This window comes from Halichoeres trimaculatus, unplaced genomic scaffold, assembly GCF_033239565.1.
Source record: "Halichoeres trimaculatus isolate MK-OKI-2021-1 unplaced genomic scaffold, fHalTri1.1 fHalTri1_scaffold_4, whole genome shotgun sequence".
In the NCBI taxonomy this organism is placed as follows: domain Eukaryota; kingdom Metazoa; phylum Chordata; class Actinopteri; order Labriformes; family Labridae; genus Halichoeres; species Halichoeres trimaculatus.
Window position 1 is genome coordinate 5,924,285 of NW_027437182.1, and position 231,573 is coordinate 6,155,857.

At 40.1% G+C, this 231,573-nt stretch overlaps 4 protein-coding genes across 6 annotated transcripts; 1 reads left to right on the forward strand and 3 right to left on the reverse strand.

Annotated features, from left to right (window-relative positions):
• Positions 1-6,706: 6,706 nt before the first annotated feature.
• ccn1 (cellular communication network factor 1) lies at positions 6,707-9,599 on the reverse strand. The gene is made up of 5 exons (XM_074668390.1): positions 9,276-9,599; positions 8,900-9,128; positions 8,156-8,500; positions 7,850-8,052; positions 6,707-7,732 (listed from the first exon to the last, which is right to left on the reverse strand). The coding sequence occupies exons 1-5, from the start codon at positions 9,321-9,323 to the stop codon at positions 7,430-7,432; spliced, it is 1,128 nt and encodes a 375-aa protein (XP_074524491.1). The 5' UTR covers positions 9,324-9,599; the 3' UTR covers positions 6,707-7,429.
• Positions 9,600-10,865: 1,266 nt separating this feature from the next.
• Positions 10,866-167,421, forward strand: ddah1 (dimethylarginine dimethylaminohydrolase 1). Of its 2 annotated transcripts, none has more exons than XM_074668392.1 (7): positions 10,866-10,882; positions 21,322-21,654; positions 126,278-126,377; positions 134,582-134,655; positions 144,396-144,515; positions 158,401-158,544; positions 166,404-167,421. In XM_074668392.1, the coding sequence occupies exons 2-7, from the start codon at positions 21,355-21,357 to the stop codon at positions 166,518-166,520; spliced, it is 855 nt and encodes a 284-aa protein (XP_074524493.1). In that variant the 5' UTR covers positions 10,866-10,882; positions 21,322-21,354; the 3' UTR covers positions 166,521-167,421. The 2 variants fall into 2 exon arrangements, with proteins under 2 accessions (XP_074524493.1, XP_074524492.1); XM_074668391.1 differs by lacking the exon at positions 10,866-10,882 and adding an exon at positions 20,974-21,193.
• Positions 167,422-172,785: 5,364 nt separating this feature from the next.
• On the reverse strand, positions 172,786-181,314 carry mpl (MPL proto-oncogene, thrombopoietin receptor). Its single transcript, XM_074668753.1, has 12 exons — positions 181,127-181,314; positions 180,881-181,004; positions 180,384-180,562; positions 178,195-178,355; positions 177,909-178,056; positions 177,706-177,820; positions 177,415-177,584; positions 177,186-177,328; positions 175,101-175,260; positions 174,121-174,202; positions 173,934-174,021; positions 172,786-173,688 (listed from the first exon to the last, which is right to left on the reverse strand). Exons 1-12 carry the CDS (start codon positions 181,236-181,238, stop codon positions 173,215-173,217), a joined length of 1,956 nt encoding a protein of 651 aa, XP_074524854.1. The 5' UTR covers positions 181,239-181,314; the 3' UTR covers positions 172,786-173,214.
• A 5,047-nt stretch (positions 181,315-186,361) lies between these two features.
• On the reverse strand, positions 186,362-219,279 carry tie1 (tyrosine kinase with immunoglobulin-like and EGF-like domains 1). Of its 2 annotated transcripts, none has more exons than XM_074668826.1 (24): positions 219,007-219,279; positions 215,906-216,202; positions 215,703-215,813; positions 215,451-215,606; positions 212,669-212,800; positions 210,699-210,839; positions 210,463-210,591; positions 209,783-209,928; positions 206,068-206,212; positions 205,050-205,208; positions 203,823-203,963; positions 201,799-202,101; positions 199,287-199,577; positions 198,145-198,338; positions 196,947-197,072; positions 196,793-196,856; positions 196,564-196,674; positions 193,322-193,512; positions 193,114-193,227; positions 192,301-192,371; positions 190,275-190,315; positions 188,157-188,253; positions 187,972-188,071; positions 186,362-187,851 (listed from the first exon to the last, which is right to left on the reverse strand). In XM_074668826.1, exons 1-24 carry the CDS (start codon positions 219,068-219,070, stop codon positions 187,780-187,782), a joined length of 3,396 nt encoding a protein of 1,131 aa, XP_074524927.1. In that variant the 5' UTR covers positions 219,071-219,279; the 3' UTR covers positions 186,362-187,779. The 2 variants fall into 2 exon arrangements, with proteins under 2 accessions (XP_074524927.1, XP_074524926.1); XM_074668825.1 differs by having other exon boundaries at positions 196,947-197,093.
• Between the last annotated feature and the right edge of the window lie 12,294 nt (positions 219,280-231,573).

Genomic DNA, 231,573 nt, shown 5'->3' on the forward strand with positions numbered 1-231,573 from the left:
ATTCTGCTGGCCAATCTTTCTGTAAGTTTTTTGAGAACACATCCAGTTTTTTCACATCCCAGCTCCATGAATAGAAAATATAAAATTGCTCGAGCTGAACAAAATGATTACAGTCCATACAGCAGGAAGCGTTGTACAGACAGCTCTGCAATCTGACCTCTTCAACCTCGAGGAACTGTGCCACAACTTTGAGTTTCTGATTATTGATTTCTTCTTGTTGGACTCTTTCCTGTCAGTGTGTATACAGGAACTTTTGGGGCAGAGCTTGGTCAGAAGTGCAGAACAGTCAGAGTTAGTTTGTGAGTTTTACTGGCCTGGTTCCAGTGACTGAACTCTACTTTCAATATTTGGCACAAGACACGGTTACACACACGCTAATCAGAAACTAGGGATGTCCCGAGCAGATATTTTTGCCATCCCTACCAGAAATAATGCCCATCTTGACAAAGACAAGTGACATTTACCTTTGGGAAATGTCCTTCTTCTTCCTCTTCTTCTTCTTCTTCTTCTTCTTCTTCTTCTTCTTCTTCTTCTCCTTCTTCTTCTTCTTCTTCTTCTTCTTCTTCTTCTTCTTCTTCTTCTTCTTCTTCTCTTTCTTCTTCTCTTTCTACTTCTGCTGCCTCCCTTGACTAAGACCTGATCCATGTGTAGATACAAAAAACTCAATTTAAAATAGAATAGAATAGAGTAGAATAGAATAGAATAGAATAGAATAGAATAGAATAGAATAGAATAGAAAAAAAAGACTAGAACTTTATTTGTCATTGTAATAAGTACAACAAAATTGCAAATTTTAGTTGAGAAAATAAACTGCTTTTGTAGTTTTTAGGGATGGGTATGAGTACTCACTGTTGACCTCATTATTCAAGTAACACTTTGTTGCTCATGCACCTGTGCAAGCGCTGCTTTTTGACTTCATACATTTTTACACATGTGACCCAGCTTTTTGTTTTAGCTAAGTGAGTAAACTTCTTGTGTGTTTTTATCATGTATGTCTCATGTATGTCTTATGTTGATCAAAGGCGGTTCTGAATGTGTGTCTGCTATATTTGGTGAGGAAATCATTTACGGACTATAAACGTATGATTTTATTGGCTATGGCTTCACTTTGAGCACACACCGAGCCAAATTTCAGCAAAAAAAACTGCTTTATGGCAGCAATGGCAACTCTCGAGGAACGTATTTTTACACCAAAATCAAAAACATAACAAATACAGAACCTGTACGTCAAAAAAGTGATGTCTGGAAGCACTTTGAAAAAAACAACTGAGTTAATGAGCATATGTGATGCTTAACTTGCATATCATAGAAATTCAAATGCTTAACTACATGAGCTCAAAGCACAAGGAGAGAATGGCAGAGACAGAAAACAGAGCAGAAAAGATTACCCTGCTAATAACCAAAACGGTAACTGGAGATGGGCTCCCATTAGGTTTGTGTTAAGGTCGTTGAATAAATGCGTTCCAAATTGAAATCACTTCCTATTGTTGCTAATTTATTTATTTACATTTGTGCTTCAATATTGGATGCTTGTGTCACTTTACAGGCACAAAGTTTACAACTCCAATCTTGTCGGTTGGACCCCTTTTTTAGTTCACGGTTCACGGTCATGTACTCATGTACTCATTCTTTTGGTAATTCAAGTAATGAAGTACATGGATTACTGTAAATTCCCATCCCTAATGATTATACACTTATCTGGAGATACTTTTGGGTATTAGAACACCTTTAAGGTTGAAATAAAAGTCATCTTAGTCTCACTGAAACTTTCTCTGTCCACAGAAGAAACACGTGTTACTAAAGAAACGGCAGAGGAGACAGTGAATCTGGACCATAGAACAGTAAATTGTGTCTTCAAATATAGATTGTAAAGTTCAGACAGTGTGTGAGTCAAGGCTTCAGAAATCTGACAGATTTGTTCTGAGCTGAGCAGAGCGGGTAGTTGAAGTGTTGTATGAGAAATCCTGAGACATCGATTGGTTAACAGTGAAAGGGAGAAAAGGGGAAAATGACATCTTCTGCTGACGTGATCTCATTGTTCTGCCCGTGTTCAACAATAGCACGCAGCGCCCGCCAACATTAGCTCAGCTGCTGACAGCATGTGCCCCCTTGGAGATTCTTCAGTCGAACATTGTCATTGCAGACGCCCAAAGACTCCTCTCTGCTTCTTCCATCAATGCTCGACTTGTTCGAGAGAAACGACTGCTCCAGTAGCCGGCGGCCTTCTGGGAACAGACTGAACACTCACACAGCCTGGGAGGGAATGGACTCTGAGCCTCATCCTACGCCTCTCCATCCGTTATTCTTATGTAATTACAGATGTGTGTGTGAAGGGTGTGTCTGAGGAGTTGCATCACGGTCACTGTAATGTGTGTGTGTGTGTGTGTGTGTGTGTTCATGCTGAGTTTTAAGAGAGGGTCCCACGCCCTTTTAGATAATGGGAGTCTTTTACATCACTGTGCTTCAGTGACGTTTCACATAAAATATGCCTATTCATCATTCTTATATAAAAACAGAGATGTGCAGCCAGTTTGCTGCACATGTCGAGGTTTTCAAACTTCAGGTGTGATCAGGTGAAAGTGGCAGATACAGTTATGTTCATAATAATAGCAGTGTGTTGAAAAAGGTAAGTAAACCTCAAAATTCTTCAAATAAATTTTATTTGAAGACAAACAAATGCATTGGGGACAAATGCACATTCTTTTCCAAAGCAAAAACAATTGAAAAAGTGATTGAATTTGATAATATTTTACAGAAAGTCAAGAAATACAATGTACAAAAAAAAAGCAGTGTTGACATCTTTATTTACAAACTCAAAAATGTAATGTATATATAAAGAAATTCTCGATGATTCAACTTTCCTGAGAATCATAAACTAATATTTAGTTGCATAACCACGGTTTCTGATAACAGCTTCACATCTGTGGCGCATGGAGTCGACCAACTTCTGGCACCGGTCAACGGGTATTGAAGCCCAGGACAATTGTACTGCGTTCCACAACCATGATTTTGCTCGCTTGCTGGTGTGTTTGGGGTCATTGTCTTGTTGAAATACCCTTTTCAAGGGCATTTCCTCTTCAGCATACGGCAGCATGACTTCTTCCAGTATTCTGATGTACTCAAACTGATCCATGATCCCTGGTATGCGATAAATAGGACCAACACCATAGTACGAGAAACATCCCCATACCATGATGCTTGCACCACCATGCTTCACTGTCTTCACTGTGTACTGTGGTTTGAATTTAGTGTTTTCAGGTCGTCTGACAAACTGTCTGTGACCCTTCGACCCCAAAAGAACAATCTTAAGCCGTGTTACCACCAAGCAGCCCGGTTCGGATCGTCTCGGTACGGTGCGCTTTTAATGGCGTTTCCACTGACTAATCCCGGGACGGATCCCTAAAAACCGAGACGAGCCGTCGCACTTTTTTGGGACCCTTTCGTATGGGTGCCAGACTGAACTGATTCGCTCTCAGAAGGTGGAGCAACACACTGCAGACCGTTGATTGGTCAAAAGAATCGTCACTTACCCCGACAGCGGCTGCATTTCTCCTGGCGGCTCACAGACTTCTCTGAAACGAAGCTTGATTGCACTTTGTAAAAGAGAGTTACATGAAAATCACAGAGAGGACGAAATGCTGCATGTCTTCCATCCGTGCTCTTTGTTTACTGTGTCGCGTTTTCTTCTTTGTTGGATTTAATAGCGGGGTAAGCTGCTACGGTGTCGCGTTATTGTTTACTAGCTGTGGCTTCTGGCATCCGGCTTACATGCCGCCCACCACAAGAGGGCACAGTTTGCTGTGGAAACGCAAACGGGATCAGACTTAACTGTCCCAAACCGTCCCAAACCGCACTGAACCGACCCGGACTGCTTGGTGGAAACGCAGCTTTACTCTCATCAGTCCACAAAATATTGCGCCATTTCTTGGTAGGTCAGTTAATGTGTCCTTTGCTAAATTGTAACCACTTCAGGACATGTCTTTTTTTTAACAATGGGACTTTGCGTGGGCTTCATGCTGGAAGCTTGGCTTCACACAGGCGTCGACTGATTGTTACAGTACTCACAGGCAACCTTAGATCTTCTCTGATCCTCCTGGAGCTGATCACTGGCTGAGCTTTTGTCATTTTGGTTATTCTCCGATCCATTCGAATAGTTGTTTTTCTTTTCCATCCTCGCCGTTCTGGTTTTGGCTGCCACTTTAAAGCATTTGAAATCATTTTAGCTGAACAGCCTATCATTTTCTGAACCTTTTTATAGGTTTTCCCCTCTTTTATTAACTTCTTCATCAAAGAACGCTCTTCCTCTGAACAGTGCCTTGAACGACCCATTTCACTCTGTTTTTCAAGGACAAATGCACAGCCAGCATGAGCAGCGTCAGTTGTCTTGATCTTTATATAAGGGCCACCTGTTTAACACCTGTTTTTGTCACACAATCAATTACCTCACTAATTGAACTAAGCACTGCTTTTTTTTTGAACACACCCCTTTCAGTTAATGATTCAGTTTCACAGAATCAGCAGCATGCACGTCATGCCTGTTGGGTCTGCTGGTTTTCTATACCTTTCTTAAACCTTCTAGAAACTTACTTGCAGTGTAGAAGTTGAAAATCTAACAAAAACAGAGATTTATCTTGCTATTGATGTGGGACTGCTATTATTTTGGACACAACTGTGCATGTCAAACATGGGATGCTTTTCTACAACTTGTCCAGCAGATGGCGCCTTCCAAAACAAATCTCTGCTTCTGCTTTTGTACTTGGTGACCAGCCTCTCACCCTCCTTACTACTCACCCATGGGTCCCTTATAACAGTGAGTATTATCCTGAGGTTATAGACAGGGGGGTTGTAAAAAAAGCTGACATCAGTGCTCAGCAGCTTCCAGCGTGTTGTAATGGCCACTCTTGGTGCTGTTAGCTTCTGGTTGCACAGCATTACGTAGTGCCTGATGAAGCTTTAATGCTAATGTCTTTGTCATATAAACACTTTCTGGGTTCAGGGAATGAGGTAGGCTCTGGGTGATTTAATTGCAGGAGTTTTATGTGGGAGAGTGTGATGGTTTTCACAGGTTTGTGCCCTGCTGGCTGGGATAACAGGATTAATTTCTCACGAGCATGACGAGATCTTCTGGTACAGTTAAGTTTGAAGGATTGTGCTCCTGTCTCTGTGGTCTGTCAGTACTTTATAAAGGAATGCTACAGATGACTTTAAAGACGGCTCAGGTGCCGTTACATAACCAAGTTAACTGCATTGTGTTAACAAGACAAATGACAGTCACTTTCCAAGCTGTGTAGTGCGAAGATGGAAGTACCAGACGGACGTAGAGCAAAAACAGAACAGCGCTCCCTGAAAGTGTTTGGACTGTAAATCCGGCTGCATGGGGCAGACACACATCTTTGTGATTAGGTAAACCTCGGGAGCCTTTCATGTGAGCAATCTGCAAAACCTCAGCGGGCACATCCTGTGAGGTATGCAGCTCAATCAAAGGCGATGTGTCCTGCTCAACCTCTTATTAAACACACTCCATTTAGACTCATTTCCAGCAGCTTTGCAGGAATGCTGTGCAGGCACGCTGCTGCAGATAGCCGGCCCTCTTTCTACTTGTTTGTGAGGAGATAAAATGCCTTTTTGTGGATAGCCTACAAGCGTGCACCCGGGAGTGTTTGTGTATATTTGGAAAATCTTCTTAGCTAAAGTGAACATGTTGCTCTGAAATATTTTCCAACATCTGCCGCCCATCAGGATGTCTGCTTTCTGAGCCACTGCTGCATTCCTGAGCCGCTCCCTCTACCTGGATCAAAAAAAGAAACCCTTCCCTGTCGTTGCCCCTGAGCTCTGCTCTCCTCAGACTGTGCTGCAGGTATTTGTACCAGGTGCAGGAATCTGCCACCAGAGAAAAATAAAAAGTAACACCCCTGTCTCTGACTGATGGTTACGCTGTTGGTGTCAAGTGGTGTTAGCGACAGTAGCTGGAGAAGCTGGGGTAGAAAGTATGTTACCCTGTTTCCTGTCCTTCCCCTGCTTCTACCTCATAACAGTATTTCTTAATGCTTGTTAAAGTGAAACCTGGAAGGCAGGCTTAATCCCTCACGACTTTGCGGGGCTGTTTACAACTGTTTAGCCGACCCCTGCGGTTTAAGAGCCGGCAGAGGCCAATGCTACTAATTCACTTTTAAAGGCAACTGCTAATGAATTAGGTCAATTTGGTATTGCTCTGCCCCCCGTGTGAAAAAATAAAACATCCCTGGGAATGCATTCTTTGTACACAGCCCATTGTGTGCTATAACAGTCATTGTCCTTCTTGCATGGTGTCTAATCCCAGCCCATTCAGAGCAGCACTTAAGATTCTTGGCATACTCCCATACTCATTGCTACTCGTGGACTTAATCTTTCTCTCCCCCCCCGTCTCCTTCTCGGGTCCAGTCAAGTGTATGGCTTAGCCCGATCAAATGAAAGAGCCTGCTTTAGAAAGGCATTCCAATGCACAGAAAGTCAGGAGAGTGTGAGAGGTTGTGTTATATAAGAAGAGACTGACCCTGCTCGGTGTCTGTCTGAGAATCTGTTGGGTCTACAGAATGATATAACAGGGGGATTTTCTCTGGGAACGCTGGCTTTAAACATCCTCCCCCGGCCCCCTCTGCATATGAGCATTGTCCTTTGTGGCGCGGCGTGGCGCGGCTCAAACAAACTCAACCCAGACGGTGTCATATTTCATAAATAAATCCGTTTTATTTGTAGCATATAAAATTAAATCATTTTACAATTTATTCCAGTATGACACATAATATCCAAATAAAGTAGCTACATTTATTTCGATAAATAATATTAATAACAATAATAAAAACATTCATTCATCCTTTGACATGTTTCGCTTTGTCTTTTTTTCATGAAAGGAGTTCAATAGCTGCCACAAAACATGAACAATAATGCCCACGTCAGGAAGGAATGAAACCGCACACTTGTTAAACAAGTCGACACGGTGACATTTCGGTGTCTTGTTCTTAAGATACAGGATGGTATGCTAATTGAAGTTGCGCATGTGCATATCTACATATACACACGCAAGTCTACAGTCTGTGTCATGTCTGATGTAAAGGATCAAAATATACACAGTGAATTGATATCAGAGACTAACATAAATGTACAAATATTAATTACATCTTGCTCCATAACGAAGCTACTTCAGATGCTCCATTAATACGAAGCAGTTCATAGTTGGGAATGCTGCCGAGTCACAGCAAACAGTGCACTTCATTGAGTCCTCATGATGTAAGCCCACAATTCCTTGGGAATCTAGTTACAACAAGAAGCTGGTAGTTGATTGGTAAGTCTATTTACACCCCTGCATTCATCTGGACCGCCAATGGCCGCCAGTACTGCTGATGATGTCTTTCTCTCGCTCAAGGCCTCAAGGCTTTGGACCAATCACCAATCAGTCTCTGAACTTGTGGATGTCGTTGGAGAGGCGGTAGAAAGGGTAGGAGGCTTCGTTGGCATGGGGACAGTTGTAGGTGCACTTGCAGGACTCGATCATCATGATGTTCTTGTTGAAGGCCTCGCCGTCCTCGCAGCGGAACTTGACGCGGATGGTTCTGGTGTCGTGGGGGCTGCAGCAGCGGCCGTCCACGCAGGCGCCGCAGTACTTGGGCCTGTACTTCTTCAGGCTGGAGCAGCCGGCGTAGGTGAACTTCACGGGCTGGCTGGACTTCTTGGTTCGGCTGCACTTCTTTCCTTTCTGCAGAGGAACGAACAGGAGGAGACGCAGGTGAGTTGTGCATTCAGGTGAGGATAAAGTGCAGATCTGGTATCGAGCATGCATCGGTCTCGTGAAGTCTTGGTGGCTCAAGCTTACCTTCAGACTGGAGTAAGGTGACTGTGTGCATGGCCGCACTTCACAGATCCGGGTCTCTTTGACCAGCTTGCACTCGCTGTTGTTGTTGGTGACTCTGGTGGAGATCCCTGTTCCACAGCTCTTGGAGCACTGGGACCAGGGCGTGGTTTGGACGATGCACTTCTGGCTGTCAAACATGTGGACTTCAGGCTGTGGTCTGAATGCTGTGAAAGGAGACAGAAAAACATTAGCATCCCAGAATCCTCACATCTCAAGAGCCTTTGTGAACAAATCCAGGATGAGAGTCTTCTTCTTCTTCTTTCTTACCTGGTAGAGACTTGAGTCCCCCCTTGACGATGGCGATGAGCTCGTTCCTGTTGGTGAGGTCTCGTTCTGACTCATCAGTCAGCATGTCCTTGCCAAAGATCTTCTCCAGGATGTCTGTCTGCTTGCCATCATCACACACCCACTCTTCGCAGCACTGGCCTGCCACCTTGACCAGCCTTGGGTTGGCACAGCCCAGGTTGGGCAGGGAGAGCTCCTGCGGGCACAGCGCGAGGCATCCCACCGCCCCGTCGATGCATGTGCACTGGTGTTTACAGTTGGGCTGGAAGCTCTCTCCATTCTGGTAGATCCTGCTGTTGTACTCGCAGGGTCGGCCCTCTGACTTGGCTGCAAGGGGGAGAAAAAAACAGGAGGAAAGGAATGTTATTCTTTCCTGCTCTGCTTGGAAAAGTCTGCAGAAGACATCACATGGCTGCCAGGTAAGGATCAGTTAAACTGTGAAATTCTTGAGGCTGCCTGAGGAGTCTTTTTTCCCTCCACAGTGGGCTGTCTGTGCTGGGAGTTTAGTCTAAGTTTCCTCCTATCTGCATTCCTCAGCGTTGAAATCACACAGCTCCTCATACTCCTCAATCAAACCTCTTATTATAAAGAATCTCTTCAGACTGGGTGAGCTGCATGCACATCTCAAGCTGTACGATCTTTCCAGAAACTCCTGAATCACCTCCTTTATTTTACCAAGCGTCAGTGAAGCATGCACATCTGGAGCTGGAGAGTCTTTGTACATACCTCGACAGATGCCACGAGTTGTAGCAGCAGCAAAGCTCGCCCCAAAGTTACACTCCAGCCCTTTGGTGTGGTCGCAGGGCTCGGTCAGGCTGCAGTCTTCGTTCAGCTGCCTGGCGCACACTTTGCAGAAGCCGCAGCCGTCCAGGACGACGCTGACGCCGGGTGCGCACTTGGGCATCTCCAGGGGACACTCAGACACGGAGGGGCATAAAGGGGAGGAGGAGAGGACCTACAGAAGCAACCAAACCCTCTATTAAACACTGAACTCTCAAGCCCTTACGCACAGAGTATCCCACAAGTCACAGAAACACTCTCAACATAAGCGCAGAGATAACCAAACTGCTCTTGTTCAGGCTGGAAAAGAGAGAAAACTCACCAAGTTGAGGCTTCCGAGGAAGGTAACGACAACAGAAAGCATCAGCATCTTGGATAAAAGTCTTCTGCGTATTCAAGAGGAATCCAAAAAGTAGGTAAAGTCTGTCTTCGGAGGAGTCCTTAGGTATTCCCTCGCTCGGTCGGTTTGTTTGCTGGTAGTCTCTGCTCTTAGAGGCTCCTTTAGAGAAGTTGAGTCTCTCGGTAAAGCGCTTGCAGTCTGCTGAGGTCCGGCCACCTCCGGACTTTTATACAGTAGTGGGAAGCTGACGTCGTTCCTGGGCTGCCTGCTGAACTGTTCCCAAACTATGCCAGGAATGTTTCTCGGCGCATTTTCCATCCAAGACCTAAGCTCCACCCTGTCTAAACCTTTCTCTTTTTTTCGCTCCCAAATGGATTTTTCCCCCTGGATCCCATCTGAACACACTTTTCCGTCTCACATTTTTCCCTTCTTGTTTATCCCTCCTTTCATTTTCTTCCTCTGCTCGCTTCTCACATCTATCAACCCGGGACGAAAAGTCCACTTCTCCTGTGATAAAAATCCTCAAGTTAGGCTGCTTTTACTGCCACTTCTTTGAGAGTTTTTTTGGAGCGTTCCTCCCTTCTCCTTCTCACACACACACAAGAGAGTGACATGAGATCATTTGGTATTCTTAGTTTCTGTGACGTCCTTCATTTGAAACAGCGTCCTCTTGTAATGTTTTCAAAACAAGCAAAATAACACCACAGCCTGACATCACTGAGCGTAAAAAGCGCAGGAAAGTCAGTTTAAAGTGATCACAGCGTGGATTGTTCACCGCGTCGTTACGCTCAGTCATTGCTGTGTGCGTAAAGCGTGTTCTGATAAATGCTCTTTGATTAAGTCACTTTTACAGCTTGTTGCAGCGGCCACGTTTAAAATAGGTGTCTGTGAGCAGAAATACGTTTACCAGTGTCTATTTCTGGCTCTCCAGCGCCTTTATTCGGAGGAGCTAAGCGTTTCCAGATGCGCACCAGAGCTCAGACGTAACAATATTGCCATATTTGGTATGGCAGTAGCCTACATTATTAACATATTTCTCTCGCTTTGGCCAGCAGACCACAAAGCATTCCTGACAGCTCAAAGCCTTGTTAAATATGTTCTTCATGCAGGGAAATTCCTCCACATTCATTCCTTGTGGCAATTTGACTTTTTCACGCAATCTGTCCATCACGCTTGGATGGGGGGGAGTGGGTCCTGTTGTAGGTAAAGTGATCCAATTTTCCACGAGACATGTTGTGGTGTTGGTGGGGGGAGACAAATACCTGCAAATGCCTGCTCTTTGTTTCTTTCTCTACTTTTTTTTACACCAGGGGTCTCAATAAGTCCCTTCCGCAAAGTTTTCAAATGATCTCGATTGATGAAAACTTTTTTTTTGGTGTTACCAACGAAGCGGAGACGCGCGTAAAGGCGCGTAAAAGCAATAACATCGCTACGAAGATGCCAAGGGAGATAGTTTGCGTGGGGACAGAGGGTTTGCTTGTGTTGTACAGTGATCGGACACTTCACTTTTTTCTCCTCATGTGTAGTTTGAACATGACGGGAGGTTGAGACAGCAGCGCCAGACGCAAGACGCCTGGAGAGGCTCTCCGGTGAGTTTCTGCTTCTTTTCTCTATGAATATGAATGCGACGAGTTAACAAACTGATTAAAGTCCAATAAAAAACTTCTTAAGTGGCTTTAAAGAAATGTTAAACTTTTAAAACTGACGCGCAAACATCTAAACCTCCGAACAAAAGTGGGTAAACAGCTGGAAAAGGTGTTTTGTGCGTCAAACGAGGACTGTGGGTGTTTACAGGCTGTCTGAACCGAGCTGTGCATGTTTTTTGTATTTCTAAAAAAGTCCCAGTTGTCAAGAATCACAGCATATTTGAAATACAATACTCATGTGATAACATAATAAACAGATCCGTTTAGTCTGTGTCTGCGGAAAGTATGCAGACTGGGGGTGTGTGCAGGCTTTTTGGACAGGGGGTGTGTCTGTCTGAGCACATGTGCAGCGCTCCTTTGGTGTGTACTTCCAAGGCATGCTTCTCTAATGTGTGGGCCTATTTGCATATGTTAATGTGGTTTTTTATGCTAAAACACATTACTTCTAAAAAGAAGCCACCTTTGAGATGGGCTTGTAGCTCCTCACTGATAAATGTTATTTGTTTCAACATAAAAATATGATGTAAAGTCTTTAAACCATTCACCCTTTAAAAGCAACACCCAAAACTTGTGTAAATTTGATTCTACATCCTTTTTTTCTGTTAGACAAGCCTTAAAATAACCCTAATGCTTAAATTTGGAGGACAGTGGAGCAGTACACTGCAAAAAACAAAGATCTTCTCAAGTGTTTTTGTCTTCTTTTATGTCAAATTTGTCTTGTTATACCTGATATGAGCCACATTCAACTTATCAGTCCAGAAAAAGTCTTGTTTTAAGTTATTTCAAGACAAAAATGAGATCTGAATTGCTTTGAACAAGTAAATAAATCTGCCAATGGAACAAGAAGTAATTGGCTTCCTCAACATTTTATATTTGGCTAAAAAAATATTTTGTTCTTCTGACACCAACAGAAGTTGTCTTGTGTCAACCCTTGTCTCAGTTTGGTTGATTTAGACTTGTTAGTTATTTAACTTCTTCAGGTAGTTGTTTGAAATAATTAATCTATTTCAACTCACAACTGAAGTTTTTAGTTAATTTAACCTCACGTTTTTGTTTATACCAATTATATTAGTCAGCAAACTTAACTTGACATTTTGAATCTATTCCACTGACAAGTTATATCATGGAGCTTAACAGTCAGATTTATGCCACGAAGTCAAAACATCTGGCTCATATCATGGGAGGTAGACAGTATGCTGCAAAAAACTGAATCTTATCAAGTGTTTTTGCCTTATTTTAAGCAAAAATTGTCTCATTATATTCAGTATGGGCCCCATGTAAATGATCAGTCCAGAAAAATGTCTTGTTTTAAGTTATTTAAAGACAAAAATGAGGTCTGAATTGCTGTAACAAGTAAAAAAAATCTGCCAATGGAACAAGAAAAAGTTTTCTAGAAAATTTGCTTGAAACTAGAATAATGTTGTAATACAAGAAGCTTTTCTCTTGTTCTATTGGCAGATTTTTTATCTTGTTACAAGCAATTCAGACCTCATTTTTGTTTTGAAATAACTTGAAACAAGACATTTTTCTGGACCAGTCAGGTGAATGTGGCTCATATTAAGTCTAAAAAGACATTTTCTACTGAAAATAAGACAAAACACTTTATAAGATTTCAGTTTTTTGCAGTGTACACCCATGCCATGTGGCTCAGACAGTCTGGAATCACCCACAAAACTTTTTGTAGTGTAGCAGGGTGTCATATCTGTGGCGTACCCTTTTTACTTACAGTGACAATAACCTTCAGGTCACAATTCTCAGAAGCATTCTGGGTAATAGCTTTAAAGCTGTAGCTTTAGTAAACAACCGGGTAGGGCTAAGATGAGCTGAGAATCAGGAAACAAAGTGCAGCAGCAGACCTCTGAGGATGATCCTCAGTATGTGACAGTTACAACCATAGCTAAGTGTTACCCCTTGATGCCTGTGTCGTAAATTTGCAACACACCCCGTCAGGTCTTGATGCAGCTGAAACGACCTTTGTATCTCATTATTACCTTTTGGATCATATTCTACACAAACCAAAGATTGTATCAGATCCACTATGTCACAATATATTGGTCAGGGGATGAATTTCTCATGTCTGTATATATAAAATAACTTAGTTATAGGGATGCATGATATTGGATTTTTGTCGATATCTGATATGCCGATATATCGAAACCCCTTTTGGCCGATACTGATACCGATAATCCCAAGTTTGTTTGTTTTTTTTCACTGTAAAGAAAGCTAAGTCTTTCCTGTACTGGAATTTATATGTTACTCTTATTGTGACGGTCTTATTTGTTTAAGAAACACACATAAAACAAGACAAAAAACATTTGATTTTACCATAAATAAGGATGTATTATTTTTTCAAACTCAAGACATTCAGTATTGAAATACGGAAAAATAATTTCTTTAGATCACATGAACTTTAAATGTACAATGCATTTTGAACCATAACCAAGTTGCATTTGATTATTTTAGAGCTACTGTAACAACCTGGTGACAGACACAGAGCTCTGCAGTGCAAATAAATGAAGTGATACATTTTATTTAAGGAGCTTATTTTTCAGATGGAAAATAATAATAATCCTAACTGAATAGCACCTTATTGGCAGAAATTTTCATATCTGCCGATACCGATAAACATGTTTTTAAGCTTTTATCAGCCGATACCGATATTGTGCCAATAATATCGTGCATCCCTTCTTAGTTATAACTATTGTGTGTACTATACTCAAATTCTCCACTTAATTCAACACCTGTAAGAATGCAAAAACGCACAAAAGCGATCTGTTTTTATAATTGTTAGTTAATTTAGGCAGTAAGGGGTTAATAAGAAAACTATTCAAAAAAGGATTTAATGATCAATGAAAAATCTGCTTTCAAGAGCAAAAAATGCATATTTTTAAGTCACTCATTCCCACAATGCACCTCAGTAACAGTCACAAAAACGTGGTGAGGTAAGTATTTTGAACCCCGCGCCCACCTGAATTCCTTCACTGCCAACTGGACATGCATTTTCTGATTTATTTGGACATAGTTTTTCAAGTGGAAAGATGTTTTGTAGTTGAGGTAATGCCAACTTATTATTAAGAGTTATCACAACAGGACAGAGCTGGGATCCAGTTTATTTCCTGCACAGGATATCCTAACTATGTGGAAGTGCATCATAAACTTCTCCTTTCTGTCTCTGCTATGTTGACCCCATGTATACTACGTGTGTGTCTGCATGTGTGTTTATGACTTCATGCATGCATCCACCCGTGTTCCAGCTGTAGGAAACAGTGTTGTCATTGTACGTCACTGGAGAATAACATCCACATCAGGAAGTCGTCCAAAATCGGGACATGCGTTTTTTTGTTGTAATTGTCCCTGCATAATAGTTTCCATCAAAGCATGCACACACACATGCACACACACATGTGCACACACAACCCCCCTGAAAATGAGGAGGAGGAGTATCTGTCTCTCTGAGATTATAGCCAGATTATACTCACAGTTATGCTGCTCCTGTTTCTGAGCCCTGAGCCGAGAAGCTAAAGAGATTCACTGTTTCCTAACGTTGGAGAGATCCCGTGTTGAGTCGTGACTCAGTGTGTTGGAAACCCATTGTCAGAACTCACTAGGCGTACTCACACTTGAGGAGAAAACAGCCTCCAGAATCAGTTTCAGGAAATTTGTGGGCCTTTTAAAGTCCAAGTGACAGATGGAAGAGAACAGGACGGCCCTGCGTGTTTAAACAACAGATTCCATTGTAGTATATTCAAGATAAATGTCATAACTGGTATGCAGCTTGTGCTCCCAACACTTCCTTTCTCTGTCAGCTCATGAAGCAGCAGGAAGTCTGCTGAGTTATGGGTCCGTCTCATGTGAAATCGGGGCAGAGATGAGGCCAGCGGTTCAGATACTGAGTCGAGGAAAAGTAGCTGTGACCAGCTCAGGAAGGAAGAACTCTGAATCACAGATTCTTGAAGGAGATTTTGCTGATTCCTTCAGAAATAAAACAGCTCAGACAACGTGTTCAGCCAGATTGACTCTGTTATCTTAACTTAATTAAATGAAAAAGGTCCTGAGAGAGGATGACTGTTTCATAATCACGTTACCACACTACTCCTTCATATCCTGTATTGTATAATTTTTCCCTCAAGATTTTTTGGGGACAGTTTATCCTTAAGGCTGCAGAGTTCACATTTTCCCTGAAACAAATCCAAATAATTAAGAAATATTCTTTTTTTGGACATTTTCTGCTTGATTTTACTGATCGGTTTCACTGCCTTCAAAAGCCGAGCCCTAACCCTAACCCAAAATATATGATGCTACACGTAGACCTATTTCAACGCAACTCAAACTTAATTTATAGATTACATTTAAAACAACCATTGACCAAAGTGTTGTACAGATTAAAAGCAGCAAAATAACAGGATACAATACTAAGATACATAAAGACACAAAACCAGAGCAAATAAAAATAGAATAAAATAAATTAGAGGTACCGACTGAATTCTGTCAAAAGTACCGGGAACAGATTCACGTAAAAACTAAAGGTACCATGTTTAGGTACCTAAATGCATCCATGTGACTGTGAGGGAGTGGAAGAGTAGGTGATTTTCCATGCTGGGCATGAACACAGCATTACAAGGTTATATATACAGAAGAATAAATATGTCAAATTGAAAAAAAAAGAGATTTTATCATCAGACAAATTTATATTTTGTACCACATGAACACAAAAAGTACCCAAAATTGGAATACTGGTACCAGGTTTAGATACCATATCATTTCAAAAGTAAAAGGTACCCATCTCTACGCCAGATGTCCAGTCACCTTTGATTAAAAGCCAGGGAGAAGAGGTGAGTCTTAAGAGAAGATTTAAAAACCTCAATTGACTTCGCAGATCAGATATCAAGACAAGTCAAGTTTATTTAAAAAGCACATTTAAAACAGGCAAGGTTTGACCAAAGTGCTTGTACAGAATAAAAGATAAAAACACAAAAAAGATACATTAAACTTCATCAAATTAAATTAAATACCAGAGCCAATAAAACCCTAAAATTAAAAGTAAAAATAAAGACATAAATCGTTATGGGATGAAACAATCTCAACCAGAACCAAAAGCAAGGGAGAAGAGATGGATCTTCAACCAGGACTTGTGTTAGGCTCTGGCTGGAGGGTGAACATGCAGCAGTTCACTAAAGTAAAAAGGTGCCAACCCATTGATAGCTTTAAAAGACAATAATGAAATTTTAAAATCAATCCAGGGGAGGCTGCTGACACAAAAGCTCTGTCATCTTTAGTTTTCTGGTTTGGGGGTGACCAGTAGCAGCTGACCGGTCATTCACAGTGTCCTGACAGGGACGTGAGGACGAAGAAGTTTGGTCAGGTATTTGGGGGCAAGGCCATTCAGAGTTTGAAAATAGAGTAGAATAGAATAGAAAATGCTTTATTTATCCCTGAGGGGAAATTCAAGAGTCACAGCAGCAATCAAGAAAACAAAAGTAAGAAAGTGTATAGAAAGTGCAAAAAGGTCCATAACAATCGATAAAGGTTTAAAATCTATTGTAAAAGCAGCAGGGAGCCAGTGCAGTGAAGCTAAGACAGGGAAATGTGGTCCTGCTTGTGTTTACCAGTGAGGAAATGGACAAGTGAGTTCCCCAGTCCAGAATACAGGGAGTTACAATAATCCAGTCTCACGTTGATAAATGCATGGATCACAGTCTCAAAGTCTCTGTGTGGCAGGTTCCCTTTTACTTTCAATAATCAAAATGAACAGTATTTGAAAGTATCTGCTACAGCTGCAGGTTTCAGGAAGCTTCAATGAATTACATGTTCTGTAGAGTTTGCAAGTGAAGAAGTAATTTGCCCAGCATGAAGACTTCCAGTATTTATTTTGAAAACTCACACTTGAATAATTAATGTAGCATCAAATATATGTTAAATGTTTGGCGACCAGGCTCTGACATCATCACTCCTTGCAGATAGCAAGCAAAACATGCTCAACAAAACCTGGCAACAGCTCCCAAATTAAATACCAGCAGAGCCGATAAGCTCTGCAAAGTCTCAGTTGATCAAAGATGAACTAAGTGAACGATCGATTCAAATTTGAAAAGATGGAAATAATCAGCAAATAATATCATTTGACACTGACTTTGTGCATGTATGACTGCCCTTTGAATATCAATCCTTTAAAACTCTTTCCAAACATGTATTTGTGTGCTAACATGTATTCGCTGCAAGAAACTACAAGCTAGGTTTAATGTGACTGTTGCTGTGCTTTAGGCAACCTGTAAGTCATGTTTTTCCCACCTGTAATTCCTGATAGTGCACTAGAACGGCAGTCAAATTCGAAATTATTTGCTGCTCTGGTGTTAGCTAGTTTTCAGTGTATTAATCAACACAAAATAAGCTTCAAAATAACGACAAACACTGTACAATATAAAGTATCAGCTTCTGTTACCTTATGTGCTGTTTCCCCTCCTACATTTTTCCTAAATGAGCACGTTGCAGCTCCTTTGGTTTTTCTCTGAAATGATTAAGAATTATGCTAATAATATCTGCCATGTTGGTTTGTTTACGTACCAGAATTCCTTGCGCTCAAACTGAAGTCGTAATTTGCCAAGAACGCCTTCAGAGATTTCAATTAGGAAATTTCCGAGTTACTGGTTTCCTCAAACGCAGCATATCTCCCTGTTTTGTTTGTGGCTGGACTACATTTCCCAGGATGCCTTTTGACCACATGAAAGTAGACCAGCAAAACAATCTGTTAATAGCATCAGAACATAATGTTCACTTTCAGTATTTTCCTCCAGTGTTGTGTTTGCAGAGAGACCTAGTTGGAGCTGCTTCTAAAGAGTCTCAAGTTACCACTCTTTCCTCTAAAAACCCAGACTTTAACATCTGATCTCCTGTCATGCCATCACTTTCTTTTCTGCTGTAATTAAGCTCATAAATTTGTCTGACTCCTTAGAGATGTCTTCGCTCTGTGCACCTGTGCAATCATGCGAGTCTGTGTCACTTTAGACGTCTGGGATCTCATTATGAGTCCGATCATACCAGACTGAAAAGAGCTGCAGCTTTTTGTGCTGCTTCATCCACAGCTGGGAGGAGCGTGTCTGCTTTCACTCATTTCTTTTATAGCTGCGCAGAGAACAGGCCAGGTGTGCTGGAAGTATGAGGGCTTTCCCTCCGTCTGAAGTAGCCCAAATTCCTCAGCATGGAGCGAGAAGAGACAGAAGAGGGTCTTTTCTTTGGCCGTGTCCATCTGTGATGAGGAATGATGGAAAAAAGGGAGTCTGGGTGGGGGCAGGTGTTAATGTTTGGAGGAGGAGGAGGGTGGTGATCCTGGCCCGAGTGGAAAAAGGAATGTGGGGCTCCTGGAACGTCGTGGAATGTTTCGAGCAGTCAGGGATAATTGAGTGAATTTGGAACAAGAAAAGACAAACCGAGGTCCGGCTGTGGAAGAATGTGCTTCTGGGACGTCTGAAGAAACATTCCATCCATTCAGACGGCTTCAGCCGGCCCAGAGCCTTCCTTAGATGGCACCACGGGGAATATAAGTCTCCTTCCTCCTCCTGTACACACACACACACACTCTCTTTTACCAACACTGTTCTTCCTTTCACACTCCTCACACCCAACACTTCTCTTTCCTCAGAGCAAAGGGGCGGTTTGTGTGCATTCATAGTCTGGGAAACGTGGGACAGGTATCTCAAAAGAAGTTCTCTTAGGCCCCGTTTACACAATGTTTCATCTGAAAACGCTGTGAAAAAAACTGTGTTTACACGGTAAAGGACTGAAAATGCTGTAGTAAGCATGCCAGGCCTGTAGTTGGCGCTATAACAGTCTGGGCCGATCATCTGGTGTATTGGTGGATGCTAAGAGCAGAGGTGGAGCAACAGATGCACATTTTGTTAAAATACAGTCAACAGATTGAGCAGATTCAGCAGCACAAGCACAACATGGTAGTCTGTGATGACTGTAACAACGGTACTGTTGTCCTGCTGTATGCGCTTGAGTGAAGCGAAGCATGACGTCAGTGTTTCGACTAAAAACGCCAGCTTACTGTTTACACAGTAGGGGCCATTTACACATCAGCAGTTATAGAGTGAAACGTAAAAGTTTTGTTGCGTTTCAGCACCGTGTTAGCATGGAAACAGCGTATTAGCCGACCAAAAAAGCAAACTTTTGAAAACGGCCTCCAGAGTGCAATTTTTCTGAAACGCTGCCGCCATTGTTGCTGTGTAAACAGTGAGCCGTGTTTTTAGTGGAAAGGCTTCGCATACAGCAGTACAACAGTACCTGTGTTACGATTGCTGTGGTCTACCGTGTTGTGCTTGTGCAGCTGAGTCTGCTGACTGTCTTTTATACAAAATATGAATCTCTTGCTCCACTTCTGCACTTGGCATTTCTCAATACACCTGATGTTTGGCCCAACTCCACTTCTGTGGAGATCTACTGAAAGCGGCTTCTGAACAAGCCAGTTACAGCGCCAACTAGAGGCCTGGCATGCTTACTACAGCTTTTTTAGTCCCTCTGCGTTTCGGTGTAAACGCAGATTTCTTTCACAGCATTTTTGTGTTTTTGGATGAAACATTGTTGTGTAAACGGGGCTTTAGGTCAGCTGAAACGCTGTTTCAGTGTGAACACTTTTGCGTTTCACCCTAAAACCACTGTAGTGTTAATGGCCCCTTAGACTTTATACTTTGTGTTCTTTTTTCATAACAACTAAAATTTGTCTTATTCTGGACATAAAGCATTGAATAAATGTCTTAATTTACTGTCTATATCATCTTACATTCAAAACATAATAACATCCTTGTCGTTCGTGGTTAAAGTCATCTTAAGTCTACTCTTTAACAGGGAAAACTCAGCCTGTTACTAAATTTAGCTCATTGTTTGGTCCAGCAGTCTTTAAGCTATTCCTCCTTTCAAAGCAATAACCAAATCATTGTGCATTTGATTTAACATCCTATATTTTCTGTAATACAAGCTTAAAAATAACCTAAATGGTTAAATTTACAGAACAGAAAAGCAATAAACTGCAAAAAATAGATATTTTATAAAGTGTTTTTGTCTTATTTTATGTAAAAAAAAAGTTTTGTTATACTTGATATAAGCCACATTCAACTAATCAGATCAGAAAAAATGTCTTGTTTTAATTTTTTTTAAAGACAAAAATGGTGATGATGATGATGATGTTTTAATACAAGTAACTTTTCTCTGGTTCCATTTGCAGATTTTTTAAAACTTCAATTCAGACCTCATTTTTGTCTTTTTTTCTGGACTGGTCAGGTGAATGTGGCTCATATTAAGTCTAAAAGACATTTTCTATTGAAAATAAGACAAAATCACTTGATAATATTTCAGTTTTTTCCAGTGACATAGTATCTTTGTTGTTTATCTTATACTGTACGTGCGCAAGTTGTCATTCAGATGGTTTTAACAGTCATATCACCTCAAAATGGTCTCAGTTTTCAAAAATAATAACATAAAAAGTTATTCTTTTTCTTCATCTGATGGTATTTTTGCATTTAAGCTCTTGGGAAGTCTCAGCATTATTTTAGCTCTGTTTTTCTAAGCTACTAAAAGACTCCTTACAGGAGCTTTAACTGTTTATATCATCAAATGATAAATGGAAATTTTCCTCAAGCACTGTTGTCTTCTCAAAATCTTCTCAAATTATTCCCTTTGTTCATGATGTCACTCATCTAATCACATTAAAAAATTGTCATGATCTGGTTTTGAATTCACTCATCAGACTGTAATGCTGATTTATGGAGTCAGTGTGTGATCAAATCAGAAGAGAGGATGAAATCAAGCTTCCTGAAGCCCTGCTTTGTGAGCTATAGTTCCTTGTTTTGTCCATCCAGCTGTAAATCAAAGAAAGAGTTGGTATAATTAGTTTATCTAATGGAAAAGTTATATTTCTGCTGCTCACTTATTTATAAATTGGCTGAAATTCAAGTCTGGTAACAACCTTGTGGCAGGAATAACATGCATGGAGAGGTAATGGATTGTTCTGCTGTATTTTCCTCCTTTAAGAGCTCATTACACCATGAAGGAGTCTGACTCGCACACTCTGCCTCGCTGATCCAGTGTGAAATTGATTGAGCCACATGTTCCGTGGACTCGGACTGTCACTTGTTGGGCTGCGCGGCTCGCGGGCGGCTGACAGACTCGTCGGCTACACGTGATGGTCGGTGCGCGTCATAGCAGCGCCGTCGCTCGCCTGGAGACTGGAGCAGGACTGACTGACACTGAATGTAGCAGGCTACTGTAAATAAAGAATCAAAACCCAACAAACTAACAGGGAACAAATAAGCACGCCGGGCAGCAGCGGGTTAACTGATAGCAGTTTCTGTCATTCATTCGCTGAAGGTGTTTTTTGCTCCTCTTTTTGTCAGATCTGAGCGTGCCAAGTGAAGGGAAAGCAAAACATGGCTGGTTTAATGGCAGGTTTTGGTCAGTACACCCACGCTATCGTCCGGGGAATCCCTGCGTCCCTGGTCAAAGAGGCGCTCCGGACCAGCCAGGCGGAGGTGGAGGTGGACCTGGCCAAGGCGCGGAGGGAGCACGAGGCGTACGTCGAGGTCCTGGGCACGAGGCTGGGGCTGGAGGTGGTCGAGCTCCCCGCGGACGAGGAGCTCCCGGACTGCGTGTTTGTGGAGGACGCGGCGGTGGTGTGCGGTGACACGGCGCTGATCACCAGACCCGGAGCGGAGAGCAGGAGGAGAGAGGTAGGCAGCAAGTGTCAGCTTTTGTTTGATACGGAGAAATAAAAAGTTTGATGAGAAAGTGGGGAGGGAAAGCGCCCCCCTCCTCTCATCTGAGGTGCCTGTTGTGCTCACAGCATGCAGCTTAACAGTCTGCAGGTATGCATGGTAAATATAAAGGTGGATGAAGCATGTGAAGCTCTCGATCAGAGACAGGTCTTTCTTCCTAAAGTCACTCTATTTATTGTCTGATGCATCTTTATATCTCCTCAAACATGTGGAGAAGTTTCAGCAGCTTATCCCGCACAGAAGCAACATCTCATGCTGCACCTTAATGAGCTCACATTTAAATCTTATTGTGCAGCAAAGCATTATGATGATCAGGCAGGAGGCAACGCCCATTTAGAGAGGACAATGCTTTTACCATGCATGAACAGACTTGTCAGTTTTTAGTCTTTTTAATGTCATATTTTGAAAAAGGATTACATTTTTGCACACTTACAGTCTGCAAATTCACTTTTCCTGGTGATTCACCCCTTTTCATAGTTCCTCCTCTCACATATTTTGCAAGTTTTCAGTCAAAGCATCCTGAAATGTATATTATAACTCCATACCTGACTGGTTAAGAGCATGTCAGCACTTTAGGCTGAATTTGACGACTCTTGACTCATTTTGAGGACAGAAAAACAGTGAGTGTCCCGGTTGCTTAGTGAGAGTAGCTGCAATGTGGGGTAGCAGTGTGTGTGTGGTGTGTGACAATGAGGCGAACGGTAGGATGGCTCCTGTGAAAGCCCCCTGTCATTTCACATCAGAGTCACTCTGCCCTGCTCACTGGTGCTAATGGTCCCCGGCCTCTCTGGCAGCAGGGTTATTGATTGGAAAGCTCGGCGCTGCTGCCTTCTCTCGCCCTGTTCATTTGTGCCGTGGGTGGTGCGAGTTTGGTTTGCGTGCAGTTGTTTGCATCCTATCTGCAGTCGCTACTCAAAGACTTTTTGTTTATTTTTCATGAAAATGAAGCAGTAGACTTGTTTGTCAGCTGAGTCTGAGATGCAGGAGTTTGTTATACATTTGCACTTTTGTAAAAAGCTACAGTTGGGTTCAAATGAACAATGATGAAGCTGTATTCTCTTAGAGATCGCCAAGCTGGAAATGCAGAACACCTGTCTGCCAAACTTTGTCGAACTCTTTGCCCTGCAGTATTTAACAATGCATGTTTTTGGAGCCAGCTTCAGCCTGGTACTCGATGAACTGCAGCTCCAGTTTCCAGCACTGGATTCTGCAGCTTTGTGCTGACCTGCTGCATAGACCAGATTCTTATCACCCTCCTGGTTTGAACACTTCTATTAGATCCAACTCAAATGAATTAAGCTGCTCAATCTACAAACACCATACTTATCATGTAACACCTCAGCTAGCTGTCAACATCCCTCAGGTTATTATGTGTCAATTTAAAACAGCGCCTGAGGAAAGAAAAGTGAAGTTGATACAGATGCTGTGGGAGTAGGAAACAATTCTCTGTCATTAGAAATGATTTTGAGTCCAGGAGGAATAACACGTTGCAGAAAGAGGTTAAAAAAACACAAAAAGATGCAATAAAAAGATGTTTCGGTATATTTCAGACTTCCCTTAAACTTTAGAGGTTTGTGTTCACACTGAAGGAATCAGAATGAGAAATAACCCTAACCAAGGCTGAAACATGGCTGTTGTTACAAATGCTTTCTTTGAGTTTAGAAGTTCTGGAGGAGGAAGAGGAGACTGTTCATCGGATCTACCAACTCATGCATCTTACTGACTCTGTAAAAACAAAAAAAGTTTCGTAAATTCAAAATTCCAAGTAGGGATGCACCATATATATCAGTATCAATATGGGTATCAGCCGATATTCACTCATTACCTGCTGGCCATTTTCAGAGCATCTTGAACGATCTTACAAGTCCCAAATAATATTGTTTTCTCTCACTATGTAAACACTAAAACTACCTAAGAAGAGTGGACTCTCCTCTTTTATGTCTCTCTTCCTGTTTTTGATCCAAAAAACAGACAAACATACTTTTTTTGATCACTCCCATCCCAGACGCTCCATCCTTTAATCCTCTCCATGGTTGTCTTTTTTCACGATCGCACCGCTCTTTCTCCCTGAACTACCTTGACACATCCTCTCAGATTGTTTTATTTATTTATTTATTTATTTTTTACCAATATCAATATTGGTAAATATAGGTATCAGCCAAAATTTTCATATCATTCCCCTAATTTCAAGTCAACATCTGCACAAGATTTCTGAACCGACCACTTGGACCATCTAATAAGTTCTTAGTCAAGTGTGATATAACTTAAACTTTCAAGTTCTATTCTAAGAAATGTGTAAGTTGGGCCAATTTATTATTTTATTCTATTTCATTTATGTATTTTTTTCATAAAATGTACCTTCACTTTGTATGAAAACTTCAGGATTTGAGTCCTACACTTACAAGGTAGCAAGCTGATGTTCAACGATGTCAGCATATTGGTAATGATCACACCTTATTCAACAATTAATCAAACAGTACTTATATATAGGGCTGGACACCTTTCACGTTTGGCAATCGGTACTGGTACTCAATGGTACCAATTTTCTGTACTTTTTTATGTTTATGTGGTAAAAAAATCTCAATTTGCGTAATAATGAAATATATTTATTTTTTCAATTTAACATATTTATTCTTCAATATATTGTCTTGCAATGCTGTGTTCATGTCCAGCATGGAAAATCACCTACTCTTTCACTCCCTCACAGCCGCAAAGATGCGTTTAGGTACCTAAACATGGTACCTTTTTAAATTTACCTGAATGGGTACCCAGGACTTTTGACAGAATTCGGTCCGTACCCCTAAAAGTACCTAATTCGGTACCCATCCCTACTTATACAAAGGGTTTTTCTAACCCCAATAGGGATGCACCAATCCAACTTTTGTGGTTCTGATACCGATCCAATACCAGTGTTAGATAATAACCTTCATTCCCTACTGTAAGGTAAGACTAGTAATGTTTTGGGTAAAAGGCAAAAAAGTGAGTTTATGGAGTTAATATTCATTTAAACTATGAAATATTTAAATGTTAACTATCAAAATAATTCTTCAGAATGTACACAAGTTCTTTTCAAATGTTAACTTTTATACCCTGTTGACTGGTAATGCAGCAAAAAACAAAGCATGTGCATCAGAGAGAATATTTTAAATCAAGTAGCAAAGAGTTCTGGGGAAAAAACAAAAAGGCATAAAGCTGTTTGCCTGGATCGGTACCGATACAGCTTTGAGGGGCACCGATACCACAGATCGGTATTGATGCATCCCTAAACCCCAATGTTTGATGAAGAATACTTGAAAAGTTTAGCTCTAGCCTCAAACCTTTAGTTTGTTTTGCTAACCTAACTTGTGAATTGAGACCAAATTTACACAACAAAGCTGATACAGATAAATGAGATAACGACTTTGAAGTAGTTTGCAACACAATAGGCCAGTTTTTGTTTACTTAACCAAAGAATCATTTTCAGGCCAACAATTTTAAGTTTTTATTTTTACAACGTTTTTGTTATTGAAACATAAAGCCATGATTTGACCTCAGTGAAGGTAGACAGTTGACCATCTCCTGTGTGGAGGAATCACTAACCTGTCTTGGTGCATTTCTGCAGTGCTGGTTGTTAAAACTGCTTCTCTGCTCAAAGGTCGTCAGAGTTAATCTTTGGCCAAAGTGAAGATGCATATTTACTTTTCCTTCTAAGTGTTTTATTGGGCCTTTGTTTGGGTAGCATGTCAGCAAACTGTAGTAAAATATCTCCTTATGTTTGTTGTTTCTCATATTTTATGGAAATTAGTCCAATTCAACAATTGACAGATACAGATTACAGCTATCAGAAATACTTTAGTTATCTTACATGAGAATTTCAGTTGTTACAGCTGCCTTTGTGCTGTGAAAAATTGTGAAAATCAGCCTATAGCTCTCTTAAAATGCACACCCAAACAGGGAAAACACCCAAAAGAAAAACACAAGAGAACAATTTGACATCTTTTGTAAATATGAGATAAAAATAAGAGTTGTGTTATTGCCTTTAAAGCATTTATAAGAGTGGGGACTGGAAACTCTTGCGTCATCGTTTACAGCAGCTATCGTGGCAGCAGATAAGGACCTGCTATAAGTTAAGCAGGTGCATGTGTCTCACACACAGGTCAGAGTTTTCTCAAACTACTTTAAGAGTAAAATATAAACTAACTTTTCATTAACGGCTGATTGATGAATGGTGGATGATTTTGCAGTTAATAAGAAGTCTATCATCAAACTCTCCAGCCTCAGTTTGTGTGGTCAATCCCCTGATTTCATGATGAATGCTCTCACCGCCTGTTTGCTTCATCACTTACTGTTACACCGTCATGTTTGAAGGCCGAAACACTCTTCATATATTCTCCTGTTGAAATAATTACCATCTCCCTTTCACTGATGATTGAATGCCGAGGGCTGATTTCTATCACATAATTACCCTCGTGGTGTTTGAACAGCCTTGAATGCTGATTAGACTCAACCACAACTCCACAACTTTTTGCTGTGTCACTAGTTATGAATCCGTCTGAGTTCAGAAAATAAGCTTCTCAAGAATCAGGGAACATTGTGAAAGAGGAAAAAATTTCCATACTGCATGGTTTGTGTCTGCTAAGTGATTCTCTGAAGCCTTCAATTGTCGTTAATCTTCTCTGTGACGACATCCTTTGAGTTTTGTCTGAATCAGCATTAAAAAAGATTTCTCAGCCAAGACTTCCACCTCAATATACTCATCATTTTCTTCACTTCTGGTAGTGAAGGCCAACATATCAGGGCTGCCGGTGGCCAACAGTTAGCGATTAATGACTTCTGGCTATGACGTCCTTTTCTTTGAGGGTGGCTGTGGCTCAGTGCTGGAGTTGGGAGGTTGGCTGCTCCTCCAAATGCTGAGGTGACCTTATGGTGAGTTGATTCTGATGACGAGCTTCTGTTAGGCCTGGTACAATAGTTAATAAATCCGTTAATCTTACAATAAATGAAATGTACTCAATAATTTAGCTGGCCTCAATATATCTCCATGTGTGTTTGTTTTCCTTGTCCCTCGCCTTTAAAACAGGTGAGCCTTCTTGTCAGTCATTCAAAACCTTTGTCTCCGCTAGCATCAGGCTAGCGTTAACACACAGAGGGCCACAAGTAAGCAAGTTAACGTAGCAGAAATTAGGAGAAAAAAAGACGATTGTGGAGTGTAACGTCACAGCCTAAGAGTAGAAATATTTCAAACCAAATGAGCGAGGTGAGCCTGTCAACATGGACGAGCCAGTGTGCAGCAACAAAAAAAGGTAACACAACAAACTCACATGTCCACCTAAAACACAACCACCTGACCTATTTATACAATAGTATAGTAAACTAGAATAGCAGACCTCCACCAAGCAGACCTACACCAAGCATATTGTGATTGTCACCAACACTTTGGTCCTACTTTAATGTTATACTTCCTTTCAGCAGACTTTCTGCTACAATTTGGTGTTAGTTGCAGGTTTGTACGATAATTTGTTTTCTGACAGTGTTGAAAATAATGACGACCCAGTACATATTTCATATTCCGGATCTTAGAATACAGAATATTGCCAGGATGTGGATCGTACTTTGACATCTGTCAGAAATTATTGTGACCTTGTCTTGTATTGTTTTGCAAAGCAATCTGACCATTTATGGTGGCGTTATATACACATATGGTGAAAACAGCCCTATCTCACAATGATGAAGAATCCTTTAAACAAATCCTGGATCCAGACGGTGATCCAGATCACCTCCAAAATTTAAGCACTTCTTACTTGTCCCATTTTCAACATTTCTTGAAATTTCATCAAGATCCGTGGTTAGTTTTTGAATTATGTTGTTCACAGACAAACAAACAGACAAAGTCTCCCTAAAACACAACCTCCTTGGCGGAGTTAAAAAACAACAACCTCATATTATGATACATTATTTTATATTAGTGGTTAACTTGGTCTTAAAATAATACTGTCAAATTTTATCCTCCATAATTGTGGGACAATATATTGTCCAGCAGAATTTGTTAGCCACCCAGGCTTAGCCTCGGTCATGGGGGTATGAATAAAACATGAATTGGTGAACAGGACGAGAGTCGTGCTGTTTAGTGCAGTCTGTTTATGGTTTAGTGCCAACTTGAAGCACCAACAGTCGACTCAGAGATGAGAGAATTGTGTTGAATGGTTTAGTTCTGGTTATTAGCTTCACTTGCATGCTAACATCTCTCTTATAATGGAGATATTTTCAACTAAATCGTAATTGATGACTGCATATGCTGTGCAGGATTGATCTATTTAATTGACCTGCAAAGAGAACCCAATACACTTCCAAATCCAAGATCTGTTTCACGGTTTTTGCCGGGGCACAGATATTCAGGTTGCACCTGATAAGGTTTGCCCTAGAGCAGGTGGCCTGGGTTCAATCCAGCCTGTTACCTGTTTCCCACGTTTGCCCACTCTTGCCCTCTTTCCTACTCTATCCACTGTCCTCTCCTATTAAATCAAAGGCATGAAAAGCCTCAATATATAACTTAAAAAAAAGGTTTTTGCCTAGATAAGAAGAATGTAGCGTTGGGGATTCGCAAACAGAAAACCATTCAATGTCAATGGTAAGAACTCTGTTGGGCTGTACCATTTGGCGTACACATAAAAAAGTGGAACCATTCCAGTTTTCTTTATTTGTCTTGGCGTTTGGAAGAGGAATTCCAGTCCAACTTTAAATCTTGTGATCAGATAGTTTTGAGTGATGTTCTGTGAAGCAATGTGGGAATTGAGAAGGGCTCCTATCTCAGTTCTGATTAATCATTTCTTATCGTCACGTGTGCCCTGAATTCTTTTGTTTTGGTCTCTTGGCTTCCTCCTGCAGGTTTGCTCTGAGCTCCCTTTTCTTCAGCTCTGTGGAGTCACTGCAGGGAGATCCAATAGTTTGTTCATTGTGTCCTCTCTGCCTGGGAGGGATGAGGCTGTCTACTTTTGTAATTGATTGTATACACTGATGAGTACATCATTGTTAAACTCTGTCTGTCAGTAATAGTGGAATACATTTTCAGACTTTTTTTTGAAGGTTGCAGGAATCTTATCCATTAGGCTGAGACTTAAAAGCTTTATTATTAAGGGAAACACTTGTCTAAATGGACGGCATGATCCATCAAAGCAGACTGCAGTGTTTTCTAAAACTCTCCAACAAGGAGCCAAAGTTAATTTTTACATAAACTCAAGATTAGGCTGAGAAAGCATTCACCCAGCTGAATTCAAAGCTTGGTTGGATGAATGTCTGTGGCATACCGACAGGATTGAAGTTTTTCTGTTTCCTCTTTATCTCAATCATTGGCTGCAGAGTGGCAGAACTTTCCTTCCTCCGACCTTCACGCTCTGACTAACTTCTCTATGAATCTTAAATATGGGTGAATCAAACAGCCTGTTAATGCTCCCATCAGCGCTGTCCTCAGGTGTTTATGTTTATCAGGAGGAAGTGAGTGCACTGCAGATGTGATGAATGACGTCGCAGTCGCTCTTATTGCTGCATTTTATGGAGACTGTATATCAGAGTTTCATCACTGAGCTCTGCAGATTCTCCAGCTCAAGTTTTGAACTGTTCACACTCCTCCTGCCAATCAAAACCCACAAGTTTTTGCTTGCTTACATACTTTATTGATAGTTATCCACCATGTCTGGGAAAGGAGGTCACCTTTTTAAAAGTGGGTAAAGAGCTCAGCTGTCTCTACGCCTTGATAAATTATAGGTTAAAAGGGCGTCTGATGACTTCACCATCGAGGCAGCTTGAGGTAAACAATCACTTTTATTCAGACTGAGCTGCAGGAACAGGAGACAGTAGATAAAGAGGAAACCATTGTGGTTTTAGCTACAAGTTAATTAACTCATCTTTGAGGCACCATGTGTGGCATTTTGGGTCAGTGCCATGTTGGTTTTTTGGTACTAGAATTTGGAGATGGTGGGCTGAATGGACCAAGAGTTGGCCAAAGTCTTTTATCTAAGTTAAACCATCTGTTCTATTGGTTGTTTCATTACCTTGCCAAATACTTGATAACTTTAAACCCTTGCCCACTAACATTCCTGCCAGGAAAAGCCAACAAAAACTTTGGATGCTGTTTACAAATCCAAGAAGCTACAAATCAAATCCAAGCAAACCAACTTTTTGGGTTTGTACCAGGCACTGTTTGTGTTTTTTTCTCCTGTACAGTTCAGCTCGAGGGTAAATGTTGATCGACTCACTTTAGAGCCAGCCTTTAGCTCTGATTGTTGAATCTTGTTGAAGGTTTAGCGATACTGTTGATGTAATTTCCAGTGTTATTACCTTTTTTAAGATGGGAAAAATAAAAATAAATGAAAAGCAATTCTTCTGGCACTAGATGGCAGCACCTACGGCCAAATAACTTGAAGCACTTCGTGGCACCAACTAAGGTTTTTCCCCCAGTCTTAATTCTTGCTTTAGACCAAAGCGTAGAATTGTAGCCTCAAGTGGCCACATGAGGTACTGCAGGTTTGGCACTATTAAGCTTTGTTTCCACCAAGCAGTCCGGTTTGGTCCTGTACGGTTTGGCATAGTTTGGTACAGTTAAGCCTGATCCTGTTTGCATTTCCACAGCAAAACTGTGCCCTCTCATAGTAGGGAGCGTGTAAGCCGGATGCTGAAAGCCGCAGCTGCTAAACAATAGTGTGACGCTGCAGCAGCTCGACACAGTTTACCCCGCTAATAAATCCAATGAAGAAGAAAAACATGTCACAGTAAACAAAGAGCATAGATGGAAGACATGTAGCGTTTCGTGCAGCCACTGTCGGGGTAAGTGACGATTATTACGACCAATCAACGGTCTGCAGTGTTGTAGCTCCACCTTCTGAGAGCGGATCAGTTCAGTCTGGCACCCACACGAAAGGGTCCCAAAATGTGGGACGACTCATCTCTGTTATTTAGACAAGTCAGTTGAAACGCCACAAAATGTGCGCCGTACTGAGACGAACCGAACCGGTCTGCTTGGTGGAAAGGCAGCTTTAGATTCACTCTGAGCCTCTGGGGTAAATATTTGGCGTCCACAGATTTAGTTTTCTGTATTTAGCAGAATTTACATGGGATAACAGAGCAGTGCATTTCTAAAAAGGAAAATCTTTGAAAAAAGACAAATCTTTTAAACCCCGCTTCTACCAAGCAGTTCAGTTTGTCTTGGCATGGCACGCATTTTATGGTGTTTCCACTGCCTAATCCGTCCCACTTTTTGGGACCCTGCCAGACTGAACCAATCCAATCCTCGAAGGTGGAGCTACAACACTGCAGTCTGTTGTTCAGTCGAAAGAATCATCACTTAATGTGCAACAGCGACTGCTGTATTTCTTTCTGCAGCGCACAGCCTTCTCTGAAACAAAGCTTGATTGCACCTTGTTACAAAGAGCCACATGGAAATCACAAAGAAGACTAATTGCTGGATATCTTCCATCTATGCTCTTTGTTTACTGTGTCACGTTTTTCTTCTTTGTTGGATTTATTAGCAGGGTACACAGTGTTGCACTACTATAGCATTAAATGACACGGCTATCAGCATCCAGCTTACACGTCGTCTATTATGAGGGGGCACGGTTGGCTGTGGAAACAAGGACCAGGCTTAACCGAACCAACCCGTACCAAACCGTACTGATCTAAACTGGACTGCTTGGTGGAAAAAAAGGCTTTGGAATTTGGATTATAACAGCGCTGACAGTCAGTTTCCAGGATTTGATTGCAGACAAAAACACTTTTGCATCCGTACAATCAGCTCGATGACAGCGCAGTGTGTCACATAACAGAGAGTTGCTCAGTTTGTGTCCAAAGTAACAGAAAACCATTTGCAGTGACGTGATTTACGGCCAAGGCTTCAGACTTGTACTGAACATTCCTGACTGCACTGGTGTTTGAAACTGGAGCCAAAGCTGATTCACACAGACACCCGTCTGAACCTGACTGGATCGGGGAACAAAGACATTAGTCCATCGATGAGTCTTCTTCCAGGGAAAGGTGTGACACACATCCAGGTTGATTGAGTTGTAGTTTGGTGGAAGCATGGTCCTTATCAAAAGTGGAAATTGCAACCTTGTTTATTTTATTCATCTCATTTCGTGTTTTTTACAATCTGTTTTATTTATTCCCTTTTTTGTCTTTATATAAGGTGCATTGAGGAAAGGAGCTCTGTTGGAGCTTTGATTTTCACTGCTTATACAAAAACTTATTGATGTATACCTGTTGGGTTTTGTATAATTGTTAAAAACAACAAAAAATACCTTGACCAAAAGCGGAAATTGCAGATAAATGAAGCAGTATCAGGACTGATTTTTACAGATTTGCTGAAAATAAAAAAGGTGCACTTTGATTTTTCTAATCAAGACCAATTGTTTTGCAAGGAGGACATTGGACACAACTGTGCTTAACGTTTTATTCCAACCTGGACCTGAGCTGCAGGGAAGCGTTTCAGGTAATCTTGCCGGTCGGTGAGCTTTTGCAGCCTCCGGCAGTGACTGGAACAGAGGGGTGAGGAACACAAGTGGCCAAAATGTATTTTCTCCACAGGATATCTGGATTCACTCACTGTGACAAAGTGAGGAGCTGAGCATCACAGTCGATCTGCTCCCCCTCTGGACTCAGACTGGGAAGTTAAAGGGCTCCATCCTCTACCTCTCACTCCAATATCTACTACATTACACCATATACTGCAGTGCATGTATTGATTTTCAATTTCTGAGATGATTTTGATCAGGCCTTATGCACAAGCGAGCATGACGTATACCCGGTTAAAAATCTGGTGGCATGTCCACTTCCAGTTACTGTAGAGCGCCGTGCTACCAAATGCTAATATTAAAATTTTGTCATTGAATCATCCAAACGATGCATTATCACCATTTCTGTATGGTTGATATTAATAATTATGTTCATATTTTTAATTGTGGCCTGATTTTATAAGCTCTAAAGGACATTTCATGTGATCCTACATAGGTGTCCTTTTCAAAATGGGGTGACAGCTCTTTCTGCTGTCTCCAAACCACTGCTATGTGCTGTAGGAGAGATACAACATGCAGAATGGACTGAAATTAAACTTTGGGTGGAAGTTATGTACATTTGTTTGTGATGAAAGTTGATATTCTGCTGGAAAACGTTATATCAGTGTATGCTAATCACTAGCAAAGCAATGGAATTCCTGATGTACATTAGCATCAAGCTAGCGCCAAGTGCTCTACATGTTGAATGGATTAAAAATGACTCTCTTGTGTAAGACTATTACACTTGTTTGTGTGTTCAGGGATGAAGGATGATATTTTGCTGAAAAAAACAAAGTTTTATCAACGTGCACTAACCGCTAGCATATCAATGCAGTTTCCAATGTATGTTAGCATGAAACTAGCGCCAAGCCCTTTATAACATTTTTGGTAGATTAAGAGCCTAACATGTTAAATCGATTAAAAATGACTCTCTTGTGCTAGACTATTACACTTCTTTGTGTGTTCAATGATTAAAGTTGATAATTTGCTGGAAAAACAAATTTTTATCGTTGTATGCTAACTGCTAGCATATATCTTGTAAGAGAGTTATGTATCAGTGTGCTTTCAGGGAGATCTCTTGTAGCCCTGTTTTTACCTTATGCTTTCATAAAAATACAAACACATGAAGTGAGAAGGGCTGCAACAAATGATTATTTTTAATGTCGACTAATCTATTGTTTATTTTTTTGATTAGTCGATTAATCACAGTTATTTTGTGTTTCAACCTAATTTGGCCTTTCAAATGTGCAGACCTTTGAAATTCAACCTGTATGTTGCATTTTCACTGCATTTACCCAGAGTTAGGTTCTCACCTCTGATTGGTCAGCCCTGTGTTATGTTTGTTTGTCTTCATTTCATTCATGATGACACAAAAATATCGGCACAATACAAAAAACAAAACAAATTTTAAAAATGAATGAAGCTGGTAACAGGGAAATGAAGTTGTTGTACGCAGTGTTGGACAGACCGCTTATTAGTGACTTTGGGCTTGTTTTCTAATGTTTATTTGCTTATTGGGGCTTTGCTCTCTGTATGATCCCGCCTGACTCTCTCCCAGCTCTTCATAACAAAAAGTTTAGTTTTGTTTCTCTACATGCGCTATTTCGCTCATGCGCAGTCTGCCCCTCCTCCTCCCCGCTGAGTGTTACCGCTGCAGTGTGAGCTCGAGAGTGAGAGCTCCATCAGATAAATGTCCTCCCTTTTAAAACGTTATCCTGGAAAAACTGTCTGTAACAGAGAGCGAAGAAGACTCTCCAAATCACGTTATCAGATGCAGAACTCCGGGAGCTGTCAGGCTGTCCAAGCCGGAGATGCAGAGCCTTCGTACCATCAGGGTGTATTTCTCATGTATGAACTTAATGAGTATCCAATAACGCAGCACCTCCTGCAGTGAACTGAAGTTGCAGATGAGCATTTACCACCTGGTATTTGATTTCACTATATGACAACAACAATAAAAACGATAATATGACACGTATACTACTAAAATTTGCGTCGATGAATTTTTTACAGTCAACGAGTCAATTATGTCGACTAATCGTTGCAGCCCCAGAAGTGAGACGTATATACACAAGATTAAACTTACTTTAAAGTATGATTGAGCTGAAGCTCTCAAGTTTAAACACCAAAGTAAGTTTTTTAGCTCAGGCTAGCTAGTGTTAGCCAAGGTTATAATAGTTTTGGATTTGTCATTATAGTTTAGTTTTAGTTAGATTTGACATTTTATTTTCCATTACAGTTTAGTTTTAATTAGTTTTAGAGCAGGCATTCTAGTTTTTATTTAGTTTTGATTTTTGCAACAAGGCTTAGTTTTAGTTTAGTTTTAGTTTAGTTTCAGTTTAGTTTTTTCATACCTTATCAACCAGGTGCAGGATTCAAAAAGGTCAGAGTAAATATTTTGTCATACTGTTTATTTTCAAGTCCAACATAGTGCTCACTGCTTAGTCAATGCTGATACAGAAATGTTGGCTGCTGCCTTAAACACATGAAAATAATATAAACTTAGTATAAAAAATATAAGCATAAATTACATAAAATAATGTTGACATAAATTACATAAAAATATTATTAACATAAATTATAAAAAAAAAAACAATATATTATGAGCTTCAATAAACAAAAACTTGGACTCTGTAACAATAAAGGCAGACTCAAAAACAATAAAAACTTGGACTCTGTAACAATTAAACCATTATATCATTGCCCCACTACGTTTCGTCACAGCACAGCGCACAGCCAGTCAGTGCAGTAAACAAGCACGTCCCTATATGCCGCTATGATAGTGCTGTATGGCAGTGACAACTGCCGAAAACTGTCGTAAAACTGGTTGGGAAAATGTGTCGGATTAATTCAAATCCTAAAGGCTATTAATATTGTCAGAAACTAAAACTAGTTTTTATTAGTTTGAGTTAACTGCAATGTATTTTAAATTTTAGTTCTCGTTTTTAGTTTTCATTTTAGTTAACTATTATTACCTTGGTGTTAGCACATTACCTTCAAAGCTACAAACAAATAAAAACGCATACATTTTAAAGCCTTTATACGATTTGCTACATGGTGCTGTACTAGATACCTGGACGATTCCCTGTACATCATTGACAGACTTTAGGCAACTCCAACAAACAAACACCTTATTTATTTAATCTCTGCCATCATAAGACTGTCTACTCTCACTTTCTACTGCTTCTTTCGGTAACCAGAAATGCCCATGCCACCACACGCTAATGCAGAAGATATGTGCATAGAGCCTGTTCAATCCAATTTGAGTTTAAATCCTGCTGAAATACAGAACCTGTGCTGCAAAGTGTGTCTGTAAGTGTTGTTCAGAGAGAAGGGCACATTTTACGTTTCTGCTGGTCTGACGTCGTCTCAAATCTAAACCTAGACGCTGTGACAAGTAGTGATTTCAGCTTCACAGTAATAATTTCAGCTGTCTCCTGCTAGCTGGAGTCAGGTGACTTCTCCTCTATACCCAGGACTTCACATTGTGCTGGCAGTCATACAGTGTGAGTGAAGAAACACATGATTGACCTAAAAAAAAATCCTCACACTCCTCCACTCTCACCTTTCACTTCTCAATCACTGCCAGCACTCTTCAACCCAGAGATAAAGGTGTTGAAGTTTGATATCAGCTTTAATATCAAGCGCTGAACTTTAGTTTAAGTCTACCGTGAAATGAAATCTAAAGCTGTCAGATTTTTATTAGCGCTGCTCAGACAGGTGATGACTTTACCTGTAGGTATGATCTGTTTTGGAAGCTCCAGTTGAGCCATACTGTATTTTCTAATGGTATGCTGCTGTGAGCACTTACTGTAAGTTCAGGTTACAGAGGGGGGAAATAATGGTAGTTAAAAGGTGCTAGAGTCTGTCATAACAAGTGTAAATGGCCTAAAAGTTAATTCACGTCTGGAAACCGGATGGAAAACTCTGCTCCTCAGACCCAGTATTTGGGTCATGTTTTTATAGATGTAATATTTAGGTTCAGTCCTCCTGGTTTATACGTCCGTAAGGGCCTCTTTCTTGTCATGCCTCACGTAGCTGCTCCCCAAACTAACTCCAGACAGCACAGGAGTCCTGTTTTGACTAGACGGCGAGCAGATGCAGATTCCACCCCATCCTCCCAGCTCTTATATGACTTCCCCAACGGAACCGACCTGGTTTCCTTCAGGGAGGCTTGACATCCGCATGTGAACCGTGGAGGAGGGCGAGACACCTGGAACCTGCCAAGAAGCATCTGGGCCAGGGTCAACGTGCCTTCCCCATCAGTCTGTCACATTCCTTCAACGTTTAGCCTGCCCTTCCTCTCACTGTTTGCCTCTCTGAGTCCTCGTCTGGCGTGTTTGTTCGTAATATCACAGCTCTGCCGCCGCCTCCGACTTCTTCTGATTCATTTTCTTACAAATCCGAAGGTCTTTTCAGGTCTTACTCAGGCTTCGCCAAGCACGTTTAACACACTGAATCAACCACTCAACAATGTCGACCACCTGCCAGCGAAGAGGTGAAGAATCCCCTTGACTGAGTAATGTAGGTTAGCCTGCCTTCAATACAGGGAAAATTGCATTCCAACTTTTCCCAATAATATGATAATAGCGATAGTAAATTCCTGTGCCGCCGAGATGTCTTGTGTTGGCATGAAAGTGCGCTAGGATTGAAAACACATTTAGAAAAAGGAGTGGGATAGAAAGTAGGTCTTCGCCGTCTAATATAGGCCATGAGCCTGACATCTTAACCTGGCTTGTCAGACTTAGAGAGAGTACCTGTGTTATTTTAACTTTATTTCAGTGCTTCAGTAACAGATAAGTGAAACCCAATGTGTATTGGATGGATGACAGGTGTGCTAATTGGCAAACCTGCGCACCACTCTTCAGGAACACACTCAGGTGCTTTTTAAAACGGCCTTTTTGTGTCATAATTTTGGACGTTGTACTTGGGACATTTTATTTCTTGGCTGTTAAATAATTCAGTGTTTCTGCTATACTCAGAAGACTTTTCTTAACCCTATACCTGTTTGTCTGTGAACAACAAAACTCAAAAAGTAACTAACAGATCTTGATGAAATTTTCAGGAAATGTTCAAAATGGGATAAGGAAGAAGTGATTAAATTTTGGAGGTGATCTGGATCACCGTCAGGATCCAGGATGTTTTTAAAGGACTCTCTATCATTGTGAGATAGGACTGTTTTCACCATATGTGTTTATAACTCCAACATAAATGGTCGGATTGCTTTGCAAAACTATACAAGACAAGGTCACCATAATTTCTGACAGGTGTTAAAGTATGATCCAGATCCTGGCAATATTCTAGATACTAAGATCTGGAATATGAAATATGTACTGGGTCATCATCATTTTCAACAATGTCAGGAAACAAAGTATCGTACAAACCTGCAACTAACACCAAATTGTAGCAGACAGTCTGTTGAAAGGAAGTATAACATTAAAGTAGGACTAAAGTGTTGGTGACAATCACAATATGCTTGCTCTAGTTGACCTCTATCAACTACCACTACAGGCCACTGAAGTTGTATTTTGGCCTTTTTCTAAATGGTTGCTCTCGTAAAAATCCCCCACCCCCTTTTTCAGGAAATTTGTTGCTAAATTTCAAAAAGTTGCAGTAAAAACAACATCAAACATGCTACTTGTTTTTTAAAAGATGTATTTTCTGCATTGAAAGAATCCATATTTACTAAAAACGGTACCTAAGAAAGCTGCCAAAACTGCCCAATGTGTCAAATTTGATTCAAAAAACTTTGAGGGGAATTTTGTTAAAAAGGTAAATAAACATTTCAATTCCAAAAATCTAGAAATTCTGTGCAATTTTTTTGTTGGGTCAGGCTTTTCAGGGTTTAAAAAAGGATAAAAACTCTGCCATCTTTGTCAGATAACTTACCTTGCTCTGGTCGCTGTATCTCTACAGCTTCCATATTGACAATTCATTTGCTAAACCACAAATATATGATAATCCCACTTTTTTATACATGCATTTCGATCAACTGTCCTCACCTTGTGCAAGGGAGGGCTGAAAAGTTCATAGCCTGACCAGGAAGGAGTTATGCCATAGTGATGAAACTTAGCATGCATCTGACACTTACTGCATGGTTTATTTTTCAACACAGTGGATGTTTTCTTGGGTTGTTGCTGTGGCAGGACGTCCAGACCTTGGGTAATCTTCAAAGCTCTCCCTACCCTTCTTGAATTCAGCTGTCCACTTTTTCACAGTCGATAAAGCTGGAGCATCATCCCTTAAAGTAGCAACCATGTCCTTCTTTTTTTCTGCTGATATTTGATCACACCATGGAGCCCAATTTTATCCATATCCACAAAATGTCTCTGGTTCTACTTTTCAAAGTCCTCAAACTCTACATCCGTGTCAGTCAATCTGAAAATAAACCATGCTGTAAGTGTCAGAGAATGTCGAATTGAATGCATGCCAAGTTTCATCACTATGGCATAACTCTTTCCGAGTCAGGCTACAAACTTTTCAGCCCTCCCTCGTATCTGTGACTTGGTTCAGTTTCTGATACTCTACACTGAAAAAAGTTTGCTACAAGTTTAACCGATGTACTGTCAAAATGTTCATTCACACACGTTTTTATTTACAGTATTCTTACTAGAGGTCGACCGATATGGGTTTTTTGGGGGCCGATGCCGATGCCGATGCTTTCCAAATTTGGGCTGCCGATGCTGATATGCAAAGCCGATTTTTCCAATTTGATATTCAGGCCGATTGTTAAATAAATATATATTTATAACACTTTTGTGAAACGCAGCAATTTCTGAGCAACTAAAAGAAATCTATTACAACAAGTCGTGTCCAGTCCTCTGAACATTTATTCAGCTTTCAAAACAATGAAATATTTTGTCTGAGTAAACACACAATGTAACAAGCAGTAGTAATATTCACATTCTTCTTAAAATGTCAAAAAAGAAATTTAAACTTATTAATATAATTTGAACAAAAGTATGTAATGTATCCAAGTGGTTCCACAAGTTTAAGGTGCTCATCTTTTTTGTGCCTGATCAAAAATTGCATCATTTTATACAACGGATCAAAAATCGGCTTTTTAAAAGAAAATACGGCCGATGGCCGATAGAGACAAATGTCCAAATATCGGCCCGATATATTGGCCGGCCGATATATCGGTCTACCTCTAATTCTTACTAGAGATAGACTGTTATGGATTTTTCAGGGCCAATACCAATACTGATTATTTGCAGTCAAGGAGGCCGAGAACCGATGTCTGAAGCTGATATTATTTTGAAGTCAAAGTGCAAATATTGGTGTCAAAAATTTTAACAACACAAACGCCGACACTTAACTTCATTCAAATCCCTTTAAGCATGAGTTTATTAAAACAGCTCCCAGGCTTAGCAGCATGTTTTATAAAGTTAAATGAAAACTCATTAAAAAACATAGCTAAAGTTTTCTACAGTAAATAAAGTTTTCCAAAATTTCCATTTAACTGCAACAACTGTAATAACTACACTGTTGATTGGCTGTTTCCCAAGCCATGGCTCTGCTTGTAACCAGTCAGATGGGACAGTAGTGGGTACTGAGTAGTGACTGCAGACAGCAGAGCAGCTGGATCAGAGCCATAACAACGCAGTTTTAAATTTGTTTATCCGCGGTCAGATTAAACAAAAGGCCGACGCCGATATCCCTCAAGATGCCAAATATCGGCTCTGATAATCCTTTGCCCTAGAGACGGGGGATAAATTGAATATACTTGATGTATCGCAGTTTGTTGCACTTGAGATGCATAAAATGTCCATATCTCGTACTATCCAGTACAGATTGTACCGTAAATGTTTTAAGACGTCAGTAAGTAGTTCTCTTTCGAGTTTTACTTCCTTCACTTTCTGCTGGTGCTCCCCCGTGTTTGTAGAGGAGAGGAAGAAGTTTCTTGCATACCTTGTTAGTCATGGGTTTGGGGGTTGCAAGTAACTTTTAGAAATAAAACTGGAAGGTTTGCTTGAGTTGTTGCACTGGTGTTATTTTATGCAAAGTATTGAATTTAACATGTATATAGAGATTTAGAGGAGAATGAAATGAGTATCGTGTTTTGCAATTTGTAGCTTAAAAATTTTAAGGTATTGGTTTTAGGCCATATACTGTCAAAATGTCAAAATAATAATGTTCCTGAGCCGTTTATTTAAGATCTTTCTAACACAAGTCATGAGGGTGACTTAGAACCGACCGTAAACTCAAACTTCTATATTTACGCCTCAGCAGCTCACGCCAGGTCGCTTGTTTTTCTTGTTTTGGCATCATCACACCATGTTCTGTATTTGTCCGTCAACACGTGCCAGGACTTTTCCTCCCATGTGTACCAGGAAGGGTTGTGTAAACGGCATGAATAAACCAGACAGCCCCCTCCTCCTCCTCCTCCCGTTGCCTTCCCACCACCTTGGACCCGGCCCCCCTTTCTGGCCACAGGTTCAACCATCTCAACCCACCAACCCAGCCCCGGCCCAGAAGTCTGCGAGACAGCTGCGGCACACTCGTGAACAGGAACTCCTCTCAGCCTCTCAGCCTCGCAGGATGACCGGGTCACGCTCAGCCGTCACCGTGGGTGTGTGAATGTCTGGTTTGGTATGTGAGACGGAGCAGTGGAAGACACAGGAAGTGGGCCAGGCACTGCTGTGCTGAGAAAAGTCACGCTAAGGTCAGAGAGGGCGCAGCAGAAGCTCAGACAAAACCTCTTTTTTTCTCTCAGAGGCTGAGGGAAAAATGTTAATTTATATTAAAATATTATTCTTTGCTCCCTGCTTCCCTGCTTTTATCCAAATCAGATCCATTATGAACGGCTTTTATGGAGACGTTGGTGGAGCTCCAAGATACCACTTTTATAGAAATGAGATTTTGCTGCCCTTTTTAAATCTGTAGTTAAGATAAATGTGTAAAATATAAACGCTAGTCAGTGGGTTGGGTTGGACACTCCTCCAGTAGCAGAATCTTTCAGCCTGAAAAGATGTTATTTTGCCAAGTGTGAAGAGAAAAAGTGCTGAAGCAAATCTATAAACACACAACCCTCGTCTCACCTTTACTTTCAGTAAATAAACATACCGGACATACCTGCTGGAAGCCACGTGCACAGTTCCTAAAAGAGCAACAAGAGCTGTTTATTTGCCACTTGTTTCCCACTATCAAACAGAAGTGACAGATGCTCGAGAGCAGATGACACAACGAAAACACTTTTAATACCGCAGACTCAGTGGATGCACCGTGATTGCATTTATCTACTTAGCAGAGCCCTCACTTATCTAAACAGATATATCACGGGTAATACTCTGATAGCTCCTGTCACTTTCCCTTAAACACAGCAGAAATCTGTCAAGACTAACTGAGATAGAGCTCCCGTAATCTCCCTCCTTCCCTCTCTGTCTCTCCACGTGTGTGTGTCACTCTTTGACTTCTCACTCTCACCCCCTCCCATTTGTCCTCACTCTCTAAAAAACAACACACTCCCCGAGAGATACAAACTGTCAACATCAACTTCATTGAGTGCTGGAGATGCAGAGCCAAACAGAGTCTCTTCATCTCTCGGATGATAATCGTCACTCCTCTGCGTCAGTCCGGTTGACGGTTACGGTTAAATGTCTTATTTTCTCCGGTGTCACCGAAGGACAACAATCATAACAGCCTTCGTTTTATCTCGAGGCCTGTTGATGGGATTTGGCTGCCACCTCTGGTGCTTAAAATGAGATACAGCTCGGTCTGGGGCACCTGCTCCCCCGGAGTCTGTGCCGACATAAAGTCATTTGTTGATAATAAACCTCTCAAATGTGCAGTATTTATCAACACTGCAGCCTGGAAATATCACACAACCATCAAACTGTGTTTGTCTATGCAAACCTCAGGAGGTCTGCGCTTTCGGAGATCAACAGTCGTTAACATTTACGGAAAGTTTGGTAATTTTCTGAACTTTTTTGGTGTCAGAGGGTGGAGGAAAAGAATGGAAAGAGCAGAAGAAGACCTGAGACCGGGGGTTGAACCAGTGACTGTTTGGACAAGGGTTGTGGCTTCTGTGGCTTCTGTACATGGGGTGCCTGCTTTATCTAATCAGACTTAAACTCATCTTTATTTATAGACATATACCGATTGGTCTTTCTGTGTGGGTTTTTTCTGGGTATCCCTTTGATTGGTTGGCGACCAGTCCAGGGTGTTTGAACCAATAGTGAACTGAAGCTGGAATGGCGTACAACTAAACTTGTGCAATCTTGCTTTTGTCACTTGAGAAATGTTGCCAAAGTTAGATCCATTTTAAGATTTAAGGACGCCGAGATTCTTTTACATGCCTGTTTATCCCCACATCTAGATTATTGTAGCCCTCTTTTTACCTGCCTGAGCCACAGAGGCATTAGTTGTCTATAGTTAGTGCAAAGCTCTGCTGCCTGGTAGATGTGAGCACGTTACCCTGATTTCATCCTCCTTACACTGGATTACTGTATGAGACCATGTGCCCATTGAGATCCTTGACAAAGATCTTTCAATGTGCAAGTGACTCGGCTGAAAACTAAAAAAAGACAAGGGATTTGCAGGCCGTGCCTTGAGGCTCTAGGACAGTCTGCCCGATCAAATCCAGTCTGCAAAGTCAGTAGCCTCTTTCAAATCACTTCTTAAAACATACTTTTATCAGGGAGTCTTCCCTGATTTTACTGAAGTTCATTTTCTCTTCTTTTTTTTCCATGTCTAATCCAAATATTGTGTATTTATATTTCTTTCTTTTAATCTGATCTTGTTTTGGTGCCTGATTTTTACTGGATTACTAGTTATCTTGTTGTTTTAGTTGGATGTAAAGCACTGTGTAACTTTAATCTGAAAGGTGCTATATAAAAAAGATCATTTTTATTTTAAATGTTTTTATTATTAATTTTTTATTTTTTATTTATTTAATTTATTTAATCGATTACTACTACTGCTACTGCTACTACTACTACTACTACTACTAATAATAATAATAATAATAATAAAAATTATTATTATTATTATTGTTATTATTATTTTATATATATAAATCAAAAAATCAATTAAAAATATTACAAATGAAAAAAGTTAATCATAAAAAATGTAAATAATAATAACAAAAAATATGATTATTATTATTATTATTATTATTATTATTATTATTATTATTATTATTATTATTATTATTATCATTATCATTATTAACCTGCCTTTCATCTTGAGACAGCTTGGGCAGGCTCCATCCAGCTGTTACCCTAAACTGGCTCAACAGTAGAGGATGAATGAAGATCTAATGAAAACCTTAAAATCAGTTCAATTAAAAAATAAAATAAATGGATTAAAATGAATTGAAAGAGCAAAACCAGCACCTTTCAATAGTTTTAATTTTTTCTGAGCTATGAACACCTGCTGAACAACTCTGTCAGCCTGGCTGTGGTTACAAATGTCAACAACTGCATTTTGATGTGATAAGATATAATTTTAACCATGAATATGATTTAATGGGAACTTGAAGTAGCCACCAAACTCAAAACTTTTCATTCTCTGTAAAGTCTGAACCACAGTTTTTGAGAATCTTTTCAGTACGTCTTCACAGATTCTTTGTGAAAGGACTGTTTCCTTTGTGTCAGCATGTTTTCCCGCTGTTCTCTTGATACCTGACGATAATCATCCAAAACAAATGGATTAGAGATTTCATGAAAGGATGTGAAGAACTGTGAGGGGTAATTAGTAGCTGTTTGACACCTAAAAGACAACAGATTGATCAATAATGAAAAATAATCACAGCGTTGCAGCGGTGAGTGAGTCTGTGTGCAGTTTTGCCTTTGGACAAAAGAACTGTTCACAAACTTTTAATTCTCCCAAAGTGCTTTGGAGCGTGACCAAGAGTTTAATATGCAAACGCTGAAATGTGTCCTGCCTCCCCAGTGTGTGTCTACAGGTGTGAGCCTGTCAAAACACTTCTCATATCCGACTTATAATTATCACCAGGAGGTTGACGTGATTGCTTTTTTTCCCCCAGTTGGCAGCTTAAACTGACAGAACATCAAAGGGACCCGACATCAGACTACTTACTGAAATCGTCTGCTTTCCACCGAGCTCATTGCTAGCTGAAATAATCAGATTCTGTTCACGACTCAGACATGTAGCGTAGGCTGGGCTCTCGGCTGTGTTGAAAGAACGTAGTTAAAAGTGTTTTGGTTTTGGCGCTGTGTGTCTGGAACAGAGCTGCGCTCCCGGCGACTTGGAGCGTCTTCAAGAGTGAAGTAAGCGATGAAATATTGAGCTGGACCAACCTCATCCTAATGGTAAAAACAAGGGAAATAGGTCACCGGTTAAAATTTAACTTTGGGGAGTTTGAGGGAAGGTATCTGCTTGAATTTGTGAAATTCATGTGAAATTTAAGGCCTTCTGTGTCAGTTCAACTTGAGTAATTTTTGAGTGAACTCCCTCTGAGACACTGAGCGCATCCTAAACTCTTCACCTCTTTGCCTCGCGTTATTTGATGGACTTGGTTTTGTATTTTGAAGCCTGGATTAAGGGACACAAATAAGACCCCTGTAGCCTGACACACAGCAACAACGCCAACATCCAGATCTTAAAATAGAGTGTATTCTCACACCCTTTGGTCCAAGGGTCTTCAACCTGCCGCTCTGGAGCCTCACGCTGCTCTTTGACTCCTTTGCTATGGGTCCTTGTAGCTTAAAAAAAATATTCAAATAATTGTTTTCTTCTTACTGAGGGTATTGATGATTAAAGACATTGACACAAAATAAAATCATGCATTAACATTTTTGTTAAACTAAATATGCAGCACCTCCTACAACATCAACTGCCCACCAACTTTCGTTGTGGCTCATTTCACACCCATGGTAAGATAACTGAATCTACAAAAAGACAAATTTGAAGGGAAAAAAAAAAAAAGTTGAGCAGTAATATTAATATCTGTTACAAATTCAAGTACTCTTTCAAATTATGCAAATCTTTTGGATTTCTTTAACAAAAAAAAAAAAAAAAAAAATTAAGATTTACATTTTTTGAAAATTCTTTAAAGTGTCAATATTTTTTGCTAAATGTTTGAAATTACAAACAATTTTGAACTTTTTGCAATTTTCAAGAATTAGATTTTTTTTTTAATTTTAAGCCAATTTTTGATATCCAAAAATTATTTAATATTTTTGAAAATGTTTGCAAACCTTTTTGATTTCATTTTTTAAATTTTTTCACTTTTTTTTAAGATTTCAATTTATTTCAAAATTCTTTAAATGTCAATTTTGTTTCCTAAATGTTTGAAATTTTAAAAATCTTTGAACTTTTTTTCAAGTTTTGAAAATATATATATTTTATAATTTAAGTAAACTTTTGATATCCAAATATAATCAAATATTTTTGAAAAATTAAAAATGTTTGCAAATTCTTCTGATTTTTTTTAACATATTTTGTAACTTTCAATTTTTTTTAATTTTTATTTTTTTAGCAAATTATTAAACTTGAATTTTTTCAATACCATTCCAAATCTTGGAATTCCAATTTTTTTTCTGAGTTTTTGTTTTGCAATTTTGTGAAATCCAGATTTTTTTTAATTTTTGCAAGTTTTAGAATTTCAAACATTTCAAATATTTTTGTTACTTTTTAAAATATTCTGCAAATTGATTAAAAATAATAAGACAAGACATCACACGTACATTTTTTTTTCAATTCAAAAAACTTCTCATTTAGATTTTCTTTCACTTTATTTTGACCTTGTATAGAAGTTTATACACTTTATATTCTTCATCCTGCAGATTAAGTAGATTTTCTGGCTCCAGAGTGACTCTAATCCAGGTGAGCTGAAGCAAAATTGCTCCTATGACAGTATAGGTTGCAGACTCCTGCTTTAGGCCTTCAGAATATGACCATTGTTTGCGTGGGGGGAAAAAGAGACACCAACAGAACAAACTCACAGTGGTATCCATGAAAACATCCCCACATAGAAAAATCCTCCACCTGCAGCTCTACCTGCATAACAAAATCAAATCCTAATCTATCATTCTCTGTGGATACACACAGCAGGCAACACTCCATCATGTCACTTCTAAATCCCATCATTGGAAAGCGATGAGCTAAATCGAGGTTTGCCCATCGTTGGTGTGTGATAGCGCCCAGGCAACAACACTGTTTTCACATCTGCTCAACTCTCCGCGCGCACAGCCAATATCGCTTCAAACTGATCTCTCTGCTGACGGGAACATGAGGTGATTTGTCTCTGCAGCACGCTGCAGTTTATACTTTATTGCTGTCATCTTATCTCTCGTCGTCTTCTTTGTGTCTTGCCAGCAAAATTTACTTTTCATCTTTCCTCAGAAAAGCTCTGGAAGGAGTTTCCAAACCCGACCTGAAAGTAAACCAGGAAAGCATCCGTGTGTTTGTGTTGATTCACCGCTAATCACAAACTGATGTTCGTTCATCATCAACGTGAGAACGCCGTCTTTGATGCGAGCTTCAAATGGCTTCTCTTCATTTGTAGCGGATCCATCACAGTGTGGAGCAAATAGCTCTGTCACTGAATGAACTTCTCGTGCTCTTTGTTGGAAAGGTCTTCACATCGCTCTTAGATGAAGATGATGTATCCCAGACGCCGCTCAGTGTTCCAGATCCAGCCCTTTCTGAGTTAGCATTTTTTTCTGCTCCATCATTCGTCTGACTAATGCTGTTTGTAGAGCAGGTTCTAATTACGCCAGAGTAATAGAATTTTACAGTGAGTGAATCTGAGTTAAAAAATGAGATTATCTCTGCTGATGAAGCGCCGAGGTTCTTTTGTTCCAAAGAGTTTCATTCTCATATTTTTGGGCCGGATGATTTGCTGCTGCTTCCTCTGAAAGTCAGATTTGAATTACTCTTTATGTACATTCAGTATCTGCTCTTTAGTCTTTCTTTGAGCTGCATCCTTTTGTACAGAGTAATGCTGGAGCATCAGCGTGCTGTACAATAAGATTCTAAAATCGTCCCTTTCTGACTTCTGAAGGATTTTTTAACACAACCTAAAAACATCCAAACAAGCTCCAAAACCATCAGTGCAGCTTGCCTGTGGAAACTATTATTTTTTCTAAGACTCTTTTTTAATTGATTTTTCAATTAAAAAAAAGAAAAAGACCAACCCAAAACTACCACAGAGTGCTGTGCTGTACATATACACAAGAAAAATGAAAGTGAAAATGAAAAGATGACAAGAGACAGCTAAACAAAAAGCACATACAAGAAATGAATAAAAAAGGCAATAAAAAGGCAAACAGCCCTCATCTTTCAGATATAGATATAAGTTACATCTTCTACAAGAAAGAGTGCAGTGGTTCCCAGATCCTCCAGAACTTGTCTGGTTTTTGATTAAGGTCATGATCCAACTTCTCAAGAGGAATGTAGATAAAAAAAATTAATATCTCGTTTAAAGCACCTACAAGGCATTTGTGACACAAGTCACAACATTTTAGGCTCAGTCATCCTCTGCTTCTCTGTCATGTGGGATCCCTCAGGGCTTAGTTTTGGGGCCGTTGCTTTTTTCTTAAAAAGTATTGCCTCTGGAGTCCATCCCAAGGAAGCATGAATTAGCTTTCCATTGCTATGCTGATGATTGTTTGATATATGTGTCCCTAAAACGAAAGACGGGTTTTCAATAAAACTCCTTCTCGATTGTGTAGAGGATATTAAATGTTGTCTGGCCTTGGGCCTGGGCTGATAAAAAATTTTGCTGGATGATATATTGTCCCACAATTATTGACAATAAAAGATATTATTGACCATATGAATTAATATATGTAATGATAATGCAGCACACCCTTTGAAATGCAATGAACTTTTATTTCTTATGAGTAGAGGTAGACTGATATATCGGCCGGCTGATTTTTCGGGCCGATATTTGGACATTTGTCTCTATCGGCCATCGGCCGTATTTTCTTTTAAAAAGCCGATTTTTGATCCGTTGTATAAAATGACGCAATTTTTGATCAGGCACAAAAAAGATGAGCACCTCAAACTTGTGGAACCACTTGGATACATTACACACTTTTGTTCAAATTATATTAATAAGTTTAAATTTCTTTTTTGACATTTTAAGAAGGGTGTGAATGTTTACTACTGCTTGTTACATTGTGTGTTTACTCAGACAAAATATTTCATTGTTTTGAAAGCTGAATAAATGTTCAGAGGACTGGACACGACTTGTTGTAATAGATTTCTTTTAGTTGCTCAGAAATTGCTGCGTTTCACAAAAATGTGATAAATATATATTTATTTAACAATCGGCCTGAATATCAGATTGGAAAAATCGGCTATGCATATCGGCATCGGCGGCCCAAATTTGGAAAGCATCGGCCCCCAAAAAACCCATATCGGTTGACCTCTACTTATGAGTATTTTTTATAATGTATTTGGGTCGGTGGTTGTGTTTTGGGTGGACATGTGAGTTTGTTGTGTTGCCTTTTTTTGTTGCTGCACACTGGTTCACCTCGCTCATTTGGTTTGAAGCTGAAATATTTCTACACTGGGGCTGCAGCGTGTCACTTTACATTCATCTTTTACAATCATATTATTTCTACTATATGAAGTTGCGTTGTCCCTGACGAACTCATGAGACTCACTTGCTGCACCCTGTGTGTTTACGTTAGCCTGATGCTAGCAGCCCCATGTCCCATGTCATTGAGTAGATTTCATTTATTGTACGATTAATAGATTCATTGACTGTGTCCCAGGCCTAGGTGGCCTTTAACTTTTTAAAACATAATGAAAAGAAAACAGAGGTCATAGTGTTTGGACCAAGTGGCCCCAGTGAGTCCACCTCTGTTGATCAAAGACCCCTGACAGTATATTTTAAATCAACTGAAACTGATCTGGGTTTTAAGTTGGACAGTGATGTTAAATTGGACAGCCAAATCAAAACTGTTATCAAGTCTTGCTTTCCTTCCTTTTTGTCCAGGCAGCACTTTGAGATCCATACTTTTATTTGATCCCGTTTGGGTTACTGTAACCCACTTTATGTTGGAGTGTGTCAGTCCCTGATCTTGCGTCTTTTAACGACTTTTAACTCTTAAAGAGAGCACATCATCCCTGTGCTGGCTTCACTCCACTGGCTGCCTGTCCATTTTAAAGTTGATTTTAAAATTCTTATGTTTATTTTTCAGTCTTTAAATGGTCTTGCCCTTCTCACGCTTTTGGTCCCTCAGATGGGCTGACCAGCTGCTCCTGCAGATACTTAGGTCCAGGTGGGAGATCAGTGGGGCCAAGGCTTTCTCTTTTGGTGCTCCCAGTTGTTGAATTATCTGCCCCTGCACATTAGAGAGGCCCTTTCACTGTCCACTTTAAAAACCTGTCTTAAAACCCATTACTATTCCTTGGCTTTTAACCTTGGTGAGACTTGGTTCCTTTGTCTGGTCGAATTTGAATTTAATAGTTTTTTCCATTAGTTTTAATGTTTTCTTTTATGTGTATCAGTTTTTATCATTTTTTTGCTTCAGATTTTTGTGTTCAGCTGTTGTTAAAGTGCATTATAGATAAAGTTGGCTGGCTGGTTGTCAGTAGTTCAGTAACATCTCTTTTGCATCAGTTAGAAAATAAAGACTGTAAGCTCACTTGATTCCCTAACAAAGTTATTATTATTTAATGCCACCCTGCTGCTCAAAATCAGTTTTACAGGTAAGTTACGAGACTCACGTCAGCAGCTAGTTTGAGTTTGTTGTTGTTACATCCTTAACTTTAAAGATTGATGGTTTAAGTTTCATCTTGAACGACAGAATCCAATTTGTCTGGAAGAGTTCTGAGTCTGTTACAGCCCCTGAGAAACTGCACTCCTGAATCAGTGAGTAATTTGCTGTAAGTGGGATTAACAAAGGCTAATGATCCAGTGATTTAGGGGGTTTGGAAGATAGCGTTCATTATGCACTGAGGGCTCTCAGAAGTGCTTACAGCTGACGTGAGGCAGAATCTCCTCATTTCTTTCCACCAGTACTCAGACAAAGACATGAGCTTATATCAGGGTAATGAGACTGCAGCTGTTTAAATTTAATCACATTACAACTGTTCCTGCAGAGACTCTGATGCTTTAGTCAGAAGTTTTTGTGAAGTTAGAAAGATGATCAAACATAGCAGGTTTCTCTGAAGCTTCGAAAGCTACTATCTCAAATACTGGTGATGAACGTACTTTGTAAACTCCATCTACGGCTTCGAAGGAACAAGCGTTGGATTGATGTTGTCTTTGGACCTCTACTGAGTCAGACTACACAATCTCTTTGTCACTGTGTCAGATTAAGTTATCCAAGAGCCATAAATACATGCCGCGACCTGACCAGCAGACACGGTGCCCGATCTATCATCACGATCGAGGCGATGACGTTGGAAGGAAGAGAAATTGGGCGAGACAACTCTCAGACTTTCTAACTGCAGTGACTCATAGAGTAGCTGAAGTGCATCTGTCAAACGTTTATCTCCTTTCAGTCCGTCCTCATAGTCCCACGATGATACATCATAATTGCAGGGATGTTGTTGCCAGAACTTGACAAAGTTTTCTCCAGACTTCTGCATTGGTTTGCGACCTTCTGGTGCATGTACAATGCTCTGTTATCTCAGTCTCAAACATGCTGGAATTCCTGTCGTTCAGTTTGACGTAATACACAGGATTTTGGGGGCTAATGGTCTTAAAACCCTAAATCAGCCAGATCACACTATATAACCTTGCTTAAAGCGTGTAGTATGAACTCGATGTTCCTCTATATAACCTCAATCTAGAGATCTTCTTTTCTTCATCTAAATTCGTGCCCACAGACTGTGCCAAAAATCTGTGTGCTGACCTGTAAGGTTCATGTGGCCTTGATTGTTCGATCTTGTGGATATGCCCTCTGTAACATCAGGAGGATCATGTCACCCCGCTGTTAATCTCTCTTCACTGGCTTCCAGTTGCAAAACATTGACAAAAACGTCTCCTGCCTACCAGGGGTCCCTCATCCAGGGCCCATATGCATGATAGGCCATTAGCCATTAGATGCCCGGTACATGGCAATCGGTACTGGTACTTAGCAGTACCAATTTTTTACTACTTTTTGTATTTATTTTGTAAAAAAAAAAAAAAAAACATGTTTGTTTAATAAAAACTTTTTGTTTGTTTTTCAATTTAACATATTTATTCTTTGATATATAACCTTATAATGCTGTGTTCATGTCCAGCATAGAAAATCACCTACTCTTCCACTCCCTCATACTCACAAGGATGCATTTAGGTACCTAAACATGGTATCCTTTGACTTTTTGTGCATCGGTACCCAGTACTTTTGACAGAATTTGGTTGGTACCCATAAAAGTACCTAATTCGGTAATTCATCCCTAGGAGACACATTCTTTCAGTGAACAGATGAGATATGGGAGACAAAATGGCGAGGCTCCCTGTAGTCAGTTTTCAAACTTTGATTTGCTCTTTCCTTTTGTACGTCTGGTTTCTTCCAAGAGAAGTGTAATGACATGTTGAAGTTCATAAACTGCTTTAAAAGTTATTCATCAAGGTCCTTGGGCGTTGCTGCAGCGCTTGTTCCGCAAAGCAGCCTTTGTATTACCAATTTTATTATTGAGGTTTTCTACTGTGCGCTCAGAAACACCACACGCATTCACTCTGTTCAAGATCGCCAAACTTTCTCTTTCTCTATGTTTACCTGATTGACTCACAGATAACAGCTGTTCGTCAACCGATCCTGTAGCTCCTCCAGTGTTTGTCTTGATCTTCTCTCAGTTACACTGTTGCCGCTCGCCAGGTTTACTGCTATTAATGAGTGGAAGGTATGCGCAGTTTGAATTTATTTGATGGGATTTTCCAGGAGGTTCCCCTTGATTATGACGTAATCTGCACCCACGTCTATTTTATGGTGTGATTACTTAACTGGCTGATTATTTGTGCTGCTTGTGAAAGACGCCTGGTGCTCCCAGCCCAGTGCAGCTCCAAATCTCTAGCCAGACTCTTCTCTGTTGTTCCCAAATGGTGGAATGAATTAGCTAACTCTATACGATCTGCAGAGTCCCTTTCTACTTTAAGAGATGTCTGAAGACTCATCTGTTCAGGGAACACTTAGAGACTTAATCTGACCCTTCTTTTCTTTGTCCTCAGGGGTAGAATGAGTCAGAAGGTGTAAGACTCAGCTCTTAGTGAATTTTCAGCACTAATCACTGAACGTTGTTGAGAGTTGAAGTATTTTTTTGCAACAATTAATTGTGGTTAGTAATGGCTAAATTATTCTACGTGAGAAAAGGACAAGGCTTACTTGTGTTGTGTGTCACTTTGGATAAAAGCGTCTGCTAAATGAAACTTTAGAAGAGTAAATTTGCCGACCCTGTGAATCAATCCAGCTCCACTTCGTCCAGCCTTCAGGGCTCAAGCAGAGCTAAAACTGGAAGTTAACTAAGATTATTCCTTTGCTTTTTAAAAACTTTTCAGACCTTGCTTTCACAGATTCATTCACTGCAAATGCTCCTGTCTTAGTGTTAACACTGCGTGCCTTCATTCACACAGACATCCTTACTGTGTGAGCGTTTGAGGCCGTTCATTGTGAGTTGCAGGAGGTGAGTCAGGAGGCAGTATTTGCCAAGTGGGTGCCAAAATGTTCTCAGTGTGACTGGTGGACTGGAGGCCACGGGGAGACAGCTCTCCTGATGCATGTGTACAGTTTAGTGTGCATCAATAATCTTGAGGGCATCATTTCCAGAAATATGAAGAAGTGATCCTGCAGCTTTGCCGTTTTAGACGTCCACCTCTGATACTTCTGCAGCCAACCTAAACAAAAGTTTTCACACCGCTCTTACAGTTTGTTGCCGTGGTTTCTGATTTTTGGGTGATGAATAAAATTCCTCCACTCACTGCCCTGACCTACAGCCTGCAGCTACATCTGGTGATTACCGCGATTTGTGGTAATTTGTATGCAGATTGGCACTGACATTCACGGAACTGCTGCGATCTGAGACGAGTCCGCCAATATTCCCATCACCTCGGATGCCAGCCTGTATTTATCTAACTGACAGGCTCAGGGCAGTGCCCAGACTTGAGGAGGCTCTGTCAGCCAAAACAATCACCATCACTCATTAATTGCATACTCAGGTATTTTTGATACGTCTCACTTCGGTGTGATGCTACTTGTGCTGCTCGTGTTCTCAAACAGACTCAAATGAGAGGGGTGTTGTGCAAAAGGTTATGAAACCGAGAGATTAGTCAATGTGTCTGTGTGTGTGAGGAGTGAGGTCGGCAGGGGCAGGGGCAGGTATCAGGGCTGGGCAGGGCAGGGGGGTGAGTGTTGCCTCTCCTGTCTGCCCTCAGCTGTCACAGTTTGGTGTGATGTCCGCTCTCAGTCTGTTCTCACGCCAAGGATGGCGTTGAAAACACACGTCTTCTTCACCGCCTCAGTCACGCAGGGCCAGCGGAAATGTGTCAGCACTGAAACGATTTGTTGATCGACCCAGGTGTCAAAAAATGTTCATGGAAATTGTTGATCTCATGAATGAGGCCAAGTTTTCCTGTTTCCAGCTCCTAAGAGGAGAACATTTTCTGCTTTAATACATCATAAATCTATTCAAAGAAGAGATTTATCACTTTTGTTTAATCTGGGTCATGTACATTCACCGAATAACAAACTGTCATAGGTTTATGAGACATCAGAAACACATTTTGAGTGTCTAAAAATCCATTTCAGGTCAGTTCAAAGCTGAATGCTTTAGGATCCTCTTAAAGCTTAGTCTAATACATTGAATTTCACTTTTTTTTTTTATCGGACTTTGCAGATAAAATCAGTAATTTAATGCAGCTCAAGTTTTTCATGATCATCGAAGCAAAAGAAACCAAAAAGAATTCAAGGCAAAGCTAAGTTTATTTGTACAGCACATTTCAGCAACAAAGCAATTTAAAGTGCTTTGCATATATATACAAATAACCTCTGACAAAGTCAGAAAAACACATATTAGAAAACAATTTAAATAAATTAAATGCAATAAATTAAATTAAATTAATTTATTAATTATTTTTAATTTAATAACAAAAAACAAAAAAATAATTGCGTCATAAAATAAAAAAGGTTTAAATAAATTTGAAATTAAGGATAAATTATATATATATATATTTTAAAAGTTTTTCAAAACATGAAAGTTTGAGTGCAGAGTTGTTCAGTAAAACAGATATTTGTTTAAATTTTCTAATAAAAAGCAGCTGTGAAAAATTTAGTCAACCTGGATTTAAAGGAGCTGGGAGTTTCAGCAGACCTGATACTTTCCAGAGTTTATTACGGATATTTTGAGCATAGAAGCTGAATGACGCTTCTCCTTGTTTGGTTTTTACTTTTGGGACTGAAAGCAGACCTGGTCCAGATGACCTGAGTGGTCTTGATGGGTAATGCTGGATTAGAAGATCACTGATGTATTTTAGCCCTAAACCATTCAAAGCTTTTTAAACTAGCAGGAATATTTTTGCATGCACATGGTCATCTACTTCCTCTTTTAGGTAAAATTTGCTCACGCTGAACACTGAAGTGTACTGAGACATGCTAAAACCTGCCAAATACAACAGCAGTCTGATTGCAAAGAGCGGTGTGCTCTTTGGATGAGAGCTCAGCATGGATATGAGGAGAAGATGTGAGATGACAGAGACATAGTGAGACGCTGCAAGTCTGAAAAGTTCAGGCAGCTCACGCTCCAACTGAGGATGTGTTGGGGTAGTTCAGAAAGAAAGAGCGGCGTGATCTTGAGAAAAGACGACGGAGATCATGGAGAGGATCAAAGGATGGACCGCCTGAGATGAACACGATCAAAAAAAGTATGTTTTGTCTGTTTCAGTTGTATGTAAACGTACGGAGTATAAAAAAACTTAGAGCTGGAGTGATGTGATCCACTTTCTTGGTCATTTTAGGATGTTTTGCTGAAAAACTAAGTCATGGTGGGACTATTAAACAGGAAACGAATCTCATTCTGAGTTTTACCTCCCACTAAAAACAAACACATTAACTCCTGTCCTCCTCTGGAGTGGCATTAAACCTGCTGCAGAGCCGGAGTGAATGTTAATGTTCCTGACCATAACTGTGAGCAGAGGGAGCTTTGATGAACAGAAGTATAACTGTTGTGTTTACAGAGCTTAAAAAAACTCTATGGACTTGTGAAGTGCTGTTTTGGCTGAGCAGAGTTCGCCCTTGACCTTAGTTCTGTTTGTTGTGTCAAGTACGTTCTTCACAGAGACTCTTTATAACCCACAGTCACTGTTGTGTTTAATTAACAGTTAGCAAACAGCTTTCAGGAGGGCAAGTGTGCCAGCTGTATCGCCAGGCAGAAAGAAAAACTATATTTCAGAGGTAGCATCAGCTAATTGATTCTTTACAAGTTGACTAGTAACACTGGGGAACACAGTTTTCGTTGAGTTGGGTCTGAAGCTGTTTTTAACCACTTTTTGGGTGCAGAATCCAAAACTGATCTCAGTTTTTCTCCATCATGTCTAGTTTTTGAACTATAGGATCCCTGTTTTCTCAAAAAACAGGAAAAATACTTTCCTTACTTAACAGATATGTGCTTGTTTATTAAAAATATTTCAATATTGGCATACATGACATATGGAAGAAACAGGCATGACTACTACTAGAGGAGCTACAGGACTGGTTGATTGAAAATCTTCAATGTCCCCTAAAGCAGTGGTCCCCAATCTTTTTTGCACCACGGACCGGTTAATGTCAGACAATATTTTAACGGACCGGCTATTCTTGTGTCTCCTCATTTTCCAAAGGTGTTTGTTTTTTGTCCATTTTTCTAGCTTGGAGGGTTTGGCGTCAAGAATGAATCATAGACGAGTATGACAGACAGAATCCATTCATTTTTCAAAATAAAACATCATTTAGATTAATAAATCAATCATCATTCAAGATAATAAATCAAACTGAGATAATGAAAGTTTAGTATTTTTTATCTGCAGCCCGGTACCAATTGACCCACGGACCGGTACCGGTCCACAGCCCGGGGGTTGGGGACCACTGCCCTAAGGGCAATTTGAATTGCAACAGGAGGTAAAAACATACATTTATAAAACTCAAACACAGTGAAAAAGTATTAAAAAAGTATAGCACAGTACAGCTAGATAAATAAATACATACAGAGTCAGCGTGTATCACTGGTGCGTCATTTCAATCTGGCTTGCCTACAACCTGTTTAGGAAACCGATAGCCACAGGGATGAATGATTTAAGGAATCTGTTTGATTTGGCCTTGCAGATTCAAGTGTACCTTCTCCTAGAAGGTAGTAGTTTTAAAAACAGAGTCCAGACCTGATCTGGAACAAAGGAAGTACCATGTAAATAAAACACTAAGATGGAAAAGTTACAAGCTTTGGAAACTAAAAAAACTCTTCTACTACTATGCTTGCTTTCTGTTTGCAGATATTGATAGTACTGACCTTTTGGGAGCTGCACACACCTCTCACTGCTCTGTCTCAGTTGTAACTGCACAAACAAGTTGCCACGTAGCTGTAGATGAGCCCAATCGTAATCAGCTGGAGAGTCTTACTACAGCTAATCAGTGGAGTTTCCTCATCTGGAGAAAAAACTTGATGTGCTAGAAAAAAACTGACAGCAATTTTGGAATCAGACTAAAAATTTTAGTTTGAATCAGCATAAAAATCTAACACAACAGATTTTTTTTCCAGATTGTTCCTCTTTGTAATCAATTAGTGGATCAGTATATTGTTAGCAGTGGCACTGTGGATGTAAAGACACAGCTCGATAGTGAATAGCACACTGATGGTGTATGTATTTACAGCATGTGTGTACACTCGCGTGTGTGTGGGGGAGGCTTGTATTCAAGTTCAAGGCCGTGAAAATTGTTACATTTGGGCCACAGCACGGCTGGTGTCGGTTACATAAGACCCCCTTTCCATTGTGTAACTGTGTTTATTTAGTTTTCCAGCAAATAGTTCAGTAAAGAGGTGAATCTGGTAGAAGGACTCAGGAGGATACACAGGCCTCAGAGGTGGAGCGGATGAAGTATTTTGTTGGCACTGCACTTGGAAAAAAGACATCAACAGTGTTGGGAAACGCTCATGGGACTGCACAGGGAGGTGCAACTGTTTTTTTTTTCATTCATGTAGAGGAATGCTATGCTAGTGCTTCTATTGTTTATAACATGTTTCACTCTCCAGGTGAAGGGAGTTTTTGGATAACGCTCCACATGTCATGCCACAGCAGGATTCCTCCTCGTTGTTTGATCCCAGGGTGCTTTTGGAGGTAAATTCTGAAATATTTTGATACCTGAAACCTCCCACAGCTCTTGGATCCAAGGATGATGGAAGTTGAAGCTCAGTGAACATGACAGGAGCTCAGCATCAGAGAGTGTAGCGGCTTCTCAAATATGAGTATTGTTCTGTAAATCCTATAAAAACCATGCTCCTCCAAAGCTCTCAAGGCCTGTCTTTTGAACACATCGATCCCAAATCTGCATTTCCATTCAGTGCCTTTTTTACTGGGTAACGATTATTTACGTTGCCAGGCATCAATTGAAGCCAGCGAGCATGTTTTGCTGGGAATTACTTAGCAACATCGTGCAGTCACTGGAGGTAAAAACTGAACCACTGCACTTTTCAAAAACCTTCCACTTCATTCAACTTCTTTCCCCCTTTTTTTTTTTGTGAATGCATGGCTGTAGCCGGCGTCCACCCTTGGCAGCCCAGAGAGGTCGACGTTTAGAGTGCGGGGGGAAATCAGCTCTGACAGAATGACAAGCTTCTCCGCTTCTTAGCGCTTACCATAAACTCATCTAATTGCTCTGGGGCTCCAAACCCACAATAAGAAGTCATCCGCTGGGGCCCGGAGCAGTGGGAGGCTCCAGGAGACTTCCGGAAAATCAGAAAAGGGAGCAGAAAGCTGAAACGTGTACACACACACACATACACGCTCACTTTAACTCAGGCTGTAAGTTTATCTTGGACACAGCTCTCCCCTGTACACTCACTTATTTGCTTCTAAATTTGTGCATGGCTGCTCCTGAGGAGCTGTTTTATCGCCCAGAGCGAAGGAGCATGTGTTTCTGTACATGCACGTGTGTTTATGTAAGCATGCCATCGCATCTCTGTCATAAGATCAGGTTAATAATAAAAAGGCTGCAGGGGGTAAATCGCACCCGGCCGCGCTCTCGCTGCTGCCCGGCTTCACTGGAATCGGACTTGGCAGGTGATCACAGGTCAGGGGCTGCGGGGTCAGCAGGCAGACTGATGAACTGGAATCCTGTTGGGCAGAGGAGGATGTTGCTATCAGCTGGTTAGCAGACTGGATCAGCACATTAGCGCTGCAGGAAGCCTGATTGCCAGTATCAGTCAGCTGTGCAGGTCAAACAGTTGTATCACTGACTGGCTCCAGATTTGCCCCAGCAGGAGAGCCGGCCTTTCATTTGCATCGCTTTTAGACGATCTTATCCTGCAACAGTAGTTTTTTTTAGAGTTTTGAATACTTTAATAAATATTTCAGCCAATTAGATACAACAAAAGGACCAAGAGCCAAAGCTGGCTTCATGTGGTTTTTACAGAATTTACAGCAAAACACTTATTGTACATTAAAGGCCCTCTGAGGCCCTCATGATTGATTTTAATATAGTCTCATTTTTTCTAAATGGCACTGTAGGAGCAGAATATGAATGGGGTTGTTTTCATTTTTGTTTGTTCAATTATGGGTTGGATTCTTTGCCTTGTTGGTGCGGCAGTTGTTTCATTTTGACCGCTGTACACTGAGGCAGCATGGTGCTGCTGGAGGATGAGTAAAAATCCTGTGCTTGCATTTGACAATCTGAACATTTTTTATTCAAAATAAATCAACTGATCATTGAGAAAGGCAAAGAAAAGTGGAGTTCCATTCATCAAAGAGGAGCAGGGAATAGCAGCATCAGTTATTGCCAGGTGTAGTGCCTCGGTGGCTGAAAGCATTGGCTGGGCTTCTGCAAGTACAAACTGAGTTTACAAAGTTTGCCTGTTGTCATAGTTAATACAAAAAATAAATTACCTTAGTGCTTTGCATCCTGCAAAAATTTGTCTTGAAGAGCAGCTGAAAAAAAAAGATTAAATGTCCTCTCTTTTGCTTCCATAACAAATGCACGCCTTGGCAAGAGTTTAGGACCATGTGAAATAGGGATGGGTACCTTTCACATCTGAAACGATACAGTACCAAAGCCTGGTACCTGGCAGTCAGTGTTGGTACTCAGTGTTACCAATTTTCTGTACTTTTGTGTGTTAATGTGGTAAACAATCATTTGTTGAATAATAAAATCTTAAATTCTTCCAATTTAACATTTATTTCTCAATATATAAACTTGCAATGCTGTGTTTATGTCCAGCATGGAAAATCGCCTACTCTTCCACTCCATCACAGTCACAAGGATGTGTTTAGGTACCTAAACATGGTACCTTCTGTTTTCATGTGAATCGGTTCTTGGACCATTTTTTTGGTCAGGCAGCCTTCTCGGTGAGAGTTACTTCCACCCTGGAATACTCTTCCAGCTCAGATACGTGAGCAAGACACTTACCTTTCTTTAAAAGAAATTTAAGATTATGGTTCAGAAATGGTCAAGTGTCTGGCCATCTTGTCTGAATTTTTTTTGTTTTTATTTATAATTTTATTTCATTTTTAATTTTATTTATTTATTTATTTATATTTTTTGAAATTTTAATTTATTTGCATTTATTGAGTGTTTTTAATACATTTGTCATTATTTTTTTAATCTATTTATTATTATATATTATATATTATATGTTCAGCAGTTGTTCCTGCCAGGATGCTATATTATTATATATATATTTTTTTTATGTTTTGTAGTCTGAAATTTTAGTTTAATTGTATTTTATTGAGTGCTGATAATGTATTTTTGCAATGTCTTTGGTAATATGTTTATAGTACTGTTTCAATTTGCTTTTTTAATGCATTTTATTGACTGTATGTCACCTGCCCCAGAGCTACGGTTGAAAATTAACCATTTTGGTAAACTTGCATATTTACAGAAATGTTTATTAATATGCATTGTCTCTGTGTGTTAAACCAATACACTTACTAAAATACTACAGACGGAATTCGGTCGGTACCTAATGCGGTACCCATCTTGAATTTAAAAGTACTCATGGAGAACTGAGTCTGTATTATGGGTAAACCCTACCATTTTGACCAAAAGTGTCACTGCAAACAATGCAAAACTTATAGCACTCACTTTTAATGAAGGTGCCAGGCCTATATATGAAGCAGACTTGTTTTAGAGGCAGACCTTTATAGCAGGTCCTCTTAGTTGAAGTATAGTTTTTTAAAGTTTAGTACAGAGAGGGAGGAAAACGCTGAACAGATATGATGGTAAATGGTATCTCTTTGCACCCAGTCTGTTATTTATTTAGATAAGCTGTTATGTATTTATATTGTGCAAAATAGCCCTTTTGTTTTTATCCAGCCTTTATTTTACAATGAATATCCCCACTGAGATGCAAACTCAAGTTTTTTACAAGGAAGTCCTGTTTAAGACAGCAGAACCAAAAGTTTCACACAAAGGGCAAGACAGAAAAAAACAAAACAAACAAAAAAGTCTATCAGTGTATACATTGGCAGCTGTAAAAAAAGTGCACAGGCTCGTCAGGTAATCTTAAACCCTAGTTTTGAATTAATCCAGTTTGAGATGGCTGGATGAAGCAGCAAAAACTCTGAGAGCCCTTTGACCAGAGACAGAGTGAATCAGAGGATCCACTACAGGCTAATGGGTCGCTAAAGAGCTTAAATAAGACGATATTGGTATCACAATGAATAGTCAGAGGTTAAATCAGTCTGGAGCTGTCTATGGTTCAACCTCCTCCACATACAGGCTGCACAGTCACCTAAACAATCAGCTTTTTGCAAACTTGCTCCAGAAAGCAAGCTGGATATAAACTGCAAAATCTGTGTCACATCTGTAATGAATCAAGTCCACAATAAACGGGTGAGGACTTAGCCTCTCCATCCAGTACATCGTGTTTGTGGACAGAGTTTGGTGCCATCAGCCCCTCTAATAAACAGGCACTGACCTTTATTCACTCGTGAAGGACGTGATCCCAGCTGCAAATAAAATACGGGTCTTTATTTGAGGATTTACGGTAATAAGCCGTTAAATTTGTCATTTTTTTCCCCTTACTGATCCCATTGACTGTACAAGATCTGAAACCTGTGTGTGTGATAAAATATGCAAAAAACACAGAAATCTGGAAGAGGGCAAATACTTTTTCATTTGTAGGAGAACATTAAATTACAAACTTCAAAACCAATTATCTAAATTCTGCGCTGTTATTTCATGAGTTGCTATGGTCTAATTATTTTAGTGCTGTGGTTACGTCTGTTTTCCCGGTTGTTGTAGAGATAGGCAGTTGAATCCCAGACGAAGGTAAAGAGCTGTCTGTGACTCAGGGGTTTCTCTTAATGACATGAAAGGTGGTGATGACTCAGTTAGCCTGAAGCTAAAACTGCTCTGGAAACACTAAACGAGGCTTGTTTTGATCTTTTAGCCCGAGGGTCGACTTATCTGAGGGTTCACAGCTCTCAGCAGAGGCCCGCTGACGCTGAATGATGGCCGAGCCGCTCCAGTAATGTTGTGGAGACGGTACAACATCAAGCAGATGCCAGGGTCATTACAGGCGAGAGATTAGGAAGAATCTGCCGTCCTCCCCTCAGTCGTAATGGCTCCATTTCCCTTTTAGCACACGCTCCTCTGAAGGTTGATGTGCACTGGAACCATTGGGTCAAATAAATGTGTAATTACACCGTTGTCCCTTTGTGGAAAAAAAAAGCTGAATCCTTGGGAAAAGTTTTCCTGACAGCTCCTAGATAATTACATGAGATTAGTGAGATGCATAACAATTATTCAGCATGAGCTTCAACGTCAGACGCTGTTAAAGAGGCGGCGTTGTGTCACTTGATGCAGCTGTGGCAGTCAACTCTGAGTACGAAAGTTTAGTTCTGCTGCAAAATCAATTAGTTTGAGACAGAGCATGGGGAAATCTGCTCACAAATGCTTGTCTGGAGCTATAAATCACATTATACGGTGAAACGTGTCTGCAGATAGAGCAACATGTGATAGAGAGGAGTGTGCAGGTCAGGTTTTGGGTCTTGTTTGCTGGAGTTAATTCAAACCAGTCATACTCAGTGGCTCTCCCAGCAGTGTCAGCTGCAAAAATAGACCAAAACCTGAATTGTTGAGAGCTTTATTTTTTTCCATCTCTTTTTCTTCCTGCTTGTCAGAGCAAAGACGTCCGTAGTGAAGCTTGTTGTGTGTAAACTGGAGCTTTAAAAGCAGCAAGTTGGAACCAGAAACATGGCCAGCAGGAGTTTGTGAATTCTTGGAGTCACAGCTCTAAAATATTATGAATAAACATCAGAAAAATGTGCTGAAGCAACAAAATGTTTCTTCCAACTCCAGAGTTTTGTATGAAACCATCATTTTATTGCAAGTTTTATTATCAAACAGTGTTGCAGCGCTCCAGGGCTCAACTCAGACTTTAGTCCAACCTGCGTCTTGATTTCAGGACTCTGAAGAGGTTTGATTTTTTCTCGAATTTGACACCAGGACTCGGATAAAGACTGACCTTTATTGGTCATTGTTTTTATTGTACAAGGCCCAGAAAATGTTTCATCCAGTTTCTGGCGAGAGCTGCTTTTTTTTACTTGCATGCAAGCTCACTGTCCTGTTCAGCAGTTGTTCCTGCCAGGATGCTAACATAGACTCCACAAGTCAAGCAAGGTAGCGTCTTTGATTTGTACAATGAGGATGAGAACAGGGGTGAGTATTTGCAAGGACCTCACAGTATGATACATATCACAATATCACAATATTGTGATGTACTGGGATATTCTACACAGTTAACTATTTGATTGAAAACAGCTTTTCTATTTATTGTGGTTGAAATACTGAAAATCAAATGCAGTTTTTCATACAAACACTTCACTTGAAAATATTAAGTGCATCAAGTTTGTCACTTAAACTACTGTGTCATTAAACAAATGTTGCAAAAAAAAAAAAAAAAAACATCGGTTGAAAGATGTGGTCAGTTGGTGGAACTGAAAAATGTCACTTTTACCTCTTTTCCACCCAACTGGTGCTGGCGCTAACTCCAGACCAGTGCCTGGCTAAGCACTGGTTACTTTGTGTTTCCACCAACAAAGAACTGGCTCCAGGTCATCAAAACTGGTGGTTGGCTAGCACCGACTCTTTGCTGGGCCAGAGCTGAGCACCTACAAAACACCGACTACATGAGTGGGCCTGGGGCGGGGCTACAGTGACCAATGATTGGTGTGAAAAACGGTCGTTTTGTTCGTTTCCTCATTCATGATTTGAGATGGAGACAAAATTAAAGCACTAATGTCTTTCCTCTCTTATGATCGGGTCCATACCTTATTATTTTATTAAACAGACTAAACACACTCATGTTATTTATCATTCTTGTAAAGCTGTGTGAGTTGTCTGTTGTTTTGTTGACGTTAACTCATTCAAAACTAACTGGAGAAGAAATTGAAGCAGTAATGCCTTGTCTCTTATAGATCAGGTCTGTACATTATTATTTTATCAAACAGACTAAACAGCCTGATATTATTTATCTTATTTACATAACGGTGTCACTTTTGACTCATGTCCATGCCTTCACATTTCTTCCCTGCCGTCTTGCACAGAGCTCCACTTCGTTTACACACACACACACAGAGAAAAACAAGGAGAGCACACTTCATGTAGCACACAGTTAGAATTAAGTAATGTCAAATTATTCTCTGCCTAGTTGTAAGGGCTCCCAGCGCCAACTTAATGCCGTCTCCCGCCCCATGCGTCCGCAGCCGCAGTTGCAGTTGCCACCCCCGCTTCCGCTTCCGCCCCAGAGTTGCATGTAGAGTGACGTACTGATGTTTTATGCTGACGCAATGACATGGCACCGACTTGGCTCTTCGCCTATGGAAAACCAAACCGGTTCTTTGAAAGAACGTGATTTGAACCAACTAAGCACTGGCACCAGCACCAGCATCAAATGAACACTGGTGGAAAAAGGGGTATCAGTGTAACCAATGATACTCACAAAAAATCTAATATTGCACAAAACATGACTATGATGGTTATTTCATCAGTCTACTACACTGTAAAAGACTAGAGAGAAAACATTGATGTTTGCGGCATCAAAACCCACATCAACAAGTTTAGGAATAAAATATTTTGAATAAACTTTGAGATTATATTTATAATACAGTTTGTGGGCAACATACAGTAGAGTAGCTCTTCAGCGCCATCTACCGCAGTGGAAGTGTGGAAGAAGTATTGTACTTCCAACTCACCTAAACTATGAAATTTTAGTTTAACGAAAATATTGATATTGAAGAGTTGAAATATCAATATTTTATCACAGGTCAAAGTATTGTGATATGTTGACATAATGCTATAGATGCTAAAGCGATAAACCATGAATGTGACTGTTTTTCACCACTTCCTGTCGCCAACACTGGGAATATTTTGTGAAACCGCGCGCAGTTCATTGGGTAATAATTGTGTTTCCACTGCTGCTAACTCAGAGAAACAATTGACTGGAAGTAGGAAAGATTTCCCAAAGGCGAAACAAAAAGTGGATGAGTAAGTCATCAAACATGTTATTGTTCCAAAAGTACCAACCGTGGAGTTTTTCCCTCAGTTGCACATTTCTAACATTCCTGCTGATTTATAGCCGTACTCTGTGCTCGTCATAAAATAGCTGCTCAATAAGTCATTCTGTCATTTCCCTCCTGACTCTTGCTACCAGCTTTACGTGGTACCATATATGGCACTTCTTGATCCCCGTTTATGGTATTTCCTGAGCGCTTGTTGGGTCCAAGAATGAAAATTAAAGTTCCTGCTCAGCCATGTGGACGGTTCACTCATCAGGAGTTTATGAAATGGACCACTTTAATGGGGTTGGCAGTTTTTATTCAAAACAAAAAGTCAAATAATACCCAAAACTGGTGTTCATGCAAATTCCCTTCTATCATTTGTTTTTTTTTTTTTTAAATCTATATAATGTAAGTGTCCATGTGTTCTGAGTGGATTGTGTGACTGGTGACTGGTAGCATATGCATTTCCCCATCGGGATCAATAAAGCTTTCTTTTCTTTTGTTTTTTCTTTTCTATAATCTTGTTTCATCTTATCTCATCTCATCTTATCTAATCTTATCTCATCTATCTTATCTTATCATCTTAACGTGTCTTCTCGTGTTGTCTTGTCTTTTTTTGTACTATCATCTCGTTTAATCTTATCTTATCTCATCTTATCTCATCGTCTCGTCTTGTCTCGTCTCGTCTCGTCTCGTCTTGACTTGTCTTATTGTCTTATCATCTTATCTTATCCTATCTTATCTTATCTTACCGTCTCATATCGTCTCATATCGTCTCATATCGTCTCATATCATCTCATATCGTCTTTTCTTGTCTTATCTTGTCTTGCCTTGCCTTGTCTTATCGTATTGTATTGTATTGTATCATATCGTATCCTATCTTATCGTATCCTATCTTATCTTATCGTATCTTATCGTATCGTATCGTATCGTATCGTATCGTATCGTATCGTATCATTTCGTATCGTATCCTATCGTATCCTATCGTATCCTATCGTATCCTATCGTATCGTATCGTATAGTCTTATTGTCTTGTCTTATCGTCTTTTCTTATCTTATCTTATCTTGCCGTGTCATATCGTATCGTATCGTATCGTATCGTATCGTATCGTATCGTATCGTATCGTATCCTATCGTATCCTATCGTATCGTATCGTATAGTCTTATTGTCTTGTCTTATCGTCTTTTCTTATCTTATCTTATCTTGCCGTGTCATATCGTATCGTATCGTATCGTATCGTATCGTATCGTATCCTATCGTATCGTATCATATCGTATCGTATCATTTCGTATCGTATCCTATCGTATCCTATCGTATCGTATCGTATAGTCTTATTGTCTTGTTGTCTTGTCTTATCGTCTTTTCTTATCTTATCTTATCTTGCCGTGTCGTATCGTATTGTATCGTATCGTATTGTATCGTATCGTATCGTATCGTATCGTCTTGTCTTGTCTTGTCTTGTCTTGTCTTGTCTTATCTTATCTTCCTATCAGTAACAAGTTTTGCGTCCAACATTTTATATCTTAGGCTGTCATGAACCTATAACACCTGCACTGTGTATATAGGTTGTTTTCTTGTTTCTTCTATTGTTTATTTCCTTTATTTTCTTATATTTTCTCTTAAATTGCTCTACTCATGCCTTTGTACATGGTACATATCCTTTCATCTAAGTTCATAGAAATGACAGACTGCTCTGCCACTGTACTATTACTACATATTTCCTTCTTTCACCACTGTTTTTTTTATTTTATTTTATCTTTCAAACATCACCCCTCATCGTCAGCAGCTATTTGCACATTTCCTACAGTCAGCTGACATGTTTTTGTTATTCATTTATTTAATTCTCATTTCAAAACTAGCAGTAATGTTAACATTATCCTGGTGTTTATATCTCTTATGATCATACTTTTTTTATGTCGAGTACTTATGTTGTATTTATATATTATTGCTCTACTGGCTCTGACAGTGATAATTGCTGTTGTAACACCATAATTTCCCAGTTAAGGATCAATTTTGTATTATATTCTATTTTCAAATTTAAATTCTAAAATTGTTATACATGCATTTTTGAAACCTACATTTTTAATCTATACTGTCTGAAGAGAGTATTAGTATTTGTATTTTTCTGTATATCCTTGTACATATAGAAAACTGACAATAAGAACCTTTAAATCTTTAATCTTTAACAAACTTATCTTTTCATCACGACAGGTTGAGACAATGCTCTAGAGCAGAGGTCTTCAACAGAGGGCCCACAGCCCCTAGCAGGTCTGTGGAGGTACTGGGGGTCCGTGACATTTTTGGTTGATAAGGCGATTTTTTAACTTTCTAGTAATTATTCCTAAAAATTTCAAGTTTTACTCGTTATTGTCTTTGAATACACATCAATGGATACATGAAGGCCAAAGATGTTATCTACCTGTTAGAAATGAACACATTCAGTGACACAGCAGCTCTTTCAAGCTGCACACAGGTTCACTCAGGATTAACTTCTAGCTCCTCAGGACAGAGGAAGACCCGCCTCTATCACTGCTCTGCCAATCACACGGCCTCATGTTTCTGGCTCTGTCAGGCTCCCCAGATTTGGACTTAGTCTTGACTGGACTATCACATCTTTATCACTGTGCGCTGTGATAGTTGTCTCACCTTTGATAGATTTATTGCAGGTATGAACAAATGAGACTAATGAAGTATCTGTACTTACAAAACATTGTGTTTTTTTTTCACGTTGCACCATCAATACTTTAGAGCTGAGGACAAACCAAAAACAAAGTTGTTTTGTTCTCTAAAGACTGATATTCTATCTCTTCATGAATTAATATTTGTCCTGGGTTGAAAAACCTGCTTACACATAAACAAAACACTCCAACTGAGCAGATGTCTGGACTGGGCGCACACGCTCAGACTTTAACAAACCACTGGCACACACTGAGCACAAAATACAAATAAAAGAGGTCTGGAAGGAAGTATTGAGAACATGCTGAGCTCTTCTTCACGTGTCTAAACCTTCCAGACGAACACACACACACACACACACACACACACACACACACACACACACACACACACACACACACACAAAGAAGAGACAGAAAATACACAGATGCACTCAGAGCCAGACAGATTAATACACAGCGAAAGAAGAGCAAACAGACTGAAAAATACAAGTCAAAGTACAACACACACCCTCCAACGCATATCTCACACACTCTAAATACAAACCTGTACACACAGACATCCCTCCCAGACACACACACACACACACACACACACACACACACACACACATATGGGTTGGTGTGTCCCATGGTGCAGCAGCCAGCAGACCTCTTTGTGTGTTTCCTGTTGGCTGAGAGCTGCACTCATTGTCCAGTCATAACAGACCACACACTTCCTCCCTGTCACTGCTCCGCCCCAGGATGCTATTGATTGACCTTTTTAGACTGTGTGCACCACAGTGTGTGAGTGTGTGTGTGTGCTTTACATGCTGCTACACTGAAAACTTGAATAGGAAACTATCCAAGCACTGGCCTCCTATGTTCCTGTCACTGATTTCTATAGATCTGCCAGGAAGTATCGAGGGAACAGACCCTCGGCTGCCTCAATTTTCCCTCCATTAACTCTCTGGATACATTATAACACTGGATCAATGTTAACAGTTTGCAGCTTACAGTTTCATTTAGCAGAGGCTTTTGTCCAAAGTGACGTAAAAAACAAGCAAGAATTTAGACAGAAGGAAAACCTAGTTAGTGCGACAACAGTGCTACAAGTTATTCGGGTGCAGGTGCTGCCATTAAGTGCAAGTTTTTTTTTTCTCATTCTACCCCTGAGAGCAAAGAGGAGAAGGGTCAGCTTAAGTGCACAAGTGTTCCCTGAACAGATGAGTTTTCAGACATCTCTTAAAAGTAGAAAGGGACTCTGCGGATCGTATAGTGTTAGGTAATTCATTCCACCATTTGGGAACAACAGAGGAGAAGAGTCTGGCTAGAGATTTGGAGCCACGCTGGGCTGGGAGCACCAGGTGTCTTTCACAAGCAGAGCGTAGCGGGCGAGAGGGAGTGTAGACCTGGATGAGGGACCCCAGGTAGGCAGGAGCCATTCTTGTCAATGTTTTGTAAGCCAGAAGAAGAGCTTTGAATTTGACTGGAGCTGTCACTGGAAGCCAGTGAAGAGAAGTTAACAGCAGGGTGACGCTCTGTTTTGGGCTGGTTAAAGACCAGACGTGCTGCTGCATTCTGGGTAATCAGAAGAGGTTTCAATGTACATGCAGGGAGGCCTGCTAGGAGGGAATTGCAGTAGTGGATGCGTGATATCACAAGGGCCTGTACCAGAAGCTGAGTGGCCTGTTGTGTCAGGTAGGGTCTGATCCTCCTGATGTTATAGAGGGCATATCGACAAGACCGTGAAACTGAGGCCACATGTACCTTAAAGGTCAGCTGGTCGTCAATCATGACACCCAGATTTTTGGCAGAGTTTGTGGCACAAGTTGATTGGAATCAAGCAGGACACTGATCTGTGGTTGAACCAAGGAACAAGCAGGAAGGACAATGAGCTCAGTTTTGGACAGATTTAGCTGAAGATGGTGTTCCTTCATCCATGTGGAGATATCAGCCAGACACGCTGATATCCGAGCCAAGACAGTTGTGTCATCAGGAGGAAAAGACAGGAAGAGCTGAGTGTCGTTAGCATAGCAGTGGTAGGAGAAGCCATGGGAGTGGATCACTGCACCAAGTGAGGTGGTGTACAAGGAAAAGAGTAGGGGACCAAGCACCGAGCCCTGGGGTACACCTGTTGATAAGCCATGTTATATTTTTAGACACTTCTCCTCGCCATGACACTCTGAAGGATCTGTCTGTGAGGTAGGACTTGAACCAAGACAGTGTAGATCCTGAGATGCCAAGTTCAGAGAGTGTGGAGAGGAGGATTTGATGGCATCACCAAATCCAAGCTTTACATTAGGATAAAAAACTCACAAAGCAAATTTAAACCTATATTTAGCTTTGTTCAGGAGGCAGGAGTTCACTGTAACATTGACACAGTTAACTTTAATCTAACTTTGCTCAGTTTCCTCCACAGACGCTCTTTGTCTCGACTCCATTGTACCATCATCTATTTTCAGAAGCATCCCTCAGGGCGTCTCTGTAGATAAAATTTACCACATCCAAGCCCATGCTTCAGGTAACAGGTACCAGAAGTCTGTGTTTCTTTTGCGTCAGGCCCCCGAGGAGTTTGTCATGCTCCACATTTCCTTTCATCACAACATGATTAAAACCCATGATGTGACTTTTCACTCCACTATTCCTCCCTATGAATAGCGAAAGCAGGGAGAAGATGTTTCTCTGAAAAGCTTTGGCGCCTCTAAAGACGTCGTATTCATGAATACCAAATGAGACGCAGCAGTGTTTTGCAGATTGTTCTGACATTCTCTGTAATTGAGGTTGTAGCACTCAGGTACGATAAGTGATCCGCTTATTTACTGAGATGATAATGGATGTGAGTCACGCTGACTGCTGAGAATCAGAGGGAGAAACAGACGAGGGTAGTGTCATTTTATCCAATCTGGATCTGAACTCTATCGCTCACAGTGCAGCAGTTTTTCCCCAAAGGTGTTGTATCTTTAGCTCGTTGGATTTTAATGGAATTGCCACGTACGGAAAGGCTACACATACTATTTTAAAAGCTCTTGTGAGGAATTCTTACCTTGCTGCCAAACAGGATGGAATAAATACACTCATCTGTCTTTATAACCTTTAATCAGCAAACAAGACCATCAACAAGCAGTGTTTCTTCTTTCTTTTCTAAAAAGTCATTTTATTGTCAGACTTTCACAGTTAGTGATGCATGTGGCTGTAAAAAGAGGAAAGCATGGAGGGCAGATAGCTTAGTGGTCCAGGCTGTGCTCCTTGGGGTTCACCCTTGCACAGGCGGCCTGGGTGGCCTCTTTCCCACGTGTCACTCTCCACTTTTGCCCTGTTTCCTGCTCTGTATGATGTCCTCTCCTCTCTGGTTAAGGGCGTAAAAGCCCCCAAAAATAGCTTAATAAAAAAAGAGGAAAGCTTGAAGAAAGACTGATCACACATGTGCAGGACAAAGTGAGCCCAAATACTGCTTTGTCCACAGGGGGCACCAAAGTCAACCATAATGAAAAGCTCTTCCAAGAGGCTTGAAGTATTTTCCAAGCGGCAACCTCTGGTCTAGGAATATGAGATGGTGCTGAAGTGCTAAAACCTGCTGTTTCTTGAGTGTCCACTTGAGGATGGCTCTGGAAGTACCGGAAGTCACATACACACCAAGCCAAAAAAAGTTTTCACTGCAGAAATTAACCTATTTACAGCCTGGTTCAAAAAATGTCTCCTGTCTGAATTGCTTATTTTACAATCAGCACACACTGTACGGGGGGGTGAATTTTTTCTATTTCAGCCGCTCAAAGGATATTAAGATCTTGAGCTCGCCCAATCAGAGGCACAGCTCAGGTCACGTGACCGACAGGTGGCCTTGCCACTACCAATATGGCCATGACAGCCGATGTGCTTCGTTTTCTGATTCAGAAACAGACGGGTGACGTCAGGGAGACTACGTCCATGTTTTATAAAGTCTGTGGTATTTTACGAGGAAATGACAGTGTGTAGTGTGTATAAAAACTGAAACTTGCCTCTGAAAAGCTACATTCGTATAACAAAAATGCATATGTGACAATCAGTGTTATAAACTCCTCAAAGTATCGAAGGAACAGACCCTTGGCTTCCTAAATTTTCCCTCAGTTCTCTCTTTGGATACACTGTATCACAAATCAATGTTTAGCATCAACATAAAGTCCAAGTTACCCATTTTACTTTAGGATAAATAACTCACAATGCAAATTTAAAGCCATATTTAGGTTTAAAAAACCCTTACAGTATCGCAATCTTAAAATTGTTTGTAAATAATTGGCATTTTTCCCCTATTTTTTTAAAGTAATAATTGCATTTTGTCTTTATATAAAAGTACTTTTTTTTTTTTTTTTTGGAAAACCAGTGATGCACCTGTAATTGAATGTTATCGCCCCCTGACAGGTGAGGCTCATCAAAAAGATTGGACCCCCCCAGCCTTTTGATTGGTCAGCAGCACCTACTGGGGATGTATCTATGTGTAGGGCAGTGAGATTGTATGATATGTCTGGTCACACCAACCGAAACGTTGCATTACTTAAGCTATGATCCAGGGAAGCTTTCTTTGATTTTGTGGACATGTTTTGGGTTACGCCCTCTTCCTATGCACTGTGCCTTCAGGTGCGCTGAGATTCTGCATTCATGAGTTGTCAGAGTCAAAACTGAAGCAGGAAGTGGAGACACGGAGTCATCTGAAGATTTTATTTCAGAAGATCTTTGAAAAACGCTTTGCAAAGCATATCACAACTCATTCATAGCTATCATAAGCTATGAATGCTAAAGTAACAGCGACTCCAAATGCTCAACTTCCTGCTCTGAAGCTCATCACCTGGGGCAAACCAAAGTTTCAGAGTTATACATAACTTTGCATAATGAGCGGCATGGCTCAGTTTATGAATGGATAGATGGGTGAGTTGTTGCTGTTTTCCAGGAGGCTCTAGGTTCAGATTCACCTCCTTGCTTGTGTCTAGGCTGACCAAGCATTTCTTAAATGTGGACCACCATTGTTGGGCCTCAAAACACCTCTTCAAAAACCAACGGGTGGTCCCACAGAAGTAGTGCTCATGTTTCAAACACTTTATGTGCTTTTCAGAGAAACATGTAGCTCACATTGAATGTCAGAAAACTTATCTGAAACTGAAAATGTTTAGAATTTAGACTGGAATTATTTTTTAATACCTGTATTTTTCTAATCTGACCACCTTAAAGCCTGTGTTACATAAATAGACGGCTGTTTTGGGTTTTGTCTTCCAGCTGCTTCAAAGTCCCCCCCTTAAAATCTTTATGAGCCTTGAACTTTGAGGGCCAGCATTACGTCAGCCTTGACACACTTACCTGCCTCCTCTCAGATGCTCCGACACACACACACACAGCAAGTTTCTTCAACGTGCTGTCATCCCCTTTAAATAGTGCTTCTCCTCAACCAGCAGGCATCGGCAGCAGAGGTCATGGAAGCGTTATCCATCAAACCATCAGGTAACATCAGACTTTCCCCTCTGACCTCTGGAGCGACCCGACCGCCCACGTCACAGCGCGCTGGAGTCTTTGTCTCCTCAGACTACTGTCTGTGAGAAAGAGATGACATCAGCCCCAGATCTGCTGGGAGACACTTCCTCTGTGCACGGCAGACCAAATATCCCCATCCTCCACTCCGGTCTCCTCTGCTGCTGCTGCTGCCCACACATGATAAACAGTCTGAGCAGGGACGTGGAGCAACAATGCAACCGCATATCTGTTGATCCTCATCGGTGAATCTGCGTTTTTACTCAGGAGAAAGAAAGTCTGCAGAGTTTTAGCCACTATCCTTCCTCAATAAATCCACCATTCCAATAAATAGATGTTAGCATCTTTATAATCGGCTTATTCTGCCAGTTGACTGGGATGGCACCTTTTACATTTGAAACCATAGACTGTAAAAAACATGGACATAGTCTCCCCAATCACCCGTCTGTTCCTGAAACTGTGAAATAAAAACAACCCCAAACGCAGCCACATTCACTATGACCCCGGCTGTGAGTTTGTCTTCGAGCAGCTACAGGGTGCCTGCCGGTCATGTGACCTAAGCTGTGCCTCTGATTGGACAATTAAATGATCCTAATTACTTCTAAACAGCAGAGTTAGAAAAAATTCACTCACCTTACAGTGTGCTCATAGTGAAATCAGCGTTTTAGACCCTAGTCGTTTTTGAACCAGGCTGTAAATATGTTTTTAATGCTGTAAAAGTCTGTTTTTTTGGCTGGGTGTGTACGTGACTTCTGGTCTTTCTGCAACCAGCCTCAAGCAGATTCTCGATGAACAGTAACTTTTAGCACTTCCACATAGGCTCCACTTTTACTAACCAGATGTTGCCCCTTGTTTGAAACAATACAATACCAATGCCCGGTACTTTTTTGTATTCATGTGGTAACAAAACAGGAGAGTTCTTCGCACATCTAATTTAGGACACAGGTGCGTCAGAGAAAAAGTCGATTCGAACAAGAAGGAGGACTCCCGCACACTGTCTAACTTGCAAAAATACAATTTATTTGCAACGTTTCGGTCTCAGACCTTCATCAGGCAAACAATTTACTCAAAGGGGCAGGACGTCTTAAAGAGGTAGCAGTTCCCACCTCTTGTTTAAGACGTACTGCCCCTTTGAGTAAATTGTTTGCCTGATGAAAGTCTGAGACCGAAACGTCGCAAATAAATTGTATTTTTGCAAGTTAGACAGTGTGCGGGAGTCCTCCTTCTTGTATTCATGTGGTAAAAAATATCAATTCGTTTATTTATTTATTATTATTATTATTTTTTTTCAATTTAACACATTTAATCTTCAATATATAAACTTATAATGCTGAGTTCATGTTCAGTATGGCAAAATCACCTGCTCTTCCACTCTCCCACAGTCACAAGGAAGCATATAAGGTACCTAAACAGGGTATCTTTTCATGAATCGGTACCTGGTACCCGGTACTTTTGACAGAATTCAATTGGTACCTATAAAAGTACCCAATTCCTGTGAGTCTGACATTTGGTTGTTCTCCTGATGTTGCAGTATTATTGCTCTCTAGTCGCATGCTGTTGGGTGTCTGACAGGCGACCATGGAGCACAGAACACACTCGATGACATATTTTACCGTGTCCTTTGAAAGCATTTCACTCATCCTTTGCTTTTCGATGGGGGTGGAGTACCAGATTCAGCCACAGCTACGGACTGTTTACTTCTGATTTCTTGTGACTTTCTCTCACCCAATTAATGATTATTCCACGTTTAAAATCAACCAACCAACTGTCATTTCTTGTGGGCGGGCGCAAACGCATGTTAAATTCAGGCAGAGTGGTGCTGCGTTCAAGGCAAACTGGTAACATGGGACGATTCTGTATTTTACAGGAAAAGTGGCAACCCCAGCCTGAAGAGAAAAAGACTAATTGGCAAACTAACAATTCATTCATTTCACAAACAGGAGCCTCAGCAACAGCAAGTAGCTACAGAAGATTTGGCAAATTTTCATCAATTTTGAAGCTTGAAGTTTGAAAGAATAAAAACATTAAACCCAGTAAATGCCAAAAAAATTTCCATCCATGAGGTTTTCTGCACCGTCATTTTGCTGTTATGAATAAAAATTCAGCTCCTCTGCTCCTGTCACCTCTGCTCTGCTTGGGCATAAACACACTCAGGCAAACCAGTGGCGCGGTAGACTAAACCAACCGATCAGACTGTAACAGGAAGTGGAAATGAAAACTAATCAGAAGGAGTTGGGGGTCTAGTCAGAGGAATAAGGTCAGAAGTCTGTCTGTATACTCCCCTCCACCTCTCCACTCCTCTCCGTCTCTTTTCTACCTCTCTGGCACTCGCTTGGCCCCGATCACAGCACCTGCTTTTCCCATCAGCTCTCTGTGGCCGTCCCACTCTGTGCGGAGCGAGCGCTGTGCTGTTCTACGGCCTGCTGACTTCAAACATGAGCTACTCTAGGAATGATAATGACAGAAACATGCCTGGAAAAATCAGATTGTGCTCCAAAAATACACTCTGCTGTGTGCTGTGTGATGCACACTTTTTGCTTGTTGTTATGCGTGTGTCACATGCAGTAAACAGACACGAGCGCAGAGTAATCATCAAGTGTCGTCTTTTACCTGTTGACTTGTTTTTGATGTGATTGGCTGGGCAGAAAGAGCCCACTTTGGCAGTCCCAGGTATTGGTCTGTCCTGAGAGGCACACCTGTCCCCTGCCAGAGAACTACACACTCACGCAGCCTGTGAGACATTCCCACTGTGCTCCGTTTCACATTCCTATCCTCTGACAGCATGTCTACTTTTGTACGATCATATTCAAGGTTTACAGAAAAAATAATGACACGTTGAGTTTAAAAGACACGTTTGTTTTCGTTCAGCTGTCCAATGATGACTTTCTGGGTGGATAATGATCTAAAATGTTGCACAGACCTGCAGGCGGATCAATCTGCAGCTCCGTCACTGATTCTTCTGATTTTCATTCAGATTACATTTTATGTCTTTTTATATTTCTTGTGGCGTTTGCTGAGGTCATACTCCCAGAAATCACATGCAGACCGATGAGGAATTTGGAAAGTACCACAATCATAAACTACAATTAAATGCACAATTTCACATTATGGACTCAAGCTCAATTAGTTTTGACTCTTTTACTGTGAAATGCGGGTTAGAAACACATTACATAATGACACATTGGCCACGAGTGTGTCACAACATCTTAATCAAACCCTTACAGATATTTCATGGTCACTTTTGTGCTAGCTTGTGCCAGAGTAACATTTTACTTTTGCAAAATGCTGAAATTACACTATTTCGAAACCTGGGGTCACAGCTTTAGGAGAAAACTCACTCACTCTCCCGTCTTGTGAATATTCCTATAAGTTTGGAAAAAGTGAATCTAACTTTAAAGACACACTATCATTCCTTAAGGTATTAAATATGCGTCTGCTTCCTTTAAAGCCCTTGTGGTGGCCTCCGCCCTGTGAATGAATTCTTTACTGACACTGACAATGTTGATGCCGGTAATTTGTTTTTGTGCAGTATCTGTCAGGACAGGAACTCAAATAACATGTGTAATATTACTTTAATTAGACAGACATATGTTTAACCCAAGCTTTAACACAAGCACATCCTTTGTTTCTGAGGTTTGTTTCTCCATACCATCCCCAGTGCTGAATAAAACCCCACAATAACAGGTGACTAGCTAGCTTATTTATTTTTTTATCTGAGGTTTTTATGCACAGTCATGCGCCTTCATCTCAAATAGAGCCAAAAAAGAGACTTTGCTTATCAGAGTTAAACTATAACTTAGAAATAGGCACAGTACTGGGTTAGTTTGAGAAATTTGACTGACTAGTTTTCACTTTATGACAGCTAGCTTGTTAGCCTGCTAGCTTTTCTCAAGTCATCATTAGCTGGCTTTCAACCAGAAGGTTCTGGAGCTTTCAGTTACTGGTAAAACATTTCCAGGAACTATAAGGTCCCTGTGGCCCATTATTTCTCCTTGTTCCCAACCAGGACTGAAGACTAGAGATGCACCGATCCAATCCTGGTATCAGGTGTGAGTGGCGTCCCTACTAAAGACCCAGGTAGATTATGTAGAGCAGGTCAGTGACATATGGGGAGGAAATAAAAGTAAAAGCAGCACACCACCAGACCAGTAGAGGGCAGTAAAACAACAACAGATGCTATTCAGAAAAAAACAATACAGTCTCAGGAGAAGAGAGGCTGGTTTTGATCGTGCTTAATGGCACACCAGGTGGATTTGTTGACGCTTAAAAGGAGATAAGGGCAATTATCAAAGCAAACGCTGGTCCAAACTGTTTCTAAATGCCCGATACAGCTTGGAGCATGAAGACGGCAGAAGTCGACCAACTTTTGGCTGAAAAATCAATCCTGTTGATTGACAATTGTCAGTAGTTTACATAATTAAATATGTGTGTAAAACTGGGATGTGACTCCCAGGACTCCTTTCATGTTTCAGCAGCTGTTGTAGAGTCAATATAGTCCTCTGATTTACCAAGGGATGGGCGAGTACTGGTATCAGGTATCGGGCTGATACCAGCCCTTTTTTCAAGATCATTGGTACTTGCGAAGGTTAAACTGTTACCTCAGTTTATTTTAAAAAAAATACTAAAACTTTTACAGCTGTTAGTTTTATTTTGCACTTTTGAATGAATTAACAAAAGTACAAAATAAAACTAACAGCTGTAAAATTTTTATTTATTTTTTTAAATTAACTGAAGTGCAAATATAATTCATTAAAAACAAATTGTGTACTCTGAGTGATTGGTTTGTGTTTTATTTTGGGCTAAATGGCAGAGTAACTGTGCTGTCTTTGTTCAAATTGATCCATCACTGTTAATTGAATCCAGCTTTTCTGGTCCCAATACCAATACCAGGGCTTTCGGTATGGACCGATACGTATCCTGATCTGATACCAGTGTTAAAAAAAATGATAATGTGGGATAAGACTGGTAATGTTTTGAGTAAAAGACAAAAATGAGTACATATGGGATTACTGAAGTAAATGTTTATTTAAACTATAAGTGTTTAAATGTTGAACAGCAGTTAGGTTTAAAAATGTTTCAGAATTTACAGAAATGATGATTTGGTTGTAAAATTTTATACCTTGTAGACTAAATCATTTTTTAGCCTTAGTATCAAGTTTGGACTGATCCTTTCCCACCAATACCCAATCCAGCTTTGAGGGGCTGGATCGGATAGGTGCATCCTTAAAATGTACTAGGGGTATCAGGTATTGACGAGTACCCAAGAAGCACTGCTTGTATTGGTATCAGTCTGAAAAAGTGGCATCAAACATCTCTAGATTTACCTAATTTTATCAAACAAAGTTATAAAATAAGGCTTGTGTTTTACTGGTGTTTAATGAAATGTGGCTAGTTAGCTTATTAGCCCCCATCACTTTGAGAACCTGGAGTTTCATTGAGCCCTCCTTGGCCTTAAGCTTCCATGTTTTGAAGCAGCACAGGTTGATGATGTGTTTCAGACAGCCTTGCAAACCAGGACCTGTGATGGACCCTCTTTCAGCAGTACTGACTGTCATTCCGCCTCTGTGAATGAAAGGGTGGAGGTTTTGTGCACTAGCTGTGTCAGCACAGTTTGACTAAGTTAAAGGCCAAAGCTCTGCCAGAGATTTGAGCACAGACAGGGTGAGATGCTGTCAAAAATAGTGATAATGAAAATGTTATCTCTGTGTTGCTGACATGTCAAACGTTAGCACATTTTTCCTGTTGGATCCACACACTCATGTCTGCAGACTTCAGCTGTTACGTCACGCTTGTCAACATGCCGGCCAGGTTACAGATAAACCTGCTAACAGATGGAAAGTCACGCATCGCTCTCAGGAATGCTCTTGTCATGGCGGCACGGCATCAAGGTCTCTGCAGGAATGCTTCGGTGCTCTTGGCTGTCACCTGCTCAGCACTAGTCAGCATGACTGGTAGACCTCAAAATGGACAGTTTGACCATGTAGGGTGTCTGATGCCAGCATGGATCATGACTCATGACGGTCTTATCCACGGCTTCAGACGGCCTCATTGATGAAGAATTCCTATGAAGGACACCTGTTGGGTTGTGGTTCACTGACGGTTGCCTGAAGACTTTGATCGTGTAACTGAGCCTGTTGAATTCAGTGATTCATAGACCAAGGATCTGTTTTTTAGCTGTTTTTAAATGATCAGGAATTCAAATGTGAATTATTGGACGTTTGTTCTGACCCTGTGAAGCTATAAAGTTAGTCAGACAACAAGCGGTGAGGAAAAACACCATAAATAGAGGTGAAGAAGTGCCATATATGGCATCAAGAGTCAGAAGAGGAATTAGATGAGTGACTTATTTACCAGTTATTCCATGACGAGCGCAGTGTACTACAATAAATCATCAGGAATGTTAGAAATGTGCAACAGAGTGAGAATTCCATTGATGGTATTTGTTGAACAACACAATATTCGATGACTTACTCATCCTCTTTACGTGTGTCCGAGGGAACTCTTTCCTACTTCTTGTGAATTGCCTCTTGAAGTTTCTATGTAATGGAAGTGGAAACACAATTATGGAATTGCTCCGTTCTTCCACCTCATTTGTGATTTCCCTTTCAAGGACAATGACTAATGGGACAGAAGCGAACGCGAGCACCTTGAATCGATTGTCCTGACGCTGAATGACATTTTACATGCACCCCTTTCCATTGTCTCAGTTGTGTTTGTTTTCTTCGCTTCCTGCCGGCTTGTGGAGAGAATTTACTTCTGTCAGAGGAAATACAACCACAATGGGCTGATTTGGTGTCAAGCCAACCCTCCTTCTTAAGAAGGAAGAGATTGTTGTGAAGCCAAGTTCCTCATCATTCTTCCCATAGTTTGTCAGAGAAATCCAGTTTCCCTCAGTTTGCAGACCCTACACTCCCCCCCTCATCTGTGTAATCCCCTCAGATTGAGTCCATGACATCACCGGGTGATAACAACATGAGAGCTGCCGGCTCTTTTAGGGAAACTCTTAAACAGATTGGGCCAGGAATCATAACATAGTTTAAGGGATTTGGAAAGGTTTGCTGTGATGTACGAACGGACTGTTTCTGTCAGATCTTTTTCCTTTATGCTGCGTTTGAACACTCGGTCGTAGTTTCCAGTGCTTATAGCAAAAGGATGGAGCTGGTCATGCCCGGCTCATTAAAGCAGCATCACCCAAACGGCACAACGGGTCCAAGAGTCATCTTCTCTGCTACATCTGTTTTTTTTTTTTTATAACTTTGATTTCATTCATATTTTTTTTAATGAGGTTACAACAAAAAAACATGCTGTACAACTTGATGTCATTTGACAAAAGCTCATATAGCCTCCCTGTAAATAATCTGTTCTCCTCAGTCTTTCAGGTGGGTTTTAAAGTCCATCCACTTTTTCTTTTGTTCATGTTGACACTCTGCCAAACAGTGGCGGCTGCTGCTCAGTCAAGGAGGGGAAGCTCATTTTTTTTCCGGCCTACATCATAAATTTGTTAATTTATTTAAACGTGAATTCAACCCTCTGTGTCAGCTTGCTAGCAGCTGGAGCTGCTACATGAGACTACTAGTGTGTCCCAAATCGCATACTTCCATACTGTGTACTCAAAATTTTCAAATTGAGTGTACTAAGCATACTACATACTCACTGGCTTAGTGCGCAAATTTTGAGGGTGTAGTGCTGTCTCAAATCGCATACTGCCCAGCGCCGTACTTACCTGGAATGACGACATGATGTCGAACTGTTCTTCTACATTTAATTGTGACCAGCTCGTCATCAAGCTCTGCTCGAGCCTGATAACGAGCCATTCATTTGAATCAGGTGTGCTGGAGTGGGGTAACATCTAAAACATGCAGGGCAGGGGGGCCCCAGGACCAGGATTGAGAAACACTGGCATATCCTATCATTCGCGGAACAAAACAAACAAAAAAAAGTCACACCACATACACAACGTCAACAGCTGATGGTGCTTGGTGGAAACAACACGTGTAAAAACAATATCAATAACTTACATTTATACATTGCTGCCAGAGGAGGAAATGAGTGCGTTAAGTGTCCACAGCTGCATACTCAAAATCCGGGACGATTTGAGTACATCATCCTGGTACTTTTGCATACTCAATTTTCGCATACTATGCATACTGTTTTTCATTTCGACGCAGTATACTCAAAATTTTGAGTATTTGATTATGGAAGTATGCGATTTGGGACGCACTATACGACAGGCTGTAAGTGTGAGTGACAGGGGGAGACGCTCCACAGCTGTAGCTGTAGCTACTTATTGGTGAAAAGAGAGAGAATCTTTAAACACAACGCTCGTCGTTTTTAAGAAAAGTAAACTTGCTGGGGATCGATAAAGCCTCCAGATCAGTCCAGAACAACTGAATGTAAAACTGAGAAGATGCTCCGGTGGAGGGTTATACTTCAAGGTCGCTGACTGGCTCATTTCACTGTCAATCATAAAGGGATTCGGCCTCAGACAGATCATCCAATCATCATGCAGAAGCCCAGCGTCCAGGCCAGCCCACTGCCTCATAGACCCCCAGAGACGCTGAGCGACCGATGGGCGGGACAAAGCCCAGAGTTTATCCAATGACCGTCCAGTTTCCACAGTGGAACAACCCACTCTACGCTTCCCCTCTGAAGTCAGAAGACGCTGAGCGTCCGACTGTGTTAAAGCACTGAGACGCTGCAGGATGAATGAGAAGGAGGTGGAGCCAGTTACCTGTGATAGGGGCTGATTCTGAACAAAAGATGAAGGAATTCTAGAGCAGATTTTGTCAGTGAAATGTACACACAGCAGAACATATCGACACTTTTTTGGGGACATTTTAGGGGAAGCTGAGCTTCCCTTGCAGTCTTAGAGCAATGCGCTCAAATGCCAAAACACATGAGCGTGGTCCACATCATGTTCCCTACACTGTCTCCAGCCAGGTTGTGTGTCAAGTGAGGGTTTTCTCCACCCACGTTCTAGAGCTTGATGTTTTACCTTTGTGTCTTACACGTTATGCCGCTCTTCTTTGGTTATTTTTCTGTTCAGTTCTTTTTCCCTCTTATCTCTAATGTAGAGAGTGGAAGTTGTTCTATTTCTTATCATGTTTTGGTACAGCACTGAAACTACTCTCCCGACTGTGTCTCTATATGCATTGCATAATGTTGTAATCAATCAGTTTAATTCACATGGGGAATCAGGCTTTATCTCTCTATTGAAATAATCCCTGATTTGAAGGTACATGTAGAAATCTTTGTTCTCTAAGTCGTTTTCTCTCCTCAGTTTAATGAAGCTTTGGTTTAAGGTCCTTGGTGTAAAATTAGTGTCACAGGCCATCCAACTCAAAACCTTTGGCTCATTCTCCAATTTTTGTATTTTTTTTTTTTTACTATTTTGAACCAGATTCCCAAAGTGAACCTTGTGACTGAATTCAATAACTCCTCCTTTTCCTTGATACATATTTCTGCTTGCAATAAAACTCTACACGTTGCATCCCTCCATGTTCAACTCAGTCTCCTTCCATCCTGTAAAATAATTTGCATCACACCAACCTATCAAGGGACAGAGTTGAGCTGCATGACAATATTCTTGGAGGTTAGGGAGTGCCAATCCTCCCTCATCTTTAGGTTTCGGACATCACTTTCACTTTTTTTTTTTTCTTTTAATTTCTTCCGTAATAAGTAGAGTCATTCTTATATTATCTTGGGTCTGTCTTCCTTAAATAAAACCTGACTGATCTTCATGAATCAGTTCTGACATACTACATCTGTTTTAACTCCATTTGCAGTCAGCAGTCAGTCAACTTTTAGGATAAACTCACTTTGAATGTAACTCCTCTAATGGTTCGATTACATCATGTGATTCATTTTGTAATCTACTACATTATGCAACAGTTTGATTCCTGCAGATTCCTCAAACCGCCGGGGGTTTCTGGTGTCTGTGGAGACGCTGATTGAATAACTGGAATCGAACCAGCGGGGTCACGATTTGTCACGGAAATTAACCACGGTCTGAACTCCCTCGAGTTGAGCCCAGTTCATCCCAGCTTCAGCCGTCTGTGCTGAGAGCTTTCTTTCAGAGGAATGATATATTAAAGATGGAAGGATAGGGCAAAAATATGTCAGAAGAATCCTTTATTCATCGTGTGTTTTATACATTTACCGCCTAGAGACCAAGTGGATTCACAGAATTGTGTATTCTGTGTAAGCTCTGGATCTGTGTTGCTCTGTGATTTGATCATACCATCGCTCTGTTTCTATCTGTGTCTCTGCTGCAGGCCTTGAATATTTGAGAGTCTTTCAAGTGCAGGTTTACCCACGGAGAAAACACCCTCACCGATGGTTCCCCAAACACAAGACTGTTCAAATCTCAGAGAAGTGGTTGTTGTCACTGACAGATCCCTGAACCTCTTCTGTATGTGGTGCTAAGTGTTGGTGATCGCCTCCTCTGAAATAGACACTCTCCTTGAAGGCTTTTGTTGGCTGTCAGGAGTTGGAGCCGCGCATTTGAAAGACTTGAAGGATTTCTTTTTTATTTCCCAATATCTACTTACTTTGGCTGCAGTATCTGTGATTTGTACACTGCAAAAAACTGAAACTTATCAAGTGTTTTTGTCTTGTTTTAAGTAAAATTTGTCTCATAATACAGACCTGATCAAAATCTTAAGACCAGTTGAAAAATTGCTAAAATATGCATTTTGCACATTTGGATCTTAATGAGGTTTTAAGTAGAGCGACAATATGCAAAAGCAAGAAGTGGGAGTGCCATTACCTGATCAAAAGTTTAAGACCACAGGCTATTAAAGACAAAATCTGCTCAAAATGCTCATTTTCTGTCAGGCATTCACACAGTCATGCCTTCCTAAAGGCTTAAGCTAAGAAGCTGTCTCTTCTTGAACGTGGTCAGATCGTGAAGCTGCATAAGCAAGGCCTCTTGCAGCAGTAAGACAGTCTTTCTACATTTTCTGAAAGATCCTGAGCATTATGGGACAAAAAAGTCAAGTGGTAGACCCCAAAAAATTACACCTGCGCTGAGCCGGGGGATCCGATTGGCTGTCCGTCAAGACCCAAATTAAGGATCTTACTGGAGCCGACTGCGGCTCAATAACCATCAAACGGCATCTGCGGGAACAGGGTTTCAAAAACAAAAAACAAATTCAAAGACCTCGTCTCCTTCAACGCCACAAAACTGCCCGTTCAGATTTTGCCAGGTAACATCAAACATGGGACGTTGAAAGGTGGAAAAAAGTTTGATTCTCTGATGAGAAAAAGTTGAACCTTAATGGTCCAGATGGCTTCAACGTTACTGACATGACGAGGAGATCCCACCTGAGATGTTTACTACCCGGCACAGTGGAGGGGTCCATCATGATCTGGGGCTTTTTCATTCAGTGGACACTGGAGCTTCAGGTGGTGCAGGGTGGTCAAACGGCGGCTGGTTACGTGCAGATGTTGCAGCAGGCGTCCTTCATGACTGAGGGCCCTGGTCTGTGTGGTAACAGCTGGGTTTTCAAGACAAGGGAAGTTTATAAAAATGTCCGTCAGTTCCAGACAGTTGATGCCCTTCATGAAGCCATCTTCACCACTTGGAGCAAAGTTCCCAAAAGCTTCCTGGAAACACTCACATCAAGCAGGTGGAGCTACTCATTACTGAGTCATACTGAGAAAAACTTTTTGTTCTGGTTTGGAGAATTTTTGTAATTGTTTGGGCAATGGTCTTAAACTTTTGATCAGCTGATAAACAGCCTGTTTCACTTTACTTGTTGTTTTCAATAAATTACCTTTTCAGGGTGCTTTTTGTCACACTCCCCCTTCATGCTTTTGCATATTGTAGCTCTACTTAAAATCTCATTAAGATCCAAATGTGCAAAAGGTAAATTCCAGCAATTTTTTTAACTGGTCTTAAGATTTTGATCAGGTTTGTACATGATATGAGCCACATTCAACTTATCAGTCAAGAAAATGTCTCGTTTTAGGTTGATTAATGACAAAAATGAGGTCTAAATTGCTTGTAACAAGTAAAAAAATGCCAATAGAACACGATCACACAAAGTATGGCAGATTTATTTTACTTGTTACAAGCAATTCAGACCCTTAATTTCGGCTCTAAACAACTCAAAATAAGGCACTTTTTTGGACTGGTCAGGTGAAAGTCTAAAAAGACATTTTCTATTCAAAATCAGGCAAAAACACTTGATAAGATTTCAGTTTTGCGCACTCACAAAACCTTTAAACCTTTCAAAGATGAAACAAAAGATCTTGTTCAACTCTTCTTGCGACACGTTAACAGTTTTGAGCCGTTGCTCCACTTTCTGCCGCTCTTCTCTTTGTCGCCTCCACGTTTTGAAGCGACTGACTGCTGGTCACTTTGTCCCACGGTGTCACTGCTGGTGTGAGGGCACAGAAAAGTGTGTCAAGTGTTTTACACCATGCATAGCTATGCTGTTTAGTCCAATGACTTCATGCTGGGTGCAGGAGGCTGAAATAGCTGTGACCCTAAATGAACAGCCTTTGTGGAGCACGCTCAGAGGCATCTGCCGCCGTGCGTGGCCCTGACCCGTGGTTCTAAAGAGAGGCACTAATGTTGGCATGAAGTCAGCGCACTTATATGTGTGCCTGAGCAGCTGTTGATTAGACAGTTTAGGGTTTGACTCGTTGTTGAGTGTATGCACGTGAATGCTTGTCTGATTTCATATGCATGCATGGCTTTGTGAGCGTGTGCTGTCGGTTTTGAGAGCTGCATGTGTCCTCTTGACCTGGATGGTGAACTCTGTGGCCTTGTAAGGCAGAACGCAGGGCGCGCTCTGCCCCTCGGTACCTGCAGTAATGAGCCCACTTTGGGAGGCTTGTCTCTGTGTCACGTTTCTTTGAGGGTCTGGCGGTCTTAATCAGTATTCTGTGCAGTTGAATCTGAAGGGCCCCGACTGGATCTGACAAGGATGTAGGTTCACTTGAGTATACTCTGCTTATGTAGTAACATTGATATCACACTTCAGTTCTCTGACAGCTCTGTCCTTTAAGATGATGCATGTCATACTAAACAAATAGCTTTAAATAGAAATATGTGGCAGCACAGAGAGCACATGTCCTTGAACTCACTGTGCATTCAGCATCCTGTACAATCTCTATTTACGATTCTACATAAAAATGCAGTTACAGACATTCATAAATCCTTGCTCTTTTTGTTATTCATTTTACGCAAGTGTTCATTTTATTGCTCCGTTTTAATTTACTGTACTTTTGTTTTGTCCTTTCTTTTGAACCATGTCAGACATTTTTACAACCTTCTGTAAATCTTTCTGCTTTCCTCTGTAATTACGTTTTGATCTGTCTTTTAATGCATCAGTAATTTGACTGCATATCGTCGTTAATGAGGGTTGCCCTTCAGCGATCCCTCAGGTGCAGATAAAGGTTAATTCATTGGTGAAATGTGTGTGACACCGTGTTGAAAAAGCACATCACCCCATCTGTTTTGCTTTTTTTCTGAATGAATGAATAAATACGTTTTTTATGTCAGTCACATTCTTCAGTGCAGAGTATAAATTATGTGCAATCACTTTTTAAAAAGATAAATTAATTAATTAATAGTTAAAAAAAAAACAGAAATGTAAATGCATGCTTGTGCAAGACTTTTTTCCCAAGAAATAAATATGTAAAAAATAAAATAAAATAAAAAAAATAAATCTCTCTTTCTGTAACAACAAATATCTACTTTTAATCATTTTGAAAAAAGAATAAAAAGGTGAATGTATAAACAAAATAAAAATATATATAAATGCATGCTTGCACAAAAAGTTTTTCTCAAAAAAATGAATAAATTTAAAAAAAGAATAAATAAATAAATAAATAAATAAATACAAAATAATAAAAATAAAAAATAAAAAAAAATCGGTGAGGGAGATATGAATTTCTGACTTTCTTGAATTTATCACAAAAAAAATCTCTCTTTCTGAACAACAAATATCCACTTTGGATCACTTTTCAAAATTAATAGATAAATAAATAAAATCATAAATATATTTGGATGCATGCGCAAGACTTTTTTCCCAATAAATAAATAAATAAATACATTTATACAAACAATTAAATAGATGAATAAATTTATATAAATAATTAAATAGATGAAATAATGAATAAGTAAATAAAAAAAATATGTGTTTAAAAAATTAAAAAACAAAACAAAACAAAATCTGTTAAGAAATCCTGACTTCCTTAAATGCATCATAAAAAAATCTCTCTTTCTGAACAACAAATATCCATTTTAGATAACTTTTCAAAAAGAATAAATAAATAACTAAACAAAATTTAAAAATTTATATGCATGCTTGCACAAGACTTTTTCCCAATAAATGAATAAATAAATAAATAAATAAATAAATAAATAAATAAATAAATAAATATAAAGTAAAATAAAATAAAAAAAAATAATTAAAAAAAATAAACTCTGTAAGGAAGTTATGAAATCCTGACTTCCTTGAATGCATCACAAAAAAAAATCTTTCTTTTTTAACAACTAATATCCACTTTTGTAGTTTGTTTTTCCCCCTATTCAAGACAGATCTGACAAAGCTTCAATTTTACTTTTGAGTAATCTCTGTTAGGTTGATGACAAGGAGACTGGCAGGGAAGACCCAGATGCACGACTTCCAATAGGAGGCTCTTTATAACAGCAGGCAAAGCAACACAAAAAATCACAGCACAGCTGGCAAAACCCACCAACAAAACTAGAAAACACAAAATCACAGCAATGGCGGCAAAACTGGACAACAGAACAACCAGAAATCACAGCAAAGCTGGAAGAAGAAAAGGAGTGACAGGACAAGGCGATCTGGCACAAGACGGGAAAGACACAGACTTTCATACATGAGGTGAAGAGACAGGAGCTGGGATGACAATCACAACAGCAGGAAAACACCAGGGCAGGACATGACGTGACCTGAAACAAGAGGAGAGACGTAACTAGAAAATAAGACCTAACAAACTATGCAACAAACTATGCGACCTATGCAAACTTGCGAATTAGTATGTTTTAAATTCTACCATAAGAAAGTAGGTCAGTTTTTGTGGGTTTCTTGCACTGAAGTAACCCAGAGTCGAGCATGTGTTTGTTGTTGTACTGAGACGTTCAGGTTACTAAAGCAGATGAGCAGGTGCTGTCCTGGAGATTGTAATGTCCCAATAAATGGCAATGTTTACATTGCAAGCACGTACGCTGTGATGGAAGAGAAGTCTTGGCTGGAAATCATTTATTCCATTCATCAATCATCCATTCAGGGAGGTCATTATCAGGTAGTGACTCCCAACTTGATCCAACGATTGACCATTAGTGTGTAACAGCGTAAATTTCTGATAAAAAATGCACAAACTCAAGGTAAAACTCAAGCTGGAAATCTAGGTCAGTCGACCATTTCTCCAGACCGTGCAGACGGGACTGATCACACTTTGATTGACAGCTGTCAGGCTTTGACTGACATCTCCCAGGCTCCTCTCCACAGAAGTCAGTCATGTGACAGTCGCTTTAGTTCAGCCTTCAGCGTCATGGATCTGTTGCCTCAGCTGTCACTGAATGGTTGGTTAGAAGATGCTTTTTCATTTTGATAGTTAAATCCAACAAACAGATGACATACGTGCTGTTGTTCTGGGTTTTAAGAACTAGGTTAAACTCCCTCTGACCCAGACTGACTCAGATACTCCCTGTGTAGACAGACGTTTGTTATTCTCTGTAGAATCCATCAACTCTCAGATAGTTTTTGTTTTCTTGTCCTTTTTTTTCAGGGTACAGGAAATCTTAAAGATATGTTAAAGCCTTTTTTTTTTAGAAGATAGCTCTTGGCGTTTTGCCTTTATTGCTAGGTCACAGTATAAATACAGACTGGAAATGGTAAGGAGATAGAGATCGAGGCATAGGTGGAGCAGGGATGATTTCAATACCTTTAGGTGACAGGATGCTAATTAAAGGTCCCATATTATGCAAAACTCACTTTTTTAAGTATTTTAGTGAAATTTGAGGGTCTTTGGCTTTCCTCCCAGCCCACAAAAGGTGATATTTAATGACAAAACCTGTACTTAGTAGTGCTTGTGAATGTAAAATCCTGACTTAAAACGAGCTGTTTGGAATTTCCGGGGTTTGTTGACGTCAGTGATTCTCTTTTTTGACCAATCAGGAGCAAGTCTGACCTGATTGGTCTTGAAGAGCCATCACTGCTCTGTTTTTGGCTGTAAACAGCCACATAGTTCCATGCACAAGCTTCCCATCTCGGAAGAAGACAAGACTAAGCGGCTATAGTTCATTTATCAAAGAAATGTGCGTGAGTGTGCTAGTTACTTCACAGCCGACTGCTTTTCCAACTTTGGACAGTCCAACAGAGGGCTAGCCAATAGACTGGTCCTGAATCCAGGCGCATTACCAACCATCCACCAACAAACCTCTGACCCTGGAAATGTGAGTATTTTAAATGCTGTGTGCTGTGGAGCAGATGTGAGAGCTTTTCCTCAGTGTCCCCCCTGTCTCTGTGTTAGCTTCAGGATGCTAACTTTAGCTGCGGTTAGCCTGTTGTTTTAGCCTGTAATGTTACAGTAAACGATCTTTGCTGTTTTCTAAACATTGTGCACTCGGAGCTCGTGGCGCTGCTCTCAGTGATGCTGAAGAGCGGGGCGGTATCAGCCGTGGCTCATTTACATATGAAGGCCACGCCCACTAAATCAGAGCGTTCTGAACAGAGGGGCTATGAGAGTCTGGAAACAATGCTGCTGTGCTTGATTTATTGGCTTTTTGGACCAAAACATGTTACTACCATTTCATGAAGACATCAATGATCCATATTAAACTGCAGAAAAGGAGCTGAATATGGGACCTTTAAGTCACGGTATACCTAAAAATAGGGGATACACATTTGTATTGAAATCCTCTGTTGACTACAAATGGTGTAACTGCTGCAGGAGCAACTCTTTTTTTTTTTTTTTAACAATTTCCACTTTCCAAAAAGACTAAACGTGGGTATAAAACACCAACAGTCAGAGAGATGAATCGCCTGTGATGTTTGGAGTGCTTAACTCTGCAGCGGCACAGCAGACTGCACTATTTATTTGCATTAACGGTGCAAAATCTTCAAGATCTGGAGAGGAAGGGGAGGCTTTGGATCAAGCCTCCTAGAATTCCAACAATGTTCCAGTTCAGACCCACCACCAGGAGGTTTTTCTGTGTTTGTGTTTGTGCTGCTGGCATGGCTCGCTGGAATGAAACGATGTAAGACCGAGTGGTAACCGTGGAATTTTCTCCCCATCTGCTTGAAGCTTTCCTTAACTGCTACTGATGCTTCCACAGACACAGTCTCCAGATGATAACAAAAACTAACCAGGCGTGAAATATTCTCTTACACTTAACTTAAATCCTATAGCAGACCTACGTGCACAGGGACACGTATACACACAACCTAAGGCCTAAAGTATTTAAACCCTTATAAGGTAAGATCGCAGGTCGGAGTGAAGGTTGGAGTGAATCTGTTTTGCAGCGGCTCGGGCGAACTTTGGTATTTGTGGCTGGGAAAAGCATCAAGTATGCAGAAAGGACATCCTTCAGTGTTTGTTTTCTCTGCTTCCCTGTATGCATCCCGTGGTTCTGACTGACTGCTCGCTGGCATTACGTAAAAGCCAGACTCTGTGCTTATATATTTTTTTCCACCTCAGCTTTTGGTAAATGATTCAGCAGAGTCGGGCTAAATGAATGTTTTTAGAGCCTAGTTATGAGCATAAACAGCTTTCCTTTTCATTTTTTTCTCTGTCCTGATGTGGTTTTTGTCTCAGAACTTGGGGTTTGTCTACGTGTGTATGCTGCACGTTGTGGGCGATGCATGCTTTCCCTCGCATTTGCAGAGTTTTAATTCAATGAAGCATTGATTGCATGGCATGCATTTGCATCACAGTGTGTTTATGCTCAGGTGTGTGTATGTGCATGGTTGTGTAAGTTTCTACCTGCATACCCAAGCTCTAAGCTATGTATTTAATCAAGTCCCCCTATGGTCGCTCAATAATGCTTGCAGAAATGGCCGCTCGTGCCACAGAGATCCCACAGTGCCTCCTTCTCCTCTTTTTATATCAGCAGCTACTAATTATGTGCTTCAGTGAAAGGCATGCTCCACACAGGAACACACTCACACACACACACACACACACACACACTCACACACACTCACCTTGATTAGCAAACCTAATGGATTGCCTTGCTCCGTATTCCAAGAACATTCCATAAAGCAGGGAGCCATATAATTGCTTTCTACACTCACAACCACAACAAACATTACCACAAAACCATTCACACTTCCTCCTCTACCTGCACCTCATACCTGAACCTCCTTCCTCCTCAGATGCCGTCATATCAGAATGACATCTATCTCTTTGTTTTTGAATCTTTGATTTGCTTCTCTGGCCTCCTCCTGGTGCAGACTTAAAAGATGAGTCTCTGCCCTCTTATAAAGCTTTCATGTAAAACTGTGAGCAACAGCTTCCAGTAAACAGGCGCCGGTACGCCAAGTTTCTGCTGCATGTCCAGCAACAAATAGTAAACTGAGAATCAATCATTGAACTGAAAAACCTGATGTTTTTCTCTGGGTTTCATGGAGGTTTGAACTGTTTAAGCTAAAACTGCTAAAGCTAACTGAAGTGTCCAGTGCTTTAAGCAGCTTTAATACGGGAGAAATGGCATCAATAACTGCAAAAGTAAGTTTAACCCTTTAACACCTGGGACTCAAAGTGCCTGTCTGGACTTTTTTTAAACTTATTTTCAACATAAAAAGGTCAGAAAATGTCCTTTGTGTAAGTACATATTTCTAAATTTCTGCATGGTAAATGAGAGTAAAACAGTTTACTGAGGAAAAACACAAAAACTAAATATGGTTTTGGAGGTTTAGTGAAAGAAAAACACTTCACTTGAGGATAAATAACATTTTTCATGATAAACCTAAGAATCAAACAAAATAAATCCAATGTGCAGTAACATTTATGAGTCTTTGTCTCTTATTTTGTAGAAAAAAGTTGATTTGATTTGATTTTTATTCATCTCAAACATTTGAAAATGAAAATGAGAAGTAGAAAAATAAAAAGTACATGGTTTGTTGCCTAAAGAGCAACAATGTTGCAATAATCAGTCTGTTATAACAAGAAAAAATGAACATACCTGCAATGTTTGAGAAGGGACAGGGGGAAGCTAAAAGCTTACATGAACCTGCCCCTACCTTTTAAATCACATCACTGCTTATTCCAGAATAATCTCATTAACACAGTAATTAAAATTGTCAAACCAAAACAAAAAGGGATATTTTAACCCTCGCATCTTCATAAGGAGCCAGTGTAACACACATAGTATTAAAAAAAGATCTCTGACCACTTCATCAACCTAAAACTCAACCTATGTAATGTTTCCTTTTTTCTCAAGAAGTTGCTCCTTCGGTCTCAAAATCATGTGGAATCCTTAGTAGAAGTTTTGTAACCTGGAAGGATCTTCTTTTTGGTATTTTTGGACGAACTCGGCTCCGTTTTTCTGTACTCTTCTGTTATCCATCTGCTCTGCACTTAGTGTGTATTTGCAGGCTTCTTTAAAATACTGAAATTACTGTAAAAACCACATATTGGCTGAAAAGGTAATATCTCAGCCTTCAAAAACTGTTGAAAATTTTCAGATTGTGCGTTCTGTTAAGGAGTATCTGTCATTCAGTGTGTGCTCGAGCAAATATGTCAGCACCAACACACCCACAGGTAAAGGGTGGAAGGTGTTGAATTTATTGTATGATCGCCAGAATGTGAGATTTTTTTTATGCTTTCATCCACTTAAAATGAGCCTTTGGTATCTACATAAGTAGAGGGGCTTCTGCCATTGACGCTTTCCTCTTGCACCGTCATATTTCTACTACGGCAGAAAACAGACAAGATACGCTGCCCGGCCAAAAAAAAAGTTGCCACCAAAAGTAAAAAAGGTCACACACAAAATTTTGGGCTGTCTTTAGCTTTGATTAAGGCACGCATTTGTTTTGGCATTGTTTCAATGAGCTTCTGCAATGTCACAAGATTTATTTCCATCCAGTGTTGCATTAATTTTTCACCAAGATTGTCATTGATGGTGGTAGAGTCTGACTGCTGTGCAAAGCCTTCTCCAGCACCTCCCAAAGATTCTCAATGGGGTTAAGGTCTAGACTCTGTGGGGGCCAATCAACTCTTTTACAATTTGAGCCCGATGAATCCTGGCGTTGTCATCTTGGAATATGCCCGTGCCATCAGGAAAGAAAAACTCCATTGATGGAATAACCTGGTCATTCAGTTTATTCAGGTAGTCAGCTGACCTCATTCTTTGAGCACAGACTGTTGCTGAACCCAGACCTGACCAACTGTAGCAACCCCAGATCATAGACTGCCCCCACAGGCTTGGACAGTAGACACTAGGCATGATGGGTGATCACTTCATCTGCCTCTCTTCTTACCCTGATGGCCCATCACTCTGGAACAGGGTCAATCTGGACTCATCAGACCATATGACCTTCTTCCACTGCTCCAGAGTCCAATCTTCATGCTCTCTGGCAAATTGAAGCCTTTTTTACAGTTAGCCTCACTGATTGCTGACTTACAGCGGTCAAACTCCACCATCATCAATGCAAGATCTTGGTGAAAAATTAATTGAAACAATGCCACAGCGAATGCGTGCCGTAATCAAAGCTAAAGGCGGTCAAACAAAATATAAAAGTGTGACCTTTTTTTTGTTTTTGGCCAGGTAGTGTTTTTATCATTTAACACAGGAGTTTCTTGTTCTAAGTCACTATCGATGCTTCATCATTTAGGGAGGCGAGCAAAGGAGCCTTTCATCCTAGAATCTGACAGCTTGATATCATCACATTTCTACACCCTGTCTCCATCTTTAAGAAGTAATACGGGAATTTCAGCTCATGTTTCACGTCTCTGGAACGCAGGATGTTGCTCCACTTTTCTCTGTTTCAGACAGCTGAGTTCCAGTAGCTCCTGAGGCTGGGCTCACATCTAATCCCTGTAATTTTCATCATTTACTGACTCATAAGAGACAGAAGCTAAGACTGTCACCACATCGTCAACAGGCAGAGGTGAAATTACAGGGGGATGATTTGATATGACGTGTGTGAGTAGTCTGTGCCTGCTGTTGACCAATCAGAATCCAGTGTTTGATGTATCTGTATGGCAAGTGAAGATAGTGTTATTTCTTGTGCAGCAAGACTTCATTTGGACTGAGCTTGATACGTGCATATAACTGCAGCGTCAGTGTGTTTTTATGAGTGGCTGTGTGTTTGCGCACGTATAGCACAGGCGTTAAATATCCCACATACTCACGTTTCCATTTGGCATTTGCATCTCGGGAATAATTTGCACACTGGAGTGAAATCAAGCTCACATAGGAAAAACATGTTGTTTTCACTCACAAGTGCAGCCACAGTCAAGTTTGCACACAGTCATGCATTCTTTGTTAGCTTAACTTTCCATGTTGAAGCAAAGGCTCAGCCGGGGGCTATTTTCCTACCAGCTACGCTCACCCAATGAGGTCACACCATCCAGAATCCTAAAAATGTCAAGAATGGTGAGTTTTAAGAGCTCCTGAACAGCACTATATGTTATCAGATGGGAGGGGGGGGGCTGCTTGGGAGGGGAGGTGGAAATGTGAGACTCTTTATCAGGGTGAAATGAAGGAGGGAGCAGGAGTGACACACTTTTTCACCACCAGAGCTTCTTCTCTAATCTTTCTGCCACTTTCAGCTGGACTTTGAATCACATCACAGCTTTGACACAGTGATGTTGAAAATCAGACACAGACAGGGCTGTGATTTGATTTTGCATCTGCCAAAAGCAGGATTGTCAAAACTGCAATCCTTCCTCGTCAAACTGAGTTTTAGAGCTTGAGGTGTCCCAATCCAACCCCGAGTACATCTCCATGATGTATAGGGTTACTCCGAGACCCCAGCTGAACTAGCTGAAGTCATGCCACATGCCTGTGACTATTAAGATATATGTTTTCAGGGTTGAAGTAGGTCATTTCGACTATTTCTATACAATAACAGCTTTGTAAGCTGAGAGTTTCAATGAAGTTACATCTTAATCCTCTAAGAGCAGCTGGTGGAGAAGTCACAGCAGCACCATAACAAGCTAATAAATCATACACAAAAGCTTAAGTTTGGAAAAATATCTCATTTTATCCTGATAAATGGACTGATAATTAAAAAGAAAACTTTGTAATGCTGGAAATAAAAAAGAAATGGAGCATTCAGCTGGATTTCAGAGAGTCTGATAGGTGGTTAGCTTTACAATCAAGGTGAAATTTTAACACTTCCTTCTGGCAACAGGGAAAAGTTACCTGCAGGAACACGTCCAGAGGCCTGCAGACATCTGGTACCTGCTTCTTTCAGCAATTTTTCCACAAATCTAATAATAACTTTCATAAATAAAGATAATCTTGTAGAGGGTTTAAAGTAGTGCTGTCAGGCGATTAAAAAAATACAGTAATTAATCACTGGATTTGTAATTAATTAATTTGATTAATTACATTTTAATCTCATATCTGCTTAAGGTCCCCTAATAAAGAATTTGAATTCTAGGACATTGATGTTGGGCAACCGTTTACTGCATCTATAGAAGTAAGGAGGAGGGGTCTGGTGGAGCTTGTCAATCAAAAGCTGTGTTTCCACCAAGCAGACTGGTTCAGTTCGTCGTACGGCGCACATTTTGTGGCGTTTCCACTTGACTTATCCCAGGACAGATCCCCAAATAACCGAGACGAGCCGTCCCACTTTTTGGGACTCTTCCATACGGGTGCCAGACTGAACCGATCCACTCTCAGAAGGTGGAGCAACAACACTGCAGACCGTTGATTGGTCAAAAGAATCGTCACTTACCCCGACAGCGGCTGCATTTCTCCTGGTGGCACACAGACTTCTCTGAAACAAAGCTTGATTGCACTTTGTATCAAAGAGCTACATGCCAATCACAGAGAGGACGAAATGCTACATGTCTTCCATCTATGCTCTTTGTTTACTGTGTTGGTTTTACTTCTTCGTTGGATTTATTAGAGGGATAAACTGTGTCACGCTGCTACGGCATCACGCTATTGTTTAACAGCTGCGGATTTCAGCATTCGGCTTATACGCCGCCTACCACCAGAGGGCACAGTTTCTTGTGGAAATGCAAACAGGATCAGGCTTAACTGTACCAAACCGTGCCAAACTGTACTGAACCCAACCGGACGGCTTGGTGGAAACGCGACTGAAGTCATGCTTGTGAACTACTGTGGGTGAGAGCAGTGTGCTCTTTTGACGAGAGCTCATGGATATGAGGAGAAGATGTAAGATGACAGAGACACAGTGAGACGCTGCAAGTCAGAAAAGTTCAGGCAGCTCACGCTCCAACTGAGGATGTGTCGCAGTAGTTCAGAGAGAAAGAGCGGCGCCATTGTGAGAAAAGATGACAGAGATCATGGCGAGGATCAAGGGATGGTGCGTCCAAGATGAACGCGATCAAAAAAAGTTTGTTTTGTCTGTTTTTTGGATCAGAAGCTGGAAGAGAGACATAAAAGAAGAGAGTCCACTCTTAGGTAGTTTTGGTGTTTACATTGTCTGAGAAAACAAGATTATTTGGGTCTTAAAAGATCGGTCAAGATGCACTGAAACAGGCCCATCATACAATTTAACAACTTAAGCTCCACCATTTAGAAAACAAACCAAGATTATCATGAAGTTTTGTTTGATTGACCCTGAAAAACTCTAAACTGACAGCAAGATGTGTCAAAGATCCCTGAAAACAAAGCAAGTGTACTCAAGAAGGGATATCTCAGGTTGTCAAAACTTTGCTGAGACTCTTTTCGAGGTCTGAACTTTCCGTTTGTGATTCATCAATAATTATTAGTATTCAACACGAATCACAGAAATCTGAGAAGGAGAAATGTTTGTGTTTCCAAAGCAAAGTGTGAATCCAGCTGACCCTTACATCACAAATAATTAGATGATACAATCTGAATACTTAATCTGTGATCAATTCAGCTTTTCAGGGATTGTGTTATCTATGAAAACCCCTCAGACTTGAGGGTTTATTATCTATAATCTATCGTAATGATTATGAAACCTGTTATTTCCTGAAAGGCAGGATGTGCAGACTGGGTGGGTGGGTGGGGGTGCGAACCAGGGGTGGGCTGTCTGTATGTTTTCTTGGCTTTAGGTGGAGATGCTTGCTGTTCCTTTCAGTGTCTGGAAAGTGTGCAAAGTCTGCCTCATATCTGCTGCAGAGGTGATGTTTGTGCACGGAGGCCCAGGGGTTACGTGGTGAGCGCTGTGGCCTTGTGAGTCCAGGCCTCAGCGGTGTAAGGTGAGGGTGAGGGGGTGTCCGATGCTCTCCAAGACACACACATGGGTTACATGTGCAGCTTCAAAGACATAGCTGCATGGGCCTGACTCCTGGCAGCGCGTGCTCCCTGACAGGAAAGCAGGGGGAGGCTGCCAGGGACTCGTTTCAGACTAGTTAGCTGGACGATTGAGGAATGATGGGCTTTGCCAGTCAACAGACAGACAGGTATGCTAACAGACACACATGCTGCGTGGGGAGTCTTCTTTTTTTTCAAACCACCCTGTAGCTGAGGTTTGGCCAGTTCAACACAACACTGACCTACCACCTGTTAGCTTCAGCTAGCCCCCTGCTTTGTTGCTAAAGATACCTTTAAAAGTATTTAGCAGGTATTAAATGACTCTATTATTCAGTGACATGTCTTTGTCCACCACATGAAGCTCAGTCAGCTGTTTTGTTTTAATGTGTGCCAACTTGTGCAGGAAATATGAGGCTCTCCAGCTGCTAAATGCTCTACATCTTTCACCAGCAAGTACCAACAGCTATAGAGCAACATTTTCAGATTTAGCTCTCATCTCTGTTTAAGGCCTTGTCCATAGGTAGCTGGGTATCTGGGAAACCACATATATGTGACACAGACTGCAGCTTTATGTCACTAAGAATTTTTTTTTATGAAAACTCTGGCCAAAGTGAAGATTTTGGAAAACTGTGGTTTTATGGTTTCATGTAGACACCAGGAAACACAGTTTTTGGTTCTCAAACGTCACAGCTGAATGATAGGGGCTCACTCTGATTGGCTGGCACAGATTTTTTGTCTGACAAACACTACCAAATATAGAAATGCCTCAAGCTGCACTTACCAGCAGATTTGCCTGCTGCGTGTGGACTAAAGTGTTTTTAAAAACTAATTAGGAGGGAACTATTTGTTTTTAAAAATGGCCAGCTAATTGTGTAAAAAGCCTCAGTCTGTCACACTGCATAAAAATGAAATCTTATCAAGTGTTTTTGTCTTATTTTCAGTAGAAAATGTCTTTTTAGACTTAATATGAGCCCCATTCACCTGACCAGTCTAAAAAAATGTCTTATTTCAAATTATTAAAAGACAAAATTGAGGTCTGTATTGCTTGTAACAAGTTAACCATAAAACAAGAGAAAAGTCATTTGTATGAAGACATTACTCTAGTTTCAAGCAATTTTTTTTTCATCTATTGGCAGATTTTTTTTAAACCTGTCACAAGTAATTCAGACCTCCTTTTAGTCTAAGGCATTTTCTTGACTGAAAAGTTGAATGTGGCCCAAATCAAGTTTAACAAGACAACTTTTACTTAAAATATGGTAAAAAAAAATATTTGATTAGATTTTAGTTTTTGCAGTGTAGTTTTAGGGAATATCAGAAAAGGAAGAAAAAAAAAATCATTTTTTTAAGGATTTTAAAATGGGATTTTTTGTTCAAAAATACATTTTTATTTTTCAAATTTGAATCTGTCTTTTAAGTTGTTTTTTAAATACACTGAGTTGGAAAAAAAGTTGAGATGTCAGACCTCTTTTTTTTAGGGGAAAAAATGGTTCTTGATATTGTCTGTAGACATCATCATCATCATCATTCAACTTTTTCACATGAAAAAAATAAAGTAAAAATCCCAAAAACTGGAAATATTCGCAATTTAAATCGCAACTTGAATTGAATTGAATTGGCTCCTGATTTTCTACAATCAGTAGGAAAACATATCATCCCAGCCTCAGTAAATATGCTGCTCTTTAGCCCTCTGCTTTTGTGGCTTGTTCAGTGCTCAGCAGTTAGTTTGAAAGGGCTTTTCTGTATATTTTCTAATTTCCTGCTTCGTCCAATAATGACCAAGTGATATCAGTTATAATTTGACAAAAGAGTTCAACAAAGGCCGTACGATTGCTTTAAAGCTTCTCAACAGAAAGAGAAGAAGAGCACCACCATTAATTGATAATTATTCACAAGTTTTAAGGCTTGGTTAAACCCCTAGGCATGAATATACAGTTTTATTCTCATTAAATTTCTTCTCCCATTTTTCACCATTTTCCTGTCTCTTATCCTTAAGCAGCTTCAGCCTACCATGGCAACTGAATTATTTTATAGCCAGGATGGATGGAGACATGTTGAACACCTTCTTATTGTAGAAATAAGGGCAAGCGACTTGTTGAGTGATGCAAAACATTTAAAATATCCACAGTCGTAAACTTTCCTGGATAGGTTTAGAATAGATACTTATCTATAATCCTGTGATTCAAAGCAAAGTCCTCGCTGACATAATGGTAGACTGTTAACCTCTTGATTCATTGACAGAGGTTGGAACTGTCACATAATTTTGCCCTAATGGACTATCGAAAACACATATTTAATATCTAATGGGTCCATTTGTGTCTGCTCCATGTCACTGTCTGGACATTTAGTTGGGAAGTACATCCATCAATGCTGTTACGTAACTATTAAACTCTCTGTACGAGCGACACTTGCTTTTATTGTCTTTCTTGGCGTTGTACCGGCCGTTAGGTAAAACCCTGGTGGGTTTTCACACTTAAAAGAAAATAAAAGATATGAGCGATAGTATTGTTTCAGAGCTACAATTACTTACAGAGTGTTCAATGTCTTTGGCTCAGCTGGAGTTGAACTCGCAGGAGTTTTGCATCAGGGGGGAAAGTGTAATCTGGTATCAAGTGGCTCTCCATCACATCACAGAACTGGCTTACTGCTTGAGCCAGCCTCTAGTGGCCATTCCAGGTACTGCAGAATTCATCTTTTTCATTGTTCATACCCAGAAATGTTTGCTTAATCTGTCCCTTCTCATTGTTTTAACATCTGATTCAGAATCAGAGGATTATTGTAACTCAGACATCCTGTCATATCATCCTCCGTTTACTGGAATAACACACTGACACAGACGATCAATAATCGTTTCAGGCTAGAAAGAGTAAGTGCTCTTTCACCGTGTGTCACCAGGGTTATTTAATGGATTCTACACAACACAGATGAGTTGTGTAATTTGGTCAACCTTCCACAACCCTGGGTCTGTGCTTGTGTTGTGCTTAATTGCTCCTAAATTAAATTCGGAAGAAGGTATCGATTCTGACAAATCCTGGGAGGTAATTGGCCCCAAGAGTTATTCGCTGCTGAGAAAGTTAATTTTGCTTACTCTGGTCAGGTGACTGTGAAGATCAGAAACCAAAAAGCAGTCTAACATGAACCAGACACTAAACTTAACATTCAGGGAAAGAATATAGCAGAGTATGTGACTATGCAAACACCAATACTACCTAAGAAGAGTGACCTCTTCTTTTATGTCCCTCTTTGAAAAAAAAAAAGTACTTTTGATCGTGTTAATCTCGGGCACTCCATCCTTTGATCATCGCCATGATCTCCATCGTCTTTTCTCACGATGGCGCCGCTCTTTCTCTCTGAACTACAGCGACACATCCTCAGTTGGCGCGTGAGCTGCCTGAACTTTTCTAACTTGCAGCGTCTCGCTATGTCTCTGTCATTTCACATCTTCTCCTCATATCCATGCTGAGCTCTCATCCAAAGAGTGCACTGCTCTCACCCACAGAAGTTTACGAGCAGGATTTTATAAATCTTCTCTCCTTCATGTTTTCATTTGATTAGTCATGTACTACAAATTTGTAATGTCCTAGAATCCAGATTCTTTATTTGGGGACCTTAAGCAGATATGAGATTAAAATGCAATGAATCAGATTAATCTAATTAATTACAAATCCTGTAATTAATAAGATTAATTTTTTTAATCGCCTGTCAGCACTTGTAAAAACTTAAAGAAAGGACTTTAAAAACTTCAGAAAAGTTTTCCAGAACTTTTTAAATAGTGTGATTCAATACATTTGGGGAATTTTTTATGGGACATTTAATGCATGTTGCAAAACTGAAAGATTAACTAATCTATGTGAAAGATAAGGCACTAAAGCAAAAAGGCACGATGTGTGATAGAGAAATAACTGATTAAATGTCTATAACACCCGCTGTGAATCGCACCCTGCACTGGTTTCACCTATAAATAAACATGTTACCAGCTTCTTTTCCTCTGAGAAACTTGATGTTTTCCACGAAAATCTGCTTTTTCTGATTTTTTTTTTTTTTTGCGTTTGTTTTTCGTGTCAGTGGGCAGAGGTAAGGACGCAGGTGACAGGTTGGTGAATTCAAGGATTCAAAGTCTTCAAATTGCGATTTGTAGATGAACCGACAGTCCAGACATATTGGAAATCTTGTGTGGGGCTCTCTAAGAGTCAAAGACAAAAGATATAAAGGATATAAATATACATATAAAAGATTTAAATAGGGAATAAAAAAGTTTTCAAATAGAGAATATAAACACTTTAGAGAATATGAAACAGTTAAAAAAACTGTAAACAGAGTAGAAAGAGGATATAAAGAGTATTGCACTCATTGGAGGGGTATGTACTTCAAATTGAAATAGCATTATAAGTAATGATTGATTGACAGTGGACACATGTCATGGTGATGGGCCTTTTTTAGCTATTGGATAAAAATCATGGCTTCAGAAAAGAGACTGTCACACTTTTGAGATCAAGAGCCAATCAAATGCAGGACATTGTCTTAATTTGCAGAGCGTGGGCAAAGTGATTAAAATGCTGTGCAGCCGATCACCCTAAGTGAATGTTAATTGTGCTTACTCTGGTCAAGTGACTGTGAAGATCAGAAAGCAAAACTGTCAAAGCAATCTAACATTACCATTAAGGGAAAGAATATAGCAGATGTGATTGAAAAACATCTCAGTCTTCTTAATAGCCACAGTTGCAGCTGTGTTACCTGCTCAAAAACACACTTGAGAAGTAAAAAGTTTACTCTCCTGCAGCTGATGCTTTCTCTAAAAGTGAAAAATGATTCACTGAACTTGGCGCCTGCGAAACCTGCTTAGTTTTTCTAACACATCATCACGCAAACTAAGCTGCCTGACTGCTAAATCTCTGCAGGATGATTAATAAAACCACATGCTTTTCTTCTTTAAAGTCAGGCCTCTGGATCCAGTTTGGCTGGTTAACATTAGCACCTGACCTCCTGTTTCGAGCTGGAGAGAGAAAAAAAACTTTCTGGGAAAGCCCTTCATTAACATTTATGGGAAACCTTTGGGTCCATCTGTTTCTTCCCCCCTCAGGATTAAAACATACGGCCCCTTCCCTCATTTTTCCATACAGGCCCCTCTCCTCATACGTATAACTTCACATGTCTGTTTGGGAAATCCCTCATAATGTGCAGTTAGTCTGTACTCTGCCTGGCAATTCGCTTTTTTCCCCCTTTGGGATCACATCCATTGCATTCTTTGGAAATCGTGGGTGTAACCGTGAGGCATGATGGTGTTTTCTTTCTGCAGAACACACTGTGTTTCCATGCTCCTTTTTAGGACTCTGGATGAGGCGAAGAGGAATAACTGCTGGAACACCTCAATAATGAAAAGAATGCAGATATGAAAAGACATAAACAGATCTCTTTGACAGCCGAGGCAGTATGCGTGGCATCAAAGGTGGTCAGATTCTGTAGTTATATAAGCTTACAGCCAAATTCCTTCTCCGAATGTCAGACGCATGAACAAAAACAGTATCAAAGCACATGGTGGGAGGAATTTTCGAAGGAAGAGCGCTTGTCAATCACTCTCAGATCCAGGGAGGCCAGAATTCTTCGACTCTCACTCCCTGCTTCTCCCTCATCACTGGTGTGGCTTTCCTGACCTCTTAGCCGGGGGTTCCTCTTCCTCTGAGCAAGCCAGTACTATACACTAAGAGGACTCCCTGCGTGGGAGGGAAGAAAGAGGAGGGGAGGGAGAGGGGGAAGCCTTCCACACGAACTTCATCTTAATATGACTCACCCAGAGCTCCCCGCCTCTTTTCTCGACCCTTCTTGTAGCTTGATACTCCCCGCTCAGCGCTGCACTCGGAGCTCCAAACATATCTACCTCCTCCCCTGGAAAAGGACGCGGTAGGTCAGGCTCCGGTCCACATAAATTCAGACGAACCTTCGTAGAGTGTTTGATCGAACATTCCGTTCTGTGGCGCACGTTGGGCCTCACAAATGTTGAAACAGCTTAAATATGTGGGAGCTCTGGGTATTCTGACTTTGGCTTTCCAGGGGCCTCATCCCATGGAACAAAAACAAACACGAGAGGGATTCCTCCCCAAATCAGCTCAATTGAATCATCTTCGGTACACGTGAGTTGGTGCCAAGTTTTGATTCTGTAAGGGCAACAAGAGTCGGTTAACCGCAGCTCTCGAAGAGCCTGACAGGTTATGGGAAATGTCTCCCGGTGACAGTCGTCAGGAATTCCGCTTTCCGCTGAACTTTAGTCTCCTTTTTCTATCCTGAACCATATGTACTTCCAGGAAAACGCAGAATTCCATGATCCTGTTTCCAAAATGCAGTACGCCCTAATTTGATTCAAATGTCCATAAGCCTGTGCTTTCATCCCTGCTCATTAAAGAGCACACTCTGCTGATTGTGAGAGTCTTAAAGCTAAAGCTGTAAAAGCATCTTTACCAATATGACGATATTTTGTTTTACTTCCTGCTGTCAGTATACTTTTTTTTTGTCACATTTTTTTATTAGGATTTCTGTTATTGAGGTGTGTACAGAAAATATTATTATTATTATTATTATTATTATTAGTGTTATTATTATTATTATTATTATTATTATCATTATTATTAGTATTATTATTATTACCGTTATTATTAATAAGAGAGAGAGAAGAGAGAAAATACTTAATTTATTCCCAAGGGGAAATTCAGGAAGTAATACTCATAAAATTATTATTATCATAATTGTAATTATTTTTTAATTCATTCATATTATTATTATTATTATTATTATTATTATTATTATTATTATTATTATTGGAAAACACATTTATTATGATAATAATAATAATAATAATAATAATAATAATAATAATAATAATAATAAAATGCTTTTAATTATTTATTTATTTATTTATTTATTTATTATTATTATTATTATTATTATTATTATTATTATTATTATTATTATTATTATTATTTTATTATTGGAAAACACATTTATTATGATAATAATAATAATAATAATAATAATAATAATAATAATAATAAAATGCTTTTAATTATTTATTTATTTATTTATTTATTATTATTTTTATTATTATTATTATTATTATTATTATTATTATTATTATTATTATTATTATTATTATTATTATTATTACTTAATTTGTATAGCACTTTTTAAAAATTAAAACTTACTAAGTGCATTGACAGCCAGAACACAAAAACAAAAACAAGCTTTGACCCATATAAACCCAGGCAATACATGAACCATGCAATAAAAAATGAGAATCAAGATAAAAGCTAAAAACATCAAGCAACAAGAAAAAGAAAAGAAAGAGAAAAATAAGATAAAATACAATAAAAGGGGTTGGGAGCAGAGAACAGGATGGCAGGAATAAAAAGACAATGTTAAGAGTGTTAAAACAATGAAATAATAATAGTAGCAATGATAAAATAATCAACAAGAAATAGAAAAATAAAAACACTAGCAGGACAGGTAAATAAAAAGACATTTTAGATACACAAAATAAACAACTTCTGAACAATAACAACATATTTATTCGCACACATTCACACCACAAGAACGAAAAGGACAAGATAATACACTAAATTGTCAAGGGTTATCAAGAAGTAGACATGTGGTATCACAGAGAGGAAGAGAAAATGAAAGATTTGGGAAAAAATAAAAAGAGGAAAAGAAATGAGGAATACACCCATAAATCTGATAATATTTAAATAATGAAAATTAGTAAATAACAAAATCAGCAAATCAGTTGTTCATTAGTTTTCAGTATCAAGAGGCAAGGTATCTATTACAACGTTTGACCATTATTGGAGTTATAAAATCATTTTCTTAGTCCAAATACGCCCAGCTTAGCTGCTCCATTGTTTCTCTAATACTATAGAAATGACTGGAATTTTGTTTATGGGGCTCACAGCATTAAACCCCATTTAGAAATGCAGCAGAAACATGTTTTTCCACACGTCAACAGAAGCTCTTTGATTGAACCATGTTCCAGAGAAAACTGAAAGGTCAGGTGGTTCACTAATGTTAAAAAATCTTCACTCATGGACAAACCTTTTCTGACTATTTCTACTACTTGTCATTTTTCTTTTCCACAACCTGAGCTCCAAAACAGTTGGGATCTGTGCTAAAGTGTTCATTACAACAGAAATGGATTTTTTTTTATCAGATATCTCATCAAATGAGCAAAATCAAATCAAATATTGAAATTGAAAAACTTCTGCTGTATCAAAAATGTTTACTCATTTTGAATTTGATGCCAGGAACACGTTTTAGAAGAGTTGGGATTGGAATAACTTAGATTCACAAAAACAACCCTTGGACACTTTGAAAGACTGTCTTGGTTAGATTGTTTTGCAACTGGTCCTAAACATGACTTGCCATGCTGCTCCGCCCATTATCCCTTAAAACTCAACCGAGAGTACGTCTCCACTCCACACTCACTCCATGCTTGTTTTTAACATATGTGCATGCATATCTTTCTTATCTTAAAAAAAGCCTTAGACCTCAGATAGGTGGGCGGTAATAAAATATGTGTACTTGGATACTGTATTTAAATAGATTTTGGCCCAGAGGCCCCATTTACACAACAACAAATCATTCAAAAATGCTAAAACACAGTGAAAAAAAAGCAGGTTTTAACAGAAATGCTGAGGGACTGAAAACAGTGCCATAGGCATGCCAGGCCTGTAGCTGGCGCTATAACTGTCTTGGCCAGAGGCTTTTTTTTTTGGTAGATCTCCACCAAAGTAAAATTGAGCAAATCTTCTGTTGTATTTGTGAATATTAAGAGCAGAAGAGGAGCAACAGATGCACATTTTGTTAAAGACAGTCAGCAGATTGAGCAGCACAAGCACAACACGGTAGTCCCCAACGATCATATCAACGGTACTGTTGTTGTGTTTAGGGATGGGTACCTTTTACATTTTTAACAATACGGTACTGATGCCTGATACCTGGCAATCGGTAGGGGAATTAACGGTACCAATTTTCGGTACTTTTTTGTGTTTTTGTGCTAAAAAATATCAATTTTTTAAATTATTAGTTATTATTATTTTTCAACTTAACATATTTATTCTTTAATATATAACCTTGTAATGCTGTGTTCATGTCCACTATGGAAAATCACCTACTCTTCCACTCCCTTGCAGTCACAAGGATGTGTTTAGGTACCTAAACATGGTACCTTTTGATTTTACATGAATCGGTACTGGGTACTTTTGACAGGTCGGTACTTATATAAAAGTATCTAATTCGGTACCCATCCCTAGTCCTGTTGCATGTGTGAAGCGTAGTATGACGTCAGCATTTCCACTGAAAACTCTGGCTTACTGTTAACATGGCAACAGAGGCGGCAGCATTTCAGAAAAATTCCACTCTGGAGGTCGTTTTTTAAAGTTTGCATTTCAGTTCAAAATGGGAGGCCAAAATGCAATAATGCTTTTGTGTCATGTTAATGGACCCATAGACTCTTATTGTGAGCGGAAATGAGCAGAAATTGAGCAAAAAAAATCACAAGAAGTGGCTGGTCCCTTCTCTGCCTGGCCAGGTAGGCCTGTGGTGACACTGTAGAGTTCCTCTTGGATTCCCTGAAGAAAAAATACCAGGAAAGAGGGAACAGCATGTCAGATATGTCCTCTGTGTTCTTCCTAGCAAGGACAATATCTCCTGTTCTGTCCTTGTCTCAATGTTGAAATATGACATTCAGCTCATCCCACTTCGAGTTTTCATCCCATCAAGAGTTAACTCCAGGGAAAAACTGAGAAGCTCTTAGATTGTTGACCTTTAACCGAAGCGGCGCTCGCAGAGCTTTCGTTGGGCCTCCAATCTTTGGAATATTTCACAATATTTCCAACTGATGTCATACAGCAGAGGAAATCTCGGTCTTAAAAGCATTTTATTGGCAGAGCTTGTTGGAGGTATGGAGCGGAGCGACCTTGAGGGCGTGCATGCTGTTCTTCTTAAGTACAAACAAGTAATGCTGACGTCCAACCAGCATGCATTGCAGCAGCACTGAGTATTTCTTTTTCCATATCAGAAAATGTTATTCAGCAGGAAGTCTTGCTAAAGATTGTAATGGGTTGTTAAAATAGCCACGTTTCGCCTGAAGTCATTATGATTGATAAGATTAATTTTTTCAGGCCCTGGAAAGTTATCCTGAGAGGTGTAGTTCTCCATGAGGTAGGTGAGTTTATTGGCTTTTCCCTCTTGTTTGGGTATAGAGGTCTATTCTGTAGGGGTCAAACCCAATAAACACAGAGGAGTTGGAGCCAAGTGTAGACGTATTTACTGAAGCCCCCTCTGGATTTTTCCTAATGTCGGAGGCTCACGTCAATACAGAACCAACATTCCCCCTCATCCCTCTGCTTTCCAGCAGCTCCTAGCCTGCAGCTCTCCTGTATTTGTGGAGCCTTCACAGTGAGAGGTAGGCAGCAGACACATTCTTTACAGCTCTGCTGATTGGACCGAGCACTTTATTTGCTCTCGCACAGACTCAGGACTTGTCAAACAGACTCGTATTTCTGTTTATTTTTGCTCTGCTTGGGTGTCTCTCAAAGTGATTTCACACCACGACCAGAAGGTGTGACAGTACAAGAGGTCACTCCTCGCCTGTTAGGAAGTTTCCCCACATTTTCCTGCGTGCGTGTCCTCATCTCTAACCACATATGTGCTTATTTCACTGTTACTGATGTATTTAATGATCTGCTTGTGGGAATGTTTCATGAGAATAAATGATCTCAGATGTTTTTGGTGGTATCTAACGGATACCGTAATCTTTACTCAGAAAATACTTCAGAATCTGTGTTCATTCCTGAGAATCTCTGCAGATACAATGTTTATCTTCATTTCCAAAACCTCTTAGGGATGTTAACACAAATATCAACATCCATTCCCAGAGAAGTCCTCCTTCCAGTTTAATCTGACCGTACAGGCTGCTCTCGGAAATCCAATTATCTGTCACACTCTCTCCATGCTTTAACAATCCTGAAGACAACCAGCTTAACAGCCACAGACACAACTTTTGGCACTTTTCTTTCTTTTATCTTGGGTATAACTGTGCCCAAACAGGAGCCCTGATATCCTGGGAGCCCCATGTTAAAGCAGCTCCACAGTGCAACGCCGGTTTGGCTGAGACAGCTCTTTTACCGAGGCAGACTGCCAGATCCCTGTGGTCGATGTGGTGCGAGGGTCTCCAGATCTGCTCCTGTTAACTATGCATGCTGTCTCATTGACCTACTTCTTTACATTTATGTAATCCTAAAGCTGAATGGGGGGAGAATGTAGGTGACGGGGGAAGGGGGTTGTCATGGCTTGGCTAACCACAGGTATGTTCCAGCGTACAGTAAGAGTTTGTTTGGATATTACAAGGACAGGCCGCGGAGGGTTTGTTTTCTTTTGGCTGCTGCTTAATGAGTTGTTGTCATTTCATACCCTGGTTACAGGCTGTGACAGCACCAACACTTGAAGTTCTTTCCCTTTTGGAATGCAACATTTGACCACCATGACAGCATCACACGGGGCCTTCATTCCCATGTGTGCACCCACCTTTGGAACCCATGTTTGAGGGTTTTCTGTCCTTTGTGATCAACGTTTCGGCAGAAAGTCATGAAGTACCGAGAGCTCATAGTTTGCATATCATCACCCTATTAAAATAAAGGCCTAAGTCATTTTTTGAAGAAATAAGTTTTGGCTTAAATCATCTCTTGATAATGCTGGCCAGCTCTGGTAAAATAGCTTAAATCTTTAGCTAAAAGGATCATGCTCTTTATGCCCTGTCAATAGAGAGACTCAGGCCATTTTATTTCCAGCCTAAGTCAAAATTTTGAATTATTTAGGATAAAATGTGTGACTCTGGCAATTTAACAAGCTTTCATGATGGCGGCTGCTTCAAAAAGAAATAGAAACTTAAGCACAGAAGAAGCTGTAAACATGAATCAGTTTCTACTGGTGAGTGATTAGGTTCACTGTCATAAAGGCCAGGGTATGATGTTGTGTAGTCATTTGGTCTAAATTTCACAAGTTATAGTTAAACGATAAATTTAGCTACTGCTAGCTAGCTACCTATTCCTGGCTAGCCGACTTATTTCTGTAACATAAATGAGCACAAGGCAATAATACCCTTCAAAGTTTTAAAATTAAATAAATGTTTTTTGCTTTTTGGTAGAAGATGTATGAGTGTGCCTACTCAGTGTATGATTGAGCTGACATTTGTTCAGTTTAAGTTGGAGTTATCTACGTTTTGAGTTTGCTTTATGGGATTTAAAGACAGTTAATAGTCAGGCTTCAAAAAGTTGTCACGTTCAATAACAAACCCAGCAAAAAAAAACCCTGAAGAATCTGATTTACCTGACATTTGTTTAATTTGACCCTGGGGATCCCTAACCCGCTGATGGGTTCAAAACGCAGTTATTTTGAAATGCCTGGCATTTGCAAACCATTTGTCCAATTCAAAGGCTGTAAAAAGTGGCATTATCGTCAAATTCTCAAGTCCCCTATGGTACCTGAATTTACCACATGTGAGGTCAACAACATGCTGAAAAATGCTGGTAAGAACGATGAATTTTGTGAGACTGCCATCAACATCGTGCTTATTCACACATCCTCTTTGAAAATCTGCAGAAAATAAACTGTTTGCTCAAGCTCCATTCTGTGCAAAAAAGAATAATTCGACACTCTTGCACTGCATTAAACAGGCTCTGAATGATCAATTTATATCCTGTGTTTACACCTAAAGAATTCTTTGAATATTGCCATCCATCTTCCTGGTGTCATGTTTCAGCTTAGAGCTGCTTTGCACCAATCAGCAATTTGTTTGTAAACAGTTTGTGTGTTAGAAGCTTGTAAAGATGTAAATACTTCACGAATTGTTTTATCTTTGAACCAAGACTTGTATATTCACTTTTTTCTTGTGTTCCTTATGCTTGAAGGTATCTAAAAGTGTGTTGTATACAAATTCCTTGTTTTTTTAAATGTTTTAAAATCAGAAATTTAGAAAAATTCTGTTTTGTTTGTTCTTTTTTTTCTAATGATTTACAGCTTTCAAATTTTGTTACACTGCATAAAGACATAATTGAGTTTCATTAGCCTATTGCCATCGCTTGAGGGTTAACTTAGGTTGATTTTAGTGTGGAGTTTGCTCTATGGAATGAAAGGGCAGTCTAAGCCAGGTTTAGAGTTGCCCAATTCGCACTACACTGTTGGAAAAATTGGCCTAAGTCACTTTATTCTCTTATGTTACATGACTGACACACAGGCCTTTATGATTGAAATGATTAATAGATATCATATGCTCTGTATTTGGCAAAGTTTTTTATGTTTTTCCAAAAACTTTAAAAAAAAGGACTTAGGTCATTGTTTTAATAGGGTGGTGATATTTGTGGAATAAGATTGGAGGAGTAGCCCTGACCGAACCCCATTAAGCTTCTGCAGAGCTACTTTCCCTTTCATTCAGGCCTCCAGGCGTTCATTTTAAGGAAGCACTCAGTGAAACTGCTGCCTTCAGCAAACTTTTGATAAATCCATAATTGAGCCATTTAATCGCTCTAATCCCCTCAGCAAACAAAGGGAATCATCTCCCTGTTTCCTCCATGACGTCAGATTCTTAATACCTGAAAGGATGAGATAGCCTTATCCACCTTGTAGATGCATAGCTAATGAGATTTGTGCATTTATTTCAAACTCCACTCGGTCCATCGCCCTGAATCCAAGTCATTAGTCTCATTCAGCTGCTCTTTGAACTTTCCTCTGAATTAGGCCTCTGGTATCTGCTCCGATCATCATCTGTGTCCTGGATGTCCAGCCAAAGCCGAGCTGTGACGCACAAGACTCACTGTTCAACCTTGTGCCCACATGGCAGCACAAGCAAGTCTCCTTCTTCTTTTTATTTCCAGCCTTTTGTTTGTGCGTACTCCTCTTTAACATAATAGACTCTAACAACTGACAGATTGTTTTTCACTTTTCGTAGATCTCCTGATTCTGACATGCGAGTCGGAGCTGCACCAGTCAATATTTTTGTCCAAACAAAGGATCCAGTGACTTCATGTAATGTGAAAGGGCTTGCTCATACAGACAACTCAACAGTATAAACAAGCTGGTGATTGGTTTGAGGAGGAGAAGATTTATTTTAACCTTTCATTTCGTAATATGGCATCTTGTTTCTGTTAGAGATGTTCCTGTTCTATTTTCTTTGCCAATGTGGATTCTGATCCTTTCACTTCAGAAGTGACCCAAATGGAGCAACAACCTGAGAAACAGCAGCTGCAGACTGACTCCTTAGGGTTGTGGGTGTTGATTTCAGTGAACTAAGTATTCGTCCTCTTCAACAAAGATAAAGTTAACTTCATCTTAATGAAGTATTATTCCAATACATATGAAAAGGGTGTGGTCAAGTTATTACTTAGCTTGTTTGGCATTAAAATAATGAAGTATTCAACCTTCTTTGGAAAAATCTCACTACTTTTGTCATACTTTCACAATGCTTGAGTGCAGTCAGGGAAACCAGTTGTGTTTAAATAAAAATGGAAGAAACTTTATTTACAGTTTTAAACTCACAGACTGCAATTTTCTAGATTTTTAGCTCCAAAAAGACAGGATATGAAAATGAAAATGAACATGGACTAGGGATGGGTACCTTTCACATCTGGAACGATATGATACCAATGCTTGGTTCCTGGCAATCGGTATTGGTACTTGAGGGTACCAATTTCCAGTACTTCTGTGTGTGTTTAAGTGGTACTAAGTACAAATTTGTTTAATGATAAAATCTCAAAGTTTTTCAATTTGACGTGTTCATTTCTCAAGATATGAACTTGCGATGCTGTGTTCATGTCCAGCATGGAAAATTGCCTACTCTTCTGCTCTCTTACAGTCACAAGGCTGCGTTTAGGTACTAAAACATGATACCGTTTGTTTTTTTGTGAATTGGTACTCTGTAATACAGACAGAACTTGGTTGGTACCTTTAAAAGTAGCCAATTTGGTACCCATCAATAACAATGACAATAAAAGTAATAATAATTTGATATTATTAGAGACCACCTGGCCTTAAATATTTGTCTGTCAGGAATCATGCGTGTGCTTAAACACCCTAACTCTCAGGTTGGACAGCGAAGTTTTTTACTCCATGGTGAAGTTTTTGTACCATAAACAGAACAAACATTCAAACAAATCTTGTCATATCAGAAAAAAACCTGAAACATGGACAGAAGATGTGACCTCGTGTGCTCAGATAGAGAATCATCATCCATGGACCAATGCTAAATCCTCCGCTTGCACACCAATCTTGTGACATCGATATGTTTTAAGTTATCAGCAGGACGTATAAAACTGGCTCCTGGGTGGTTTGCTACTTTAAAGTATAACAGGATGAATCCTGCAGGTTTATCTTCAGGTGCTCTTGAGCCAAAGATAAGATTGAAATGCCTCCATTAATTGGGGGCAGCAGTTGCTCATCCTCAGGGACTTGGTTTGGTGACTGGAGGGTCGCTGGTACAAGCCTCAGCCGGCCCAAGATTGGGAATGGAGCTGAGAGCTGGGGAGGTTGTTGGGCTAAATTCCTGATCACTGTCGGGGTCCCCTTGAGCAGGGCTACAAACCCCCAACTGCTCAGGTGTAAACTGAATGTCCTAACCATAGACTGTATAAAACATGGACATAGTCTCCCCAACGTCATCCGTCTGTTTCTGAAACGGAACATGAAGCACATCGGCTGTAGCAGCCATATTGGTAGTGGCAAAGGATTCGCGTATAGCTATAGGGCGCCTGTCAGAGTGATCTGAGCTGTGCCTCTGATTTTGCAGGCTCAAAATCTAAATATCTGCTGAATTAGAAAAAAATTCAACCCCTGTACAGGAGACTCTTTTAGAACCAGGCTGTAACTAGGTTAATTTTTGCTTTAAAAACACCTTTTTTGGGGGGCTTGGTAGGTTAGTGACTTGGGGTACTTGGGGTCTGTGGAAAGTGCTGTTTTAGCCTGTGGGTATACAGCATGATTCAGAGTGTAAAAACCAATTAAAATATATCTTGAAATCTTGAACTAATCCTAAATTCATACACGAGAAGAAAACTTCAAGTTAAGATATATGAGTGTGCCCAGTATTCAGCCCTGTGGTGTCCCTCTGGCTATTGTTGACTTTAAATCTTTAGGGGAACCTGACTGTTACCTGGAGTCAACTTCTCCACCACCAAGAGCACTCAGTATCCTTCTTTGTTTTACTGTTTTTCCATTATTAAATTTAAAACTAGTGACCATGAAAAAGAAGTTTAGGAGGCTCATCAATGTATCAGCTGATGTGCTTGCCGAAATCCCCTCTTGCATAGACTGTAACAGACCATAGACGGTATGTCCTACGCTGATACCAGGGTCAGATTGAGTTCAAGATTGACCCATTCAGAATGACTCAACTCTTCTGCTAACTCAGAATTTGGCAACCAAATTATATCTGCTGTTTGGCACGATGTGAAGTTTGTTTCATGTGAATTCATTAGCTTTGTCTCCTGCAGAAAGCTGTGATTTAAAGAGGCGAACCTCTTGCGTGTGAGGCGCAGAGGAATGCTGCATCCCCATTATGTCGGAGCGTGGGACTCTGTTGCCTGGTGTGGGGAGGCTAGGATGACCTTCAGGAATGCTATTGTTGTGTTCCTGTTCTCTTTCCAAATGCACCGTGCTCTATCAGACTGATGGTCCTTTTGAGCAGAATGCGATATCCACGGGTACCAGGGGCGAGAGAAGGGAGAAGGGGTCCATAAAAAGCCTTGAATAAAAGGCTGTTCTCTCTGCTCCGTCTCCCCTGTCCTGAGCTGGAACGGCAGGAATGTGGCGGGCAGACTGACTGGATCTCAGAGTCCTCAGCCCCTAATGAATTTTAAAAGGCCTTTTTCATTCAAAGCAGGGTGCTGGCTAACAGCATGTCGCCTAGCCAAGCACTCAGAGCAAAAGAAGAAAGAGACGAGAAGAAGAGAGGAGCATAAGTGGGTTAGAAAGAGAGGAAAAAGGAGGTGCTGGCAAGGTTAGTTGGCACCTGGGCAAGGTGGGGTATTGGATGTCTCTTACAGGGAGAGATAATAGGCCACTCTGCATGAGAAGCCACTGGAGGAGTATTCTTGACCCTGACACGAGGGCCTGGAGAGAAAAGAGGGAATGTGAGACAAAAATGTCAGAAAATACGGCAAAGATGGAGAGAAAAAGGAAAAGGGCTCGAGGGATGAGTGAGAGGAACTCAAGAGGGAGGATCTAGCTTTCTTTTCGTCTCGTATTATTATAAAAGAGCCTCAAACGATGTCAGAAGTCACCACAGTAAGCCTGAAAACTGATATTAAGGAACAATCACTTTGTCTGTCTTGTACAGATGAATCGAAGCAGCCACAACTTTAGCCTGAAGACAGTAAGAGGAGGATGGCAGTCTTAAAGATTATCTCCAGGGGCCGGTATGCACATTCAATTGTTAAACAAAAGGAACCATAAGTTCTTACCATTGACTGTGTATAGAGAAGACAGCGTGGCTAAAATAACCCATCACAGGCGCCGCCATTGGCAGCCATTGTGCAGCTAGAGTCTGCGCAGTAGAGGCTAAAGCATCATCATTAAACGTGACGTAAAACTGCGTTTTAACCTCGTATAACTAATGAAAACGAAACTTTTCAGAAAAAAGAGGAATTCAATACAAGGCAGCCCAATAATATCTTCGAATCATCATCCTCAACATTTCTACGAGGTGTATTATTTGAAGTTTGACCACAGCCCATCTGGAATGACTGGGGAGGTGATTTTTTGACCTGTACTGCAGCCAGCCACCAGGGGGAGCAGTTTTTGTGGTGACCTCACTTCGAACCGAGCAAGATGACATCCATTTTTTTTTACAGTCTATAGTCCTAACTTACTGTCATAATCAAGGGGACCTCCTGGAAAACCCCATCAAACAAATTCAAACTGTGCATGTCTACAACTAATAATAAATCTGGCAAGCTATAATGGTGTGACTGAGAGAAGATCAAGAAAAACAATTTTTAGCCGGAGAAATTGAGATTTTATTACAAGATTACACATGGAAGAACATCTATAATCAATGAATCAATTAGGTAAAGAAAGAGAAAGTTTGGCGATCTTGAACAGAGTAAATGCGTGTGGTGCTTCTGAGCCCACAGTAGAAAACCTCAATAATAAAACCATTAATATGAAAGCTGCTTTGCAGAAGAAACTCCATAGCAATGCCCCAGTACCTGGATGAATAGCTCTTAAAACAGTTTACGAACTTCAACATTTCATTACACACATCTTGGAAGGACCCAGACGTTTAACTTGTTAAACTGACGGCAGTGAGCCTCGCCGGTTTGAGACTTCGATTGTCTCCCTTATCTCATCTGTTCACTGAAAAAAGATGCCTCCTAAATCTTAATTTGCCAAGATTCCAAAGAAATTAGCACTGTCTTAGCGTATTTCATCTCAAACAGTTACGCGTTGTGCAATGTCTGCCATTAAACAGCTGAACAGGCCCTGTGATCCCACAGTTGGTGCCTGTGATGGTGGGGTCTACCTCCATCAAGTTTAATGCTCTTTTGGGCCGTTAACCTGGCTCATGCATACCCCAAATGATTTTTTTTTTCCTGGCTGATGGCTGGTCATGAATACGGGCCAAGTTCTTTAAAACAGGGCTGGAAGTGAATTTGCCAGACTGTCTTACACTGCAAAAACTGAAATCTTATCAAGTGTTTTTGTCTTATTTTAAGTAAAATTTGTTATATTACACTTGATATGAGCCACATTTACCTAATCAGTCCAGAAAAATGTCTTGTTTCAAGTTATTTAAAGACAAAATTGAGGCCTGAATTGCTTGGTACAAGTTAAAAAAAATCTGCCAATGGAACAAGAAAAACTTGCTTGAAACTAGAATAATGTCTTAATACAAGTAACTTTTCCCTTGCTCTATTGGCAGATTTTTTTACTGGTTACAAGCAATTCAGACCTCATTTTTGTCTTTGAATAACTTGAAACAAGACATTTTTTCTGGACTGGTCAGGTGAATGCAGCTCATTTTCAGTCTAAAAAGACATTTTCTACTGAAAGTAAGACAAAATCACTTGATAACATTTCAGTTTTTTGCGGTGTATGAGTATTCTCATTTGACATTTTCCACCTTGAGAAATAAGATGCACCATATCTGCACGTCCACTTTCAGAAAAAAGACAAAAATAGTAAAATAACTGGGCCTGACTTTTGTTATTTTTCGATATCCTCTTTTTAGTCCAGAGTTAAACTTCTTTTTTAGCTTTTTTGTCATCACACAGTCAGAGAGAGTGAATGTCTTTGTCCTGCTGTATTGTGATACAAAATCCCAATGCGCCACGTCAGTGTGATAAAATGCTTCAAAAGCAGTGTAACTGACAGTCATCTCCAGAGCAGAGTGCATCGGCACGGCCAGCAGACTGGGTTTGCCATGCCATTCCTTGTTGTGCTGTCTCAATCTCCTCTCCCTGTTCATTTTGGCCTCTGTGCTCATGTTGGGACCAAATCTGAAATTTTCCCAGCCTCTCGAGCAGTTGCTGCGTTGTTGTTTTGTGAACCAAAACGAAAACAGTATCATCATCTCTTGCAATCTTGACATCCCTAAATGCCGATGTGGTAGACATCACCCATCCCTAATTCCTGACTTAATGACACTTGGATCAGGAGTTGATGACTGCACCATCACATCACATGAGGAAACCAAGGAACATCTATTTCAGGCTTAATCTGCCCTAATTAGCAGTTTAACTATGTGGAGCTGTTAGGAACTTGCAGCGGCATGCAACTTTTTCTGTGTGTAGCTGCTGGAGGAGATCTGTCAATCCTCATAATAAAAAGACTCAGAGCATTGATTGTAAACGTGTCTGCCTGGAGGTGTTTGTATTGATTTCATACGAGGGGAAGATGGTTAAAGCAGAAAGGGAGATGACTGGTAGAAATCGCCTTTCTGCATTTTGAATGACAAGACGCACAAGCAGGCAGGTCAAAGTGTTGGAGATAAGAGAAAGGAAATGATAAATCTTTCTTTTTCTATCATATTGTTACTCCTTGATGTAGAAACCATGACAACAAATTGCTGTGGAGTCCCTTGAACACACACAACGACCCATACAGGCACTTAGATCTTGGAAACCATTTAGCTTTATGACTCTGTCAATCATATTCTCTGCTGCCAAACGTGCAAGTTGTGGCATTCAGAAAGTATCTCCCACCCAGGATTTTCCCATGCTGCAAAGAGCTTCTTGTGGTCGCTGTGATCTTCAGCGCATCTCTGGTCTTGTGGACAAAAAAGGGATCCTCCTGAAAACAATATTTGTGCCAAACATTTAAAATTACAGCTTCAGATATCAATGCAAAGCTTTGTATGAGAACATGAACCTCTTTAATCCTCTCACTGGATGCGTTGCAGCAGGAGAAAGATGCACTCTGCCAACTGGGTACAAGTATATAGGTTATCTGCTCCAGTGAACCCTGGTTTCTGCAAAAACATGTTGACGGTAGCGTCAAAACGTGCAGCAAACACAAAGAATGCAGGCAGGTGAAGGTGTGATCATGTCAAGAGTTCTTGGCGTGTGTCGGGCCTTCCTGTGCCAGCGCAGAGTTGTTTAAACACTGCAGCCCATGGAAACATTATTGCTCATCACGTGATTTTTACTGTAGCAACTGTTGTCTTTTTAAATCAACACATCCAGCATGGGTGAGAGTTTTTCTGAAAGCAGCTGCTCATGATCTGAGTGGTGTCCAGATTAATTGGATCTTTTGGGTGTTATAAGACCAGACAAACCAAATCCCTGAGGGTGAAGCTTGTGAGCTCATTTCTCCAGGTGCCTCCTCCAGTAATATCACATTTATTGGGCCCATCAGACTCCTAAACCCAGCCAGCAGACCAGCAAAGCCCAGGCTTTACCTGTTCAATTTTTGGCGATGGCACAGGCTCAAAGCTGGCACCACAGCTGCTGATTCCTGCTCTACAACAAAGTTTGGGAGACAAAGACATATAAGACAAGGTCTTAGCTTGTGTGGGCAGCTGAATGTGTCATTCTTAGCTGCAGCTATACCACCTGAAATGGCATTCATTTGACAGAAACACAAATTTGAGCCTATGAGGATCTAAAATATTGCTCAAATTTAACTGAAAATGATTTTTTTGGGGGTAGATATACTTGCAGTTGTGGCTCTAGAGTCTAGATCCTATTTAAAGATATAATAGACCAGGAGTCTGCAACCTTTACTTTCTTAGGAGCCATTTCGCCTCAGCTTACCTGGATAAAAGTCATTACAGGGCCACAAAATCAAGAACCAATCCTTGTATATATTTTTCTTGCTCCTATATAAATATGTTGATAGTAATATTTATCTACTTTTCTATATTTCTTATCTTTTCTTTATATTTCTTCAAATTTCTCATTTTAATTTTCTCATATCTTATTCTATTTTTGTTATTGCATCACTGCACTGTTTTTTCGTGAGCTGCTTTGACAAAAAAAAAATCCCCAAAGGGGATCAATAAAGAATACTCTATTCTATTCTATTCTATTCTATTCTATTCTATTCTATTCTATTCTATTCTATTCTATTCTAAAATATACTCTTTATTCGCAATAAAGACTATAACTTAAATTCAAGACATGGATAAAATCTATCTGCAAAAATTTGTAAAAATGTCAAAACATTTGAAAAATTAAAAAAAAAATTCCCCAATTTTGAAACTTTAAAAAATTGCAAAAAATGCCACAATTCTGACATTTTCAACAATTACAAATATAAAAAATAAGATTTTTAAAACATTTGAAAATTTAAAAAATGCAAAAATTAAAAAATTAAATTTCAAAAACTTGCAATTTTTTTTAAAGAATACCTGAGTTTGATTTCATATATTAATAATATTTTACAGTTTTTTATTTTTTTTGCTGATTGCTAATTTCTTTTCACATATCAAGCTTTTATGTCAAGCTGGCATGTCGGCAGTTAAATGAATCTATCAACACAGAATGAAAACCTGTTTTTCACTCCAGATTTTTTTCCTTTTGTAAATTTAGTTATCTCAGCGGGGGTGTGAAGCTTGAAGCTAGTCACAAATGTAAGGTAAGTAGGTGGGCTGTCGATGTTATAGGTGGTAAAGTGGAGAGGTGGCAGACTTAGTTGCAAGATGTGATGCATATTGAGTTCAACAAAATGTGAAAGCATGATTTCATTTAGTGTCAGTGTCTTTAATTATTAATACCCTCTGTCAGAAAAATAAAAATTCTTTATCTCAACTCAATGTGTCATCTCACACTGGATCCACTCTGTTGTGGTCTGGCTCTGGCAGGTCACAGCATACATGCAACAATCCTACTTTTCAGAACAGGAAGTAGCGCACAGAAACTACCTTAAAAGAGCCAGGTGACTTTCAAAATAAAAGAAACCGTGTCAATATGTGACAGTATCTAGCTTAACTTTAACAAAGAACTGACAAAATGAGAGCAGCCAGGCCAGGAGTCAACCGGTTTGAGGTTTTACAGCCCAACATGAATGAGGAAAGGCTTATCAATGGAGTGGCAGGAACTTCCTGGTCTCACAACTCCAACTGACTTGCAGTCCGACAACGTGCTGGACTGAAAATGCAGCTGGTGGGAGTTGACATACGCAGTCAAAATAGAGACTCATCTGGTGTATTCTTGGCGTCAGGTATCTGCTGTACCTGGACCAACACTTGCAGATGGGTTGGTGATTTCCTGACACTGTGTCTGATCATTTACAGGTACCAGCTTTGAGATTCCATCCTCAAGACTGAGCTCAAGACCCAAATCTGATTTGCGTCTGAGCACAGCTTTAGTCATTGCAGATTAGTTTTGGAGCAGAATGGATGGTCCTGTCGCTTGGCTGTAAAGTTACAGGGTTTTGGCAATCGCCTTCGTTTGTTTATAGTTGGTGATAAATTACAGTAAGTCTGTAATTTATCTTTGTGAAGCCTTTGTATGCCTGACCATTGACTTACTGTATACACAAGACCATTACATCACTACACTCAATCTTCTCCTCAGTGCGTACTAACTTTTGTAGTGGGAAGGTCCCCTCTTAAACACCCTGACGTGGATCTAATTCCAATCGATTTTTCTTCACTTTGTTCGTCATTGTCCTTGGTTTCTTGTCTGCATATCATTTTCCTCATGCACTAAATCTGTCATCCAAACCCACGAGCTGCATTTTTGGGGTCTGCATGGAAAGACGGTCAAATAGATGTTCTCCACCGCACACCGCAGCAGACAGAGCAGATACCCCGCTGCAGTCTATGTGGAGGGGCCATTACGTTTTAACGGTGGGGGGGCTCCCAACATACAGTGGGTCACATCACCTAGAGTGATGTCAGAGGAAATGCCTGAGGGATGAGGCACACAGAGCTGCTTCATTACAGTCCCACAGATTCCTGGGCAGACGACTGCTGAGACAGTGGAGGCTCCTGTTTCTTCTAGACCAGGGATCTGCAAACTTTACTTTCATGAAAGCCAATTTGCCTCAGCTCACCTGGATAAAGGTCATTCATGAGCCACAAAATCAACTTTATCTTCATAATAAAAACAAAAAAGTGTGTGAAATTCTATACATAAGAAAACCTATTGAACAATTTCCAAAATGCAAGGATTTTTAGTTTAAAAAATGTAACATGTAATTTATTAGTTTTTTAATCAATGAAAAAATGCAAATATTAAAAGAAAATATAAAAAAAAAATTAGAATTTAACTTTTCATAATTTATAAATTATGACAGTTATTTGAGTTGCAAATTAAAAAAATCAAACATTTGCAAAATACATAAAAATATAAATAAATCAAATTTTTAAAAAATGGTACATTTTTGAAATTAAAAAAATTACAAATAAAAAAAAACATTCAAAAAATTATAATTTAATATTTCATTAATTTACAAAATTATGACAATTAGGTGAGTTGCAAAAAACAAAAAATATAAACATTTTAAAAAAGATATGAAATAAATTAAATTGTAAAAAAAATTACATTTTCAATTTTTTTATTTTTATTCCTAAATATTAAAAGAAAACATTGAAAAAATTATATTTGAAAGTTGCAAAATAAAAAAATTACAAATATGCAAAAATAAATTTCTAAAAAAAATGTGTACTTTCAGAAATATTTAAAAATTCAAAAATTCAAAATTTAAAAAGGGAATCTAAATAACTTGCAAAAATTAAATACAAATACATTTACAGAAACTTAAAAAATGCAAAAATTAGCAAAAACTTCAAAAAATTGATTTCCAATTTTTTTTTTTAAGTTCAGAAAAGTTTGCAAAATTTATAAAAGTAAATGAAAGCTTTATTGCAAAAGGTAATGCGTATGTAGTTCAACAAAATATTAAATTGTGATTTTATTTAGTCTCAATGTCTTCAATCATCAATACACCCTGTAAGAAAAAAAAATATATATTTCAATGATATTTTCTTTAAGCTTCAAGGATGCCACTGCAAAGGAGTCAAAGAGTTGAAGAGGCTCCTGAGCCGCAGGTTGCAGACCCCTGTTCTAGACCGAGGAGAAGTGAAAGCAAAGACTGATGATTTCACTCAGAGATATTTGGATCTCAAAGGGACTAAGGGGAACAGTATCACCTGAGGCTACTGGGTCAAGAACTGGTTCTCCAGAGTGCACTCTGAGCCCTACTTCTGCTTCATCCTTTTTTTGTTTTTTCACTGTCACGTGAAAATTAACCTGAACCAGATTTTATTTGCAAGCAGATGATGAATCTGTGGAAACATTTTGGCACCAGGTGAACTCCGCAGCCATGGAGGAAGAGCACATTAGAGCTGAGGGAAAACATTTCATGGCTCTTCGGTGGCCTTGTAATGTGTGACGGTGCCTCTGCTTCCCTGTGCTTACTCGAAAACAACAAATAAATGCCACAAAGCTGCGGTGTGGATCATATTCTACCAACAGAGTGACCCAGAAATAAAGATTTATAAACATCTCTGGAGAAAAACTGAGTCAGTGAAGAAGAAAACAGTGGGTACACCCAAAAAGATGCGTTGGTTCGATTCAATCAACTTCTTCTTTTCGGTGAAACTGTTTCTTTAAGTTGATCAAGGAAGCAGAGACACTGACATAACTGTCATGTTCATCTACATCTACTTGTTTTGTCTTGTAGAGCTATAGAGCTTTAATAACTCCCTGACATGTTGGTATCCCAGGCTACCTGCTAGTGTCAGTGCTGTTGTCATCCTTTCAGCATTTATTTGCATATTCCAAGCCCAAATTTTTCTCCCTTCACTGAGTTTGACGTGTTGTGTTCTGCCTCTAAAGAACACAAAAACATCAGAACACATGGCTAGGACAAAAAATTTGATCCCAACCATCTGGATTGTTTACTTCCTCTGAACCCATCTCAACCTTTTGTAAACCACTCAGCGTAAATACAAACCTCACCTAATGAGCAGCAGAGAGCACCTTGGCTTGCTTTTGAAAGGGATTTACTGCTCCCCGTCCTCCGTACTCTGCACGCTGTGAAAGCATTGAAAAACACGGATATGTTTGTGAACTCAGTTTCTTGGAAAGATGGTGTTTTTTCCTGGTTAACTGGTGCAGAAAGACGAGCAGAGCGACTGCAGCGAAGATAAAACATGGAGGAGGAAAGTTTGGTTATTCTGTGGGATTCCACGCTCGAACTTCTGGAAAGATAATAAACTAGAGGAGAGGCATTTTGCCTGTGAGTCATGAGGTCGTAAGGCTGTTTAAAGATGTGCCATCCAAACAAATGGATAAATCCAATCCATTTTTCTGTCGAAAGAGGATTGAGATGATTATAATATTATTACACCACTTTATTAGGTACACGAACGGCTCACAGTTCAAAACATAGAGGAAGAAGATGTACTTCTTTATGTGAGGAATTGAATTTGAATGCCATGTTTTAAGGATTTTTAAACCCTTTTATTTGAAAGGTGTTAAAAAAATATTTTCTTGTGATCAGGGTCAGCTTACTACTGTTATGCATTTGAATCTTGCTGTTGTAATATTAGCTTTCTGGCTCATAGCTGAAGTAAACTGTGCTCTATAAGAAACTCAGACACTTTTCTTCCAGTGACAAGAAGGGATGCACTGATCCATCTTTCCTGATATAGATACCGATACCACCTGGGCTATGGGTATCAACCAATACAAATCCAATACCAGTTATAAAATGATAACCAGCATGCCCTACTGTGGGATAAGACTGGTAATGTTTAGGGTAAAAAAGCAAAAAATGAGTAAATGTAAAGCTAAAGCACTCAGCACTTATAGAGCGTAGACCTCCGCCAAGCATATTGTGACTGTCATACAACACTTTAGTCCAACTCCCTTTGTCAACAGTGTTGGAAATGATGATGACCCAGTACATATTTCATGTTCAGGATCTTAGCATCCAGAATATTGGCAGGATCTGGATCGTACTTTTACATCTGTCAGAAATAATGGTGACCTTGTCTTGTGTTGTTTTGCAAAGCAATCCAACCATTTATGGTACAGTTATATACATATATGGTGAAAACACCCCTATCCTTTAAAAAAATCCTGGATCCAGACGGTGATCCAGATCACCTTCAAAATTTAATCACTTCTTCCTTATCCCATTTTGAACATTTCCTGAAAATTTCATCAAGATGTGTTTGTTACTTTTTGAGTTATGTTGTTCACAGACAAACAAACAAACAGACAAACTCCCCCCAAAACATAACCTCCTTGGCGGAGGTAATTACTGAAGTTGATATTCATATAAACTATAAGACATTCAAATGTTTACCTGCAGCTTGGTAAAAACAATGCTTCAGGACTTAGAGAAATTACTTTTGAAAGTATGCTGTCAGGCAATCAAAAAATTAATCTAATTAATTACAGGATTTTGTAGATAATCTGATTAATCACATTTTAATCTCATATCTGCTTAAGGTCCCCAAATAAAGAATTTGAATTCTAGGACATTACAAAATTGTAGACCATGACTAATCAAATGAATACAGGAAGAAGAGAAAATTTGTAAATCCACATTTTTATTATTATTATTTTTATTATTTTTATTTTTATTTTTATTTTTTATTTTTTTGGGTGGGGGGTGTCAAGGCAATTCAAGATTCTTCAATATTTCAGATTTTGCAAATTTTACCACACTGAACCGTGTTAATAAAAGTGAAATGATGATGATGCCTTCAGACTATATCAGGAGCCATATTTTCCCCAAAAATGCACAACACATGTGAGTTAGGTTTTGAGATTTACTCAGGGGATCTGTCATCTCAACTTTTTTCCAACCCAGTTTATAAACAAAGACAAAAATGAAGGACTTAAATTCATAAGTTTTAAAGAATTATGATGATTTTAAATCATTAAACAAAAACTCCTGATACTACAATACGTTTATTTTTTTTCTCCCACCCCTATAAATTATAATATAATTAGGACTACAGGCAGTCTAGTTTTGCACCTGGACTCTTCTACTACAGAGCCATACTGTTGTAAAATGTGCAGTTTTTGTTTTGTCAGTGTCCTACTGAAACATATAAGATCCTCTCTGAAACAGAGAATGTGTAGCTGACAGCATATCCACTTCCCCAAGTCGATGGGCTCAGGCTCAGAGGAGTGTCTAGTCTTGTTTCCTCTTCGTACGGCTCAGCTTTAACCTGCCTCTTCCCATCTTGACTTCTTGATGACTCTGCCTCTCTGAATGCCCTTTTATGCCCTGGTATCAAATTTAAATTAGTAGTTAACGTGTATTGCTCATGAACATGCAGGGTGGATGGTGATGACCTTCATATACGAGGCGAAGCCTTGAGGCACTTCCAGGGACACTGAGTTTATTAAATACTTCATATTTGATTGAAGCCTAGATGAAAACATAAATTTACATTTTTATTTTTTCCCTCAGGTTATCATGGTGCACCCAGAATAATCAATAAGTGCTTTAAAGGCAGACATGATGAACACCTCATTGGGTGTAATGCTTTGTTTATGTGCAGAAGTGTGTTGTTTTTTAGCGTGTGTCTGCGCAGTCCTCCGTCGTGTTATCTGGAAAGCGCATGGCAGTCTACCTGGATGACCTCATGCTTCGGCACTCAGCGAATGAGGAGAAGCAGAGGCAATGTGTCGGCCAAGAAGCACAGTGAGCAGGCTGAGGTCATAGTGAGATATGGGTTTGTGGAAACACTGATGCTCCTGCTAACATGACTGGCCTCGGAAACTACTCCCCCTGAAACCCCAAACAGGACAGTAAAATCTCACTGGGCGGTCAGACAGGAGAGCAGACCAGCCAGAGTTCAGCCAAGAAGAGACCTGTTCTTTCCCCAGGTTTGAGTTCAGCAGCGAGGACAGGCAGGTGAAGAGTGGATTTCACAGAATATTCCATCCAGGGAATGCTGGGTAATTTATTCTGAGCCTTGCTGGGCTGCAGCCATGCATATACTTCCTTCCTGTAAATATATGAAAGGCAGATGACCCAGGATTTAAGGACAGGAAGAAGACTCTTTAGAGTTCACGTTAGTTCTTCAGCGTACCTTTTTTCCACCATCACTGCCTTGTAAAAAGTTTTACATACTTCCTCCACGATGACATCATGTCATGGCTCATTAAGATGATGTCATCCCCGACGTGTCAGGGAGAGAAAAGTTTTTTTTTTTTTTGAGGAATCTGGATGGAGCTGAATTCAGTTCCTCACAGAAATCCATAGAAATCCTCAAACTGATTCTCATCATCCTGTTTACAGTCGTCTGATTAGAACTGGAGCGTATCAGAATACTCCCCGAGACAGGAAATGCTGATGGTTTGGACAGTTTGGCCGTATGGCTCACTGTACGTCATGACAGCTCAGTCCTTTGTTTATCGTCAGCAGATGTTTTAAATGTATTTCTGTTTGTCCCTGTGTCTGTTCCAGGCTGAGGTCATGAAAGGCGCTCTGAAGGATCTGAATCTGAACATCGTGGAAATGACGGATGAAAACGCCACACTGGACGGAGGAGACGTGCTGTTTACAGGTAAACCATGGCCACCCCAAAATCTCTCTGTCTTTCTTTCTTTTCATTTATCTTTTTTTTTCTTCTTGCTGCAAGTTGGTTTCAAGTCAGGGCCACCCCCATTGGGAGCACACTGAACCACTAGGCCTGCGGTCCCCAAACTTTTTTTGCGCCACAGACTGGGTAAATTCAGACAATATTTTCATTGACCGGCTCCTCTTCTGTCTCCTCATTGGCTCTTTTACCCTACCTAAAGAAACTTTCCAAAGATGTTCGTTTTTTGTCCATTTTGCTAGCTTGGGGGTTTGGCGTCAAGGATGAGTCATAGACAGGTATGATGGAGAGAATCTGGTCATTTCTCAAAATAAAACATCTTTCAGAATCAGATAATAAACCAAACTGAAATAATGTAGTTGAGTATTTTTTATGTGCGGCCTGGTATCAATTGACCCATAGACCGGTACAGGTCCATGGCCTGGGGGTTGGGGACCACTGCACCAGGCCACATTTGCGCCATATCTATCTTATTTAAACGTAATGGGCTCAATGACACCAACCAAACTTTACCCTTATGTCATCCCAATGATCAAGATTTCTAACACAGATAATAATGTCTTTATTGAAGTAATTGATTATAACTGACATTCCTGTTTTGTACCAGATTCTCAGCAATTGATCATACTCATATTCTATTGTTATATTCAGTGTAACATGCTCTTAGGCTTCCATTTTTTCCACTTTCTTATATTTATATACTTGTAATTTCTTATAACTTAAATTTCATAACTTCTTGTATTTTTATAGTTTGTTATTTCTCAAATTTTATAATTCCTTATTTTGTGCTTTCTGTTTTTAACTTTTTGATTGAGCAGCAGTAACAAAAAGGCAGTTTCCCCTTCAGGGATTAATGAAGTATTTCTGACTCTGATTCTGAAATAATTGTCCAACAAGTTTGTAAAAAAAGATTTGGATGGTTTGAGAACCACTTACAGCCTCTATTCATTCAAAATATAACAAAGATAACATACCACATGCCAAAAGATGATTATTTTTGTTGTTAAGATAAAAATACTGGCTCAATTTTTATTTTATTCCAGCGACAGGTTTTCAGAAAAGTTGGGACAGGAGCATCTTCACCATTTTGTTGCATCGTCTCTATTTTAACAATGTTCAGGGATGGAGGAGACCAGTTTCTGTAGTTTTTAAAGTGACATGTCCCGTTCTTACCTGTGTTACACTCCAACTAAAGAGTGGCCCTGTGGGGCCAACAGCAAACCACAAAAGATCCACACAAAATACTGAAAAACACCTCATACTGTTACAAAAGAAGATTCATTACGGAAACATCAGGTACAAACTGGGGGTTTGGGCCACAAGAAACCACAGTTTTACGTTACTGAAATTTTTTTTCTGAAAACTCTAATCAAAATGAAGATTTTGTAAAATTCCAGATTCATGTTTTTTTGTGGATGCTGGTAAACAGAGTTTTTGGTTTAAAGTCGTCACAGCTTAATAAAAAAGGTTCATCACGATTGGATCATGCAGGTTTTATGTCTGAAAAACACTGCCAACTTGAAAAGCACTCAGAAAGTGCAGACCACCAAGCAAATTGTGATTATCACTAAAACTTAAGTCCTACTTAAATGTTATACTCCCTTTCAGCAGACTGTCTGCTACAATTTGGTGTTAGTTGCAGGTTTGTACAATAATGTGTTACCTGACAGTGTTGAAAATGACCCAGTACAATCTGGATCTTACTTTTACATCTATCAGAAATTATGGTGAACTTGTCTTGTATTGTTTTGCAAAGCAATCCGACCATTTATGGTGGAGTTATATACACATATGGTGAAAACAGCCCTATCTCACAATGATAAAGAAACATTTGAAAAAGTCCTGGAAGTGAACCGGGTCACCTCCAAAATTTGATCACTTCTACCTTATTCCATTTTAAACATTTCCTGAAAATTTCATTGAGATCTGTTCGTTACTTTTTGAGTTATGTTGTTCGCAGACAAACTCTCCCAAAAATATAACCTCTTTGGCAGAGGTAAATATGGGTTTTACATGCTTCAAACTGCGCTTACCGGCAGATTTGCCTGGTGTGTGTGGACAAAAGTATTTTCAGAAATGAATGAGGGGGGATAATTGTTTTTGAAGATACCTGGCTACAGGATTTTAACAGTTCAGGGTTTCCTTTGTCATGTTATTCATCTCACTCTGAGCTCAATGTTTTTAATGGATGACATGTTGGACTGTAGGCAGGCCGATGAAGTACATGGACTCTTCAACTACAGAGCCATGCTGTTGTGATAAATGCACTGTATGTAAGGTCTTCCTTGAAAGAGGCATTGTCTGGATGTTGCCCCAGATCCTGTATAAATTATTTAGCATTAATGGTTCTTTCCCAGATGCGTAGTTTCTCAAGCCAAGAGCGCTCAACATGCATCCTCGAACCATCACAAAAGCTGGCTTTTGAACCGTGTGCTGATAACAAACCGGGTGGTCCCTCTTCCCTTTATGTACCATCCATGGTTTCCACAAAGGATGTCAAAATCTGATCCGGAAGATCATGAGACAGTTTTCCACATCACCTCAGCTCAACTTAAGCAGGCCCACATCCAGGGAAGTGTCCAGTTCCTGGATAAGGTTTATATATGGTTTCCTCTGTGCATGGTATAGTTTTAACCTGCTTTTTAGGATGAAGCCTTTTTCTCTTCATCTGAGAGACTTAGCCTCTCTTCAATGCCCCTTTTTAGACTCAGTCATGTATTAATTTTCAGTGTTTTGTTGTCATTATCTCAATACTTTTTAAGGCAAAACTATTTTTTTAGGATCAGCTTTGATATGTTGCCTTTACAGCATTTTTCCAAGACAGTTGAGCCGCAGACCTCCACTCTCAGCCGACTCTCTTGGAGGCTCCACTTCTCCATCAGAAGGAAGTGACATCAGTATATGAAGAAAGAAAATCAAAATAAAAGTTTCCTTCAAAGTTACGTTGAATAGACACATCCATTTTTTTGCGTTTTGATTACCTTGGTTAACCTAATTCCTCAATAGTGTTACATTAAGAAAACAAACATAAAATGCATCTCTTCAATAATACAACATGAATTGGTGAGCACCTCCGTTTGGTGTAATGATCTCAACCTTTTTCATTCCCTCATTTGGTTCATGCCCCAGTTATCTTAGCTTAGCAGATGATAACAGTTTCTCCAAGAAAACGCTGATTCAGGATTTTCAACTTAAAGTTTGACTAAAGACCTGAACACTCAAAAATGTAAATTCCTCTCTTACACAAGATTCCTATTCAATACGTTCAACATGTTATACATCTAACCTAATACCTAATACCTATGTGGCAGTTGCCCCTGCCACTGGCAAAACACCACACCAACACACCACTCCATCACCAATTTCACAGACCACATGTTAGCCAGGTAGCATGCTACTGCCAGTTTGGTGGGTGCACACACTAAGCTGCATTTAAAATCTTAGTAACTTGCCTGTGCTATTACTACAAAAAGTTTCACAACCACATATATATACACAGAATATGGTGATTTTGAGGGTGAAATTTGCTCATCAAGAATTTGTCTTTTGTCTTTTTAGAGTGCTTCCTGGTGCTGGGCAGTGTTAAGGATGGTTTCAGGCTGCCTTTTATAGTGCCTGAGTAGAAAGTAGGGAACATGCTCAGTCCATCTCACTGAACCATACCAACTGATGGAAGTGTAAAATGAGTTGAAAAGTCATTCCAGGCTTGAGAATTATGGGAATACTTTATTTATAATGTGTGGTAAATGTAAATAGAAGTTTTCATGGTATTTAGTTTGACATAAAATGTGTTTGATCACTTGATTGATTTAATTTGAAGATGGTATGGTCCAATGGGAGGGGCTTAGCCTTTAAAATGGAAGGGGATCTCCAATTCCCAGTAATTCAGAGAAGGGCTGTGATGCTGAGCAGATCTGTTGATTTTCTTTTTTTGCTGCATTACCATCAAAATAATTACTCAAAATGTACACAAGTTCTTTTCAAATCTAAACTTTTATACCCTGTTAACTGGGAAACATTTAAATATTTTATAGTTTAAATATATATTAACTTCGGTAATTCCTTATACTCATTTTTTGCCTATTACCCAAAGATTACCAGTCTTATCCCACAGTAGGGCATGCAGATTGTTATATAACACCGGTATCAGATTGGTAGCGGTATTGGTTGATACCAAATCTCAGGTATTGGTATCAGTATCGGGACCACAAAAGTTGGATTGGTGCATCCCTAGTCAAAACTCTAAATATTATAATACTAACAGAGGCATTTTTTCCAGCAGGAAAATAAGATAAAATCTACATGCAAGCTATGGCTCAAATTATTGCTTTTACTACTTTAAGACACTAGATGGCCTACTTTAGTCAATAACATATAACAAAACAATAAATCGATGACAGGTGATGTGTGATTTTTTACTTATTTTTATTTATATACAAAGATATCCAGATCCATTGATCAATTTAAAATTTATTTAATTGTAAACTTTTTGTTAGCTCAGTAAAATGTAGTTGTTTTTTTGGGGGGTTGTTTAACTTCACATCCTTACGTCACTTTCTTCTGACAGTAGAGGTCTCAGAGTGGAGCCTCCCAGAGAGTTGGCTGAGGTCTGCAGCTGGACCCCTCTTGCATTCTTCAATCAGATATAGGGTTTATCCTGCTGCTCTTACAGTATGTTCACTTAGACTGAACATCCCTGTGAGTGGAACCAGGAAAAGACAGTGAGGTCAGTTTTTTTTTTCAGCATTTTTCCATGTTTCTTAAACTTTGCAACATCATGGCAAACCAACCCTCACTTCCCACCAAGAGAAAACATTACCTTCATAATCCTGAATGCCTGTACCTCCATAAGCACAGCGCTTAGTCAGGTTTTTGGCTTACCCCTGTACAATAAGTCTGTGGTTCTCATGAGCACCGTGACCAACACCTTACAGGAGGAGTCCATGTTTTTCCACCTAGCTTCCACGCTCCAGGGTCAGTGTTGACGTGTTTTCTTCCCGTCATTACTGACGTAGATGACCTACATTTTCCCTGGAGGGCCATAAACAAGCGGAGAAATCCTCCAACCATACAAAAAATATCTTTATGCAGCACAGTGTGCATGTTTCTCATTGGCTTTTGGGTCCACGTGGATTTATAGCTGGGTACTTTGTGTCCTCTACCTCTGACCTCATCCCTGGTTTCAGCATTTGGAGTCATATTGGGTTTGATTCCTCGCTGAAAACGTAAAGACTTTGGCTTTACCGTACCTTCATGTAAGCACAGCAGAACTGCCAGCCTCTGCAGTTTCAGCTCACACAGAGGGTTTACTCAGTGACTGGGCCCTTCCTGTGACTGCAGGTACGTGTGTGTTTCGGGACCCTCCACACAAACATTCCTCTGCAACCTCGATGACCCGGTGCCTCGGCGCAGTAAGCGGAATTTTCCTCGAAAATATAATCTGTTGGACAAACACCATGTTCCACAATGCATGGTCAAATCAAAGGCTCTGATTTTTTTCTGCCGTGTGGTAAAAAATTTGCTGTGGCAGGGTATCAAGAGCACAGCGGTCTTTATTAGATCTTCTGTACATTCTGTTAGAGTCCTGTGGTGAGTCAGAATGTGGGTCAGTGTCTTCTTTACACTGAGCAGGCCACTAGAAGAAAAAAACAAAGTACACTTAATTGGGTTTCTAGACACTGGCTTTGAGCTGTCGTTCCATCCAGCTGAAATCGGTTTCACATGGCAGAGTTAGAAACATTTCCTGTTGGCAGCATCGCGACTAACGGCTCATTTTGTAGAGGCTCAGCGGCTACATTCAGAGCCCGTCGCTGAGCTCAGTGCGAGGCTGCTGCTCGCCAGGACCCTGTCTGTTTGTGCCCCTCCAAACCGAGAACAGGGCTGAAGACTGCGACCAAAATGATTGCATATGCGACCTTTTTGTCCACAAGAGCGAGTTAAATTTTTGTCTGATCACGTTCGTGCAAGTGCTTATGTTTTGATGCTTCCTCTATCACAGGCACTGCAAGACGCTGTGGTTCAAAATTCACCCTCTTTTCCACTGGCTTACTCAGTCTCCTCCACCTGCTCTCCCTCCTGTTCTGAGGAGTGCAAAGAGTCCAAATTAAAAAGGATTAACTGAAGTTTTTTTTCATTGTCAGAACAAAGGTGGATATTTTGACTCATAAATAAAATGATAAAAAATAATTCATTAAAATAAATAGATTAAAAAATAATAAACTACACAAACCACAATTCAATCTGAATTGTCAAATTTGAATATTAAAATGCATTAGCACTCATGCTTTCTCATTTCAGGTTTGTGGTTTATAGACTAAATGAATACTTAATTGTCCAAACTCCATTTTCATTTTCTTCTTTAGATTGCACATTTAATGACAAAACTGAAAAGAAAACAAAGAAGACTCTGCTTTTTCGTTTTTTTATGCCCCCCTGCAAATAAAAGGTCCATAATTCAATCTGGATTGGCAACCCCAAGTGGCGCATGTTTGTTTTCCTCCTCTCTTTTGACCAAAGGGGCTGAATGAGAAGATGGCTCACTACGTCTATCTTTCCTAACATCGGGGTGCATAGGTTCTATAGCGGATTTAGCAGATTTATAGCGGAGTGAGCATCTGTCAAAAATGCGATCTTTGGGCTGAAGACGGGGCTGCTCATGCGTACACACAGAGAGAGCTGGAGCGAGCGTACTGAGGGGTGAGGAGGAAACACACGCTAATATGAGTGATGGCACAAAAGATACAATTCTTAAGCCGCCTGCCACAGTCCCAGTGTGGGAATATTTTGTTTTTTATCAGAATGAACAAAGTGTGAGCTCATGAACACCAACGAGCTGATATGTCGCATTTGTTTGAAAATAGTGGCGACGAAGAAGAAGAAGGAGAGGTGCAGCGGAGCCTTGTTCTTTGACAATCCGCTCTTACTGAGGCTTTTGGTCTGCAAAAGTAGACCAAAAGCTCTTTATTCAGGCTATAGTTTTTATTGTTTGTTTGTTTTTTTTGGAGTTTTGTTTTTTCTTTAGAGACAGGGTCTATGTTTTGTTTTTGATTAGTATTAATTATTTTCATTGACATGTATTTTTTTCTAAAAGAGAGTCCATTTCATTTTCATTGTATTTTTTTCTCGTTCTTGTTTGTTAAATTTATTATATTTTTTGTTTAATTTATTTTATTTTATTTAAAAGATCCTGACCTTTTAATTACAGTTAAATACTCTTAAGAAATTAAAGTTTCTTGCTTTTGATATGGTGTACTCACTTTATTATCCCATTTATCATAATTACATCAATGAAAAAATGGAGAAAAAAAAATCAAAATAATATTGACAATAATATCGTTTATCTGCAATAATATTTCGGAAAATTTTCGTGTAGCAAAATTTGTTATCGTGACAGGCCTACGCAGGATGGTGATGTCACAGGCCGCTTTGAGGTGCAAAGCGATAAACTGCAGTCTCCTCTCTCCTCTCTCCTCCGTGGCACCACAAGTACTTTCTGAGTCGCCATATTGAAGGATGTCCCAAAACAACAGTGTGTGCAAGTCCTTGAGTTATTTTTTCTCAAACAATCTCAAACTATTTCCTTCTTTGCAAGAGCATGGTCTGGAATTGCCTTTTTTCTTCTCCTCTACTTGCCTCTTGTATTCCCTTTTCTTAAATGAGTGGAGCGTTGTGCACGCTGCTACCCTCCAGTTCTCCCGCTCTTGTCCTCCCCCCCATCTGTCACTGTATGTCCTTAGATGAAAGTAACTCTGAAACGTGTAATGACAAATAAAGCTATCATCAATAGTCCTCTCTCCTCCGAGCACAACTATAGAGCAAGATCATGACAATGCGACCGACTGAGAAAGTTGGTCACACCAGTGCTACCAGTGGAAAAGTTGTTGTAGAGAACTGTCAAAGCATTCATGGTGTACAAACTGTGGTGACTACTTTAACAGATATGGAGGCCTGCTGACAGTGATGTGTGTTCACAATGCAGAGGCATTCAAGCTGTAGGTTTTTAATTTCATTTCCCATCTATAGAGTATGTATCAGATCTCAGAGGCAGGTCACTGCATGTACTTCCCTTAAGGCGCCAATGAAGTCGCGTTGTGTTGATGTAAAACTCAACCATGTTGAATTAAAACGATGTTTGTTTACACAACTTCAGAGATGTCTCATTCCTTCCTCAGGTCGAGAGTTCTTCGTGGGCCTATCCAAACGGACCAATCAGAGAGGAGCAGAGATCTTAGCAGATGCCTTTAAGGTGAGTGTCTCAGTCACCCTAGCTTTCAGGTAAAGTGAGGATACCTTTGATGAATTTGACCAAAAGTGAAAGCATGAAAGATATCCTCACAGATAAAATACAAACTGTTACCTCAAACAATCAAAGTTCACCTGGAACTTTATAATTAAATTTTTCACCCCAGGAAATGAAGACTCAGGTCGACTCCTGGTTAATCTCAAAACTGACAAAGAGGTGGAAGGGATGCCAGAGCTTTTCTGCCTGGGAAAAAACTGCAACACACCCACCTGTCAGTCTAATGTCCTGATTCCACCTCACTCTGAGGATCTTTATACATTCATATAATCAAAGCGGGTGAGTCATAAAAGAATCCAACCTTTTACAGTTGTATATAAAGACCAGCACTATGTCTTATCAGGCTGAAGATATGTTTATATATGCTGTTGTATTGAGCCAGGCTCTTAGTAGGTCGACTTTTATGGCCAGCCTTAAGTTTAGACTCTGCAGTTTTTGTCTCATTGGCCTAATTTTCAAAACTGGAGTCAGCTAACTTGATTTTAATCAAGGCTCTGGCGTATCGTCACGTTTTTAAGTCCAATATATCAGACTTTCAAGACAACAGTCGCCAATAAAATCTCAAGCAGACACTGAGCAGAATTCATTGTGAGTCCTGCTTGTGCCAATCCTTTTCAAGCCCAGTAGTCACACTACTTCTGATTTCCAGCTTCTCCAGCTGGAATTGTACACTTACTGGCCACTTTATTAGGTACACCTGCTAGTACCGGGTTGGACCTCTTTTGCCTCCAGAAAATGACCATATTGACATGATAGCATCACACAGTTGCTGCAGATTTTTCGGCTGAACATCCATGATGAGAATCTCCCGTTCCACCACATCCCAAAGCTGCTCTATTGGATTGAGATCTGGGGACTGTGGAGGACATTTGAGTACAGGGAACTCATTGTCATGTTGAAGAAACCAGTCTGAGATGATTCCAGCTTTATGACATGGAGCGTTATCCTGCTGGAAGTAGCCATCAGAAGATGGGTACACTGTGCTCATAAAGGGATGAACATGGTCAGCAACAATACTCAGGTAGGCTGTGGACTTTAAACCATGCTCAGTTGGTACTAAGGGGCCCAAAGTGAGCCAAGAAAATATCCCCCACACCATTACACCACCAGCAGCCTGAACCGTTGATACAAGGCAGGATGGATCCATGCTTTCATGTTGTTGACGCCAAATTCTGACCCTACCATCTGAATGTGGAGCAGAAATCCAGACTCATCAGACCAGGCAACATTTTTCCAATCTTCTATTGTCCAGTTTTGGTGAGGCTGTGTGAATTGTAGCCTCAGTTTCCTGTTCTTAGCTGACAGGAGGGTCACCCGGTGTGGTCTTCTGCTGCTGTAGCCCATCTGCCTCAAGGTTGGACGTGTTGTGTGTTCAGAGATGCTCTTCTGCAGACCTCGGTTGTAACCAGTGGTTATTTGAGTTACTGTTGCCTTTCTATCAGCTCCAACCAGTCTGTCCATTCTCCTCTGACCTCTGGCATCAACAAGGCATTTTGGCCCACAGAACTGCTGCTCACTGGATATTTTCTATTTTTGGGACCATTCTCTGTAAACCCTAGAGATGGTTGGGGTTAAAATCCCAGTAGATCAGCAGTTTCTGAAATACTCAGACCACCTTTCTTCCTCATTCTGATGCTCGGTTTGAACTGCAGCAGATCATCTTGACTATGTCTACAGGCCTAAATGCATTGAGTTGCTGCCAACAAGCAGTTTGACAGGTGTGAGTTTCGTTTTCATCTCTCCACAATGAAAGGGTACATTTTCATAGCCCATGTGTGCTTCTTTGTAAACTTTACTATACATATAAAGTCTTATAAAAGTTAATTGAGTATTTTATTTACCTACCTTTTCTACTCATGCAGCCCCCGCTCTGCTTGCTCCCCTGCTTTGGGTCCCTAAACAGCTGCGTGCTGTAAACCATCCGACATCATAAACATGAGAAGAAGAGATAAAAACCTTATCAGTCATAAAAGCTTTGTGGCAGCATCATCGCTTCATTTATCTTTCTTATTCACTCTGATACACCTCCCTTTATCTCCAAATCCATTTCTCCCTGCATCCATCTCTGTCTCGCTCTGCCCCCGTCCTTTCTTTTTAATATCTTTTTTCCTCCGTTCATCCATCTCTGCTACGTTTCCTCTCTCAATGAGCTCTCTTTGCTTTGTTGGTGGCGAATGCTCAACTCTGTCTGCGTCAAGGCCAGATCTTCATCGCCAATAAAAAGATCTGACATCCACTTAAAGAAATCAAGAGTTACTCAGAGAAGAAGGAACCTTTAGACATGACTTGTTTGCTGTCTTTATCAGAAAATGAGATTGTGATCCCAATTATAGGGACCACGACCTGAACTTGATTTACAATGTTCTTCTGTAATTTGAAACAAATTATCCTATTGTTATTTTTGTGTTTGTACTTGAATTGGCGTACTTTACCTCATAGGTATAAAAAGAGAAGCTGTACCCACAGAATACTAAGAGCTTTTAAGGTTTAATTAGTTTCTCAATTACAGCAACATTGATGGCAGAAATCTCAGGTGATGCCTGAGATAAGCTGTGCAGGGTGGGCCAGATACATTTACCCATTGTATATCTCTATTTTGTTTGCTCAGCTTTTCTCCTAGAAACTTAAACTTTTGGATAGTTTCTCTTAAAAGGCAAAGCTTTTGATGTACCTGAGTTCATTTGTTTTCTCCTAATGATTGTCAAGTATGGCATCGAGGGGTAAGTTCGACCAGATTGTGGCCTTGAAGGAGGCTGGACTGACAACAATGCAAATCATGAAAAAGGTGAATGTTTGTCGTAAGACTGTCTACAATGTCATGAAACGATACAAGGAGACTGGCAATACCACCAGCAAGCCAATCCCTGGAAGAAAACGTTCAGTCCGGACTAAAAGGGTTGTTGAGACGGTGAGGAAGAGAATCCAAAGGAATCCTCGCAGGAGCAAAGGAAGTGAACATCTCAAGAACTTCACTGAGAAGAATCGTCAGGATCTCGGACTGAAAGCACTAAAAATGCAACAAAGACAAATTATTTCAGCCGCTTCTAAGAAAAAACAGCTTGACAGGGAAAATGATGCTGCAGGAGATCCAGAGTGCCACAGACAACTACCCAAAGGCTGCAGGACTCATTTTGTCATTAGAAGCCAGCTGGAGTCATGGTGTGGGCTGCTGCTGCATCTGATGGCTCAAAGTCTCCTTTGGTCTTCATTCAGGAGGGCGTGAAAGTGAACAGCCAGGTGTACCTTCAAATGCTTAAAGAAAAAGTGTTGCCTTGGTGAACCAATGTGTTTGGAAACCAGTATGTCTTCACACAGGATGGTCACACTAGTCCAGACATCAATCCAATGGACTTTGGGATCTGGTCTATCCTGGAGAGGGAGGTCTGAAGAGTATCTCAAAGCAGTGTCACCGCTTTGAAGACAGCTCTGATGAAGCCATGGTCAAAACTTGATGCAGAGACAGTGCGGCGCTCGTGCCAGGCAGTGCCAGGTCGTCTCCAGGCTATGATAAAGGCACAGGGTGGCCATATTGAGATGTTAATCTTTTTGGTGATAGAGAATAAAGTATGGAAACTGTGTTCAATGTTTGTTATGTTTGTCTGCAAGCATTTTTGAATAGTGTGGAAAAAATGATGGGTAAACCTTTCTGGCCCACCCTGTAAGGACTTTTTCAGGGCTGTATGAAATATGTAACATTCACTAAATGCTCTTTAATTTAAGATTGTAATGAATTTTAACATCCGTCATAATAAAATCTTTCATCTTCCTCATTTCTCAAACATAAACCTGTCATTGTTCTCTAAAGCCTTGAAGAAATGTTTCACTATCATGAATACCTAAAGAGCGATGGTTGTTCATTAAGACTCTTCTCATGAACTCAAACCGTCTCCTCTGACTCTGCTGAAGTGTATCACTCTCAGATTATCGACTGATGCGGCTTCAGCGAGTCTCAAAGGTGATCGGCTTTGTGCTGTTTTTAATCCGCTATCGACTCAAACCTCTGCCCTCCAGTTGATGACACTGATTAAATCCATGATCTGATGGGAAATCTTTCTCTCAGCAAGAGAGACTCATCCTGTGCTGCTTTTAATTCATAAAGTCATTTCTTGTTGAAAACACAGCTGTGCTTACAGGCAAAAGACGATAGTAGAGTTTTTTAAAACGTGTATCCATTCCTGTAATGCCAGTATTTTACTTTATTATCTCTTCATTTAATCACCTCGAAATGTCTATATCATTCTGACCAGGATTTTTTCTATGCCTTTTATTCAGAGAAGACAGGATAGGACACCAGTTAAAGCAATAAACAGTTTTGGCTTGTCTCATGTGCCAGAAAATGTCATTATTCTGAAATAACAAGAAATCAAATGGTTTTCTCTCTGTCCAGGTAAAACCTATACGGTTTTTATCGTAGTAAAAAAATACAGAAAAGAGTTCTTACAATATTTACTGTTTGTTTTAACAAAGACAAGGATGAATTTGCAGCTTTGATCATGATGATAACCAGGCTAGTCCTGCCACTCATACCTGTGTCCCCTGGGTTATGTACGTGACAAAGTAATAAAGGAACATTAAAAGTTATAGGGGAAAAAAATTCAAATATTTCAGAAATCAAAATTAAATATGAAAAAAAAAGTTTTTTTGTGGATGTATATAATAACATGGTAGCATTAACCTGCGAAGACCTGAGCTTCTGTCTGGGGTGCATTTTTTGATTCATTTCTCCTTTATATCTGGGAAAAGTAAGACCTAATAAGTATAAAACCTAAGCTAGAAGTTTGGTTGTGTTTGTCATGGTTTTCCTATTTGTTATTAGTGTAATGCAACTGAAAACAGCAGCAATCAAAAAAAAAAGTATGAAAGTGTATTGAAAGTCCAAAAAGCTCCATAAGAAAATAGATGCTGACAGCTTGTCCATCATTGTCCAGTCAGCCAGCCTCCACCTCCACAGGGAACAGGACTGAGCTTCTTCAGCGGTCGTTGTGGCGTTGGTGTCTGGTGTTAGCTCTGTTAGCCATGTCTGTGAATAGCATGATGCTACTCCGCCTTCTGGTATTCCCTCTGTTGCTGGGTTAGCACGGCTAGCTTTTCCATCTTATTGTAGATAGATCTTACGTTCCCAATAACGATGGATGGAAGGACAGGTCCATGTCGTCACTTCTTAGCTCACACCTGAGAACCAGCACGTCGTCCTCACCTCCTTTGCCTCAGCTTGTGGGGAAACATCCGGCCCTGCACTAGTTAGCATTGACATGCTACAGGCTGCTAACAGCTGATCTCACATGTATACAATGCGGTCATGGTTACATGTAGGATCTCCAGATGAACACAGGAGCAAAAATAGTAAAAATGTCACTAAAGACAAAACTAGATTGGTGTTCATGACTAACAAATGAACAAGTACAACAAAAAAGAGATGAAACTGCAACTACAAGCAAATGCTGTAAGTAACCCGTATCTGTATGAACATTTCATTTAATCAAGAAACAGGAAAGCAGTTTAAATCTTGTGTTAAATGCTGTGAAGTGATCCCTGAGAGCACATATTTCTGTAAAGCCACTGTGATTCAGCTCTGCAGAATGCAGCAACATAATGATCCTCAACCTTCCCCTCCATCTGAGAAAGGCAACATTTAGCGTTTAAACCACAATACTGTTTCAGCCCTCGCTGATTTCAACATTTGTCAGACCTTTATTTTCTCTTGGATGAATTTCCCCTGCACGATTGCCTGCAGCCTCAACAATCCCACCTCCCAAATGACGCACACATCCAAAGCAAATGCCCCTCAAAGTTCTGAAACAACAGATTCAGGCAAACTGTGAGGATTTAGGCATGTAGCCCACAAACGGGGTCACACTGTGGGTCACAAACACTCTGATTCTATCGTTTTTGTTTACTGTGTCACACTGCAGACGTGTGTGTGTGTTGCAGTCTGGTTTTGCCTTGAGAGAATATCAGGAGAGGAAAACCTGACTGACTTCAAAGTTCAGGGGTGCACAGAGAGTTCAGCTGGTTACAGTAACCTGAAAGGCCTCATTGTTGTGCTCCCACCTTCCCATCTGTCTCTGCTTTGAATTCCTCATTCTGGATCCCTCTGTGTTTTCTGTTATCTTTGATAAGACAGGACTTAATGATGCGTCTCTGGGAAACAACACCAGGAAAAATCACTTGAGCGTCCATTATTTTTTTTCCGTTTTTTATCAGATTGATTCCCTCTATCTCTGTTGTTTTTTCCTTCCATTATCTAATTACGCTTCATTTTGTTGCCAGGCTTGTTTATCACTCAACAAATGCGTACAGATGTTGAAATACTTTACTCAATGGTCCTTATGGAAGACAGGATTGATGTCGCTGTTGATTGAACGAGTACGTTCGGGAAGGAGTAACACGGAGGCCAATGAGGAGGTCTTTACAGGTTGACTTTCAGTCCTGTACAGGATCCATCTTGATAAGGAGAGAAGTATGACTTGTATTCTAATTTTACTCTGTGAAAAAACTTCCTGTTTGTGGAGAAGGTTGGAAGAAGGTTTGGATTACATAACTCCCAGCCGGACTTTAGTATCTTTCCAATGAGGGCCAAGGAAAGAGTTCAGGAAGAAAATCAAGGATGTTGTAATTTACATTTTTCACATGATGACCCGCCAAGTGCTGTCCTGTTCTTCAGTCACGATCACTTTTCCATTGGATCATTACACTTGAGCTGATCTAACGAACCTGTGCAAACCCTGCTCACGTTTAATACACATTTAAATGGGAAGTGTCACAATGTTGTGACATGATGGAAAACATACACAATCATATTTCATCTGTCATATAGCTGAAGCTATAAAAACACATTCAAACTATATTATGTGATTAAGAAAACATATGCATGTCAGATGGAAGTTAGTTTTTCAGACTTAAATCAGGATTTATGCGGCCATATAAAAGTTTTCACATAGATTCAGGAAGGAAAGGTCCTGGAAAGTAAGCTTAAAGTTTCATATCCTATCATAATTCAAATAACAGCTCTGTATCATTTCCAAGTTTACAAATCTCAGCAGAACCCAACTCTGGTTTATGTAACCCTCAAAGGGCTTACGGTGTGTCTGAGTGTCACAAACTGTGTACCGAATGCTCAATCAATCAAGTCAAAGTGGGAAATTCTACCATTCCAGTAAATCAAAAGCAAACAAAGCTGGTGGTAAAATGATGTTGTTTCAGCAGGCTTTGCTGTGCTATTACTCTTCAAATATGACATGGATTCTGGTGAGGGTTTCAGCAGGCATTTTAATGAAGGGGTCAGTCCAGAGTTAGCTGTGAGGGCTAAAAATGAGAAAAACACTGCAGAACTCAGTATGACCGCAGAAACCACAGTTTTATCCTCAGGCTGAAAAAGTTGAGAAGTTTATCGTGATACTTCAGTTACTGTTGAACGCTTTGCCTCCTCTTGTATCTCTGTCCTGAAGTATCTAAAAAAAATGAGGGGTCCCTCTCTGATAACACAATACTTATCGAAGGTTCAGGGATTTAGTGTTTCGACATGTAAACAAACCACTCTGCGATCAGCCGTGTGCAGAAGATCGCTTTGAGATGTCTGGGATGGAAAGGGTTTTCTATCTTCTTTCATTTGCACTTATAAAACAGAAAAACAGATCTAGGCACCAGTGTAAACAGTACCCTGTCAGGTCTTCATGCAGCTGAAATGACCATTGTATCTCATTATTACCTTTTGATTCATATTCTATAAAAACCAAAGATCCTATCAGATCCACTATGTCACAATATATTGATCAGGGGATAAACTTCTCATGTCTATATCTATAATATAACGTAGTTATGACTATTGTGTGTTCTATACTCACATTTACAATTTCCATTTAATTTAACACCTGTAAAAATGCAAAAACGTATTTAAAGAATCTATTTTTAATATTGTTAATTGATTCAGACAGTAAGGAGTTTACACAAGTCAAGACACAACACAGTAATCACACATGTGGATATTATGAATGAAATACTATTATACCTGTACTCCTGATCTGAACTTCTTAAATTGACAGCTCTGCATCAAAGTCTGTCCCATCAGAACTAAAAATGATGATGTGAAATCTTAACATTGAGAAAAGAAGGGATGGCTTCTTTTCTAAATGTTAAGTTTTTAGTGAAAAAGGTAAAACTGAAGCAACACTTATAGTAGAGAAAGCAACTTTTCCTCAACAATCACGTCAGATAGTGGCCTCATCGAGTCATGGTAAACCCAAGCAGCAACCTCCGGTCTAAGAATATGAGACAATGCAGAAGTGCTAATATCTGCTGTTGAACGAGTGTCTGCTTGAGGCTGGCTCCAGAAGTACCGGAAGTCACATACGGACGAAACCACAAAAACTTGTTTTCACAGTAGAAATTAACTTATTTACAGCCTGGCTTGAAAAAAGTCTCCTATCTGAATCGCTAATTTTACTATCGGCACCCACTGTACAGGGGTGAAATTTTCTAACTCAGCAGTTTAGAAGATGTTAAGATCTTGAGCTTGCCTCAAAGCCCCCGTCACTTCCAATATGGCAGCTATAGCCGATCTGCTTCAAAAATCTGTTTCAGCGACAGACAGGTGACGTCGGGGAGACTGCGTCCATTACTTATACAGTCTATGGGTAAAAAAGACAACATTTCAGTAGGGTGAGTTTAAAATATAAGAGAAGTAAAAGAAGTCAGAAACATCCAATCATATGCATCCTCACTCATGTATGTTAGCCAATAGAGATACTGTACAGGTCAGCATGTGGCTTTAATGCATGCGTTCTGTGTCCACTCTGTTGATTTTTGTAAATATATCTTTTAATTTTATGCACAACCTTGACACAGACCTTGATATTGGGTGGACAACCACATGTCCACATTCCTAACCCACCTGTGCAGTAGCCCTGTTAGATAACATGGATGAGGATGCATATGATTAGATGTTTCTCTTAAGCCCATCCTACTTTTATGTTGTCTGCTGTATGTTTCATATTAAAGGCCACAGTCTGACACATTGTGTCTGGAATAAAGTTGTTCTCTTTAATTCAACTGTTGCTGGAATTTTGGGACTTCTTTTTCCTCTCACTGCATCTGGGAAGTAGGTGAAGTTGTGCCAAATTTCTCCCTCTTTCCTGAGTTATTCATAAGGACACTCAACAGGAAACTAACAAGCCGGTTTTGTTGCAGACACTCATTTGCGTCACTTTTAAGACGCATCATTTCTGTTTATTATGCTTCCTCTCTGTGTTCCTCCTTCTCTGCCCCAGTCTGGTGCGCACAGAGCCACAGGAGCTAACAAGGAAAGCTTTATACTCCTTTTCAGTATGTTTTTATTAATTACAGCTTAATGTTTGCGGAAAATCAACCTCTTGACATGATTTAGTGTGAGAAAATATGACATGTCCCATTTGTTTATATGGAGGTAGGGTTTGTGACCTTTGCTGCAGCCAGTATGCATAGGTAATGCATATCCCTTCTCTTGCTTCTATGGCACCGCAATGCTGCATATAATCCAGAAACATGACAGCATTGTTTAGTTTTATGCTAAAGCTGAATGACGTCATGGTTTTATGAAATGGTTTTGTCACTTCAAACCAAACACGATGCAAGAAAGAGGTGGATAAATAAAACCATGATTTATAAACTGACCCTTCTTCATGACCTCCTGTTTTTGATGTCCTCTGCAGGACTACGCCGTGTCCACCGTGCCTGTCCTGGAGGGTCTGCACCTGAAAAGCTTCTGCAGCATGGGGGGACCAGGCCTCATCGTCATCGGCTCCAGTGAACCTGCACAGAAAGCCCTCAAAGTATGAAGTTTGTTTCACATTATCCGTGCATGTGTTGCATGTGCAGCGAAAGCATCATCCCATTGCTATGCTTTCCCCCCCCCCCAGCTGTCACCATGGAAACCACTGAATCAATGTAGCAGCATTGTTTTCACATCTGTGACGCACATTGACGCAGCTGATTCTTTTTCTTTTTAATTCTCCAGTTGACTCTTGGCTCTGTGTTGGTATGAACAGCCGTGTGTGTGCGTGTGTGTGTGTGTGTGTGTGTGTTTTTTTTTTTCTCTCCTGCTTTGCAAAGTATTCAGCAAGAAAAACACTACAAGACAGGACATCACACGTGTTGATTCAGAGCAGACTCCCTCGTCTCTCGCTCCTACAGCTGGATTTCTGCTCCCCACTGCAAGCACATCGAAACCACCTGTCACCTTAATCCCCTCTCATTAATTCATATTCTCGGTTAATCTGAGGGGATTGCCTCTGGCGCTCACACTCCAGCTTCAATTACGAAGGCATTGTCCTGCCATTGAACAGCTTTAGCTCATTACTGCATGAAAGGATCCTGCATCGATCAAGCTCCATTGCAACAAAACAATAAACCCAGGGGACGCTGCTCAGCTCACACCCTGATAGAGAGAGATTTTTCAAGATAAATCCCAGCCCATCCCTCTGATGGAATTATCCCTAAAAGCCCCAGACATCAACACGTGAGGCGGCGTGTGTGAACTCCTCTTTGATGCCACACATGAGTGAAATGCAGTGAAATATGTAATGCAGCTAATTACATAAGTATGGAGAGTAACACATAAGCAAAAACACCCCTAAGCCTTGACAGATCCAAACTTGGCATCACTTTTTTTTACAAACCCTCTGGTGTTATATCCCCCCCTACTGGACAAAACCTGCACACTTTAAATTACATTAAATCCAGTTTATCACAGAAGAAGTTACACTGCAGAAAACTGAAACCTTATCAAGTGTTTTGTCTTATTTAAGAATAGAATAGAATAGAATAGAATAGAAAACACTTTATTTATCCCTAAGGGGAGAAATTCAGGAGTCACAGCAGCAATCAAGAAAACAAAAGTAAGAAAGTGTATAGAAAGTGCAAAAAGGTCCATAAGAAAATAGATGCTGACAGCTTGTCCATCATTGTCCAGTCAGCCAGCCTCCACCTCCACAGGGTCCAGGACTGAGCTTCTTCAGCAGTCTGTTCAGTCTCTGTCTCCTGGATCCTGTCTGCTCACAGCAGGTGAAGCTCTTCCAATGTGGCGTTGGAGTCTGGTGTTAGCTCAGTTAGCCATGTCTGTGAATAGCATGATGCTACTCTGCCTTCCGGTATTCCCTCTGTTGCTGGGCTAGCACGGCTAGGTCGTCCATCTTATTGGAGATAGATCTTACGTTCCCAATAACGATGGAGGGAAGGACAGGTCCATGTCGTCATTTCTTAGCTCACACCTGAGAACCAGCATGTCATCCTCACCTGCATCTTTTCACCTTTAGGGGAAACATCTGGCCTAGCACCAGTTAGCATCGACATGCTACAGGCTGCTAACAGCTGATTTCACATTTAAGCAATGCAGCCATGATTACATGTAGGATCTCCAGACAAACACAGGAGCAACAACAGTAAAAATATCACTGAAGAAAAAAACAGTTTGGTGTCCATGACCAAGAAATGAACCATACAAAGTAATGACCCACTCTAAATGCAAAGATGACGAAAAAGAGACGAAAAAGAGACAAGGAACAGACAAGGAAAGGAGAGCTACTGCAAAAGGCAGCCGCAACAAACAGGGCGGCAAATCTGCAAGTGTGTTTAGAGAAAAGTGATTGTATTAAGACATTGTTTTAATCTTGACAAGCACATTTCTATCACCCCACTGGCAGATTTTTGTTTACGTGTTACAGGCAGCTTAGACCTTTTTTGTCTTTAATTTACTCAAAGCAAGACATTTTTCTGGACCGGTAAGGTAAAAGGGGCTCATATCAAGTTTAAAAAGACATTTTCTACTAAAAACAAGAGAAAAACACTTGATAATATTTCAGTTTTTTGCAGTGTAATCCACGCCATCTGACAGCTCAGCCTAATAAATGAAGTACTCCACAGCAGGTCAGATTGTTAGTCTGATAAGTGTGTTTACATCCCTGAAGTGTCCACAAGAACTCAAGAAATCTGTGAATAAACTCACATGCTAAATGATTTAGCATTCCAGCATCGACTCATTAAAATTCCTGTCTGTTTGATCACCCCAGTAATTAGCTACTGGGGCGAGGAGTGGTCGTCAGCGAGGCCTAATGACGGGCTGCTCGCTTTCTAATTACGGCTTATGTCACCCTCTCCTGCAGCAATTAGCTCCTGTTTTAAAGGACTTTTAACGACCCTGTATTCGTAATTAGGTAATGCTCTCTTTGTGGGGGGAGTGAGATCTCGTGAATGCTGGTTTTAATGAATTCAAAGTGCTTGTTTTGGATGGGATGCAGCTCTTACGGCATCGAGGCTCCATGTGTTTGTGGACAGAGACACTTTGTGCGTATTAAAGTTGGAGCCTGACTCATTTAGTTCCTTTCTGGGGAGTTGCATTTTGTTGCCATTAGCTCCTCTCTGACAGTCAGAGTTTCATTCGCAGTTTCCTCTTAATAGATTTCTCTGACGGTAACTCGCAGAGATCATAGTGTTTATATTCGTAGACCAGGTGTAGTCTTCTGTCTGTGTTTAGCTCACCCGAGGCTGAGGATACGCGCTGACCGGATGGATTTCATCACCCATCTGCCGCTCTCCCTGCCAAGCCTCACTCACGGAGTCATCATACAGAAATATCCCCTCTGTCAGCGGCTGCAGCACCCACTCCCTGTTCCCTCCCACACACAAACACCTCCCTCCCTGAACGGGACTCTCAGGGAACTCTCCGGCTCACAAGTCGGCCCTGTTTGGTACATGAGGTCATCACTCTCCGCTGGTCAGGGTTTGGTCTTCGCCTCATGGATTGTGCACACTATATACTTTATGAATAATGCTCGTAGCCACCATGAGGTCACCCATGGGCTTGTCAGCTTCTTTTTTAAACCTCCAGTTCGTCATTTTGGCTTTCCCCAGTATTGATTCTTCGGAATCTGGATGTGACCATTTTAGGACTAAAGGTTGCTTAAGAGGAAGAAGAGTTTGTCTTTTCAAATCCACTGTTAGATCAGGAGTTATTTAACAGGATTGTTAGCTACCAAGTTGTCCCCAGAGTGAAATGAAACCCCTGCTGGTAGCTGACTGCACTTCTTTATTAGACTAAAAAGAGCTCCGGGAATGTTGCAGACTCACGCCTCACCAACATCTCAAGTCAGAGAGGAAGCAACTGGTGAATATGAAACCAGGTAACTTAAAATAACCGTCAACCTCATCACTACCGCCTCGTCCTCTGCAACACGCACGTGCCCCCCTCACATAAATCAAAGTATCATGAACATGCATCCAGATAATAAGCCAGATCTGGCAAGACCAGTGTGTTTAAATCAGGCCGTCCTGGAAACCAGCCACTGTCTTCAGGTGGCAACAGCCGACGTGACGCTGTTGTCCTGAAGATCTCATCCAGACTGTTCGTAGTCTGACTGAGAACTTTAGACTTGAAACTGAGTTTGTTTACATCATCTCCACACAGATCATTAAATTTTCTTATAAAAAAGCACACATATGGTTTTAGAGATCAATAATATCTGATGGACTCTTGGATTTCTGCGCTGCAAAAAACTGAAATCTTGTCCATAGTTTTTGTCTTATTTTAAGTAATGATTGTCTTATTGTTCTCAATATGAGCCACATTCCACTAACCAGTCCAGAAAAAAATGTCCCATTTCAAGATATTTAAAGACGAAATGAGGTCCGATTTGCTTGTAACAAATAAAAAATCTGCCAATGGAAAAAGAAAAAATAGCTTGAAACTAGTATAAAGTCTTGATACTTGTTCAAAGCAATACAGACTGGAGGTGTCCCAGTCTGTATTGATATCGGGTATCAGTCCGATATCAGCAAAAAAACAAGTATCAGTATCGTATCGGAATGCATCTAAAATCTCCGATATAAGCAGTTTCTGTTACCCATTGGTTAATAATAAATGAGTCAGTTTTTCCTAATACCTACTGTTGCTGACAACTGTTCTTTGTTTGAATAATATCACTTAATCAAGCCTTTTCTAACATGACAGACATACTACAAAATAAGTAATAAAAGTATGCATGTTTAATGCTGATAACGTATTGGATTATCATCGTTATCGGCCAATACTCAATGCTTCAGCATCAGTATCGTATCGGAAGTGAAAATGTGATATCGGGACATCCCTAATACAGACCTCATTTTTGTCTTTAAATAACTTGAAACAAGACATTTTTCTGGACTGGTCAGGTGAATGTGGCTCATATTGAGTCTGAAAAGACATTTTCTTCTGAGAATAAGACAAAAACACTTTGCAAGATTTCAGTTTTTCCCAGTGTGCACTGTGCATGTAAGTTTTGCACTCTTTTAAAGGTGTTGTGAGGATGATCAGTGATAAAGATCTGGTTTCCCATGAGCACTATCACCCACTGTCATAAAGACATGGCTCTGGGTAAAGAGTGCATTTGTTTCAGAGGTAGATCTTTTTTTTTTTACACCTCTTTTTGTTGTTCAAGACAACTTTTGACGAGGTAATGTGATTATTTGTAGTTACATAGAGCTATTTAAATCAGGAGAGAATTATTCAAGTTATGAACAGATTTAATGAATGAATGCAAATAAAGTTTGGCAGTTAGACCCCATCAAGCATTGAGCAAAATAATCAATGTAGGGGGTGCAATGACGTTATGAATTATGAATATCCCCTGATGGAGTCTAGACACTGGTGGTGGTGAGTCTTTAGAATACTGGATCTGGAAGATTCAGAGAGGACACTTGGCTGCGGACTGCTGGGCTGATGACTGCTGGGGTGCTGAGCAGAACTGAGCGATGGAGATTGATGGAGATTTTTTTTTTCTGGAAATTTTAGCGGCTGAAAACAACTATCACCGCTTTTTTCCTGGCTGTCCGTCATGTTTGTTTACACTGAAGTCATGTTTTACCACAAGAGATTTGAAATATTGAACGTGAAGAAGCTGAAGCTCTACTGAAGAATCTGTTAGTGTGTGGTGTCCACACTGTAGGATCAGAAGAGAGAGATCTTGTGCGATCCTTGTTTTGTTATCATCAAGTGTGTGGTTACTAACTTTCAGAAGTTTTGAAGAATCCTGTAATGTCTGCCAGCCTGGAGGTGAAGAGGTCACAGAGAGATGGTAGATTGCAGCCAATCACCTTCTCAGCAGAGCAGATGATGCGCTGCAGCCTGCACCTGTCCTTTGCTGTGGCTGCAGCCTGTGATGAAGGAGGAGAGGATGGACTCTGTGATGGCACCATCATGGTCTTTGGCAGGTTGAACTTCTTCAGCTGCTGCAGGAAGTTCATCCTCTGCTGTCCTTTCTCGATGAGGGAGATTATTTATGCACAAGATGATGAAAAATATGGGAAATATAAAACGTCTCATAGCCCTACTCTCGTGTTTTACATAACACATCAGACATGCTTTTAATCCCCCTCCCCTCTCTTCAATCAAACCATTTTCACCACTGAAGGATGCAACAATAAAGCCTCAACATAAATCGATTCTATTTCCAGAGCCTAATGTGTGTCATGAAGCAATAACACAAACATTTATGGTGCATTAACAGGAAGCAATCTGAATTTCACTTCCCCCGTTGACTCAGAAACTGCCTCTGGTTGGATTTGTCTGGTATATACATGCTGCTGTTGTTCATCAGTGAAAAATAATACAGTAAAACTTCTGAAGGTTTCCCGGCAGGGATTACTACAATGAGCGTCACACAGACTCATTCCAGACGGATTGTTCTGATGACCAGGATGGACCCGCTCACGTCCGGTAAACTGTCAGTGTTTCTTTGTTGGCCGGTCCCGATTGTCATCATACAGGGAAGGATTTTATTACCTTCCAGTAAACATTTTGTTTTGCAGCTATGGCTGCACACTTCCTGCTGCCCAGTTTACACTCTGTGGATTAACTGGAACTCAGCCACTGTCCAGACGTGAGCTGCTGTTGCTGATTTGCTGGAGCTTTGTGCTTGGTTGAGGGCCAGGATGACTTTGCAGGGAAAAAAGGCACACATTTTTTTTGGCATATCAAAGATGTCTGGAGGAAAAACTGATGCCAGGCAAAGCTTTAAAGTCTTATCTGAAACTCTTTGACATCATTCTGGATGATTTTCACCTCATGTGTTGTTTCCTACACTGTAAACCGAGACTTTGTATCTAATTAAAAGATTTACTTACAAAAGACTTAGATAATTCAAATTTGATTGCATTACTTGAGTGCTTACTTATTTGTAGACATAGTCAAATGTGTGAATGAGTTTAACTTAAATGCCCTTAGAATACTAAGGGCGTATTCAGACCTGGACTGTTTGGTCCACTTTAAACGGACCAGGGTTTGTTTCCCACGCTGGTGCGGACTTTTCATGCAGGTGTGAATAGACACAAACGAACCCTGGTGCGGACCAAACAACCGGACCGAGACCCACTTTTTGAGGTGGTCTTGGTCCGCTTCCAAACAAACTCTGGTGCGGTTTGTGGTTCTCTGGCGCAGGTCTGAATACAAACCAAGGTCCATCCGAACTAACTACAGGATACATGCGCCTTTTGGGCCTATAAAGCCACCGTACCTAACCGTCTTTGGTTCATACCTGATCCTCCGTCTTCTGATTAGCCACGTTGTTGCTGGCATGTTGTGGGTCAGGACACGCAGAGCAAAGCGTCTCCTTGCTGCGATCATTCGTCTTCGCTGTTCCAAAATTGTAAACGGTGTTGTTAAGCTGCTTTGAAGGAGCTGCTCTTGAAACTGAAAATGATTTTGCAGCTCTAATAAGAGCACAAACACACATGTTTACCTCCATTTCCGAGTCAGTATTCTGTGTGCCGCCTTTGTCAGTGCTGTCCAATGAAAGCACTGATCGTCACACACGTGGATGTGTTTACAGAATATAGTCCACTTGCAAAAAGTACAATCTGAATACGAACCGCACCAAACGAAAAAAATAAAGTCCGCTTTTGGTCCGGACCAAACAAGTGGACCAAAGGACTTTTCTGGTCTGAATACAGCCTAAGTTTCAGCCATAACCACGCCCTTGCATCTTCATTGCCTTGGGAAGAAGTGCTATTTGAAATTTTAGATTGCAGATAAAGGTATCTTCTCTCCAGCTCCATCCTCTGGACCGTTAGGTCAGTTAATATTGTTTTCTCATCGTCATGACTGTGTCAGTCGTAACTGTCCAAAACCACACGCTTGAAAATCTTAAAACTTGCAGGGATTTGTAAAGCAAGGCATTATTTCCTTTGACTTCTCAAGTAATTGTTTGAAGTTAAAACTTCTGGTGTAAAACAGAATAAGATGTTCATTTTATTTGCTTTTTTTTTGTTGAATAGAATTTTCTACTGCAACCTTTGTACACATTTTGAAAATATTAAAGATGCTATGAGGAGGATCTGTTTGAATCGCACTTCCCTCGCCACCTTGTGGCCTGGAGTTTCACACACACTGTCATAAATGACTTCTAGCGAGGTGTGTTTGTTTTGGAATTAAATGGAGATCAGATAAAGACACATTTTCTTAATTCAAGACAACTTTTTACTGGATACATCGCCCCAGGTAAGGTATTTATCAGTACAGTTACTTAGTGCTACTAGATTGAAACGTGACATCAAGCAAACGTTGTAGCAACCAGCTAGATGTTAGTGACATCAGCAGCCCGGTGCTCTGACGTATCTGGAGGCTAATGTGACAACAAGTAAAAACTGTCAGTTTGTAAGTAGTTTAGTAGCTGTCTATATTTAGCCCAGCTGAAAGCCCGTTGCTCTAAGACATGTCTGTAATGTGTAATGTTAGTAAACCCTGATTAGCTTTGTCCTGCCAGTCATCTACCAATCAGTGCTAACGTAACCTCACTCTTCATTTTATTGATAGACTCTCAAGTTTGAACAAGGCTAATTAGCCTTTAGCTCGGGCTGTATCACTCTCCTGTTTATCTTTCTTCTGCTCTTCTGTCCTTTTTCTGTCTGACAGTTAGGCTCCTGTGTCCACCATCACTACAAAATTAATCACAGAAATCATTTTCAGCTGAGAAAACACAGATCTGTTTTATTTCTTCTCTCTACTGAACTTCATCGGCTAGCGTGGTGTTGTCATAGAGACTTAGACGTGTCGTAAATCAACCGGAATTTTATTCATCTCACTTGTCTCCAATAGAATAGAATAGAATTGAAAATACTTTATTTTTCCCCGAGGGGAAATTCAGGAGTCACCGCAGCATTTAAGAAAACAAAAGTAAGAAAGAGTACAGAAAGTGCAAAAAGATCCATAAGAAGTTAGATGGCGACATCCCGTCCACCACTCGTCCACCACTCTCCAGCCCAGCCGGTCTCCACCTCCACAGGGTCCAGGACTGAGCCTCCCCAGCAGTCTGTTCAGTCTCTGTTTCCTGGATCGTGTCTGCTCACAGCAGGCGAAGCTCCTCCAATGTGGGGCCGGCGTCCGATGTCAGCTCCGTCAGCCACGTCCGTGAACAGCACGATGCCGCTGGGTTAGCACAGCTAGCTCGTCCATCCCACGGGGCTAGATCCCACGTTCCCAACAACGATAGATGGAAGGACAGGTCCACGTCGTCGCCTCCCAGCTCACATCCGAGAACCAGCACGTCGTCCTCACCTCCTCCTCCTCAGCTCGAGGGAAATCATCAAGCCCTACACTAGTTAGCATTGACATGCTACAGGCTTAGGTATAATAGGTGGTGCTTTTGTAGTTCCCTGAGTCATTTGGAGATGAGGCCAGAGTAGGAGTGTCATCATGTGTGTAAAATTGGGAACAAATTTGACAATGGATGGACAAAGATATTACCCTCATTTCCAGAGGGTGGCGCTATTTTAGTTGCAAAGATTTGGGGTTATAGAAGTGTTGTGAGATGGGCCTTGATGGTGTGTGTGAAATGTGAAGAAGATTGGACCTTATACGACAAAGTTACTGTGGCTTCCTGGTTCTTGGCAAGATTTCCAAGTTTGAGGTGGTGGCATTGACACACCCTTGAACAACAGGACATTAAGAAAAATTAAGTCGTACAGTAGGTTACTCTCAATTGTCCGTAGGTGTGAGTGTGTGAGTGAATGGTTGCCTGTCTCTGTGTCAGCCCTGTGATTGGCTGGCGACCAGTCCAGGGTGTACCCTGCCTCTCGCCCAATGACAGCTGGGATAGGCTCCAGCCACCCGAGACCCTGAACAGGATAAGCAGTTCAGAAAATGAATGATTGAATTAATGAATGAATGGATTAGTACAGTCGTTTAGGTTTAATTCAGTCAAATTTTCTTTATAAGTAAATTATTCTTTTAAGGCAACCTGTTTCCTTAAAATTTTTAAGCAAACTTGACTCATGTGGTCTTACGGTGTATCTTCAGATGAATTAAAAATCTCCACTGAGCTTGTTTCCTGACCTTTTATTGACCGGCTGCACTCGCCCACCATGAACAGAGAGCCAACTGTTCCATTCGTCAGGTGAATTTTCTGAGCTTTTAATTACATTTCATGGATCAGAACTTTACACGCAGACATTTTCCTTACATCCTGAACAGTTTTTCCCTCCCTCTTTATTGAGGAAATCTGATGTTTTAGAAATGGGAGAGTGGAGCAGGAGCCCGTGTGATCTTTGGTGGAGTCAGTGAGTGTTTGTTCTCCCTCTCCGCCGATCTTAATCCCTGTGTGTGTGAGAGACAGTGTTGGCGGTCACGCACATGGTCGGTGTTTTCATTTAGGGGCTGCTGCAATCACCTCACACACGCACGCACATGTGACCTGGGAATGTGTCTGGTCTACGCACAGAGAGACATGCACACACCTTTTCTAGTCCACCCTGCAGCTTTCTGCAGAAATGGCAAAGTCAGCTCCTTTAACGTTCATTTAGTTTATTTTGACGGGTCACTCAGATGCAGGGATTTTAAATTTAATCTCTGAAAATCAGAAATGGGTTAAAGCATTTAAATGTGTAAAAATAGCGTCAACTCTCTCAATTTACTGCTATAACGTCTGTGTTGCTTCGTTATGGTGTTTGTTTTAATCGCTCTTCCCACAGATCGCTGTTCCATTTCACAAGTCCAGTCTTGTGACAGTTTTTCCCCCGGATTTCTCTTTAACGACGGGATTTAATGCTCACACCAACCACACAATTGTTCTTCTATTTATCCCAACCAAAACAGAGTCACTGCATGCCAAAGACATAAAACGTGTCACTTCCTGTGTGCCAGATAGATTTTCCCAGGAAAGCCCTCAGCGAGTAATCGGAACAGAACATTTGCTGTAGGGTTGAACCAGTTGGCAAAAGACATTAACATGACACAATAACTTCATTTTCTCTGAGCACACACGTCCTCGCAGAACGAGGGCTTTCTCTGTCATCGCCCTGCTCCTCCCTCCAGCAGACACAGTGAGTGGGAAGAGAAATGAAAACATCATCAGCCACAAACCCCATTGTCTTCCTGAGCCGAGCTTTTTTCATGAGAAACATCACGACATCACATACAGTCACAGCCGCTCCTCGAATCGTGTGTATGCGTCAAGCAGACGTCACATCATCTGGTTGCGGTTGAATTCTATGTTTGTGTTTTGATTCACAGAAGTGCTCTTCTCTTTTCGTCTGTATAAATAAAGGGACTGTGAGGAGTTTAAGTGATCTTTAAAAAGTCCCTTCTAGATGCCTGATCGTAATGTACACTTTAAAGTGAGATTATCAGCGCCTATAGGTTGCTTCAAAATGCTACTTTTTTGTAGTGATGGTGGACACTGGAGGCTAACTGTCAGATAGAAAAAGGACAGAAGAGCAGAAGAAAGAGAAACAGGAGAGTGATACAGCCCAAGCTAAAGGCTAACACAGGGGCTAAGCTGTTTGTGCTAATGTTGATTCCAACCCACAGTCAGCAGTTATTCTGCAGTGGTCTGTTCAAACTTGAGAGTCTATCAATAAAATGAAGAGTGAGGTTACGTTAGCTCTGATTGGTAGATGACTGGAAGGACATAACTAACCAGGATTTACTGACGTTACACATTACGGACATGTCTCACAGCACCGAGCTGTCAGCTGTCGACAGACAACGGCTCCACGCAACTGTTGATAAATACCTTACGATAGCGTGTTGCAAAAAGTTTTCTTAAACAAAGAAAACTTTTTTCAATCTCCTTTTAATTCAAAAACAAACACACACCTTCTTAAAAGCAACATCTTCACGACAGTGTGCGTGAGACTCCAGACCACTAGGGGGCGATGCAGTCCAATTAAAACAGATCTTCCTCACAGCATTTTTACATTTTTTATAAAAATGGCCAACCTTGACTTCTTGTCATTGGAAAACCCAACCTGTTCAGAGATCACTTCAGGCCTTTGTATAAAAAGCTCTTAATTCTCTTTGGCAGAATTATGGGGCTGAAGACAAGTGACCCCCTGCTGGGACTCACTAATAGGCAAGCGGAAACCTCCAGTCTAAGAATATGAGACAATGCAGAAGTGCTAAAATCTGCTGTTTCTGGAGTGTCCGCTTGAGGCTGGCACCAGGAGCACCAGAAGTCACATACACACCAAGCCAAGAAAAAGCTGTTTTCACAGCATAAATTAACCTATTTACAGCCTGGTTCACAAAACTTCTCCTGTCTGAGTCACTAATTTTACTACCCTCGGCACCCGCTGTACGGGGGATGATTTTTCTTTCTAACTCTGCAGTTCAGAGGTTATTAATATTGCGAGCTCCCACAATCAGAGGCACAGCTCAGGGTCACATGACAGACAGATGTACGCAAAGCCTTTGCCACTACCAATATGGCGGCTATAGCCGATGTGCTTCATTTTCCATTTCAGAAACAGACGGGTGACGTCGGGGAGACTACGTCCATATTTTATACAGTCTATGGTAATAGGCCAACTCAAAAGCAGACAAAAAATAAGTCAATTTTCATGTATGTGTACTTATTGCTATGATTTCTAAATCATCTGACTTGTTAGAGCGCGATTTGTTACAATGACCCTAAATGTAATACCTGGTTGATAATGTATCAGAGCACTGAGCAGGAAATGTATTTTAAAAATGTAATAAAACCCAAATTGTAACAAGTTGCTCCATTTTTGGAAAAAGTAATTGTGTGGTTTGGGCTCAGCGTCTTGTTACAATTTGGATTTTATTACTTTTTTTAAAATTAATGTTCAGGATGTTCTTACATACCAGGCTCTCACATGCCTTAACAACAAAAAGGAGAAGAAAAAACAAACATTTTCCGTTTTCATGATTTTCGATCAAATTTTACCCCAATTCTTGTTTATAAATTTACAATAATGGATGAAATATGCAACTGTTTTTGAATCTGAAAGGCATTTTGTCCCCCCTATCGGTCTGTCCCCCCCAGGAATGAGGTCATTTATTTATTCAAAATGAATTGAGGATCCAGTCTTTCTTATTGTCAGCCCCAAACATGCTGTGCTTATTTTTCCCCACACTTTTTATTTAAGTTTTGGCACTTTAACACATTTTTTTCCATTTATTACAATGAATATGTGCATCCTGGAATTGGCAAATCATTTTACATCATTCATTCATCTTCTGCTGCTTGTCCTGCATAAGATCACAGTTGGTTGTAGCTTATCCCAGCTGTGGAGAGGCGTGGTCCACCCTGACTGGCCGCCCGTCAATAACAGGGCTGACACACAGACAGACAACCTTTCACTCACACCTATAGTCAATTTAGAGTCACCAATTAACCTGATGACAATGTTTTTGGACTGTGGGAGGAAGCTGGAGAACCCACAGAAAGGCCCATCTCGCCTTTCTGGGATGCTAACCACTGCACCTTGATTTATATCCCTTTGAAAATGGTACACACTCAACAAATCAAACTGAAACTGCTTTTGCAGATCATCAAAGTGTTTTTGAACACGTTGATGAATCAGTAGCTGTTGTGGGTCATCAACAAAGGGTGAAGAACAAATGGGACTTGGTTTTCCACTCATCCAAATCTCACAACTCGTGAGTTGTGTTGTCTGTTTTCCTCTGGAAGATTTTTTTTCTGACCTACTTCAGTGCTCGGAGGAAGAAGATCAGCCAGATCTGAGCTCAGGCACCAAAGATCTTTGGTCTGTGGATAAACAAGGTTAAATATAAATCAGGCTCTTAAAATCGGTTTGCTCTGTCCATAAATCTTAAGTTTTGGCTCCGGCTGAATGTTTTCGAATCATTCAGCTTGTAAAGTTAGCAAACGGTACATCAGGAGAAGAAAAGTTAAGAATACCTCTTCTTTACTTCAGGTTTGAGCTGTGGGGAGAGCGGCTCTATACCTGGTGTAAATTTCACCTCCCAAAATACCCCCCTCTGAATGTCGACACTTTTTTAACACATTCCCACCTCCCCTCCCTCCACTCGTCTCGGAGGTATCCGTCCGCAGATGTTCTGCTCATAAACATTAAGAGGCACCTGTCTCTCCTCTGGTCATAACATCCTCACCACCCCCCGACTTCCACTTGGCAACACGGGCGTCCTCTCAGCCTCTCCTCCCTCCGCCGCCTCCCCCACCTGCCTCTCCTTTAGATTACATAAATAACATGACATCTGCAGAGGAAGAATGTGTGTCTGCTCCTGTGTTCTCCATTAGGCCCCCTCCCCCAGGCCTCTCTGAGGGCTCTGACCTGCAGGAAGACCTGGTTCTGGCTTCGGTATTTTGGTGTTCAGTCTGATTAAAAGTGTCAAATGTTCCATCCACACATAACCTGCTCTTTATTCCTCTAAATGTCTATTTCCTGTTTGGTTTTGTCTGTTTGCAGATCATGCAGCAGATGAGCGACCATCGCTACGACAAGCTGACAGTGCCTGATGACCTCGCTGCCAACTGCATCTACATGAACCTGCCGAACAAAGGACACGTGCTCCTGCACTGCACATCAGAGGAGTTCCCAGAGAGTGTGAAGGTAAAACACTACATCCATGCACAGTCACTCTGTCTCATGCCCACAGTCACATGTTCATTTACAATCCTGAGGTCCTCTGGGAGGAACAAACAGCGTCAGGACAGGCGGGCTGGTTTAGTGGCTCACATTTAAAGACTACTTTCCTTTGTTGCCCTCCGTCCGGTTCAGACCTCTGAGAAAAACAAGTGGCCAGAGAGGGAAACCCTGCAGTATCCGTGTGGTTGTTTTACACCGACCGCAGCCAGCAGTGTGTGTTTTTTTTAACAATGTAACCTGCAGTTTCATGTGCAGTGACGCTTTGCGGACATGACTCAGAACAAAGACGAGGAGCCAGCAGCGATGGAGACTTTGGGGCTTTTTCCCACCATGAGTATACAAAACAGTACTTAGAGCTGCTATATTTACTGTTTTTGAAGTGGTTCTTCCTCATGTCAGATTCATTTACCATCTGAATCTGCGTCGAGGCACATCGAAGAGTCTTTGAGTTCCTTACTTTGGTCTCAGAAATTTTATCCCTCTGCCTCAGTAAAACATCCTAATATATAATTGGAGTGTATCACAGAAAATCAATGGAATATCCACTTCAAAATGCTTTTAAACTGAAATAATGAGCCTGAAAGTAAAGAATGTGGGGAGGGAAAGAAAAAAGGTGCCAGATAAAAATACTTAAGAAACCTAAACATGGGGCGCCAGTTTGGTGTTAGTGGTTAAGTCATGTCCACCATGTGCAGAGGCTGTGTACCCAAAGCTTGGGGCCTGGTTTCATATTAGACTCTCTCTGCAACACTTCAGGATTAGACAAGATGGGAAATAAGCAATTTTGGAGAACTTGCATCAACTTTAAGGAATAAGTACCACATTATGATTTCTGCAGCAAAGATTTAGTAAGTAGGATTCTGATTTACTCTTGAGGATACAGAATAAGTATCTCAGTATTACAAGAAAAGAAAATGTACATTTACTGCAAAAAAGCTGAAAACTGAAGGAATGTCCAAGTAAAAACTAATTGGACAAGTTTTAAAAATGAGTTTATGAAATGTACCTTTAACAAGGTGTATATTTTGTTGTGCCACATCATTAAGCAGGGTTTGTGCTTTTTCTCTGTCTTTAAGTCATGTCGAGATGCACACCTCGTAGGCGACTATTTTGTTTGAGTATGTTACGATTGTAGCCGCGAAACCAGGATTAACAAGGTTGGAGTGTGTTGAATAAAGAAACGAAGTGTCGTTTGTGGAATTCCTGCATTTGTGTAGAGGTAATGTTTTCCTCTATGATTAGATTAGATCAACTTTATTGTCCTTTGCAGGAAATTTGTCTTAGACAGCAGTACTACTGGCCTAGGACGCAATATTTTAAATGACAAAATACTAGACACATATAACAGTCACATAAGCAAGAGGTCGGCGGAAAGCATGGCCAGAAGTTATTGCGCAAGGATGTTAAAGTGCAGTGCTCATCACAATACACAGTGAAGCTAAGCAGAAACAAGTTAAAAACCGAGTTTTGAGGATAAGAACAAAACATGGCTAAAAGTCAGATAATAACAGTTAAGAACAAATAGAAGCAGATGATAAGTAAAATATGTAGAAACAAGTAAAAAAAAAAAGATAAGAAGTAGAAAATAAAACCATGGATAAAAGTGGAATAATCATAACATGTCAGTGACTGGTGGCAATAAATAGGCTAACAAAAAAATATATACAAGCATTATATATCAATTCAAGGAAAGAATTAATTAGATTTTTTGTTAAGCAGAGAGATGGATATTGGGAGCTGTCAACCGAGCTAAACCGAGCTAAACGGACTCAAAATCATTGCAAGGTCCACATAAACCTTTCACTTCAAGATATCATAAGCCAAAAATCCAACATGAGTTGCTTTTATGACTGAAACTAAATCTGCCTGTGGTGTAGGAAAAAGTTCTTGAGTGAATAGATTTTTGAAGTCAGGTCTGGTTTTTGGCTTTTGACATCTGAAAACAAAATATTTGACAATGGATCTTCCTGAGAGGATTGTATGTTTTGTTTTTAAACACAGAGCACTTCTGTTGAGTTGCATTTGTTGTCCTTGTTCTCTCTGTTTAAAGCGGCTGTAAGGAGTTTTAAAGTGATCTTGAAAAGTCTTCTTTCTAGATATATGCCCGATCATAATCCACACTTTAAAATGAGATTATCAGCGCCAATGAGGACTATTTCAAAATTATACTTTCTAGCTTCTTCGTAGCTTCCCGATCGGGTCAAGCAAGACTGGATTAATTAACTGCACGTCCAAGTCTCTGACAACACAACTCCAACTGACGATGTTTAGAAGAGAGAAGAGAGATTAATTTTGTCGTGATGGTGGACACTGGAGCCTAACTGTCAGACAGAAAAAGGTCAGAAGAGCAGAAGAAAGATAAACAGAAGAGTGATACAGCCCTAACTAAAGGCTAAAAGGGCTCAACTGTTTGTGATAATGTTCATACCAACCCACATACAGCAGTTATTCTGCAGTGGTCTGTTCAAACTTGAGAGTATATCAATAAAATGAAGAGTGAGGTTACGTTAGCTCTGATTGGTAGATGACTGGAAGGACATAACTAACCAGGATTTACTAACGTTACACATTACAGACGAGGGCTGAACGATTTTAGGAAAAGATTGAATTGCGATTTTTCTGGCAGATATTGTGATTTCAATTCAATTCACGATTTTCTTCAAATCAAGCTTTGGGATATTCACATGTAGGGCTGAACGATTTTAGGAAAAGATCTAATTTTTCTGGCAGATATTGCAATTCACCATTTTTTAATCATCAATAGTGATGATAAATAATCTGTTTTCATCAACTTCTACTCCTAAACAGAGGCTTTGTGTTGTTGACCTGCTCACCAGCACTTTTAACATATAGATTGTCTACAAATTTGTAAAACAGAATGTGTATAATACACAATAGATCCTGAGCGCTGCAAAAAATTGCTGCTTTGGCGATCTCAAAATTGCATTGTCTAAAATTGCGATTTCGATCTGAAAACGATAAATTGTTCAGCCCTATTACAGTTATGTCTTAACTGCACTGGGCTGCCAGCTGAGCTAAATATAAATGGCTACTAAACTACTTACTAACTGACAGTGTTTACTTGTCGTCACATTAGCCTACAGATACGTCAGAGCACCGGGCTGCTGATGTCGCTAATATAGCCAGCTGCCACAATGTTTGCTTGATGTCACGTTCCAAATTGTAGCACTACGTAACTGTACTGATAAATACCTTACCTTGGCGCATTGTATCCAGTTAAAAGTTGTCTTGAACAAAGAAAATTTGTTTTTATCTGATTTTTATCTGAGTTTGTTTGTTGTCTTGTTAGCCTACGGATACATTGTAGCACCAGGCTGCTGTTAGCGCTACATGTAGCAGGCTACTGACGTACGGTGCAGAGTTAAAACATTCGCTCGTTGTCACATTTCAAACAACAGCACTGTCCAATTAAAACAGATCCTCCTCGTAGCATCTTTAGCTGTCAGACTCTGAATGCATGTCTGAACGTCTTTCAGTGATGTTTCACATCTCTTTCCACAGTAGCCCGCCATGAATGATGTGTTATTGTCTCACTTCGTCTGCTGGGGTTTGGAAACTCTGAGCTCTAACCGTGTTATTTGGATACTTTGGGGTGACTTCACGTCACAACAAGTCAAAAAGTTTCTCACGGGATCGAACCCAGAAACCTACAATCTGCAGAGACAGTGCTCAGACCTCAAAATGTACTCTGTGGTGAAAACCCCAACCTCCGCCGACTATTTTTAGAAGGAAGAATTCACATAATTATGCGTCTTTGGACTCACATCTATGGTGAAGGCTCGGTTTAGTTCCAGGAAAATTATCTGAGGGAATTCAACTTGGCAATAATAACAATCTGTCATGCTTCCTGCTTTGGTGGCAACTTTCAATGGATCATTTGGAGCAGCATTTGAGAGATATATGATTGCTTGGTGCAGTTTCCAGTTTGTTATAGAGTTTAAACCCACCAGATGTTGGTCTGGAATCAAGTCTTCAGTCCAAAGCTGTGTTTAACTCATTCTATCTTAAAGAAAGTGGGGAAAATGAGGACAGGAGGTATCAGATACAGTAGGAAAGTAGGCTAAGTGTTGACGGAGCGGACCATCAGGCTTTGTTTTACAGTAAGTTCATACGTTTCCCAGCAGAGCCTCTTCCCTCATTGAGATGTGGGGATTACACATTCTGCACAGTTTCTGCTGCTTTCTAACTCTAAACATGGTCTGTCCTAATCTCCGCTCTATTTTTAGAGTCTGCTCATAAAGTTACATAAGAGTTCTTCATTAACAAAGGCAGGGGGTCATGAGAGAGGAGTGGTGGGGTCGGAGGGGGCGGAGACAGAGCATCTTTAATGGGCAGCAGCAGCAGAGACGGCTGCAGGATTCTTAGTTTGCAGATAAAGAAACGGAGCAGACAGAAAGCCCAGTGAAAATAAGAAGCTCCTACTGTGCGGGACCATGCCACCCTCCGACCCAACTTATAAATCTCCACCGCAGTAATGAGAGCTCGGCTGGAAATGTTCAAAACAGGAGACGCTCTGGGGAGAGAGATGCTATAAACAGCAGGGGGTTTACTGATGTTGTTCTGGGGGAGTTACACAAAAGCACAACTTTCCCTGAGCTGACCCTATGACGGAGTTTAAGCTTCTGGACCGCGTTGTTTGGGATCACCCTGAAGAGTTGAAAACTTTAAAAAAACGGTTGAGACACATCAAGTCAATGTGCACTCATCTTAAAGTGAAGTCAGGACTTAATGCGGTTTGTAGGTCAGGATTTCCTCAGTAATCATTTTTATTAAGGTTTTAAGGGGAACAAAATTATCACCACAGGCGTACTTTTCTCCAGAACAACATGAACGTTTCCCAGGTACAACCTGAACACCGATTAAAGAAGTTTCCTGTTGAAAATACGCCAGAACTTGAAGAATAACAACCATCATACCACGTCATTCTGCTCAATAGATGGCTAAAAATTAAAAACAGAAAGTTTTTTAACTTAAAGAACAAATGAGGTTAGTGAGAGGTCAGGAATACAGGATTGGTGTAGGATTATCTTAAAAATGTACACCTTGTGAAGAAGGAAGAGTTTTATGTAACATTCGAGTGTGACTGTGCAGATCTATGTTTAATAAACAGGAAGAGGTTTCTAATCCGTCCTTATTCAACATTGAACAAAATGTCTTTGGTAGAAGAAATGTGGAGTAATGAGGTAAAAGAGTTCATTGTCTTTAAATATGGCGACTGGCTCAGCAGAGGCTTCGTCAGCCATGCTGCGTCACAAGATAAGAATTTTGTTTAGTTGGACCCTCTAACTCTGCCGCAGGGCCCCGCTCAGTATCACAGCGGGGTTGAAGTGAGAGTTTAAAGAGAAAAATATCCTGGTTTGGAAGTGCTTGTAGGAAAACACTGGTTTTCTTCTGGAAAACGTCCACGGGGTGACACATTACTTTACGAGGGTCTTTGGAGCATGTCGTAATAGTTCTCACTACCATCATTTTTCAATTTTTGCCGGGAGAGCAGGAAGCCTTCCCGAATGCTTGTTCTCCTACTTCACTTCACATTTTGTGAGCGGCTGCAGGGCTTTTAAATCACAGCACATTACGGGTTGACAAGCAGAGTAAACAAACGTACAGAGAGTGTTGCATAAGTTCTCCCTGCTTCACTCCAACGGCTGCCAGCTGAGCTGCTTCTCGGCCTTTTCTAATTAACTCAGTTAAACCCTGGCTGGACATCACCTGAAACACTCTCACAGACCTGATACACAAGCACAGAGTGTAGAGGTAGGGGAGAGTGTTTTAACATAACAGTTTGTTCACTGGTTGAATTTTAAATTACATCATGAAGAGATGGATATTCACTTCTGATTGGCTGCAAAGTGTTGATAAGTTTTTGGCAATGCACAACTTTCAAGTACACTAAATTCAGCTCTACTTTTGATGTGCTGTCTAAAAAGTTGGCACAGTGTCACCAATACTCCAGAGTGAACTCCAAAAAGCTGTATATTACCCACAACATCCCACCCAAAGATGCAAGAACTTTTACAGCTGATGGAAAAACCACTTCCATATTATCCACCTTTGGTTTAAAAAAGTGAATTAGTGGTTTATAAGGACTGTCATGAATTTATAGAAGTAAACACCTCTTTTATAACTGGAAGTATCAAGATTTACTTGTATTTCTTTTGCATCACTTCACCTCTATCTCACAGACTTTCTAACGTGAGTGTTGTTGTATTGTAGTTGTAATACCAACTCATTCCAGTAGATGGTGGTAATTGGCCAAAACCTGCCACCCAAATTGACAAACTGAGTTTGATTTTGCCAGGCACTACTACTGTACTAGGCGCTTTGAAAAACAGCCTAAATGACTTTTAGCAGGCCATGCTTTGGAAGATTTAACCTGCAAAGGCCACTTTCTACTCCCTTTACTTACAGAAATGTAAGTTTTTCAAACAATGTTACCATCACTGCTGACATACTTCATACTTACACTACATACCTCAGTGTGTCTTTTATGTTGGCATTGCTGTTAACCAATACATCCACCAGAGGGGGAGCAGCTCAGAGTCAAAAGTTTAGGACAACAAAACTCAAAAACAAACATTGCGACTGTGGAGGAGGCATTGATAATGTATCGCTTGCATGAAAGAAAAAATGGAGGCAGCATTGTATGGTCGGTGCTGCAGTTAGATACATCGCAAAAGTTCTGCCATTGTTTTGTCTTCTTATGTCTCAACTTCCGGTTGATGGAACACTGGCACTATGGATGGGAACCGAATTAGGTGCTTTGATAGGTACCGACTGGATTCTGTCAGAAGTACCGGGTACCAATTCACAAAAAGTCAAAAGGTACCATGTTTAGGTACCTAAACGCATCCTTGTGACTGTGAGAGAGTGGAAGAGTTGGCGATTATCCATGCTGGACATGAACACAGCATTGCAGAGTTATATACTGAAGAATGAATATGTTAAATTAAAAAATAAACATTTTATTACTAAAGAAATTGAATTTTTTTTCCCCCTTAAACACAAAATTGGTACCGTTGAGTACCGATACAGATTGCCAGATACCAGGCATAGGTACTGTATTGTTTCAAATGTGAAAGGTACCCATCCCTAACTGGCACGTCTTGCTGCTGCCACTCAACCACAACTTTTAACGTGTGTTTTTAAAGTTCCCTAGCCACTTCATGGCCATACTAGTTTTCTATATTGGGATTCGAAACTTTCCTCAAAACCGATCTGTTTCAAGTTGCTTTCTCCACTCTCTGATCCATTTTAACTTATTTAACTTTCATGTTTATGTATGTTCATGACTGTTTCCTTTTAAATGCATTTTTTTTATTAACTGTAAGGCGACCTTGATTGTCCGGAAAAAAATAAAATTATAATCATTACTAAAGCTATGTATCGGGTAGTAACAGCAACACTGCCCCCATGGTTTTCGGTGGTACTGCTCCGTTTGGCGCTTATCCGTAAGCTTTATGGAAACGTGCAGAAATACAGACAAAATAAATGCAGAGCACAGACATAAGGCTACGTCTGTATCCAGATCTGTATGTAAGGTTGAGCATAAATGAGCTTTAAGAGACCCCAAGATGCAAACAGCATCTCCTGCTCCGGTGCAATTTATATCCTAGAGAATGAATATTCAGGTATTGGTCAGTTGAACCAAGGAAACTGAGCAACAGTCTATTCAAAAAGACATGAAACATACATATATTTTTTTATCAGGTGGCCGTACTCACAGGGCAAAGCACCTCGATGTCTCCATTATCAGTGCAGGATGTCAGTTTTTCCACTGACAGCCTCTTCCGTGTCTCCTGCAGGTGTTTGAGAAGTTGAAGGACCACCTGCTGATCCCCGTTTCCAACATGGAGAAGGCCAAAGTGGACGGAGCCCTCACATGCTGCTCTGTGCTCATCAACAAGAAAGCCAACATCTGAGCGCGCTCAGCAGCGGCCTCTCCCTGCACAGTGGTAACCAAGCGGGGCCTGTATCCAACCACCAAGGACCTCTCTGTTTCTCAAAGTTATTTTGGCACCAAGAGGAGAGAGTAGGCAAGTTAATCGCTGCTGAGGGATGAAGAATACATGTATATGAATATGAGTCATCTGCTCGACTTTTCCCCTTAAACACCTGAGTTACAGTAAAGGTCTTAAAGAAGTGTGGTCATAGATGACTTAACATAAATGAAGGTTAATTTGAGTTGGTAGTTTTCGCTGTAGGCTTTATTTAAACTAGTATGTTCCTTTCAGTTTGGATGTCAAGGCTAAATTAAAGTCTAATGGATCATAAAATCTTCCCTTGTCAAGCCATGTGCTTAAAAATGAGTATGTAGATTAAAACAATGGATTTCTAATTAATGAATAAACTGATGACAGATGATCTAACCCATGATTAGCAGAGGTAGCTAAACCCTGTGCCACTGAACAACCCCCAAACCCAACAGATCCCCCATTCTTTGTATGTAGACCAATCAGAGCTCATTTTTTGATGTTTACAGAATCACCCACAGCATCGCACTGGACCAACACCAGATTTTACCAATCAGACATCTGACGTAAGAAATGTAAACAGCTGGTTTAAACAGTTTACTCAAACCATTTAACTGTGATTCCATTCTGATTGTACTTAGTTCTGCTGTATAATACCAATGGTACTGTTTGCTAATTCATTTTTTAAGCTGTATTTAAGGATAAGATGAAGGAGTGAATCCTGCTACTGCTGTAACATCCACACCTCAATGATTCTGTTCAAATGTGAGTGTTCAATTTCTGCTGATTCTGTACATTTGGTGCTGATAATTCACCATGACCATACAGTATTTTCAAACTAACTCATCTTTGTGTATTTTTTCAACACGCACAGCTACAAATACAGTTTCTGAAACACCGTTGGTGGGCATTCTGTGACTGAAGGCCCTGTGAGGACTATCAGTTTGACATTGGTTGCAGTGACGCCTGTGACCAGTTTGTAATGTTGTTGTAATGTCATGCACTATGTACACTGTGTGCTTACTGGATCACCAAATCTTGCAGGGTCTTTTTGCGGCTTCGCACATACTGGAAACTACAGTCACATTTCACAACAGTTCACACCTGTTCTTCAGCTTTTTGTTGATTACATCCATCAACCATCATTTGATCCGTTCCCACCCCTTCCCCGTCTGAGAAAGTGTAATGGTACGGCCACACCGGATGCAAATTTGTGTCAAGATTACATACAAAGTCAATGCAAAGACGTGTTTGGACGCAGATTTGCCCGTACAGCGCATTGGACGCGTTTGGAGCGTCAGACACCTCTACGCTCAAGTTGAAAATATTGAGCTTTCGACGCAAGTTTACGTGAGGCTGTGCCACGGCAGCCAATCAGCGATGAGGGGGGAGCGGGGCAGGGCCAGGGAAAAGATGGAAGTTTTCTGCGGTCCTCTCTTTCCTCGACCCCTTCATTATTCCCCAGGGAGACCTCTGGTAACATGGGTCAGGGGGTCGAGGATGAGGTTGCAGGGAACAGCCATGCAGGGCCAGTGGAGGTGGATTACCTCAGGGATTGAGTGTAGAGGTTTGTCGAGAGACATAAAGTATTGCCAGCACGTCATTGAGTTGCCCCTCAGCTTGACAAAATAGTCCAGCGTCTAGCCTCGGGCGTTTGCGCAGCGCGTCACAGGCGTGTGGCTGCAGCATAAGAAGTGTCGACCGATTCACACTCAACTTTATGACTGTTTTGAGTGCCCCGGCTGAGAAACCGAAGTGCACTGTGTTTTTACGTATTGTCTGAGTGAGCACACTTGTACATGCAAAATAGTGAGTGTAAGAGGTAGCTAGAAGTACACAATTTGAGACACAGCATCAGTTTCCCATGAGCACCATCACCCACTGCCACAAGGGTGTGACTCTAGACAAGGTGTGCATTTGTTTTGGAGAGCATATCTTCTGTTTAATCCTACTTTTCTTTGTTCAAGACAGCTTTTCCCAGGATGCATCCTGCAATTCTGGTTACGTCCTGCCAGTCATCTAACAATCAGAGCTAACGTAACCTCACTCTTCATTTTATTGATAGACTCTCAAGTTTGAACAGACCACTGCAGAATAACTGCTGACTGTGGGCTGGAATGGACATTAGCACAAATAGTTTAGCTAATAGTGTTTTAGCTCGTGCTCTACCACTCCCCTCATTTAGCTTTCTTCTGCTCTGACCTCCCTTTTTCTGTCTGACAGTTATGGTCTTGAGTCAACCATTAAAACAAAATTAATCACAGAAATTGTTTTCAGGAGAGAAAAACTCAGATCACCACCAACAGTGTGATGAAGAGAGAGTTGAGCCATTAGGCAAGGTTTTCAATTTACTGGTCAATCCATGTTCCAATCATCACCTGTGGCCACGAGCTGTGGGTAGTGACCGAAAGGACAAGACCCCGGATACAAGCGGCTGAAATGAGCTTTCTGAAATGAGGATGCCTCCCTGAGGAGGTGTCCTGGGCATGTCCAGCTGGGAGGAGACCCCGGGGTCGACCCAGGACACGGTGAAGAGATCTTTAGCTTGCCTGGGAACACCCTGGTATCCCCCCATGATAGGAGGCCATTGGTCTTCGCTGATGGTATTGCTGCCCCATCATCAGCCAGCGAAGAGCTGTCAAAGGGACTTTCGGTCTACATTGCCGTAAATGGGGTCATATTCTCCCGGGAAAGTCTGACGGATACAGAGAAATGACATTTAGAAAGTGCTGGTAATCTTACATTAAGTTGTGGATTATGAACAGGCAAGAATATAAAAGTGAGACTATTTTGAGGTATTTCATTTGAGACCTTGGGGGCTCTTATTTTTCATGAACTTCACTCAACATTGCGACTGATTGTAACAGTATTGGATATGCTACCAGATGTGGAAGCTGCCAGAAACTATTGGAAGTATTTTGCATCAAAGCCAACCGTTCAAGAACAGACAGAAGTGGAAGTAGCTCCTTGGTTTTAAAAGTTGTAGCATTGACCAGCTGAGGCAGAGAGGTGGAACTGGGCCTTTAGCCTCCAGTCCAACATCTCTAAGGTGCCAGCCTGTAACAGCCAGACAGACTGTTGCTTTTACCCGTGTTGTTGATTTCACTGGTTCCTCTGTTTTCCTCTAAGGCAGGTTTTACTCCAAAGTGCCCGGGAAGAGCCTGCTGTGAATCCGATGTCTGCTCCTCTAAATCCAATCCCACCAAATGTGCCTGCACTGAGGGTTTTCTCCAGGCACGCAGAGCAAACGAACTGCTTCTGTTTCTGTGTGTGTTCACAGATCTCACAGCCAGCAGGAGTTTAACGGATGTCGATTTTGCTCTTGTTTTCGCGGCCGATTGTTTCAGGCCTGTGGGCACGGTTAACATGTACATGGAGTTTAAACTGTAAAAAGCCAATCATCAAACATCTGAAACCGTGCTGCGTCTCAGTGTGATTGTAAGTGAAAGTTGAGGAAATGACATCAGGAGGTGATTCAGCCTCGCTCTGCAGACGTTTGTGTATGGGCAAGCGGGCAGTGGTGATGAAACACGGAAAGAATTCCTGCTGGGAGGAGAGGCTTGTACACCAGTAAACACTGACTCTCTTAAAACTTTCTCTGTCTTACTCCATCTGACGCGCTCTCCCACCCTCTGCTATTGCCTCATACTCAATCTGGGCTAATTTATGGCTATGATATCATACAGTCTGGCAGACACACTGTAGATATGATGGCTTGCTGTTAAAGTGTGACAGTAGCAGTATATTTTACAGTGAGCTTTTGGCTTCGTGCAGGGTGATAGCACCATGAGGGGCCGGTCAGACTGTGTCACCAGCTGGGTTTGGGCTTTTTGTTTAAAGCTTTCACCTCTCGGTCGTACAGTTTCAGTGATTTAATATCACAGTCATATTTCATCGATTTCTGGCTCCAAACTAGATGTGAGTAACCACTCCTAAAAACACGTGCCGACTTTGTTGAAGCTTTTTTTTATCCTCTTACCAATCCTGAACACTCATCCTGTAGTCACTGATGTTTCCTCTGCCTTTGTTCCAGCTCAGGTCTTTGGGTTTTCATACAAACTGTTAGTTTTTGTAATTTAAGCCCTTCATTTACTTTGTGAAGTAAATCAACACCAGGCATTTAAATATGTTGGATTTATTCATCAACAGCTCTGGATTATGTTTTTGTATCTTTAACTATCAAGGATCAAGGTGATGAAAATGATGAGGCTCCATCTCTAGAATAACTGGTGTAGCTTTGATTACCTCAGTGAGAGCTTTGGGTGAAGACACATCTGCGCTTGTTGATCTCTGCTGCCACCTAGTGGCTGTGGAAGCTCAAGACAGACAAACACAAAGGGTCAAACCTGAGTGTCTTGTAGGGTAATTTGCTACAATCATATGTAATGTTTCACTTACAGCATAAAGATCACACACACTGCTCCCATGGACCGTTGTTTAAAAAGCTAACAGCTGAACCGTCCCCCTGGTGGCTGCGTCTGAAACTTCACATGTTGCTGATCATTGACCTTTGCCCTTTCTTGCTTCATGCAGGTAATTAAGGTCATTATAAGCTGATATTTTCTTTTTATTTTGTTTTCGACTGTCAAACCAGTTAGAATAACACATTACATCCACGTTAAAATTACAAAGATTTTTCAAATTTGAACTATTCGCATGTATGGTTTAAGTTTGATGTGTACCCTGAGAAGCCTACAGAGGTAATTTCACCAAAAAGAAACACCAGAAAACACATATTTCAATATTTATTGGCTGACAATACAAGCTCCAGAGCTGAAGTATGATACACTATGAACAAAATTTTGTCTTTGCATTTACAGGGGAAGAAAGTAGAAACTTTTTTTGTACAACTCTGTTCATGTTTTAGCTTCCTCAAAGTCTATTTGGACCATAAGAAATTTTTTAGTTTTTATTTTATTTTATTTTATTTTTTTTAATTAATTCTGCAAGTATCACCTCAAAAACACAAAGAGTGATGTGTAAAAAAATAAATAAAATAAAAATAAAATCCCCCCAAATTTTAATGACATCTGACAGTAAATCACCATCTGTTCAAATACTCAACCCAGTAAATTCACATTAGATGAAAAAAAAAAAAAAAACTGGAAAAATTCTTTGAAATAATAGTTTTTCTTGCTTTTTCAAAAAAAGAAGAAAAAAAAATTAAAAATTTACTTTACAGCATGGCATCAGTACATGGTTGTGTGCAACTTCTCGTCACCAAGTGATTGAACTGGATGTCTGCTTGCACCAGGTGCTCTAGCTCCCTCTTGTGGATGTTTGAAAACAGCACAGTGCTGAAATTTCTTGTTCTCGCTTCCCTTGGTGTTTATCAAATGGCAACCTCTGGTTTACAAACATGAGGCAATGTGGAAGTACCAAAGTCTGCAGTTCATGGAGTGTCCACTTGAGGCTGTCTCTGGAAGAACCACATACACACTGAGCCAAAGCAAAGCTGTTTGTACCGCAGAAATAAACATACAGAAATGTCTCCAGTCTGTATAGCTATTTTCTTTGTTGGCACACGCTGTACAGGGGTGATATTTTTTTTTAACTTGGCAGTTTGGAAGCTCATAACAACACAATTTCCCCCAATCGGAGACACAGCTCAGCTGACTGACAGGTCGACGTCCTTTAGCTGTTAGTGTGGAGGCTCGAAGCCCGTCCCATTCACAATATGTATTTGCTTCAAAACTACATTTCAGAAACAGACAGATGACAGATACTAGCTCCATTTGTTACCCAAAAATTTTGTTGATTTTGGCGCCCCCATGTGGATAAAAGTGACTTATCACTTTGGTAATATTCTGTCAAAGGCTCAAAGTTTTATGACAATTATCAGTGCCATTATTTAGCATTTTAAAGCTTATCAGCATCAGCCTTTTTTTTTTTTTTTTACTGGAGGCCAATAAGTAATTAAATTTAATATGGTGTTATTTTTAAATAACTTGACTAACTGTACAAAACTTTTTTTTTTTTTAAGTTTTCATTTAACTTTATGAGACAGCTGCTTAGCCTGTGAGCCTCTAGATAAACATATTCTTAAAGGTGTTAAAACTAAGTTAAGTGTCGGAGTTTGTATTATCACAAATTTTGACGCCAATATTTACACTTTTACTGCCAATGCATATTAGCACCAAACATCAGTTATCGGTTTCCTTGAAAACCAAATTTAAGAAAAAAAAAAAAAAAAAACTCATGTTATTGCCTTTAATGTTTCAATGTAACATACACTGAGCATCTCGTGTAGAAGATCTATAAAAAAGGCTGTTTCTGCAGGCTTATTTACGTCACCAGACTCCTGATTTTTCTGATATCTACAGAGAACAGAATCGTCTTGTTAGTTATGTTTGCTTAAGTTGGAACATCAGTCCATTTCACGACCTTTAATCTCCTCACAGAAGCTTTAAAGTGCACAGAAAATACGAGAGCCATGATCCAAACTGAAACCCTACCATGCTCTGAAATACAGACACTCCTCAGGTTTACCTACAGGCTGCATCAGTTCTTCAATAAAACAGTGTGCATTTTATTTTTCATAGAAAAAGCCGATGTAGTAAATGTGTCTTGTATTTACAACAGGTCTTTTTTCATGTGCGTAAATTCTACAACAGGTTATCAGCAGCGGACACACAGCACACGTTTAGCTACAGGGCAGGTTGGTGTAGAGGTTACCTGGACCCCTCACAGCTGTCACCTGACCGTCCAGTTTCTCCGTCAGCCCAGTCTGAGCCACATATGACTGGTTAAGGAAGCTGGCGCTGTGGCATGCTGGGATACTGACTGAGTCCCCACAGGGAGGCTGGCGTGTCTGAAAGAGCTCTGTCTCCATCAGCAGCTTTTCTATCTCTCCAACCTGCTCCAAAACGAGTTTTTTCCCCTTTGGGCGAAGGATGACGCTGTCTTTGTTCAGAGTCACGTAATCAGGGAACGCTTGGCCCCCGGGTTTGTCGTTGGTGTGTCTGCTGCTGCTGCTGGAGAGGTCGTCGAGCGAGGGCAGGAGCTGGGCTGATTCTTCTGCAGGTTTCATCAAACCTGAAACCTCATCTGCAGACATTATCTCCACCAGTGAGGACGTGGTTTCCTCAGGGCTTTGCTTCGCTGTTATCGGAGGATCCTGCGGAGTGAGTACAAAATAACAAGACGCAGCTTTAAAGGCGCTTAAAATGTGTTTAAAGTTGGTTTCATTAGCTGTTTCTTTTTTCTCTATCACCTAAGAATCATCATCTATATCTCTGTATGACTTTATCATGATCTTTATGGTTTGATTAAAGTTTCCACTGACTAAATAAGTTTCACATCCTGTCGTTAGTTCTCGGCAGTGTCAAATGTCAAAAGAAGTTGTTTAGTTGAGTAGTTTACCCATTTCTGCCTGTTGATCTCTGTCAGATAGCCCTGCAGGACTTTGTCAAGGTTCGGCACCGGTGGCCAAAAATACTGCTTCAGCTTTCTTTAAGATGAGACAGACAAAATGAGAACAGAATTTAAAGTATTTAGTTCAGAAACAACACAGAAAAGATTTCTTCAATGAGGATGAGAAGAGTTGTACCTGTGATTGGAGTAAAATAAGACGATGAGGATGGTGGTGGTTATCAGCAGGGACACGGGGACACTCAACATCAGCAACAGGCCTGTGAAGTTTATTCAGATTGGTTTAAGACATGAGAGATGGTCTAAGCTGCAAAAAACTGAAATATTATCAAGTGTTTTTGTCTTATTTTCTGTAGAAAATTTCTTTTTAAACCTAATATGAGCCACATTCACCTGACTAGTCAAGAAAAATGTCTTATCTCAAGTTATTTAAAGACTGAATGAGGTCTGAATTGCTTGTTATAAGTAAAAGAAAAATCTGTTAATGGAACAAAAGAAAAGTTACTTGTATGAGGACGTTATTTTACTTTTAAGCAAATTTTCTAGCAAATTTTGGCAGATTTTTTTTCTAGTTATAAGCAATTGGTACAATTTGAGTTTTTTGCAGTGTGAAGTATCAAACTACACAGCAAAAAATTGTCTTTATGCACTTGATATGAGCCACATTGAACTAATCAGTCCAGAAAAATGTCATGTTTCAAGCTATTTAAAAACAAAAATAAGGTCTGAATTGTTTGAAACAAGTAAAAAAAAATGTCAATGGAACAAGAAAAATTTGCTCAGAAATTTGCTTGAAACTAGAATAATGTCTTAATACTAGTAACTTTTCTCTTGTTCCATTGGCAGATTTTTTCAACTTGTTACAAGAGATTCACAGCTCATTTTTATCTTTTAAATAACTTGAAAAAAGACATTTTCTGGACTAGTCTGGTGAATGTGTCTGATACTACGTCTAAAAAGACATTTTCTACTAAAAAAAAATAAAAATAAAAATATCTCATAAGATTTTTGTTTTTGAAATGTAAACCTGTATCAGGTTTAATTTGTCATATGTGAATGTTTTGAGCCACAGAATTCAACTTATCACAACTTTCCCATCACAATCCACCGACCACAGGATGATGAAATAACTCAGTGCTCATGATGTCGTGAGCTTACCTTGGTCAGCAGGCGTGTCACCTGTGAGGACCTCAGACCAGTCGCTCCAGCGTCCTGAGTAAACAGACCCGTTGGGTTTAGCTCGGACCTTTAAGCTGAACTGTGTCCCTGTGGGGACTTCCAGACACGTGCTGGTTCCTGGACCCTTTAGGAGCCTCGTCTGTGAACAGGTAAGATGATTAGATATTATATGAGACTTTTATTAGTTTAGCAACTCTTTTGCTTTCCAATTGAAATGGTTTTTTTTCCTTCTTCAAGTAAATTTGTCTCACTGGCTGTTTTACATTCATGAAACACTTTGTTCTTTTTAGATTATTTTTCTGCCTCAGCCTTGTTATTGCCACATAAATCTCTGAAAGAGATGAAAACACTCTTTTTCTCGTTTTCTACTTCAAACTCCCAGACTTTTGTCTACTATGTCGTCTAATGGTGAGAATTGCTGCTGTTAATCCACCTGTTGTCAGCAATCTCTGTCTTCAATCAAAAACTTGTTTCTAAGGATGGGCGATTACTGATACCAGGCATCGGTATCGAGCTGATATCAGCCTTACTTTAAGGTATGGCAGGTATCCTCCTCGCCAGTAGTTGGCGCTACATTGCTGTGGTTTGACACTACAGCAAATGTGTGCCAGATCCTGTTCAGACAATGTGAGTGAAACATGAGCTGTGTCCCAATTCAGGGGCTGCAGCCTACGGAGGCTGTAGCCTTCGGAGGACCCAGCCTTTATAGCCTGCGTAGACCGCAAAGGCCGAACTGAATTGAGACGGTCTGGTCTACGAAGCATTTCCTGTTTGTCACCCTCGACGTCACACAGGACCGCCCTCACCTGTCAGGCTTACATTACTTTTAAACACACGAAAACCAAAACCTCACATTTAAACAGGATGATTTCTACTATCTTTTTATTACTTTGCGTTGTTATTATTATTATCATTATCATCATCATCATTTTTATTATGATTATCCCTATTGATAGAGTATAGATCTACCATTTACATGAGAGTAAGGCAAAAATGTACATTTTCAACATTTGATCAAGTGCTGGGGTGATGATAAATAAATAAGTATAAAATAAAAGCTGCTGAAATGATTTAATGTATTTTGTGAATTCCCTGTAAAAAATACATAAATAAATTAAAAAACTCCAAGTAAGTTTTTTTCCCAAGAGAATTTACATTTATGGACATATTTTTATATAATAATGAGAAGATTCATAAAGGAGTGTTTTTCCACCGAATATTAATTGAAAAGAGCCCAAACAACACATTTTCTTACACAGAGAAACAAAATATTCTTTCACGTTTTAGAAACACAATCACATAGTTGTTGACAGAAATCCTTCATATCTGGATAAAACAGGACTCCTTTAGGAGTTTGGCCGTGTCCATCATGTTCGGCATTCATACGCAATGAATCTTGGGATATGTGAGGCTATGAAGGATTCACCGAACCCGTCCTTCGCGGCCCCCGAAACGGAGAACGGATTCGTCGGCTGCATTTGGAGGAGCCTCCGTATTGGGACAGCCTCCGACGCACCGCTGTGACGTAATCGGTCTTCAAATCTAGCCTCCGTAGGCTGCAGCCCCTGAATTGGGACACAGCTATGGAGAGTTAACTTTTCTTTTTTCTTTTTGCACTTCAGTTTATTAAAGAAAAAAGGAAAATCCGACAGTTGTTAGTTTTTTTTGTTTTTGTTTTTTTTTTTCCGCACTTTTGTTAGTTTATTAAAAACAAGCCATAAACTCAAAGAGAACTCTTTTTTTGTTTTATTTTGAACTGAAATGCAGAGTGACTGTGCTGCCTTTGTTAGAAACTATCTGTCACTGTGAACTGAAATTTTATGTATCAAAAGTACAAGTGGTATCAGCACTTGGTATCGTAGTGGTCTTGAAGTAAGAAATCTAAAGGATGTTCAAGTGACAAAGGGGATTTGCAAGTTGATGCAAAAAGGTTATTTTTCAGTTTATTGCAGGTGTTTTGGAACAAAGTAGTCCTTAAAAATGCTTAATTGAATCCAAACACCATTCAAAATTTTCAAAAGAAAATGAAAAAGATAACTGTAGTCTTTGCTGAAGACCCCTTACCATCCAGTCCTCACTCCCTCTGATCTTGTAGCCGACCTCGTACTGCAGCTGTACCAACAGAGACTGGAGAGGAGCCTCCCACGCCACACACAGCTTCTCCCTCTCCACTGATGCCTTCAGATGACTTGGCGGGGACGTTTTGACTAAAAAGAAAAACCCCAACAGAATAACAATTTGAGCAATTTTCAACAATAATGAGCTGGAATCAGTCGTCTGTAAAATGACTCACCACTTTTCTGCAGGGTGAACTCTTCAGAATAAAAAGTTCTGCTAAGAGGAGCTGCAGCGCTCTCAAGCTTCACTCGGACTCTTTTAGACTTGTCACTGAGGAATCGGCACTGGTCAGTCAAGACCAGGTCAGTGAGACACTCAGTCCACGTCGTCCAGCCAAAACCTCTGCTGTAAGAGACAGAAACATGTCTTCAGAGCCTGTTTTTACCCAACCAGCAGTCTAACCACCATGAACGACCAATAAATGCTTCAAATTCTAATATTTTAATCTTATTTATTATACTTATACCTGGGACACATCCGGTATGAAAGTGTGTATCCATTCTGAACACCATATCCACTCCCGTTCCACTGACAGGTGAGGTTTTCAAGATCAGACGTGAAGCACATCAGAGATATATCACCTGAAAATGAGACACAAACATCATCCAGGTGTCACAGTCTGACTCTGCAGATGAAACCATACAGACATGTTTCCTAACTCAGACACACCTGCACTTTGAGGAACCACAGCTCGCGCTGGCTGAGACCAGCCGCTCCAGTGTCCCCGGTCTGGATCATAGGCACACTTCACCCTGACCTGCACCTGGACCTCCTCTCCTGGGACCAGCTGATCGAGGAGGGTCCTCTTATGGCCCTGCTACATAGACAAAAAAAAACATACCTCAAAGAATATCTTTCATGTCTCATTTATCAAATCAGATAAAAGCTACAAGTCTTGTAATTTTTCTATCAGTTTGGAAGTCAGTGAAAATTTTAAAAATCCAAGTATGTGTACCTCTTCCTTTGTCTTCTCTCCTGTTCCCACAGAGGAAAACTTAATCCCATACATCGCCTCAGCTTCAAGGTATTCTGAGACTACGGCGTGCCATGAAACCTGCAGCTGTCCTGGTTTCCCGTTTTTGTGTAGAGATACGTTGGATGGGGGATCCAGAAGATCTTGAGAAAAGAAGAAATAAAACACTTCACGTTATCCATCAGTGCCAGTGACTGACTCTGGAGTCACGCTCAGGCTGGAAAAGAAAGTACAAATTTTGCTATGTAAGGGGTTAATGTATGGTTAGCAGGAGGTTGTGCAAACTAGAATCCTGACAGGGTGAGACAAGACCGTCTCAAGACTTTGAATAGAGCTGTTTAGTTAAATGTTAAGTAGAAAGTACCAATGGGATCCTTTTTGAACCAGTATTTTTATTTGTTTTCATGATGTTTGAGTCTCACCCTGTCAGGTTTCTATTTTGCATAACCACCCACTCACCATAGATTGTTGAAACCCAGGACCCTTGCTGTCCTGCTGTCGTGTAACCACTCTGTTTCAGTGTCTAAACGTAATCCTGAGCAAAATTGTCACAACAACACGAGACTGGATTACAGCAGAAACTTCAACCCCAGTCTCTACAGACCCCAAAAATTGGCTGTCTGATGATTTGTAATAAAAATTACTTACAAATTTTGTCATTAGTTGAGTTTAAACAACATAACAAAGAATAATAACAAACATTAGCTACACTACACTGCAAAAAATGAAATCTTATCAAGTGTTTTTGTCTCACTTTCAGTAAAAAATGTCTTTTTAGACTTAATATGAGCCACATTCACTTGAGCAGTCCAGAAAAGTGTCTTATTTCAAGTTATTTAAAGACAAAAAATTAGGTCTGGATTGCTTATAATGAGTAAAAAAAACTACCAGAGGGGTAAGAGAAATGTGCTTGAATTAAGACATTATTCTAGTTTTGACAAGCACATTTCTCTGACCCCGAAGGCAGATTTTTTTTTCTTTACAAGCAATTCAAACCTAATTTTTGTCTCTAAATAACTTGAAATAAGACATTTTTCTAGACTAGTCAGGTGAATGTGGCTCATAAAGACATTTTCTACTGAAAAAAGACCAAACACTTGGTAAGATTTCATTTTATTTCGCTGTGTACAGCTATGACCTGATTTCCAGCTGTTGTTTCTGACTTTGAATGACCCTGACCTGGATGAGAAAAGCTTGGTAGCTTGTAGTTGATTGTTCATGTTAGCCTCGGTCTAACCTAAAGTGCAAAAAAACAACTCTTATCATGTGTTTTTGTCTATTTTTCAGTAAAAATTGTCTGATAATACTCTATATAAGCAACATTCAATTGATCAGTCCAGAAAAACTGTCTGGTTTCAAGTTATTTGAAGACAAAATGAGGTCTGAATTGCTTGTAATGAGGAAATAGTAAACTGACAATGGAACAAGAAAAATTTGCTTGAAAATTTGCTTAAAACTACAAAAATAGCTTAATACAAGTGACATTTTTCTTGTCTTGTGTTCTTTTTTTTCTACTAGTTGCAACCAATTCCAACCTCATTTGTGTCTTTAAACAACTTGAATCAAGACATTTTTCTGGACTAGTCAGTTACATGGGGCTCATACCAAGTATAACAAGACATTTTTTTTTACCTAAAATTAGACAAAAACACTTGATAAGATCTCAGGTTTTTGCAGTGTGCTGTCTACCTTCTATGATATGGACCTGGTGTCTGTACCTCATGGCTTTAACCTGAGTGTTAAGCTCCATGATATAAATTGTTTGTCTGTGGAAAAGATTCAAAATGTCAAATAACAACATGAAGAAGTTAAGTTAACCAACAAATATAATTAATATAAACAAAAATGTAAGGTCAAGATACATTTTTTGGCCTAACATAAAATTTTGAGGCAATTTTAGTTGTTCCATTTGCAGATTTTTTTTTACTTGTTATAAGTAATTTTGACCTCATTTTTGTCTTCAAATAACTTAAAAAGTGACATTTTCTGGACTAGTCAGGTGAATGTGGTTCATATGAAGTCTAAAAAGACATTTCCTCCTGAAAATGAAACAAAATCCCTTGATAAGATTTCAGTTTTTTGCAGTGAAGCTCAAAAACCCCCCAAATTTAAATCTTTTTCCAAGCATTCATCTCTGAGAATATGCTAATTAAAAGTGGCTAAGGTCTTACAGTGGTCCTCCACAGAGAGGTCTCGTTTGTAAAGGCTGGTGTTCGTGTCGTGCTCCACAACTTCCAGGTGTATATTCAGATAAACCATAACATCAGAGGCAGGAAAGAAGCAGATGTGGAGGAAAGTGTTTTCTTCTGTTTCCTGGACAAACATTTCACGTCTCTTCCATGTTGGCTGGCTGGATTATAGAAAAGACGACACAGAGACAGTGTTTTGTGAGTTAATCAAACCAGTTGTAAGGCATTTTTTAACAACAGTTTGATCATTATAATAATTTTCTCATCAATGATATTGTGTAAAAAATGTAAATAGATTTTTTCCTTGAAAGAAAAAACAAGTGAAGGAGTTAAAGTTACTTGTGGACCACCTCCTGATGTTGCCAATGACAACAACAAACCTTATTTAAAAAACTCTGAAGTATGACAAATGTTAAAAAAAATGTCTCTCTGAGGCTGTGAAAATGTAAAATATGATGAATTAACTGTTCATTTCATACACTCCAATCTTGTAGATCAAATCATAAGTCCTGTTTTTGTCTGCTGTCTCAAAGAAACAGGTGAAATCCTTCTCCGTCCGGGTGAAACATTTAGGATCCTGCTCGTCTTTTAGGAGCAAAACATCTGCAAATGACAAAAATAACACATGAATACACACAGAAGAAAACATTTTAAATACTTTTAATACCCCTGAGTTTAATTTTAACTGTGACAGCACAATAATAATTCATCCATACACACCCTACCTTCTTTTGACAGATGGCTGACCGTCCCGTCCGGCCAAAGTACCCCAGACACAAGGCCCACCTGAATCCACAAACTGAGGAGTTTGTTCCAGCTGCCGGGGGAATTCATCATACATCCAGATGTTATGAAAACATGAAGATCTTAAGCCTCCATGGCACTTAATCGACTGAGTATCTGCATTGCGTGTTGTGGGTTTCAGTAGGCATGGGGTTGGGTGCAGTGCTGGGGGCTGGCACTGTGTGGCCAGTTTTGTTGAAAGCAGGAAGTGTGCTTTGTTTAAAGTGGAAGATAACACAAAAAAGGCAGTTTGGGAGGAGGGATTGAGAATAAACTTAACATGAAATATATCCAGTTAACAATCAACCTGACCCCTGAAAATTTCTGAATAAAATATCATGACTTAAGAGTAGATGTTTCTGTTCAAGAAACCAAATGATCTCATCTTTAGGGAACACAGTGGTCTGTTTTTTTTTTCGACAAGCCAACGTCCAGGGCTTCAAAAAATGAGTGCTGATTTCTGAGAAAATGCAGTTCCTTGAGAGGCCTCTTGAAGCACAATGAAGCCGGAGAGTTAGCAGACGTTTTTATGATCATAGGTATTTACAGCCTGGTAAAAACAACAGTGTTTGTCTACGTGGTTATGATAAGTATTAAAAACTGAAATCCCAGGTCTAATCCAAGAATCACAGCAGCAATACAAGAAAACAAAAGTAAGAAAGTGTATAGAAAGTGCAAAAAGGTCCATAAGAAAATAGATGCTGACAGCTTGTCCATCATTGTCCAGTCAGCCAGCCTCCACCTCCACAGGGTCCAGGACTGAGCTTCTTCAGCAGTCTGTTCAGTCTCTGTCTCCTGGATCCTGTCTGCTCAGCAGGTGAAGCTCTTCCAGTGTTAGCTCTGTTAGCCATGTCAGTAAACAGCATGATGCTACTCTGCCTTCTGGTATTCCTTCCGTTGCTGGGTTAGCACAGCTAGCTTGTCCATCTTATTGGAGATAGATCTTACGTTCCCACTAATGATGGATGGAAGGACAGGTCGATTTCGTCACTTCTTAGCTCACACCTGAAAACCAGCATGTCGTCCTCACCTCCTTCTCCACACCTTGTGGGGAACATCAGGCCTTGCACCAGTTAGCATTGACATGCTACAGTCTGCCAACAGTTGATTTCACATGTGAACAATGCAGCCATGGTTACATGTAGGATCTCCAGACCAACACCATACTTGTCAAGTTTTGGATTTGAAAATAAGGGAAATTTTCCAGCGCTTGCTGTGAGCTGTCCCACAGCCACAACCAAGCTCCAGTATCCCTTACATTTTAAGACAGGAGTACAAGATATCTAAATAACAACTTTCAAGTCAACACATTACAAGTCACAGTTACAAAACTTACAGAACGCATGACTGTGCCCCATCCTGCTCCTCTTTAGCAAAGGAAATTCGCTGTCCCATTTTTCAAGATATTTACAGGGCTAATTTGTTTTTTTTGTTTTGTTGGCAAGAATGCCTTTTCCCTCCTCCTGTAATTCATCGATCTCTCTCCTCTGTTTTCCCAGGTTTGTTGTTCCCACCGTCATCACTAACCTTGCGACAACTGCCAACCAGGCTACAGCAGGTGGCATTTCTCGCGAGGTTAGTGACAGGAGCTGAGGCAGAAGATTTTTTTTTTTTTTTAAATACGGGAGAACTACGGGAAAATAGTTATACAGGAGGACGGCGGGAAAGAGGGTAGTTTCCCGGCCAAAATGGGACACAGAAGCAAAAACAGCAAAAATATCAATGACGACAAAAAACAGTTTAGTGTCTGTGACCAAAAAATTGACAAAACAAAGTAATGACCCTCTCCAAATGCAAAGATGAGGCTTTATTGTATTTTTTATTTACATTTTTGGGTTATTGTTACATTATGGGTTGTTACATTTTGGGCTCTTAATGAGCCTACCTCAGTTTAATTGTTTAATTGTGGTTTGCATTAAATTGTTGACTCAATTTTTTATCATTTTTATCACTTCCATTTCTTCTGTTCTTTTTTTTTTTTGTTGTTGTTGTTGTTGTTGTTTTTTTTTTTTTTTGAAACTCTACCCAGAACCTTTGTGAGATTCAAAGGTGCAAAATGTAAATTCTTGCAATTTTTTAAACTTGTCTTAAAATTTTGATCAGGCAGTGGAAAGTACCAGAAAGACCTTTTCCAGTAAGTTACTGTAGATAAAACTGTAAAATACAAGAAAAAAATTTGTCACAGCTCATGTGATTGTACTGACATTGATAAGAAACCCTATCTCTGAAAAGTCTGACTCACCTCAGTAACTTCCACTTCTTACTGGCAAACACCGTAAAACGTCTGCAGAATAATTATAAATTACGACTTCCTTCTAAAACCTGTAACCCTCGGCTGGGAACTTCCTGCCAGACTTTCACCCCCCAAAACACAAGTACAGTCTGCCAAAGGATTGTGTGTCAAATTTATTTTGATCAAGTCTTAAGAGATAGATATATAGATAGGTTGTGGTTTTGGATCAGTGATTGGAGCAATAATTAATCTAAAGAACTGTTTTTGTCAATTCTGTGTTGTTCCTCTTTCTTTCTTTGCTGCATGGTAAAGATTTTAAGCCACCTTTTAAAATTTAGTGATTTACATTCCTGAGGCCAGCTCTATTTGATGTTTTTCTATGCTGTCAGGTTTTTTATTTCATTATCTAACCTCCAAATACTTTCTGATTTCCTCCTAATGTCTGCCTCTGAAGTGATCAAACCGGAGAGAAACACATGAGGTCATACAAGTGTTTTTAGCATAATTTCAGTCAGGATATAAATAAATTTGGGTATCCTGTTCCCTTACTCCACGTTCGCGTGCCTATAGTGGGTGTATGGTGTAAGCCTCTGTGAGTCTTCAGGAAACTGGTCCACTATGACCGTGTTTGACAGACAGCTCTGTGCGTGCAGTTGGTTTTTGGAGGAAGCTCAGTGACAGATCAGCTCCGTGCAGCAGGGAGATCAGTGTTCCTGAGCCCTCAGAGGAGGACACTCTGGCCCCCCAGCAGCTCGGTCTGTGGTTTCTGAGCCTGCACATGATGACGGGGTCAGAAACCAAAGACACAAACACATAAGAGGAAAATCTTGAGAATTTTTTACATTTATGCTGCTGTACACACTTAAATCACTCTGGAGTTTGAAAACTTTTCTGATTAAGTTCTGGTGTACTCAAGACTTTAAAAACTGTTAGCCCCCATTAGAAGTAGCAAGCTAACATGACTTAGTTACAAAACCATCCCCTAAAAAAGCCTGTGTAGGCAACAAAACTGCAGTGCCCCACCAACCATTCTTGGGCCCAACCCCCCATGAAGTATAAAAACAATGCAGAGGTTTCTAAAAACTGCCGTTCCTTAAGCAGCCACTTGAGGCTGCTCGCAGAAGCCCTGGTGTAAACATCTTTCTATAATAGATAAATAAGATGATCAGAAAATATATTGACATTTTTTTTCATACACATGCACTTTGAAGAGGGTTAAAGTTTTTAAAAGCCCACATTAACTCCACCCCTTTGCTTTTTTCTCTACCAACCAAAGAGTTGCTGTGCTTTTTCCATCCCCATTTCAAATCTAGGTGTTTTTTTTTTTTTTTTTTTTTTTTTTTGTAGCCTTTGTTTGCTTTTTTATGTCTGTGTTGTGTTGTTTGTTGGTATTTGTTTGGTAGTCTTTGGTTTAATATAAACTATTTGTATTTAAAAACTTAAAATCTGCGCCTCTGATTGGACAAACTCATGATCTTCATTCTAAACTACTGAGTTAGAAAAAGTTCACTCCATACCATGTGTGCTGATGGAAAAATGAGCACATCAGGCCTACGTTTTTTTTTTTTTTTTTTTTTTTTTGAAACCAGGCTGTAAATGTGTTTTTTGATCCTGTTCAAGCTTTTTATCTTTTTTTTTTTTTTGGTGATATCAGGTCTTTCTGCAGCCAGCCTTAACACTTGACAAACTGCGGCTTTTAGCCTTTTCTCGTAGGCTTCTCATTTTTTTAAAAAAATGGACGTTGCCCATTTGTTGAAAGGAGCAAAAAGGGGCTTGTTTGGTTCATTTTTTTTACACTTGTCCTATTCTAATTATCATAATAGTTGTTCATTTATTACATTTAATTTACTGTTGTGTAGTGAATACAAATTGAGCATGTGCAAATGTACAGTCAACTGTGAATGTAGTGTCTGTGACTGAGTCTATACTGCCGTCTAGCCTCATTAGAAAGAGATTATTATTATTTTTATTATTATTGTTATTATTATTATTAAACTGTAATTACAATTGGAGACGCCAGATTTGCTTCAAAACCTTGCTTCAGAAACTGTCTCTGCTTACTGTAAAAGTTTGTGGTTCAACCTGAACAAAAAAGGGTGAAAAGTCACCTACATTTACTTTCTTGTTCCTTATTAGCCATTTAGATATTTTCTCTGACTGGATTGAAAAGATACAAAAGTGTTCAACAATTTTTTTACTAAAAACAAGTCCATAGAGACAACCTGGACTGGAAACATGTCAGGGATGGGAGTATGTTTTCTTTAGTGAACTTGTGCTTACAGACTATGTCTTTCATCTCTTTAGGCCAGCTGACAAAGAAGGAGCCCCCCCCCCTGATCACAGATTCGTCCTCTTTTTTCCCTTTTTTTAAAGTACTGAGCTCAGGACTGAGATATTTTTGCACATTTTTTAATCGTTTATAATATATTTATGTACCTTTCTATTTCAAATTAACATTTTTTTTGCTTGGTATTTCTATTCATATTGTTTTTTGTATTTTATACTGTTGTTTTTATTTCATATTTAAATAAAAAATGTTCTTTCAAATCTGCCTGCTTGTTTATTTCTTACAATGTGCTCATGTACAGCTAGGTAAAGTTCCTGAATTTGTTATTATAGGCTTTAATACAATGATAATGATTGATAAAAGGTTTTTATAACAAAAGGTAGCCAAAATCTAACATTCCCCAAAGGTTAGGGAAAGGTTCTCAGAACAAGAATGGAACATAGGGGGAACGTTGAAGGAGCCAAACATGTAACCAACACAGAACGTATAGGGAACGTAACACAAACTTTCCATGGGAACGTATGGGCAACCTGAAATCTAACCCAAAGACACCCTTCCGGGAACATCAGAGCTTTTGTTCCCGGAACATTCTGGGAACCAAAAATTGTTAGTAGGGACAGAGCTTAAAGAAGAAACAGTGTTAAGTGATTCCAGCTATCATACAAAAACTTTTATTCAAGGCACCAGTGAGTAAAAAACATACTGTACATCCTCATATGTCAGGTATTTCAACACCATTTTTAAATGTGAAAGGTCAACCGCTATGTCCACAGCTTCACTTAGCATTAAGCTAACCTTAACCTTTAGCTGGTACATGTTAACAACAGAACTAACAACGATAATCACAATAGATGGACTCAGTATGCACAGTTTTTGTTGAGACTTTGGTATTATCTAGCTTTGAAATTTGGCTGGACCCATGAAGAGAAGTGGAATGTAAAAACGTTTTACTTAGCAATCAAGCCAACGTTAGCCACAAAAGCTCTGTTTTCACAACCATTCCTTCATTTTTGGTGAAAAATTTCACAAATGTATTCTCATAGCTGTCAGACACTCAAATGTTTATACTGGATGAATAACAAAGGGCTCAAAATGATGAAAACATTCTGTGAAAAGCTGCACTTTTTCACCAAACGACTCAGCAACGACAGCTGTTTGAGTAGAAGAGGGGACAACAATGTGTCTATAGTTAGCAGAGTGCAAATGAAACAACCTCTTTAAGGTGATAAGTCCAGTTACCACCTCAAACTTTCTTCAAGAGACCAGAGAGAAGATACTGTACATTTTCACACAGTAGTTATGAAACCTCACGTTACATTAGCTTGTATTAGCTGGTACACCGACTGTGCATCTTCACGGCTTTATGAGCATTTTCCAAACAACTGCTCCTCAGATAGAGCTGTTCATGCAACTTATGGATTATCTACAATAGTTAGTTTCATATCAGTGGAATAAACAAAGGAAATACACACAGTAGTAGTTACATTCACATGGCAGTGATAGGCTAACAGTGGAAGACAGCTGGCATGAATACTGCTGCTTTAAGTGCTACATTGAGTGTCTTTATATTTGTCTTACAGTTTGACAACTGAAATATCTGTGATCTACACTGTGTCCTCTGGATTTGAGAAACATTTCCCTCTCCATTAAGAGAAATGGAAGAGATGCAAAGTCCAGCTTTGATACCCCACAGACCCTGTGGTGTTTCAGCAAGTCACGTAGCTCCTTGTGTGCCGCTTCCCTTCAGGAATCACAGAAAAAGGTTTAAGCATTGTACTTTTTGCATCGCAAGAGGTACAATGACGCGTCCTTTTACTGGATCTGGTTTGTAGAGACAGAGGCTCAGTATTTCCCATAAAAGGCCCAGCTATACTCCTCATTTCCCAGTGCCTCAAACACCTCCACCTCCGCAGTGTCCTTTCACAGTCCTCCGTTTATAACTGGGTGTCTTTGGTGAAGGTTCTGGTCCTCCTGTCTCGACGCTGAGCGGCAGGGTGGTGGCAGTAACGAGGAGACCAACCTCGGGGCTTCCTCTTGGGGGTACGTGGCATGCTAGGGTCTGGGGGGGCTGGTAGTCAGGCCTCCTCGGCGGTGGCGTCTATCCCAGCGTAGGTGAAGTTCTCAAAGAGGGCCATGTTCACATAGGCCTGGAAAACAGAAAGAAGCTTTGAAGCTAAGGACAAATTCTTTAAATATACCAAAGAAAGCTGATCTTCTTCTGATTTGACTTTGTTTTTAACGTCACAACTTGTATCTGGATACATTACCTTCCGGGCCTCCTGCATCCTGTTGAGCTGCACAGAGATTTGGGAGAAGGGAGGTCTCTCATAGGGCCGATCCCTCCAGCATTGCTTCATGAGCTCATAGCTGGACGGGAGGTAAAATTGATAAATTTGTTAAAACAGATAATGAGCGAGTGAAAGCATTAGCTAAAAATAATGTGAATACTTACACCTCATCGTCACAGTTTTTGGGTTTCTCCATCCTGAAGCCTTGTGGCAGTTTTTCATAAAGCTCAGCACACGTCATGCCACAGTATGGTGTGCCACCTGATGAACACACACCAGAAGAGGAGGAGATGTGGTTCAGATTTGTGAGGAGATTGTTGGTTAGGAATATTTTATCAACACCACACTGCTATCACTTAAATCAATTATACATGCACAAATTGCAAAACTTCCTGTGATTTTAAAAATCAGATTAGAGCTTGCTGATAACCAGGGTTAAATGATTCTGGGTAAATGCCCATTTTTCACTGGTTTAAGTATGGAGCTATTATTGCAGCAAAATTATTTGTGTGTGCGTAAATGCATTCACAAATACATAAACTGATCCATAAATGTGTAAGCAAATTGCAAATGTGTACAAATGTGTGCAAAAATCCACAAATGCACTGCAAAAAACTGAAATCTTATCATGTGATTCTGTCTTATTTAAAGTAAAAATTGTCTGGTTATACTTAATATGAGCCACATTTAACTTACCGGTCCAGAAAATGTCTTTTTTTTTTCAAGTTATTTAAAGACGAAAATGAGCTTTGAATTGCTTTTAACAAGTAAAAAAAAAATGTCAAGGGAACAATAAAATTTGCTTAAAACTAGAATAATGTCTTAAATACAAGTAACTTTTCTTTTGTTCCATTTGCAGACTTTTTTTTTCACTTGTAACAAGCAATTCAGACCTCACCTTTTCTTTAAATAACTTGAAACAAGACATTTTTCTGGACTAGCCAGGTGAATGCGGCTCATATTGATTCTAAAAAGACATTTTCTACTGAAAATAAGACAAAAATGCTTTTGTCTACGTTTTTCCAGCATGTTCATGAAAATCCTCCAGGTATAGAGCCATTATTTTAACACCGTTCCTCAGTCCCTATGCATTCCACACCCTCTTAGGCCTTTTTTGATTATCTTGGCGCCTTGCAGCTCTGCTAGTGTGGTGCCGCAAAGAGGATGATGGACCGTTCATCGAATGGTGTAAGTAAAAGTTAAAGTTATTTAAATTGAGTTTAACATTGCTTATCTTTGTGAAAAAAAAAACAAAACAAAACAAGCAGATAATGATGTATACCTCCACAAAATAATCTAAAAGGGGAAAAGAGGGTGTTAAATACATAATGACAGAGACACTGTGCTACAATAATAGCTCCATACCTGGCAGCAGGTGCCTGCAAGCCTGATCTCAGGGCAAACTTCCACTTCTCTTACAGACAGATTTTTTTCTATGCATTTGCAGATCACTGGCACGGCAGGATTGTAGTAAATTAAACGTACATAAACAGTGTTTCAGCCTCAAGTTTACACGGAAACTGTGTTTCAGCCGACTTTAACGGCTGAAACACGGCCTTCAGAGTTGGATTTTTCTGAAATGCTGCCGACACCATTACCGTGTAAACAGTTTACCGGGTGTGCTTGTGCACAACATCAAACACAACCGTGTTGTGCTTGTGCTGCTCAATCTGCTGAATCTGCTGACTGTTTTTCAGCAAAATGTGCATCTGTTGCTCCACTTTTGACTTAGTATGCACTTGCACTTAGTATTCCCCAATACACAAGATGATCAGCCCAACTCTACTTGAGTAGAGATCTCCCAAAAGCGGCTTCTGGACAAGACAGTTATAGCTCCAACTACAGGCCTTGCATGCTTACTACAGTGTTTTCAGTCCCTCAGCGTTTCAGTGTAAACACAATTTCTTTTCACTGCGTTTTCAGATGAAGCGTTGTCGTGTAAAAGGGGCCTTAGACTCTTCAGCCATTTAAGACTAGATATATGAGGGTTTGCACACATTTGTCAACCTGTAAATCTTACACATTTGTGAATAAGTTCACGTGTTTGTCGATGCATTTACACACACAAATAATTTTGCTACAATAATGGCTCCATAATAAAAACTCCTGTGAGGAATTTCAGTGTTGTTTCAGTGTTTCATGACTATCCCAACCTAAAGTAGCTTATGTGGAAATCTTTCTCAACAGATTTGTTTAGTTCCCTTGCTGCTTCACCTTTTCTTGGAAGTAAAAGTTGGTGAGTGTGAGCTGAATGTTACGTATTCACTGTCAGGCTGACTTACCTAAGCTCACAATTTCCCAGAGAAGGACACCGAATGACCACCTGGAGAGGAAGATGATGAGAGAGACATGTTAGAAAAAATAGAAAAGTCAGACTAAAACTACATGATCTAAATCTGGTTGTAAATAATATTTGTGAATTGAGTATTTGCCCTCAATCAAACTCTTTCAAAGCTGAGACTTTTACGTTTTAATGTGAAACTCTGGTTTCCATGCTCTGCAAAAAAATAAAAAAGTAATGACCTCAGTGGAGATTTGTTTGATTAAAACGAGGAGTAAAAAGTCTGATAACAAACCACAAAATGTCCCCAAAGCATGGGTCTGCCATCTTCAGGCCCAGTGGTTACACACATTTCAAAGCTGTGTGGTTGATCAGAGGAGCAGACAAGACGTGTTTTTGTGCCGTCAGCCTGTTTTCTTGCCCCTGTTTATCTAATCTCCTCTGTGCACCATGTTTCATCTTGTTCTTTCTCTTTTTGTACACTCTGTTTCTAATGTTTACATCTGCTTCTGACTCCGCAGGCTTCGTACATCTTCCGTTAGCTGTCCGTCTCATGCTCCTCTGGCTTTAGTATAAATAGGCTCTTGGTTGACAGACCAGCGTCCCAGTCGGTCTGCGTAGCTCTGCGTGGAGTTTCCTGGTCGTGCTTATCAGTTACACAACACGCTGTTATCACCACGGCGGTGTCAGAGGGATGATTTGTTGTTTTCTGTGGGGGTTAGTTTCATGGTGTGCATTATCAAACTTCACCGGAGGTTGAAATCATATTAATAGAGTTCCCATGATGCAATTGAAAAATGTGGCTCAACCACTCAGGAGATGGTTTCAGTTTTGTTAGGCCAGACGTCAACCATTCTGTTCAATTAATCTCATAGAGGTTTTCAAAAACATGTTGGTAGTTCAGACACAGAAATGGTGAAGCTCTGGTACTAAATGGATTTTCACTCCTTTCTTATCCCACTCCCAAAGAAAAAAAATCCTGTCTCATCCTGCTCCCATTTTTCCCCTTCTTTTAGTTTTTAAGGCAATTAATTGAATTTGATTTGATTTTCTCCCCATTCGTTTTTAGATTACTGTTGGCTTCTGGGAAGTGTAGTTCTTTACACTTGTGTTACAGTGCAAACTTATCGGAAACTACAAATTGTAGGCACATGTCACTTAACATTTTTTTTTCTTGTTTGATTTAGATATATATTTCTTATTTATCCATATTCTTTATGATGATTTTGTTAATATGTTACTTTGAACAGTCTGCTCTAGCCTATTACACCGTAAATACACCTTAAAGTGATACTCCGGGATGGAACAAGTTGGGTCCTATCACGGTGTTAACTTATAAGTTTGCTCCAATGTATCCCACTTCATTCTATCTTTATCTTACTGTATTATTGTAAATGTTAATTCGTTTTTTCTTATTTTGTGTTTTAAACTTCAGTGTACTGCTCTTACTTCTCACTTGTTGTATGCTGTAAAAAATAATATCCCCCCTGTGGATCAATCAAGTTTTATCTCATCAAATCTTATCTTAACTTTTTATCCTGTACTGTCCCAATCGTGTGATTAATAGTAAAGTTGACTCCCATCCCATGTGAATCCCACAGGAATTCTGTGAACCGTGGGATTCCCGAAACAAACGTCAGCTTCTGGTACAAAACAGTTAGCTTTGAACGTCTCAAATCCAGTTCCCTCATTAGATGAACCTGGGCTGTTGGACAATGGTAAGAGCTATCTTCACAGTTCAAATTGCAAAAGATGAAAAAGGAGGCTCCAAAACTTTTCTTCATGTCACAAATCTATTCAGAGTACGAGAATGTTCCTTTTCTCAAGAGACAAACTCCTCCATGTATGTGCAGCTTAGGTTTCCAGCAATATAACATAATGACTGTACATTCTGAAGATGTGTGATTTTAGCGCATAAACCGTGAAAAATCCCTGAAAGGTCTCAGTGAAGTCTTATATTTGTGGAGTATGTAGGATCCTGTACAGCAGTTTAGTGTGTAAACAGATGAGCCAACTCTGTAACTCACACATCACTCTTGGATGTATAAACGCTGTAGTTCAGAGACTCAATGGCCATCCAGCGTACAGGCAGCCTCCCCTTAGAAAAAAAAACAAGAAGGACAACAGAATCCCATTTTAAAAGATGAAAACAATGAAACATAAATACACAAATTAAATCCATCCGTCCATGTAGTGTTATCGGCAGCGCGGTGCTCCAATGTATCTGAAGGCTAACATGAAAACAAGTAAACACTGTCAGTTTGTACGTAGTTTAGTAGCTCAGCTGACATACTGTGTAACGTTAGTGAATCCTGGTTATGTCCTGCCAGTCATCTACCAAGCAGAGCTAACGTAACCTCACTCTTCATTTTATTGATAGACTCTCAAGTTTGAACAGACCACTGCAGAATAACTGCTGACTATGGGTTGGAATGAACATTATCACAAACAGTTTAGCTCCTGTGTTAGCCTTTAGCTTGGGCTGTATCTCTCTCCTGTTTATCTTTCTTCTGTCCTTTTTCTGTGTCCACCATCACCACAAAATTAATCACAGAAAGTGTGGTGTTGTCGTAGAGACTTAGACATGCCATAAATCAATCTGGTCCTGCTTGACCGGATCGGGAAGCTAAGAAGTAGCATTTTATAATAAGCTGTAACCTCACAGCCCCTTTAATTTCGTATACTTCTTCAGCTGAAACGTCTCTGCACACTACACCATGTGGTACATTTACACATGACTGCCCTCTACTGGTCATTTTACTTCTACTTAAAAGTAGCTTCCTGTTGAGGCTAAAATAGAGAAAATCTGAAAAAAGCTAAAGTACAACCCAAAAACTCACCATTGTCTTCTTAACATACACTTCCTCGCCACGGGACAGGCCGAAATCAGCAATCTTTGCCACCAGGTTGTCTCCTACGAGGACGTTCCTGGCTGCCAAATCTCTGTGGATGAACTGGGAACAAAGGGGAGAGGATACAAGAAACAAGGTGTTAAAATAATCAAAACAAACCCTGTTCCTTTATGAGCATTATTCAATCTTCTCCTACCTGCTTGTCACTCAGGTAGTGCATCCCCGTGGCCACGTCGACAGCAAACTGAAGCAGCTGCTGTGAGGTGAGGGTGGAGGCCGTGCCGTGCTCTTTGGCAAACGCTGGATCGGTTTCTAACACTCGACTCTTCCTCAGGAAGTCGAGGAGGTTACCGTAGGGAGCGAACTCAATGGCTATGTAGAGGTAGCCTGGAGGAGACAGAGAGGAATCAACACAAGAAAAGCTGCTGAATGCTTTAAAGTGTATTTTCATGTCATCAAACGTAGTTTAAATGTCTTCTAACAAGCGTCCATGGATTGACACGAGCTGTAATTGGAAATATGTTTGTTGACTCGTCCTCTTCTGGGGTTCAACAGTTTACTGCTAAATGCTCTTGAATCTTTCACAATGTTGATATCAGAGGATTAGATTTGTTCTTGAAATCTCTGTGAAAGCTGATAAACAGCTCCAAGTTTCTGTACGGACGCAGAATGGATCAAATAAATGAAATCCTGCGAGCAGGAAAAATAAACAGAAAACTCCCAAAAAGCCAAAAACAGCAGTTGAGTAAGAGGCTGTGATAGTCGGTATCTTCCTCTCTGTTTCAATAAACACCAGAGCAGCTTTTCTGTTTCAGCACCAAGAACTCGAGACGGCTGTGGGATGTGTCCTAGACGTTTAAAACTCCTTTTTCTTACATTTCCTTCTCTGATTTCCATCTTTACCTTTAGGCACGTTTCACACTTTTCTGTCCTTCCATCATTCCTTCCCTGATTCCTTCCTCCACATTCCTTGTTCCTTCTTTTTTCCCGTCATTCTTTCTTTCCTCTTCATTTCTTCTTTACTATCTTCCTGTCTTCTTTCCAATCTTTTCTGATTTCTTCCATCCCATCTTTCAATCTTACTTCCCCCCCTCTTTCCTTTCTTTCCATCTGTCTGTCCTTCTTTTCTCCATCCCAATTTCTTCCTTCCCATCTTATTATGTCTTCCAATGTTTCTGTCTTCCCTCCATCTTCCTTCCCATCTTCTCATTTTCCTACTTCCCATCTCCTTGTCTTCTATCCCATTTTTCCATTTTCTTCCTGATTTCTTATCATCCCCCTATTTCTTCCCATCTTCTCTTTCTAATTTTCCTCCATTCTTCTTTCCCTTTCTTTTTTCCTTTTCCCCTTCTTCCCAATTTCTTTACTTTCTTTCACAGATTCCTACCTTCCAAATCTCCTTCCCAAATTTGCCCTCCCTTCATTCTTTCCTGCGTCTTCATTTTATCACTTTTCTGATTACCATCTTCTCCCCCCTCCTTCCTTGTTTTTCCAATATTTCTATCATTTTTTCCTACTTCCTCTATTTATTCCTTCCCATCCCCTAATTTCCTACTTCCCATATTCCCATCTTCTTGTCTTCATTCCCATTTTCCCGTTTTCTGTCCTATCTGCCCGATTTCTTGCCATCCTCTTCTTTCTTCCCATCTTTCTATTTCTAATTTTTCCCTTCTCCTCATTCTTCTTCCCCTTTTCCTTTCTTCCCAAATTCTTTACTTTCTTTCCCAAATTCCTACCGTCCAAATCTCCTTCTTAAATTTGACCTCCCTTCATTTTTTCTGCTCGATCACTTTCCGGATTCCCATTTTCTCCTCCCTCTCTCCTTCCTTGTTTTTCCCCATATTTCTTTCTTTCTTTCCTCTTTTTCTTCCTCCAAGTCTTCCTGTTTTCATCACATCTTCCTGTCTTCCTTTCTTCCCCTCTTTGTCTTTCTTTTCTTTCTCCTAATTTCTTCCTTGCTATCTTCCTGTCTTCTTTTTGATTTCTTTCTTCCCATCTCCCAAACTTACTTTTCTCCTCTTTTCTTTCTTCCCCTCTTTCTGTCCTTCTTTCCACTATCCCAATTACTTCCCTCCCATCTTCCCGATTTCCTATTTCCCATATTCTAGATTTCCTTTTTCCCATATTCCCATCTTCTTGTCTTCATTCCCATTTTCCCGTTTTCTGCCATATCTTCTCGATTTCTTATCACCCCTTCCTTCTTTTTCCCTTATCCTCCCATTCTTCTTTCCCTTTCCCTTTCTCTTCTCCTTTCTTCCCAAATTTTGTACTTTCTTTCCCAAATTACCCCCTATCAAACCTACTTCCCAAAGTTGACCTCCCTTCATTCTTTCTTACTTCTTCCTTTGATCACTTTAATCCCAATTCATCTCTTCTTTCCATACATCTTTTGTCAGTTTTTTCTTTCTTGATTCTCATCTTCTCCTCCCTCCTTCATTGTTTTTCTCATCTTTCTTTCTTCCTTCCTCTATTTCTTCCTTCCAGTCTTCCTGTTCCCATCACATCTTCCTGTCTTCCTTTCTCCCTCCTTCCTTTCTTCTCATCTTTGTCTTTCTTTCCTCCTTCCTAATATCTTCCCTTCTGTCCTTCACTCCCTTCCTGGTTCCTTCCTTTCATTTCATCCATACTTCCTTCTGTATCTACCTTTACACTTCCTTTCCTGGTTCCTTCAGCCTGAAGGAGCCACAGCTACCTGAGTTAATTAATGAAACATTCGTTTTGACTGTTTGTTGTCATGAAACTAAGAATAACTTGTTATGGTCCGGTTGAAACAACATGTTTGTGTTTCTTTTTACTGAACCTGTGTTACAACAGATTGAAACACAGTTCAGAAAATGTTAAAAGCTATCTCAAAGAGAAAAAAAACAACCTTTAAGAGACACATAATTACTCAAAGGTTTAGATTTCAATGCTGATTTGCTTTTGTAATGTCCTCACTCGTGTTCTTTCCGTATTACACTTCCTTCTCATATGTTATCAATCTCTGATCAAACAAAGTCATCCAGTTATTTATTATAAGTGTAGCTGCAGGAAACTGATACTCTGTGTGAAGCGGGGCTGCTGAGGAAACCTTATACAAATACATAAATATATGACACAGCGGTGTGGATGTGAGGAACATGGAGAAATCAAACAAATATGCAAAACGCTTCAGGCAGGCTGCGATTGTTTAGACTGGACGGATTCTCAGGCTTCACAGGTGCAGAGGAGGGAGGATCAGATGGGAGCGTCTGTTTGGATCCAAAGCAGGATTTAACTCTTTACTTTTCTTATTAGAGTGCAAGACACAGGTTTAAGAATCACGTTGTACCATTCTTTTTTTGAGGTAAACTTAGAAAAACTGAGCCAGTAAAATCACTTTTCCAGCAGCATGTCTTCAAAAGCCATAACTCATAATGCAACAATATCCCCAAAGACCACTAGGGGTCGCTGACTCACCTCTGTTCTCACAGGCTCCAATCAGGTTGATGATGTTGGGATGCTGGCCTAGTTTACACAGCACCTCCAGCTCCCCTGCGAAGTCTCTGTGGTCATTTTCTGAGGCAAACTCTGCAGGAAGATCAGCACACGCAGCAGGCTGAGACAAAGTGCAGGCTCAGCAGCTTCACTCCTCTTTGAAATGAGACTTTTTTAATATGTGTGCAGTGTCTGCCTGTATGCATGTTACCTTTCAGCATCTTGATAGCTGCGCTCATTTTATTGCCGTCCTTCTTGATCATGGCTTTGATGACCTGGTTTAGAAACAGTTGTCAGCTCAAATGTTTGACTCAGAGGTTAAAACAACAAGGGGAATCTGAAATACTTAAGAAGAGGATAGTTACCTGGCCAAAGTTGCCTTCTCCAATGACATCCTCAAACTTGATGTCCTCCCACTCCAGGATTGGATAGGTGAGGGGCTCTGGTGTCGGTTTGGGTCTTCGGGTCAGGGTCAGGGTTCCTGAGTTAAACTGAAGAATAGTCTCCTCACCCTGAGGGTATAAACGGACATAGGCTTGCAAAATTATATCTAAGTTCTCTGCTAGAGGCTTGCTAGCCACTGCGGCATTGACCACCACTTTGGTTTAGAGGTCATGTATTTCTTTGTTGCTACACAGAGCTATTGTTTGAAACCTGACAACAAGCAAACTTTGTCGGCCAAAGGGACTTTTGGTCTCTGTGCTTTAATTATAGTCTAGAATCTGACTTGACCACAGATACTGAGAAATAGCATCCAGAGATAACTGTTTTTGGTGCCGATGGTCTCAATTAGAACTGTGGATTGTAAACAGGCAAATATATAAAAAATAATATATAAAATAATACTAGCAATAAGTAAGTTAATAAATAAATTGAATAACAAAATAATTTAATAAAAAATAAAATATAAAATTAATTTAAAAAATTATAAAAAAAATATCAAATAAAAATGAAAAATAATAAATAATATTTTTTTCATCTCTTTTTTCGTCATCTTTGCATTTGGAGTGGGTCATAACTTTGTGTGGTTGGTACTACTTTTGCTCCTGTGTTTGTCAGGAGATCCTACATGTAACCATGGCTGCATTGTTTACATATGACATCAGCTGTTAGCAGCCAGTAGCATGTCAATGCTAACTGGTGCAAGGCCAGATGTTTCCCCACAAAGTGAGGAGAAGGAGGTGAGGGTGACGTGCTGGTTCTCAGGTGTGAGCTAAGAAGTGACGACATCAACCTGTCCGTCCATCCATTGTTATTGGGAACGTAAGATCTATCTCCAAAAAGATGGACAAGCTAGCCATGCTAACCCAGCAACAGAGGGAATACCAGAGGGCAGAGTGGCATCATGCTATTCACAGACATGGCTAATGGAGCTAACACCAGACACCAACACCACATTGGAAGAACTTCACCTGCTGTGAGCAGACAGGATCCAGATCTTTTTGCAGTTTCTATACACTTTCTTACTTTTGTTTTCTTGATTGCTGCTGTGACTCCTGAATTTCCCCCATGGATAGATAAAGTGCTTTGTATTCTATTCTATTCTGAGGAAAGTCCTCTTACCGATCCAGACTGGTAGGTGAACGTGCGGCGGCGGTTGAGCAGCGTCTTGCGGATGAAGAAAAGAGCCAACAGAGCCAGCAGGATGGTCACACAGGTAACTGTCACCGAGCCAACCACTGCAACCAGCAGCTGGTAACTGTCCCCGTTAGGCCTCCCAGCCACACCCTGGGTGGTCGGGGTCAAACTCTGAAAGCCTTTTTAGGAGGAGGAGATGGAAAGGGAGGATAGAAGGATGGAGAGAAAAGCCAAACATGGAGACAAGGATGATTTTGAGATACTGTGCATAAGTACGCTGTGGATGAGTTATTATCCTGGGTGAATCCCGGCATCTGTGTGGGTGGTCTGGGTTTACCCCACCTTGGGAAAGTATGGGCTGAGAGTACATCAGTGAAGAAACTTTCCACTGGGAGTGACTTTCGGTTTGAAGGGGAAACAAATGTGTGTCCAGGGAACTTCTGAACTACTTTCATATCAGCATGCTTGACATTTAAATCATTCATTTTGGAAAGAAACACATTCAAGTTATAGAGGAATTCTCTACATTTCTGCTGTTCAGCTTCACCACAGAAGAGATTACAACCAAGCTCACTCAGAGCTACTTTTGTGGCTCTAAATTGATAAATTAAAATAAAATAAAATAAAATAAAATAAATATAATTTAATTTAATAAATTAAATTATATTAATTTATTAATTTAATTTATTATTTAATTTAATAAATAGAATTAAATTAAATTAAATTAAATTAAATTAAATTAAATTAAATTAAATTAAATTAAATTAATAAATGCAAAAAAATTATAGATTCTGAATAAAAGCAAAGGCTTAATTAAATAGCATATTTTATTTTGGCAGTTTTTTTTTTGGTTTAGAGGTCATGTAGTTTTTCTAATATGTTCTCACCATAGACTCTTGCACATTTCCAAGAAATACCAGTGCTTTTTATCATCACGGCCATACAAAACAGGCTTGTAGCCTCTGATTACTGCATTAAGTATTGTTTTTTCTTAGCACAAAAAAAAAACCTGTCTGATCATGTGTGCAGACCCTAAGAAAGGTAAACCAGTATCTCTATTTTTACGCCTTAAACAGAGAAACTAAGAACTTTTTTGTTCCTAAATTAGCAAACTGCCTTCTACTCACCATCCTCTTGCGTCATCGCCCTAACAACCTTGCTCCACTCTCCGGGAACTTTGGAGAACGCCCTCACTCTGAACTGGTAGAGCGTGCTGCTGTTGAGCGCCATTACGTCTTTGGAGGTCTTGTTTCCGTCGTCTGTGTCCACCCAGGGGTGAGGGCTCCCCTGACCGACAGGCTGGTACTCTATGGTGTATTTGATGATGCCTCCGTTAGGGTCTTCAGGGGGCTGCCACTTCACCTGGATGGCTGACACTGACAGAGCGTGGGCCTTGACGTTGCGTGGGGATGAAGGACCTGAGACACAGAGGGGTTAAGACAGTTACATTGGTAGAGATTGATCAAAGCAGACGTCACACATTGTTTACATATCTATCTATCTATCTATCTATCTATCTATCTATCTATCTATCTATCTATCTATCTATCTATCTATCTATCTATCTATCTATCTATCTATCTATCTATCTATCTCGATTTTTCTTCTAACTTCTTCATATCCAGTTATTATAATCTTATGTGGAATATTCCTTTAACTGGATCAGCTTCTTGATTTTTTATCCTGAGTTTGTGGGCAGGGAAAGAGCAAATAAGAAAGTAGCAATGGTCCTCCACCTTAATTGAAGATTTAAACCAAATCTAAAAAGATTTTATTATTAGCCCCAGTTTTGCCTGTAAAACACTGGTATTAAATACATGTCAGATCTTTTTTTTTTTTTTTTCTTTGTCAAGAACACCTTACTGAAAGGTAAGGATTGGAGCTGGACTGTGATAAAGCATGGGCTACTCAAAGACGCTATGAAGAGGGTCTGTTTTAATTGTACTCCCTCGCCACCTTCTGGCCTGGAGTCTCCACACACAGTTGTAAGTTACTTTAAGTGAGGTGTGTGTTTGTTTTGGGATTAAATGGAGATCACATCGAAACAAATTTTCTCTGTTCAAGACAACTTTTTACTGGATACAATGCACCGAGGTAAGGTATTTATTAGCACAGTCACGTAGCGCTACTGTTTGAAACATGACATGAAGCTAACGTTGTAGCAGCCGGCTATATGTCAGACCAGTGCTTTGACGTATCTGTAGGCAAACAAGACAACAAGTAACTGTGGGGTTTTTATGTAGTTTAGTAAATCCTGGTTAGCTATGTCCTGCCAGTCATCTACCAATCAGAGCTAACGTAACCTCACTCTTCATTTTATTGATAGACTCTCAAGTTTGAACAGACCACTGCAGAATAACTGCTGACTGTGGGTTGGAATCAACATTAGCACAAACAGTTTAGCCCCTGTGTTAGCCTTTAGCTCGGGCTGTATCTCTCTCCTGTTTATCTTTCTTCTGCTCTTCTGTCCTTTTTCTGTCTGACTGTTGGGCTCCAGCGTCCACCATCACTACAAAATTAATCACAGAAATCATTTTCAGCACAGAAAAACACAGATCTCTTTTCTCACTGCTAAACTTCGTCAGCCAGCGTGGTGTTGTCATGGAGACTTAGACATAGCATTTGAAAATAACCTGTAACCTGTAATATTGGTGCTGATAATCTTATTTTAAAGTGTGGATTACAATCAGGCATGTATCTAGAAGGGAGACTTTTTTAAGATCACTTAAAAACTCCTCACAGCCCCTTCAACTACACTAAAAACTGGGTTTAAAAAGTTTGGTTGTTTTCACAAAGAAGTTCTGCTCTCCATCCATTTGCCTCAAAACATACACATTTGTAAGATTCACGTCAATGGCTGCAAGTGCTTATGGGAAACAGAGTCTTTATCCCAGAAAAACACTAGCTCTTCTAGATATTCCTCACAGCCTGTTTTAAGATTGTTCAGGATGAATAATTCACTTTAGGCCCACCCTGACACTGAAGACGACACCAAGTTTGATGAGTTTTAGGGGAACTTAAGCACAGGTTTTGCAATCCAAGAGGACAGTTAATTGGGGAGGAGGGTCTAAGATAATCTCTTTTAAATGTGGTTATTTATGGGAGTAAACACATTTGCAAGATGGAAGCTGTTACTGTTTACGGTAATTATCTCTGGCTTACCTTTCTGTGAAAACTGTTGGAAACTTTGAGATCTTAACTTTAGATACTTCAGTATTTGCCGAGGACATTGCTAAAATTTTGCATTTTTTTTTGATGAAACATCTTTTTAAATCACCAACAATAAAAGAAACTATTCTCAAATCAATAAAATCATGTTAAATAAACACTTTGTCAGCTTGTTTGTATTCATATGGTAGATTAGATAGGGCACTGATGCTATTTCTTTACATGAAAATACCAGCTTTATGTGTTTTTATTGTTCTATTTTTGAAAGCTATTTCAGCTACTGCAACAAACAGTCAAAAATACAATGAGGAACCAAGCTTTTGAGTTTTTCCAAAGCACTTCACATTTTTTGGTGGATGTCTCAGCCTCTTTGAAGTTGGGAAGCTGCCTGCACCTTCATAAACATAACTCACTGCAACATTCATAAGGAGCTCTTCCCTGCAGCTCGTGAACAGCAGAGTTTCTAGTTACCCTGGCTGCTGAGGCGGAAGTGGTACGGTTTGGAGGGAGGCCCCCGGCTGCCACAGTTGATGAGGCACACCACCACCGTGTAGTCTTTCTGGTACTCCAGGTTGTGGAACTTTTTGGAGAGCACAGTGAGCAGCGTGGTTTCCTCCAGGAGTTTCTGGCTGTTGGGAGGAGGCCCGAAGAGCTGCACTAAAAAGCCGCTGGCTGTGGCGGCGTTAACGCCATTGTTGGGGGGCAGGCGCCAGCGCACGGTGGTGTTACGACTCTCAACCGAGCTGACGTCAATCTCAGGCTGAACTGTGGGCTCTGCAGCGACAGAGAACACAGGGTGAGCTGAGGGGGCTGACAGCGCTCTGTGAAGTTCTCACATTAGATCAAATGCTGGAAAAACACCCTGAAGTAGAGTTTTCAGAGTGAATGGATCATCGTTTCAGCTGACTGTTAGCTCAGAAAACAAAGGAACATCCAAGTAATGGGATAAGACATCACAATTTAGAGCAGTTACTTCTTTGTACAACTTGTTTTTTTACAAAGCCACCCACTTTGGATTGACCGAAGGAAACAGAAGAGCTCAACACTGCAAAAATCTAAAATCTTATCAAGTGTTTTTGTCTTTTTTTCAGGAGAAAATGTCTTTTTACACTTAATATGAGCCACATTTACCTGACCAGTCCAGAAATATGTCGCATTTTAAGTTATTTAAAGACAAAAATGAGGTCTGAGTTGCTTGTAAGAAGTTGAAAAAATCTGCCAATGGAACAAAAGAAAAGTTACTTGCATTGGAACATTAATTTAGTTTCAAGCAAATCTTTTCTTTTTCCAACGTCAGATTTTTTTTATTTTTATTTTTTGTCTTAAAGAAAATTGAAATAAGACTTTTTTCATACTGATAAGTTGAATGTGGCTCATATTAAGTGTAATATGACATTTTTTTTACTTAAATTCCGACAAAAACACCTTTTTTTTTAAATTTATATTTTATTTTGAGACCTAGTCGAAACATGACCATTACAGGACATTTCATTGGACATTTCCATAATACCCTTTGCACCTCTAATGCTCCCTACATCTCCGCTACCTTAAAAAAAGGGAAAAAAATAAAATAAAATAAGGAGGGGGTGGTATATAATAGAAAATAAATAGATAGATTAAAAAGTAAAAAGCTGGGCCAGATGTTAAAATCATTGATATATTCGAAAAACAGGAACAACAGAAATAAAAAGTTATAAATATTTAAAAAAAATATAAAATAATAATAATAATAATAATAAACATGAAAAAAGTGCAAAATGTTAAATGTAAAATAAGACAAAAATACTTGATAAAATTTCATTTTTTTGCAGTGAAAGCTGAAGAATCTAAAAAAAGAATCATAAATAAAATCTTTTTGTACAGCTTCTTGAATTTTAATGCAACTATAATGTGTTTTAATTTCCACATGTGAGAGAGAAAAACTATCCTCTGTAACAATCAAGATTTGTTCTGCCTTACAGAACCATCCATACGTTGCCAAATAGTCGTATTACATCCAGCTCTCGCTGTGATGATCCACTCCAGTTATTTCCTCTCACTTCTCAGAACTCTTCGTGTAATGCTCTCTCCCTCTGCACCACAAACTTGAGGAATAAAAACCTTGATTCGGCCATTTTGCCAAAGTGAATTAATTTTCTGATTTCTTTATGAGTGAAGACAAAAGTTTATTATTACTTGATCCCACTGGGTCTTTGTTTTATCTCTGTGAAGTCTTCAGACATAATTAATCTTCTAAATTTGTCTCAGTCTTGAGACATCAGGACAGATATGCTCACTGGGGAAAAGACAACTGGCTCCCTGCAGCCTGGGAAAAGACGCTGCAGAGCTAAAAGAAAGATTTTCCTATCGTTCTGGACCAGCGGCTGGATAATTACGTCCTCCTCAGCTTTGTAGACCTGACTGTGGCCATTTCCCCTAGCTACCAGTTAAATGTATGTGTGCAGTGGAGCGTGAGATCCTTCTGACCGGGGAGGTCAGTGATCTGCAGGTCTTACCAGGACAGTCAGTCTGCATGATTGCCTCTGGCCCCGGGGCCCCTTCTCCTCCAACCCCAGGGCGGCTCAGCTGGACACGGACACGGTAACGAGTGGAGGGCTCCAGGTTCATGAGTGTGATGGGCTCTTTGTCACTATAAACTAAAAAAAAGTACATCATTACATGAGGAGTTGGTTTTCAAAGACTGAGTTTGATCTTACCTAGACATGACCGACTCTAACAGGAGCTTTCTTTTATCAGTTACCTTGGGGCGGCCCCCAGGACCTGGTCTCCCTCGCGGACAAAGTAATTCAATTATCTTTTTGCTGTATCATCAGTGTGCTGTCAAACATTTAGTCTGACAGCTATGCCCTCACAGCAGTTTCAGTGATTAAAGGTAAAAGTACAGGAATTGTCAGTCTCATTTGACTTGATGGGTTAAAAAAACAGGAACACAATTAATCGCAGTCTTAATCAGCTAAATTGAGAAATCAAAAATGAACAGTCTCTGATTTTAATTTTAAAATTGTTATCTGCAGCTTATCCCCAAACTTGTTTACACATTTTAAATGTATGTTTTTAACTTATTCTGTAATCATGTTTTATGTATAACCATTGTGAAAGAGATCTTCATTCCAACAGCCTCTGGTTCCATACCTGCATTCCTTATCATAACCAGCAGGGGGCAACGACACTTGATGCACAGTGACCACATGGCCAACAGTAAACAGAGCCTCCTACTCAACTGATTTACTGGAGAAACAAGCATGGTCTCAACTTCTAATTCAAAGTCGTCTTTAAGCAGTGGCATGCACAGACTTTTTGAGGGCAGGGGGGAAAAAGAGGGCACCAGGCTTCAACCAGGCTCTAATAATAGCTTTTTTTAATGCTGTAAAAATCGATTCTGTTTTTTTTTGCACTTCGGCTTAGGCTTCACTTTTCTAAAAAGGATGTTGCCCCCTTGGTTTTAACCAGCCAAGACAGCAGTTCAGTGTTATTTTTTCCACTAGGAGAGCACCTTAGCATATGTTTTGGCTTCCATGTGGTCACTTTAATGCGTGTTTTCAACAATTTAGCAACATAGAGGGGCAACCCTTGTTTGACCCTATCTGAACCATTATATTTTTGTTGCCTGGTACTTTTTCTTTTTATCCTGGTATTGTAGCACTACTGAGGACTGAAATTCAAAGATCCTCTCCATGTAATGTTACACTCTGTTGTAATGACTGATAGCCTTTCACACTCACCTATGATGGAGGACCAGGAGTCTCCGTTCTCCTCTGGCTTATAGAGGAGCCGGGTGGATACAATGGGGCCGTCTCCTCTGTGGGAGTCCGTGGGCATCACCAGCAGCTGTTTACTCCTCTTTTCCAACAGCTTAGGAGCCGTTGTGGGTACAGGAGGCTCTGAGAGGAAACAGCAGCAGATTGTCTTCATAATAAAGACTATAAAGTGTATGAAATTCTATATAATAATTATCTGAACAAGAAGTTTTATTTAATTTATGAAATTGTACGTTATGTCTTATTTTTTAAATTTACGTACATTTCCCCCAAAACTTGGATTTATAAAAAACCGCAAAATTTAAAAATGTGCAAAATAAAAAAATGTGCAAAAATATTAAAAGATGTAAACAATTAAAATAAATAAAAAATTAGAAATGTCAAGAATTTGCATAAAAAAAATCTTGAAAACTTTTTAAAGACTTTAATAAATTTTTTAATTTGAAAAATGTGCCAAATATGCTTTAATTTTTGTAATTTCAAAATTTTTCCAATATTCTACAAAAAATGTTATTAAAAATATCTTCCAAATTTTTTTGAAATTTCAAAAATTTGAAAATAAAAAATAAAATTAAAAAAAAGTTGTTTAAACTTGCAAAATTTCCAAACAATCTTGAAATGTAAAAAAATCTGCCAAAACTGTCTGAAATGTTTGCAGTTTCAAAAATTTGCAAAAGTTGCTTTCCCATGGTTGATGCTTGTGAAGAATATTTAGTTTAACAAAACGATAATGCATGTTTTTATCTAGTGTTCGTCTTTAATCATGAATACTCTGGAAGAAAAATAAAAAAAATCTTTCATGTTCATATTTTAAAAAATATATTTGATATTTAAATATTTACATATTAAAAAAAAATTCTACAAGGAGCCACTACAAAGGAGTCAAAGAGAGAATGTGAATGAGGCTCCAGAGTCACAGGTCAAAGACCCTTGTTCTGGGAGAATAAACATCTCTTCTTCTCTGTCTTTAAAAGTCAGTCACCTTTAACAGTGAGGTTGAACTTGCGGGAGTCCTGCCCCCCATTGGTGGACACCCTGCACTCCCATAATCCTCCTTGCTGAGCAGTCAGAGGAGGGATGTCAAACAGGGCTGTGCTCTTATTGGAGTCCATCATGGTGCTTGAAGCCTGAAAGCAAACACACACACAAACTTGAAAACCAGCACATCATTCTTAAAACCCCATCCTAACCCCCTGAACCTGTTTCTGCTGCTGTGCACATTGGTAATAAGACTGTCTTCAGTGTGAGAAACTCTGGCGTTCCTGTGGGAAACGCTGGTTCAGGTCTTTATCAGATTATTCATATTATCAGGGAAACAGCACAGCGGGAATAACACATTAATCTGAGCATGTCACTTTTAGCCAACACATGCAGACTGCTGCTCTGGAGAGTGATACAGCCTTATCTGGTCAGACCATTGTGTTGTTGACTTCCTCAGAGATTGACTTGACCCTGTAATCATTGGATTGATCTTAAAGGCACAGTGCAATTAGACTCTGTGATTCTTTAGCGGCCGATAAAGCACGCTGCATTGTTCATGGAAGCACACAAACTGCAGATCAACAATTAGGAGGGTGATGAATTAATTTTTTCCACAGTTGATGGCAGAGTTTGGCACTTTGGGAAGTGTTTGTGATGGGTTTGGGGTCTGGTCATCTCAGAAATGCCAACTCTCATTCAGAAAAAAAAATCAAGCTGAACTGTAAAGCTTTTAAGGAGGAAGAGGAAAAACAAAATCCACATAGGGATATTTGAGCACGCTGCTGTTGTCCAGCTTTTTGATTAAGAGGCATTGAAGAGGCTGACCAGACAAACAGGACGGAGTGCTGAGGATAAGTAAAACCACAACAGATCCTTTCTTTGAGCATTGATGGATATTCTTCTCCCCACAATCATCCGTTTGCTTAACAGTATTCAGTCTTACTTTGTTTTTTCTCTGGCCCGGGTTACATTGTCTTTACTGTAATTTTGTTGAGATGGATAATCTTTCTGCTCTCTGTCCTTTGCCAGATTTTCCATCTTTTTACTCCAAGAGGAACTCTTCTGTCTGCTGAGTCACTGAATAACTCCAGAGTTACACAAAATCAAATCAAGTGTTCTTTTCTTTTCTTTAGTTTTCACTTAAGAGGCATCTTCAGGGCACCTCTGTGTGCACCAACTATCAGAGACTCTACACTGGATCGCCCTCATCAATCTGTGTTTCTCATTTTTAAAAAAAAAATCAGACCAACTTTGATATCCAATAATGATGATAATAACTTAATTTACAGGGACATTGGTATAAACAAAGAGCTTAAACAAGAAAAGTTAAGGAAATGAATGAATGACAGATTCAACAATAATTAAGAATCAAGGAGGACAATCCAACATGTAAAGAATACGACGATGATTGGCGTCCATAGACTGTTTGGAAGGCAGAGGCCAAAATAAAAGAAACGCATATGAAGCGCATTCTGGCCACTGATGGGGGCACTAGGTTCCACTTGTTTTTTGAAGGCACTTAAGCACACGTTTTGGCTTCCAAGATGTCAGTTATTACGTTTGAACAGACCAAGGGGACAATTAAGGGTGTGGTCACCCCGGCCATCCATAAAGTACGATTGCTCCCCGCAGCACTGTTCCCCCAACTGGAGAGTACGGCCATCACGCCAATATGAACCAGACTTTAACAGGTATCACATACGCCCATGGCCCTCCTACGCCATCATGAAGCGTCTGTTTATATGTAGCCCCGATCTCATCAGAGTCAGCTCAATGAGACACAGAGAGCACTGCTACAACTTTATAGACTTTTAGACTTATGGTCGGACATAGCCCTCTAACACCCCATTTTGTTTAAAATGATTGTCAAGAGATTCGCTCGTGGTGATCATACGTCATGGATCATACGCGCTGTCCGAGTGCTTGTGCTCGTGCATCAAGTAAACCGTGCTGAAGCCCATCTCTCCGAAGCAGAGAAGTGAACCGGCTCAAGCACAGCACGGTTGTGGTCACACTGGCCGATTGAAACACGCTTTACGGCGTGCTTAAGCATGGCACGGTTTGTCAGTGTGACTGCGTCCTTAAGCCGCATTTCCACCAAGCAGACGGGTTCGGTTCGTCTCGGTATGACGTGCATTTTGCAGCGTTTCCACTGACTTATCCCGGGACAGATCCCCAAAAACCGAGACGAGCCGGCCTACTTTTTTGGGACCCTTTCGTATGGGTGCCAGACTGAACCGATCCGCTCTCGGAAGGTGGAGCTACAACACTGCAGACCGTTGATTGGTCAAAACAATCGTCACTTACCCCGACAGCGGCTGCATTTCTCTTGGTGGCACACAGACTTCTCTGAAACAAAGCTTGATTGCCCTTTGTATCAAAGAGCTACATGTCAATCACAGGGAGAACGAAATGCTGCATGTCATCATCTGTGCTCTTTGTTTACTGTGTCGCGTTTTTCTTCTTTGTTGGATTTATTAGCGGGATAAGCTGCTACGGCGTCACGCTATTGTTTAACAGCTTTCGGCATCCGGCTTACACGCCACCTACCACGAGAGGGCACAGTTTGCTGTGGAAATGCAAACGGGATCAGGCTTAACTGTACCAAACGGTACTGACCGACCCGAACTGCTTAGTGGAAACACAGCTTTAGATTTTAGTGTGTTTTTCCACCCAAGAGGGCATTTCAGCACATGTATGGGCTCCCAAGCGCACACTTAAGCATGTGTTAAGTGGCTGACAACGATACCCAAAAATCCAACAGCAGGAGGGCAGCACAAGAAACCATCAACATGGACTGAGACTAAAAGAACTAGAGGAGAAGTACGAAAATGACTTTATATGGACTATGAAACTTTATATATATATATATATATATATATATATATATATATATATACACACACACACACACATATATATTTATATATATATATATATATATATATATATATATATATATACACTCAAAGAAAAGAAGAGACGGAAAGAAGTTATGATTATATTGATAAAAATTACATAAAGTTCAATTAACTAAATTGAAATTAAATTCAAATAAGTGTAGTAATGATAACAAATAATAAAAATTGTTAGAAGTATTGCAATAAGATCAAACAGTCCAAAAATCATGAGTATAAAAACATCAGATAAACAAAAAAAACCAAACAGTATAAAATAAAAACTTGAAGAATGAGGTCAAAAGGCTAAAGGCAATAAAAAGACGACATCACATAAAAGCTACACTGCAAAAAAATGAAATCTTTTCAAGTGTTTTTGTCTTATTTTAAGTAAAGAATGTCTTCATATACTTGATATAGCAACATTCAACTGATCAGTCCAGGGAAAATGTCTAGTTTCAAGTTAATTAGCAACAAAAATGAGGTCTGAATTGCTGGTTACTTTCAAAAAAAAATCTGTCAATGGAACTGGAAAAATTTTCTCTAAAATTTGAAACCAGAAAAATGTCTTAAAACAAGAAAATTTTCTCTTGTTCCATTGGCAGATTTTTGTATACAAGTTGTATATACTTTATTACAAGTAATTCAGACCTAATTTTTGTCTTTAAATACCTTGAAACAAGACGTTTTTCTGGACTAGCCCGGTGAATGTGGCTCATATTAAGTCTGAAAAGACATTTTCTCCTGAAAACAAGACAAAAACAGTTGGTAAGATTTCATTTTTTTGCAGTGCAGTTGCTGTTTGTGGATGTTTTCTACCTTGAGCACTGTGCTGTCCAGCTTCCTCAGCTCGATGCTGGTGTGGCTGGGCAGGGGGTTTCCTGTAGCTGAACAGGAGATCTTAGGGCTGGAGTTCAGATTCCACTCCAAATTACTATCCAAATCCAGGATCTGTGGAGCCCGGTCTGAACAAGATGGAGCAGAGGGGAGATCGTGGGATATCAGTATGAGCTATTGATGTTCCAGCAGAGTGAGTGATAGAGGGATGGAAAATAGTTTATTACCCCTCAAAGGCTCATTTTACAAAATCCCAACCTAATTATCTTCACATTTCCAAAGAAGATTTTTGACCCGACTCACTGGTCAGAGATTGAGATCATGAATCACACTAATTATGTTTGCTGTTAAACTTCCATGGAAAATCCCGCAAACTGTTACAGCCTCGAGGATTATTTTCCCACTGATTGCTCTACGTTTCAGCAGACAAGCCTGTTTGATCTGAGTTTTATTAGGATCAAAAAACTGATCAAGCCTTGTCTGATAAATTACACTGCACGTAATCCGTGAGTGCAGAGCAGTGTTTTCTGTGCTTCTTTTCACTGGAGAACGTCACTACGCTCAATATTTTTTCAAACAAGATTAAGTCCAGTGAGGAGGAGGAGGAGGAGGAAGAGGAGGATGGGAGGTTAAATGTGCTGATGTGATGTGAAGACACAGACCAGACTTCTCACAGTTCTGTCCTCTCCATCCTCTGGGACACTGGCAGCCACTGAAACGGTTACACTCTCCTCCATTCTCGCATTTACAGCTCAGCTTGCAGTCTGGTCCGTACATGTCCACATGGCAGGCTGAAAACAGAAAACATAAAGTGAAACTGTGACGGGCAGAAGGAAAAAGTGCATCATTAACCTTGAAGATGGTTAAATGACAGGATATGAGAGAAAATGGTGCTCACGTGTCTCACAGCGGCTCCCAGACCAGCCGCTGGCGCAGGAGCAGCCATACGGGTCCGGTAGGCAGAACCGAACCCCTTTACAATTTATCCCGGAGCCACATGACTCCTGGCAGTTTCTTCCAAACATTCCTTCTCTGCAGGCTGCAAGAAAGAACGAGGAAGACAAATTCACAAATGTGTTTATTTAAATTCCTTTGGTTTTGGTGTATCAAGCTTTCATGAAAATAACCCAGAGGAGGTTTTGACTGCTCTGCCAGTTTGTCCAGCAGATGCTAACATCTGCTAAAGTATGTAACTTGGACAAAAATAATCAAAGTTTTGGCACAGTCTGCACCCTGATGTAGAGAATATGTCAGAGAAGATACTGTAACCAAATGATGACCACATTACTTCCTGTTACACTCAGGATGGGAAGCTAAACATGGCAGGATAATGTTGTTTTGCTGTGTCCCTGTTTCACAAATTTTCACAGATGTGTGGTCTTTGAAAAGCAGCCAAAAAAAACATGATTAGTTAAAAATCCAGGTGGACACTGGGTAAAAACTAACAACATATTCAACGAATAAATAAAACAAAACAGGAAAACAAGATTTGTTAGCATTTAACCAGCTTCTTGTAAAAATCACAGTAAAATGACCTGGCTCACAGTAATTGAATGATGAGTGGTTTTGGCTGAGCGATAATGTCACATCTTAAATCTTAAATCTTTTTTGTTATCGTGAACATTAAAAAAAAAACTGTTTAATGGATTTAACTTACACTTAACCAAGCTCAACTTCCTCCCCTAAAATCCCTGGTTTTAGCATCTACTCCCCTTTTGGTGAGATGTTAAATCCTACTTCTTTGGTAATCCTCAAAACCCCCTTCTTGTTCAACATGGCTTTGTGATCCTATGTCTTTCCTCCAAGTGGAGAAGATAAATCTAAGGGTGAAGGGCAGTTCTAGGAATTTAAAAAAAAAAGTTGAAATGTTTTCTTGACCATTTCTAGTCCTGTCCTGTCCTGAGTCTTGTCTTTTTCCCAACTTAGACCTAGGGATGGGTACCTTTTATATTTGAAACAAGACAGCGCAGTACCTGGAAATTGGTATTAGTACCCAACGGTACCAATATTTCAGTACTTTTTTGTGGTAAAATTTTTTAAATGATAAAATCTCAAGTTTTTTCCATTTTATCATATTCATTCTTAAATGTATAACCTTGCAATGCTGTGTTTATGCCCAGCATGAAAAATCACCCACTCCTCCACTCCCTCACAGTCACAAGGATGCACTTAGGTACCTAAGCACAGTACCTTTCTGATTTTACGTGAATCAGTACCCGGTACTTTTGACAGAATTTGGTCGGTACCTATAAAAGTACCTTATTAGGTACCCATCCCTACTTAAACCCCCTTTTATCTTTTTCTTAACTCTGGATTATTTACTTGTTTATATTTCAGCACTTATTTGGTAACTTTTTTTAATCTAGAACAATCATTTATCTTATTGCATGAACTTGATTTTATGTTTTATAATTTTCTTTGATTGCAGAGACAATGTTTATGGTTTTGTTAAAGGAAACCATTGTTTTTCCCGTGATTGTGTCTCCCCCCCCCCAAAAAAAAGGGGAAAAAAAAGAAAAAAAAAGTTTTTCCAGAGCTACATCTAGAGTCCACTTGTGCAAGATTTTTGTAACACCATACTTGCGCATCATCAACGTGCTGTTTATTGCATTATTTTGCACACTGGCTGTAGCATTTAGCTCACAGCCTCAAAGTTTGGTTAGCATAGCCGTCCCCCCAAGTCTAAAGTGTAGTGTATGTGCATGAGCTAAGTACTTTTACTGCTGTTTCTACTGTATAAAGTGTTAAACAGTGACTCAGCTCTTTGTAAAAAATAAAACTACTCAGTGCAACAATCAATGTGTGTTAACCTATTTAACATACAGAATTCAAACACATCTCTTCCTCCATAGAGACTGGAGTACCAACCTGTCTCACAGCGCGTTCCCATGAACCCTGGGGGGCAGATACAGTCTCCATCCACATCATGACACACTCCTCCGTTCAGACACTCTGGACAGTCTCTGTCACAGGAACTCCCCCACTTCTTACTGGGACAGTCTGCAGGAATACGATCGTCGTATTGTTAGACAACACAATGATTGATACAACATTTTCATTGGTCCATTTAGAGCAGGGGTCTCCGTGAGCTGTTGTCAGCAAGCAGGCCTTTGATAAGTGGCTCACCAAACAAATGTGAAATGTAAAAAAAGAATAAGGAAGAAAATGCAAAGAATGAACGCAAAGTGTATCTACTTGCTACAACTCTATATCTTTCCAATCTCCCCCTCCCTGCCACAGAGAATTTCAGCCAATCACCCCTGTATATTTGACCCCATTACTTGTCCTACTTCACAGTAACAAGTATGTTAACTCATCAATAACAAAGTACAGTGTTTTACAACATACGCAAATAGATTCATGGTTACAAATTTGGACTTTTTGAGACTCCCACTCTGCAAGACTGAGCATACTGCAGATCAATCCTCCTAACTGCAATAGGACTTTACAACATATCATAACAAACCTGGATTCACACATGTTTGCCATCCAAAAGTCAATAAGTACAGTCATCTTCGCACATCATCCCAGTATTGACTGTTATTGTTTATTCTTGTACTTATTTTGTTGTTGCATAAATAGTGATATTTTTCATTTTCTTTTTTTTCTTAATTTTTATTTTAGAGTTCTTGAGTTTCTCTTCTGTTCTATTCCTATTGTTACATTTTTGCATTTTGATTGTTAGAAGCTGACACTAAAATTTACCTCATGGTGACCAAGAAAGAATGTTTTATTTGATTCCATTTTACTATTACTAAAACTTTTGTACTGTTTGGAGATAAACAATGGGTCGACCAGGTCCTTCCAAAAAAAAAAAGAGAGAATAACAGACAATTTACAAGGCCCTGGTCAGTAGCATGCAGTGTCAAACATCATATTAAAGGTCAGCTTATAATAAAGTGATACATATGTATCCGGTGAAAAAAAATAAACAAATAAGAGGACTAGCAGCTTGTTCTATTGTTTAAACGTAGCTCTCATCCTGGTAATGGTTGGGGACCCCTGATTTAGACAAACTGCTTCAATATTATAAATGTATAATAGGGCTGAATGGTTTTGGAAAATAATCTAATTGTGATTTTTTTATACCAATATTGCGGTTGCGATTTAGCATACTTTTTTTTATTTAAAGAAGTCTTTTTTGCATCCTTTAATGGAAAAAGAAAAAGGAATACTGTGAAATTTTACTGTCCTCCAGTTGTCAGTAAGAGTAACAAACCATACAGAATTAAGTGATCATGGGGCATGGCTCTACAATCTACTTGGTTGATCCTTGTAGGTTTTAAGGAGAACAAGTACAAGTTACTATATTTCCTCCAGGTCTGTGTACATAAAACTTTTTTATTCTAACCGTAGCCTTTGCGATTTGAAAATGGCTTTCTATTACATTGAGATGTCCATTTTAAATCGATTAATTTTTCAGCCCTAATGTATAAAGTGGCATTTTGTGTATCTGTGTTGCTTTAAGGACATTTTTCAGCTACAGATAGACAGTTAGTTTATATTAAATATAAACATAAAACTGCTGCCAGAGGTGGATGGAAGGAAAGAGAAAACATAAAGCAGGTGGATATAGTTGTACTGTTGCAGATCTCCCAGAGGAAATAAAACAAAATTGCCCTCAGTGAGTTCAGGATCGGCTCCTGGTTTTATTAAAAGAGGACTGTTTTCAGATTTTGTAGAGATAAAGCTAGCTTGGAGCCAGTTAGCTTGGTATAAGAAACGGAAAACTGAACTGGAAAAACTGAAATCTTATCAAGTCTTTTTGTCTAACTTTGTATTAAAAAAAGCCTTTTTAGACTTAATATGACCCACATTAACCTGATCAGTCCAGAAAAATGCCTTATTTCAAGTTATTTACAGACAAAAATGAGGTCTTAATTGCTTGTAACAAGTAAAGAAATCTGCCAATGGAACAAGAGATAAGTTGTTTTAAGACACTATTCTAGTTATAAGCAAATCTTTGAGCATATTTTTCTTGTTTCATTGGCAGATTTCTGTTTTTACTTGTTAGACCTCATTCAGACCTCATTTGCTCTTTAAATTACTTAAACCAAGACATTTTTCTGAGCTGACTAGTTGAATGTGGCTGTGACAAAAAAAACTTGATAAGATTTCTTTTTTTTTTTTTTTTGCAGTGGACATACAACAAGTGTACCTCACTAGACTAAGAAGCCAAAATGTCAAGAGCTTCCCCTTCTGTCTGGATGCATTATGGGTCATAAACCTCACCTCCTTCATGGGTATGGATGGAAATGGATGGAAAATGAGTAGATTTTAGGTTTTAGATCATTTTTTGGTGAGCTATGGAAGATTGTGTTTACTACGTATTCTCCTTTACATGTATGTGCTCTGTCTTTTAAACCTGTATGATAAAAAAATGATCTTTGCACAACACCACCCTCCTTTTCCATGCTCTGGGGTTATTTGTGAAGTTTGTTTTTGCTTTTAGATTAGCCAATCTTGAAGAATTTGCTGTGACTCATCCTTACAACATCATGTCCTGCACTCAGGAGTTACATCATCCCTCAAAAGTAAAAGAAGTTTGTGGAAACTTGCATCAAATCAACACCTGAACGTGTGTAATAACAGCCCAGTTATCTGCTCATGTGTGTGTGTGTGTCATCTTAGATTGTGAAAGTCAGCAAACCTCTAACAATGAGCCTCATCCAGGCGCCGTTTAGGGGGCTGTCTCCCACGTAGCTGGCGCTGTAGATGCCCTCATCCTTAAACTGTAAATTCTCCACCGTCAGAACAGCTGTGCGGTTTATTATGTCGTTCCAGTGAGTCATGTAATTGTAGTTTCCTACACAAAAAAACAAGAAAGATGTTTTTTAATGCTTCATTTGCTTAACATGCTTTTTTAAACTGTATGGTTGCTGTTAGTTGAGGCCGGTCTTACCGTTAAACTTCCACGTCACGTCTCTTTTTTGGGAGCTGAGGAGCTGCATGCTGAGGTGAACTGTCTCATTTTTGTTTGCAGTCATTGTGAGGTGAGTTGGAATAAAATCAGCTGTAATAAAAACACACAGAAACACCAATTTCACCAAAAAGTGTGTCCAACCCAAGCTGTGTAATCTGCATCATCATCTCATCTGAGCTCACCTCTGCCGATGTTGTTGATCATCGTAACTGTCTCGGGGCGGGTAGCTCCCATAGTGGATTTACAGTAGAAGATGCCGATATGATCCAGCTCTTGGAAGTGTCGAGCCACGGCCTCTTTGCTCCTGGGTTTGTGCACTCTAAAGGTTGGTTTCTTGGGGAATACGAGGATTTTGTCATCCTTTTTGATGTCGAGCTCCACCGGGAGAAAGCTGCGCTCTCCGCTGATACAGCTGATGTAGAAGTGGTTGGCGTTTGTGAACTGGGCCGGGGAGATCATGGTCAGGTCAATCACAGCATCTGTAGGAAGAAGACGATGGGTTTGAAGAAATGGTCTGAGAGTTGTAGATTGCTTTATATCAAATACTGAACCATTGCAATCTGTTCTTGTAAAGTTTGTTGTAGACATGGAAGCTCTGAGGTTACTTCAGGCTGTTTCATATAAACATGGTCCTCAAGAGTTGAAGTTTTATGGGATTAGTGATCAGAGCAAGAAATATAAACCTTTGTCATTGGATTTTACTTAAAAAATCTCTAAACTGGATGACCTACAACTTTATCAGACATATGCCCAGCAGGTGCACTGAATTCTTTTAACACTCAGTAAAAGCTCAATAAAAGCTCAGGGTGTGTTTCTACACTGTCCAGATGTTTTAAAACCATAAGGGCTGTAAACATCCCTCTTAGCATCTCTAAACAATTCATCTCCTTATCTCCTGATCAAGCTCTTCTTTAATCAAACCCTGCTAACACATCAAAAAAAAAAACTGAAATCTCTATCTTAATCTTATTATTTGTCATAATTTAAGTAAAAATTATCTTTTTATACTCAATACTTTAAGGAAAATTTGATCAAAAATGTGTTTAAAACCAGAATCATGTGTTTAAACAAGACACCTTTCTTGAAATATGACTTTCCCTGGACTGGTCAGGTGAATGTGGCTCATATTAAGTCTAAAAAGACATTTTCTACTGAAAATAAGACAAAAACACTAAATATATTTTTAGTTTTCTCCTGTACAGGTTTCAGGTTAGTGTTTTCTTTCTAACAGGGACGTTTTTAAGATCTGACTTTTAGGGGGAGCTTAGAGTGGAGGTCTGCAACCTGCAGCTCTGGAACCACAAGTGGTTGTTTAGCCTCCTTGTAGTGGCTCTCTCTGGCCTTGTCAAAAAAACAAAAACAAACAAACAAACAAACAAACAAAAAACAAAATATCATTAAGATATATAAAAATTATTTCTGAATCTTGTTCTGATTTCTTTTGTTTTTGCTTGTTTTGTTGTAGTTATCTCCCCACTGTGCAATGTGACATTGAAATGACGTATATGTAACGTAATTTTTGACGTCTGAATCAGGTCTCCTGAAGGTGCATAATGAAAGTTTTTTTTCGGCCGTCGTATGGAGGTCCGAGGTCTACTAACAACGTCTGAATGTTTGGATCCATTCTGAACGTCTCATTGACGTCTAGATTTGGTCTGCAAATGACGTCCAAATGCTGAACGTCATAACAATGTCCAAAAGAAGTCAGATTTAGATGTCAAAATTTGTACCAATTTTGCACGTTGCTCTGACGTCTAGATATGGTCTTTGATGAAGCGACCCAATACTGACGTGATCTGCATGTCTCTCCGACCTTCGATGCTCAACGTTCGATTTTTAGATGTTGGAGCTCAAGGTGACACCTTTTGTAAAATGAATTAATATAATAAATTTATTAGAGATCGCTTTACCAGCTGTTTTAAATTTTGCGGCTCTTAACTACTTTTCTTTGGGGGAAGAGGAGGCATCATGGCTCTTTTGATAGGTAGGGTTGCAGACCCCTGCTCTAGAGAGATCAGGATGTAAAGAGTTTCTTGCAAGTGATTGAACCTACACTTTAACCCTCATTCACTCAACAATAACAACATTGAGAATACTTAGCTATGAATTTTCTGTTTGCAACAACAATACTAAAGAATTTGTGTTATATACCACATGAAATTGAAAAAAAAAAAGAAAAATGGAATAAGCTGTGTTTCAGGTTCTGTAATCATTATGAATATGATTTATTTTCTCAGGTAAGACAAGGTTTATAATTAAAATGTCTTGTTTCAAGTGATTTAAAGACAGAAATGAGGTCTGAATTGCTTGTAACAATCAAAAAAATAATCTGCCAATGCAACTAGAGAAAAATTTGCTTGGAAATTTGTTTGAAACTAGAATAATGTACAAGTAACTTTTCTCTTGGTCCATTGGCAGTTTTTTTTTACCTGTTACAAGCAATTCTGACCTCATTTTTGTCTTTAAACAACTTGAAACAAGACATTTTCTGGACTTTTCAGGTGAATGTGACTCATATTAAGGCTTAAAAGACATTTTTTACTGAAAATAAAACAAAAAAACTTGATAAGATTTCAGTTTTTGCAGTGTAGGGGAGCTGGGAGAAGATATTCGGGGGCTTTGGCACCCCTAAAAAAAGGTCTAACAACGCCCATGCTTCTTCTTCTGCTTTAAACTTAAGTATCAGCCATCAATAGAGGCCATCATCTCAGTTTCTCTGGGTGAAACATGACAAAAGTTTGAATCAAAAAGAAAAGAAAGATCTTATGAAGATAAAATAATGTGGCGCCATGTGCCAGTGAAGCCAGAGAAGAAACATTATCTACAGTCAATAAGTTAAGAGGTTACAATGGTACTTTGACACCTGAGGTAGAGATTTGAAAACTAGACCAGTTTCCTCTTTTTTTTTCCTTTTTCTTTTTTGGTCAAAGAAAAGTATTCAGGAATGTAGTTATTTCAATAAACTTGCCAAACCCTGTGTTGTTTGTCTAAGATTCCTTCTTACTGGAATTTAAGCCCCAGAACCAAAGAACAATAGCAGGAAACATGGATGAGCTCCTTTTCTCCCCAAGGACTCAGAAATCCAGGCTCTGCACTCAGAGCACTTTTGTCATGTTAACAAAGTTAGAATCGTTAAAAAGGCACACAAATAAAGAATACTGAAAGACAGGAAACAGATCCCTCTAAGTAAATTAGACATTTCTTGGAAGTGAAACCTCACTTTGATGTTTCGCTCCTGTAAAGTGCTCCCTAAAACATGATCCTGAAATGTGTTCCCTCTTACCTGATAAATCCAGAAAGCGCAACACAAACAGCCACAGAATCCTCATGGTTTTAGTAATCCTCATTGGGGAAACAAAGTTACAGCTTCTGAGCGGAATTAAGTTTAACTGAGTTGTACATCCAAAACGGTGACGCTGCGTCACGACGAGCGCTGCGCCTTTTTACGCATAACTTGGCGAACCTTCCAAAGCTCCGGTTCAGGAGTTAATTCTCCTCAGGAAAAAAAATCACAGCAGTCCTGTTTGACTTACAGAGGTTGTATCCGTCTCTCTGACCACAGAGATAGAGTTGTGGTGAGGTTCAGCTTTCTCGGGGTGGGAAAGGAAGGAAGAGCGTCATCAGACAGCGGAGGACTGCTGGCGCTCCGGACCTCCTCGGCTCGATTAATGGATTAATGAGTTTAAACTTTGTCACTGTTCGGTCCAGTACGGTGCCAAGCACTCTGATGGTTTGAAATACATCTTTTTCTGTGCTACCTGACGAGTTTTAGAGAAAGAAGTGAGTGTGGTTGTTTTATTTTTGTACAATTTTATTTTTTTCTTTGTGTTAAAGGAATTTAATCTGAAGCATTCTTACAAAGGTGTTGGAATAAACACATTTTATAAGAATCTAGGGATTTACTTTACAGAATAGAACAGAATAGAACTTAAATGTCATTGTAACAAGTACAACGAAATTGAAGTCACAGCACCAAACAAGAAAACTAAAGTAAGAAAGTGTATAGAAAGTGCAAAAAGCTCCATAAGAAAATAGATGCTGACAGCTTGTCCATCATTGTCCAGTCAGCCAGTCTCCACCTCCACAGGGTCCAGGACTGAGCTTCTTCAGCAGTCTGTTCAGTCTCTGTCTCCTGGATCCTGTCTGCTCACAGCAGGTGAAGCTCTTCCAACATGGTGTTGGTGTCTGATGTTAGCTCCGTTAGCCATGTCTGTGAATAGCATGATGCTACTCTGCCCTCTGGTATTCCCTCTGCTGCTGGGTTAGCACAGCTAGCTCGTCCATCTTATTGGGGATAGATCTTATGTTCCCAAATACGATGGAAGGAAGGACAGGTCGATGTCGTCACTTCTTAGCTCACACCTGAGAACCAGCATGTCATCTTCCCTTCCTCCTCACCTTGTGGGGAAACATCTGGCCTAGCACCAGTTAGCATTGACATGCTACAGGCTGCTAACAGCTGATTTCACATGTAAACAATGCAGCCATGGTTACATGTGGGATCTCCAGACAAACACAGGATCAAAAATAGTAAAAATATCACTGAAAACAAAACCAATTTGGTGTTCATGACCAACAAATAAGCCATACAAAGTAATGATCCACTCCAAATACCAATTTAAACCACTCATCCTGTGCAAACAGCAGTCATACACAGTGTATCCTTAACTGCTGACAGTGCATTTTCTCTCACAGACACTGACTTCTGCAGAGTTACTGTTAGAACACACTTGCAGCAGCAGCTGGTATCACGTTTTGCCAAATGCAACAGCTTTGTTCTTTCACTTCAATGAGTGGGTTACAATCCCTGCAGCTTTTATGTTCAGCTTCATGTTTTTTTTCTCCCTGTGTTAAAATCAGTCAGCCTCAGGAAATGATGAACAATATGCTTGTTTTGTCTATTCTGCTCAAATCTTTGAGTGCTGCTCTGTCGCACTCTTAAACAGCTGCACACGCCTTTTTTGTATTTACTCTGCAAAAACTGTGGAGCTGATTTGATGTTTTCTTTACGTTTCCTCGCAGCTTCAGACAATCGACTTGAAGTTGAGTCAACTTCTTATTGTTTGAGATTTCCTGTTTTCGATTTCAGGAGTGTAAATGTGGCTTTCTTTGGTGGGCACGGGAGATTTTGTTAAAGCAAGGTTGTCAAAAAAAGACTACTAAAAATATTAAGACAAAAGTTGGACGTCGATGTCTTTTTGAAAATGTGAACATCCTGATTAAATGACGAACTAAAATCCAGATCAGATAAAAAAAGGAAGTACTCGTCCAATCAGCTGAAGTTGAACAGAAAGAAGAGAAACCTGAAATGGGCATGCACAGGTTGGATTTGTTTGGTCTACAGATCACCGTGCCTCCATTTTGCCTCTTGGCAAACAAAGTCTGCTGGCGCCGAGCTTTGACTCAGATCTGTATTGTCTCCCTTTGACCTGTCGGTGTGACCTGTGCAGCTCAGAAGCCAGAACAGCTTCTTTTTAAAGGACCTCTAATTTCCTCTGTGCACACTTCAAAAACATCCACAGATGCAGAAATGGACTCTGCAGAGAGGACAATCACGAAGAGCTAGCTGCCAAGAGCCAATGCAGAGTGCACGTGTCTGTTTGCAGCACGAACCTGCAGCTGTGCACTGTGCATCTACAGGTGTGCATTAAAGGTTATGCAACAGAGGGTACTGGCAAACTCATTAAGCGGAAAGAAGAAAAAGACAGATAGGCGGTGCATGCTGCAGACACAGCTTGGTGGAGCCTCTATAGGAAGCCAGAGGGGAAAAGGCTGAAGGCTGGGTCAATACAGACGCTTCAGCCTGAGGCAGCGTTAAGGCTGCAGCCAGACGCCTCTGTTCGTATGCACTAACGTATGCAAACATGTAATGGTGCATTGAGAGTAAGAGGACTATAGCAGACTGTACGTATACATATGCATTGTTACATTAAGTACATTGTGTTTACATGAAGGAAATCATTCTGCAGGGTGGAGCTCGCTCTGTGCTCCTCGGACATTAGCCATTGTACCCAAAAGCCTTTGTTTCTCTGTAGTAATTATGAACTGTGTTTGTTGTTAAAGAGACGGCGGCTCGCTTTATGACACCAGCAGACACAGATAAGACTCAGCATGTCTCCTGGTCCAGTTCAAGTTTCACAATAGGGCTTCCCAAGCATAGCAACAGCGCATCAAACAATGCAAGTCTGGAACAATTCTCGACCAAGTTTTAAAATAAAGAGGAAAAAGGAGCATTAGAGAGATGACATGGTTTCATTTAAGTCAGACAACTTGGATTTGCAACAGATTGAAATGTTTTTGCTGCATCAACAGTGTGGGGTCGAGGTGGCAGTGACAGTGCAAAGCAGGGCTCATGCAATGAATATAAACCCCCAAAATCCTGAGGATTTATTTGCCACGTGATTGTTAAAATGAGCGGGCGCAATGTCCGAGCAATCTTTCGCTCATGTAATTCCCCATTCTCGCCCTGTTTCCTCTCTTATCTAATTGAAGGCATGAAAAAGCCCAAAAATAACTTTACAAAATGTTGAAAACACTGCAACTGTTACCTGATCCATAGCTCAATTTATCATTAGTTCATCAGAATTTTCCCAATACATTTTCATGATTTTTCCATGACTTGTTGATGTCTTTGAGACCGATTCTCATGACTTTCTATATATCTATCTCGGCTATAAACTTTGTGGTTTAAAAGTTGAAACATTTGTTCATTTAACCCAGAGACATCGGTTTAATACACTAGTTTTATGTGTCCCCATTTTCTTTTCTGCTTATTCTGGGTTCTGGAGCAGGTCCCAGCTGTAACTGGGTGCAAGGAAGCTAACATACAGTTCTACAGTTCAACAGTTCCATTTAGCAGACACTTTTGTCCAAAGCAACATACAACACAAGCAAGAATTTAGACAGAAGGAAAAACCTAGTTAAGAAGAAATGACCAAAGTACTCAAAAAGAGAGACCCTACAAACTCAATTTTTTTTTAATGTAACCATGGCCACATTGTTTACATGTGAACTCAGCTGTTGACAGTCTGTAGCATGTCAATGCTAACTGGTGTAAGGCCTGATGTCTTCCCACAAGGTGAGGAGGAGGAGGTGAGGACGACGTGCTGGTTCTCAGGTGTGAGCTAAGAAATGACGACATCAACCTGCTCCTCCTTCCATCGTTATTGGGAACGTAAGATCTATCTCCAATAAGATGGACGAGCTAGCTGTGCTAACCCAGCAACAGAAGGAATACCAGAAGGCAGAGTAGCATCGTGCTATTCACAGACATGGCTAACGGAGCTAACATCAGACACCAACGCCACATTGGAAGAGCTTCACCTGCTGTGAGCAGACAGGATCCAGGAGACAGAGACTGAACAGACTGCTGAAGAAGCTCAGTCCTGGACCCTGTGGAGGTGGAGGCTGGCTGACTGGACAATGATGGACAAGCTGTCATCATCTATTTTCTTAAGGACCGCACTTTCTATACACTTTCTTACTTTTGTTTTCTTGATTGCTGCTGTGACTCCTCCTGAATTTCCCCTCTGGGACAAATAAAGTATATTCTATTCTATTCTATTTTTTATTTGCACAGTGCTCAACAAATATATTAAACCACCACCCAGTGTAAGCGGCCCTCAATTGTTTTTTGGATTCATAAAAACATGTTTTATAGGTTGTATGTGGTAGAAAACACCACACACTGGATTGTGGTCTGATAAATTTGTTCAGCACTTTTTATTTTGGGCTTTTACACCTTTATTTGGAGGGGATAGGACAGTGGATAGAGCAGGAACCTGGGAAAGAGAGTTGAGGAATGACATGCAGGAAAGTGGCCTTGGTCTGGAAGCGAACTCGAACCACCCAAGCCAAGCCCGCACCCTGGTCATCTTGTTTCAACATGTAGGTGATGAACAGGCATCGGACTCAAAACCAGCCAAAAACTCCTCACAGTCTTTCAAATCGGGGTCCGACTGTTTTTTTTTTTTTAGCTCGTAGGCACAGTCACTAATTTCAGTCTGTTTGATGAAAAATGAAATCTCTTTATTTGAGCTTCTCATTTTGTCATTCCTTGTGACAGTGGGTTTATGCAATCAGCAGTCTGTGTAATGTTCGGTCACACTCATCATAACTATTTACTCTTTCCATGTAACAGTTTACAGCGTCAGTCTTCAGCAGAACTTTCACAAACAGGGGTGCAAAGAGTCACTGTGGTGGACCAAAGGAGCGTGTGGAAACACAACCAGCATTGCGTCAAACAGTGAATTTACAGCCGCACACTCCCCGGGCATGTTTTACTTGTTTCTGACATTTTGTTGTGGTTGTAGTGGAGGTGGTGATGGCCAAACTGGGGGTGTCTGGAAGTGAGACCGGCAAAGAGGCGGGAGGTCTCTGAGACTTTGTGAGAAAGTTTGTATTAAATTCCCATTTCCTCTCATTGTGTGGCGAGCTGGCCCGGCTCCACACGCTAAGATCCTTCTAGACCCTGGGAGCTTGAGTAAGGGTGTCACTCACACCTCTAAGGACCCTTGAATTAACCCCCCCCTCCGAGGAGTGTTATGGACCTCCATTTCAGTCTACCCCCTGTGGTCTGATAAAGAAACCTTCCAAAGAATTATGGGGACTCAGAGAGGCCGATCTTGTGTACTTAACGTGTTTGAGTGTGAGGGAACGGCCTCAGGACGTAGTGTGTATCAGGTGTTGAAATAAAGAAATACAGATTCGGAGATAGTGCATGAATGTTTGTCATAGAATCAAAGGTCTTATAAAGTCGGATATCCCTAAAGATAAAACGCTCTTAAGCCTCGATAACGTCAATATTACTTCAGGTGGTTTCTATTTTCCTTAAAGCAGAATTTTAAAACTGTTCAGTGACAATCTGACAGGATATTGTTGGTCTTCCGCTTTCTAGAATGTTCTGCCAAAAATGTTGCTTTTGGCACGCCTTTACAACCCATTCTTAGTTGTATTGTTAGACCGCAACCAAGGGTCATTTTTTATAATGTGTCAGGCATTATCACACTTATTGGATGGATCCTTTGGTCTGGACATTGCCAAAATGAGTGAAAGAGGTCACAGTTTTCAAAGTCCCTGTGAAGACTTTCCAAGTGCTCTTAAAAAAAGTTACACTTCTAAATATACACCTGACCATAATCTACATTTAAAATGAGATGATCATTGCTAAAGTACTTATGTCAATTGCCATTTTATGTGGCCTGTGAAAGCTTAAAAGGTCTGATTGTCTGATAATAGATAAGTCAAAAGGGTGCACTGACCATAAACTATGTTTCCCATGATGCTAGATTACAGTGTTTTCACATCAATGCCATTTTTCAGACTAGTGGAATTGAGAAATAAAACTATGATTCCAAAATGTCTAGGAAGAGAAAAGTTGACGCTGTTTCAAGAAAAATGGGAAGCCAATATGTTTTTGCTTCAAGGAAAAAAACTGGTATGTCTATCTACGTCAGCATTTTGACACCAGACAATGAGCTAAGTGCGCTAAGGTGAGCCTTCAAGAAAAAAAAAACAAATAGAGCAAGATTTAAAGCGCAAACTGCAACTACAGCAGGATGTGTTTAAGAAAGCCACAACCAAAAACATTGCGGCAGTGAAAGCTAGCTTTGTTGCGGCTAAAGAAATTGCCAGCGCTGAAAAGTCTTTTTCAGAGGAAGCATTATTGAAGCAGTAATTGCATTGATTTTACATTACATTTAAGCAGCGTTTCCACCAAGCAGACTGATTCAGTTTGTCTTGGTGCGGCGTACACTTTGTGGCCTTTCCACTGACTTATCCTAGGGCAGCTCCCCAAATAACCGAGACGAGCCCTCCCACTTTTTGGGACCCTTTTTTGACCCTTTTCGTTGATTGGTTATAAGAATCGTCACTTACCCCGACAGCGGCTTTATTTCTCCTTGCGGCACACAGTCTTCTCTGAAACAAAGCTTGATTGCACTTGGTATCAAAGAGCTACATGCCAATCACAGAGAGGACTGCATGTCTTCCATTGTTGCTCTTTGTTTACTGTGTCGTGTTTTTCTTCTTTGTTGGATTTATTAGCGGGGTAAACTGTGTCGCGCTGCTATGGCGTCATGCTATTATTTAACAGCTACAGCTTTTGGAATCGGGCTTACCCGCCGCCTACCGCAAGAGGGCACAGTTTGCTATGTAACGCAAACAGGATCAGGCTTAACTGTAACAAACCATACTGAACCAAACCGGACTGCTTGGTGGAAACGCGGCTTTAGTCACATCTTACTTACTTAGTTACTTTAGCTAAATTTTATACTGTCTTACAATTACAGCTGGCCCTTTGAGGGCAACCATCATGCTGATATGGCCCTCAGTAAAAATGACACCCCTTGGTTAAGCTGTTTGTGCTAATGTTCATTCCAACCCACAGTCAGCAGTTATTCTGCAGTGGTCTGTTCAAACTTGAGAGTCTATCAATAAAATGGAGAGTGAGGTTACGTTAGCTCTGCTGGGTGAGGTTGGAGTCGGTAGATCAGCACTGATGGGACATAACCAGGATTCACTGATGCTGTGAGTAACACCAACTACAGCCGACTGCTATAAACTGAGTCGTCACATCTCAAACTACTGAAAAGTAGTGTTAAAAAGGATCTGTTCTCCATTCATTAGCTTCAAAACAATCACATGCCTTGGTAAGAGTCATGTCGTCACAACAGTGGGTGCTTGTGCTCATGGGAAACAGAGTCTTTATCCCAGACAAACTCTCACTTTTTCAGACTGTTGTCGACTACCCCAGCAAACACTGTCACCATCAGTAGCTTTAGAATCAGTTTGAATTTGTCTGACATGTTTTGATAGTAAGTGATATGACGTCTGTGTCTGGTTAACGCAACCAGAGTGACGTGTAACAAAAAGGTATGTTAACGTTAACCTGCAGGGAGGAATGAAGGCTGGAGCTGCTAGCTCTGCTAACGTAGCCACACTCTGTCAACCTGTTGACATTGTTTATCTGCAGACTCTATGATTGTGTTTTTGACCATGATCAGTGCACTGTGCTTGATTTTGAGATACTTTCCAAGTTTTTCCAACTTTAAGAGGAGTCGGCTGGTTGAAACTAAAATTTGGGTTAAGTGTAAGGTAAGTAGGTAAGTGGTCCTACAGCGAAGTGTCAGACTAAGTGATTACCTGCACACAGCTGGTAATAAACACCCTTCGTTTACTACTGACTGTGAGAATTAGGATGGGTGATATGTTTTTGTTGGGTAAAAGTTTTATGCTATTATCTAATGTGAAGTGATTTTGTTATTTTATTTTACTTTTTTTATTTTTGAAATTTGTGTTTTTATCTTAAAACATGCAATATCTTTGTATCTTTTGCTATTTTTGTATATATATTCTCTGACTGTTAATCTTTCTTTGCTGTGCCAAGAAAACCAAAAAAAAAAACTTTTAATGTTGGAAAAAGCAGTAGTTACATAAAAATGACCTTCTTTGATAGGGCTCGCTTAAATCAACATAAACAAAAAATTCTTCACAGGAGCTTTAAGAAACTGGAACCAACATAAGTTTGAAACCCATGAATAAAAAATTTAATTCATGGGGTCTTCACAATTTAAAATCTTTTTTTTTTTTGGCTAATCCGTCACAGCCATACTCTTAATGATAGACAGTTTCATCTTGTTATCATTGTGGCTAACAGCAGATGCTGCTCTGAAGGAATGAATAAGTCAGAGAGCGGCCAAGGGACATAACGTGAAGAGTATGTTTACTTAAACACAAGTGAGACCTTTGTCATATGTTGCTTCCTTTCCTCTTCCTTATTTCCTGTCACTTTCCACTGTATCCTTTCTCACAGAGAGGAACTGCCATTCAATAATCTTTGGGGAAACTTGCCACAAACAGCTGGATCAACACAAGGAGGAATGGAAAATATTAGAGGTCCAAGTTAGGCTTCAATTTTAAAATTTTCAAAGTAGAAATATATTTTTGTTTTTATTCTCTGGGTCAAAATGCTGCCAGCTGCTCATACAGAGGGAACCATGATTCTTTATGATCTTTCACTTCAGATAAAAGTGCTGGCAACAGAGATGATGAACCGTCCTGTAACTCACTTCTCCTTCAAAATTTGTAGCAGCTCTCTTGGATTGCCTTGTTTGAGAAATAATTCATTATGCTCAGCCACTTAAATAATTCTTGGAGAAATATCGTGGCCAGCTGTCTCACTCACAAGCTCACCAAGCAATCTTTCCCAAATATGGTATCCTCTATCTCCAAAGAAGAAAAATGGCGACGGCTGACATACACAACTCTGATGATGGCTGCAGCCAATCTTTTTACAATTTACAGTATTTTGGAAGGCTGGAGTATTTTTTCCTTCAGCCTTGACTGCATCGTCCACATGACAGCTCTCTTCTGGAAATCTGTGGAGTGTGACCTGCCATTCAGCTCCTCCGCCGCTCTCACATACAGGACACGAGACGTGTGAAGTCATCTTCAGTGTTAACGGCTCCCGCGACAGTCTCCCAAGACCACACACCTTGACCTGACAGAGGCCTGAGTAATGATCCTGAGGAAGTTACCAAAGTGTTTCTACCTGTCCTGACAAAAATACGGCTGCTGCTCGAAAGGCCCGTAGATCAGCTCGTGACATTTATGTGTTTACTTCACAGCATGCTGATGGACAAATTTAAACTAGCAAATGTTGAACTGTGACCTTGAAAACATGACAACATTTGGTGCTTTCTGTGGATAATTGAACCAAATATGTCTGCAGTGACATTTCTAAACATGAACAATGCGTTGGTATGTGCGATGTTGGAGAAGAATCCCAAGAAATGCGGTGATGTAAGACTGTGTTGGTTTAAAGTGCTTCATAGTAACTGCAGGACAGAAGCATTACCAAAACATATGAGGATATGGGCTGATAAATAATGGTATTATGGCTAGATAACAGTCAGTTGAATCAGATAAACACAGCAGAGAATTAAATAAAAGCTGCCTGCAAGGGGTTTAAGGGAGGACAGACACAAAGCTTCCAGTGTATAACTCAGTAAACATGATATAAATAAAACTAACTGGACGTTCATAAGAATTTACTCCCTTTTGTGTCATGTAAGATGCTTTCCTTTGTTTCCTAAAGAAAATTCCTGGTTGATACCACTTTTGTTTTAACTGCTTTAATTACTGAATAAGCTCCACCCACTGCTTCAGCACGTGTATCCTTCAGCCGTTTTCAACAGGTATGATCAACATGTTCCAAAACCTTCTCTTCCTGTCCACTCACTGGCCCCACACTGGAAAAAAAACAACAAAATCAAATCAAAACATGCCCCTGTGGGGGTGCAGTGACCCCCCACAGGCCTCAGTCTCCCAATCTGCCTCCTGGGGTGAGGCCGGGGCGCTGGATGTGAGCACGGGGTGATGTGGGTCCATCACCAGATACAGAGCAGAGTGACCCTCCACTCAAACTCTCCATGTGGGCAGAGGATGTTGATGGAAGTTGGAGTTATACACATCACTGACCTTGCACAGGTAGATGTACTGTACACACACACACACACACACACACACACACACACACACACACACACACACACACACACACACACACATACACATGGACCCACACATGGACACACACCTCATTACTGATGTTATGGAAAGCCTCTGGACCAGACGGAGGAAGTCCCAATCATAACATCATGAAGTCAACCTCCAGTGGAGGCTGAAAAAAGTCGTCCAACTACGAGTGCAGGATGGTGTCAGATAGCATGATATCAAAGACAATAAGATGATTAACGCGACAGGAAAGGGAGTGTTTTACAGATCAGGAGAGCTGCATTTTGGAGTTTTAAATAAAATAAACATCATGTTCTTTTGTTTTTATCTATCACTCTCTTCTTTTTTTTAATGCAGCCCAGTTGATATCGAAAACTGAGACAGAAAAATGTAAATGTTTCATGAAAAATATTTGCAGATTTTAAGTCTGATGCCATTATTGTGTTAACATGACGGGGACAACTTAACACTGAAAAGCTGTTTGTTGCAGACAGGCGTTTTGGAGTATTTCAGCAGGGTGCCAACATGACTGCATCGAAGGCCAATCCAAAGAAGCTTGCTCATCATAAAGTTGCAAAGAATTCTAGTATTTCATTATCTATAATTTATTATTTAATTAAAAGACTAGGAGAATCTGGAGAATGGACATGATCTTTGGGCCCTTGGGCGCCGGTGTTCTAGAGACAGATATGACTCTGTAGTGGAAACCACTGCATGGGCCGAAAATTACTTTCAAAAAGTGGTCTGTGAATACAGATTATGCCTACATCCACAAATGCAGGTTAAACTGTGCCATGCAAAGACAACACTAGGGTGTCCATAAAGTCTCTTTACAGTCTAAAAATACATATTACAAAGGTAAATGGGTAAATAATGAAATATCCACCATCATGTCTGTCAATTTGTGCATGGCACAAGAAATTCATGGTGTTGGATAAAGGGAGCACTGGCGACTAATAACATCTGAGGTAGGGTTCGAATTTGAAATTGTAATAAGGCTTTATGGACATTCTGTATATAAACATTAACTAGAGGCGCCAGTGACTAGGGATGAATACTGAACTAGGTACTTTTATAGGTACCGACCAAAGTCTGCTTGTAGTACCGAGTACCGATTCATGTAAAACCAAACGATACCATGTTTAGGTACCTAAACGCATCCTTGTGACTGTGAGAGAGTGTAAGAGTAGACAATTTTCCATGCTGGACATCAACACAGCATTCAAAGGTTATATATTGAGGAATAAATATGATAAATTGAAAAACTTTGAGATTGTATTATCAAAAAAAAAATTTATTCATTACCACACAAACACAAAAAAGTACTGAAAATTGGTACTGTTGAGTACCAATATCTATTGCCAGGTACTGGGTATCGGTACTGTATCGTTCCAAATGTGAAAGGAACCCATCCCTATGAGTGACTTCTGAGAGCCCAGGTCCGTCTGAAATGGACTGAGGTGAAGCGGCAAACTGTTAGTTAACGTTCAGAAACACCTTATCCAGTTTCAGCAAATCAATGCCACACTACATTCTTAATGTATAACAACAGAACGGTTCTGTAGTAGAAGAGTCTGGGTGCTAGGCTAACCTGATATGTCTTCACAGTACTTTCAATTGGGTTTAAATGACTTTCAAACCAAGAAATTCAGATTTTTAGCAACATTTTTTAAGGGTTGTAACTTTTTGGAAACTGGCGTTACAAACTGAACAACATGACTTGATGGACCTAGATTTAATGCTGCGTTCCAGGCAACCCATAACTTGGATATCTCTGAGTTTGACTTCGGTATGAGCGCAAGGAATTCTGGTATGTAAACACACCAATATGGCAGACATTGAAAACATAATTCTTAATCATTCTAATCACCAAAGGAGCTGCAACTTGCTCATTTGACTAAAACAGAGGAGAGGAAATGGCACATACAATAACAGAAGGTTATACTTTATATTTTACGATATTTGTCGTTATATTAAAATATTTGTTTTGATTAATACTCTGAAAACTAGCTAACACCAGAGCAGCTGCCAATGATGTGTTCACATTAGCAGATGAAGAACATTAGAGCAATACCTTGCTATGATAAGCTATTAAGATAAGTGATGTGACGTCACAATTTGTAACTCGGAGTACATCGATCTGGTACAAGTTCACGGGTTGGAAGTTTTGAGTTTGACTGTCGTTCCAGTGCACTTTCACAAGTTACAGGCTGGAAAAGCACAATTTATGGGTATAAGATATGCCAAACCCATATTTGGCAGCATTTTCTAGGCTTAAAACCCGTGCCAGCCAATCAGAATGAGCCCCTGTCTTTCAGCTGTGACATGTGAGAAC

Bases quoted from the DNA above. Each gene is read 5' to 3' on its own strand.
- ccn1 (XM_074668390.1), bottom strand. From the start codon at position 9,323: ATGCTGATGCTTTCTGTTGTCGTTACCTTCCTCGGAAGCCTCAACTTG. The intron at 8,501-8,899 runs GTATGTACAAAG...TCCCCCTTGCAG, and splicing joins AACTCGTGGCATCTGTCGAG to CCAAGTCAGAGGGCCGACCC. The intron at 8,053-8,155 runs GTAAGAAAGAAG...CTCCTTTCACAG, and splicing joins GGGACTCAAGTCTCTACCAG to CATTCAGACCACAGCCTGAA.
- ddah1 (XM_074668392.1), top strand. From the start codon at position 21,355: ATGGCTGGTTTAATGGCAGGTTTTGGTCAGTACACCCACGCTATCGTC. The intron at 21,655-126,277 runs GTAGGCAGCAAG...TGTCTGTTCCAG, and splicing joins CGGAGAGCAGGAGGAGAGAG to GCTGAGGTCATGAAAGGCGC. The intron at 158,545-166,403 runs GTAAAACACTAC...TGTCTCCTGCAG, and splicing joins AGTTCCCAGAGAGTGTGAAG to GTGTTTGAGAAGTTGAAGGA.
- mpl (XM_074668753.1), bottom strand. From the start codon at position 181,238: ATGATGAATTCCCCCGGCAGCTGGAACAAACTCCTCAGTTTGTGGATT. The intron at 177,821-177,908 runs GTGTGTCTGAGT...TCTCATTTTCAG, and splicing joins TGTGGTTCCTCAAAGTGCAG to GTGATATATCTCTGATGTGC. The intron at 173,689-173,933 runs GTAAACTACTCA...CTCACTCCGCAG, and splicing joins AGATCAACAGGCAGAAATGG to GATCCTCCGATAACAGCGAA.
- tie1 (XM_074668825.1), bottom strand. From the start codon at position 219,070: ATGAGGATTACTAAAACCATGAGGATTCTGTGGCTGTTTGTGTTGCGC. The intron at 210,592-210,698 runs GTGAGCACCATT...TTCTGTTTTCAG, and splicing joins TGGGAGCCGCTGTGAGACAC to CCTGCCATGTGGACATGTAC. The intron at 199,578-201,798 runs GTAACTAGAAAC...TCTGTGTCTCAG, and splicing joins CTTCCGCCTCAGCAGCCAGG to GTCCTTCATCCCCACGCAAC.